This window comes from Clavelina lepadiformis, chromosome 9 (genome assembly GCF_947623445.1).
Source record: "Clavelina lepadiformis chromosome 9, kaClaLepa1.1, whole genome shotgun sequence".
In the NCBI taxonomy this organism is placed as follows: Eukaryota; Metazoa; Chordata; class Ascidiacea; order Aplousobranchia; family Clavelinidae; genus Clavelina; species Clavelina lepadiformis.
Window position 1 is genome coordinate 5,026,155 of NC_135248.1, and position 250,981 is coordinate 5,277,135.

The window sequence follows — 250,981 nt, forward strand, 5'->3', positions numbered from 1 at the left end:
TAGTATAGTATAACCTTTATACTTCAAAGTACAAACGATGCATAAGACCACGACCCTTTTAGGTTCACAGATTTTAAAGTAGTTTGAAATCACTTACAGATAAAAAAGTAATAAAAATAGAATTGTCGGTCAAAGTTTGGCGGAAAATTTTACTTCGCCCAATATTGAATTAGTTGGGCGGGTCTTGTAAAACGTTCGTGATTTATTGCAGAATAAACACACCTGTCCTAAAGAAAGTTTGGAAAGATCAGTAAGATATAAGAGATAGAATCTTCATTGCAAGTTTATTTTTTCTTAAATGCTTATTACGATAAGTAGAGCTTTGGAATGCTTGGAAAAGTTTTTTCCGAAGCCTTCGTTTGTATGCACGAAGCAGTAAATCTATATTTACTTTAACATTATTCTACAGCACTTAACCGTTACAAAATCGTCTAATCGGAGGAGCAAACATTTTAACTGACTGCGCGGGAAGTTCAAAAGCCAATGCAAACAACCGCATCCATTGAAGCGCAAACTCGCAATGATTTGGCAATAATATTCACCTTTTTGCTATGTCTTTTGCATTTGTTTCGTATTGCTGCAAGTCTTGAAATTGACCGATCTAATGCGTTATTGTTGTTGTAACGGTATTAATTTATCACTGTTGTCAACAAGGCGTATATGCTGTTACATAATGATATGAGCATCGACGATGCAAACTTGTTCGCAAAGTGTAATAATGGCTGTGGTTAATTTTGTTTACAGTACTTTCAGTAATTTTAAAAACCTTTTACTTTTCATGACCACTTTAAACGATATATTTTTCTTATTTCAATTTGCGTTTACTGTCTGACTAGTTACTTATGCAATGGTGAGATTCACAGTATTAATTCACATTATTCATTTATGATTCTTGAGTTATTTTCAAAAAACTGTTAGGTGGGGTTTAATTGGTACAGGTACCTTGTATAGGAAATAATTAAAATCTTTCATGCAAATGAAGAAATAAATCTGGAATTAGAAACAAATCTAATTTTTGTTCTAATCTAACTCTAATCTAATTGGCACGTGATTCCTATACAGCTCTATGGAGCAGTGACTGATTTGAAATCACACATCTCGACGTTATATGAGTATCCATGTTTGCTTTCCTGCTTCTACACGTTATGAAGTTTAGCGAGCGATACTTTTCAGCAAACATAGCACGTCCAACTTCAATAAATCAAATTTGATTATGACGTACAACTCCACATTTCATTTAGACCGCTCCAAGATAAATCTTTTACGATATTTGCTTCTCATAAAACGAGTTTATATAGACGTCAAAACGTTCGGCTGGAAAACCATTGTCTACAAATCGATTGAAGAAACCAGATCTGCATCGGAAAGTTGATATTTTTCGACCAAGATGATCAATCTCGTGATACATTTATTCTTTTTCTCCAATGCTTTGGCAGGTGGTAAATTAAAATAGAAATTTTATATGAGGTTAATTACGTCATCACGAAGGTTTTTCCTGTGCAATATCTAAAAATTAAGTTTTAGTACACCTTTTCATACAATTTCAAAAAAATATGAATGGAGTATTTAAATAGAATTTGAAATCAAAACGTTTAAAAATATTTCAACTGTTTCAGTGGAATATCTCAATCTATCGGGTTCTGCTGCTGACCTGCCTGCAAGCTGCAAACAAATCAAGCTTGCAGGACGTAGTCACGGAAACGGGATTTACTACATTCGAGACTCCAACATGATTTTATACCCCGTTTATTGCGACATGACTCTTGACAGCGGAGGCTGGACTTTGGTGGCTTCCATCCACGAAAATAACATCCGGAACACCGGTAGATGCCAAACAGGAGACCGATGGTCCAGCGAAAGTGGAAAGGAAATAAACGCGAAAGTTGGTGCTGATAACTGGTCCAATTACAACACGTTTGGTCACGTTGCCTCGGCAACTAGTGACGACTATAAAAATCAAGCTTACTTTGATGTTCAAGCGCGTGACGTCATGATTTGGCAAGTACCCAACGATACACCGCTTGTAGAATACGATTCAGCATCTTATCTACAATACCGCACTACTAACGGCTTCCTTAAAGATTATGGTGGAAATTTGTATAATTTGTACAACTCATACTATCCTATTGTTTCTGGCCGTTACACTTACCAATCTGACCATGGCCCAGCGGTGTTTGTGACGTACGACAAAGGCAACGCCGAGGAAGCTGTCAGTTATTATGGTACAACAGTTCAAGGATATGTAGACCCTGGTTTCATTCAGGTATTATGCTACAAAATCCTTATTTTTACAGCCAAGGTGAATGAAGTGTATTGTATTATTCAATGCTTTATTTTGTTTCAGTTCAGAGCGATCAATTCCTTCCAGAATGCTTATGCTATGTGTCTGTCTGGGAAATTACTTGGCTCCTTCACTCAAGCCGGTATGGCTTGTATCGGGTCAACGGCTGATAATTATTACAGCAACAATTGTGGTGATTTTGCTGGATTGGCCTATGATGGATATGGCACAGGGAAAGGTTACAACGCAAAATTAGAGCTTCTTGAATCTACTTTCTTGATTTTTTATCGTTAGGAATAATCGCCTGAAGAAAAAAGTCGTCTCTATGCAGAAAAAAAAACACTACAGGCTTGACACAAATGCTTTTTGTTAATATCGTTAAAATGTTGTTAATTTTCTTAATTTCGTAGTTAGTTGCTTTTAATTTCCTAAGCTTTTAGGTTTGTGTAATTATTGTAGATCTGATTTTGTTAGAATAAAAGAAAATGTACTTATACCTGCTATTTACAAATGCATTTCAATAATCTATTAAAATGTTTAAATTGTGTTAACCGTGATTGGCGTAGTTTTCAATTAATAAACTGCTAAAAAATTTTGAACAAGTTTGATATAAGAAAAAACATTTGGTTTTATGATTTTATGAATCTGGAGAAGAGAAAGATGTAAAGTTGATTCAGATATAAAATTGTCTGCATTATAGGCCTACCGTAAATAGCATTTGTTTGTTTCAAGTGAAAGCTTTATTGCATTTTCATCAAAGGCAAAGATATAAACTACTGTAGATGTCATGCAAACATCATGTCATAAAAAATAGCATAAAACAAATACAACAAAAGGCTTGAATGAGTAAACAAACACTCCCAATTCTTGGATGAATAAAACCTTAGGAAATTATAGCCTATATAACTTACGTTTATACCAGGACGCATTAAATCGCAAACTCGAGCTATTTTGCTAATAACAGTAATAACTAACTCGTGTCAAGTTAAACCAACTGATATCTGAACTAAAGCCAGATATAATGCGAAAATATCGTCTGCGTAGACAAAAAACGATTGAAATGTTTGAAAATTTGCTTCGTTTCACGGTCTTGAACGCGTTTGTTGACAAAAAAACTTTCTTAAAGTTTCACTTTTATGGTTTCAGGGAAAGAAAATACTGTTTGACCTCATACTGAAATCTAATCGACAAGGGCCGACTAGAGTTTTTCAAATATTGACTCAATTCAAGTCATTTTCTGAAGTCAGTCCTGGTCCATGCGAAATCAAATCGCTGAGACCACCTTATTTAAGTCACACCTTATTTCACCGGTGGTTCACTGGATGGAGTTCCATGGAGTTTTTGAGACTATACACACCGATCAAAACCAGTATTTGTTTCCCTTTGCGTGAAACCATACGAAAACTTAAGAAGTCCCAAACACAACAAATAAAACAAATTATGATGCTATGCAAATATTAACAACACACTTTGCGAAGTTGTTTCATCAATGCATGTTTGTCAGACACGGTTTCCATGGTGAGATACTGACAAGCTGTACTTGGTCCAAGAAACATTCACCTATAACCCGGTTTCCTCTTCCTGGTGCAATAAATAGTGTGCAAATATTTTTGGGAAGTACATCAAACAACGGTTACTAATGCGCTTGTAACGTTCCACCATAGACACACACCATCCACAATATTTTGCGACCATAGCTTAGCAGGCGTTCTGTTTGTGAGTTAAGAAGACTTTAATTTAATACAAAGTTCATTTTATATTCTGTCGATAATATTTATGTTTCCAAACCTTAAGTCAACAGCAGTAGTATAGTCATGCCACCCCAGGAATCCCATTACCTTAAGGTAACTTAAGGTTACAGGTTCAAGGTTCCACCACGTATTGAGTTTACTGGTTCCACAGCGCCACTACGCGTAAACTCCTGGTTGTAATTAAAATTTAAGATTGCACAATTTAGATTCGTTTGATCTGATTACAAAGGACCTTTATGACCTGGTTGTAATCTAATTTAAGATTACAAAATTTGGACTCGTATGACCTGGTTATAAATTCCAACTTGGTTTTACGTAAACAATGTGGATGCGACAGTTACGATTTGTTAAATCTCCGTGAGATAAAAAATCGCTTGCTTTACCTTTTATGCAAATGAAGAAATAAATCTGGAATTAGAATCAACTCGTTTTGTAAATTTGCTTATAAGACTTTGCCTGAAATCATCTTCAATCATCTTATCTCAAAGTATGCGGGGTGTCATTTCGTTATGGGATACTGTCTTATACAACCATGTACAATATACACTCGGTCATAATTATACAACGTACGTCGTACAGCAAGTCTATGATAGGTCTACTCGTTGTAAATCCAAGTATCATTTTTTTCCGAGAGCTTGGTCAACACAAAAATTATTTGTTTAACGTTTGCTAATAGTTCGTACGATTGAGGTTAAATAAATGCAAAATCTTCTAGCGAAAATGTCTGTGTTAACACAACTATTAAGAGATCCTAAAAGTAAACACAATATTATGTATCTTACAAGCATCAGGTGAAAAATAAAATGCAAATCAAAGTACCAAGTATAAGCAAAACATTATCTGCACAACCATTACCAATAATGTTTATTAAATCATGTTTTCAATCTTGTTTTAAACAAACTGTACCAGATCAGACTAAGTAAGAAATCAATAAAGTTCAATAAAAATACACTACACGTAACTGTATATAGTATTCTCAAACCCACACAATTGCAAATAATAGCATTGGACACAATGTTTATACACACTGTCTGAATGCGACTGAGTTCAGCAGAATTATCCAGTTGCAAATCCTACTGTATTCCGTCATTTACTGTTATTTACTGTGATATATTTTATTGCTCGAGTGTTCGTGCTCGGTTTCGGTCTCGCACAAGCTTTGAATTCGAAAGCTCAGGTTCGCACGAGCACAAGCTTTTTACGTTTTTTTTTTACATTTTTCTACAACCCAAGCATTGGTTTATTTAAGTTATCATAAGTAACAAAACAGCGTTATTTTTCTGCATTGGATTTCAAGATATTGTCTTAGTTTTAATAAACTTAATTTACTATACAATTCGAAAACAATTCTTTCGTGTTGTTAGTTTAAGCCAGTTCCTACCGCATAGCACATGATTATAGCAATTGATTGCATTGCTAGTCCACAAATAGGTAACTATTTTTAATCTGATTGATGTCATTATAGTGCTTTTAATGTTATTTTTCGTACTAAAATCGCATCGTTATGACGAGTCTGTTATATTGTTATAATGTTGTATTCGCAACAATACAAAGCACTTTCATGTAAGGTTCAAGTTGTATTTTACATGTTTTGCTCCACTGTCATCGTTGGCAGATTTTTGATACACCAACGACATTATCAAATTTTTGTGCAGTTGGTAAGGAGGACATACCTTTATTTTCTAAATTGATCGATTATGAGGGGCGTGGTCGTCATTTACCTACTTTTAGCAATATGTCAGTGCAATGTTGGAGTCACATCGGAAGAGTGTTCTGAGAGCCAACCTTGCCCATTTGTGGGTAAGTATTATAAACATATAAAATAGAACATGAATCTTCTCACAGTACAGTACACACTTGTTAAAGTACTGTTGCGTTATTTAATGTTATTTAAGTTTTGTAGACCAAATACTATCTTTGTGATATATTTTGTAATTGAAAAATTTCTTTCATGAACCACATAGGGGGCGATCCGTTCAACTTTTCTCGTTCGGGACCAATTTCGGATCTTGTGTCGTCTGATGGGTTTTTGGAAGTGGACTTGACTGTAGCAGTAAACCAGGTAGTTATAGAGTGGTTAACTTTGTTCAGAAGAACATACAATGGAGGCTTCCCGGGTCCAGTGTGGCGTTTTAAACCTGGTGACACAGTGATGGTAAATTTGGTAAGTGAGATATACGCAATCTCTATTGAGCAAACTTTTAATAAAAATATTTTTTTAATTTTTGTCTTTAAAAATAAAACCAAAAATTATGTTTTTTAAGATTATACAAAATAATATTTTCTTTTAAAAAAAAATCTATGATTTAGATAAATACATTGGAATATCCTGACAGCAATAACAGTTTTAATAAGCTAAGGTTGGCCAACACCACAAACTTGCATACGCATGGACTGCATATCAGTAGCGAGGTATGTACAGTATAGTTGAGAGCTCGTTTTTTTTCTGTTACGTTATTGATATTGTTTGACTTCTTTTATATTTACTACATGTAGCAACCTCAGGATGACGTTTTTATCCACGTAAACCCAGAGGAAACTTTCACTTATGAATACCAAATCGATTCACAACAACCAGCTGGTACCTATTGGTACCATCCTCATGTTCACGGAAGCACCTTGTTTCACGTAAATATCCCAACAAAGCAGCAGGAAAATCAAAATATCAGATTTTAGAGATATTTTTTTTACTTGTCATGCTTACGTTGCATCGGTGTATGATAAACAGCACATGTATATAAACTGTATTAGGTACACAGCGGGATGGCGGGCATGATCATCGTGGAAGATGATCCTGATCCCTCCATAACTCCTCAGCATCTCCTGGATGTCTCGTGCCCAGACAATTGTCATCATGAAGTGAGACTCCTGTTCCAACCGACTTTACTCTACGCCGATAATTACTTTCCAAGCTTTCCGTTTATCCAAGAGGATATTCACGACAACGTTTTATTTCAGTAAAGTTTTAGCTTTTTAAACTTGTATCGAATTGAACTTGATTGTATTAGTTATCAGCAACTGAAAAAAAGGATTGTTGTAATCTTTGTTTTAATCTTGTCGTTTTAATTATCAATAGAGTGTTCAACAAAGTTTACACGTACAAGGTTTTAAGTAAAATATGATCTGTATAGGATGAGCGACACATTAAAAGACTGCCTAAAAAACAATGGGGTTGATTATTTTACCACCAACGGACAACTTTGGCCCGAAATAACTTTTCAAGCTGGTCAAGTGAAAAGATTCAGGTAGAAAACGTATGAGTAACAGGTGTGCAGTAAATAAAATGATTAAGATTAATTAAACTAATATTAAAAAAAGATTAAACAAGAGTTGAAAATGTTAAAGGTTACTTATTCTTTTCTAGTTTTCTGTATCTTTACCGAATAAAAAATAAAAATAAATAGCTTTACCGATTAAGAAATAAAAATGAAACCGATTGTTGAAGTTCCAATATACATTAATGTGACTTATGGTCAAAAAGTCAAGTTTCTTTTTGTATAGGATGGTTAACGCCGGTGGCAATGCTGTGCTTATTCCTCAAATTACGGACACTAACGGCACTATTGCTGAAGGGTGTACTGTTTACCAAATTGCATTGGATGGAATTTATTTTGATTCGGCAACACCTCCACGACTTGGTAAAACAATGCTTGTTCCATCGGCAAAAAGTGACTGGCTGGTAGTCTGCAACATCCCTGGAACCTACGAAGTTCGTAAATTAGAAAGTTGTTGATTATAATGTTGTCCTACCTGACACAAGTGTAGGACGAGTACAGTGAAAAATTTCAAAATTTTTTTGGTAAAGTTAGGGATGTTATTTTAGTTATGTTAGTAGAAAAGGGGAAGTCACCCATGATGAGCCTAAAAAGAGACAACGGAATGAATTTTTTAAATCACAAAGTTAACTTTTGTTTTTAGTCACTTATTACCAGTATTAAGAAGAGAACTTTTGTATTTTCTGAACGAAGTATTGGGTCCAATTTTTTCATTCTACGGTGCATTTATTCATTATCATAATACACGATGAGTTATGAAATAACTTTAAAATTATCATTTGAAATCATTAGCTGAGATCAGAAAAATCACCTGATGACGATGTATCAATGGGAGGTATGTCGCAATACCAAGGCAAGCTCCTGACTATAAAAATCAATGGAACACAAATCTCAACTGTCATACCGATATCGCTTCCCGCAAAACAATCTTTTGTGTCTGATTTTCGAAACCTGACGGAAGACGAAGTGAGACAAAAACGAATAATTCTTTATAAAATGTGCTTTTATTCAAGCATTTTTGAAAAATCATTCATCAAATTTAAAAAAAACAACAAAGTTAAAAATCACCTCTAAAAAATCATTTCAAAAAATTTGTTCTTCTTTAGGTAACTGGACGATTTGTTATCGAAGTTGGACCAGATTTGACGTTGAACAGGGAAAGATTTCAGTCGAAAACAAATTTTAGGTATAGTAAACTTTTATAATAGTCTATGTTATTTGTTTATATCCTGAATGTTTTTCTTTGCAATAACTTCTGAAATAAGCTTTTAAATGTAGTTTAGTATTTAATTTTCACCTCTTTATTTGAACATTTGCTCTTACCAAAAAGAAGGTATGTGCCCGAAACCAGTCAGCTTTAAAAAAGGTTATGTGTTTATCTACATGCAGTTGTATTGCTTTTAGTAAACTCTTGGTACTCGAAAACCATTTGAACATCACCCTATACTCTATAAAATCACACAAGTGCATAAATGCACAATCACCGGCAGCAGAGTGACCTGTACCAATTGTCAAACTTCTTTTGATTTTTTAATTGTTATAGATTTGTGGCGAGCTTAAACACTGTTCAGGAATGGTACATCATCAATACTGCTTCGTTTCCCCATCCAATTCATATTCACGTGAATAATTTTCAGGTAGTCTATAAAGATTTTTTATAGTATAATGTTTTTTTTTTAATTGTAATTTTGCTTTATAGTTAATTTCAAAAAGTTGCAATTATGTCTTACATGATTTCGTTATCGTTCAATTAACGATCTAGACAACGAGTATAGACATATGTGCACATCTATACACATATGCAGAAAAATAACATGGTTGTGTAAATAAAGCAAGTTTCGCTTAAGGTTCAGGACAATTTACCAGATGTTTCGTTGCTTCTTTAATGACATCTCGGGCTTTTTTGTAGGTTTTCAAAACATTTCTTGTAATAAAAAAAATGTCAGGTCATCAGTTACAATAACTACACTGGACCAATTGGAGCCACCGTGATGGGCAACAAAGTATTTTTTAATCAGAATAAACAACAATGTGATCGCCAGTACGAAAACTTCCCCAAAAGTGAGCTCATGGAAGCACGTTTTTATACGCTTTATATCAAAGTGGTATTTTCAGAAGTCGGTCGAGAAAAATCAAACGATTTTGCAAAATATCTGTCCATTCCACAATCTACATTGTAGCTCATAAATATAATTGCGTGTCAATTTGTTTCAGGCGAACAGGCTATGTTACCTGATTATGATTATAACCAATGGTTGAAGTATCGAGGCCATGCGCAGCGCTGGAGAGATATGGAAAGTCATCCTAATGGAACTTTGGGCTATTCACCAAGTGGAATTTTCCAGGACGTAATTCTTGTCCCACCGTTTAGTAATATTACGGTAAGAATATTTCGCATATTATTTGCCGTTTGCTTCCATTTATAAAATTCTGTATTTTCATGTTGTTATAATCGAGTTTTGTAAAATTATCCTCCTAATTAATTATTTTGATACTATTAATATTTTGCATACTTCGCAATGAAGATTCGATTCCAAACGGATCGTTTTATTGGTACCGTGGTCATTCACTGTCATATTCTATATCACGAAGATCACGGTATGATGATGGTTACAAAGATCGTACCAGCCGGTAAGATATTTTACTGAAAAAATTATCATAGCAGATCAGACCTAATTAACAGAAGTTGTTTTGGGTGTTGTTGCTTCTAATTTTCGAAATCAAATTTAGAATTATATAATCACCAAATTATATTCAAAATACCTGTATGGCTTGAATAATTCTATCAAAGCAATAAGGTATCAAAACTATATGTTGTAAACATATAGCAAAATACGATATTGATTTTATTCCATCCCTTGATTTTCGTGTTGCAATAGTTGTAGTTTTGTTTTTATGTTTATTTCATTCGTTTGATCGACTTAATATGCGTTTCTACCACGTTCCTTTCTACCGCATTTGTAACGAATTGATTAAAATTTTCAAGGGGCCAATACTACTGGCGCACACATTAAGTCCGGCGATGCTTATCCAGGGCAGTGCAGCAAATGCGACCCGTTTCCATTCAACGAGGTTGTTGGAGAATGCTCAGGATCAAGGAGGAAACATTTCAACATCATCATCTTGGTGACAGGTGTCCTGACCACCTTTATTCTTTTCATTGTCACTGAATAACATTAAATGTATACAGTGATGTGCATTCTTGTGCTTATGAACATTTGTTAGTGAGCCCTCTGAATTGTTCGATTAAAAATCGCTCGCAAGCACTTTATAGTTGTTACCTTTTTCTGCTGTTTTCTTATATCCTTGGAAAATTTGTTGTAAATAACCAAAAATATTACTTCTTTGTATTCGTTATATTTACGTTAATTAATAATGCTGGTATATAGCCTACAGCGATGTATATAGCTAAATTAATGTTTGTTGCAAGGACAGAAAGCTGTCTGCATGATATTCTGGGGAGGAATAGTTCTAAATAGAATTTATTAATATTCACTATAGCTGTATTTATTAAGTCTTCCATAAGTATTCACGGCCGAGAATGGTAGGTTTAAATTTTGTTTCGGATATCTTTATAAATTATTGGCAGATTATCGAAAAAGTATGTTGGGGGAAAATTTTCTAAATGCGTTTCTACCGAAAATAAAATTCTTTGCGCGCCACCCTTATTAGTATATAGGATATTGTAAAACAAGAGATATATAAACAAAATTTATTTAAACAATTAATTTACTAAGCAGTTTTTACCAAAAGTGACACATTTTGACACAGTGACACACACATTCCACCAAGTTCGGCCATCATTGAGATCTAAAGAAACGTGGGCGAAAAATTTTAACAAGATTTTGTCCCAGAAAAACATAAGAAACCTCACTAATATTTTCCAAAGGCTTATAAGCTTTCCGCGATTTTTTCGTTTTTGCTATAAACTTGCTTACATGTATGCATGGTTATTATTTTTACTGACTTTTGATGAAACCTGGGTTGCCAATTGCTATGATGTAGCCAATGGATTGACAAAAGAAAGCACAATTCATCTTGTAACCGTGCTTAAGCGTGAACAATGAAAAGAGTTTGGAAAAAACTCGTGAAGAAACAAAGGAAAGTTGGTTGGGATCGTTAGGCGAACCGGGTAATTAAATTAGAAAGATGAAACTGCTTTTTAATCAAAATATGTTGAATAAATTTTTGCAGCCCAACAAATCAATGCATTCCTAATATAATTTGTTGAGAGCTGTAATTGTCATTCTTGTAATGCAGTCACCAGTCCACCGCGGTTTCAAATGCAAGCGAAACGTTGAGTTTGAGTCTTCATTATACGCTAAACATCTGACATGTTATGGCCAGTACACGCAGGCCTGAGTGCACGAACCGTAGTTCTACTCCAATTGCTTTTCACAGGCTTCCGAAAACTTCCTTAAAAGACGCTGTTTAAGGTTCTTTGTTTTATTTGGATAGTATTCTTTACTGCAGTCAAACAGTGATTCTATTTTTGAGAAAAGGATAATCCCAGAATTTGCCAGAAAGAACAAAGACAGTTATTAGGCACTTAGAAATTTTTCGTTAACACCACTGGAAAGACTAAACTAATTGCTAAACAGTTGGTAAAAAAATTAAGATTAGATATGCTGTAACTTTCTAGAATAACAGATCAAAGTATAAGGTATGATGACTAAGGAAAAGGTTTTGCTTTTTGCAACATTTTTCAGCGGCTTCTTGTGTTTGCTTTATCCCTTTTTCTTTAGTGCTCTTACAAAAACAAAAAATCATCATGCCATCCCAACATGCGCATGAAGAAACGAAAGGAATGGAGCCCGTAACATCTTGCTTGGTTCGGAAACTATGCCGGATGAAAATAAAGACTGTTTGCGAGAGCATACGGAGTGACTAAAACATTTTAACGAACCGTGAACCCGCAAACCCAGCAAACATGTACGTTATTAGAAACATATAAGATATAAAAATTTATACTGCATACGTTATCCCGTGAGTTGAATGCAAAATATAAACACTTACGTCATAATGTTGAAGATCGGAACAAAACTGATAACGGTACGACATGTTTTGTTTTGTCAACTATCTGGTAGTTACAAATGGAACCAATCGTCCACACTTGTTTTTCTACCACGTTTGAGCTGCAGCGTTTTTTCGGTCTACTGTGATTACACCATTAAATGTGTAACAATGCCAGAGGATATCGAATATTTACAAAACTACCTTAATAATTCACAACAACATAGAAGAGTATTATTGCAGTGCCTTGTCCTGACAACCCTTTGATGGACGTGGCGGTGCCGGCGATGAAACTTCGAAACAAGGGTGTCCTGGTAAAGTTTTAAATAAGCATGCAAGCAACGACCTGAATTTATTGTGCACTTAAGCCGCAACGCGTAGTGTTGCGTCATAGGCTTCCGTATTATACAGGCTGAGTTTTGTAACCTATAAACATTTTTACCAGTCAATTTCTCACGTGGTAACAGAACTCTCTACATACAGTATACAATTTTCAGATATTTGCGCTTGGAGTTCAGTCCTCGCGTGGTAAACTTGAGGTCGACCAGCTTGAAAGCATATAGTCGGCGTGAAGAATCATCTCTTTGTATTCCGCGAAGGTTTTGCCAGTTTGACCGAGGACTTTGCAATGGAACTTTCTGATGCTGTTTGTCATGACCCCTTCTATGATGAACCCGAGCACCGATAGTGGAGAAATTTTGAGCACATTGGTCTTATCTGGCGGTTTTCCAAATGTCAATTTCTTGTTTTTCTGTCTGGCTCGCATAATCAGTAACTTGAATGTAAATTAACTGTAAATTCGTCAACACGCTTCTTTCGTTAATATTTAACAAGCAGTAACATTTCGCGATGGGAGCATTTAAAATCTTTCCAATAATTGAAAATGTACAACTTTCGAGTTCCGCGTAAAAACTCCTTTGCAGTGGTAAGTCGCGAACTTTCTTGATGTGTCGTCACTTTTCCCATGAGCGCGTTGCAATATTTTTCACATATTACGGCGAAGCAATCATGAACTTCACGCTGGCGTGTAGTTGCTTGCGACAAGTGCATGAAGAACAAGGTGTGCAAATAGACGAGTGGTTGCAAATAGTAGCGGAGCCGGAGTTTTCGTTCAAATACATAAACGTTTGCTTTTATCCGTATGCTCTGCTCGCCGCTAGAGTAAGTAAGACGTCACGACGAAGAATGACGAAGAAAATGACCTCACTACAAGCACAATAGAAAAAATGTAATGAAAAGAACAAACAAAGAACATTTTAATGGATTTAATTTAATTTCTTAACTGAATGTGCCTTTAACTCGAATCCTCAACAAACGATGTAGGCTATAATAAGTATAAACAGTCGTGCAAGCAGAAAAAATTGAAATCATATTGTTTAAATGTGGAAGTTTGTGATTAGCAGCTTTGGAAAATTGGTTGATTAATGGAACATTCGCATATTACGCTGAAGCTTTATTGCACAGCGTGAGTTTATCTCCGGTGTAAACAGTTGCGGGAATGTAACGTTAGAATTAACCAGGTTAAAATGAAAGAGATTTCAAAAGAACTATTTTGTTTTGTTGTATTTTCCACCTTCGATGTTCATATCAAAAATGTCCATTCACAATCATCCTTTTTGCGCTTAGTTGGGAAGCGATGGAAACCAACGGGAACGCGTAAAAGCAATAACACCAAAATATAAAACTCCTTTCTGCAAGAGATACCGGTCCGAGGATTTTGTTGTTAAGAATCTTACATGTATGGATTATTCTGGCATTGTGCGTTGCCATTGCGGATCCGAGTGAAAATAGAATTTGACTTTAAACTTTACGGAGAAGTTGATCGCTCTTCATACAAAGCATTCTACTTATCTCTTCAGAAATTTTGAATTAAATTGTCGAAAAGAGTTTAGAAGCAAAACCGATTTACGGATGGAACAAAATCAGATCATCTATCATCTGGATCAGTCGTCATCAGAGACAACTTCACAGTCGTTAAGAGTAATCTGAGCTATTTCCAACAAAGTTCACGTGATTTGTAAGCATCAGTTGTTGATGACATTTGTAAACATTGCCTGATCGTTAATGACGTAACACCTATCATTATGAAGCAGCAGCCAAAGACAGAGCATCAGGTTTGACTTTGGAGAAAGCTAAAATATTTCAAAACATTTTAAAGGTTAACTGCTAATTTTAATCTAATAAATTGGAACTTTTACTTCGTCATTCTTTTATCTCATTTATAAATCAGCGCCATTTGTGCAGCTCCGCTTCATCGTCTAGCGGACATTTTCCTTAGCAAATACGGTGTATATAGGCACTGTCATTCTGATGCTCGAATAATTCGTCGTAATTGGTTTTCATTTAATGTTAGCAAGAGTATTTCAATACTTTGGAAACTCGGAAACCATTTCGTTGTTCCGCTCGAAACAGTTTCAAACGTTTCAGTTCAATCGTAATTCACAACAATATACTATATTATTGTGTAGGGCTGTGGCATTGTTAAGCAATAGGAGAGCTTGTCGCAAATTTTCTAGCAAGAAGCTGGCACCTTTTTGCTTCGAGTCAACCTTGGAGCAAGTTTCGCGCTTATTTCATCAGCTGAGGAATTTGCGCGAGATTTCTCGAATCTTCACTGCGCGTGTTCGATCCACAATTTCATTCTTTTACCTCGTGTAGTTGAGGTGGTTGGTTGGTGGTTATGAGCAGTTTAGGATTTACAATACAATGGATGCAATACAATGGATTTATAATAAAGTGAAGTTCAGTTTGGTGAGACTGGTTTGAAGTAACAGCTTGTCTATGCTGATTTGAAACGTCACTGCTTGGCTTAAGGCCCATATTTGTTGGCCGATTTGTCTGACTTGTTTAATAACAATAAATTTTTGGTCAGGACTGCAAGTTGTATTTTGTTTGATGCTGAAACACAGCTCGCGCTTGTTGTTGAGTTTGGTATTTGTTTGACCTTTGTTGTATATTTCGATCGTCTGGTTGTTAACCTTTGTTCCTGCTTTGTTGCAACTGCTCTCTGCGCGCGCATTAGCGTCTTGGTCTCGTTGTTGCGTTTTTGCGCTTTGACGTTTGTTCAGTTTGTGTTAAAGAGTATTTTTGGAGCCTGTATATTGGTTGATTTTTTTGGATTTTTTATTGAGCTTTTTTTTTGTTGGAGTTTATTGATTTATTTTGTCCTGGCCATGCAGTGACCTTAAGTTTAAATATGTTCAGTTTCTCTGGATTCTGTTCAAAATTTGAGCTCGAGATATCTGGCATCTGGTGTTTCAGGAGAATTTGTACCCCCAAAGCTGATCTGAAATCTGCAAATCTGAACATTTCTTGCTGTGAACTGAACATGTCAAGATTTGTACCAGAACTACAGTATACGTAGGCAGCATAGAAACTTACAAATCTGCTTTGGCTTTGTTCAGTTCAGTAAGATTGTGTTGGGGGTGTATTTTAAGCTTTATTGAACATTACGGTCACGTTGCAAAAAGTTCGCCTTTTTCAGATGACGCAAGTGGTGACGTGTAAACATGACGTCTATTCTACGACGGCAATAATATTTGCAAGGTATGTTGTAAATATTTCTAGGAATTTTTCTATTTCATAAAAGTTCCAGGGTCTCAATAATTGCCAACAATACAATTATGATGTCATTGGAGGCCAAGTTTGGGTAATGATTGTGTCCTCCCCATCGCCCCTTTGTGGGTCGTCACCATCCTACGATAATTTATAGTTCAGGTGAGTTCGTTTTATTGCTGAAAATTAAACTTAAATTTTTTCATACTCTTTTCCCAAGATATTTCTTCCATCAGCTGAAGATTCTACTTTGAAGTTCCAAGTCTTCTAGTCACTTTCATCTACTTCCGTGCAACAAGTAACTAATAGTGGTTACACCCATAGTAAGTGGTAATGTAATGTCTTTCTTGGGCCCGTATCTAATTCTCACCATGTTAAATATCGCTTTTCCCGAGAATCGGTGTTGATATTTGTTTATTTTCATTCCTGGTTTTAATTTCTTGCAGGTCATTTCCCTGATAGTTTCTCGTATAAACCAAACATTTTCACGTTTCACGTTTCCCAAGCATTGTGACATCTTACACAAGCTTCAAGACGTACATATACAAGACGTACAAGACTTCAAAACAGTAATGAAATTATTAGACACATAGCTACGATTAAAAGCTACTTCAAAGTTTTAGCAAGTGTATTCGATCGTCAACTAATAATAACAATATTGTTTCAGACTCTTTGCCAACATTCAATTCCACTTCAATAACTTCGATAGCGTTTGTTCAATATCAAGAAGCTGGCGGTGCGGCCTCAACCCAGCTATAGCTCGCCATCGGTAGGTCTCGTTTGAGCAACTAGTTTCCTGAATTAAACTAATGAATTGCTGGTGTCAAGCTATTAATCATGGGTGATGGCTTGGCTGTGTAAGGATGGGTTGACCCTTCTGTTACTTTTAAGGTCTCATGGAAGTCCAACCACCAATCAACCAACCAACCAAAGCAATATTTAGTGGCAGGGCTTTATAATGTTAGGAGCGTGCTGGTAACCAACGAGGGACGATGAGAAGAAGTAGCGATGAGACAAACACGGAAGAGAGAGAAAGCTTCCGACTACAAGTTGCCGGCGCGCCAGTGCATCGTAGGTTACGGTTCAGGCGGCATTACCATCGCACATTGCGCCCCTGGTGTAGAAATGTTAAACGATGTAGTGCAGCAAAAAGGGACATTATGTTATCAGACTAATATAACTTCTATAAGAATTCATTAAATTCACCTCTATGAAAGACAGGGACATTTCGTATTTTTGTATTTTTGTGTGTTTCTACTTCCTTCCTTCCTTCTCTTTTTCTATTATTTTTGTCTTTGGTAGAGGGCGTCAATGCAAATGCGATGGTAATTTTTTTTCAGTTAGGGTATATCCCAAATGTACCTGAAGCAGTAAAGTTTGGAAGATCCGAGGTAAATTTTCAAATATCTTGTTTGCTTAGGCCCTTTATATGTTGCATAGTTTACAATGATATTATTTTTGTTACAATTATTTTGCTAATAATTGTGGGTGTTAACATAATAGCAATAATAATATGGAGCAGATTAACTATTGCTTATTTTGATACCCGTTACATTTACATTTTACCATAAATGCAAAGACAATTTTTAACATATTTTCATTAAAGCTGTTTTGCGATTTAACGAAAGGACATATCTAAAACCAGTAACAAATTTACTGGGATTACCTTATATAGGCCTACAATTAGATAGTGGAGGTGCTGGATTCGATGGCATAATGACTTTCTCTATCTCTTAAAATTGATGGGATTTTTGTTGTGTATTGTTTTATCGCTTGTCTTATTCTCTCATAGTCTTGAATCAGTGAGTTCTTCTGTCTTAAATTGTTGTGTTTTATCGTCGGGAGGGTGCAGGACCCGATGCAGCACTGGGTTCGCCAAGCCCAAAGCGATCCAGTGTCCCCGGCCCAAATTAAGAACATTTTGCCCTCGCGCCCCTATACTACCCTGCATTCTCATAACCCTATCCTAGGGGGACAAAGTGCCGTGTAGAATAGGGTAGGGACCTCCGACATTTCGCGCCTCCCCTAGATGGCGGCACTCAATATAACAAGTAGGTCCGACGGGGCATTAAGCCACAGACACAAACAATTCGACGCTTATGGAGTTTGTTGTGGGTCCTCAGATAAAATAGTGCTCTTAGGGTGCAGCTCGCTTAGGTTATCCAGCACTATTTTATTTCAATCTTGCGAATAAACTTTTAGGGTTTTTGTTTTCGGAACCACACAATTCTATTTAGTTATTCCCATTGTGTTCATCGACTCCAGTGCAGTTATATTTCTATTTTTTATAAATACTGTATCTTATTTTAGGCATAAGACTCTATACTTTCCTTTATTCTGGCACTCCAACCTAATGCAGCGGTTGGATCGGTGCCCTCGCGCGCAACACAACCTAAAACAAACACAATCTTAAAGATGATTCACATACTGTATGGCCGGTTTGAGTTACCGGTGTTGGTTTCAACTATTTTTTTTCTTCAGGTTATCAGGTAAAGTATTACTAAGTAAAACAATCCTAGGTTGACCGCACTTCGGTCTTGTTGACTGAATTTTCAGTCAAATAAAATTGAAACAACAACAATAGGCCACAACATCTAACGCGACCATATGCCTTCTCTTAATGCCTTGTATAAAATTCTCACACCACACCACACCGCGCGATACCGGCTAGGTCCCTCCAACATTTCTTAGATGAGGTAGGGTCATGACTTGTTTTGGGTTTGCCTTTTCCTCCATAGAAAAGTTTTAAAAAATTTTTTCTTGGGTCCCCAAATGCTTGTTTGCCCAACCTCGTTGTTTCATTTTGCGCGATTGCGGCGGTTATTTACAGGTTACAGGTAATTATATGAAATGAAACAACGATCAACGGTTGGGCGGATTCCCCTTGGCTTTAAGAGAAGGAGATCGCATCGTAACGTACCAAATCCTATACTAAAAAAGTATAAAGTATAAAACATATAATATATACAAAAGTAGAATTCGGTATTTGTTTTTTTACAACGGTCTTTATCCTGCTTCTCTACACCCATCGGTAGCGAAGTGGGGGATTCTCCCCGTTCCTAAAGAACCGTTCCGACGACTGCCACCTTGACGCGGTGGAACGGCTTCAAAAACTAAGAGCAGTCGACTTTTTGGCAACATCGCCAAACGCTTTCAATTTTAAGCTTTTACCAGCATTAATCGTTTAGATTTTTTACGAATTTTTAACGTTGGCGTTATAGCAGGCCTACATCAGCTTTAATTCTATGGCTTCGTACTTTTAATCAAGATTTTGTTCTATATTTTTTTCAGCCAAAAGAAGTCGTCTTTTGATCCTGTGCCTAAGACGTACGCTCAAGCTTCTCTGATGGAACGACGACAACATGACTTTCTATAACAGTGTTCAATGTTATCTATGCAATGTTTATAGTATACCATTGCTGTGTTTTTAGTTCTCACATCATGTCACTGCATTGCACGTCACACTGCATATTACGTCACAAATCCTTGGCATGTTCCATTCTAAATGGTCTTAATTTCTGACTGATGGTCCTTGGCTCTTAATGGTTACAGGTTCTGGCTAATCTTGTATACTAACCTCGTTACCATCGGTTAAAAGATCACATTAACTTAATTCTTACAATAAAATACACAAACTATACAAAAAACAGAAATTCTATACAAAATTCTAGAAGTAATGAACCGTACAACTGCATGATACATAATAAAATTGAAATCGTCAACAAACCGCAATCGATTTCGCCACACGGCTGATTGGTGACTGGAAACAGGTTAAAGGTCATTTCCAAATATTTCCGCACAAAACAATATAAATAATTAATTGGTTGGAATTAAATCACTGGAAAACATTATTGGTTATTAACATTATTATTACAAAGCCTCACGGTAACCTAATTGTTTTAATAAAATATATAAAATACACAATGCTAATGCAATATAAATGAAACAAACAACATGATACATAACAAAGTGACACTTGTCACTTGTTAAAAACCGCAATCGAAACCAATTGATGATTGATGATTGGAAACAGATTGATGGTCATTTCCAATTCTTTCCTGTGTTCTGGAGTCCCAATGACGGGCACTGTAATATGATAAAATAATATATTAGCTCGTAAAAATACTCGTACGGTTTAAGTGTTTCCGAACTTGTGGCCGCAAAACAGTATCATTGGTTCAATATAATAAAATATAATGTAGTAAAATTCTAATATATAATTGTGTAACAATATAAATATAACAAATCGATTAGTTGCGGTGGCAACAAAGTTCGTAGCAAATCGTTCGATTTTCGACCATGATTATTTGCTGGTATGCTGATGAAACCATGACTTGTGATTTGGCATTTTTGCTGAAACAAACATCTCGTCAACTTAACTTGCCCGCTATCGTCCGCAAAATAATACCATTATTCGTGCACGTTTTAAACCTAGTAAATAAATAATAAATTTGTAGTAACCGCCTGATGATTGGCTGATAACGAGCTTTCATCAGTGACACTGCGCGTCACTTTGTGAGTAATGGTGGGATTGGAAAACATATCTATCGAAAACATATAAACAATATTTAGCAATTTGGGAGTATAACAGCTTAGTGCTGGAAGCTTTATTAATAAAACATTGGAACCCGCGTCTTTATAAATGGCACGGCTTATTAATAAGTTACAATTAAGTTTGTCATACTATTTTCTGTTGTCATCATATTTATTTTGCATCTATTGCGCTAATTTCTGTTTCATTGTATTCAGTTTTACATTTACTGTGTAGATTTTGTATGTTTTGTGTGTGGGTTATATTAATTGATAATGTTATGGTTTAACTTGTGAATTTCGCTCTAAAATCAGTAAAGTTTCCAACCTGACTGCTTAAAAAGTGAGAAATTTATTGTGAAGAAGAAAACCTTGACACATGTGTTTCAAGAATCGGTTTCTTAGAATGAGTCAACTGTCACAACATATATAAACAAAAAACAACCGTGTCAAAGCAGATCCCAATAGCCCTAAAATGTAGTGCAAGCACACACTGTCCGAATAGGATTTCGAATAGTAGGTTTCGCGTTCGATTCCTTTCCACGCTGGGTATGTTTTTGTCCATTTAAATCTGTAGAATGTACTGAAATTAACGGCATTGACAGAAGCCGGTTTGTAGCTCAGGCCTTACCTCCTCGTCGTTCAATAGGTCACGAGTTCGATTCCTTGACAGTCATGTTTCCTTTTAATAGTTAAAAAAATTCCTTTGAAAGTTTTAATATCATTAACGTGTAGGCTACCCATCAAAAGGTCGCATATGCCAGTAGTGTCTAATTGCTTGTAAGCGTATTTTTATTCTTCAAGAATGTAGCTGTGGGTTCATTTTACCATGAATGCACCATTAAAAATGTAATAATACAGACACAATGTGATGTACCAAAACCAATGCCCTGATCCAATGATATAGATTATATAGATTATAGACGGTCAGCTCATGGGTGAATAAAACGCAATGCAGGGAGGAGAATTCTGGTCAACTGCCCCAAGTCACCTACGTTCCTGGAACTGATGCTCCTGCTAGGACGGGTTCAATTGGGTTATGGGGCGGTGCAGTGGGGAGAATTTTTTGGATCGTCTATTCCGAAACACACATGTTTGCAATTTAAGGCAAAACAAAAACAATGAATCTATAGCAGGGTCGTACAAATTCTGCCTTCTTGCATCAAGACATAACATGTGATGTTATTGCATGTATACTTTTCGTTGTGGTCGAGTGTGCTGGTACTACCTTTTAAAAATGACGACTCTATGGCGCAACGGTAGCGCGACTGACCACAAATCAGAAAGTGGCGTGTTCAAATCTTAAGCGGGCACTTGATATTTTATCTCAGTTTTTTGGTACTGACGAACGGTTCCTGGACGACTCAACCTACAAGTCGTTGTTTACATCAGTGCAAATGTTCTGGAATCGATTTTTAAAGTCTTGAACTTAATTTATTTTCAATTTTGTCACCTGGTGAAGATATGAGTGTTGATTAAGGACGCTCGTTAGACGATTTGTAGCTCGCGATAGGAATCGCAGGATTCGGTGCGAAGAATCCTGGATTCAGATCCCCCTGCAGTGGAATGGTTGTATCCTTATTTTTTCGAACTGATGCATGTACATTGGTCACATTTGTTACATCACATCGTTTACATGAGTTAATTCGTAGCTCATGTGACTCGAAACTGCACTCGGTGCTGGAGGTTCCATGTTCGATTCCCGGCGTTAAGCTCTTAAGCCACTCATGCGTGAATAAAACATAAGCAGCCTGGTCCACGGTCACAAGTGTAACGTAATTCCGACTGATAATAACCTTCGAAACTGGAACTGAGTCAGCAAAGTGAAAATATGTATTTAACATGATCGTGTAAACTTAGCTTTCTGACATCACGACATAATGTGTGTAATGATTACATGTATACCTTTGCATCATTTATCTTGGTACAATGTTTGTCAACATGATGACTACGTGGCTGAACAGTAGCACGTCCGACTCCAGATGATAAGATTTCGAGTTCAAATCACGTCCTAGTCACTTATCCTTTTCTATGATATTGATGAACGGTTTCAGGTGAATTCGATTTCTGTACAGTCGAGGAAGATACTTCTAGAACAATTAAACTCAGGATGACCCAACCAACATCTGTGGATTGAAACCTTGGACTCAATTATCCTTGGTTTCATCTTACGTTGGTTGAGTTCCAGAGTTGAATCGACCGTGAGTTGAAATGAATGTTATCCTGACGAACAAAGGGTTAAACGTAGAGCAGGAGCAAGGCATGCATACTTCACAGAACTGATCGCGCCTTCCGTCATTGACATCGGTGCAAAGGTTCTTGCTTTGATTCCTCACAAACTTCAACTTATTTTTTTTAACTGATGTGATGGTATCTGTGCTAACAAATGTCGATTAGGCCAGACACGTTGTAGCTTGCGACGTTTATCACAGAAATCGGAGAAAAAGTTACCGAGTTCAGGTCTCTGTGGAGCCATATGACCTGTGTCTTTCCCTTTTCAAAATTTAACAACTGATGCATCGTCGTTGGTTATGTTTGTTACACCACATCCTATACGTGTGCAACTTGATAGCTCGTGTGCTTGGACACTGCACTCGGTGCTAGAGGTTCCAGGTTCGATCCCCAGCTATGGTAGAAAAGAATGCAATACAGGGAGGTGAAAAACAACTTAACAGGATGTAGAACCGAAGGTCCTGCAAGAATGGGGAGGGACGAGGGGATTCGATTCAGTGGGTGTACACTGCTTTTTTATTTGAGTGTTTTCGAAAAATATATATTTGAAATTATAAGCAAAATAAATTCCTGTGTATAGCTCTTTTGGATAAAATTTGCCTGCTAGCATGGAGGTAGCGGGTTCGATACCCAGCTAGTGCAGCAGATGCAGTAAAATTATTTATGGCGCCTTTCAGTCATAAAAACGTCCACTAGATGGCCACCATACGAAACATATCCCGTCCAGCCGACCTTAATCTAAAAGGTGCCTACTCGCTAGCTGATTGGCTTGGGTTAACAGGGCCTTTCGTAAACTAGACAACGATCCTGCGGATCCACCGATCACCGTTTCTACTGATGCCGCTACGACCTTAATTGAATACGTCGGCTAAAATTAGCACGCCTGTAGGCTACATGTTTCTGAACCTATCTTGGCTGCCAGCACTGCCTTTTCCCCTCAACCTAATATGTGTCCATGTACAAGCCCGATAAAAAAGGACTAGTTGTTGACTGCCTAGCCCTAAAGTCTCAAACTAACTGGACCAGAGAAAACTTAAACGCGCTACATCGATCGCAACACCACTGTGCATTAACATCCCTTCACAGTGGAGTAGGTGGAGGAGCATCGAGAAACAGACCAATGTCTGAGCACGACAAGAAGAAATCCGAAAAAGGTGTGACGTTGTTTTGCAAATAATTTTGAAATAACTACTGTGATGAAACGGAACAGGGGAAATTAATGAGCAAACAAAAACATGCCGGAAGCAAAACACAAAGTTTTCCACCGATGCACGAGCTTAAACAATTGACAACTCTCGAGGAGCTGAAAAGTGCCGTGGCAACAACAGTTACTAGAAAAGCTTGTAACAACCGTAGAGATATCTCTTTGGTGAGCGTTGTTGGCGAAGTTATTGCCAGAGTACAATTTGAACGTTTATAAATCTTAGCAGACAGTTTTTATCCCGAATCATAAGGCGACTTTATAGAAACAGGTCATCAATTGACTTTATTTTCTCTATCCGACTAACCCGGAAAAGTATCGAGAACAAGGGCGGCCCATCGTGCTCATTAGACCCTTAACTGACGGCACGAAAGTTTGTGTACAACTAAAGGATACATTTTAGAGAACTTTGCCTAAGTGTACAAGCGGCCTTACACTCATGAATGATTTTGCAAACAAATGTGGGAGGTTCTCAATGGTCATCAGCGCCAACACTGATGCGCAGCATCTGCCACAAAATCGTAACGAAATCAAACAACCTAGTAAATGAGAAGTCTTACATATACGTGACGGAAGAGAAAGTTGAACGCTTTAAGGTCAAACACCAAAAAATGCCATAAAATCTTTGTTTGTTTCATTATACAGTGAATTTACTAAAACACTGTTTACTCGAAAAATCCTCCATGGGGCTCACTGAAATTTTGCATGTCAATTTAGTGTTCTTTGAACTGCCATTCCATAAAATGCCATTAAAAAAAAACAAAATAACAGAGGCCCAAAATAAACACTAGAATTTTTGGTCTAAAAAACCCAATTTTAGCTACTTTCATGCTAAGTTTTAGCCAAATTCTGTACGCGAGCTGACATATTGAAGCACGCCAACTGCTAGGGTAATTCCCAGGCTAGAAAACAACACCAACCATGCTTCCTTCTGATTGGTCTAAACATTTTTTTAAAGCCCTACGTAGGACGTCCAACAAATTCATAGAGATCTTAGATTTAGGTATTTGACACCTTAATAGGCGCTGTCTGCGACGCAGTTAAGGAGTCACATGGCGCACCAAGATCAGGAACAGCAGTGTGACCGAGCGCACTGGCTGCAGCTCTCTACCCTATCACATGAAAGCACGCTAGCTCGAAATGCTAAGGCAAGGTCGCGGACGTCCCTATGTCGGAATTTCAAAGAACATCTCTCACAGTGAAATCATCTCTAGATCCAGACCCATTGGTCGACCTCTCCTGCGTTTCAACCACAAGGTGAAGCAGGATACGAAGCAGCTCCACCAAACCAATATGTACGACATCCAGGTCAGCAAACGACAAGCTTGAAAAAAAATTGAACAGCGTTTTGTAGCGTGGCTAAACCTCATAAACATGGAAAATTTCTTGAAAACTCCAAAACACTATTAGTATTGAGTGATTCGGTGTCCATTAGAGGCCCACGATATATTTCAAACGGCTTAAACGTGTCTTTAATCTTGTTAAATGGACCGCAAAAAAATAACTGACTATTTCACTCTCAGCCGAACTCGAAATAGGTCACGCAGCCAGTCTTCGAAGCTGCTTTGATTTTACTGGGTATTTGATTTAGTCTAAAAAACATATATAGTTAGGTTTAGTTATCAACAGTATATGATAAAACATTGAAGTTTAATTTAACGTGAGGTATGGAAAGGTAATTATGAATGTACGATGTTTTCGTTGAAATAGCGACAGCTCAAAAATTAACACCAAAAGTAGTTGAAATTTCATGAATACATTATAATGTATTGTAATGTATATAATCATTGGAGAACTTCCCTAAGTACATGAACAAAGCTGATCCACTACAAAAAACAAAGTTTAATTATGTGAACTGTAATAAACAATTCTACAGTTTGCTACAGCCCCTTAATTCTGAGAATTAGCTGCATAAGAATGAAAACTTTGTTCCGCTGGAAGACAGAACCTTTGTAGAAAGTGTACGTCATTGGCGGCTTGTTGATCCGAGAATCACCGCTTGAACCTACAAACATAATGGCTCGATTGAAGATATCGTTTACGCTATTTTGCATCTAAAGTTTCCAAGTTAAAAACGTATTATATTTTACAACAAAAACTTATGCCTATAATTGTAGATTACAAAATTTGATCAAAAATGTTGTCATATTGTTTACAAAAATATAACAAGCCAAAACCAGTTTGAAAGCTAACTTGTACTTATATAACCTAGCAAGCTATAAACCAGTTTAAATAACAGATATAAACGTCAACCGAAAACGTATTCAATAAACCAAAACTTAAAACTGACAGTCTCATAAACTTCAGCCATTTAGTCATAGCACAATAAAGAACATGCTCTCGCACAATTAACGAAAAGGAAAAAGTGGTAAAACTCGAACTTTTACAAACATGCAAGATGCCAACAATACAATTGTGCTACATCATATTAAGTTAGGATCAAGCTAACAAGTTTGGACAAAATATACCACTATCATAAGCATGTTTATCGCTATCAACAAAATACTGAATGTTCAACTCACCAAACGTACCAGAACAAGCTTTCACTCAACTATGGAAATGTTGAACTGACCAAGCCAACGCACAAGTTCTTACAGCTGCGACCTTCTCTGCCACCGTCAAAATAAAATGACCACGAGTTTCTGTATTTGTTTGTGACGTCACCTGGCATTCGGAGCGGTGCGCGTTGATTAAAGTTTGGTTTCCTTCCAAAATTATCCGCGTAAAAAGCTGAGAAGTAATTTTGAGCTTAAACCCGCAATCTATGATGTCTGTGGAAATGAAATGAAAATCAACCAAGTTGACGCAATAAACTTCAAAATACAAACATGGACGTAATTATTTTGTCGTACCGAAGGGACATTCTACTATCGGACTAAATAGCTTCTACAAACGTAAGTTTTGTATTTTTGTGTGTTTTTCTACTTCTTTTTTCTTTTCTTTTATATTGTTTGTCGTCGGTAGAGGCCGTCAAAGCAAATGCGATGGTAAATTTGTTTCAGGTACCCCGGGTATACAACAGTTGTACCTGAGGTGACATTTGGAAGATCCGAGGCGAATTATCGAATAGTTTGAACAGGCTTGGCCCCTCTAACAGGTACTATGACACTTTATAGAAAGACACTTTATCGAACCACACTTTATCTTCTTCGAGGTAAAGGAACCACAATCTCGTCTCACACTTTAAAAACTTACTCACCTACGAATTTTTGTTCTTCTTTTTGAAGGCCAAAAGTAGACATCTATCATATTTGTTGCTCAGGAAAATAAAACATAAACCATCTTGAAAGCAAAAAGGAGGTGGTGGCATCCGCCATCAGTGCGTACTGAGTTGACCACCACCAGTTACTTCGTGCAAACGCAACCGCTTGGTTAAAATGTGCCAACTGCGACACCCCAGCTCAATGTTTACTTGTTCTGCAACAAGAGCAACTGCTTTCTTTTTAAAGTAGACACTAACGCCTATCTTTTTCAGAAAGATTTTGTAAAACATTGCTGAAACATGAAGTTTTAAGCAATACTTTGTATGTAGTTTAGAAACGTAAAGGAAATTTGAGCAATAATAACTTTTGCGAAAGATCTGGCTTCCGGTTTTATGTCAGAATACTGTAAAAGTCGCGCCCGATACTGATACGTCAACTGTCTCGCGTCATGTTTAACTTGCACGATTTGGGGTGTCTCCTAAATGTTCCAATTTAGTGTTTAAACTGACTTTTAGCAAGACCAATCGAGATTGATTTCCGCTCTGGAGATGAAATAATAACTTTTGCGAAAGATCTGGCTTACGGTTTTTTGTCAGAATACTGTAAACGTCGCGCCCGATAAGGGATTTGAACCCTTGACCGTTGGATTAAAAGTCCAACGCTCTACCGACTGAGCTAACCGGGCTCCTCTTTTGTTAGATTACATCGGAAATGGGTGCTATCAAAATTGAATTTAAATATGAAGCTTGGAGGCTGATGCAACAAAATTCCAATTTAACAGGCACATTTGTGATAAGGCTGAATTAGGAAACAATTTCAAGTGTGAAGAGGTTGATATTGTGTTACATAGTGTTGGTTGGTTTCATGTATTGTTTGATGAGAGGCGTCTACATTTTATCCAACCGTTCAAGCCAGCGAAAGTCAAAACTTGATGTAGATTTACTCCAAATGATAGCTTGAAAATTTGTGTCACTTTTACAACTTTAACTTTCTTCTCCAATACCATGCGAAAGCGATAGGTAAAGAAAGCCATCTTGGTGTGTAAAGAATATTTCTTAGCCGCTATTCAGCGTGATGGGATGAAGAAATATTGACAACACGCACCGTAATTACAATGGCAGTGGTGGGATTCAAACCCACGCCATCGAAATGACTGGTGCCTAAAACCAGCGCCTTAGACCACTCGGCCACACTACCGCATTTACAAGCGATTTGAAATCTTAATTGCATTTTCAGTACATCTTCAAACGTACGAAACACTAACAAGCGGTCATCTCGTTGATTTATTAAAGTAAGGAAGACCACTCCATGATTGCGGAGTGAAGTTAAGCATAAAATTTGTAAATCCAATGGCAGCGGTGGGATTCGAACCCACGCCATCGAATTGACTGGTGCCTTAAACCAGCGCCTTAGACCGCTCGGCCACGCTACCTATGTTGCTAAGTAAGCGATCGGAGTCTCGTTTTAACCTCCCTGCACCATATCGGTCTTCGAGGGAACAAGTTTGATACAAACAGAGTTTACGTGTAATTGTTGTTCCAAACCACTTTTAAATATCTTACACCATAATGGTTGTAACACAACATTTATAAAAGTTTCACAAGTTTGCGTTTCTACTGTCTCGCGTCATGATTAACTTGCACGATTTGGGGTGTTTCCTAATTATTCCAATTTAGTGTTTAGACTGATTCTCAACAAGACCAATCAATATTGATTAACGCTCTGGAGATGAAATAATAAGTTTTGCGAAAGATCTGGCTTACAGTTTTCTGTCAGAATACTGTAAAAGTCGCGCCCGATAAGGGATTTGAACCCTTGACCGTTGGATTAAAAGTCCAACGCTCTACCGACTGAGCTAACCGGGCTCCTCTTTTGTTAGATTACATCGGAAATGGTTGGTATCAAATTTGAATTTAAATATTAAGCTTGGAGGCTGATGCAACAAAATTCAATTTTAACAGGCACATTTGTGATAAGGCTGAATTAGGAAACAATTTCAAGTGTGAAGAGGTTGATATTGTGTTACATAGTGTTGGTTGGTTTCATGTATTGTTTAATGAGAGGCGTCTACATTTTATCCAACCGTTCAAGCCAGCGAAAGTCAAAACTTGATGTTGATTTACTCCAAATGATAGCTTGAAAATTTGTGTCACTTTTACAACTTTAACTTTCTTCTCCAATACCATGCGAAAGCGATAGGTAAAGAAAGCCATCTTGGTGTGTAAAGAATATTTCTTAGCCGCTATTCAGCGTGATGGGTAGAAGAAATATTGACAAGACGCACTGTAATTACACTGGCAGTGGTGGGATTCGAACCCACGCCATCGAAATGACTGGTGCCTAAAACCAGCGGCTTAGACCACTCGGCCACACTACCGCATTTACAAGCGATTTGAAATCTTAATTGTATTTTCAGTACATCTTCAAACGTACGAAACACTAACAAGCGGTCATCTCATTGATTTATTAAAGTAAGGAAGACCACTCCATGATTGCGGAGTGAAGATAAGCATAAAACTTGTAAATCCAATGGCAGTGGTGGGATTCGAACCCACGCCATCGAAATGACTGGTGCCTTAAACCAGCGCCTTAGACCGCTCGGCCACGCTACCTATGTTGCTAAGTAAGCGATCGGAGTCTCGTTTTAACCTCCCTGCACCAGATCGGTCTTCGAGGGAACAAGTTTGATACAAACAGAGTTTACGTGTAATTGTTGTTCCAAACCACTTTTAAATATCTTACACCATAATGGTTGTAACACAACATTTATAAAAGTTTCACAAGTTTGCGTTTCTACTGTCTCGCGTCATGATTAACTTGCACGATTTGGGGTGTTTCCTAATTATTCCAATTTAGTGTTTAGACTGATTCTCAACAAGACCAATCGAGATTGATTAACGCTCTGGAGATGAAATAATAAGTTTTGCGAAAGATCAGGCTTACAGTTTTCTGTCAGAATACTGTAAAAGTCGCGCCCGATAAGGGATTTGAACCCTTGACCGTTGGATTAAAAGTCCAACGCTCTACCGACTGAGCTAACCGGGCTCCTCTTTTGTTAGATTACATCGGAAATGGGTGCTATCAAATTTGAACTTAAATATTAATCTTGGAGGCTGATGCAACAAAATTCAAATTTAACAGGCACATTTGTGATAAGGCTGAATTAGGAAACAATTTCAAGTGTGAAGAGGTTGATATTGTGTTACATAGTGTTGGTTGGTTTCATGTATTGTTTAATGAGAGGCGTCTACATTTTATCCAACCGTTCAAGCCAGCGAAAGTCAAAACTTGATGTTGATTTACTCCAAATGATAGCTTGAAAATTTGTGTCACTTTTACAACTTTAACTTTCTTCTCCAATACCATGCGAAAGCGATAGGTAAAGAAAGCCATCTTGGTGTGTAAAGAATATTTCTTAGCCGCTATTCAGCGTGATGGGATGAAGAAATATTGACAAGACGCACCGTAATTACACTGGCAGTGGTGGGATTCGAACCCACGCCATCGAAATGACTGGTGCCTAAAACCAGCGCCTTAGACCACTCGGCCATACTACCGCATTTACAAGCGATTTGAAATCTTAATTGCATTTTCAGTACATCTTCAAACGTACGAAACACTAACAAGCGGCCATCTCATTGATTTATTAAAGTAAGGAAGACCACTCCATGATTGCGGAGTGAAGTTAAGCATAAAATTTGTAAATCCAATGGCAGCGGTGGGATTCGAACCCACGTCATCGAAATGACTGGTGCCTTAAACCAGCGCCTTAGACCGCTCGGCCACGCTACCTATGTTGCTAAGTAAGCGATCGGAGTCTCGTTTTAACCTCCCTGCACCAGATCGGTCTTCGAGGGAACAAGTTTGATACAAACAGAGTTTACGTGTAATTGTTGTTCCAAACCACTTTTAAATATCTTACACCATAATGGTTGTAACACAACATTTATAAAAGTTTCACAAGTTTGCGTTTCTACTGTCTCGCGTCATGTTTAACTTGCACGATTTGGGGTGTCTCCTAAATATTCCAATTTAGTGTTTAGACTGATTCTCAACAAGACCAATCGAGATTGATTAACGCTCTGGAGATGAAATAATAAGTTTTGCGAAAGATCAGGCTTACAGTTTTCTGTCAGAATACTGTAAAAGTCGCGCCCGATAAGGGATTTGAACCCTTGACCGTTGGATTAAAAGTCCAACGCTCTACCGACTGAGCTAACCGGGCTCCTCTTTTGTTAGATTACATCGGAAATGGGTGCTATCAAATTTGAATTTAAATATTAAGCTTGGAGGCTGATGCAACAAAATTCAAATTTAACAGGCACATTTGTGATAAGGCTGAATTAGGAAACAATTTCAAGTGTGAAGAGGTTGATATTGTTTTACATAGTGTTGGTTGGTTTCATGTATTGTTTGATGAGAGGCGTTTACAATTTATCCAACCGTTATAGCCAGCGAAAGTCAAAACTTGATGTCGATTTACTCCAAATGATAGCTTGAAAATTTGTGTCACTTTTACAACTTTAACTTTCTTCTCCAATACCATGCGAAAGCGATAGGTAAAGAAAGCCATCTTGGTGTGTAAAGAATATTTCTTAGCCGCTATTCAGCGTGATGGGATGAAGAAATATTGACAAGACGCACCGTAATTACACTGGCAGTGGTGAGATTCGAACCCACGCCATCGAAATGACTGGTGCCTAAAACCAGCGCCTTAGACCACTCGGCCACACTACCGCGTTTACAAACGATTTGAAATCTTAATTGCATTTTCAGTACATCTTCAAACGTACGAAACACTAACAAGCGGCCATCTCATTGATTTATTAAAGTAAGAAAGACCACTCCATGATTGCGGAGTGAAGATAAGCATAAAATTTGTAAATCCAATGGCAGCGGTGGGATTCGAACCCACGCCATCGAAATGACTGGTGCCTTAAACCAGCGCCTTAGACCGTTCGGCCACGCTACCTATGTTGCTAAGTAAGCGATCGGAGTCTCGTTTTAACCTCCCTGCACCAGATCGGTCTTCGAGGGAACAAGTTTGATACAAACAGACTTTACGTGTAATTGTTGATTCAAGCCAGCGAAAGTCAAAACTTGATGTTGATTTACTCCAAATGATAGCTTGAAAATTTGTGTCACTTTTACAACTTACAACTTTACGCTACCACACTACCGCATTTACAAGCGATTTGAAATCTTAATTGCATTTTCAGTACATCTTCAAACGTACGAAACACTAACAAGCGGTCATCTCATTGATTTATTAAAGTAATGAAGACCACTCCATGATTGCGGAGTGAAGTTAAGCATAAAATTTGTAAATCCAATGGCAGCGGTGGGATTCGAACCCACGCCATCGAAATGACTGGTGCCTTAAACCAGCGCCTTAGACCGTTCGGCCACGCTACCTATGTTGCTAAGTAAGCGATCGGAGTCTCGTTTTAACCTCCCTGCACCAGATCGGTCTTCGAGGGAACAAGTTTGATACAAACAGACTTTACGTGTAATTGTTGTTCCAAACCATTTTTAAATATCTTACACCATAATGGTTGTAGCACAACATTTATAAAAGTTTCACAAGTTTGCGTTTCTACTGTCTCGCGTCATGTTTAACTTGCACGATTTGGGGTGTCTCCTAAATGTTCCAATTTAGTGTTTAGACTGACTCTCAGCAAGACCAATCGAGATTGATTAACGCTCTGGAGATGAAATAATTACCTTTGAGAAAGATCTGGCTTACAGTTTTCTGTCAGAATACTGTAAAAGTCGCGCCCGATAAGGGATTTGAACCCTTGACCGTTGGATTAAAAGTCCAACGCTCTACCGACTAAGCTAACCGGGCTCCTCTTTTGTTAGATTACATCGGAAATGGTTGGTATCAAATTTGAATTTAAATATTAAGCTTGGAGGCTGATGCAACAAAATTCAATTTTAACAGGCACATTTGTGATAAGGCTGAATTAGGAAACAATTTCAAGTGTGAAGAGGTTGATATTGTGTTACATAGTGTTGGTTGGTTTCATGTATTGTTTGATGAGAGGCGTTTACATTTTATCCAACCGTTCAAGCCAGCGAAAGTCAAAACTTGATGTTGATTTACTCCAAATAATAGCTTGAAAATTTGTGTCACTTTTACAACTTTAACTTTCTTCTCCAATACCATGCGAAAGCGATAGGTAAAGAAAGCCATCTTGGTGTGTAAAGAATATTTCTTAGCCTCTATTCAGCGTGATGGGATGAAGAAATATTGACAAGACGCACCGTAATTACACTGGCAGTGGTGGGATTCGAACCCACGCCATCGAAATGACTGGTGCCTAAAACCAGCGCCTTAGACCACTCGGCCACACTACCGCATTTACAAGCGATTTGAAATCTTGATTGCATTTTCAGTACATCTTCAAACGTACGAAACACTAACAAGCGGCCATCTCATTGATTTATTAAAGTAAGAAAGACCACTCCATGATTGCGGAGTGAAGTTAAGCATAAAATTTGTAAATCCAATGGCAGCGGTGGGATTCGAACCCACGCCATCGAAATGACTGGTGCCTTAAACCAGCGCCTTAGTCCGCTCGGCCACGCTACCTATGTTGCTAAGTATGCGATCGGAGTCTCGTTTTAACCTCCCTGCACCAGATCGGTCTTCGAGGGAACAAGTTTGATACAAACAGACTTTACGTGTAATTGTTGTTCCAAACCACTTTTAAATATCTTACACCATAATGGTTGTAACACAACATTTATAAAAGTTTCACAAGTTTGCGTTTCTACTGTCTCGCGTCATGTTTAACTTGCACGATTTTGGGTGTCTCCTAAATGTTCCAATTTAGTGTTTAGACTGACTCTCAGCAAGACCAAGCGAGATTGATTAACGCTCTGGAGATGAAATAATAACTTTTGCGAAAGATCTGGCTTACAGTTTTCTGTCAGAATACTGTAAAAGTCGCGGCCGATAAGGGATTTGAACCCTTGACCGTTGGATTAAAAGTCTAACGCTCTACCGACTGAGCTAACCGGGCTCCTCTTTTGTTAGATTACATCGGGAATGGTTGGTATCAAATTTGAATTTAAATATTAAGCTTGGAGGCTGATGCAACAAAATTCAAATTTAACAGGCACATTTGTGATAAGGCTGAATTAGGAAAAGATTTCAAGTGTGAAGAGGTTGATATTGTGTTACATAGTGTTGGTTGGTTTCATGTATTGTTTGATGAGAGGCGTCTACATTTTATCCAACTGTTCAAGCCAGCGAAAGTCAAAACTTGATGTTGATTTACTCCAAATGATAGCTTGAAAATTTGTGTCACTTTTACAACTTTAACTTTCTTCTCCAATACCATGCGAAAGCGATAAGTAAAGAAAGCCATCTTGGTGTGTAAAGAATATTTCTTAGCCGCTATTCAGCGTGATGGGATGAAGAAATGTTGACAAGACGCACCGTAATTACACTGGCAGTAGTGGGATTCGAACCCACGCCATCGAAATGACTGGTGCCTAAAACCAGCGGCTTAGACCACTCGGCCACACTACCGCATTTACAAGCGATTTGAAATCTTAATTGCATTTTCAGTACATCTTCAAACGTACGAAACACTAACAAGCGGCCATCTCATTGATTTATTAAAGTAAAGAAGACCACTCCATGATTGCGGAGTGAAGTTAAGCATAAAATTTGTAAATCCAATGGCAGCGGTGGGATTCGAACCCACGCCATCGAAATGACTGGTGCCTTAAACCAGCGCCTTAGACCGCTCGGCCACGCTACCTATGTTGCTAAGTAAGCGATCGGAGTCTCGTTTTAACCTCCCTGCACCAGATCGGTCTTCGAGGGAACAAGTTTGATACAAACAGAGTTTACGTGTAATTGTTGTTCCAAACCACTTTTAAATATCTTACACCATAATGGTTGTAGCACAACATTTATAAAAGTTTCACAAGTTTGCGTTTCTACTGTCTCGCGTCATGTTTAACTTGCACGATTTGGGGTGTCTCCTAAATGTTCCAATTTAGTGTTTAGACTGATTCTCAGTAAGACCAATCGAGATTGATTAACGCTCTGGAGATGAAATAATAACTTTTGAGAAAGATCTGGCTTACAGTTTTCTGTAAGAATACTGTAAAAGTCGCGCCCGATAAGGGATTTGAACCCTTGACCGTTGGATTAAAAGTCCAACGCTCTAACGACTGAGCTAACCGGGCTCCTCTTTTGTTAGATTACATCGGAAATGGGTGCTATCAAATTTGAATTTAAATATTAAGCTTGGAGGCTGATGCAACAAAATTCAAATTTAACAGGCACATTTGTGATAAGGCTGAATTAGGAAACAATTTCAAGTGTGAAGAGGTTGATATTGTTTTACATAGTGTTGGTTGGTTTCATGTATTGTTTGATGAGAGGCGTTTACAATTTATCCAACCGTTCAAGCCAGCGAAAGTCAAAACTTGATGTCGATTTACTCCAAATGATAGCTTGAAAATTTGTGTCACTTTTACAACTTTAACTTTCTTCTCCAATACCATGCGAAAGCGATAGGTAAAGAAAGCCATCTTGGTGTGTAAAGAATATTTCTTAGCCGCTATTCAGCGTGATGGGATGAAGAAATATTGACAAGACGCACCGTAATTACACTGGCAGTGGTGAGATTCGAACCCACGCCATCGAAATGACTGGTGCCTAAAACCAGCGCCTTAGACCACTCGGCCACACTACCGCGTTTACAAACGATTTGAAATCTTAATTGCATTTTCAGTACATCTTCAAACGTACGAAACACTAACAAGCGGCCATCTCATTGATTTATTAAAGTAAGAAAGACCACTCCATGATTGCGGAGTGAAGATAAGCATAAAATTTGTAAATCCAATGGCAGCGGTGGGATTCGAACCCACGCCATCGAAATGACTGGTGCCTTAAACCAGCGCCTTAGACCGTTCGGCCACGCTACCTATGTTGCTAAGTAAGCGATCGGAGTCTCGTTTTAACCTCCCTGCACCAGATCGGTCTTCGAGGGAACAAGTTTGATACAAACAGACTTTACGTGTAATTGTTGATTCAAGCCAGCGAAAGTCAAAACTTGATGTTGATTTACTCCAAATGATAGCTTGAAAATTTGTGTCACTTTTACAACTTACAACTTTACGCTACCACACTACCGCATTTACAAGCGATTTGAAATCTTAATTGCATTTTCAGTACATCTTCAAACGTACGAAACACTAACAAGCGGTCATCTCATTGATTTATTAAAGTAATGAAGACCACTCCATGATTGCGGAGTGAAGTTAAGCATAAAATTTGTAAATCCAATGGCAGCGGTGGGATTCGAACCCACGCCATCGAAATGACTGGTGCCTTAAACCAGCGCCTTAGACCGTTCGGCCACGCTACCTATGTTGCTAAGTAAGCGATCGGAGTCTCGTTTTAACCTCCCTGCACCAGATCGGTCTTCGAGGGAACAAGTTTGATACAAACAGACTTTACGTGTAATTGTTGTTCCAAACCATTTTTAAATATCTTACACCATAATGGTTGTAGCACAACATTTATAAAAGTTTCACAAGTTTGCGTTTCTACTGTCTCGCGTCATGTTTAACTTGCACGATTTGGGGTGTCTCCTAAATGTTCCAATTTAGTGTTTAGACTGACTCTCAGCAAGACCAATCGAGATTGATTAACGCTCTGGAGATGAAATAATTACCTTTGAGAAAGATCTGGCTTACAGTTTTCTGTCAGAATACTGTAAAAGTCGCGCCCGATAAGGGATTTGAACCCTTGACCGTTGGATTAAAAGTCCAACGCTCTACCGACTAAGCTAACCGGGCTCCTCTTTTGTTAGATTACATCGGAAATGGTTGGTATCAAATTTGAATTTAAATATTAAGCTTGGAGGCTGATGCAACAAAATTCAATTTTAACAGGCACATTTGTGATAAGGCTGAATTAGGAAACAATTTCAAGTGTGAAGAGGTTGATATTGTGTTACATAGTGTTGGTTGGTTTCATGTATTGTTTGATGAGAGGCGTTTACATTTTATCCAACCGTTCAAGCCAGCGAAAGTCAAAACTTGATGTTGATTTACTCCAAATAATAGCTTGAAAATTTGTGTCACTTTTACAACTTTAACTTTCTTCTCCAATACCATGCGAAAGCGATAGGTAAAGAAAGCCATCTTGGTGTGTAAAGAATATTTCTTAGCCTCTATTCAGCGTGATGGGATGAAGAAATATTGACAAGACGCACCGTAATTACACTGGCAGTGGTGGGATTCGAACCCACGCCATCGAAATGACTGGTGCCTAAAACCAGCGCCTTAGACCACTCGGCCACACTACCGCATTTACAAGCGATTTGAAATCTTGATTGCATTTTCAGTACATCTTCAAACGTACGAAACACTAACAAGCGGCCATCTCATTGATTTATTAAAGTAAGAAAGACCACTCCATGATTGCGGAGTGAAGTTAAGCATAAAATTTGTAAATCCAATGGCAGCGGTGGGATTCGAACCCACGCCATCGAAATGACTGGTGCCTTAAACCAGCGCCTTAGACCGCTCGGCCACGCTACCTATGTTGCTAAGTAAGCGATCGGAGTCTCGTTTTAACCTCCCTGCACCAGATCGGTCTTCGAGGGAACAAGTTTGATACAAACAGAGTTTACGTGTAATTGTTGTTCCAAACCACTTTTAAATATCTTACACCATAATGGTTGTAGCACAACATTTATAAAAGTTTCACAAGTTTGCGTTTCTACTGTCTCGCGTCATGTTTAACTTGCACGATTTGGGGTGTCTCCTAAATGTTCCAATTTAGTGTTTAGACTGATTCTCAGTAAGACCAATCGAGATTGATTAACGCTCTGGAGATGAAATAATAACTTTTGAGAAAGATCTGGCTTACAGTTTTCTGTAAGAATACTGTAAAAGTCGCGCCCGATAAGGGATTTGAACCCTTGACCGTTGGATTAAAAGTCCAACGCTCTACCGACTGAGCTAACCGGGCTCCTCTTTTGTTAGATTACATCGGAAATGGGTGCTATCAAATTTGAATTTAAATATTAAGCTTGGAGGCTGATGCAACAAAATTCAATATTAACAGGCACGTTTGTGATAAGGCTGAATTAGGAAACAATTTCAAGTGCGAAGAGGTGGATATTGTGTTACATAGTGTTGGTTGGTTTCATGTATTGTTTGATGAGAGGCGTCTACATTTTATCCAACCGTTCAAGCCAGCGAAAGTCAAAACTTGATGTTGATTTACTCCAAATGATAGCTTGAAAATTTGTGTCACTTTTACAACTTTAACTTTCTTCTCCAATACCATGCGAAAGCGATAGGTAAAGAAAGCCATCTTGGTGTGTAAAGAATATTTGTTAGCCGCTATTCAGCGTGATGGGATGAAGAAATATTGACAAGACGCACCGTAATTACACTGGCAGTGGTGGGATTCGAACCCATGCCATCGAAATGACTGGTGCCTAAAACCAGCGGCTTAGACCACTCGGCCACACTACCGCATTTACAAGCGATTTGAAATCTTAATTGCATTTTCAGTACATCTTCAAATGTACGAAACACTAACAAGCGGCCATCTCATTGATATATTAAAGTAAAGAAGACCACTCCATGATTGCGGAGTGAAGATAAGCATAAAATTTGTAAATCCAATGGCAGCGGTGGGATTCGAACCCACGAAATCGCAATGACTGGTGCCTTAAACCAGCGCCTTAGACCGCTCGGCCACGCTACCTATGTTGCTAAGTAAGCGATCGGAGTCTCGTTTTAACCTCCCTGCACCAGATCGGTCTTCGAGGGAACAAGTTTGATACAAACAGAGTTTACGTGTAATTGTTGTTCCAAACCACTTTTAAATATCTTACACCATAATGGTTGTAGCACAACATTTATAAAAGTTTCACAAGTTTGCGTTTCTACTGTCTCGCGTCATGTTTAACTTGCACGATTTGGGGTGTCTCCTAAATGTTCCAATTTAGTGTTTAGACTGATTCTCAGTAAGACCAATCGAGATTGATTAACGCTCTGGAGATGAAATAATAACTTTTGAGAAAGATCTGGCTTACAGTTTTCTGTCAGAATACTGTAAAAGTCGCGCCCGATAAGTGATTTGAACCCTTGACCGTTGGATTAAAAGTCCAACGCTCTAACGACTGAGCTAACCGGGCTCCTCTTTTGTTAGATTACATCGGAAATGCGTGCTATCAAATTTGAACTTAAATATTAATCTTGGAGGCTGATGCAACAAAATTCAAATTTAACAGGCACATTTGTGATAAGGCTGAATTAGGAAACAATTTCAAGTGTGAAGAGGTTGATATTGTGTTACATAGTGTTGGTTGGTTTCATGTATTGTTTAATGAGAGGCGTCTACATTTTATCCAACCGTTCAAGCCAGCGAAAGTCAAAACTTGATGTTGATTTACTCCAAATGATAGCTTGAAAATTTGTGTCACTTTTACAACTTTAACTTTCTTCTCCAATACCATGCGAAAGCGATAGGTAAAGAAAGCCATCTTGGTGTGTAAAGAATATTTCTTAGCCGCTATTCAGCGTGATGGGATGAAGAAATATTGACAAGACGCACCGTAATTACACTGGCAGTGGTGGGATTCGAACCCACGCCATCGAAATGACTGGTGCCTAAAACCAGCGCCTTAGACCACTCGGCCATACTACCGCATTTACAAGCGATTTGAAATCTTAATTGCATTTTCAGTACATCTTCAAACGTACGAAACACTAACAAGCGGCCATCTCATTGATTTATTAAAGTAAGGAAGACCACTCCATGATTGCGGAGTGAAGTTAAGCATAAAATTTGTAAATCCAATGGCAGCGGTGGGATTCGAACCCACGTCATCGAAATGACTGGTGCCTTAAACCAGCGCCTTAGACCGCTCGGCCACGCTACCTATGTTGCTAAGTAAGCGATCGGAGTCTCGTTTTAACCTCCCTGCACCAGATCGGTCTTCGAGGGAACAAGTTTGATACAAACAGAGTTTACGTGTAATTGTTGTTCCAAACCACTTTTAAATATCTTACACCATAATGGTTGTAACACAACATTTATAAAAGTTTCACAAGTTTGCGTTTCTACTGTCTCGCGTCATGTTTAACTTGCACGATTTGGGGTGTCTCCTAAATATTCCAATTTAGTGTTTAGACTGATTCTCAACAAGACCAATCGAGATTGATTAACGCTCTGGAGATGAAATAATAAGTTTTGCGAAAGATCAAGCTTACAGTTTTCTGTCAGAATACTGTAAAAGTCGCGCCCGATAAGGGATTTGAACCCTTGACCGTTGGATTAAAAGTCCAACGCTCTACCGACTGAGCTAACCGGGCTCCTCTTTTGTTAGATTACATCGGAAATGGGTGCTATCAAATTTGAATTTAAATATTAAGCTTGGAGGCTGATGCAACAAAATTCAAATTTAACAGGCACATTTGTGATAAGGCTGAATTAGGAAACAATTTCAAGTGTGAAGAGGTTGATATTGTTTTACATAGTGTTGGTTGGTTTCATGTATTGTTTGATGAGAGGCGTTTACAATTTATCCAACCGTTCAAGCCAGCGAAAGTCAAAACTTGATGTCGATTTACTCCAAATGATAGCTTGAAAATTTGTGTCACTTTTACAACTTTAACTTTCTTCTCCAATACCATGCGAAAGCGATAGGTAAAGAAAGCCATCTTGGTGTGTAAAGAATATTTCTTAGCCGCTATTCAGCGTGATGGGATGAAGAAATATTGACAAGACGCACCGTAATTACACTGGCAGTGGTGAGATTCGAACCCACGCCATCGAAATGACTGGTGCCTAAAACCAGCGCCTTAGACCACTCGGCCACACTACCGCGTTTACAAACGATTTGAAATCTTAATTGCATTTTCAGTACATCTTCAAACGTACGAAACACTAACAAGCGGCCATCTCATTGATTTATTAAAGTAAGAAAGACCACTCCATGATTGCGGAGTGAAGATAAGCATAAAATTTGTAAATCCAATGGCAGCGGTGGGATTCGAACCCACGCCATCGAAATGACTGGTGCCTTAAACCAGCGCCTTAGACCGCTCGGCCACGCTACCTATGTTGCTAAGTAAGCGATCGGAGTCTCGTTTTATCCTCCCTGCACCAGATCGGTCTTCGAGGGAACAAGTTTGATACAAACAGACTTTACGTGTAATTGTTGTTCCAAACCATTTTTAAATATCTTACATCATAATGGTTGTAGCACAACATTTATAAAAGTTTCACAAGTTTGCGTTTCTACTGTCTCGCGTCATGTTTAACTTGCACGATTTGGGGTGTCTCCTAAATGTTCCAATTTAGTGTTTAGACTGACTCTCAGCAAGACCAATCGAGATTGATTAACGCTCTGGAGATGAAATAATTACCTTTGAGAAAGATCTGGCTTACAGTTTTCTGTCAGAATACTGTAAAAGTCGCGCCCGATAAGGGATTTGAACCCTTGACCGTTGGATTAAAAGTCCAACGCTCTACCGACTAAGCTAACCGGGCTCCTCTTTTGTTAGATTACATCGGAAATGGTTGGTATCAAATTTGAATTTAAATATTAAGCTTGGAGGCTGATGCAACAAAATTCAATTTTAACAGGCACATTTGTGATAAGGCTGAATTAGGAAACAATTTCAAGTGTGAAGAGGTTGATATTGTGTTACATAGTGTTGGTTGGTTTCATGTATTGTTTGATGAGAGGCGTTTACATTTTATCCAACCGTTCAAGCCAGCGAAAGTCAAAACTTGATGTTGATTTACTCCAAATGATAGCTTGAAAATTTGTGTCACTTTTACAACTTTAACTTTCTTCTCCAATACCATGCGAAAGCGATAGGTAAAGAAAGCCATCTTGGTGTGTAAAGAATATTTCTTAGCCTCTATTCAGCGTGATGGGATGAAGAAATATTGACAAGACGCACCGTAATTACACTGGCAGTGGTGGGATTCGAACCCACGCCATCGAAATGACTGGTGCCTAAAACCAGCGCCTTAGACCACTCGGCCACACTACCGCATTTACAAGCGATTTGAAATCTTGATTGCATTTTCAGTACATCTTCAAACGTACGAAACACTAACAAGCGGCCATCTCATTGATTTATTAAAGTAAGAAAGACCACTCCATGATTGCGGAGTGAAGTTAAGCATAAAATTTGTAAATCCAATGGCAGCGGTGGGATTCGAACCCACGCCATCGAAATGACTAGTGCCTTAAACCAGCGCCTTAGCCGCTCGGCCACGCTACCTATGTTGCTAAGTATGCGATCGGAGTCTCGTTTTAACCTCCCTGCACCAGATCGGTCTTCGAGGGAACAAGTTTGATACAAACAGACTTTACGTGTAATTGTTGTTCCAAACCACTTTTAAATATCTTACACCATAATGGTTGTAACACAACATTTATAAAAGTTTCACAAGTTTGCGTTTCTACTGTCTCGCGTCATGTTTAACTTGCACGATTTTGGGTGTCTCCTAAATGTTCCAATTTAGTGTTTAGACTGACTCTCAGCAAGACCAAGCGAGATTGATTAACGCTCTGGAGATGAAATAATAACTTTTGCGAAAGATCTGGCTTACAGTTTTCTGTCAGAATACTGTAAAAGTCGCGGCCGATAAGGGATTTGAACCCTTGACCGTTGGATTATAAGTCCAACGCTCTACCGACTGAGCTAACCGGGCTCCTCTTTTGTTAGATTACATCGGGAATGGTTGGTATCAAATTTGAATTTAAATATTAAGCTTGGAGGCTGATGCAACAAAATTCAAATTTAACAGGCACATTTGTGATAAGGCTGAATTAGGAAAAGATTTCAAGTGTGAAGAGGTTGATATTGTGTTACATAGTGTTGGTTGGTTTCATGTATTGTTTGATGAGAGGCGTCTACATTTTATCCAACTGTTCAAGCCAGCGAAAGTCAAAACTTGATGTTGATTTACTCCAAATGATAGCTTGAAAATTTGTGTCACTTTTACAACTTTAACTTTCTTCTCCAATACCATGCGAAAGCGATAAGTAAAGAAAGCCATCTTGGTGTGTAAAGAATATTTCTTAGCCGCTATTCAGCGTGATGGGATGAAGAATTGTTGACAAGACGCACCGTAATTACACTGGCAGTAGTGGGATTCGAACCCACGCCATCGAAATGACTGGTGCCTAAAACCAGCGGCTTAGACCACTCGGCCACACTACCGCATTTACAAGCGATTTGAAATCTTAATTGCATTTTCAGTACATCTTCAAACGTACGAAACACTAACAAGCGGTCATCTCATTGATTTATTAAAGTAAGGAAGACCACTCCATGATTGCGGAGTGAAGTTAAGCATAAAATTTGTAAATCCAATGGCAGCGGTGGGATTCGAACCCACGCCATCGAAATGACTGGTGCCTTAAACCAGCGCCTTAGACCGCTCGGCCACGCTACCTATGTTGCTAAGTAAGCGATCGGAGTCTCGTTTTAACCTCCCTGCACCAGATCGGTCTTCGAGGGAACAAGTTTGATACAAACAGACTTTACGTGTAATTGTTGTTCCAAACCATTTTTAAATATCTTACACCATAATGGTTGTAGCACAACATTTATAAAAGTTTCACAAGTTTGCGTTTCTACTGTCTCGCGTCATGTTTAACTTGCACGATTTGGGGTGTCTCCTAAATGTTCCAATTTAGTGTTTAGACTGACTCTCAGCAAGACCAATCGAGATTGATTAACGCTCTGGAGATGAAATAATAACTTTTGAGAAAGATCTGGCTTACAGTTTTCTGTCAGAATACTGTAAAATTCGCATCCGATAAGGGATTTGAACCCTTGACCGTTGGATTAAAAGTCCAACGCCCTACCAACTGAGCTAACCGGGCTCCTCTTTTGTTAGATTACATCGGAAATGGGTGCTATCAAATTTGAATTTAAATATTAAGCTTGGAGGCTGATGCAACAAAATTCAAATTTAACAGCCACATTTGTGATAAGGCTGAATTAGGAAAAGATTTCAAGTGTGAAGAGGTTGATATTGTGTTACATAGTGTTGGTTGGTTTCATGTATTGTTTGATGAGAGGCGTCTACATTTTATCCAACCGTTCAAGCCAGCGAAAGTGAAAACTTGATGTTGATTTACTCCAAATGATAGCTTGAAAATTTGTGTCACTTTTACAACTTTAACTTTCTTCTCCAATACCATGCGAAAGCGATAGGTAAAGAAAGCCATCTTGGTGTGTAAAGAATATTTCTTAGCCGCTATTCAGCGTGATGGGATGAAGAAATGTTGACAAGACGCACCGTAATTACACTGGCAGTGGTGGGATTCGAACCCACGCCATCGAAATGACTGGTGCCTAAAACCAGCGCCTTAGACCACTCGGCCACACTACCGCATTTACAAGCGATTTGAAATCTTAATTGCATTTTCAGTACATCTTCAAACGTACGAAACACTAACAAGCGGTCATCTCATTGATTTATTAAAGTAAGAAAGACCACTCCATGATTGCGGAGTGAAGTTAAGCATAAAATTTGTAAATCCAATGTCAGCGGTGGGATTCGAACCCACGCCATCGAAATGACTGGTGCCTTAAACCAGCGCCTTAGATCGCTCGGCAACGCTACCTATGTTGCTAAGTAAGCGATCGGAGTCTCGTTTTAACCTCCCTGCACCAGATCGGTCTTCGAGGGAATAAGTTTGATACAAACAGAGTTTATGTGTAATTGTTGTTCCAAACCACTTTTAAATATCTTACACCATAATGGTTGTAGCACAACATTTATAAAAGTTTCACAAGTTTGCGTTTCTACTGTCTCGCGTCATGATTAACTTGCACGATTTGGGGTGTCTCCTAAATGTTCCAATTTAGTGTTTAGACTGATTCTCAACAAGACCAATCGAGATTGATTAACGCTCTGGAGATGATATAATAACTTTTGAGAAAAATCTGGCTTACAGTTTTCTGTCAGAATACTGTAAAAGTCGCGGCCGATAAGGGATTTGAACCCTTGACCGTTGGATTAAAAGTCCAACGCTCTACCGACTGAGCTAACCGGGCTCCTCTTTTGTTAGATTACATCGGGAATGGTTGGTATCAAATTTGAATTTAAATATTAAGCTTGGAGGCTGATGCAACAAAATTCAATATTAACAGGCACGTTTGTGATAAGGCTGAATTAGGAAACAATTTCAAGTGCGAAGAGGTGGATATTGTGTTACATAGTGTTGGTTGGTTTCATGTATTGTTTGATGAGAGGCGTCTACATTTTATCCAACCGTTCAAGCCAGCGAAAGTCAAAACTTGATGTTGATTTACTCCAAATGATAGCTTGAAAATTTGTGTCACTTTTACAACTTTAACTTTCTTCTCCAATACCATGCGAAAGCGATAGGTAAAGAAAGCCATCTTGGTGTGTAAAGAATATTTCTTAGCCGCTATTCAGCGTGATGGGATGAAGAAATATTGACAAGACGCACCGTAATTACACTGGCAGTGGTGGGATTCGAACCCACGCCATCGAAATGACCGGTGCCTAAAACCAGCGCCTTAGACCACTCGGCCACACTACCTCGTTTACAAGCGATTTGAAATCTTAATTGCATTTTCAGTACATCTTCAAACGTACGAAACACTAAAAAGCGGCCATCTCATTGATTTATTAAAGTAAGAAAGACCACTCCATGATTGCGGAGTGAAGTTAAGCATAAAATTTGTAAATCCAATGGCAGCGGTGGGATTCGAACCCACGCCATCGAAATGACTAGTGCCTTAAACCAGCGCCTTAGTCCGCTCGGCCACGCTACCTATGTTGCTAAGTATGCGATCGGAGTCTCGTTTTAACCTCCCTGCACCAGATCGGTCTTCGAGGGAACAAGTTTGATACAAACAGACTTTACGTGTAATTGTTGTTCCAAACCACTTTTAAATATCTTACACCATAATGGTTGTAACACAACATTTATAAAAGTTTCACAAGTTTGCGTTTCTACTGTCTCGCGTCATGTTTAACTTGCACGATTTTGGGTGTCTCCTAAATGTTCCAATTTAGTGTTTAGACTGACTCTCAGCAAGACCAAGCGAGATTGATTAACGCTCTGGAGATGAAATAATAACTTTTGCGAAAGATCTGGCTTACAGTTTTCTGTCAGAATACTGTAAAAGTCGCGGCCGATAAGGGATTTGAACCCTTGACCGTTGGATTATAAGTCCAACGCTCTACCGACTGAGCTAACCGGGCTCCTCTTTTGTTAGATTACATCGGGAATGGTTGGTATCAAATTTGAATTTAAATATTAAGCTTGGAGGCTGATGCAACAAAATTCAAATTTAACAGGCACATTTGTGATAAGGCTGAATTAGGAAAAGATTTCAAGTGTGAAGAGGTTGATATTGTGTTACATAGTGTTGGTTGGTTTCATGTATTGTTTGATGAGAGGCGTCTACATTTTATCCAACTGTTCAAGCCAGCGAAAGTCAAAACTTGATGTTGATTTACTCCAAATGATAGCTTGAAAATTTGTGTCACTTTTACAACTTTAACTTTCTTCTCCAATACCATGCGAAAGCGATAAGTAAAGAAAGCCATCTTGGTGTGTAAAGAATATTTCTTAGCCGCTATTCAGCGTGATGGGATGAAGAATTGTTGACAAGACGCACCGTAATTACACTGGCAGTAGTGGGATTCGAACCCACGCCATCGAAATGACTGGTGCCTAAAACCAGCGGCTTAGACCACTCGGCCACACTACCGCATTTACAAGCGATTTGAAATCTTAATTGCATTTTCAGTACATCTTCAAACGTACGAAACACTAACAAGCGGTCATCTCATTGATTTATTAAAGTAAGGAAGACCACTCCATGATTGCGGAGTGAAGTTAAGCATAAAATTTGTAAATCCAATGGCAGCGGTGGGATTCGAACCCACGCCATCGAAATGACTGGTGCCTTAAACCAGCGCCTTAGACCGCTCGGCCACGCTACCTATGTTGCTAAGTAAGCGATCGGAGTCTCGTTTTAACCTCCCTGCACCAGATCGGTCTTCGAGGGAACAAGTTTGATACAAACAGACTTTACGTGTAATTGTTGTTCCAAACCATTTTTAAATATCTTACACCATAATGGTTGTAGCACAACATTTATAAAAGTTTCACAAGTTTGCGTTTCTACTGTCTCGCGTCATGTTTAACTTGCACGATTTGGGGTGTCTCCTAAATGTTCCAATTTAGTGTTTAGACTGACTCTCAGCAAGACCAATCGAGATTGATTAACGCTCTGGAGATGAAATAATAACTTTTGAGAAAGATCTGGCTTACAGTTTTCTGTCAGAATACTGTAAAATTCGCATCCGATAAGGGATTTGAACCCTTGACCGTTGGATTAAAAGTCCAACGCCCTACCAACTGAGCTAACCGGGCTCCTCTTTTGTTAGATTACATCGGAAATGGGTGCTATCAAATTTGAATTTAAATATTAAGCTTGGAGGCTGATGCAACAAAATTCAAATTTAACAGCCACATTTGTGATAAGGCTGAATTAGGAAAAGATTTCAAGTGTGAAGAGGTTGATATTGTGTTACATAGTGTTGGTTGGTTTCATGTATTGTTTGATGAGAGGCGTCTACATTTTATCCAACCGTTCAAGCCAGCGAAAGTGAAAACTTGATGTTGATTTACTCCAAATGATAGCTTGAAAATTTGTGTCACTTTTACAACTTTAACTTTCTTCTCCAATACCATGCGAAAGCGATAGGTAAAGAAAGCCATCTTGGTGTGTAAAGAATATTTCTTAGCCGCTATTCAGCGTGATGGGATGAAGAAATGTTGACAAGACGCACCGTAATTACACTGGCAGTGGTGGGATTCGAACCCACGCCATCGAAATGACTGGTGCCTAAAACCAGCGCCTTAGACCACTCGGCCACACTACCGCATTTACAAGCGATTTGAAATCTTAATTGCATTTTCAGTACATCTTCAAACGTACGAAACACTAACAAGCGGTCATCTCATTGATTTATTAAAGTAAGAAAGACCACTCCATGATTGCGGAGTGAAGTTAAGCATAAAATTTGTAAATCCAATGTCAGCGGTGGGATTCGAACCCACGCCATCGAAATGACTGGTGCCTTAAACCAGCGCCTTAGATCGCTCGGCAACGCTACCTATGTTGCTAAGTAAGCGATCGGAGTCTCGTTTTAACCTCCCTGCACCAGATCGGTCTTCGAGGGAATAAGTTTGATACAAACAGAGTTTATGTGTAATTGTTGTTCCAAACCACTTTTAAATATCTTACACCATAATGGTTGTAGCACAACATTTATAAAAGTTTCACAAGTTTGCGTTTCTACTGTCTCGCGTCATGATTAACTTGCACGATTTGGGGTGTCTCCTAAATGTTCCAATTTAGTGTTTAGACTGATTCTCAACAAGACCAATCGAGATTGATTAACGCTCTGGAGATGATATAATAACTTTTGAGAAAAATCTGGCTTACAGTTTTCTGTCAGAATACTGTAAAAGTCGCGGCCGATAAGGGATTTGAACCCTTGACCGTTGGATTAAAAGTCCAACGCTCTACCGACTGAGCTAACCGGGCTCCTCTTTTGTTAGATTACATCGGGAATGGTTGGTATCAAATTTGAATTTAAATATTAAGCTTGGAGGCTGATGCAACAAAATTCAATATTAACAGGCACGTTTGTGATAAGGCTGAATTAGGAAACAATTTCAAGTGCGAAGAGGTGGATATTGTGTTACATAGTGTTGGTTGGTTTCATGTATTGTTTGATGAGAGGCGTCTACATTTTATCCAACCGTTCAAGCCAGCGAAAGTCAAAACTTGATGTTGATTTACTCCAAATGATAGCTTGAAAATTTGTGTCACTTTTACAACTTTAACTTTCTTCTCCAATACCATGCGAAAGCGATAGGTAAAGAAAGCCATCTTGGTGTGTAAAGAATATTTCTTAGCCGCTATTCAGCGTGATGGGATGAAGAAATATTGACAAGACGCACCGTAATTACACTGGCAGTGGTGGGATTCGAACCCACGCCATCGAAATGACTGGTGCCTAAAACCAGCGCCTTAGACCACTCGGCCACACTACCTCGTTTACAAGCGATTTGAAATCTTAATTGCATTTTCAGTACATCTTCAAACGTACGAAACACTAAAAAGCGGCCATCTCATTGATTTATTTATTTATTTTTTTTTTTTTTTTTAACCCTTTCTTGGGTTTTAACATGACAATGCACGATCAATACGCGAAAACAATATTCGATATGCAATACACTTATGTACATAAATACTTCTTTTGATACTGTCACAATCGAAATTAATTTGAGCACATACTATTCCAAAGGATTTGTGTTACTGAGTTGTAAACACTTGTCTGGCGACTTTTCTCTGCGCTATTGCGCGCTTTTGACATGGCTTTTATTCTGTTTATCACATCTTGATAGAGAAACGGTTCTTGTTCGAAAATCACTTTGTTCCTAGATAGCCATATGCAGTACCTTGAAATGCTTAACAATAATATTGTTGCATTCAAATTGGTTTCGCAAACACAACGTTGTTTTAGTGAACTCAAGTCCAAGGCAATACACATTTGTGGAGAAACTTTCGGCATCAAAACACCGCTGATGTTAAATATTATCACGTTTACATAATCCCATATGGGTTGTATACATACACAATCATAAAACAAATGATATACATCTTCATCATGAAGGTCACATAATGGGCATCTTGATGTTTTTTGTATACGTGCTATGCGCTCATTAATACATAAGGGTAGCACATTCCATACCATCTTGTAACCAAAAGTTTTTAAATAATTTGGTAGTACTGTGGCGGCTTGGCTCGCTTTTGTAAAATCCTTACGTCTTTCGTAGAAATGTGTTTTCCAGAACAATTGGAGTTTTTAAAACTTTCAGTCCCGCCACATCATTCTTATGAAAGAGTTTTCCAGCTAGTAAATGGAGTTTAAAACTTGCCTTTTCAGAACACTGCAAACTACCGTTGGTATATTTGAAAACTTGCTACGAATAACTTCGTGTGAAAGCTCCTTATTTAGTACGTTACCAGGTCGCTTCCAAGTAACTGTTTCCAACTTAACCAAATTTAATTTGCATTGCAAACACACCGATTTTCACGTTCACACGCTTTGAAATGTTCATGCCTTTTTTGTCATATATTTCCGCCACATCGCAGCACGTTTTATAAGCTTGAACTTTTGTGTGAGACTCCCCCTGAGCCTAAGAACCTCAGTCACAGACGCGAAGTTATAGACATATGTAATACCGTACTACTGTAGTTGTGGTGATTGAATCAGTAGACATCGTGTAAACAGTCACATGACTTGTGTTCTCGGTTATTTGTAATATTGAGAAAGTGTACAGCACCTACAATAAAAGCCTTTTCTGGCAAACGGTATTTGTTATAATATAATACGAACGTTCGGCTATCAGAAAGGTTAGAGAATTCTAACCGCACGCAACAATAGAGTCAGATACTAATGTAGTAGGTTAACTAAGTCAATAACGTAACGTAAGCTAAGACCGATAAACTCTGCATCTGTATCTGCATCTGTCGGCATCAACCTCTACATCCTAAAACGACCCCAACCTCTACATTTCTGGTGACCCCGACGTTCTAGTGACCACCGACATTTCTGGTGACAACCCGACGTTCTACTGACAACCCGACGCTTCGACGTTCTAATAAACCACCGACGTTCTAGTGATCACTGACGATCTTGTGTCAAAAACGACGCGTTTCAATTCTCACACTCTCGCAATTCGCACAACCGTTCTTCACTGGTAAGTGGATTTTTCACTTTTTATACAACTACTTGCAACCATAGCTTGTAAATGCATGCTCATCGGCTTGTACCTTATTAAATTAGCTTAAGCTATTCTTATTGTGCTGCATTGTGCTGCAGTTTGAAATAAAAGTTTCTTGTTGTAAAGTATTTTTTGGTTCAATTGTGAACAATTTTTGCGGTGCGCCGCCTAAAACATTTTCTATCGGTTTTGATAAATGTCACAACCTGTGCCGACACAACGAAAAGTTACTTCGGTGCCTGGCAAAGCTAAGACAGAATACCACATGAGCACACGATCAACCGACCGTTCCAACGAGTCAATTAATAATACAACTATGTCGAACGAAAACGGGGAGGGATCTGCAAATACTCCCGATAATGGCATTGCTGGTCCGTCTGGTCTGGGTACTAGTAACCAATTACCAACAAACGCGCAACCACAGAACAATACTTTACGAAACGATTTGTTTTCACACGTTAAACTTCCTACCTTTTGGAAATTTAATCCCGAAGCGTGGATTTCTCACCTTGAACATAAATTTTCTCTTTATCAAATCACTTCTCAAACTAATCGTTACTTGTTGGCGGTAGAGGCAATTCCTGCGAAAGACCTCGCGCTCCTTCGGTTACCTTCGGCGTCAGCACAGAACTGCTACGACATATTGATCAATGAAATTTTGAGAAACTTTGATAAACGTGAGGACCATTTAGATTTTTTGTTGGCGGACCTGACGCTGCACGATCAGTCCCCGAAACATTTAATGCGCGAATTAATGAGCGCAGTAGGTCAAGAGAATCTTACTCCGCCAGTCGTCAAACTAATTCGTGCTAAATTCCTTAAAGCGTTACCACCAGACGTCGCAATTGCGTTAGCCAGCGTGGAACATCACGATCTCCAGAACCTTGCAAGCAGAGCCCACGAAATCTTGCTGCTTAAACAACCAAAAACTTCTTCGCACAACCTTTCCCTTGCCATCACTGATACGGATGACATTGACTACCCAATGCAACCGCAAATACAGCAAATTCAATTGTCTAAACCACCGCGCTATACACGATCTAACGCTAACAACGAATCTAAGAGTTCCGGGCAAAGAAATACGAATTTCACAAATCAAAATACGCCAAACCAACGCAATTCATTTAACTCAGCATGGCAACAACGATCACCACGCACAAACAATGGACAGTTTCACAAATCATACAGCAACAACGGGTTTAATCGAGATAATCGCCGACAAAATGGTTCTTCTTTTGCAAACCAACGCAAATATAATTTTTTACATTCATCCCCCACATTTCAGAAACCAGACTACCAACGTAGCAATTACCCTTGCGCGTCTGATGCTTCTAATGGCTTATGTTATTACCACGCCCGCTTCGGTAGGGATGCGCGCCGCTGTCACCCAAGTTGTAGCATGTGGGAGAACCAATCCCGCCCAACAAAAAACGCGTGGCGATCGACGCAACATTAACCCCGTCAGTCCCGTCGATCGCATCAACAATAAAAAGAGGCTGCCCCTTGTTAACTGTATATGATCACGCCAATAGTATTCACTTTTATGTAGATAGCGCGGCAGCAACTTCTCTTTTGTCCGCTAGTTTAGCTGACGTATCAAACCGCAAACCGCAAACACCGCTTTTCGCTGCTAACAGCACGCCAATTACTACGTATGGCACTACACGACTTAATGTTTCCCTTCATCCTCGTTTTTCTTATCCCTTTGAATTTGTGCTTGCGGACACACCTTTTTGCATATTGGGGCTGGATTTCCTCACTGAATACAACTTTGTTTTGGATCTTAAAGCCAAGCATCTCATAGATGTACCGAACCAACAGCAATATACGTTAGAGCCTGTTGAAAGTGATCCTGTTCGCATATCCATTCTCAGCCAGATAGATCCTGTTGCAGACCTTTTACATCAATTTCCAGACTTGCAAAAACCCATGTCAGCTGTTAAACCAGTGAAGCATTCCATCGTTCACCACATCCATACCACAGGTTCTCCTGTACGTGCACGTCCACGTCGATATAGCCCAGAAACAATGCAGATCTTGAAGAAAGAAATTGACAGCTTGCTGGAGCGAGAAATTATCCGATACAGTGATTCTCCTTATGGAAGTCCGGCCTTGCTCGTTCCTAAAGGCTCTTCTGGCAATAAATATCGTCTTGTCGTTGATTATAAATTAGTCAACAAACAAACAATCGACAGCTGTTACCCTCTTCCGTTCTTACATAGTTTTTCCGAGGTTTTGTATGGTAAAACTGTCTTCTCTAAATGCGATCTCCAAAACGCCTTTCATCAAATAAAAGTGGCTCCAGAAGATGTCCATAAAACGGCGTTTGTTTGCCCCCTAGGACAATTCGAATATACAAGACTCCCATTCGGTTTGTCCGGCGCCCCACGGACCTTTTCCAGACTAATAGGGGAAGTAGTACGTCCCCTTCAGCACCTTGGAATCTTTGCTTACCTCGATGATATCATCATTGGAAGTAGTAACCTATCAGAACATCTTGAACACCTTAAGTTGCTTTTTCAACGACTTGAGGAATTTGGCTTAACGCTCAATTTAGACAAAAGTGAATTCAACCGCGAGTCTCTTGACTACCTTGGCCATCACATAAATTCTGAGGGTATACGACCAACTCAAGAAAAAGTGCAGGCCATTCTTGATTACCCACAGCCACAAACCTGCAAACAGCTGAAACGTTACTTGGGAATTTATTGCTATTATTTTCGCTTTCTGAAGCATTGTTCCACAACCTTACAACCGCTTTACAAGCTAGTTCCGAACAGTCGCAGCAAACGCGCGGCCCCTTTAACATGGAATGTCGAAGCCGAATGCGCCTTCGCCAGCAGCAAACAAGCTATTGCAAATGCTAGCACTTTAGCGTTTCCGAAACTCCATGCTCCAACTTATCTAACAGTTGACGCTTCGTTGACCGGTATTGGAGCGACATTAGAGCAATTGCAAGGAAATCAACTTGTTCCTTTGGCCTTCTTTTCAAGACAGCTGAACGCTACTCAACGTAAATACAGTTGCTTTGACCGAGAGCTGTTGGCCGCTTACAAGTCAATACGTCATTTCCGCTACTTCTTGACAGGCCGACAATTCACTTTGCGTACAGACCATCTCCCTCTGGTTTCAAGTCTCAGTAAGCTCTCCGAACATTACTCTCCAAGACAGTTCCGGCAATTGTTGTTTGTTTCAGAATATACAACAACCATTGAGCACATCAAAGGCTCTGCCAATGTTGTGGCGGACCTCTTGTCAAGGTCTCAACCTTCGGCACCCAACATTAATACTCTTTCGGACGTTCCGCCTCCTTTAGAGTATGAGAAAATAGCACAAGCTCAAGCCAATGATCCTGCTATTCAAAGACTACGCACCGCAACAACATCACTCAAACTCCAGGACTGCAAGCTGCCCAATAAGGACCTTACCATCCTTTGTGACGTGTCCACTGACACAGAGCGTGTTCTAGTTCCTTCCTCCTTCCAACGTCAAGTATTCCTGCACTTACATAATTTATCGCATCCTGGAAAAAAAGCCACAATTAAGCTCATCAAGGAAAGATTTATATGGATAGGGATGTGTAAACAAATCGCTACCTGGGTTCAACAATGCCCAAACTGCCAGGAAGGAAAAATTTTCCGCCACACTAAAACCGCACCGGGGAAATTTAAAATTCCCTACGGACGATTTTCTGATGTTGCAATTGACTTGATTGGACCACTACCAACCTCCCATGGTTACAAATACATCCTTACATGTATTGACCGATATACGCGTTTCGTTCAAGCCATACCAATCCCTGATGCCACCACGGAAACCGTCGCCGCTTACTTTGTAAATCACTGGTGTTCCTTGGTCGGTGTTCCAATCATCCTCACAAGTGATCGTGGACCATGTTTCATAAGTTCCGCTTGGGCGGAAATTATGCGCTCGCTTGGTATTCAACACAATCTGACTACAGCTTACCACCCCACTTCCAATGGAATTACAGAACGCGCAAATGCAGAGATCAAGCGCGCCATCAAGTGTTCAGACGAACCTGAACGTTGGTTTCACAAATTGGGTTTTATTGTCTTGGCTCTGCGTAATCGCTATCTCCAGGATTTGAAATGTACACCTGCTGAGTTAGCTTTTGGACACACCTTACGGCTCCCAGGTGGTTTCTTTTCTGATTCCAAGCTTGCCTCTGCAGTTCCTACATCCAGCTACCTCGGTGCCTACCGAGACTTCATCAACGACCTTCAGTTTACTCCAACGACCGCTCATACAAAATTCATGCAGTCCTACGTGCATCCGGATTTGAAACATTGTGACCGCGTTTATGTTAGATGCGATCATGTCAAACGTGCGTTAGAACGCCCTTATGTTGGTCCTTTTCCAGTATTGGAAAGATACGAAAAATATTTTGTAATATCCCGTCATGGCAAACCGGATCGCGTCTCACTCGACCGTCTCAAACCTAGCTATACAATTGATATTGATGCTCCCTCACCATCATCCTCCTCGCATCAACAAAATTTTTCTTTGCAGACTCGACACCCTGCTCCTCAGTCAGTCTCCGCTACTTCAGCGAAACAGCAAACGACACCACCTACTGTCACTGCTCCTGCTTCTATAAAACCGCCTGAAGTTGTAAAGACTTCTCGGACTGGTCGCAAAATCATTCCACCGAAACGGTTCTCTGACTAAACAACACAACATGTTCGTTTGTCTGCTGCTTACATGTTTCTTTTTGTTCACATCCGCCGCTCAGACGAATCTTCATCCGGATACACAGAAATTTCTGTTATGTCAGCGTTCGCATTCTCTCGGGTTATATACCTTTGATGACGACATACATTGTCAAACGCAGACACCCTTCTCCATACACAACTGCTCTGCTACCGTGTTTGCTCCAGATCTGCATCTCCAGAAGATTCCTGCAACAGTTTGCACTTCACAGATTACTTCCTGGAGCACTACTTACTTCTTTTTTGGGAGTTATCAAAAATCGGCCAACACCTTTGACGCACACCCACCGTACAACCCAGAATGTTCGTCGTGGAATAAAACCAACGTTTCATCACATGGACCGCTGATCCTGTCTAATCCTGCGGCGTACTCAACACGCAATGCAGTCCATTATAAGTTTGTCTGGCCGACTTCAGCTTCTGGAACAGTAACAAACGACTTCTTGTTTCACACTACAATTTACTACGATTACGTCACGGACAATGACGTCGTCTCTTGGATCTCTTGCATCGTGCTCAATCGGGCGTGGATACTGCTTAACGGGCAATCGTATGTTTATATGGCGAGTACCTTCGCATATCAACTGCCCACCAACCAAGCCTCTCGGGACTCACAAGATGCTCCTCCATTACAACTCTACGTCCTTATATAGAGTTTCCTTACCTGATCTCGGGATCTCGGTACATCACTGGAGGAAATGCTCCTCTCGTGCGAAAAACTGCTATGGCAAACATATTCACTGCGACAACAACAACTTTATCTTTCGCTACCAACAATGTACAGAGCTCGACAGACTCGCTCTTTTTCGTCCTAACCGGCTAAGGCGTGCCCCTTTTCGAACGCCATACTCTCAATTCGAGCGACTTTTTGCAACCTTCGACACACAACAGGACGACCTTATTTCAGAAGTTCTCACTACCTTCAACGAAGAGAACAAGTTCCTACATTGCCAACTCACGAAGCTAATTGGCACACTCTACAAAGCAATTGGGAAGATCTTCCCTACTGAGATACTCACTACTACTCTTGGACATCAAACCATGGGTTCCAGCCTTGGAGATTTTATGTCCAGAGCAGCATGTCACTCTATCAACGGTACCGTCTTACCGTCACTTGCGTACCGAAACGCATTCAGCCAACGTCCTCTCATCAAATATCGCGATCAAAACGGCCACAGTCAATACGGCCAACTCATTTCAGACAACATTGTCCTACCGGGAGTGCACCTGCTGGAATCGTATCGACCAGCAAGAAGTTTTGTCTTCCGAGTTCTGGGACACACTGTCCTGTATCACAACTATACTTTATCGCACGAACATGTACAGGTGCATCAACTCAACTTACCTTTGTCGCCTATACACGTCAACTACAAGGCACCCGACTACGAGAAAATTCTCAACGAGCTACCTGACTCTGACTCGTTTACTGATCTTCAATCGCTGCTCAGCTCTATGTCTGAAGCCAACCTTCTCAAGGAACAAATGCGACATGTCATGACAAGCCTTACTACTACTACTGATGAAACTATGATCAACGGATCCTACGTCGCAGACACATTCGCACACGCCGCGAAACAAACGTTACTCCTTGCTCTGTCGCAAATTACGAATCCATTTCTCTCAGCCCTTATATTCATCCTGCAACTCCTTGCCATGATGTGGGCCCTCTTCCATACCATCGGGTTTATCCGATCGTCTCCGCACCATTTGCAGTATGCCAGATCCCTTGTATCCCGTGTCCGCGCTTGGCGCCACCAACAGCAGGCGCCGGTTGCAAGACCTCAACTACCACAACCGCTGCCCTTGCCTCGGCGTTCTCGTGATGAACCGTCTCCGTCCGGATCTGCTGATGACGCACCGCCCGCTTCATCTTCTCGTGATAATTTCGCGAGCACCCACACACTTTAAGTTTCACTATGTGTATCACCTTGCTTCAATACCGATAATGTCCTTTGCATGTACAATTTTGCCGTTTTCCCTTGTCGCCGCTTTCGATTTTGTAACCGTTTTGCTTCGTTGCATGCTTAGTAGCTTATTCTTGTGCTAGTATCGTTTTCACTTTTCCCGCCTTATTGCATGCTAACTATTCCTGTGCATGAGTTTAGCTGTTTCAACCCACCTCAATAGGGGGAGGTGCAGTTGCAAAAAATTTACCCTCTACCCCTTTAGTTTCTCCACAGACTTTGCTGCCACTACCATTGCTGCCAAAACCACTTCAGTATGTCGACGGTATCTGATTCCTCCGCTGACGTTCAAATTGACGAAATCACTTCAGTTACTGAGATGATTCCCGACTCACCCGATTCACCGGTTCAACAATCATCTCCCGCGCCGTATGTGCCGATCGTCAGACCTGGGGAGCAAGGCGCTCCTGCCCCCATGCCCCAGAGCGCTGATCTAGCAGATATACAAGCTACGGTGTTACAACCAGTACATAGACTATTTCGGCCGTTTAAAACAACCGTTACAATGCCGACCCTTGCGGTTCCTGCGCCGCCAACCACTTCGGCTGAGGATCTACTACTTTGGTTCCAGCAGCTGGATGAACTGTTCCAGCTGGTTCCTGATTTTGAGTTTATGAGCAAAATCCTTACCATGGTAGCAGCCACACCTGCTTTCCACATGGCCCCCTTGATGAAGTATATATCCAACGGGGTTACGGACAAAACCCTGGAATACGAACAGTTCAAACAATTTTTGCATGCCCGGTTAATCTTGGAGATACCCTCCAACATGTAGCTATATTACCATCAGTTATTTTAAGCATATGTTACAGTTCATTCATTTGTATATAACTTCAGTTTTTTGTTTGTGCTTGCTCGCCATTGCCACCTTCAGTACGTTACATGTTAATTGTCATCTTTTTCCTTCCGTAGCGGGGGAGGAATGTGGCGGCTTGGCTCGCTTTTGTAAAATCCTTACGTCTTTCGTAGAAATGTGTTTTCCAGAACAATTGGAGTTTTTAAAACTTTCAGTCCCGCCACATCATTCTTATGAAAGAGTTTTCCAGCTAGTAAATGGAGTTTAAAACTTGCCTTTTCAGAACACTGCAAACTACCGTTGGTATATTTGAAAACTTGCTACGAATAACTTCGTGTGAAAGCTCCTTATTTAGTACGTTACCAGGTCGCTTCCAAGTAACTGTTTCCAACTTAACCAAATTTAATTTGCATTGCAAACACACCGATTTTCACGTTCACACGCTTTGAAATGTTCATGCCTTTTTTGTCATATATTTCCGCCACATCGCAGCACGTTTTATAAGCTTGAACTTTTGTGTGAGACTCCCCCTGAGCCTAAGAACCTCAGTCACAGACGCGAAGTTATAGACATATGTAATACCGTACTACTGTAGTTGTGGTGATTGAATCAGTAGACATCGTGTAAACAGTCACATGACTTGTGTTCTCGGTTATTTGTAATATTGAGAAAGTGTACAGCACCTACAATAAAAGCCTTTTCTGGCAAACGGTATTTGTTATAATATAATACGAACGTTCGGCTATCAGAAAGGTTAGAGAATTCTAACCGCACGCAACAATAGAGTCAGATACTAATGTAGTAGGTTAACTAAGTCAATAACGTAACGTAAGCTAAGACCGATAAACTCTGCATCTGTATCTGCATCTGTCGGCATCAACCTCTACATCCTAAAACGACCCCAACCTCTACAGTACCTTATTGTGAATGCCAGTCCACATGTTTGGCATATTTATGGGGAACATAGGTACTAGTACTTGTGCATTTCTCTCGTTTACAATTCTCCTGTAAATTTGTTTGGTTGTCTTTTCAGCAATTTCATCAATGGTAATGCTGTAACGTTTCAGGATATCAACTACGTTGCTATAATATGACGTGGGTTGTGAAGCATGCAACACAGAATTATTTACAGGCATTGCCAGCATTTTACACAACGTAAAGCCAATGTAATATTCAAGGAAATACAGCGGTAGGTGTATGCTGTTATTTTGCTTTCGAGCGTTGTAATATTTCTTAACAACTTTTAACTTCAAGATATCTAAATACAATGGGATGTCAATACAGTCGTATCCACCGTTTTCCCTGGTTTTACTTATCGTTTCCATGTTTAATTTTGCACCAGTGCTAAAAACATAATTTTCAACAATTTTGCGTACATTTCGGCGCTGCTGAAGCGCAAGATCATACACTCTAGAACCATACACAAAAATGGGCAATAATAGTGTTTTTACAATTAGCGATTTTCCATCATACGTCGATCTAAATTTTGAGAAATTCGATACCTTCAAACGCATGCTACGCACCTTGTTTTCGAGCCAATCAGTAATTGCCTGAGGTTTACCATAAGGAACGTTCAAAACATTTATCGAATCGACCCAGGAAAGCGTGGGAAGCTGAGAGTTTTTGCTTTGCTTCCTACCTAGTTTCAAAGCCGTTACTTTACTGAAGTTCACTTTTATTCCCGTCGCTGTAAGGTATTCACCTAATACAAAAAAGGCTTGTGACACCGATTGTTCATCTTGGAGGACCAAGGTTGTATCATCGGCGTATGCTATAGTTTTCACAACTTTACCGCCTGAAGCTGGTAGATGTAAACCTTGTATAGCTGTATTCTTGTTTAAAGCAATTATAACCGGCTCCATTGCTAACAGGAACAAATACAAACTTAATGGATCTCCTTGTCGTAAACCGCGTTCGACGCGAAAATCTGCCCCTATATGCCCATTGATCATTACACATGTCTGATTATTTATCAGCGTAGTTGTGATCATTTTCGTAAAAATTTCACCAAAACCGAATTTTTTCAGAATTTCAACCAAGAATTCATGGTCGACGCAGTCAAATGCTTTGTAGATGTCAAGAGATACAATGTATCCCTCGGTGTTTCTATTTTTAATATATTCAATACAGTCTCTAAGCAGCGCTGTTCCATCGTTTATATCTCTGCCACACACTGCAAACTGCGTGTCATTGATAAGTTTTGGTACAAAGCTTTTCAATCGTAATGTCATCATTTTGCTAAATATCTTATAATCGACATTCAGTAATGTTATCGGTCGATAATTTTTTATATCAGTCCGTTCGCCTTTCTTAAATATCAGAGTTAGCAGTCCCCGAGTCAACTCGGCGGGTGGTTGTGATTCAGCAAAAACCTCTTTCGCTACTTCAATCAGCGTGTCGCCTACAAGGCTCCAGAACGTTTTGTAGAATTCTATGCTTAAGCCATCGAGCCCCGGTGTTTTACCATTTTTCATGGATTTAATGGCGAAAAGCATCTCGTCCTTAGTTACTTCCAGCTCTAAGGTCTCTGTGGTGTCTCTATCTATTTTTTGTTCAATATCCTGTAAGAACGCGCTTTGTCTCCATTTGTCAAGTTTTTGTTTCGAGTATAAGGTTTTATAAAAATCAGTCGCAACGTCTAGTTTTTCTTTCGGCGTGTTTGCTTCAATGTTTTGATTTGTGCGCAGCGACTCGATGTAGGTCGCTCTGTGATGTTCTTTCAGCTTGCGGTAGAAAAACTTTGTCGGGCGATCTCCATAGTCAAGTTCATTTGCATGAGCAATTATTCTAATTTTCTTTCGTTTTTCTTTGTGGATAGTAATTAGTTCGGCTTTTGTTTTGCGAAACTCTGTCATGACTTTTTTGCCTTCATTTAAGTCTTGGCGCAAATCATTGAGGCTTGCGTTTAATTCGTGTTCTCGCTGATTCTTTTTTTGGTGAATTCGCTTCGAGTGTTTCTGCACCAGTTCTCTTATTCGGTACTTTGTATCAACCCACCAATCGAGTTTATTTTTGTAAAGAACTTGCAGACTTTTATAATCATGCCAGCTTTCTTTTAATTCTTGAGTAAGGTCTTCATTTTCGTAAACGGTGACATTGTTTTTCCAGTAGCCATTGCCGTAGTTTCTGGAAATGTTTAATTTGATATCAACGTGAATCGCATCGTGATCGCTTACAGCGCAAGGTTCGATGACATGATTAATGTGTGTGAGCTCGTCTGAACCGTAAAAGCGGTCCAGCCTTGAGTGCGCTTCGTTGCCATGCCAAGTAAAATCTTTTCCGTTCGGTCGTGATATTCTATAGAGGTCTTTCAATCCGTAGGTTTCGCACAAATCCTTCAGGGACTTCGACTCATACCGTTTAACTTGGTGCGCCATAAAGTTATTGCGATCTTTTTGTCGGTCGTCGACGCAGTTGAAATCCCCCGCCAACAGTGTTGGTAATTTACTGTGCACATAAGGATATATGCCGTCATAAAACCGATCTTGCGTGTTGCATTCGTTGCCACTTCCGCGTACTGGTGCGTAAACGTTTACAATGTGCATACTTTCGCCAAAAACACTAATATCCGCGGCTAATACTCTCCCAAAGTTGTCAAAATTTACGCTTTTAACCTCTATATGCTTGTTATTTATTAGTATAGCCAGGCCTCTTGATTGCGTGTTTCCTGAATTCCACAGCGCACGCTTACCCCATTCTTTTGTCCACTGTATTTCGTCCCCCGGGCTAGAGTGCGTTTCTTGTAACAAGGCAACGTCAACGTTTTTGGTGCGTAGCAAGTCATAAACGAAGGCGCGTTTGTCTTGCTTTCGCAATCCATTACAATTAAGACTGAGAATACGTAGAAGAAACATAATAAACGATAACGTAAGGTATCTAAATCCGGAAAAACGAATACAATAATTACTATTTAAATATAATCTTTAATCCCTTCAATACTTTCACATGTGTATTTATATCCACAATTACAAAAGTATGATTGAGAGGGGCTTATGGCCTTACAAACCACCTCTTCACAGTCACAATGTATAACACACAAATTGCATTCTGTGTTCACACATTTGCCTTAAGTTCTAATTGGGGGTATTAGGTTGTAGCTCTTACACAAACACTCACACAATGAAGCATTACAGGTTGCACATTCAACAAAGTTCTCACCATACTCTGATACATGAGTGTGTGCTTTACAGCAGGATAGGTATTTTAATTCACTTTGACACACATCACAAGGAAAGTCATGCATGTTTCCTTCTGGAATTATCTGTTTAATTCTGTCATTACAGGTATTTATTACTATATAATCTTCAGGGCATTTACTACATTTCCATTTCTTGCACTCCAAGATATGTTCTTCATTGTCACATGCTAGACATTTGACTATGTAAGTATTATCATTATGGCTAACCTTTGTGCAGGGCTCCTCAGATGCCTCCTCTGGAGAGGGTCTTTTCCTGTCACTCCTCCTGTCAGTATTCTTTTCTATTGAGTTGTCTTCATTCATATGTACTTCTGTTAGATTGTTTTCTGTCATGTCAAACCAGTCCCTAGGTTGTTCTTCACCTTTCTTTGTGGTTGCTGTATCAGGTTCATTGCTGTCATTGTTCTTTCCATCTTCAGTATTGTCCTTGTTTGTGTTCATTATAGAATTTTCATGGTTTTCTTCATTGTGAGTGTGGCCAGGTGATTGGTGTCTAGTGAGGGGGTTTCTATAATAATCCATACCTCTTCTAGGGTTTGGCTGATTGTTCTCTTCCAGTGGGGGGTATTCAGAGTTATTTTTGGCAGGACAGTTGATGTGTTTGTGTCCTGGTTTGTTGCAGTACTGGCATGTTGCCAACTGTCCTTGGTATTTGACTAGCAGTTCTTCTCCAAGAATATTTAAATAGCTTGGTATTGGTGTTTGATCCAGTTCATCTTTAGCCATTTCCATAATATAGACACCACTGAACAAAGCCTTTGCATCTTTTTTTGGGAAACATTTAATGATTTTACCATGATTTTCTTCTAAGTATGATTTCAAGGCTTCAATAGGAAATGGTGTAGGAATCCAAGATATATGAACATATACCTTATCCAGTTCATACAGCTTTAGGTACCGAATTTCTTCAAGATTAAGAAGTTTTTCATGTAAATCCAGAACATGCTCTCTCGACTTGCAGGTAATATCGATATTGCCGCCTTTCTTCTCCACTAGGCCAACGAGTAATTTTAAAGAAAAGTTAATCTTTTCAAAAATTTTCCAAAGATCTTCCCTTTTGGTACCATAAGATACTCTAAACGTTAGGCAATTTGGCCTTGCATACTCCATTGTTCTTAACTTCTTCTTAACTTTGTCCGAATAAGAAACAGGTTTAATTTCTGCCATAACTTTCGATGATTCAGAGCACTCAAGTGCAAATATTTAACAATATAAGCCGGCGTAATGGGTGGCGAACCCAAAAAATTCTCCATTGATTTATTAAAGTAAGGAAGACCACTCCATGATTGCGGAGTGAAGTTAAGCATAAAATTTGTAAATCCAATGGCAGCGGTGGGATTCGAACCCACGCCATCGAAATGACTGGTGCCTTAAACCAGCGCCTTAGACCGCTCGGCCACGCTACCTATGTTGTTAAGTAAGCGATCGGAGTCTCGTTTTAACCTCCCTGCACCAGATCGGTCTTCGAGGGAACAAGTTTGATACAAACAGAGTTTACGTGTAATTGTTGTTCCAAACCACTTTTAAATATCTTACACCATAATGGTTGTAACACAACATTTATAAAAGTTTCACAAGTTTGCGTTTCTACTGTCTCGCGTCATGTTTAACTTGCACGATTTGGGGTGTCTCCTAAATATTCCAATTTAGTGTTTAGACTGACTCTCAGCAAGACCAATCGAGATTGATTAACGCTCTGGAGATGAAATAATAACTTTTGCGAAAGATCTGGCTTACAGTTTTCTGTCAGAATACTGTAAAAGTCGCGCCCGATAAGGGATTTGAACCCTTGACCGTTGGATTAAAAGTCCAACGCTCTACCGACTGAGCTAACCGGGCTCCTCTTTTGTTAGATTACATCGGAAATGGTTGGTATTAAATTTGAATTTAAATATTAAGCTTGGAGGCTGATGCAACAAAATTCAATTTTAACAGGCACATTTGTGATAAGGCTGAATTAGGAAACAATTTCAAGTGTGAAGAGGTTGATATTGTGTTACATAGTGTTGGTTGGTTTCTTGTATTGTTTAATGAGAGGCGTCTACATTTTATCCAACCGTTCAAGCCAGCGAAAGTCAAAACTTGATGTTGATTTACTCCAAATGATAGCTTGAAAATTTGTGTCACTTTTACAACTTTAACTTTCTTCTCCAATACCATGCGAAAGCGATAGGTAAAGAAAGCCATCTTGGTGTGTAAAGAATATTTCTTAGCCGCTATTCAGCGTGATGGGATGAAGAAATATTGACAAGACGCACCGTAATTACACTGGCAGTGGTGGGATTCGAATCCACGCCATCGAAATGACTGGTGCCTAAAACCAGCGGCTTAGACCACTCGGCCACACTACCGCATTTACAAGCGATTTGAAATCTTAATTGCATTTTCAGTACATCTTCAAACGTACGAAACACTAACAAGCGGCCATCTCATTGATTTATTAAAGTAAAGAAGACCACTCCATGATTGCGGAGTGAAGATAAGCATAAAATTTGTAAATCCAATGGCAGCGGTGGGATTCGAACCCACGCCATCGCAATGACTGGTGCCTTAAACCAGCGCCTTAGACCGCTCGGCCACGCTACCTATGTTGCTAAGTAAGCGATCGGAGTCTCGTTTTAACCTCCCTGCACCAGATCGGTCTTCGAGGGAACAAGTTTGATACAAACAGAGTTTACGTGTAATTGTTGTTCCAAACCACTTTTAAATATCTTACACCATAATGGTTGTAACACAACATTTATAAAAGTTTCACAAGTTTGCGTTTCTACTGTCTCGCGTCATGTTTAACTTGCACGATTTGGGGTGTCTCCTAAATATTCCAATTTAGTGTTTAGACTGACTCTCAGCAAGACCAATCGAGATTGATTAACGCTCTGGAGATGAAATAATAACTTTTGCGAAAGATCTGGCTTACAGTTTTCTGTCAGAATACTGTAAAAGTCGCGCCCGATAAGGGATTTGAACCCTTGACCGTTGGATTAAAAGTCCAACGCTCTACCGACTGAGCTAACCGGGCTCCTCTTTTGTTAGATTACATCGGAAATGGTTGGTATCAAATTTGAATTTAAATATTAAGCTTGGAGGCTGATGCAACAAAATTCAATTTTAACAGGCACATTTGTGATAAGGCTGAATTAGGAAACAATTTCAAGTGTGAAGAGGTTGATATTGTGTTACATAGTGTTGGTTGGTTTCTTGTATTGTTTAATGAGAGGCGTCTACATTTTATCCAACCGTTCAAGCCAGCGAAAGTGAAAACTTGATGTTGATTTACTCCAAATGATAGCTTGAAAATTTGTGTCACTTTTACAACTTTAACTTTCTTCTCCAATACCATGCGAAAGCGATAGGTAAAGAAAGCCATCTTGGTGTGTAAAGAATATTTGTTAGCCGCTATTCAGCGTGATGGGATGAAGAAATATTGACAAGACGCACCGTAATTACACTGGCAGTGGTGGGATTCGAATCCACGCCATCGAAATGACTGGTGCCTAAAACCAGCGGCTTAGACCACTCGGCCACACTACCGCATTTACAAGCGATTTGAAATCTTAATTGCATTTTCAGTACATCTTCAAACGTACGAAACACTAACAAGCGGCCATCTCATTGATTTATTAAAGTAAAGAAGACCACTCCATGATTGCGGAGTGAAGATAAGCATAAAATTTGTAAATCCAATGGCAGCGGTGGGATTCGAACCCACGCCATCGCAATGACTGGTGCCTTAAACCAGCGCCTTAGACCGCTCGGCCACGCTACCTATGTTGCTAAGTAAGCGATCGGAGTCTCGTTTTAACCTCCCTGCACCAGATCGGTCTTCGAGGGAACAAGTTTGATACAAACAGAGTTTACGTGTAATTGTTGTTCCAAACCACTTTTAAATATCTTACACCATAATGGTTGTAGCACAACATTTATAAAAGTTTCACAAGTTTGCGTTTCTACTGTCTCGCGTCATGTTTAACTTGCACGATTTGGGGTGTCTCCTAAATGTTCCAATTTAGTGTTTAGACTGATTCTCAGCAAGACCAATCGAGATTGATTAACGCTCTGGAGATGAAATAATAACTTTTGAGAAAGATCTGGCTTACAGTTTTCTGTAAGAATACTGTAAAAGTCGCGCCCGATAAGGGATTTGAACCCTTGACCGTTGGATTAAAAGTCCAACGCTCTACCGACTGAGCTAACCGGGCTCCTCTTTTGTTAGATTACATCGGAAATGGGTGCTATCAAATTTGAATTTAAATATTAAGCTTGGAGGCTGATGCAACAAAATTCAATATTAACAGGCACGTTTGTGATAAGGCTGAATTAGGAAACAATTTCAAGTGCGAAGAGGTGGATATTGTGTTACATAGTGTTGGTTGGTTTCATGTATTGTTTGATGAGAGGCGTCTACATTTTATCCAACCGTTCAAGCCAGCGAAAGTCAAAACTTGATGTTGATTTACTCCAAATGATAGCTTGAAAATTTGTGTCACTTTTACAACTTTAACTTTCTTCTCCAATACCATGCGAAAGCGATAGGTAAAGAAAGCCATCTTGGTGTGTAAAGAATATTTCTTAGCCGCTATTCAGCGTGATGGGATGAAGAAATATTGACAAGACGCACCGTAATTACACTGGCAGTAGTGGGATTCGAACCCACGCCATCGAAATGACCGGTTCCTAAAACCAGCGGCTTAGACCACTCGGCCACACTACCTCGTTTACAAGCGATTTGAAATCTTAATTGCATTTTCAGTACATCTTCAAACGTACGAAACACTAAAAAGCGGCCATCTCATTGATTTATTAAAGTAAGGAAGACCACTCCATGATTGCGGAGTGAAGTTAAGCATAAAATTTGTAAATCCAATGGCAGCGGTGGGATTCGAACCCACGCCATCGAAATGACTGGTGCCTTAAACCAGCGCCTTAGACCGCTCGGCCACGCTACCTATGTTGCTAAGTAAGCGATCGGAGTCTCGTTTTAACCTCCCTGCACCAGATCGGTCTTCGAGGGAACAAGTTTGATACAAACAGAGTTTACGTGTAATTGTTGTTCCAAACCACTTTTAAATATCTTACACCATAATGGTTGTAACACAACATTTATAAAAGTTTCACAAGTTTGCGTTTCTACTGTCTCGCGTCATGTTTAACTTGCACGATTTGGGGTGTCTCCTAAATATTCCAATTTAGTGTTTAGACTGACTCTCAGCAAGACCAATCGAGATTGATTAACGCTCTGGAGATGAAATAATAACTTTTGCGAAAGATCTGGCTTACAGTTTTCTGTCAGAATACTGTAAAAGTCGCGCCCGATAAGGGATTTGAACCCTTGACAGTTGGATTAAAAGTCCAACGCTCTACCGACTGAGCTAACCGGGCTCCTCTTTTGTTAGATTACATCGGAAATGGTTGGTATCAAATTTGAATTTAAATATTAAGCTTGGAGGCTGATGCAACAAAATTCAATTTTAACAGGCACATTTGTGATAAGGCTGAATTAGGAAACAATTTCAAGTGTGAAGAGGTTGATATTGTGTTACATAGTGTTAGTTGGTTTCATGTATTGTTTAATGAGAGGCGTCTACATTTTATCCAACCGTTCAAGCCAGCGAAAGTCAAAACTTGATGTCGATTTACTCCAAATGATAGCTTGAAAATTTGTGTCACTTTTACAACTTTAACTTTCTTCTCCAATACCATGCGAAAGCGATAGGTAAAGAAAGCCATCTTGGTGTGTAAAGAATATTTCTTAGCCGCTATTCAGCGTGATGAGATGAAGAAATATTGACAAGACGCACCGTAATTACACTGGCAGTGGTGGGATTCGAACCCACGCCATCGAAATGACTGGTGCCTAAAACCAGCGGCTTAGACCACTCGGCCACACTACCGCATTTACAAACGATTTGAAATCTTAATTGGATTTACAGTACATCTTCAAACGTACGAAACACTAACAAGCGGTCATCTCATTGATTTCGTAAAGTAAGGAAGACCACTCCATGATTGCGAAGTGAAGTTAAGCATAAAATTTGTAAATCCAATGGCAGCGGTGGGATTCGAACCCACGCCATCGAAATGACTGGTGCTTTAAACGAGCGCCTTAGAACGCTCGGCAACGCTACCTATGTTGCTAAGTAAGCGATCGGAGTCTCGTTTTAACCTCCCTGCACCAGATCGGTCTTCGAGGGAACAAGTTTGATACAAACAGACTTTACGTGTAATTGTTGTTCCAAACCACTTTTAAATATCTTACACCATAATGGTTGTAACACAACATTTATAAAAGTTTCACAAGTTTGCGTTTCTACTGTCTCGCGTCATGTTTAACTTGCACGATTTTGGGTTTTTCCTAATTATTCCAATTTAGTGTTTAGACTGATTCTCAACAAGATCAATCGAGATTGATTAACGCTCTGGAGATGAAATAATAACTTTTGCGAAAGATCAGGCTTACAGTTTTCTGTCAGAATACTGTAAAAGTCGCGCCCGATAAGGGATTTGAACCCTTGACCGTTGGATTAAAAGTCCAACGCTCTACCGACTGAGCTAACCGGGCTCCTCTTTTGTTAGATTACATCGGAAATGGTTGCTATCAAATTTGAATTTAAATATTAAGCTTGGAGGCTGATGCAACAAAATTCAAATTTAACAGGCACATTTGTGATAAGGCTGAATTAGGAAACAATTTCAAGTGTGAAGAGGTTGATATTGTGTTACATAGTGTTGGTTAGTTTCATGTATTGTTTGATGAGAGGCGTTTACATTTTATCCAACCGTTCAAGCCAGCGAAAGTCAGAACTTGATGCTGATTTACTCCAAATGATAGCTTGAAAATTTGTGTCACTTTTACAACTTTAACTTTCTTCTCCAATACCATGCGAAAGCGATAGGTAAAGAAAGCCATCTTGGTGTGTAAAGAATATTTCTTAGCCGCTATTCAGCGTGATGAGATGAAGAAATATTGACAAGACGCACTGTAATTACACTGGCAGTGGTGGGATTCGAATCCACGCCATCGAAATGACTGGTGCCTAAAACCAGCGGCTTAGACCACTCGGCCACACTACCGCGTTTACAAACGATTTGAAATCTTAATTGCATTTACAGTACATCTTCAAACGTACGAAACACTAACAAGCGTTCATCTCATTGATTTCGTAAAGTAAGGAAGACCAATCCATGATTGCGAAGTGAAGTTAAGCATAAAATTTGTAAATCCAATGGCAGCGGTGGGATTCGAACCCACGCCATCGAAATGACTGGTGCCTTAAACGAGCGCCTTAGACCGCTCGGCAACGCTACCTATGTTGCTAAGTAAGCGATCGGAGTCTCGTTTTAACCTCCCTGCACCAGATCGGTCTTCGAGGGAACAAGTTTGATACAAACAGAGTTTACGTGTAATTGTTGTTCCAAACCACTTTTAAATATCTTACACCATAATGGTTGTAGCACAACATTTATAAAAGTTTCACAAGTTTGCGTTTCTACTGTCTCGCGTCATGTTTAACTTGCACGATTTGGGGTGTCTCCTAAATGTTCCAATTTAGTGTTTAGACTGATTCTCAGTAAGACCAATCGAGATTGATTAACGCTCTGGAGATGAAATAATAACTTTTGAGAAAGATCTGGCTTACAGTTTTCTGTCAGAATACTGTAAAAGTCGCGCCCGATAAGGGATTTGAACCCTTGACCGTTGGATTAAAAGTCCAACGCTCTACCGACTGAGCTAACCGGGCTCCTGTTTCTTTTGTTAGATTACATCGGAAATGCGTGCTATCAAATTTGAATTTAAATATTAAGCTTGGAGGCTGATGCAACAAAATTCAATATTAACAGGCACATTTGTGATAAGGCTGAATTAGGAAACAATTTCACAAGTTTCACAAGTTTGCGTTTCTACTGTCTCGCGTCATGTTTAACTTGCACGATTTGAGGTGTCTCCTAAATATTCCAATTTAGTGTTTAGACTGACTCTCAGCAAGACCAATCGAGATTGATTAACGCTCTGGAGATGAAATAATAACTTTTGCGAAAGATCTGGCTTACAGTTTTCTGTCAGAATACTGTAAAAGTCGCGCCCGATAAGGGATTTGAACCCTTGACCGTTGGATTAAAAGTCCAACGCTCTACCGACTGAGCTAACCGGGCTCCTCCTTGTTAGATTACATCGGAAATGGTTGGTATCAAATTTGAATTTAAATATTAAGCTTGGAGGTTGATGCAACAAAATTCAATTTTAACAGGCACAATTGTGATAAGGCTGAATTAGGAAAAGATTTCAAGTGTGAAGAGGTTGATATTGTGTTACATAGTGTTGGTTGGTTTCATGTATTGTTTAATGAGAGGCGTCTACATTTTATCCAACCGTTCAAGCCAGCGAAAGTCAAAACTTGATGTTGATTTACTCCAAATGATAGCTTGAAAATTTGTGTCACTTTTACAAGTTTAACTTTCTTCTCCAATACCATGCGAAAGCGATAGGTAAAGAAAGCCATCTTGGTGTGTAAAGAATATTTCTTAGCCGCTATTCAGCGTGATGGGATGAAGAAATATTGACAAGACGCACCGTAATTACACTGGCAGTGGTGGGATTCAAACCCACGCCATCGAAATGACTGGTGCTTAAAACCAGCGCCTTAGACCACTCGGCCACACTACCGCCTTTACAAGCGATTTGAAATCTTAATTGCATTTTCAGTACATCTTCAAACGTACGAAACACTAACAAGCGGCCATCTCATTGATTTATTAAAGTAAGGAAGACCACTCCATGATTGCGGAGTGAAGTTAAGCATAAAATTTGTAAATCCAATAGCAGCGGTGGGATTCGAACCCACGCCATCGAAATGACTGGTGCCTTAAACCAGCGCCTTAGACCGCTCGGCCACGCTACCTATGTTGCTAAGTAAGCGATCGGAGTCTCGTTTTAACCTCCCTGCACCAGATCGGTCTTCGAGGGAACAAGTTTGATACAAACAGAGTTTACGTGTAATTGTTGTTCCAAACCACTTTTAAATATCTTACACCATAATGGTTGTAACACAACATTTATAAAAGTTTCACAAGTTTGCGTTTCTACTGTCTCGCGTCATGTTTAACTTGCACGATTTGGGGTGTCTCCTAATTATTCCAATTTAGTGTTTAGACTGACTCTCAGCAAGACCAATCGAGATTGATTAACGCTCTGGAGATGAAATAATAACTTTTGCGAAAGATCTGGCTTACAGTTTTTTGTCAGAATACTGTAAAAGTCGCGCCCGATAAGGGATTTGAACTCTTGACCGTTGGATTAAAAGTCCAACGCTCTACCGACTGAGCTAACCGGGCTCCTCTTTTGTTAGATTACATCGGAAATGGTTGGTATCAAATTTGAATTTAAATATTAAGCTTGGAGGCTGATGCAACAAAATTCAATTTTAACAGGCACATTTGTGATAAGGCTGAATTAGGAAACAATTTCAAGTGTGAAGAGGTTGATATTGTGTTACATAGTGTTGGTTAGTTTCATGTATTGTTTGATGAGAGGCGTCTACATTTTATCCAACCGTTCAAGCCAGCGAAAGTGAAAACTTGATGTTGATTTACTCCAAATGATAGCTTGAAAATATGTGTCACTTTTACAACTTTAACTTTCTTCTACAATACCATGCGAAAGCGATAGGCAAAGAAAGCCATCTTGGTGTGTAAAGAATATTTCTTAGCCACTATTCAGCGTGATGGGGTGAAGAAATATTGACAAGATGCACCGTAATAACACTGGCAGTGGTGGGATTCGAACCCACGCCATCGAAATGACTGGTGCCTAAAACCAGCGCCTTAGACCACTCGGCCACACTACCGCGTTTATAAGCGAATTGAAATCTTAATTGGATTTTCAGTGCATCTTCAAACGTACGAAATACTAACAAGCGGTCATCTCATTGATTTATTAAAGTAAGAAAGACCACTCCATGATTGCGGAGTGAAGTTAAGCATAAAATTTGTAAATCCAATAGCAGCGGTGGGATTCCAACCCACGCCATCGAAATGACTGGTGCCTTAAACCAGCGCCTTAGACCGCTCTGCCACGCTACCTATGTTGTTAAGTAAGCGATCGGAGTCTCGTTTTAACCTCCCTGCACCAGATCGGTCTTCGAGGGAACAAGTTTGATACAAACAGAGTTTACGTGTAATTGTTGTTCCAAACCACTTTTAAATATCTTACACCATAATGGTTGTAGCACAACATTTATAAAAGTTTCACAAGTTTGCGTTTCTACTGTCTCGCGTCATGTTTAACTTGCACGATTTGGGGTGTCTCCTAAATGTTCCAATTTAGTGTTTAGACTGATTCTCAGTAAGACCAATCGAGATTGATTAACGCTCTGGAGATGAAATAATAACTTTTGAGAAAGATCTGGCTTACAGTTTTCTGTCAGAATACTGTAAAAGTCGCGCCCGATAAGGGATTTGAACCCTTGACCGTTGGATTAAAAGTCCAACGCTCTACCGACTGAGCTAACCGGGCTCCTGTTTCTTTTGTTAGATTACATCGGAAATGCGTGCTATCAAATTTGAATTTAAATATTAAGCTTGGAGGCTGATGCAACAAAATTCAATATTAACAGGCACATTTGTGATAAGGCTGAATTAGGAAACAATTTCACAAGTTTCACAAGTTTGCGTTTCTACTGTCTCGCGTCATGTTTAACTTGCACGATTTGGGGTGTCTCCTAAATATTCCAATTTAGTGTTTAGACTGACTCTCAGCAAGACCAATCGAGATTGATTAACGCTCTGGAGATGAAATAATAATTTTTGCGAAAGATCTGGCTTACAGTTTTTTGTCAGAATACTGTAAAAGTCGCGCCCGATAAGGGATTTGAACCCTTGACCGTTGGATTAAAAGTCCAACGCTCTACCGACTGAGCTAACCGGGCTCCTCTTTTGTTAGATTACATCGGAAATGGTTGGTATCAAATTTGAATTTAAATATTAAGCTTGGAGGCTGATGCAACAAAATTCAATTTTAACAGGCACATTTGTGATAAGGCTGAATTAGGAAACAATTTCAAGTGTGAAGAGGTTGATATTGTGTTACATAGTGTTGGTTGGTTTCATGTATTGTTTAATGAGAGGCGTCTACATTTTATCCAACCGTTCAAGCCAGCGAAAGTCAAAACTTGATGTTGATTTACTCCAAATGATAGCTTGAAAATTTGTGTCACTTTTACAACTTTAACTTTCTTCTCCAATACCATGCGAAAGCGATAGGTAAAGAAAGCCATCTTGGTGTGTAAAGAATATTTCTTAGCCGCTATTCAGCGTGATGGGATGAAGAAATATTGACAAGACGCACCGTAATTACACTGGCAGTGGTGGGATTCGAACCCACGCCATCGAAATGACTGGTGCCTAAAACCAGCGCCTTAGACCACTCGGCCACACTACCGCATTTACAAGCGATTTGAAATCTTAATTGCATTTTCAGTACATCTTCAAACGTACGAAACACTAACAAGCGGCCATCTCATTGATTTATTAAAGTAAGGAAGACCACTCCATGATTGCGGAGTGAAGTTAAGCATAAAATTTGTAAATCCAATGGCAGCGGTGGGATTCGAACCCACGCCATCGAAATGACTGGTGCCTTAAACCAGCGCCTTAGACCGCTCGGCCACGCTACCTATGTTGTTAAGTAAGCGATCGGAGTCTCCTTTTAACCTCCCTGCACCAGATCGGTCTTCGAGGGAACAAGTTTGATACAAACAGACTTTACGTGTAATTGCTGTTCCGAACCACTTTTAAATATCTTACACCATAATGGTTGTAACACAACATTTATAAAAGTTTCACAAGTTTGCGTTTCTACTGTCTCGCGTCATGTTTAACTTGCACGATTTGGGGTTTCTCCTAAATATTCCAATTTAGTGTTTAGACTGACTCTCAGCAAGACCAATCGAGATTGATTAACGCTCTGGAGATGAAATAATAACTTTTGCGAAAGATCTGGCTTACAGTTTTCTGTCAGAATACTGTAAAAGTCGCGCCCGATAAGGGATTTGAACCCTTGACCGTTGGATTAAAAGTCCAACGCTCTACCGACTGAGCTAACCGGGCTCCTCTTTTGTTAGATTACATCGGAAATGGTTGGTATCAAATTTGAATTTAAATATTAAGCTTGGAGGTTGATGCAACAAAATTCAATTTTAACAGGCACAATTGTGATAAGGCTGAATTAGGAAACAATTTCAAGTGTGAAGAGGTTGATATTGTGTTACATAGTGTTGGTTGGTTTCATGTATTGTTTAATGAGAGGCGTCTACATTTTATCCAACCGTTCAAGCCAGCGAAAGTCAAAACTTGATGTTGATTTACTCCAAATGATAGCTTGAAAATTTGTGTCACTTTTACAAGTTTAACTTTCTTCTCCAATACCATGCGAAAGCGATAGGTAAAGAAAGCCATCTTGGTGTGTAAAGAATATTTCTTAGCCGCTATTCAGCGTGATGGGATGAAGAAATATTGACAAGACGCACCGTAATTACACTGGCAGTGGTGGGATTCAAACCCACGCCATCGAAATGACTGGTGCCTAAAACCAGCGCCTTAGACCACTCGGCCACACTACCGCCTTTACAAGCGATTTGAAATCTTAATTGCATTTTCAGTACATCTTCAAACGTACGAAACACTAACAAGCGGCCATCTCATTGATTTATTAAAGTAAGGAAGACCACTCCATGATTGCGGAGTGAAGTTAAGCATAAAATTTGTAAATCCAATAGCAGCGGTGGGATTCGAACCCACGCCATCGAAATGACTGGTGCCTTAAACCAGCGCCTTAGACCGCTCGGCCACGCTACCTATGTTGCTAAGTAAGCGATCGGAGTCTCGTTTTAACCTCCCTGCACCAGATCGGTCTTCGAGGGAACAAGTTTGATACAAACAGAGTTTACGTGTAATTGTTGTTCCAAACCACTTTTAAATATCTTACACCATAATGGTTGTAACACAACATTTATAAAAGTTTCACAAGTTTGCGTTTCTACTGTCTCGCGTCATGTTTAACTTGCACGATTTGGGGTGTCTCCTAAATATTCCAATTTAGTGTTTAGACTGACTCTCAGCAAGACCAATCGAGATTGATTAACGCTCTGGAGATGAAATAATAACTTTTGCGAAAGATCTGGCTTACAGTTTTTTGTCAGAATACTGTAAAAGTCGCGCCCGATAAGGGATTTGAACCCTTGACCGTTGGATTAAAAGTCCAACGCTCTACCGACTGAGCTAACCGGGCTCCTCTTTTGTTAGATTACATCGGAAATGGTTGGTATCAAATTTGAATTTAAATATTAAGCTTGGAGGCTGATGCAACAAAATTCAATTTTAACAGGCACATTTGTGATAAGGCTGAATTAGGAAACAATTTCAAGTGTGAAGAGGTTGATATTGTGTTACATAGTGTTGGTTAGTTTCATGTATTGTTTGATGAGAGGCGTCTACATTTTATCCAACCGTTCAAGCCAGCGAAAGTGAAAACTTGATGTTGATTTACTCCAAATGATAGCTTGAAAATATGTGTCACTTTTACAACTTTAACTTTCTTCTACAATACCATGCGAAAGCGATAGGCAAAGAAAGCCATCTTGGTGTGTAAGGAATATTTCTTAGCCACTATTCAGCGTGATGGGGTGAAGAAATATTGACAAGATGCACCGTAATAACACTGGCAGTGGTGGGATTCGAACCCACGCCATCGAAATGACTGGTGCCTAAAACCAGCGCCTTAGACCACTCGGCCACACTACCGCGTTTATAAGCGAATTGAAATCTTAATTGGATTTTCAGTGCATCTTCAAACGTACGAAATACTAACAAGCGGTCATCTCATTGATTTATTAAAGTAAGAAAGACCACTCCATGATTGCGGAGTGAAGTTAAGCATAAAATTTGTGAATCCAATAGCAGCGGTGGGATTCCAACCCACGCCATCGAAATGACTGGTGCCTTAAACCAGCGCCTTAGACCGCTCTGCCACGCTACCTATGTTGTTAAGTAAGCGATCGGAGTCTCGTTTTAACCTCCCTGCACCAGATCGGTCTTCGAGGGAACAAGTTTGATACAAACAGACTTTACGTGTAATTGTTGTTCCAAACCACTTTTAAATATCTTACACCATAATGGTTGTAACACAACATTTATAAAAGTTTCACAAGTTTACGTTTCTACTGTCTCGCGTCATGTTTAACTTGCACGATTTGGGGTGTCTCCTAAATGTTCCAATTTAGTGTTTAGACTGACTCTCAGCAAGACCAATCGAGATGAATTAACGCTCTGGAGATGAAATAATAACTTTTGCGAAAGATCTGGCTTACAAATTTCTGTCAGAATACTGTGAAAGTCGCGCCCGATAAGGGATTTGAACCCTTGACCGTTGGATTAAAAGTCCAACGCTCTACCGACTGAGCTAACCGGGCTCCTCTTTTGTTAGATTACATCGGAAATGGGTGCTATCAAATTTGAATTTAAATATTAAGCTTGGAGGCTGATGCAACAAAATTCAATTTTAACAGGCACATTTGTGATAAGGCTGAATTAGGAAACAATTTCAAGTGTGAAGAGGTTGATATTGTGTTACATAGTGTTGGTTAGTTTCATGTATTGTTTGATGAGAGGCGTTTACATTTTATCCAACCGTTCAAGCCAGCGAAAGTCAAAACTTGAAGCTGATTTACTCCAAACGATAGCTTGAAAAATTGTGTCACTTTTACAACTTTAACTTTCTTCTACAATACCATGCGAAAGCGATAGGTAAAGAAAGCCATCTTGGTGTGTAAAGAATATTTCTTAGCCGCTATTCAGCGTGATGAGATGAAGAAATATTGACAAGACGCACCGTAATTACACTGTCATTGGTGGGATTCGAACCCACGCCATCGAAATGACTGGTGCCTAAAACCAGCGGCTTAGACCACTCGGCCACACTACCGCGTTTACAAACGATTTGAAATCTTAATTGGATTTACAGTACATCTTCAAACGTACGAAACACTAACAAGCGGTCATCTCATTGATTTCGTAAAGTAAGGAAGACCAATCCATGATTGCGAAGTGAAGTTAAGCATAAAATTTGTAAATCCAATGGCAGCGGTGGGATTCGAACCCACGCCATCGAAATGACTGGTGCCTTAAACGAGCGCCTTAGACTGCTCGGCAACGCTACCTATGTTGCTAAGTAAGCGATCGGAGTCTCGTTTTAACCTCCCTGCACCAGATCGGTCTTCGAGGGAACAAGTTTGATACAAACAGACTTTACGTGTAATTGTTGTTCCAAACCACTTTTAAATATCTTACACCATAATGGTTTCAACACAACAATTATAAAAGTTTCACAAGTTTGCGTTTCTACTGTCTCGCGTCATGATTAACTTGCACGATTTTGGGTGTTTCCTAAATATTCCAAATTAGTGTTTAGACTGATTCTCAACAAGACCAATCGAGATTGATTAACGCTCTGGAGATGAAATAATAACTTTTGCGAAAGATCAGGCTTACAGTTTTTTGTCAGAATACGCCCGATAAGGGATTTGAACCCTTGACCGTTGGATTAAAAGTCCAACGCTCTACCGACTGAGCTAACCGGGCTCCTGTTTCTTTTGTTAGATTACATCGGAAATCCGTGCTATCAAATTTGAATTTAAATATTAAGCTTGGAGGCTGATGCAACAAAATTCAAATTTAACAGGCACATTTGTGATAAGGCTGAATTAGGAAACAATTTCAAGTGTGAAGAGGTTGATATTGTGTTACATAGTGTTGGTTAGTTTCATGTATTGTTTGATGAGAGGCGTTTACATTTTATCCAACCGTTCAAGCCAGCGAAAGTCAAAACTTGATGCTGATTTACTCCAAATGATAGCTTGAAAATTTGTGTCACTTTTACAACTTTAACTTTCTTCTCCAATACCATGCGAAAGCGATAGGTAAAGAAAGCCATCTTGGTGTGTAAAGAATATTTCTTAGCCGCTATTCAGCGTGATGAGATGAAGAAATATTGACAAGACGCACCGTAATTACACTGTCATTGGTGGGATTCGAACCCACGCCATCGAAATGACTGGTGCCTAAAACCAGCGCCTTAGACCACTCGGCCACACTACCGCGTTTACAAACGATTTGAAATCTTAATTGCATTTACAGTACATCTTCAAACGTACGAAACACTAACAAGCGGTCATCTCATTGATTTCGTAAAGTAAGGAAGACCAATCCATGATTGCGAAGTGAAGTTAAGCATAAAATTTGTAAATCCAATGGCAGCGGTGGGATTCGAACCCACGCCATCGAAATGACTGGTGCCTTAAACGAGCGCCTTAGACCGCTCGGCAACGCTACCTATGTTGCTAAGTAAGTGATCGGAGTCTCGTTTTAACCTCCCTGCACCAGATCGGTCTTCGAGGGAACAAGTTTGATACAAACAGAGTTTACGTGTAATTGTTGTTCCAAACCACTTTTAAATATCTTACACCATAATGGTTGTAACACAACATTTATAAAAGTTTCACAAGTTTGCGTTTCTACTGTCTCGCGTCATGATTAACTTGCACGATTTGGGGTGTTTCCTAATTATTCTAATTTAGTGTTTAGACTGATTCTCAACAAGACCAATCGAGATTGATTAACGCTCTGGAGATGAAATAATAACTTTTGCGAAAGATCTGGCTTACAGTTTTCTGTCAGAATACTGTAAAAGTCGCGCCCGATAAGGGATTTGAACCCTTGACCGTTGGATTAAAAGTCCAACGCTCTACCGACTGAGCTAACCGGGCTCCTGTTTCTTTTGTTAGATCATCATAGTTAGATCATCCACAACGGAAATGCGTGCTATCAAATTTGAATTTAAATATTAAGCTTGGAGGCTGATGCAACAAAATTCAATTTTAACAGCCACATTTGTGATAAGGCTGAATTAGGAAACAATTTCAAGTGTGAAGAGGTTGATATTGTTTTACATAGTGTTGGTTGGTTTCATGTATTGTTTGATGAGAGGCGTCTACATTTTATCCAACCGTTCAAGCCAGCGAAAGTCAAAACTTGATGTTGATTTACTCCAAATGATAGCTTGAAAATTTGTGTCACTTTTACAACTTTAACTTTCTTCTCCAATACCATGCGAAAGCGATAGGTAAAGAAAGCCATCTTGGTGTGTAAAGAATATTTCTTAGCCGCTATTCAGCGTGATGGGATGAAGAAATATTGACAAGACGCACCGTAATTACACTGTCATTGGTGGGATTCGAACCCACGCCATCGAAATGACTGGTGCCTAAAACCAGCGGCTTAGACCACTCGGCCACACTACCGCGTTTACAAACGATTTGAAATCTTAATTGGATTTACAGTACATCTTCAAACGTACGAAACACTAACAAGCGGTCATCTCATTGATTTCGTAAAGTAAGGAAGACCAATCCATGATTGCGAAGTGAAGTTAAGCATAAAATTTGTAAATCCAATGGCAGCGGTGGGATTCGAACCCACGCCATCGAAATGACTGGTGCCTTAAACGAGCGCCTTAGACTGCTCGGCAACGCTACCTATGTTGCTAAGTAAGCGATCGGAGTCTCGTTTTAACCTCCCTGCACCAGATCGGTCTTCGAGGGAACAAGTTTGATACAAACAGACTTTACGTGTAATTGTTGTTCCAAACCACTTTTAAATATCTTACACCATAATGGTTTCAACACAACAGTTATAAAAGTTTCACAAGTTTGCGTTTCTACTGTCTCGCGTCATGATTAACTTGCACGATTTTGGGTGTTTCCTAAATATTCCAAATTAGTGTTTAGACTGATTCTCAACAAGACCAATCGAGATTGATTAACGCTCTGGAGATGAAATAATAACTTTTGCGAAAGATCAGGCTTACAGTTTTTTGTCAGAATACGCCCGATAAGGGATTTGAACCCTTGACCGTTGGATTAAAAGTCCAACGCTCTACCGACTGAGCTAACCGGGCTCCTGTTTCTTTTGTTAGATTAAATCGGAAATCCGTGCTATCAAATTTGAATTTAAATATTAAGCTTGGAGGCTGATGCAACAAAATTCAAATTTAACAGGCACATTTGTGATAAGGCTGAATTAGGAAACAATTTCAAGTGTGAAGAGGTTGATATTGTGTTACATAGTGTTGGTTAGTTTCATGTATTGTTTGATGAGAGGCGTTTACATTTTATCCAACCGTTCAAGCCAGCGAAAGTCAAAACTTGATGCTGATTTACTCCAAATGATAGCTTGAAAATTTGTGTCACTTTTACAACTTTAACTTTCTTCTCCAATACCATGCGAAAGCGATAGGTAAAGAAAGCCATCTTGGTGTGTAAAGAATATTTCTTAGCCGCTATTCAGCGTGATGAGATGAAGAAATATTGACAAGACGCACCGTAATTACACTGTCATTGGTGGGATTCGAACCCACGCCATCGAAATGACTGGTGCCTAAAACCAGCGCCTTAGACCACTCGGCCACACTACCGCGTTTACAAACGATTTGAAATCTTAATTGCATTTACAGTACATCTTCAAACGTACGAAACACTAACAAGCGGTCATCTCATTGATTTCGTAAAGTAAGGAAGACCAATCCATGATTGCGAAGTGAAGTTAAGCATAAAATTTGTAAATCCAATGGCAGCGGTGGGATTCGAACCCACGCCATCGAAATGACTGGTGCCTTAAACGAGCGCCTTAGACCGCTCGGCAACGCTACCTATGTTGCTAAGTAAGTGATCGGAGTCTCGTTTTAACCTCCCTGCACCAGATCGGTCTTCGAGGGAACAAGTTTGATACAAACAGAGTTTACGTGTAATTGTTGTTCCAAACCACTTTTAAATATCTTACACCATAATGGTTGTAACACAACATTTATAAAAGTTTCACAAGTTTGCGTTTCTACTGTCTCGCGTCATGATTAACTTGCACGATTTGGGGTGTTTCCTAATTATTCTAATTTAGTGTTTAGACTGATTCTCAACAAGACCAATCGAGATTGATTAACGCTCTGGAGATGAAATAATAACTTTTGCGAAAGATCTGGCTTACAGTTTTCTGTCAGAATACTGTAAAAGTCGCGCCCGATAAGGGATTTGAACCCTTGACCGTTGGATTAAAAGTCCAACGCTCTACCGACTGAGCTAACCGGGCTCCTGTTTCTTTTGTTAGATCATCATAGTTAGATGATCCACATCGGAAATGCGTGCTATCAAATTTGAATTTAAATATTAAGCTTGGAGGCTGATGCAACAAAATTCAATTTTAACAGCCACATTTGTGATAAGGCTGAATTAGGAAACAATTTCAAGTGTGAAGAGGTTGATATTGTTTTACATAGTGTTGGTTGGTTTCATGTATTGTTTGATGAGAGGCGTCTACATTTTATCCAACCGTTCAAGCCAGCGAAAGTCAAAACTTGATGTTGATTTACTCCAAATGATAGCTTGAAAATTTGTGTCACTTTTACAACTTTAACTTTCTTCTCCAATACCATGCGAAAGCGATAGGTAAAGAAAGCCATCTTGGTGTGTAAAGAATATTTCTTAGCCGCTATTCAGCGTGATGGGATGAAGAAATATTGACAAGACGCACCGTAATTACACTGGCAGTGGTGGGATTCAAACCCACGCCATCGAAATGACTGGTGCCTAAAACCAGCGCCTTAGACCACTCGGCCACACTACCGCGTTTATAAGCGATTTGAAATCTTAATTGGATTTTCAGTACATCTTCAAACGTACGAAACACTAAAAAGCGGCCATCTCATTGATTTATTAAAGTAAGGAAGACCACTCCATGATTGCGGAGTGAAGTTAAGCATAAAATTTGTAAATCCAATGGCAGCGGTGGGATTCGAACCCACGTCATCGAAATGACTGGTGCCTTAAACCAGCGCCTTAGACCGCTCGGCCACGCTACCTATGTTGTTAAGTAAGCGATCGGAGTCTCGTTTTAGCCTCCCTGCACCAGATCGGTCTTCGAGGGAACAAGTTTGATACAAACAGAGTTTAAGTGTAATTGTTGTTCCAAACCACTTTTAAATATCTTACACCATAATGGTTGTAACACAACATTTATAAAAGTTTCACAAGTTTGCGTTTCTACTGTCTCGCGTCATGATTAACTTGCACGATTTTGGGTGTCTCCTAAATGTTCCAATTTAGTGTTTAGACTGACTCTCAGCAAGACCAATCGAAATTGATTTCCGCTCTGGAGATGAAATAATAACTTTTGCGAAAGATCTGGATTACGGTTTTTGTCAGAATACTGTAAAAGTCGCGCCCGATAAGGGATTTGAACCCTTGACCGTTGGATTAAAAGTCCAACACTCTACCGACTGAGCTAACCGGGCTCCTCTTTTGTTAGATTACATCGGAAATCCGTGGTATCAAATTTGAATTTAATTATTAAGCTTGGTGGCTGATGCAACAAAATTCAATTTTAACAGGCACATTTGTGATAAGGCTGAATTAGGAAACAATTTCAAGTGTGAAGAGGTTGATATTGTGTTACATAGTGTTGGTTAGTTTCATGTATTGTTTGATGAGAGGCGTCTACATTTTATCCAACCGTTCATGCCAGCGAAAGTGAAAACTTGATGTTGACTTACTCCAAATGATAGCTTGAAAATATGTGTCACTTTTACAACTTTAACTTTCTTCTACAATACCATGCGAAAGCGATAGGCAAAGAAAGCCATCTTGGTGTGTAAAGAATATTTCTTAGCCGCTATTCAGCGTGATGGGATGAAGAAATATTGACAAGACGCACCGTAATTACACTGGCAGTGGTGGGATTCGAACCCACGCCATCGAAATGACTGGTGCCTAAAACCAGCGCCTTAGACCACTCGGCCACACTACCGCGTTTATAAGCGATTTGAAATCTTAATTGGATTTTCAGTACATCTTCAAACGTACGAAACACTAAAAAGCGGCCATCTCATTGATTTATTAAAGTAAGGAAGACCACTCCATGATTGCGGAGTGAAGTTAAGCATAAAATTTGTAAATCCAATGGCAGCGGTGGGATTCGAACCCACGTCATCGAAATGACTGGTGCCTTAAACCAGCGCCTTAGACCGCTCGGCCACGCTACCTATGTTGTTAAGTAAGCGATCAGAGTCTCGTTTTACCCTCCCTGCACCAGATCGGTCTTCGAGGGAACAAGTTTGATACAAACAGAGTTTACGTGTAATTGTTGTTCCAAACCACTTTTAAATATCTTACACCATAATGGTTGTAACACAACATTTATAAAAGTTTCACAAGTTTGCGTTTCTACTGTCTCGCGTCATGTTTAACTTGCACGATTTGGGGTGTCTCCTAAATGTTCCAATTTAGTGTTTAGACTGACTCTCAGCAAGACGAATCGAGATTGATTTCCGCTCAGGAGATGAAATAATAACTTTTGCGAAAGATCTGGCTTACGGTTTTTTGTCAGAATACTGTAAAAGTCGCGCCCGATAAGGGATTTGAATCCTTGACCGTTGGATTAAAAGTCCAACACTCTACCGACTGAGCTAACCGGGCTCCTCTTTTGTTAGATTACATCGGAAATCCGTGCTATCAAATTTGAATTTAATTATTAAGCTTGGTGGCTGATGCAACAAAATTCAATTTTAACAGGCACATTTGTGATAAGGCTGAATTAGGAAAGAATTTCAAGTGTGAAGAGGTTGATAATGTGTTACATAGTGTTGGTTAGTTTCATGTATTGTTTGATGAGAGGCGTCTACATTTTATCCAACCGTTCATGCCAGCGAAAGTGAAAACTTGATGTTGACTTACTCCAAATGATAGCTTGAAAATATGTGTCACTTTTACAACTTTAACTTTCTTCTACAATACCATGCGAAAGCGATAGGCAAAGAAAGCCATCTTGGTGTGTAAAGAATATTTCTTAGCCGCTATTCAGCGTGATGGGATGAAGAAATATTGACAAGACGCACCGTAATTACACTGGCAGTGGTGGGATTCGAACCCACGCCATCGAAATGACTGGTGCCTAAAACCAGCGCCTTAGACCACTCGGCCACACTACCGCGTTTATAAGCGATTTGAAATCTTAATTGGATTTTCAGTACATCTTCAAACGTACGAAACACTAAAAAGCGGCCATCTCATTGATTTATTAAAGTAAGGAAGACCACTCCATGATTGCGGAGTGAAGTTAAGCATAAAATTTGTAAATCCAATGGCAGCGGTGGGATTCGAACCCACGTCATCGAAATGACTGGTGCCTTAAACCAGCGCCTTAGACCGCTCGGCCACGCTACCTATGTTGTTAAGTAAGCGATCGGAGTCTCGTTTTAGCCTCCCTGCACCAGATCGGTCTTCGAGGGAACAAGTTTGATACAAACAGAGTTTAAGTGTAATTGTTGTTCCAAACCACTTTTAAATATCTTACACCATAATGGTTGTAACACAACATTTATAAAAGTTTCACAAGTTTGCGTTTCTACTGTCTCGCGTCATGATTAACTTGCACGATTTTGGGTGTCTCCTAAATGTTCCAATTTAGTGTTTAGACTGACTCTCAGCAAGACCAATCGAAATTGATTTCCGCTCTGGAGATGAAATAATAACTTTTGCGAAAGATCTGGATTACGGTTTTTGTCAGAATACTGTAAAAGTCGCGCCCGATAAGGGATTTGAACCCTTGACCGTTGGATTAAAAGTCCAACACTCTACCGACTGAGCTAACCGGGCTCCTCTTTTGTTAGATTACATCGGAAATGGTTGGTATCAAATTTGAATTTAAATATTAAGCTTGGAGGCTGATGCAACAAAATTCAATTTTAACAGGCACATTTGTGATAAGGCTGAATTAGGAAACAATTTCAAGTGTGAAGAGGTTGATATTGTGTTACATAGTGTTGGTTAGTTTCATGTATTGTTTGATGAGAGGCGTCTACATTTTATCCAACCGTTCAAGCCAGCGAAAGTGAAAACTTGATGTTGATTTACTCCAAATGATAGCTTGAAAATATGTGTCACTTTTACAACTTTAACTTTCTTCTACAATACCATGCGAAAGCGATAGGCAAAGAAAGCCATCTTGGTGTGTAAGGAATATTTCTTAGCCACTATTCAGCGTGATGGGGTGAAGAAATATTGACAAGATGCACCGTAATAACACTGGCAGTGGTGGGATTCGAACCCACGCCATCGAAATGACTGGTGCCTAAAACCAGCGCCTTAGACCACTCGGCCACACTACCGCGTTTATAAGCGAATTGAAATCTTAATTGGATTTTCAGTGCATCTTCAAACGTACGAAATACTAACAAGCGGTCATCTCATTGATTTATTAAAGTAAGAAAGACCACTCCATGATTGCGGAGTGAAGTTAAGCATAAAATTTGTGAATCCAATAGCAGCGGTGGGATTCCAACCCACGCCATCGAAATGACTGGTGCCTTAAACCAGCGCCTTAGACCGCTCTGCCACGCTACCTATGTTGTTAAGTAAGCGATCGGAGTCTCGTTTTAACCTCCCTGCACCAGATCGGTCTTCGAGGGAACAAGTTTGATACAAACAGACTTTACGTGTAATTGTTGTTCCAAACCACTTTTAAATATCTTACACCATAATGGTTGTAACACAACATTTATAAAAGTTTCACAAGTTTACGTTTCTACTGTCTCGCGTCATGTTTAACTTGCACGATTTGGGGTGTCTCCTAAATGTTCCAATTTAGTGTTTAGACTGACTCTCAGCAAGACCAATCGAGATGAATTAACGCTCTGGAGATGAAATAATAACTTTTGCGAAAGATCTGGCTTACAAATTTCTGTCAGAATACTGTGAAAGTCGCGCCCGATAAGGGATTTGAACCCTTGACCGTTGGATTAAAAGTCCAACGCTCTACCGACTGAGCTAACCGGGCTCCTCTTTTGTTAGATTACATCGGAAATGGGTGCTATCAAATTTGAATTTAAATATTAAGCTTGGAGGCTGATGCAACAAAATTCAATTTTAACAGGCACATTTGTGATAAGGCTGAATTAGGAAACAATTTCAAGTGTGAAGAGGTTGATATTGTGTTACATAGTGTTGGTTAGTTTCATGTATTGTTTGATGAGAGGCGTTTACATTTTATCCAACCGTTCAAGCCAGCGAAAGTCAAAACTTGAAGCTGATTTACTCCAAACGATAGCTTGAAAAATTGTGTCACTTTTACAACTTTAACTTTCTTCTACAATACCATGCGAAAGCGATAGGTAAAGAAAGCCATCTTGGTGTGTAAAGAATATTTCTTAGCCGCTATTCAGCGTGATGAGATGAAGAAATATTGACAAGACGCACCGTAATTACACTGTCATTGGTGGGATTCGAACCCACGCCATCGAAATGACTGGTGCCTAAAACCAGCGGCTTAGACCACTCGGCCACACTACCGCGTTTACAAACGATTTGAAATCTTAATTGGATTTACAGTACATCTTCAAACGTACGAAACACTAACAAGCGGTCATCTCATTGATTTCGTAAAGTAAGGAAGACCAATCCATGATTGCGAAGTGAAGTTAAGCATAAAATTTGTAAATCCAATGGCAGCGGTGGGATTCGAACCCACGCCATCGAAATGACTGGTGCCTTAAACGAGCGCCTTAGACTGCTCGGCAACGCTACCTATGTTGCTAAGTAAGCGATCGGAGTCTCGTTTTAACCTCCCTGCACCAGATCGGTCTTCGAGGGAACAAGTTTGATACAAACAGACTTTACGTGTAATTGTTGTTCCAAACCACTTTTAAATATCTTACACCATAATGGTTTCAACACAACAGTTATAAAAGTTTCACAAGTTTGCGTTTCTACTGTCTCGCGTCATGATTAACTTGCACGATTTTGGGTGTTTCCTAAATATTCCAAATTAGTGTTTAGACTGATTCTCAACAAGACCAATCGAGATTGATTAACGCTCTGGAGATGAAATAATAACTTTTGCGAAAGATCAGGCTTACAGTTTTTTGTCAGAATACGCCCGATAAGGGATTTGAACCCTTGACCGTTGGATTAAAAGTCCAACGCTCTACCGACTGAGCTAACCGGGCTCCTGTTTCTTTTGTTAGATTACATCGGAAATCCGTGCTATCAAATTTGAATTTAAATATTAAGCTTGGAGGCTGATGCAACAAAATTCAAATTTAACAGGCACATTTGTGATAAGGCTGAATTAGGAAACAATTTCAAGTGTGAAGAGGTTGATATTGTGTTACATAGTGTTGGTTAGTTTCATGTATTGTTTGATGAGAGGCGTTTACATTTTATCCAACCGTTCAAGCCAGCGAAAGTCAAAACTTGATGCTGATTTACTCCAAATGATAGCTTGAAAATTTGTGTCACTTTTACAACTTTAACTTTCTTCTCCAATACCATGCGAAAGCGATAGGTAAAGAAAGCCATCTTGGTGTGTAAAGAATATTTCTTAGCCGCTATTCAGCGTGATGAGATGAAGAAATATTGACAAGACGCACCGTAATTACACTGTCATTGGTGGGATTCGAACCCACGCCATCGAAATGACTGGTGCCTAAAACCAGCGCCTTAGACCACTCGGCCACACTACCGCGTTTACAAACGATTTGAAATCTTAATTGCATTTACAGTACATCTTCAAACGTACGAAACACTAACAAGCGGTCATCTCATTGATTTCGTAAAGTAAGGAAGACCAATCCATGATTGCGAAGTGAAGTTAAGCATAAAATTTGTAAATCCAATGGCAGCGGTGGGATTCGAACCCACGCCATCGAAATGACTGGTGCCTTAAACGAGCGCCTTAGACCGCTCGGCAACGCTACCTATGTTGCTAAGTAAGTGATCGGAGTCTCGTTTTAACCTCCCTGCACCAGATCGGTCTTCGAGGGAACAAGTTTGATACAAACAGAGTTTACGTGTAATTGTTGTTCCAAACCACTTTTAAATATCTTACACCATAATGGTTGTAACACAACATTTATAAAAGTTTCACAAGTTTGCGTTTCTACTGTCTCGCGTCATGATTAACTTGCACGATTTGGGGTGTTTCCTAATTATTCTAATTTAGTGTTTAGACTGATTCTCAACAAGACCAATCGAGATTGATTAACGCTCTGGAGATGAAATAATAACTTTTGCGAAAGATCTGGCTTACAGTTTTCTGTCAGAATACTGTAAAAGTCGCGCCCGATAAGGGATTTGAACCCTTGACCGTTGGATTAAAAGTCCAACGCTCTACCGACTGAGCTAACCGGGCTCCTGTTTCTTTTGTTAGATTATCATAGTTAGATCATCCACATCGGAAATGCGTGCTATCAAATTTGAATTTAAATATTAAGCTTGGAGGCTGATGCAACAAAATTCAATTTTAACAGCCACATTTGTGATAAGGCTGAATTAGGAAACAATTTCAAGTGTGAAGAGGTTGATATTGTTTTACATAGTGTTGGTTGGTTTCATGTATTGTTTGATGAGAGGCGTCTACATTTTATCCAACCGTTCAAGCCAGCGAAAGTCAAAACTTGATGTTGATTTACTCCAAATGATAGCTTGAAAATTTGTGTCACTTTTACAACTTTAACTTTCTTCTCCAATACCATGCGAAAGCGATAGGTAAAGAAAGCCATCTTGGTGTGTAAAGAATATTTCTTAGCCGCTATTCAGCGTGATGGGATGAAGAAATATTGACAAGACGCACCGTAATTACACTGTCATTGGTGGGATTCGAACCCACGCCATCGAAATGACTGGTGCCTAAAACCAGCGGCTTAGACCACTCGGCCACACTACCGCGTTTACAAACGATTTGAAATCTTAATTGGATTTACAGTACATCTTCAAACGTACGAAACACTAACAAGCGGTCATCTCATTGATTTCGTAAAGTAAGGAAGACCAATCCATGATTGCGAAGTGAAGTTAAGCATAAAATTTGTAAATCCAATGGCAGCGGTGGGATTCGAACCCACGCCATCGAAATGACTGGTGCCTTAAACGAGCGCCTTAGACTGCTCGGCAACGCTACCTATGTTGCTAAGTAAGCGATCGGAGTCTCGTTTTAACCTCCCTGCACCAGATCGGTCTTCGAGGGAACAAGTTTGATACAAACAGACTTTACGTGTAATTGTTGTTCCAAACCACTTTTAAATATCTTACACCATAATGGTTTCAACACAACAGTTATAAAAGTTTCACAAGTTTGCGTTTCTACTGTCTCGCGTCATGATTAACTTGCACGATTTTGGGTGTTTCCTAAATATTCCAAATTAGTGTTTAGACTGATTCTCAACAAGACCAATCGAGATTGATTAACGCTCTGGAGATGAAATAATAACTTTTGCGAAAGATCTGGCTTACAGTTTTTTGTCAGAATACGCCCGATAAGGGATTTGAACCCTTGACCGTTGGATTAAAAGTCCAACGCTCTACCGACTGAGCTAACCGGGCTCCTGTTTCTTTTGTTAGATTAAATCGGAAATCCGTGCTATCAAATTTGAATTTAAATATTAAGCTTGGAGGCTGATGCAACAAAATTCAAATTTAACAGGCACATTTGTGATAAGGCTGAATTAGGAAACAATTTCAAGTGTGAAGAGGTTGATATTGTGTTACATAGTGTTGGTTAGTTTCATGTATTGTTTGATGAGAGGCGTTTACATTTTATCCAACCGTTCAAGCCAGCGAAAGTCAAAACTTGATGCTGATTTACTCCAAATGATAGCTTGAAAATTTGTGTCACTTTTACAACTTTAACTTTCTTCTCCAATACCATGCGAAAGCGATAGGTAAAGAAAGCCATCTTGGTGTGTAAAGAATATTTCTTAGCCGCTATTCAGCGTGATGAGATGAAGAAATATTGACAAGACGCACCGTAATTACACTGTCATTGGTGGGATTCGAACCCACGCCATCGAAATGACTGGTGCCTAAAACCAGCGCCTTAGACCACTCGGCCACACTACCGCGTTTACAAACGATTTGAAATCTTAATTGCATTTACAGTACATCTTCAAACGTACGAAACACTAACAAGCGGTCATCTCATTGATTTCGTAAAGTAAGGAAGACCAATCCATGATTGCGAAGTGAAGTTAAGCATAAAATTTGTAAATCCAATGGCAGCGGTGGGATTCGAACCCACGCCATCGAAATGACTGGTGCCTTAAACGAGCGCCTTAGACCGCTCGGCAACGCTACCTATGTTGCTAAGTAAGTGATCGGAGTCTCGTTTTAACCTCCCTGCACCAGATCGGTCTTCGAGGGAACAAGTTTGATACAAACAGAGTTTACGTGTAATTGTTGTTCCAAACCACTTTTAAATATCTTACACCATAATGGTTGTAACACAACATTTATAAAAGTTTCACAAGTTTGCGTTTCTACTGTCTCGCGTCATGATTAACTTGCACGATTTGGGGTGTTTCCTAATTATTCTAATTTAGTGTTTAGACTGATTCTCAACAAGACCAATCGAGATTGATTAACGCTCTGGAGATGAAATAATAACTTTTGCGAAAGATCTGGCTTACAGTTTTCTGTCAGAATACTGTAAAAGTCGCGCCCGATAAGGGATTTGAACCCTTGACCGTTGGATTAAAAGTCCAACGCTCTACCGACTGAGCTAACCGGGCTCCTGTTTCTTTTGTTAGATCATCATAGTTAGATGATCCACATCGGAAATGCGTGCTATCAAATTTGAATTTAAATATTAAGCTTGGAGGCTGATGCAACAAAATTCAATTTTAACAGCCACATTTGTGATAAGGCTGAATTAGGAAACAATTTCAAGTGTGAAGAGGTTGATATTGTTTTACATAGTGTTGGTTGGTTTCATGTATTGTTTGATGAGAGGCGTCTACATTTTATCCAACCGTTCAAGCCAGCGAAAGTCAAAACTTGATGTTGATTTACTCCAAATGATAGCTTGAAAATTTGTGTCACTTTTACAACTTTAACTTTCTTCTCCAATACCATGCGAAAGCGATAGGTAAAGAAAGCCATCTTGGTGTGTAAAGAATATTTCTTAGCCGCTATTCAGCGTGATGGGATGAAGAAATATTGACAAGACGCACCGTAATTACACTGGCAGTGGTGGGATTCAAACCCACGCCATCGAAATGACTGGTGCCTAAAACCAGCGCCTTAGACCACTCGGCCACACTACCGCGTTTATAAGCGATTTGAAATCTTAATTGGATTTTCAGTACATCTTCAAACGTACGAAACACTAAAAAGCGGCCATCTCATTGATTTATTAAAGTAAGGAAGACCACTCCATGATTGCGGAGTGAAGTTAAGCATAAAATTTGTAAATCCAATGGCAGCGGTGGGATTCGAACCCACGTCATCGAAATGACTGGTGCCTTAAACCAGCGCCTTAGACCGCTCGGCCACGCTACCTATGTTGTTAAGTAAGCGATCGGAGTCTCGTTTTAGCCTCCCTGCACCAGATCGGTCTTCGAGGGAACAAGTTTGATACAAACAGAGTTTAAGTGTAATTGTTGTTCCAAACCACTTTTAAATATCTTACACCATAATGGTTGTAACACAACATTTATAAAAGTTTCACAAGTTTGCGTTTCTACTGTCTCGCGTCATGATTAACTTGCACGATTTTGGGTGTCTCCTAAATGTTCCAATTTAGTGTTTAGACTGACTCTCAGCAAGACCAATCGAAATTGATTTCCGCTCTGGAGATGAAATAATAACTTTTGCGAAAGATCTGGATTACGGTTTTTGTCAGAATACTGTAAAAGTCGCGCCCGATAAGGGATTTGAACCCTTGACCGTTGGATTAAAAGTCCAACACTCTACCGACTGAGCTAACCGGGCTCCTCTTTTGTTAGATTACATCGGAAATCCGTGGTATCAAATTTGAATTTAATTATTAAGCTTGGTGGCTGATGCAACAAAATTCAATTTTAACAGGCACATTTGTGATAAGGCTGAATTAGGAAACAATTTCAAGTGTGAAGAGGTTGATATTGTGTTACATAGTGTTGGTTAGTTTCATGTATTGTTTGATGAGAGGCGTCTACATTTTATCCAACCGTTCATGCCAGCGAAAGTGAAAACTTGATGTTGACTTACTCCAAATGATAGCTTGAAAATATGTGTCACTTTTACAACTTTAACTTTCTTCTACAATACCATGCGAAAGCGATAGGCAAAGAAAGCCATCTTGGTGTGTAAAGAATATTTCTTAGCCGCTATTCAGCGTGATGGGATGAAGAAATATTGACAAGACGCACCGTAATTACACTGGCAGTGGTGGGATTCGAACCCACGCCATCGAAATGACTGGTGCCTAAAACCAGCGCCTTAGACCACTCGGCCACACTACCGCGTTTATAAGCGATTTGAAATCTTAATTGGATTTTCAGTACATCTTCAAACGTACGAAACACTAAAAAGCGGCCATCTCATTGATTTATTAAAGTAAGGAAGACCACTCCATGATTGCGGAGTGAAGTTAAGCATAAAATTTGTAAATCCAATGGCAGCGGTGGGATTCGAACCCACGTCATCGAAATGACTGGTGCCTTAAACCAGCGCCTTAGACCGCTCGGCCACGCTACCTATGTTGTTAAGTAAGCGATCAGAGTCTCGTTTTACCCTCCCTGCACCAGATCGGTCTTCGAGGGAACAAGTTTGATACAAACAGAGTTTACGTGTAATTGTTGTTCCAAACCACTTTTAAATATCTTACACCATAATGGTTGTAACACAACATTTATAAAAGTTTCACAAGTTTGCGTTTCTACTGTCTCGCGTCATGATTAACTTGCACGATTTTGGGTGTCTCCTAAATGTTCCAATTTAGTGTTTAGACTGACTCTCAGCAAGACGAATCGAAATTGATTTCCGCTCTGGAGATGAAATAATAACTTTTGCGAAAGATCTGGCTTACGGTTTTTGTCAGAATACTGTAAAAGTCGCGCCCGATAAGGGATTTGAACCCTTGACCGTTGGATTAAAAGTCCAACACTCTACCGACTGAGCTAACCGGGCTCCTCTTTTGCTGGATTACATCGGAAATCCGTGGTATCAAATTTGAATTTAATTATTAAGCTTGGTGGCTGATGCAACAAAATTCAATTATAACAGGCACATTTGTGATAAGGCTGAATTAGGAAACAATTTCAAGTGTGAAGAGGTTGATATTGTGTTACATAGTGTTGGTTAGTTTCATGTATTGTTTGATGAGAGGCGTCTACATTTTATCCAACCGTTCAAGCTAGCTAAAGTCAAAACTTGATGTTGATTTACTCCAAATGATAGCTTGAAAATTTGTGTCACTTTTACAACTTTAACTTTCTTCTACAATACCATGCGAAAGCGATAGGCACAGAAAGCCATCTTGGTGTGTAAAGAATATTTCTTAGCCGCTATTCAGCGTGATGGGATGAAGAAATATTGACAAGACGCACCGTAATTACACTGGCAGTGGTGGGATTCCAACCCACGCCATCGAAATGACTGGTGCCTAAAACCAGCGCCTTAGACCACTCGGCCACACTACCGCGTTTACAAGCGATTTGAAATCTTAATTGGATTTTCAGTACATCTTCAAACGTACGAAACACTAACAAGCGGCCATCTCATTGATTTATTAAAGTAAGCAAGACCACTCCATGATTGCGGAGTGAAGTTAAGCATAAAATTTGTGAATCCAATGGCAGCGGTGGGATTCGAACCCACGCCATCGAAATGACTGGTGCCTTAAACCAGCGCCTTAGACCGCTCGGCCACGCTACCTATGTTGTTAAGTAAGCGATCGGAGTCTCGTTTTAACCTCCCTGTACCAGATCAGTTTTCGAGGGAACAAGTTTGATACAAACAGAGTTTACGTGTAATTGTTGTTCCAAACCACTTTTAAATATCTTACACCATAATGGTTGTAACACAACATTTATAAAAGTTTCACAAGTTTGCGTTTCTACTGTCTCGCGTCATGTTTAACTTGCACGATTTGGGGTGTCTCCTAAATGTTCCAATTTAGTGTTTAGACTGACTCTCAGCAAGACGAATCGAGATTGATTTCCGCTCAGGAGATGAAATAATAACTTTTGCGAAAGATCTGGCTTACGGTTTTTTGTCAGAATACTGTAAAAGTCGCGCCCGATAAGGGATTTGAATCCTTGACCGTTGGATTAAAAGTCCAACACTCTACCGACTGAGCTAACCGGGCTCCTCTTTTGTTAGATTACATCGGAAATCCGTGCTATCAAATTTGAATTTAATTATTAAGCTTGGTGGCTGATGCAACAAAATTCAATTTTAACAGGCACATTTGTGATAAGGCTGAATTAGGAAAGAATTTCAAGTGTGAAGAGGTTGATAATGTGTTACATAGTGTTGGTTAGTTTCATGTATTGTTTGATGAGAGGCGTCTACATTTTATCCAACCGTTCATGCCAGCGAAAGTGAAAACTTGATGTTGACTTACTCCAAATGATAGCTTGAAAATATGTGTCACTTTTACAACTTTAACTTTCTTCTACAATACCATGCGAAAGCGATAGGCAAAGAAAGCCATCTTGGTGTGTAAAGAATATTTCTTAGCCGCTATTCAGCGTGATGGGATGAAGAAATATTGACAAGACGCACCGTAATTACACTGGCAGTGGTGGGATTCGAACCCACGCCATCGAAATGACTGGTGCCTAAAACCAGCGCCTTAGACCACTCGGCCACACTACCGCGTTTATAAGCGATTTGAAATCTTAATTGGATTTTCAGTACATCTTCAAACGTACGAAACACTAAAAAGCGGCCATCTCATTGATTTATTAAAGTAAGGAAGACCACTCCATGATTGCGGAGTGAAGTTAAGCATAAAATTTGTAAATCCAATGGCAGCGGTGGGATTCGAACCCACGTCATCGAAATGACTGGTGCCTTAAACCAGCGCCTTAGACCGCTCGGCCACGCTACCTATGTTGTTAAGTAAGCGATCGGAGTCTCGTTTTAGCCTCCCTGCACCAGATCGGTCTTCGAGGGAACAAGTTTGATACAAACAGAGTTTAAGTGTAATTGTTGTTCCAAACCACTTTTAAATATCTTACACCATAATGGTTGTAACACAACATTTATAAAAGTTTCACAAGTTTGCGTTTCTACTGTCTCGCGTCATGATTAACTTGCACGATTTTGGGTGTCTCCTAAATGTTCCAATTTAGTGTTTAGACTGACTCTCAGCAAGACCAATCGAAATTGATTTCCGCTCTGGAGATGAAATAATAACTTTTGCGAAAGATCTGGATTACGGTTTTTGTCAGAATACTGTAAAAGTCGCGCCCGATAAGGGATTTGAACCCTTGACCGTTGGATTAAAAGTCCAACACTCTACCGACTGAGCTAACCGGGCTCCTCTTTTGTTAGATTACATCGGAAATCCGTGGTATCAAATTTGAATTTAATTATTAAGCTTGGTGGCTGATGCAACAAAATTCAATTTTAACAGGCACATTTGTGATAAGGCTGAATTAGGAAACAATTTCAAGTGTGAAGAGGTTGATATTGTGTTACATAGTGTTGGTTAGTTTCATGTATTGTTTGATGAGAGGCGTCTACATTTTATCCAACCGTTCATGCCAGCGAAAGTCAAAACTTGATGTTGACTTACTCCAAATGATAGCTTGAAAATATGTGTCACTTTTACAACTTTAACTTTCTTCTACAATACCATGCGAAAGCGATAGGCAAAGAAAGCCATCTTGGTGTGTAAAGAATATTTCTTAGCCGCTATTCAGCGTGATGGGATGAAGAAATATTGACAAGACGCACCGTAATTACACTGGCAGTGGTGGGATTCGAACCCACGCCATCGAAATGACTGGTGCCTAAAACCAGCGCCTTAGACCACTCGGCCACACTACCGCGTTTATAAGCGATTTGAAATCTTAATTGGATTTTCAGTACATCTTCAAACGTACGAAACACTAAAAAGCGGCCATCTCATTGATTTATTAAAGTAAGGAAGACCACTCCATGATTGCGGAGTGAAGTTAAGCATAAAATTTGTAAATCCAATGGCAGCGGTGGGATTCGAACCCACGTCATCGAAATGACTGGTGCCTTAAACCAGCGCCTTAGACCGCTCGGCCACGCTACCTATGTTGTTAAGTAAGCGATCGGAGTCTCGTTTTAGCCTCCCTGCACCAGATCGGTCTTCGAGGGAACAAGTTTGATACAAACAGAGTTTACGTGTAATTGTTGTTCCAAACCACTTTTAAATATCTTACACCATAATGGTTGTAACACAACATTTATAAAAGTTTCACAAGTTTGCGTTTCTACTGTCTCGCGTCATGATTAACTTGCACGATTTTGGGTGTCTCCTAAATGTTCCAATTTAGTGTTTAGACTGACTCTCAGCAAGACGAATCGAAATTGATTTCCGCTCTGGAGATGAAATAATAACTTTTGCGAAAGATCTGGCTTACGGTTTTTGTCAGAATACTGTAAAAGTCGCGCCCGATAAGGGATTTGAACCCTTGACCGTTGGATTAAAAGTCCAACACTCTACCGACTGAGCTAACCGGGCTCCTCTTTTGCTGGATTACATCGGAAATCCGTGGTATCAAATTTGAATTTAATTATTAAGCTTGGTGGCTGATGCAACAAAATTCAATTATAACAGGCACATTTGTGATAAGGCTGAATTAGGAAACAATTTCAAGTGTGAAGAGGTTGATATTGTGTTACATAGTGTTGGTTAGTTTCATGTATTGTTTGATGAGAGGCGTCTACATTTTATCCAACCGTTCAAGCTAGCTAAAGTCAAAACTTGATGTTGATTTACTCCAAATGATAGCTTGAAAATTTGTGTCACTTTTACAACTTTAACTTTCTTCTACAATACCATGCGAAAGCGATAGGCACAGAAAGCCATCTTGGTGTGTAAAGAATATTTCTTAGCCGCTATTCATCGTGATGGGATGAAGAAATATTGACAAGACGCACCGTAATTACACTGGCAGTGGTGGGATTCCAACCCACGCCATCGAAATGACTGGTGCCTAAAACCAGCGCCTTAGACCACTCGGCCACACTACCGCGTTTACAAGCGATTTGAAATCTTAATTGGATTTTCAGTACATCTTCAAACGTACGAAACACTAACAAGCGGCCATCTCATTGATTTATTAAAGTAAGCAAGACCACTCCATGATTGCGGAGTGAAGTTAAGCATAAAATTTGTGAATCCAATGGCAGCGGTGGGATTCGAACCCACGCCATCGAAATGACTGGTGCCTTAAACCAGCGCCTTAGACCGCTCGGCCACGCTACCTATGTTGTTAAGTAAGCGATCGGAGTCTCGTTTTAACCTCCCTGCACCAGATCAGTTTTCGAGGGAACAAGTTTGATACAAACAGAGTTTACGTGTAATTGTTGTTCCAAACCACTTTTAAATATCTTACACCATAATGGTTGTAACACAACATTTATAAAAGTTTCACAAGTTTGCGTTTCTACTGTCTCGCGTCATGTTTAACTTGCACTATTTGGGGTGTCTCCTAAATGTTCCAATTTAGTGTTTAGACTGACTCTCAGCAAGACGAATCGAGATTGATTTCCGCTCAGGAGATGAAATAATAACTTTTGCGAAAGATCTGGCTTACGGTTTTTTGTCAGAATACTGTAAAAGTCGCGCCCGATAAGGGATTTGAATCCTTGACCGTTGGATTAAAAGTCCAACACTCTATCGACTGAGCTAACCGGGCTCCTCTTTTGTTAGATTACATCGGAAATCCCTGCTATCAAATTTGAATTTAATTATTAAGCTTGGTGGCTGATGCAACAAAATTCAATTTTAACAGGCACATTTGTGATAAGGCTGAATTAGGAAACAATTTCAAGTGTGAAGAGGTTGATATTGTGTTACATAGTGTTGGTCAGTTTCATGTATTGTTTGATGAGAGGAGTCTACATTTTATCCAACCGTTCAAGCCAGCAAAAGTGAAAACTTGATGTTGATTTACTCCAAATGATAGCTTGAAATTATGTGTCACTTTTACAACTTTAACTTTCTTCTACAATACCATGCGAAAGCGATAGGCAAAGAAAGCCATCTTGGTGTGTAAAGAATATTTCTTAGCCGCTATTCAGCGTGATGGGATGAAGAAATATTGACAAGACGCACCGTAATTACACTGGCAGTGGTGGGATTCGAACCCACGCCATCGAAATGACTGGTGCCTAAAACCAGCGCCTTAGACCACTCGGCCACACTACCGCGTTTATAAACGAATTGAAATCTTAATTGGATTTTCAGTGCATCTTCAAACGTACGAAATACTAACAAGCGGTCATCTCATTGATTTATTAAAGTAAGAAAGAACACTCCATGATTGCGGAGTGAAGTTAAGCGTAAAATTTGTGAATCCAATAGTATCGGTGGGATTCAAACCCACGCCATCGAAATGACTGGTGCCTTAAACCAGCGCCTTAGACCGCTCGGCCACGCTACCTATGTTGTTAAGTAAGCGATCGGAGTCTCGTTTTAACCTCCCTGCACCAGATCGGTCTTCGAGGGAACAAGTTTGATACAAACAGACTTTACGTGTAATTGTTGTTCCAAACCACTTTTAAATATCTTACACCATAATGGTTGTAACACAACATTTATAAAAGTTTCACAAGTTTGCGTTTCTACTGTCTCGCGTCATGTTTAACTTGCACGATTTGGGGTGTCTCCTAAATGTTTCAATTTAGTGTTTAGACTGACTCTCAGCAAGACGAATCGAGATTGATTTCCGCTCTGGAGATGAAATAATAACTTTTGCGAAAGATCTGGCTTACGATTTTTTGTCAGAATACTGTAAAAGTCGCGCCCGATAAGGGATTTGAACCCTTGACCGTTGGATTAAAAGTCCAACGCTCTACCGACTGAGCTAACCGGGATCCTCTTTTGTTAAATTACATCGGAAATCCCTCCTATCAAATTTGAATTTAATTATTAAGCTTGGTAGCTGATGCAACAAAATTCAATTTTAACAGGCACATTTGTGATAAGGCTGAATTAGGAAACAATTTCAAGTGTGAAGAGGTTGATAATGTGTTACATAGTGTTGGTTAGTTTCATGTATTGTTTGATGAGAGGCGTCTACATTTTATCCAACCGTTCAAGCCAGCGAAAGTGAAAACTTGATGTTGACTTACTCCAAATGATAGCTTGAAAATATGTGTCACTTTTACAACTTTAACTTTCTTCTACAATACCATGCGAAAGCGATAGGCAAAGAAAGCCATCTTGGTGTGTAAAGAATATTTCTTAGCCGCTATTCAGCGTGATGGGATGAAGAAATATTGACAAGACGCACCGTAATTACACTGGCAGTGGTGGGATTCGAACCCACGCCATCGAAATGACTGGTGCCTAAAACCAGCGCCTTATACCACTCGGCCACACTACCGCGTTTATAAGCGATTTGAAATCTTAATTGGATTTTCAGTACATCTTCAAACGTACGAAACACTAAAAAGCGGCCATCTCATTGATTTATTAAAGTAAGGAAGACCACTCCATGATTGCGGAGTGAAGTTAAGCATAAAATTTGTAAATCCAATGGCAGCGGTGGGATTCGAACCCACGCCATCGAAATGACTGGTGCCTTAAACCAGCGCCTTAGACCGCTCGGCCACGCTACCTATGTTGTTAAGTAAGCGATCGGAGTCTCGTTTTAGCCTCCCTGCACCAGATCGGTCTTCGAGGGAACAAGTTTGATACAAACAGAGTTTACGTGTAATTGTTGTTCCAAACCACTTTTAAATATCTTACATCATAATGGTTGTAACACAACATTTATAAAAGTTTCACAAGTTTGCGTTTCTACTGTCTCGCGTCATGATTAACTCGCACGATTTGGGGTGTCTCCTAAATGTTCCAATTTAGTGTTTAGACTGACTCTCAGCAAGACGAATCGAGATTGATTTCCGCTCTGGAGATGAAATAATAACTTTTGCGAAAGATCTGGCTTACGGTTTTTTGTCAGAATACTGTAAAAGTCGCGCCCGATAAGGGATTTGAACCCTTGACCGTTGGATTAAAAGTCCAACACTCTACCGACTGAGCTAACCGGGCTCCTCTTTTGTTAGATTACATCGGAAATCCGTGGTATCAAATTTGAATTTAATTATTAAGCTTGGTGGCTGATGCAACAAAATTCAATTTTAACAGGCACATTTGTGATAAGGCTGAATTAGGAAACAATTTCAAGTGTGAAGAGGTTGATAATGTGTTACATAGTGTTGGTTAGTTTCATGTATTGTTTGATGAGAGGCGTCTACATTTTATCCAACCGTTCAAGCCAGCGAAAGTGAAAACTTGATGTTGACTTACTCCAAATGATAGCTTGAAAATATGTGTCACTTTTACAACTTTAACTTTCTTCTACAATACCATGCGAAAGCGATAGGCAAAGAAAGCCATCTTTGTGTGTAAAGAATATTTCTTAGCCGCTATTCAGCGTGATGGGATGAAGAAATATTGACAAGACGCACCGTAATTACACTGGCAGTGGTGGGATTCGAACCCACGCCATCGAAATGACTGGTGCCTAAAACCAGCGCCTTAGACCACTCGGCCACACTACCGCGTTTATAAGCGATTTGAAATCTTAATTGGATTTTCAGTACATCTTCAAACGTACGAAACACTAAAAAGCGGCCATCTCATTGATTTATTAAAGTAAGGAAGACCACTCCATGATTGCGGAGTGAAGTTAAGCATAAAATTTGTAAATCCAATGGCAGCGGTGGGATTCGAACCCACGCCATCGAAATGACTGGTGCCTTAAACCAGCGCCTTAGACCGCTCGGCCACGCTACCTATGTTGTTAAGTAAGCGATCGGAGTCTCGTTTTAGCCTCCCTGCACCAGATCGGTCTTCGAGGGAACAAGTTTGATACAAACAGAGTTTACGTGTAATTGTTGTTCCAAACCACTTTTAAATATCTTACACCATAATGGTTGTAACACAACATTTATAAAAGTTTCACAAGTTTGCGTTTCTACTGTATCGCGTCATGTTTAACTTGCACGATTTGGGGTGTCTCCTAAATGTTCCAATTTAGTGTTTAGACTGACTCTCAGCAAGACGAATCGAGATTGATTTCCGCTCTGGAGATGAAATAATAACTTTTGCGAAAGATCTGGCTGACGGTTTTTTGTCAGAATACTGTAAAAGTCGCGCCCGATAAGGGATTTGAACCCTTGACCGTTGGATTAAAAGTCCAACGCTCTACCGACTGAGCTAACCGGGCTCCTCTTTTGTTGGATTACATCGGAAATCCGTGGTATCAAATTTGAATTTAATTATTAAGCTCTGTGGCTGATGCAACAAAATTCAATTTTAACAGGCACATTTGTGATAAGGCTGAAATAGGAAACAATTTCAAGTGTGAAGAGGTTGATATTGTGTTACATAGTGTTGATTAGTTTCATGTATTGTTTGATGAGAGGCGTCTACATTTTATCCAACCGTTCAAGCCAGCGAAAGTGAAAACTTGATGTTGATTTACTCCAAATAATAGCTTGAAAATATGTGTCACTTTTACAACTTTAACTTTCTTCTACAATACCATGCGAAAGCGATAGGCAAAGAAAGCCATCTTGGTTTGTAAAGAATATTTCTTAGCCGCTATTCAGCGTGATGGGATGAAGAAATATTGACAAGACGCACCGTAATTACACTGGCAGTGGTGGGATTCGAACCCACGCCATCGAAATGACTGGTGCCTAAAACCAGCGCCTTAGACCACTCGGCCACACTACCGCGTTTATAAGCGATTTGAAATCTTAATTGGATTTTCAGTACATCTTCAAACGTACGAAACACTAAAAAGCGGCCATCTCATTGATTTATTAAAGTAAGGAAGACCACTCCATGATTGCGGAGTGAAATTAAGCATAAAATTTGTAAATCCAATGGCAGCGGTGGGATTCGAACCCACGCCATCGAAATGACTGGTGCCTTAAACCAGCGCCTTAGACCGCTCGGGCACGCTACCTGTGTTGTTAAGTAAGCGATCGGAGTCTCGTTTTAACCTCCCTGCACCAGATCGGTCTTCGAGGGAACAAGTTTGATACAAACAGAGTTTACGTGTAATTGTTGTTCCAAACCACTTTTAAATATCTTACACCATAATGGTTGTAATACAACATTTATAAAAGTTTCACAAGTTTGCGTTTCTACTGTCTCGCGTCATGTTTAACTTGCACGATTTGGGGTGTTTCCTAAATGTTCCAATTTAGTGTTTAGACTGACTCTCAGCAAGACGAATCGAGATTGATTTCCGCTCTGGAGATGAAATAATAACTTTTGCGAAAGATCTGGCTTACGGTTTTTTGTCAGAATACTGTAAAAGTCGCGCCCGATAAGGGATTTGAACCCTTGACCGTTGGATTAAAAGTCCAACGCTCTACCGACTGAGCTAACCGGGCTCCTCTTTTGTTAGTTTACATCGGAAATCCGTGCTATCAAATTTGAATTTAAATATTAAGCTTGGTGGCTGATTCAACAAAATTCAATTTTAACAGGCACATTTGTGATAAGGCTGAATTAGGAAACAATTTCAAGTGTGAAGAGGTTGATATTGTGTTACATAGTGTTGGTTAGTTTCATGTATTGTTTGATGAGAGGCGTCTACATTTTATCCAACCGTTCAAGCCGGCGAAAGTCAAAACTTGATGCTGATTTACTCCAAATGATAGCTTGAAAATATGTGTCACTTTTACAAATTTAACTTTCTTCTACAATACCATGCGAAAGCGATAGGCAAAGAAAGCCATCTTGGTGTGTAAAGAATATTTCTTAGCCGCTATTCAGCGTGATGGGATGAAGAAATATTGACAAGACGCACCGTAATTACACTGGCAGTGGTGGGATTCGAACCCACGCCATCGAAATGACTGGTGCCTAAAACCAGCGCCTTAGACCACTCGGCCACACTACCGCGTTTACAAGCGATTTGAAATCTTAATTGGATTTTCAGTACATCTTTAAACGTACGAAACACTAACAAGCGGCCGTCTCATTGATTTATTAAAGTAAGAAAGACCACTCCATGATTGCGGAGTGAAGTTAAGCATAAAAATTGTGAATCCAATGGCAGCGGTGGGATTCGAACCCACGCCATCGAAATGACTGGTGCCTTAAACCAGCGCCTTAGACCGCTCGGCCACGCTACCTGTGTTGTTAAGTAAGCGATCGGAGTCTCGTTTTAACCTCCCTGCACCAGATCGGTCTTCGAGGGAACAAGTTTGATACAAACAGAGTTTACGTGTAATTGTTGTTCCAAACCACTTTTAAATATCTTACACCATAATGGTTGTAATACAACATTTATAAAAGTTTCACAAGTTTGCGTTTCTACTGTCTTGCGTCATGTTTAACTTGCACGATTTGGGGTGTTTCCTAAATGTTCCAATTTAGTGTTTAGACTGACTCTCAGCAAGACGAATCGAGATTGATTTCCGCTCTGGAGATGAAATAATAACTTTTGCGAAAGATCTGGCTTACGGTTTTTTGTCAGAATACTGTAAAAGTCGCGCCCGATAAGGGATTTGAACCCTTGACCGTTGGATTAAAAGTCCAACGCTCTACCGACTGAGCTAACCGGGCTCCTCTTTTGTTAGTTTACATCGGAAATCCGTGCTATCAAATTTGAATTTAAATATTAAGCTTGGTGGCTGATGCAACAAAATTCAATTTTAACAGGCACATTTGTGATAAGGCTGAATTAGGAAACAATTTCAAGTGTGAAAAGGTTGATATTGTGTTACATAGTGTTGGTTAGTTTCATGTATTGTTTGATGAGAGGCGTCTACATTTTATCCAACCGTTCAAGCCGGCGAAAGTCAAAACTTGATGCTGATTTACTCCAAATGATAGCTTGAAAATATGTGTCACTTTTACAAATTTAACTTTCTTCTACAATACCATGCGAAAGCGATAGGCAAAGAAAGCCATCTTGGTGTGTAAAGAATATTTCTTAGCCGCTATTCAGCGTGATGGGATGAAGAAATATTGACAAGACGCACCGTAATTACACTGGCAGTGGTGGGATTCGAACCCACGCCATCGAAATGACTGGTGCCTAAAACCAGCGCCTTAGACCACTCGGCCACACTACCGCGTTTACAAGCGATTTGAAATCTTAATTGGATTTTCAGTACATCTTCAAACGTACGAAACACTAACAAGCGGCCGTCTCATTGATTTATTAAAGTAAGAAAGACCACTCCATGATTGCGGAGTGAAGTTAAGCATAAAAATTGTGAATCCAATGGCAGCGGTGGGATTCGAACCCACGCCATCGAAATGACTTGTGCCTTAAACCAGCGCATTAGACCGCTCGCCCACGCTACCTATGTTGTTAAGTAAGCGATCGGAGTCTCGTTTTAACCTCCCTGCACCAGATCGGTCTTCGAGGGAACAAGTTTGATACAAACAGAGTTTACGTGTAATTGTTGTTCCAAACCACTTTTAAATATCTTACACCATAATGGTTGTAACACAACATTTATAAAAGTTTCACAAGTTTGCGTTTCTACTGTCTCGCGTCATGTTTAACTTGCACGATTTGGGGTGTCTCCTAAATGTTCCAATTTAGTGTTTAGACTGACTCTCAGCAAGACGAATCGAGATTGATTTCCGTTCTGGAGATGAAATAATAACTTTTGCGAAAGATCTGACTTACGGTTTTTTGTCAGAATACTGTAAAAGTCGCGCCCGATAAGGGATTTGAACCCTTGACCGTTGGATTAAAAGTCCAACGCTCTACCGACTGAGCTAACCGGGCTCCTCTTTTGTTAAATTACATCGGAAATCCGTGCTATCAAATTTGAATTTAATTATTAAGCTTGGTGGCTGATGCAACAAAATTCAATTTTAACAGGCACATTTGTGATAAGGCTGAATTAGGAAACAATTTCAAGTGTGAAGATGTTGATATTGTGTTACATAGTGTTGGTTAGTTTCATGTATTGTTTGATGAGAGGCGTCTACATTTTATCCAACCGTTCAAGCCAGCGAAAGTCAAAACTTGATGTTGATTTACTCCAAATGATAGCTTGAAAATATGTGTCACTTTTACAACTTTAACTTTCTTCTACAATACCATGCGAAAGCGATAGGCAAAGAAAGCCATCTTGGTGTGTAAAGAATATTTCTTAGCCGCTATTCAGCGTGATGGGATGAAGAAATATTGACAAGACACACCGTAATTACACTGGCAGTGGTGGGATTCGAACCCACGCCATCGAAATGACTGGTGCCTAAAACCAGCGCCTTAGACCACTCGGCCACACTACGGCGTTTACAAGCGATTTGAAATCTTAATTGGTATTACAGTACATCTTCAAACGTACGAAACACTAACAAGCGGCCATCTCATTGATTTATTAAAGTAAGGAAGACCACTCCATGATTGCGGAGTGAAGTTAAGCATAAAATTTGTGAATCCAATGGCAGCGGTGGGATTCGAACCCACGCCATCGAAATGACTGGTGCCTTAAACCAGCGCCTTAGACCGCTCGGCCACGCTACCTATGTTGTTAAGGAAGCGATCGGAGTCTCGTTTTAACTTCCCTGCACCAGATCGGTCTTCGAGGGAACAAGTTTGATACAAGCAGAGTTTACGTGTAATTGTTGTTCCAAACCACTTTTAAATATCTTACACCATAATGGTTGTAATACAACATTTGTAAAAGTTTCACAAGTTTGCGTTTCTACTATCACGCGTCATGTTTAACTTGCACGATTTGGGGTGTCTCCTAAATGTTCCAATTTAGTGTTTAGACTGACTCTCAGCAAGACGAATCGAGATTGATTTCCGCTCTGGAGATGAAATAATAACTTTTGCGAAAGATCTGGCTTACGGTTTTTTGTCAGAATACTGTAAAAGTCGCGCCCGATAAGGAATTTGAACCCTTGACCGTTGGATTAAAAGTCCAACGCTCTACCGACTGAGCTAACCGGGCTCCTCTTTTGTTAGATTACATCGGAAATCCCTCCTATCAAATTTGAATTTAATTATTAAGCTTGGTGGCTGATGCAACAAAATTCAATTTTAACAGGCACATTTGTGATAAGGCTGAATTAGGAAACAATTTCAAGTGTGAAGAGGTTGATATTGTGTTACGTAGTGTTGGGTAGTTTCATGTATTGTTTGATGAGAGGCGTCTACATTTTATCCAACCGTTCAAGCCAGCGAAAGTCAAAACTTGATGTTGATTTACTCCAAATGATAGCTTGAAAATATGTGTCACTTTTACAACTTTAACTTTCTTCTACAATACCATGCGAAAGCGATAGGCAAAGAAAGCCATCTTGGTGTGTAAAGAATATTTCTTAGCCGCTATTCAGCGTGATGGGATGAAGAAATATTGACAAGACGCACCGTAATTACACTGGCAGTGGTGGGATTCGAACCCACGCCATCGAAATGACTGGTGCCTAAAACCAGCGCCTTAGACCACTCGGCCACACTACCGCGTTTACAAGCGATTTGAAATCTTAATTGCATTTTCAGTACATCTTCAAACGTACGAAACACTAACAAGCGGCCGTCTCATTGATTTATTAAAGTAAGGAAGACCACTCCATGATTGCGGAGTGAAGTTAAGCATAAAATTTGTGAATCCAATGGCAGCGGTGGGATTCGAACCCACGCCATCGAAATGACTGGTGCCTTAAACCAGCGCCTTAGACCGCTCGGCCACGCTACCTATGTTGTTAAGTAAGCGATCGGAGTCTCGTTTTAACCTCCCTGCACCAGATCGGTCTTCGAGGGAACAAGTTTGATACAAACAGAGTTTACGTGTAATTGTTGTTCCAAACCACTTTTAAATATCTTACACCATAATGGTTGTAATACAACATTTATAAAAGTTTCACAAGTTTGCGTTTCTACTGTCTCGCGTCATGTTTAACTTGCACGATTTGGGGTGTCTCCTAAATGTTCCAATTTAGTGTTGAGACTGACTCTCAGCAAGACGAATCGAGATTGATTTCCGCTCTGGAGATGAAATATTAACTTTTGCGAAAGATCTGGCTTACGGTTTTTTGTCAGAATACTGTAAAAGTCGCGCCCGATAAGGGATTTGACCCTTGACCGTTGGATTAAAAGTCCAACGCTCTACCGACTGAGCTAACCGGGCTCCTCTTTTGTTAGATTACATCGGAAATCCCTCCTATCAAATTTGAATTTAATTATTAAGCTTGGTGGCTGATGCAACAAAATTCAATTTTAACAGGCACATTTGTGATAAGGCTGAATTAGGAAACAATTTCAAGTGTGAAGAGGTTGATATTGTGTTACGTAGTGTTGGGTAGTTTCATGTATTGTTTGATGAGAGGCGTCTACATTTTATCCAACCGTTCAAGCCAGCGAAAGTCAAAACTTGATGTTGATTTACTCCAAATGATAGCTTGAAAATATGTGTCACTTTTACAACTTTAACTTTCTTCTACAATACCATGCGAAAGCGATAGGCAAAGAAAGCCATCTTGGTGTGTAAAGAATATTTCTTAGCCGCTATTCAGCGTGATGGGATGAAGAAATATTGACAAGACGCACCGTAATTACACTGGCAGTGGTGGGATTCGAACCCACGCCATCGAAATGACTGGTGCCTAAAACCAGCGCCTTAGACCACTCGGCCACACTACCGCGTTTACAAGCGATTTGAAATCTTAATTGGATTTTCAGTACATCTTCAAACGTACGAAACACTAACAAGCGGCCGTCTCATTGATTTATTAAAGTAAGGAAGACCACTCCATGATTGCGGAGTGAAGTTAAGCATAAAATTTGTGAATCCAATGGCAGCGGTGGGATTCGAACCCACGCCATCGAAATGACTGGTGCCTTAAACCAGCGCCTTAGACCGCTCGGCCACGCTACCTATGTTGTTAAGTAAGCGATCGGAGTCTCGTTTTAACCTCCCTGCACCAGATCGGTCTTCGAGGGAACAAGTTTGATACAAACAGAGTTTACGTGTAATTGTTGTTCCAAACCACTTTTAAATATCTTACACCATAATGGTTGTAATACAACATTTATAAAAGTTTCACAAGTTTGCGTTTCTACTGTCTCGCGTCATGTTTAACTTGCACGATTTGGGTGTCTCCTAAATGTTCCAATTTAGTGTTTAGACTGACTCTCAGCAAGACGAATCGAGATTGATTTCCGCTCTGGAGATGAAATAATAACTTTTGCGAAAGATCTGGCTTACGGTTTTTTGTCAGAATACTGTAAAAGTCGCGCCCGATAAGGGATTTGAACCCTTGACCGTTGGATTAAACGTCCAACGCTCTACCAACTGAGCTAACCGGGCTCCTCTTTTGTTAGATTACATCGGAAATCCCTCCTATCAAATTTGAATTTAAATATTAAGCTTGGTGGCTGATGCAACAAAATTCAATTTTAACAGGCACATTTGTGATAAGGCTGAATTAGGAAACAATTTCAAGTGTGAAGAGGTTGATATTGTGTTACATAGTGTTGGTTAGTTTCATGTATTGTTTGATGAGAGGCGTCTACATTTTATCCAACCGTTCAAGCCAGCGAAAGTCAAAACTTGATGTTGATTTACTCCAAATGATAGCTTGAAAATATGTGTCACTTTTACAACTTTAACTTTCTTCTACAATACCATGCGAAAGCGATAGGCAAAGAAAGCCATCTTGGTGTGTAAAGAATATTTCTTAGCCGCTATTCAGCGTGATGGGATGAAGAAATATTGACAAGACGCACCGTAATTACACTGGCAGTGGTGGGATTCGAACCCACGCCATCGAAATGACTGGTGCCTAAAACCAGCCCCTTAGACCACTCGGCCACACTACCGCGTTTACAAGCGATTTGAAATCTTAATTGGATTTTCAGTACATCTTCATACGTACGAAACACTAACAAGCGGCCGTCTCATTGATTTATTAAAGTAAGGAAGACCACTCCATGATTGCGGAGTGAAGTTAAGCATAAAATTTGTGAATCCAATGGCAGCGGTGGGATTCGAACCCACGCCATCGAAATGACTGGTGCCTTAAACCAGCGCCTTAGACCGCTCGGCCACGCTACCTATGTTGTTAAGGAAGCGATCGGAGTCTCGTTTTAACCTCCCTGCACCAGATCGGTCTTCGAGGGAACAAGTTTGATACAAGCAGAGTTTACGTGTAATTGTTGTTCCAAACCACTTTTAAATATCTTACACCATAATGATTGTAATACAACATTTATAAAAGTTTCACAAGTTTGCGTTTCTACAGTCTCGCGTCATGTTTAACTTGCACGATTTGGGGTGTCTCCTAAATGTTCCAATTTAGTGTTTAGACTGACTCTCAGCAAGACGAATCGAGATTGATTTCCGCTCTGGAGATGAAATAATAACTTTTGCGAAAGATCTGGCTTACGGTTTTTTGTCAGAATACTGTAAAAGTCGCACCCGATAAGGGATTTGAACCCTTGACCGTTGGATTAAAAGTCCAACGCTCTACCGACTGAGCTAACCGGGCTACTCTTTTGTTAGATTACATCGGAAATCCGTGCTATCAAATTTGAATTTAAATATTAAGCTTGGTGGCTGATGCAACAAAATTCAATTTTAACAGGCACATTTGTGATAAGGCTGAATTAGGAAACAATTTCAAGTGTGAAGAGGTTGATATTGTGTTACATAGTGTTGTTTAGTTTCATGTATTGTTTGATGAGAAGAGTCTACATTTTATCCAACCGTTCAAGCCGGCGAAAGTCAAAACTTGATGCTGATTTACTCCAAATGATAGCTTGAAAATATGTGTCACTTTTACAACTTTAACTTTCTTCTACAATACCATGCGAAAGCGATAGGCAAAGAAAGCCATCTTGGTGTGTAAAGAATATTTCTTAGCCGCTATTCAGCGTGATGGGATGAAGAAATATTGACAAGACGCACCGTAATTACACTGGCAGTGGTGGGATTCGAACCCACGCCATCGAAATGACTGGTGCCTAAAACCAGCGCCTTAGACCACTCGGCCACACTACCGCGTTTACAAGCGATTTGAAATCTTAATTGGATTTTCAGTACATCTTCAAACGTACGAAACACTAACAAGCGGCCGTCTCATTGATTTATTAAAGTAAGGAAGACCACTCCATGATTGCGGGGTGAAGTTAAGCATAAAATTTGTGAATCCAATGGCAGCGGTGGGATTCGAACCCACGCCATCGAAATGACTGATGCCTTAAACCAGCGCCTTAAACCGCTCGGCCACGCTTACTATGTTGTTAAGTAAGCGATCGGAGTCTCGTTTTAACCTCCCTGCACCAGATCGGTCTTCGAGGGAACAAGTTTGATACAAACAGAGTTTACGTGTAATTGTTGTTCCAAACCACTTTTAAATATCTTACACCATAATGGTTGTAACACAACATTTATAAAAGTTTCACAAGTTTGCGTTTCTACTGTCTCGCGTCATGTTTAACTTGCACGATTTGGGGTGTCTCCTAAATGTTCCAATTTAGTGTTTAGACTGACTCTCAGCAAGACGAATCGAGATTGATTTCCGCTCTGGAGATGAAATAATAACTTTTGCGAAAGATCTGACTTACGGTTTTTTGTCAGAATACTGTAAAAGTCGCGCCCGATAAGGGATTTGAACCCTTGACCGTTGGATTAAAAGTCCAACGCTCTACCGACTGAGCTAACCGGGCTCCTCTTTTGTTAAATTACATCGGAAATCCGTGCTATCAAATTTGAATTTAATTATTAAGCTTGGTGGCTGATGCAACAAAATTCAATTTTAACAGGCACATTTGTGATAAGGCTGAATTAGGAAACAATTTCAAGTGTGAAGATGTTGATATTGTGTTACATAGTGTTGTTTAGTTTCATGTATTGTTTGATGAGAAGAGTCTACATTTTATCCAACCGTTCAAGCCGGCGAAAGTCAAAACTTGATGCTGATTTACTCCAAATGATAGCTTGAAAATATGTGTCACTTTTACAACTTTAACTTTCTTCTACAATACCATGCGAAAGCGATAGGCAAAGAAAGCCATCTTGGTGTGTAAAGAATATTTCTTAGCCGCTATTCAGCGTGATGGGATGAAGAAATATTGACAAGACGCACCGTAATTACACTGGCAGTGGTGGGATTCGAACCCACGCCATCGAAATGACTGGTGCCTAAAACCAGCGCCTTAGACCACTCGGCCACACTACCGCGTTTACAAGCGATTTGAAATCTTAATTGGATTTTCAGTACATCTTCAAACGTACGAAACACTAACAAGCGGCCGTCTCATTGATTTATTAAAGTAAGGAAGACCACTCCATGATTGCGGAGTGAAATTAAGCATAAAATTTGTGAATCCAATGGCAGCGGTGGGATTCGAACCCACGCCATCGAAATGACTGATGCCTTAAACCAGCGCCTTAGACCGCTCGGCCACGCTTACTATGTTGTTAAGTAAGCGATTGGAGTCTCGTTTTAACCTCCCTGCACCAGATCGGTCTTCGAGGGAACAAGTTTGATACAAACAGAGTTTACGTGTAATTGTTGTTCCAAACCATTTTTAAATATCTTGCACCATAATGGTTTCAATACAACATTTGTAAAAGTTTTACAAGTTTGCGTTTCTACTATCTCGCGTCATGTTTAACTTGCACGATTTGGGGTGTCTCCTAAATGTTCCAATTTAGTGTTTAGACTGACTCTCAGCAAGACGAATCGAGATTGATTTCCGCTCTGGAGATGAAATAATAACTTTTGCGAAAGATCTGGCTTACGGTTTTTTGTCAGAATACTGTAAAAGTCGCGCCCGATAAGGAATTTGAACCCTTGACCGTTGGATTAAAAGTCCAACGCTCTACCGACTGAGCTAACCGGGCTCCTCTTTTGTTAGATTACATCGGAAATCCCTCCTATCAAATTTGAATTTAATTATTAAGCTTGGTGGCTGATGCAACAAAATTCAATTTTAACAGGCACATTTGTGATAAGGCTGAATTAGGAAACAATTTCAAGTGTGAAGAGGTTGATATTGTGTTACGTAGTGTTGGGTAGTTTCATGTATTGTTTGATGAGAGGCGTCTACATTTTATCCAACCGTTCAAGCCAGCGAAAGTCAAAACTTGATGTTGATTTACTCCAAATGATAGCTTGAAAATATGTGTCACTTTTACAACTTTAACTTTCTTCTACAATACCATGCGAAAGCGATAGGCAAAGAAAGCCATCTTGGTGTGTAAAGAATATTTCTTAGCCGCTATTCAGCGTGATGGGATGAAGAAATATTGACAAGACGCACCGTAATTACACTGGCAGTGGTGGGATTCGAACCCACGCCATCGAAATGACTGGTGCCTAAAACCAGCGCCTTAGACCACTCGGCCACACTACCGCGTTTACAAGCGATTTGAAATCTTAATTGCATTTTCAGTACATCTTCAAACGTACGAAACACTAACAAGCGGCTGTCTCATTGATTTATTAAAGTAAGGAAGACCACTCCATGATTGCGGAGTGAAGTTAAGCATAAAATTTGTGAATCCAATGGCAGCGGTGGGATTCGAACCCACGCCATCGAAATGACTGGTGCCTTAAACCAGCGCCTTAGACCGCTCGGCCACGCTACCTATGTTGTTAAGTAAGCGATCGGAGTCTCGTTTTAACCTCCCTGCACCAGATCGGTCTTCGAGGGAACAAGTTTGATACAAACAGAGTTTACGTGTAATTGTTGTTCCAAACCACTTTTAAATATCTTACACCATAATGGTTGTAATACAACATTTATAAAAGTTTCACAAGTTTGCGTTTCTACTGTCTCGCGTCATGTTTAACTTGCACGATTTGGGGTGTCTCCTAAATGTTCCAATTTAGTGTTGAGACTGACTCTCAGCAAGACGAATCGAGATTGATTTCCGCTCTGGAGATGAAATATTAACTTTTGCGAAAGATCTGGCTTACGGTTTTTTGTCAGAATACTGTAAAAGTCGCGCCCGATAAGGGATTTGACCCTTGACCGTTGGATTAAAAGTCCAACGCTCTACCGACTGAGCTAACCGGGCTCCTCTTTTGTTAGATTACATCGGAAATCCCTCCTATCAAATTTGAATTTAATTATTAAGCTTGGTGGCTGATGCAACAAAATTCAATTTTAACAGGCACATTTGTGATAAGGCTGAATTAGGAAACAATTTCAAGTGTGAAGAGGTTGATATTGTGTTACGTAGTGTTGGGTAGTTTCATGTATTGTTTGATGAGAGGCGTCTACATTTTATCCAACCGTTCAAGCCAGCGAAAGTCAAAACTTGATGTTGATTTACTCCAAATGATAGCTTGAAAATATGTGTCACTTTTACAACTTTAACTTTCTTCTACAATACCATGCGAAAGCGATAGGCAAAGAAAGCCATCTTGGTGTGTAAAGAATATTTCTTAGCCGCTATTCAGCGTGATGGGATGAAGAAATATTGACAAGACGCACCGTAATTACACTGGCAGTGGTGGGATTCGAACCCACGCCATCGAAATGACTGGTGCCTAAAACCAGCGCCTTAGACCACTCGGCCACACTACCGCGTTTACAAGCGATTTGAAATCTTAATTGGATTTTCAGTACATCTTCAAACGTACGAAACACTAACAAGCGGCCGTCTCATTGATTTATTAAAGTAAGGAAGACCACTCCATGATTGCGGAGTGAAGTTAAGCATAAAATTTGTGAATCCAATGGCAGCGGTGGGATTCGAACCCACGCCATCGAAATGACTGGTGCCTTAAACCAGCGCCTTAGACCGCTCGGCCACGCTACCTATGTTGTTAAGTAAGCGATCGGAGTCTCGTTTTAACCTCCCTGCACCAGATCGGTCTTCGAGGGAACAAGTTTGATACAAACAGAGTTTACGTGTAATTGTTGTTCCAAACCACTTTTAAATATCTTACACCATAATGGTTGTAATACAACATTTATAAAAGTTTCACAAGTTTGCGTTTCTACTGTCTCGCGTCATGTTTAACTTGCACGATTTGGGGTGTCTCCTAAATGTTCCAATTTAGTGTTTAGACTGACTCTCAGCAAGACGAATCGAGATTGATTTCCGCTCTGGAGATGAAATAATAACTTTTGCGAAAGATCTGGCTTACGGTTTTTTGTCAGAATACTGTAAAAGTCGCGCCCGATAAGGGATTTGAACCCTTGACCGTTGGATTAAAAGTCCAACGCTCTACCGACTGAGCTAACCGGGCTCCTCTTTTGTTAGATTACATCGGAAATCCCTCCTATCAAATTTGAATTTAAATATTAAGCTTGGTGGCTGATGCAACAAAATTCAATTTTAACAGGCACATTTGTGATAAGGCTGAATTAGGAAACAATTTCAAGTGTGAAGAGGTTGATATTGTGTTACATAGTGTTGGTTAGTTTCATGTATTGTTTGATGAGAGGCGTCTACATTTTATCCAACCGTTCAAGCCGGCGAAAGTCAAAACTTGATGCTGATTTACTCCAAATGATAGCTTGAAAATATGTGTCACTTTTACAACTTTAACTTTCTTCTACAATACCATGCGAAAGCGATAGGCAAAGAAAGCCATCTTGGTGTGTAAAGAATATTTCTTAGCCGCTATTCAGCGTGATGGGATGAAGAAATATTGAAAAGACGCACCGTAATTACACTGGCAGTGGTGGGATTCGAACCCACGCCATCGAAATGACTGGTGCCTAAAACCAGCGCCTTAGACCACTCGGCCACACTACCGCGTTTACAAGCGATTTGAAATCTTAATTGGATTTTCAGTACATCTTCAAACGTACGAAACACTAACAAGCGGCCGTCTCATTGATTTATTAAAGTAAGGAAGACCACTCCATGATTGCGGAGTGAAGTTAAGCATAAAAATTGTGAATCCAATGGCAGCGGTGGGATTCGAACCCACGCCATCGAAATGACTGGTGCCTTAAACCAGCGCCTTAGACCGCTCGGCCACGCTACCTATATTGTTAAGTAAGCGATCGGAGTCTCCTTTTAACCTCCCTGCACCAGATCGGTCTTCGAGGGAACAAGTTTGATACAAACAGAGTTTACGTGTAATTGTTGTTCCAAACCATTTTTAAATATCTTACACCATAATGGTTGTAATACAACATTTATAAAAGTTTCACAAGTTTGCGTTTCTACTGTCTCGCGTCATGTTTAACTTGCACGATTTGGGTGTCTCCTAAACGTTCCAATTTAGTGTTTAGACTGACTCTCAGCAAGACGAATCGCCTTAGACCGCTCGGCCACGCTACCTATGTTGTTAAGTAAGCGATCGGAGTCTCGTTTTAACCTCCCTGCACCAGATCGGTCTTCGAGGGAACAAGTTTGATACAAACAGAGTTTACGTGTAATTGTTGTTCCAAACCACTTTTAAATATCTTACACCATAATGGTTGTAATACAACATTTATAAAAGTTTCACAAGTTTGCGTTTCTACTGTTTCGCGTCATGTTTAACTTGCACGATTTGGGTGTCTCCTAAATGTTCCAATTTAGTGTTTAGACTGACTCTCAGCAAGACGAATCGAGATTGATTTCCGCTCTGGAGATGAAATAATAACTTTTGCGAAAGATCTGGCTTACGGTTTTTTGTCAGAATACTGTAAAAGTCGCGCCCGATAAGGGATTTGAACCCTTGACCGTTGGATTAAAAGTCCAACGCTCTACCGACTGAGCTAACCGGGCTCCTCTTTTGTTAGATTACATCGGAAATCCCTCCTATCAAATTTGAATTTAATTATTAAGCTTGGTGGCTGATGCAACAAAATTCAATTTTAACAGGCACATTTGTGATAAGGCTGAATTAGGAAACAATTTCAAGTGTGAAGAGGTTGATATTGTGTTACGTAGTGTTGGGTAGTTTCATGTATTGTTTGATGAGAGGCGTCTACATTTTATCCAACCGTTCAAGCCAGCGAAAGTCAAAACTTGATGTTGATTTACTCCAAATGATAGCTTGAAAATATGTGTCACTTTTACAACTTTAACTTTCTTCTACAATACCATGCGAAAGCGATAGGCAAAGAAAGCCATCTTGGTGTGTAAAGAATATTTCTTAGCCGCTATTCAGCGTGATGGGATGAAGAAATATTGACAAGACGCACCGTAATTACACTGGCAGTGGTGGGATTCGAACCCACGCCATCGAAATGACTGGTGCCTAAAACCAGCGCCTTAGACCACTCGGCCACACTACCGCGTTTACAAGCGATTTGAAATCTTAATTGGATTTTCAGTACATCTTCAAACGTACGAAACACTAACAAGCGGCCGTCTCATTGATTTATTAAAGTAAGGAAGACCACTCCATGATTGCGGAGTGAAGTTAAGCATAAAATTTGTGAATCCAATGGCAGCGGTGGGATTCGAACCCACGCCATCGAAATGACTGGTGCCTTAAACCAGCGCCTTAGACCGCTCGGCCACGCTACCTATGTTGTTAAGTAAGCGATCGGAGTCTCGTTTTAACCTCCCTGCACCAGATCGGTCTTCGAGGGAACAAGTTTGATACAAACAGAGTTTACGTGTAATTGTTGTTCCAAACCACTTTTAAATATCTTACACCATAATGGTTGTAATACAACATTTATAAAAGTTTCACAAGTTTGCGTTTCTACTGTCTCGCGTCATGTTTAACTTGCACGATTTGGGTGTCTCCTAAATGTTCCAATTTAGTGTTTAGACTGACTCTCAGCAAGACGAATCGAGATTGATTTCCGCTCTGGAGATGAAATAATAACTTTTGCGAAAGATCTGGCTTACGGTTTTTTGTCAGAATACTGTAAAAGTCGCGCCCGATAAGGGATTTGAACCCTTGACCGTTGGATTAAACGTCCAACGCTCTACCAACTGAGCTAACCGGGCTCCTCTTTTGTTAGATTACATCGGAAATCCCTCCTATCAAATTTGAATTTAAATATTAAGCTTGGTGGCTGATGCAACAAAATTCAATTTTAACAGGCACATTTGTGATAAGGCTGAATTAGGAAACAATTTCAAGTGTGAAGAGGTTGATATTGTGTTACATAGTGTTGGTTAGTTTCATGTATTGTTTGATGAGAGGCGTCTACATTTTATCCAACCGTTCAAGCCAGCGAAAGTCAAAACTTGATGTTGATTTACTCCAAATGATAGCTTGAAAATATGTGTCACTTTTACAACTTTAACTTTCTTCTACAATACCATGCGAAAGCGATAGGCAAAGAAAGCCATCTTGGTGTGTAAAGAATATTTCTTAGCCGCTATTCAGCGTGATGGGATGAAGAAATATTGACAAGACGCACCGTAATTACACTGGCAGTGGTGGGATTCGAACCCACGCCATCGAAATGACTGGTGCCTAAAACCAGCCCCTTAGACCACTCGGCCACACTACCGCGTTTACAAGCGATTTGAAATCTTAATTGGATTTTCAGTACATCTTCATACGTACGAAACACTAACAAGCGGCCGTCTCATTGATTTATTAAAGTAAGGAAGACCACTCCATGATTGCGGAGTGAAGTTAAGCATAAAATTTGTGAATCCAATGGCAGCGGTGGGATTCGAACCCACGCCATCGAAATGACTGGTGCCTTAAACCAGCGCCTTAGACCGCTCGGCCACGCTACCTATGTTGTTAAGTAAGCGATCGGAGTCTCGTTTTAACCTCCCTGCACCAGATCGGTCTTCGAGGGAACAAGTTTGATACAAACAGAGTTTACGTGTAATTGTTGTTCCAAACCACTTTTAAATATCTTACACCATAATGGTTGTAATACAACATTTATAAAAGTTTCACAAGTTTGCGTTTCTACTGTCTCGCGTCATGTTTAACTTGCACGATTTGGGGTGTCTCCTAAATGTTCCAATTTAGTGTTGATACTGACTCTCAGCAAGACGAATCGAGATTGATTTCCGCTCTGGAGATGAAATAATAACTTTTCCGAAAGATCTGGCTTACGGTTTTTTGTCAGAATACTGTAAAAGTCGCGCCCGATAAGGGATTTGAACCCTTGACCGTTGGATTAAAAGTCCAACGCTCTACCAACTGAGCTAACCGGGCTCCTCTTTTGTTAGATTACATCGGAAATCCCTCCTATCAAATTTGAATTTAATTATTAAGCTTGGTGGCTGATGCAACAAAATTCAATTTTAACAGGCACATTTGTGATAAGGCTGAATTAGGAAACAATTTCAAGTGTGAAGAGGTTGATATTGTGTTACGTAGTGTTGGGTAGTTTCATGTATTGTTTGATGAGAGGCGTCTACATTTTATCCAACCGTTCAAGCCGGCGAAAGTCAAAACTTGATGCTGATTTACTCCAAATGATAGCTTGAAAATATGTGTCACTTTTACAACTTTAACTTTCTTCTACAATACCATGCGAAAGCGATAGGCAAAGAAAGCCATCTTGGTGTGTAAAGAATATTTCTTAGCCGCTATTCAGCGTGATGGGATGAAGAAATATTGACAAGACGCACCGTAATTACACTGGCAGTGGTGGGATTCGAACCCACGCCATCGAAATGACTGGTGCCTAAAACCAGCGCCTTAGACCACTCGGCCACACTACCGCTTTTACAAGCGATTTGAAATCTTAATTGGATTTACAGTACATCTTCAAACGTACGAAACACTAAAAAGCGGCCATCTCATTGATTTATTAAAGTAAGAAAGACCACTCCATGATTGCGGAGTGAAGTTAAGCATAAAATTTGTGAAGCCAATGGCAGCGGTGGGATTCGAACCCACGCCATCGAAATGACTGGTGCCTTAAACCAGCGCCTTAGACCGCTCGGCCACGCTACCTATGTTGTTAAGTAAGCGATCGGAGTCTCGTTTTAACCTCCCTGCACCAGATCGGTCTTCGAGGGAACAAGTTTGATACAAACAGAGTTTACGTGTAATTGTTGTTCCAAACCACTTTTAAATATCTTACACCATAATGGTTGTAATACAACATTTATAAAAGTTTCACAAGTTTGCGTTTCTACTGTCTCGCGTCATGTTTAACTTGCACGATTTGGGGTGTCTCCTAAATTTTCCAATTTAGTGTTTAGACTGACTCTCAGCAAGACGAATCGAGATTGATTTCCGCTCTGGAGATGAAATAATAACTTTTGCGAAAGATCTGGCTTACGGTTTTTTGTCAGAATACTGTAAAAGTCGCGCTCGATAAGGGATTTGAACCCTTGACCGTTGGATTAAAAGTCCAATGCTCTACCGACTGAGCTAACCGGGCTCCTCTTTTGTTAGATTACATCGGAAATCCCTCCTATCAAATTTGAATTTAAATATTAAGCTTGGTGGCTGATGCAACAAAATTCAACTTTAACAGGCACATTTGTGATAAGGCTGAATTAGGAAACAATTTCAAGTGTGAAGAGGTTGATATTGTGTTACATTGTGTTGGGTAGTTTCATGTATTGTTTGATGAGAGGCGTCTACATTTTATCCAACCGTTCAAGCCAGCGAAAGTCAAAACTTGATGCTGATTTACTCCAAATGATAGCTTGAAAATATGTGTCACTTTTACAACTTTAACTTTCTTCTACAATACCATGCGAAAGCGATAGGCAAAGAAAGCCATCTTGGTGTGTAAAGAATATTTCTTAGCCGCTATTCAGCGTGATGGGATGAAGAAATATTGACAAGACGCACCGTAATTACACTGGCAGTGGTGGGATTCGAACCCACGCCATCGAAATGACTGGTGCCTAAAACCAGCGCCTTAGACCACTCGGCCACACTACCGCGTTTACAAGCGATTTGAAATCTTAATTGGATTTACAGTACATCTTCAAACGTACGAAACACTAAAAAGCGGCCATATCATTGATTTATTAAAGTAAGGAAGACCACTCCATGATTGCGGAGTGAAGTTAAGCATAAAATTTGTGAATCCAATGGCAGCGGTGGGATTCCAACCCACGCCATCGAAATGACTGGTGCCTAAAACCAGCGCCTTAGACCACTCGGCCAGACTACCGCGTTTACAAGCGATTTGAAATCTTAATTGGATTTTCAGTACATCTTCAAACGTACGAAACACTAACAAGCGGCCGTCTCATTGATTTATTAAAGTAAGGAAGACCACTCCATGATTGCGGAGTGAAGTTAAGCATAAAATTTGTAAATCCAATGGCAGCGGTGGGATTCGAACCCACGCCATCGAAATGACGGGTGCCTTAAACCAGCGCCTTAGACCGCTCGGCCACGCTACCTATGTTGTTAAGTTAGCGATCGGAGTCTCGTTTTAACCTCCCTGCACCAGATCGGTCTTCGAGGGAACAAGTTTGATACAAACAGAGTTTACGTGTAATTGTTGTTCCAAACCACTTTTAAATATCTTGCACTATAATTGTTTCAATACAACATTTATAAAAGTTTCACAAGTTTGCGTTTCTACTGTCTCGCGTCATGTTTAACTTGCACGATTTGGGGTGTCTCCTAAATGTTCCAATTTAGTGTTTAGACTGACTCTCAGCAAGACGAATCGAGATTGATTTCCGCTCTGGAGATGAAATAATAACTTTTGCGAAAGATCTGGCTTACGGTTTTTTGTCAGAATACTGTAAAAGTCGCGCCCGATAAGGTATTTGAACCCTTGACCGTTGGATTAAAAGTCCAACGCTCTACCGACTGAGCTAACCGGGCTCCTCTTTTGTTAGATTACATCGGAAATCCGTGCTATCAAATTTGAATTTAAATATTAAGCTTGGTGGCTGATGCAACAAAATTCAATTTTAACAGGCACATTTGTGATAAGGCTGAATTAGGAAACAATTTCAAGTGTGAAGAGGTTGATATTGTGTTACATAGTGTTGGTTAGTTTCATGTATTGTTTGATGAGAGGCGTCTACATTTTATCCAACCGTTCAAGCCGGCGAAAGTCAAAACTTGATGCTGATTTACTCCAAATGATAGCTTGAAAATATGTGTCACTTTTACAACTTTAACTTTCTTCTACAATACCATGCGAAAGCGATAGGCAAAGAAAGCCATCTTGGTGTGTAAAGAATATTTCTTAGCCGCTATTCAGCGTGATGGGATGAAGAAATATTGACAAGACGCACCGTAATTACACTGGCAGTGGTGGGATTCGAACCCACGCCATCGAAATGACTGGTGCCTAAAACCAGCGCCTTAGACCACTCGGCCACACTACCGCTTTTACAAGCGATTTGAAATCTTAATTGGATTTTCAGTACATCTTCAAACGTACGAAACACTAACAAGCGGCCGTCTCATTGATTTATTAAAGTAAGGAAGACCACTCCATGATTGCGGAGTGAAGTTAAGCATAAAATTTGTGAATCCAATGGCAGCGGTGAGATTCGAACCCACGCCATCGAAATGACTGGTGCCTTAAACCAGCGCCTTAGACCGCTCGGCCACGCTACCTATGTTGTTAAGTAAGCGATCGGAGTCTCGTTTTAACCTCCCTGCACCAGATCGGTCTTCGAGGGAACAAGTTTGATACAAACAGAGTTTACGTGTAATTGTTGTTCCAAACCACTTTTAAATATCTTACACCATAATGGTTGTAATACAACATTTATAAAAGTTTCACAAGTTTGCGTTTCTACTGTCTCGCGTCATGTTTAACTTGTACGATTTGGGGTGTCTCCTAAATGTTCCAATTTAGTGTTTAGACTGACTCTCAGCAAGACGAATCGAGATTGATTTCCGCTCTGGAGATGAAATAATAACTTTTGCGAAAGATCTGGCTTACGGTATTTTGTCAGAATACTGTAAAAGTCGCGCCCGATAAGGGATTTGAACCCTTGACCGTTGGATTAAAAGTCCAACGCTCTACCGACTGAGCTAACCGGGCTCTTCTTTTGTTAGATTACATCGGAAATCCGTGCTATCAAATTTGAATTTAAATATTAAGCTTGGTGGCTGATGCAACAAAATTCAATTTTAACAGCCACATTTGTGATAAGGCTGAATTAGGAAACAATTTCAAGTGTGAAGAAGTTGATATTGTGTTAAATAGTGTTGGTTAGTTTCATGTATTGTTTGATGAGAGGCGTCTACATTTTATCCAACCGTTCAAGCCAGCGAAAGTCAAAACTTGATGTTGATTTACTCCAAATGATAGCTTGAAAATATGTGTCACTTTTACAACTTTAACTTTCTTCTACAATACCATGCGAAAGCGATAGGCAAAGAAAGCCATCTTGGTGTGTAAAGAATATTTCTTAGCCGCTATTCAGCGTGATGGGATGAAGAAATATTGACAAGACGCACCGTAATTACACTGGCAGTGGTGGGATTCGAACCCACGCCATCGAAATGACTGGTGCCTAAAACCAGCGCCTTAGACCAACCGGCCACACTACCGCGTTTACAAGCGATTTGAAATCTTAATTGGATTTTCAGTACATCTTCAAACGTACGAAACACTAACAAGCGGCCGTCTCATTGATTTATTAAAGTAAGGAAGACCACTCCATGATTGCGGAGTGAAGTTAAGCATAAAATTTGTGAATCCAATGGCAGCGGTGGGATTCGAACCCACGCCATCGAAATGACTGGTGCCTTAAACCAGCGCCTTAGACCGCTCGGCCACGCTACCTATTTTGTTAAGTTAGCGATCGGAGTCTCGTTTTAACCTCCCTGCACCAGATCGGTCTTCGAGGGAACAAGTTTGATACAAACAGAGTTTACGTGTAATTGTTGTTCCAAACCACTTTTAAATATCTTGCACCATAATGGTTTCAATACAACATTTGTAAAAGTTTCACAAGTTTGCGTTTCTACTGTCTCGCGTCATGTTTAACTTGCACGATTTGGGGTGTCTCCTAAATGTTCCAATTTAGTGTTTAGACTGACTCTCAGCAAGACGAATCGAGATTGATTTCCGCTCTAGAGATGAAATAATAACTTTTGCGAAAGATCTGGCTTACGGTTTTTTGTCAGAATACTGTAAAAGTCGCGCCCGATAAGGGATTTGAACCCTTGACCGTTGGATTAAAAGTCCAACGCTCTACCGACTGAGCTAACCGGGCCCCTCTTTTGTTAGATTACATCGGAAATCCCTCCTATCAAATTTGAATTTAAATATTAAGCTTGGTGGCTGATGCAACAAAATTCAATTTTAACAGGCACATTTGTGATAAGGCTGAATTAGGAAACAATTTCAAGTGTGAAGAGGTTGATATTGTGTTACATAGTGCTGGTTAGTTTCATGTATTGTTTGATGAGAGGCGTCTACATTTTATCCAACCGTTCAAGCCAGCGAAAGTCAAAACTTGATGCTGATTTACTCCAAATGATAGCTTGAAAATATGTGTCACTTTTACAACTTTAACTTTCTTCTACAATACCATGCGAAAGCGATAGGCAAAGAAAGCCATCTTCGTGTGTAAAGAATATTTCTTAGCCGCTATTCAGCGTGATGGGATGAAGAAATATTGACAAGACGCACCGTAATTACACTGGCAGTGGTGGGATTCGAACCCACGCCATCGAAATGACTGGTGCCTAAAACCAGCGCCTTAGACCACTCGGCCACACTACCGCGTTTACAAGCGATTTGAAATCTTAATTGGATTTTCAGTACATCTTCAAACGTACGAAACACTAACAAGCGGCCGTCTCATTGATTTATTAAAGTAAGGAAGACCACTCCATGATTGCGGAGTGAAGTTAAGCATAAAATTTGTGAATCCAATGGCAGCGGTGGGATTCGAACCCACGCCATCGAAATGACGGGTGCCTTAAACCAGCGCCTTAGACCGCTCGGCCACGCTACCTATGTTGTTAAGTTAGCGATCGGAGTCTCGTTTTAACCTCCCTGCACCAGATCGGTCTTCGAGGGAACAAGTTTGATACAAACAGAGTTTACGTGTAATTGTTGTTCCAAACCACTTTTAAATATCTTGCACCATAATGGTTTCAATACAACATTTGTAAAAGTTTCACAAGTTTGCGTTTCTACTGTCTCGCGTCATGTTTAACTTGCACGATTTGGGGTGTCTCCTAAATGTTCCAATTTAGTGTTTAGACTGACTCTCAGCAAGACGAATCGAGATTGATTTCCGCTCTGGAGATGAAATAATAACTTTTGCGAAAGATCTGGCTTACGGTTTTTTGTCAGAATACTGTAAAAGTCGCGCCCGATAAGGGATTTGAACTATTGACCGTTGGATTAAAAGTCCAACGCTCTACCGACTGAGCTAACCGGGCTCTTCTTTTGTTAGATTACATCGGAAATCCGTGCTATCAAATTTGAATTTAAATATTAAGCTTGGTGGCTGATGCAACAAAATTCAATTTTAACAGGCACATTTATGATAAGGCTGAATTAGGAAACAATTTCAAGTGTGAAGAGGTTGATATTGTGTTACATAGTGTTGGTTAGTTTCATGTATTGTTTGATGAGAGGCGTCTACATTTTATCCAACCGTTCAAGCCAGCGAAAGTCAAAACTTGATGTTGATTTACTCCAAATGATAGCTTGAAAATATGTGTCACTTTTACAACTTTAACTTTCTTCTACAATACCATGCGAAAGCGATAGGCAAAGAAAGCCATCTTGGTGTGTAAAGAATATTTCTTAGCCGCTATTCAGCGTGATGGGATGAAGAAATATTGACAAGACGCACCGTAATTACACTGGCAGTGGTGGGATTCGAACCCACGCCATCGAAATGACTGGTGCCTAAAACCAGCGCCTTAGACCACTCGGCCACGCTACCTATGTTGTTAAGTAAGCGATCGGAGTCTCGTTTTAACCTCCCTGCACCAGATCGGTCTTCGAGGGAACAAGTTTGATACAAACAGAGTTTACGTGTAATTGTTGTTCCAAACCACTTTTAAATATCTTACACCATAATGGTTGTAATACAACATTTATAAAAGTTTCACAAGTTTGCGTTTCTACTGTCTCGCGTCATGTTTAACTTGCACGATTTGGGTGTCTCCTAAATGTTCCAATTTAGTGTTTAGACTGACTCTTAGCAAGACGAATCGAGATTGATTTCCGCTCTGGAGATGAAATAATAACTTTTGCGAAAGATCTGGCTTACGGTTTTTTGTCAGAATACTGTAAAAGTCGCGCCCGATAAGGGATTTGAACCCTTGACCGTTGGATTAAACGTCCAACGCTCTACCAACTGAGCTAACCGGGCTCCTCTTTTGTTAGATTACATCGGAAATCCCTCCTATCAAATTTGAATTTAAATATTAAGCTTGGTGGCTGATGCAACAAAATTCAATTTTAACAGGCACATTTGTGATAAGGCTGAATTAGGAAACAATTTCAAGTGTGAAGAGGTTGATATTGTGTTACATAGTGTTGATTAGTTTCATGCATTGTTTGATGAGAGGCGTCTACATTTTATCCAACCGTTCAAGCCAGCGAAAGTCAAAACTTGATGTTGATTTACTCCAAATGATAGCTTGAAAATATGTGTCACTTTTACAACTTTAACTTTCTTCTACAATACCATGCGAAAGCGATAGGCAAAGAAAGCCATCTTGGTGTGTAAAGAATATTTCTTAGCCGCTATTCAGCGTGATGGGATGAAGAAATATTGACAAGACGCACCGTAATTACACTGGCAGTGGTGGGATTCGAAACCACGCCATCGAAATGACTGGTGCCTAAAACCAGCCCCTTAGACCACTCGGCCACACTACCGCGTTTACAAGCGATTTGAAATCTTAATTGGATTTTCAGTACATCTTCATACGTACGAAACACTAACAAGCGGCCGTCTCATTGATTTATTAAAGTAAGGAAGACCACTCCATGATTGCGGAGTGAAGTTAAGCATAAAATTTGTGAATCCAATGGCAGCGGTGGGATTCGAACCCACGCCATCGAAATGACTGGTGCCTTAAACCAGCGCCTTAGACCGCTCGGCCACGCTACCTATGTTGTTAAGTAAGCGATCGGAGTCTCGTTTTAACCTCCCTGCACCAGATCGGTCTTCGAGGGAACAAGTTTGATACAAACAGAGTTTACGTGTAATTGTTGTTCCAAACCACTTTTAAATATCTTACACCATAATGGTTGTAATACAACATTTATAAAAGTTCCACAAGTTTGCGTTTCTACTGTCTCGCGTCATGTTTAACTTGCACGATTTGGGTGTCTCCTAAATGTTCCAATTTAGTGTTTAGACTGACTCTCAGCAAGACGAATCGAGATTGATTTCCGTTCTGGAGATGAAATAATAACTTTTGCGAAAGATCTGGCTTACGGTTTTTTGTCAGAATACTGTAAAAGTCGCGCCCGATAAGGGATTTGAACCCTTGACCGTTGGATTAAACGTCCAACGCTCTACCAACTGAGCTAACCGGGCTCCTCTTTTGTTAGATTACATCGGAAATCCCTCCTATCAAATTTGAATTTAAATATTAAGCTTGGTGGCTGATGCAACAAAATTCAATTTTAACAGGCACATTTGTGATAAGGCTGAATTAGGAAACAATTTCAAGTGTGAAGAGGTTGATATTGTGTTACATAGTGTTGATTAGTTTCATGTATTGTTTGATGAGAGGCGTCTACATTTTATCCAACCGTTCAAGCCAGCGAAAGTCAAAACTTGATGTTGATTTACTCCAAATGATAGCTTGAAAATATGTGTCACTTTTACAACTTTAACTTTCTTCTACAATACCATGCGAAAGCGATAGGCAAAGAAAGCCATCTTGGTGTGTAAAGAATATTTCTTAGCCGCTATTCAGCGTGATGGGATGAAGAAATATTGACAAGACGCACCGTAATTACACTGGCAGTGGTGGGATTCGAACCCACGCCATCGAAATGACTGGTGCCTAAAACCAGCGCCTTAGACCAACCGGCCACACTACCGCGTTTACAAGCGATTTGAAATCTTAATTGGATTTTCAGTACATCTTCAAACGTACGAAACACTAACAAGCGGCCGTCTCATTGATTTATTAAAGTAAGGAAGACCACTCCATGATTGCGGAGTGAAGTTAAGCATAAAATTTGTGAATCCAATGGCAGCGGTGGGATTCGAACCCACGCCATCGAAATGACTGGTGCCTTAAACCAGCGCCTTAGACCGCTCGGCCACGCTACCTATGTTGGTAAGTAAGCGATCGGAGTCTCGTTTTAACCTCCCTGCACCAGATCGGTCTTCGAGGGAACAAGTTTGATACAAACAGAGTTTACGTGTAATTGTTGTTCCAAACCACTTTTAAATATCTTACACCATAATGGTTGTAATACAACATTTATAAAAGTTTCACAAGTTTGCGTTTCTACTGTCTCGCGTCATGTTTAACTTGTACGATTTGGGGTGTCTCCTAAATGTTCCAATTTAGTGTTTAGACTGACTCTCAGCAAGACGAATCGAGATTGATTTCCGCTCTGGAGATGAAATAATAACTTTTGCGAAAGATCTGGCTTACGGTTTTTTGTCAGAATACTGTAAAAGTCGCGCCCGATAAGGGATTTAAACCCTTGACCGTTGGATTAAAAGTCCAACGCTCTACCGACTGAGCTAACCGGGCTCTTCTTTTGTTAGATTACATCGGAAATCCGTGCTATCAAATTTGAATTTAAATATTAAGCTTGGTGGCTGATGCAACAAAATTCAATTTTAACAGCCACATTTGTGATAAGGCTGAATTAGGAAACAATTTCAAGTGTGAAGAGGTTGATATTGTGTTAAATAGTGTTGGTTAGTTTCATGTATTGTTTGATGAGAGGCGTCTACATTTTATCCAACCGTTCAAGCCAGCGAAAGTCAAAACTTGATGTTGATTTACTCCAAATGATAGCTTGAAAATATGTGTCACTTTTACAACTTTAACTTTCTTCTACAATACCATGCGAAAGCGATAGGCAAAGAAAGCCATCTTGGTGTGTAAAGAATATTTCTTAGCCGCTATTCAGCGTGATGGGATGAAGAAATATTGACAAGACGCACCGTAATTACACTGGCAGTGGTGGGATTCGAACCCACGCCATCGAAATGACTGGTGCCTAAAACCAGCGCCTTAGACCAACCGGCCACACTACCGCGTTTACAAGCGATTTGAAATCTTAATTGGATTTTCAGTACATCTTCAAACGTACGAAACACTAACAAGCGGCCGTCTCATTGATTTATTAAAGTAAGGAAGACCACTCCATGATTGCGGAGTGAAGTTAAGCATAAAATTTGTGAATCCAATGGCAGCGGTGGGATTCGAACCCACGCCATCGAAATGACTGGTGCCTTAAACCAGCGCCTTAGACCGCTCGGCCACGCTACCTATGTTGTTAAGTTAGCGATCGGAGTCTCGTTTTAACCTCCCTGCACCAGATCGGTCTTCGAGGGAACAAGTTTGATACAAACAGAGTTTACGTGTAATTGTTGTTCCAAACCACTTTTAAATATCTTGCACCATAATGGTTTCAATACAACATTTGTAAAAGTTTCACAAGTTTGCGTTTCTACTGTCTCGCGTCATGTTTAACTTGCACGATTTGGGGTGTCTCCTAAATGTTCCAATTTAGTGTTTAGACTGACTCTCAGCAAGACGAATCGAGATTGATTTCCGCTCTAGAGATGAAATAATAACTTTTGCGAAAGATCTGGCTTACGGTTTTTTGTCAGAATACTGTAAAAGTCGCGCCCGATAAGGGATTTGAACCCTTGACCGTTGGATTAAAAGTCCAACGCTCTACCGACTGAGCTAACCGGGCCCCTCTTTTGTTAGATTACATCGGAAATCCCTCCTATCAAATTTGAATTTAAATATTAAGCTTGGTGGCTGATGCAACAAAATTCAATTTTAACAGGCACATTTGTGATAAGGCTGAATTAGGAAACAATTTCAAGTGTGAAGAGGTTGATATTGTGTTACATAGTGCTGGTTAGTTTCATGTATTGTTTGATGAGAGGCGTCTACATTTTATCCAACCGTTCAAGCCAGCGAAAGTCAAAACTTGATGCTGATTTACTCCAAATGATAGCTTGAAAATATGTGTCACTTTTACAACTTTAACTTTCTTCTACAATACCATGCGAAAGCGATAGGCAAAGAAAGCCATCTTCGTGTGTAAAGAATATTTCTTAGCCGCTATTCAGCGTGATGGGATGAAGAAATATTGACAAGACGCACCGTAATTACACTGGCAGTGGTGGGATTCGAACCCACGCCATCGAAATGACTGGTGCCTAAAACCAGCGCCTTAGACCACTCGGCCACACTACCGCGTTTACAAGCGATTTGAAATCTTAATTGGATTTTCAGTACATCTTCAAACGTACGAAACACTAACAAGCGGCCGTCTCATTGATTTATTAAAGTAAGGAAGACCACTCCATGATTGCGGAGTGAAGTTAAGCATAAAATTTGTGAATCCAATGGCAGCGGTGGGATTCGAACCCACGCCATCGAAATGACGGGTGCCTTAAACCAGCGCCTTAGACCGCTCGGCCACGCTACCTATGTTGTTAAGTTAGCGATCGGAGTCTCGTTTTAACCTCCCTGCACCAGATCGGTCTTCGAGGGAACAAGTTTGATACAAACAGAGTTTACGTGTAATTGTTGTTCCAAACCACTTTTAAATATCTTGCACCATAATGGTTTCAATACAACATTTGTAAAAGTTTCACAAGTTTGCGTTTCTACTGTCTCGCGTCATGTTTAACTTGCACGATTTGGGGTGTCTCCTAAATGTTCCAATTTAGTGTTTAGACTGACTCTCAGCAAGACGAATCGAGATTGATTTCCGCTCTGGAGATGAAATAATAACTTTTGCGAAAGATCTGGCTTACGGTTTTTTGTCAGAATACTGTAAAAGTCGCGCCCGATAAGGGATTTGAACTATTGACCGTTGGATTAAAAGTCCAACGCTCTACCGACTGAGCTAACCGGGCTCTTCTTTTGTTAGATTACATCGGAAATCCGTGCTATCAAATTTGAATTTAAATATTAAGCTTGGTGGCTGATGCAACAAAATTCAATTTTAACAGGCACATTTATGATAAGGCTGAATTAGGAAACAATTTCAAGTGTGAAGAGGTTGATATTGTGTTACATAGTGTTGGTTAGTTTCATGTATTGTTTGATGAGAGGCGTCTACATTTTATCCAACCGTTCAAGCCAGCGAAAGTCAAAACTTGATGTTGATTTACTCCAAATGATAGCTTGAAAATATGTGTCACTTTTACAACTTTAACTTTCTTCTACAATACCATGCGAAAGCGATAGGCAAAGAAAGCCATCTTGGTGTGTAAAGAATATTTCTTAGCCGCTATTCAGCGTGATGGGATGAAGAAATATTGACAAGACGCACCGTAATTACACTGGCAGTGGTGGGATTCGAACCCACGCCATCGAAATGACTGGTGCCTAAAACCAGCGCCTTAGACCACTCGGCCACGCTACCTATGTTGTTAAGTAAGCGATCGGAGTCTCGTTTTAACCTCCCTGCACCAGATCGGTCTTCGAGGGAACAAGTTTGATACAAACAGAGTTTACGTGTAATTGTTGTTCCAAACCACTTTTAAATATCTTACACCATAATGGTTGTAATACAACATTTATAAAAGTTTCACAAGTTTGCGTTTCTACTGTCTCGCGTCATGTTTAACTTGCACGATTTGGGTGTCTCCTAAATGTTCCAATTTAGTGTTTAGACTGACTCTTAGCAAGACGAATCGAGATTGATTTCCGCTCTGGAGATGAAATAATAACTTTTGCGAAAGATCTGGCTTACGGTTTTTTGTCAGAATACTGTAAAAGTCGCGCCCGATAAGGGATTTGAACCCTTGACCGTTGGATTAAACGTCCAACGCTCTACCAACTGAGCTAACCGGGCTCCTCTTTTGTTAGATTACATCGGAAATCCCTCCTATCAAATTTGAATTTAAATATTAAGCTTGGTGGCTGATGCAACAAAATTCAATTTTAACAGGCACATTTGTGATAAGGCTGAATTAGGAAACAATTTCAAGTGTGAAGAGGTTGATATTGTGTTACATAGTGTTGATTAGTTTCATGTATTGTTTGATGAGAGGCGTCTACATTTTATCCAACCGTTCAAGCCAGCGAAAGTCAAAACTTGATGTTGATTTACTCCAAATGATAGCTTGAAAATATGTGTCACTTTTACAACTTTAACTTTCTTCTACAATACCATGCGAAAGCGATAGGCAAAGAAAGCCATCTTGGTGTGTAAAGAATATTTCTTAGCCGCTATTCAGCGTGATGGGATGAAGAAATATTGACAAGACGCACCGTAATTACACTGGCAGTGGTGGGATTCGAAACCACGCCTTCGAAATGACTGGTGCCTAAAACCAGCCCCTTAGACCACTCGGCCACACTACCGCGTTTACAAGCGATTTGAAATCTTAATTGGATTTTCAGTACATCTTCATACGTACGAAACACTAACAAGCGGCCGTCTCATTGATTTATTAAAGTAAGGAAGACCACTCCATGATTGCGGAGTGAAGTTAAGCATAAAATTTGTGAATCCAATGGCAGCGGTGGGATTCGAACCCACGCCATCGAAATGACTGGTGCCTTAAACCAGCGCCTTAGACCGCTCGGCCACGCTACCTATGTTGTTAAGTAAGCGATCGGAGTCTCGTTTTAACCTCCCTGCACCAGATCGGTCTTCGAGGGAACAAGTTTGATACAAACAGAGTTTACGTGTAATTGTTGTTCCAAACCACTTTTAAATATCTTACACCATAATGGTTGTAATACAACATTTATAAAAGTTTCACAAGTTTGCGTTTCTACTGTCTCGCGTCATGTTTAACTTGCACGATTTGGGTGTCTCCTAAATGTTCCAATTTAGTGTTTAGACTGACTCTCAGCAAGACGAATCGAGATTGATTTCCGTTCTGGAGATGAAATAATAACTTTTGCGAAAGATCTGGCTTACGGTTTTTTGTCAGAATACTGTAAAAGTCGCGCCCGATAAGGGATTTGAACCCTTGACCGTTGGATTAAACGTCCAACGCTCTACCAACTGAGCTAACCGGGCTCCTCTTTTGTTAGATTACATCGGAAATCCCTCCTATCAAATTTGAATTTAAATATTAAGCTTGGTGGCTGATGCAACAAAATTCAATTTTAACAGGCACATTTGTGATAAGGCTGAATTAGGAAACAATTTCAAGTGTGAAGAGGTTGATATTGTGTTACATAGTGTTGATTAGTTTCATGTATTGTTTGATGAGAGGCGTCTACATTTTATCCAACCGTTCAAGCCAGCGAAAGTCAAAACTTGATGTTGATTTACTCCAAATGATAGCTTGAAAATATGTGTCACTTTTACAACTTTAACTTTCTTCTACAATACCATGCGAAAGCGATAGGCAAAGAAAGCCATCTTGGTGTGTAAAGAATATTTCTTAGCCGCTATTCAGCGTGATGGGATGAAGAAATATTGACAAGACGCACCGTAATTACACTGGCAGTGGTGGGATTCGAACCCACGCCATCGAAATGACTGGTGCCTAAAACCAGCGCGTTAGACCAACCGGCCACACTACCGCGTTTACAAGCGATTTGAAATCTTAATTGGATTTTCAGTACATCTTCAAACGTACGAAACACTAACAAGCGGCCGTCTCATTGATTTATTAAAGTAAGGAAGACCACTCCATGATTGCGGAGTGAAGTTAAGCATAAAATTTGTGAATCCAATGGCAGCGGTGGGATTCGAACCCACGCCATCGAAATGACTGGTGCCTTAAACCAGCGCCTTAGACCGCTCGGCCACGCTACCTATGTTGGTAAGTAAGCGATCGGAGTCTCGTTTTAACCTCCCTGCACCAGATCGGTCTTCGAGGGAACAAGTTTGATACAAACAGAGTTTACGTGTAATTGTTGTTCCAAACCACTTTTAAATATCTTACACCATAATGGTTGTAATACAACATTTGTAAAAGTTTCACAAGTTTGCGTTTCTACTGTCTCGCGTCATGTTTAACTTGCACGATTTGGGGTGTCTCCTAAATGTTCCAATTTAGTGTTTAGACTGACTCTCAGCAAGACGAATCGAGATTGATTTCCGCTCTAGAGATGAAATAATAACTTTTGCGAAAGATCTGGCTTACGGTTTTTTGTCAGAATACTGTAAAAGTCGCGCCCGATAAGGGATTTGAACCCTTGACCGTTGGATTAAAAGTCCAACGCTCTACCGACTGAGCTAACCGGGCCCCTCTTTTGTTAGATTACATCGGAAATCCCTCCTATCAAATTTGAATTTAAATATTAAGCTTGGTGGCTGATGCAACAAAATTCAATTTTAACAGGCACATTTGTGATAAGGCTGAATTAGGAAACAATTTCAAGTGTGAAGAGGTTGATATTGTGTTACATAGTGCTGGTTAGTTTCATGTATTGTTTGATGAGAGGCGTCTACATTTTATCCAACCGTTCAAGCCAGCGAAAGTCAAAACTTGATGCTGATTTACTCCAAATGATAGCTTGAAAATATGTGTCACTTTTACAACTTTAACTTTCTTCTACAATACCATGCGAAAGCGATAGGCAAAGAAAGCCATCTTCGTGTGTAAAGAATATTTCTTAGCCGCTATTCAGCGTGATGGGATGAAGAAATATTGACAAGACGCACCGTAATTACACTGGCAGTGGTGGGATTCGAACCCACGCCATCGAAATGACTGGTGCCTAAAACCAGCGCCTTAGACCACTCGGCCACACTACCGCGTTTACAAGCGATTTGAAATCTTAATTGGATTTTCAGTACATCTTCAAACGTACGAAACACTAACAAGCGGCCGTCTCATTGATTTATTAAAGTAAGGAAGACCACTCCATGATTGCGGAGTGAAGTTAAGCATAAAATTTGTGAATCCAATGGCAGCGGTGGGATTCGAACCCACGCCATCGAAATGACGGGTGCCTTAAACCAGCGCCTTAGACCGCTCGGCCACGCTACCTATGTTGTTAAGTTAGCGATCGGAGTCTCGTTTTAACCTCCCTGCACCAGATCGGTCTTCGAGGGAACAAGTTTGATACAAACAGAGTTTACGTGTAATTGTTGTTCCAAACCACTTTTAAATATCTTGCACCATAATGGTTTCAATACAACATTTGTAAAAGTTTCACAAGTTTGCGTTTCTACTGTCTCGCGTCATGTTTAACTTGCACGATTTGGGGTGTCTCCTAAATGTTCCAATTTAGTGTTTAGACTGACTCTCAGCAAGACGAATCGAGATTGATTTCCGCTCTAGAGATGAAATAATAACTTTTGCGAAAGATCTGGCTTACGGTTTTTTGTCAGAATACTGTAAAAGTCGCGCCCGATAAGGGATTTGAACCCTTGACCGTTGGATTAAAAGTCCAACGCTCTACCGACTGAGCTAACCGGGCCCCTCTTTTGTTAGATTACATCGGAAATCCCTCCTATCAAATTTGAATTTAAATATTAAGCTTGGTGGCTGATGCAACAAAATTCAATTTTAACAGGCACATTTGTGATAAGGCTGAATTAGGAAACAATTTCAAGTGTGAAGAGGTTGATATTGTGTTACATAGTGCTGGTTAGTTTCATGTATTGTTTGATGAGAGGCGTCTACATTTTATCCAACCGTTCAAGCCAGCGAAAGTCAAAACTTGATGCTGATTTACTCCAAATGATAGCTTGAAAATATGTGTCACTTTTACAACTTTAACTTTCTTCTACAATACCATGCGAAAGCGATAGGCAAAGAAAGCCATCTTCGTGTGTAAAGAATATTTCTTAGCCGCTATTCAGCGTGATGGGATGAAGAAATATTGACAAGACGCACCGTAATTACACTGGCAGTGGTGGGATTCGAACCCACGCCATCGAAATGACTGGTGCCTAAAACCAGCGCCTTAGACCACTCGGCCACACTACCGCGTTTACAAGCGATTTGAAATCTTAATTGGATTTTCAGTACATCTTCAAACGTACGAAACACTAACAAGCGGCCGTCTCATTGATTTATTAAAGTAAGGAAGACCACTCCATGATTGCGGAGTGAAGTTAAGCATAAAATTTGTGAATCCAATGGCAGCGGTGGGATTCGAACCCACGCCATCGAAATGACGGGTGCCTTAAACCAGCGCCTTAGACCGCTCGGCCACGCTACCTATGTTGTTAAGTTAGCGATCGGAGTCTCGTTTTAACCTCCCTGCACCAGATCGGTCTTCGAGGGAACAAGTTTGATACAAACAGAGTTTACGTGTAATTGTTGTTCCAAACCACTTTTAAATATCTTGCACCATAATGGTTTCAATACAACATTTGTAAAAGTTTCACAAGTTTGCGTTTCTACTGTCTCGCGTCATGTTTAACTTGCACGATTTGGGGTGTCTCCTAAATGTTCCAATTTAGTGTTTAGACTGACTCTCAGCAAGACGAATCGAGATTGATTTCCGCTCTGGAGATGAAATAATAACTTTTGCGAAAGATCTGGCTTACGGTTTTTTGTCAGAATACTGTAAAAGTCGCGCCCGATAAGGGATTTGAACTATTGACCGTTGGATTAAAAGTCCAACGCTCTACCGACTGAGCTAACCGGGCTCTTCTTTTGTTAGATTACATCGGAAATCCGTGCTATCAAATTTGAATTTAAATATTAAGCTTGGTGGCTGATGCAACAAAATTCAATTTTAACAGCCACATTTGTGATAAGGCTGAATTAGGAAACAATTTCAAGTGTGAAGAGGTTGATATTGTGTTAAATAGTGTTGGTTAGTTTCATGTATTGTTTGATGAGAGGCGTCTACATTTTATCCAACCGTTCAAGCCAGCGAAAGTCAAAACTTGATGTTGATTTACTCCAAATGATAGCTTGAAAATATGTGTCACTTTTACAACTTTAACTTTCTTCTACAATACCATGCGAAAGCGATAGGCAAAGAAAGCCATCTTGGTGTGTAAAGAATATTTCTTAGCCGCTATTCAGCGTGATGGGATGAAGAAATATTGACAAGACGCACCGTAATTACACTGGCAGTGGTGGGATTCGAACCCACGCCATCGAAATGACTGGTGCCTAAAACCAGCGCCTTAGACCAACCGGCCACACTACCGCGTTTACAAGCGATTTGAAATCTTAATTGGATTTTCAGTACATCTTCAAACGTACGAAACACTAACAAGCGGCCGTCTCATTGATTTATTAAAGTAAGGAAGACCACTCCATGATTGCGGAGTGAAGTTAAGCATAAAATTTGTGAATCCAATGGCAGCGGTGGGATTCGAACCCACGCCATCGAAATGACTGGTGCCTTAAACCAGCGCCTTAGACCGCTCGGCCACGCTACCTATGTTGTTAAGTTAGCGATCGGAGTCTCGTTTTAACCTCCCTGCACCAGATCGGTCTTCGAGGGAACAAGTTTGATACAAACAGAGTTTACGTGTAATTGTTGTTCCAAACCACTTTTAAATATCTTGCACCATAATGGTTTCAATACAACATTTGTAAAAGTTTCACAAGTTTGCGTTTCTACTGTCTCGCGTCATGTTTAACTTGCACGATTTGGGGTGTCTCCTAAATGTTCCAATTTAGTGTTTAGACTGACTCTCAGCAAGACGAATCGAGATTGATTTCCGCTCTAGAGATGAAATAATAACTTTTGCGAAAGATCTGGCTTACGGTTTTTTGTCAGAATACTGTAAAAGTCGCGCCCGATAAGGGATTTGAACCCTTGACCGTTGGATTAAAAGTCCAACGCTCTACCGACTGAGCTAACCGGGCCCCTCTTTTGTTAGATTACATCGGAAATCCCTCCTATCAAATTTGAATTTAAATATTAAGCTTGGTGGCTGATGCAACAAAATTCAATTTTAACAGGCACATTTGTGATAAGGCTGAATTAGGAAACAATTTCAAGTGTGAAGAGGTTGATATTGTGTTACATAGTGCTGGTTAGTTTCATGTATTGTTTGATGAGAGGCGTCTACATTTTATCCAACCGTTCAAGCCAGCGAAAGTCAAAACTTGATGCTGATTTACTCCAAATGATAGCTTGAAAATATGTGTCACTTTTACAACTTTAACTTTCTTCTACAATACCATGCGAAAGCGATAGGCAAAGAAAGCCATCTTCGTGTGTAAAGAATATTTCTTAGCCGCTATTCAGCGTGATGGGATGAAGAAATATTGACAAGACGCACCGTAATTACACTGGCAGTGGTGGGATTCGAACCCACGCCATCGAAATGACTGGTGCCTAAAACCAGCGCCTTAGACCACTCGGCCACACTACCGCGTTTACAAGCGATTTGAAATCTTAATTGGATTTTCAGTACATCTTCAAACGTACGAAACACTAACAAGCGGCCGTCTCATTGATGTATTAAAGTAAGGAAGACCACTCCATGATTGCGGAGTGAAGTTAAGCATAAAATTTGTGAATCCAATGGCAGCGGTGGGATTCGAACCCACGCCATCGAAATGACGGGTGCCTTAAACCAGCGCCTTAGACCGCTCGGCCACGCTACCTATGTTGTTAAGTTAGCGATCGGAGTCTCGTTTTAACCTCCCTGCACCAGATCGGTCTTCGAGGGAACAAGTTTGATACAAACAGAGTTTACGTGTAATTGTTGTTCCAAACCACTTTTAAATATCTTGCACCATAATGGTTTCAATACAACATTTGTAAAAGTTTCACAAGTTTGCGTTTCTACTGTCTCGCGTCATGTTTAACTTGCACGATTTGGGGTGTCTCCTAAATGTTCCAATTTAGTGTTTAGACTGACTCTCAGCAAGACGAATCGAGATTGATTTCCGCTCTGGAGATGAAATAATAACTTTTGCGAAAGATCTGGCTTACGGTTTTTTGTCAGAATACTGTAAAAGTCGCGCCCGATAAGGGATTTGAACTATTGACCGTTGGATTAAAAGTCCAACGCTCTACCGACTGAGCTAACCGGGCTCTTCTTTTGTTAGATTACATCGGAAATCCGTGCTATCAAATTTGAATTTAAATATTAAGCTTGGTGGCTGATGCAACAAAATTCAATTTTAACAGGCACATTTATGATAAGGCTGAATTAGGAAACAATTTCAAGTGTGAAGAGGTTGATATTGTGTTACATAGTGTTGGTTAGTTTCATGTATTGTTTGATGAGAGGCGTCTACATTTTATCCAACCGTTCAAGCCAGCGAAAGTCAAAACTTGATGTTGATTTACTCCAAATGATAGCTTGAAAATATGTGTCACTTTTACAACTTTAACTTTCTTCTACAATACCATGCGAAAGCGATAGGCAAAGAAAGCCATCTTGGTGTGTAAAGAATATTTCTTAGCCGCTATTCAGCGTGATGGGATGAAGAAATATTGACAAGACGCACCGTAATTACACTGGCAGTGGTGGGATTCGAACCCACGCCATCGAAATGACTGGTGCCTAAAACCAGCGCCTTAGACCACTCGGCCACACTACCGCGTTTACAAGCGATTTGAAATCTTAATTGGATTTTCAGTACATCTTCAAACGTACGAAACACTAACAAGCGGCCGTCTCATTGATTTATTAAAGTAAGGAAGACCACTCCATGATTGCGGAGTGAAGTTAAGCATAAAATTTGTGAATCCAATGGCAGCGGTGGGATTCGAACCCACGCCATCGAAATGACGGGTGCCTTAAACCAGCGCCTTAGACCGCTCGGCCACGCTACCTATGTTGTTAAGTTAGCGATCGGAGTCTCGTTTTAACCTCCCTGCACCAGATCGGTCTTCGAGGGAACAAGTTTGATACAAACAGAGTTTACGTGTAATTGTTGTTCCAAACCACTTTTAAATATCTTGCACCATAATGGTTTCAATACAACATTTGTAAAAGTTTCACAAGTTTGCGTTTCTACTGTCTCGCGTCATGTTTAACTTGCACGATTTGGGGTGTCTCCTAAATGTTCCAATTTAGTGTTTAGACTGACTCTCAGCAAGACGAATCGAGATTGATTTCCGCTCTGGAGATGAAATAATAACTTTTGCGAAAGATCTGGCTTACGGTTTTTTGTCAGAATACTGTAAAAGTCGCGCCCGATAAGGGATTTGAACTATTGACCGTTGGATTAAAAGTCCAACGCTCTACCGACTGAGCTAACCGGGCTCTTCTTTTGTTAGATTACATCGGAAATCCGTGCTATCAAATTTGAATTTAAATATTAAGCTTGGTGGCTGATGCAACAAAATTCAATTTTAACAGGCACATTTATGATAAGGCTGAATTAGGAAACAATTTCAAGTGTGAAGAGGTTGATATTGTGTTACATAGTGTTGGTTGGTTTCATGTATTGTTTGATGAGAGGCGTCTACATTTTATCCAACCGTTCAAGCCAGCGAAAGTCAAAACTTGATGTTGATTTACTCCAAATGATAGCTTGAAAATATGTGTCACTTTTACAACTTTAACTTTCTTCTACAATACCATGCGAAAGCGATAGGCAAAGAAAGCCATCTTGGTGTGTAAAGAATATTTCTTAGCCGCTATTCAGCGTGATGGGATGAAGAAATATTGACAAGACGCACCGTAATTACACTGGCAGTGGTGGGATTCGAACCCACGCCATCGAAATGACTGGTGCCTAAAACCAGCGCCTTAGACCACTCGGCCACGCTACCTATGTTGTTAAGTAAGCGATCGGAGTCTCGTTTTAACCTCCCTGCACCAGATCGGTCTTCGAGGGAACAAGTTTGATACAAACAGAGTTTACGTGTAATTGTTGTTCCAAACCACTTTTAAATATCTTACACCATAATGGTTGTAATACAACATTTATAAAAGTTTCACAAGTTTGCGTTTCTACTGTCTCGCGTCATGTTTAACTTGCACGATTTGGGTGTCTCCTAAATGTTCCAATTTAGTGTTTAGACTGACTCTTAGCAAGACGAATCGAGATTGATTTCCGCTCTGGAGATGAAATAATAACTTTTGCGAAAGATCTGGCTTACGGTTTTTTGTCAGAATACTGTAAAAGTCGCGCCCGATAAGGGATTTGAACCCTTGACCGTTGGATTAAACGTCCAACGCTCTACCAACTGAGCTAACCGGGCTCCTCTTTTGTTAGATTACATCGGAAATCCCTTCTATCAAATTTGAATTTAAATATTAAGCTTGGTGGCTGATGCAACAAAATTCAATTTTAACAGGCACATTTGTGATAAGGCTGAATTAGGAAACAATTTCAAGTGTGAAGAGGTTGATATTGTGTTACATAGTGTTGATTAGTTTCATGTATTGTTTGATGAGAGGCGTCTACATTTTATCCAACCGTTCAAGCCAGCGAAAGTCAAAACTTGATGTTGATTTACTCCAAATGATAGCTTGAAAATATGTGTCACTTTTACAACTTTAACTTTCTTCTACAATACCATGCGAAAGCGATAGGCAAAGAAAGCCATCTTGGTGTGTAAAGAATATTTCTTAGCCGCTATTCAGCGTGATGGGATGAAGAAATATTGACAAGACGCACCGTAATTACACTGGCAGTGGTGGGATTCGAAACCACGCCATCGAAATGACTGGTGCCTAAAACCAGCCCCTTAGACCACTCGGCCACACTACCGCGTTTACAAGCGATTTGAAATCTTAATTGGATTTTCAGTACATCTTCATACGTACGAAACACTAACAAGCGGCCGTCTCATTGATTTATTAAAGTAAGGAAGACCACTCCATGATTGCGGAGTGAAGTTAAGCATAAAATTTGTGAATCCAATGGCAGCGGTGGGATTCGAACCCACGCCATCGAAATGACTGGTGCCTTAAACCAGCGCCTTAGACCGCTCGGCCACGCTACCTATGTTGTTAAGTAAGCGATCGGAGTCTCGTTTTAACCTCCCTGCACCAGATCGGTCTTCGAGGGAACAAGTTTGATACAAACAGAGTTTACGTGTAATTGTTGTTCCAAACCACTTTTAAATATCTTACACCATAATGGTTGTAATACAACATTTATAAAAGTTTCACAAGTTTGCGTTTCTACTGTCTCGCGTCATGTTTAACTTGCACGATTTGGGTGTCTCCTAAATGTTCCAATTTAGTGTTTAGACTGACTCTCAGCAAGACGAATCGAGATTGATTTCCGTTCTGGAGATGAAATAATAACTTTTGCGAAAGATCTGGCTTACGGTTTTTTGTCAGAATACTGTAAAAGTCGCGCCCGATAAGGGATTTGAACCCTTGACCGTTGGATTAAACGTCCAACGCTCTACCAACTGAGCTAACCGGGCTCCTCTTTTGTTAGATTACATCGGAAATCCCTCCTATCAAATTTGAATTTAAATATTAAGCTTGGTGGCTGATGCAACAAAATTCAATTTTAACAGGCACATTTGTGATAAGGCTGAATTAGGAAACAATTTCAAGTGTGAAGAGGTTGATATTGTGTTACATAGTGTTGATTAGTTTCATGTATTGTTTGATGAGAGGCGTCTACATTTTATCCAACCGTTCAAGCCAGCGAAAGTCAAAACTTGATGTTGATTTACTCCAAATGATAGCTTGAAAATATGTGTCACTTTTACAACTTTAACTTTCTTCTACAATACCATGCGAAAGCGATAGGCAAAGAAAGCCATCTTGGTGTGTAAAGAATATTTCTTAGCCGCTATTCAGCGTGATGGGATGAAGAAATATTGACAAGACGCACCGTAATTACACTGGCAGTGGTGGGATTCGAACCCACGCCATCGAAATGACTGGTGCCTAAAACCAGCGCCTTAGACCACTCGGCCACACTACCGCGTTTACAAGCGATTTGAAATCTTAATTGGATTTTCAGTACATCTTCAAACGTACGAAACACTAACAAGCGGCCGTCTCATTGATTTATTAAAGTAAGGAAGACCACTCCATGATTGCGGAGTGAAGTTAAGCATAAAATTTGTGAATCCAATGGCAGCGGTGGGATTCGAACCCACGCCATCGAAATGACTGGTGCCTTAAACCAGCGCCTTAGACCGCTCGGCCACGCTACCTATGTTGTTAAGTAAGCGATCGGAGTCTCGTTTTAACCTCCCTGCACCAGATCGGTCTTCGAGGGAACAAGTTTGATACAAACAGAGTTTACGTGTAATTGTTGTTCCAAACCACTTTTAAATATCTTACACCATAATGGTTGTAATACAACATTTATAAAAGTTTCACAAGTTTGCGTTTCTACTGTCTCGCGTCATGTTTAACTTGCACGATTTGGGGTGTCTCCTAAATGTTCCAATTTAGTGTTTAGACTGACTCTCAGCAAGACGAATCGAGATTGATTTCCGCTCTGGAGATGAAATAATAACTTTTGCGAAAGATCTGGCTTACGGTTTTTTGTCAGAATACTGTAAAAGTCGCGCCCGATAAGGGATTTGAACCCTTGACCGTTGGATTAAAAGTCCAACGCTCTACCGACTGAGCTAACCGGGCTCCTCTTTTGTTAGATTACATCGGAAATCCCTCCTATCAAATTTGAATTTAATTATTAAGCTTGGTGGCTGATGCAACAAAATTCAATTTTAACAGGCACATTTGTGATAAGGCTGAATTAGGAAACAATTTCAAGTGTGAAGAGGTTGATATTGTGTTACGTAGTGTTGGGTAGTTTCATGTATTGTTTGATGAGAGGCGTCTACATTTTATCCAACCGTTCAAGCCAGCGAAAGTCAAAACTTGATGTTGATTTACTCCAAATGATAGCTTGAAAATATGTGTCACTTTTACAACTTTAACTTTCTTCTACAATACCATGCGAAAGCGATAGGCAAAGAAAGCCATCTTGGTGTGTAAAGAATATTTCTTAGCCGCTATTCAGCGTGATGGGATGAAGAAATATTGACAAGACGCACCGTAATTACACTGGCAGTGGTGGGATTCGAACCCACGCCATCGAAATGACTGGTGCCTAAAACCAGCGCCTTAGACCACTCGGCCACACTACCGCGTTTACAAGCGATTTGAAATCTTAATTGGATTTTCAGTACATCTTCAAACGTACGAAACACTAACAAGCGGCCGTCTCATTGATTTATTAAAGTAAGGAAGACCACTCCATGATTGCGGAGTGAAGTTAAGCATAAAATTTGTGAATCCAATGGCAGCGGTGGGATTCGAACCCACGCCATCGAAATGACTGGTGCCTTAAACCAGCGCCTTAGACCGCTCGGCCACGCTACCTATGTTGTTAAGTAAGCGATCGGAGTCTCGTTTTAACCTCCCTGCACCAGAACGGTCTTCGAGGGAACAAGTTTGATACAAACAGAGTTTACGTGTAATTGTTGTTCCAAACCACTTTTAAATATCTTACACCATAATGGTTGTAATACAACATTTATAAAAGTTTCACAAGTTTGCGTTTCTACTGTCTCGCGTCATGTTTAACTTGCACGATTTGGGGTGTCTCCTAAATGTTCCAATTTAGTGTTTAGACTGACTCTCAGCAAGACGAATCGAGATTGATTTCCGCTCTGGAGATGAAATAATAACTTTTGCGAAAGATCTGGCTTACGGTTTTTTGTCAGAATACTGTAAAAGTCGCGCCCGATAAGGGATTTGAACCCTTGACCGTTGGATTAAAAGTCCAACGCTCTACCAACTGAGCTAACCGGGCTCCTCTTTTGTTAGATTACATCGGAAATCCCTCCTATCAAATTTGAATTTAATTATTAAGCTTGGTGGCTGATGCAACAAAATTCAATTTTAACAGGCACATTTGTGATAAGGCTGAATTAGGAAACAATTTCAAGTGTGAAGAGGTTGATATTGTGTTACGTAGTGTTGGGTAGTTTCATGTATTGTTTGATGAGAGGCGTCTACATTTTATCCAACCGTTCAAGCCAGCGAAAGTCAAAACTTGATGTTGATTTACTCCAAATGATAGCTTGAAAATATGTGTCACTTTTACAACTTTAACTTTCTTCTACAATACCATGCGAAAGCGATAGGCAAAGAAAGCCATCTTGGTGTGTAAAGAATATTTCTTAGCCGCTATTCAGCGTGATGGGATGAAGAAATATTGACAAGACGCACCGTAATTACACTGGCAGTGGTGGGATTCGAACCCACGCCATCGAAATGACTGGTGCCTAAAACCAGCCCCTTAGACCACTCGGCCACACTACCGCGTTTACAAGCGATTTGAAATCTTAATTGGATTTTCAGTACATCTTCATACGTACGAAACACTAACAAGCGGCCGTCTCATTGATTTATTAAAGTAAGGAAGACCACTCCATGATTGCGGAGTGAAGTTAAGCATAAAATTTGTGAATCCAATGGCAGCGGTGGGATTCGAACCCACGCCATCGAAATGACTGGTGCCTTAAACCAGCGCCTTAGACCGCTCGGCCACGCTACCTATGTTGTTAAGTAAGCGATCGGAGTCTCGTTTTAACCTCCCTGCACCAGATCGGTCTTCGAGGGAACAAGTTTGATACAAACAGAGTTTACGTGTAATTGTTGTTCCAAACCACTTTTAAATATCTTACACCATAATGGTTGTAATACAACATTTATAAAAGTTTCACAAGTTTGCGTTTCTACTGTCTCGCGTCATGTTTAACTTGCACGATTTGGGTGTCTCCTAAATGTTCCAATTTAGTGTTTAGACTGACTCTTAGCAAGACGAATCGAGATTGATTTCCGCTCTGGAGATGAAATAATAACTTTTGCGAAAGATCTGGCTTACGGTTTTTTGTCAGAATACTGTAAAAGTCGCGCCCGATAAGGGATTTGAACCCTTGACCGTTGGATTAAACGTCCAACGCTCTACCAACTGAGCTAACCGGGCTCCTCTTTTGTTAGATTACATCGGAAATCCCTCCTATCAAATTTGAATTTAAATATTAAGCTTGGTGGCTGATGCAACAAAATTCAATTTTAACAGGCACATTTGTGATAAGGCTGAATTAGGAAACAATTTCAAGTGTGAAGAGGTTGATATTGTGTTACATAGTGTTGATTAGTTTCATGTATTGTTTGATGAGAGGCGTCTACATTTTATCCAACCGTTCAAGCCAGCGAAAGTCAAAACTTGATGTTGATTTACTCCAAATGATAGCTTGAAAATATGTGTCACTTTTACAACTTTAACTTTCTTCTACAATACCATGCGAAAGCGATAGGCAAAGAAAGCCATCTTGGTGTGTAAAGAATATTTCTTAGCCGCTATTCAGCGTGATGGGATGAAGAAATATTGACAAGACGCACCGTAATTACACTGGCAGTGGTGGGATTCGAAACCACGCCATCGAAATGACTGGTGCCTAAAACCAGCCCCTTAGACCACTCGGCCACACTACCGCGTTTACAAGCGATTTGAAATCTTAATTGGATTTTCAGTACATCTTCATACGTACGAAACACTAACAAGCGGCTGTCTCATTGATTTATTAAAGTAAGGAAGACCACTCCATGATTGCGGAGTGAAGTTAAGCATAAAATTTGTGAATCCAATGGCAGCGGTGGGATTCGAACCCACGCCATCGAAATGACTGGTGCCTTAAACCAGCGCCTTAGACCGCTCGGCCACGCTACCTATGTTGTTAAGTAAGCGATCGGAGTCTCGTTTTAACCTCCCTGCACCAGAACGGTCTTCGAGGGAACAAGTTTGATACAAACAGAGTTTACGTGTAATTGTTGTTCCAAACCACTTTTAAATATCTTACACCATAATGGTTGTAATACAACATTTATAAAAGTTTCACAAGTTTGCGTTTCTACTGTCTCGCGTCATGTTTAACTTGCACGATTTGGGGTGTCTCCTAAATGTTCCAATTTAGTGTTTAGACTGACTCTCAGCAAGACGAATCGAGATTGATTTCCGCTCTGGAGATGAAATAATAACTTTTGCGAAAGATCTGGCTTACGGTTTTTTGTCAGAATACTGTAAAAGTCGCGCCCGATAAGGGATTTGAACCCTTGACCGTTGGATTAAAAGTCCAACGCTCTACCAACTGAGCTAACCGGGCTCCTCTTTTGTTAGATTACATCGGAAATCCCTCCTATCAAATTTGAATTTAATTATTAAGCTTGGTGGCTGATGCAACAAAATTCAATTTTAACAGGCACATTTGTGATAAGGCTGAATTAGGAAACAATTTCAAGTGTGAAGAGGTTGATATTGTGTTACGTAGTGTTGGGTAGTTTCATGTATTGTTTGATGAGAGGCGTCTACATTTTATCCAACCGTTCAAGCCAGCGAAAGTCAAAACTTGATGTTGATTTACTCCAAATGATAGCTTGAAAATATGTGTCACTTTTACAACTTTAACTTTCTTCTACAATACCATGCGAAAGCGATAGGCAAAGAAAGCCATCTTGGTGTGTAAAGAATATTTCTTAGCCGCTATTCAGCGTGATGGGATGAAGAAATATTGACAAGACGCACCGTAATTACACTGGCAGTGGTGGGATTCGAACCCACGCCATCGAAATGACTGGTGCCTAAAACCAGCCCCTTAGACCACTCGGCCACACTACCGCGTTTACAAGCGATTTGAAATCTTAATTGGATTTTCAGTACATCTTCATACGTACGAAACACTAACAAGCGGCCGTCTCATTGATTTATTAAAGTAAGGAAGACCACTCCATGATTGCGGAGTGAAGTTAAGCATAAAATTTCTGAATCCAATGGCAGCGGTGGGATTCGAACCCACGCCATCGAAATGACTGGTGCCTTAAACCAGCGCCTTAGACCGCTCGGCCACGCTACCTATGTTGTTAAGTAAGCGATCGGAGTCTCGTTTTAACCTCCCTGCACCAGATCGGTCTTCGAGGGAACAAGTTTGATACAAACAGAGTTTACGTGTAATTGTTGTTCCAAACCACTTTTAAATATCTTACACCATAATGGTTGTAATACAACATTTATAAAAGTTTCACAAGTTTGCGTTTCTACTGTCTCGCGTCATGTTTAACTTGCACGATTTGGGTGTCTCCTAAATGTTCCAATTTAGTGTTTAGACTGACTCTTAGCAAGACGAATCGAGATTGATTTCCGCTCTGGAGATGAAATAATAACTTTTGCGAAAGATCTGGCTTACGGTTTTTTGTCAGAATACTGTAAAAGTCGCGCCCGATAAGGGATTTGAACCCTTGACCGTTGGATTAAAAGTCCAACGCTCTACCGACTGAGCTAACCGGGCTCCTCTTTTGTTAGATTACATCGGAAATCCCTCCTATCAAATTTGAATTTAATTATTAAGCTTGGTGACTGATGCAACAAAATTCAATTTTAACAGGCACATTTGTGATAAGGCTGAATTAGGAAACAATTTTAAGTGTGAAGAGGTTGATATTGTGTTACATAGTGTTGATTAGTTTCATGTATTGTTTGATGAGAGGCGTCTACATTTTATCCAACCGTTCAAGCCAGCGAAAGTCAAAACTTGATGTTGATTTACTCCAAATGATAGCTTGAAAATATGTGTCACTTTTACAACTTTAACTTTCTTCTACAATACCATGCGAAAGCGATAGGCAAAGAAAGCCATCTTGGTGTGTAAAGAATAATTCTTAGCCGCTATTCAGCGTGATGGGATGAAGAAATATTGACAAGACGCACCGTAATTACACTGGCAGTGGTGGGATTCGAACCCACGCCATCGAAATGACTGGTGCCTAAAACCAGCGCCTTAGACCACTCGGCCACACTACCGCGTTTACAAGCGATTTGAAATCTTAATTGGATTTACAGTACATCTTCAAACGTACGAAACACTAAAAAGCGGCCATCTCATTGATTTATTAAAGTAAGGAAGACCACTCCATGATTGCGGAGTGAAGTTAAGCATAAAATCTGTGAATCCAATGGCAGCGGTGGGATTCCAACCCACGCCATCGAAATGACTGGTGCCTAAAACCAGCGCCTTAGACCACTCGGCCACACTACCGCGTTTACAAGCGATTTGAAATCTTAATTGGATTTTCAGTGCATCTTCAAACGTACGAAACACTAACAAGCGGCCATCTCATTGATTTATTAAAGTAAGAAAGACCACTCCATGATTGCGGAGTGAAGTTAAGCATAAAATTTGTGAAGCCAATGGCAGCGGTGGGATTCGAACCCACGCCATCGAAATGACTGGTGCCTTAAACCAGCGCCTTAGACCGCTCGGCCACGCTACCTATGTTGTTAAGTAAGCGATCGGAGTCTCGTTTTAACCTCCCTGCACCAGATCGGTCTTCGAGGGAACAAGTTTGATACAAACAGAGTTTACGTGTAATTGTTGTTCCAAACCACTTTTAAATATCTTACACCATAATGGTTGTAATACAACATTTATAAAAGTTTCACAAGTTTGCGTTTCTACTGTCTCGCGTCATGTTTAACTTGCACGATTTGGGGTGTCTCCTAAATGTTCCAATTTAGTGTTTAGACTGACTCTCAGCAAGACGAATCGAGATTGATTTCCGCTCTGGAGATGAAATAATAACTTTTGCGAAAGATCTGGCTTACGGTTTTTTGTCAGAATACTGTAAAAGTCGCGCCCGATAAGGGATTTGAACCCTTGACCGTTGGATTAAAAGTCCAACGCTCTACCGACTGAGCTAACCGGGCTCCTCTTTTGTTAGATTACATCGGAAATCCCTCCTATCAAATTTGAATTTAATTATTAAGCTTGGTGACTGATGCAACAAAATTCAATTTTAACAGGCACATTTGTGATAAGGCTGAATTAGGAAACAATTTCAAGTGTGAAGAGGTTGATATTGTGTTACGTAGTGTTGGGTAGTTTCATGTATTGTTTGATGAGAGGCGTCTACATTTTATCCAACCGTTCAAGCCGGCGAAAGTCAAAACTTGATGTTGATTTACTCCAAATGATAGCTTGAAAATATGTGTCACTTTTACAACTTTAACTTTCTTCTACAATACCATGCGAAAGCGATAGGCAAAGAAAGCCATCTTGGTGTGTAAAGAATATTTCTTAGCCGCTATTCAGCGTGATGGGATGAAGAAATATTGACAAGACGCACCGTAATTACACTGGCAGTGGTGGGATTCGAACCCACGCCATCGAAATGACTGGTGCCTAAAACCAGCGCCTTAGACCACTCGGCCACACTACCGCGTTTACAAGCGATTTGAAATCTTAATTGGATTTTCAGTACATCTTCAAACGTACGAAACACTAACAAGCGGCCGTCTCATTGATTTATTAAAGTAAGGAAGACCACTCCATGATTGCGGAGTGAAGTTAAGCATAAAATTTGTGAATCCAATGGCAGCGGTGGGATTCGAACCCACGCCATCGAAATGACTGGTGCCTTAAACCAGCGCCTTAGACCGCTCGGCCACGCTACCTATGTTGTTAAGTAAGCGATCGGAGTCTCGTTTTAACCTCCCTGCACCAGATCGGTCTTCGAGGGAACAAGTTTGATGCAAACAGAGTTTACGTGTAATTGTTGTTCCAAACCACTTTTAAATATCTTACACCATAATGGTTGTAATACAACATTTATAAAAGTTTCACAAGTTTGCGTTTCTACTGTCTCGCGTCATGTTTAACTTGCACGATTTGGGGTGTCTCCTAAATGTTCCAATTTAGTGTTTAGACTGACTCTCAGCAAGACGAATCGAGATTGATTTCCGCTCTAGAGATGAAATAATAACTTTTGCGAAAGATCTGGCTTACGGTTTTTTGTCAGAATACTGTAAAAGTCGCGCCCGATAAGGGATTTGAACCCTTGACCGTTGGATTAAAAGTCCAACGCTCTACCGACTGAGCTAACCGGGCTCCTCTTTTGTTAGATTACATCGGAAATCCCTCCTATCAAATTTGAATTTAAATATTAAGCTTGGTGGCTGATGCAACAAAATTCAATTTTAACAGGCACATTTGTGATAAGGCTGAATTAGGAAACAATTTCAAGTGTGAAGAGGTTGATATTGTGTTACATAGTGTTGGTTAGTTTCATGTATTGTTTGATGAGAGGCGTCTACATTTTATCCAACCGTTCAAGCCGGCGAAAGTCAAAACTTGATGCTGATTTACTCCAAATGATAGCTTGAAAATATGTGTCACTTTTACAACTTTAACTTTCTTCTACAATACCATGCGAAAGCGATAGGCAAAGAAAGCCATCTTGGTGTGTAAAGAATATTTCTTAGCCGCTATTCAGCGTGATGGGATGAAGAAATATTGACAAGACGCACCGTAATTACACTGGCAGTGGTGGGATTCGAACCCACGCCATCGAAATGACTGGTGCCTAAAACCAGCGCCTTAGACCACTCGGCCACACTACCGCGTTTACAAGCGATTTGAAATCTTAATTGGATTTACAGTACATCTTCAAACGTACGAAACACTAAAAAGCGGCCATCTCATTGATTTATTAAAGTAAGGAAGACCACTCCATGATTGCGGAGTGAAGTTAAGCATAAAATCTGTGAATCCAATGGCAGCGGTGGGATTCCAACCCACGCCATCGAAATGACTGGTGCCTAAAACCAGCGCCTTAGACCACTCGGCCACACTACCGCGTTTACAAGCGATTTGAAATCTTAATTGGATTTTCAGTGCATCTTCAAACGTACGAAACACTAACAAGCGGCCATCTCATTGATTTATTAAAGTAAGAAAGACCACTCCATGATTGCGGAGTGAAGTTAAGCATAAAATTTGTGAAGCCAATGGCAGCGGTGGGATTCGAACCCACGCCATCGAAATGACTGGTGCCTTAAACCAGCGCCTTAGACCGCTCGGCCACGCTACCTATGTTGTTAAGTAAGCGATCGGAGTCTCGTTTTAACCTCCCTGCACCAGATCGGTCTTCGAGGGAACAAGTTTGATACAAACAGAGTTTACGTGTAATTGTTGTTCCAAACCACTTTTAAATATCTTACACCATAATGGTTGTAATACAACATTTATAAAAGTTTCACAAGTTTGCGTTTCTACTGTCTCGCGTCATGTTTAACTTGCACGATTTGGGGTGTCTCCTAAATGTTCCAATTTAGTGTTTAGACTGACTCTCAGCAAGACGAATCGAGATTGATTTCCGCTCTAGAGATGAAATAATAACTTTTGCGAAAGATCTGGCTTACGGTTTTTTGTCAGAATACTGTAAAAGTCGCGCCCGATAAGGGATTTGAACCCTTGACCGTTGGATTAAAAGTCCAACGCTCTACCGACTGAGCTAACCGGGCTCCTCTTTTGTTAGATTACATCGGAAATCCCTCCTATCAAATTTGAATTTAAATATTAAGCTTGGTGGCTGATGCAACAAAATTCAATTTTAACAGGCACATTTGTGATAAGGCTGAATTAGGAAACAATTTCAAGTGTGAAGAGGTTGATATTGTGTTACATAGTGTTGGTTAGTTTCATGTATTGTTTGATGAGAGGCGTCTACATTTTATCCAACCGTTCAAGCCAGCGAAAGTCAAAACTTGATGCTGATTTACTCCAAATGATAGCTTGAAAATATGTGTCACTTTTACAACTTTAACTTTCTTCTACAATACCATGCGAAAGCGATAGGCAAAGAAAGCCATCTTGGTGTGTAAAGAATATTTCTTAGCCGCTATTCAGCGTGATGGGATGAAGAAATATTGACAAGACGCACCGTAATTACACTGGCAGTGGTGGGATTCGAACCCACGCCATCGAAATGACTGGTGCCTAAAACCAGCGCCTTAGACCACTCGGCCACACTACCGCGTTTACAAGCGATTTGAAATCTTAATTGGATTTACAGTACATCTTCAAACGTACGAAACACTAAAAAGCGGCCATCTCATTGATTTATTAAAGTAAGGAAGACCACTCCATGATTGCGGAGTGAAGTTAAGCATAAAATCTGTGAATCCAATGGCAGCGGTGGGATTCCAACCCACGCCATCGAAATGACTGGTGCCTAAAACCAGCGCCTTAGACCACTCGGCCACACTACCGCGTTTACAAGCGATTTGAAATCTTAATTGGATTTTCAGTGCATCTTCAAACGTACGAAACACTAACAAGCGGCCATCTCATTGATTTATTAAAGTAAGAAAGACCACTCCATGATTGCGGAGTGAAGTTAAGCATAAAATTTGTGAAGCCAATGGCAGCGGTGGGATTCGAACCCACGCCATCGAAATGACTGGTGCCTTAAACCAGCGCCTTAGACCGCTCGGCCACGCTACCTATGTTGTTAAGTAAGCGATCGGAGTCTCGTTTTAACCTCCCTGCACCAGATCGGTCTTCGAGGGAACAAGTTTGATACAAACAGAGTTTACGTGTAATTGTTGTTCCAAACCACTTTTAAATATCTTACACCATAATGGTTGTAATACAACATTTATAAAAGTTTCACAAGTTTGCGTTTCTACTGTCTCGCGTCATGTTTAACTTGCACGATTTGGGGTGTCTCCTAAATGTTCCAATTTAGTGTTTAGACTGACTCTCAGCAAGACGAATCGAGATTGATTTCCGCTCTGGAGATGAAATAATAACTTTTGCGAAAGATCTGGCTTACGGTTTTTTGTCAGAATACTGTAAAAGTCGCGCTCGATAAGGGATTTGAACCCTTGACCGTTGGATTAAAAGTCCAACGCTCTACCGACTGAGCTAACCGGGCTCCTCTTTTGTTAGATTACATCGGAAATCCCTCCTATCAAATTTGAATTTAATTATTAAGCTTGGTGGCTGATGCAACAAAATTCAATTTTAACAGGCACATTTGTGATAAGGCTGAATTAGGAAACAATTTCAAGTGTGAAGAGGTTGATATTGTGTTACATAGTGTTGGGTAGTTTCATGTATTGTTTGATGAGAGGCGTCTACATTTTATCCAACCGTTCAAACCGGCGAAAGTCAAAACTTGATGCTGATTTACTCCAAATGATAGCTTGAAAATATGTGTCACTTTTACAACTTTAACTTTCTTCTACAATACCATGCGAAAGCGATAGGCAAAGAAAGCCATCTTGGTGTGTAAAGAATATTTCTTAGCCGCTATTCAGCGTGATGGGATGAAGAAATATTGACAAGACGCACCGTAATTACACTGGCAGTGGTGGGATTCGAACCCACGCCATCGAAATGACTGGTGCCTAAAACCAGCGCCTTAGACCACTCGGCCACACTACCGCGTTTACAAGCGATTTGAAATCTTAATTGGATTTTCAGTACATCTTCAAACGTACGAAACACTAACAAGCGGCCGTCTCATTGATTTATTAAAGTAAGGAAGACCACTCCATGATTGCGGAGTGAAGTTAAGCATAAAATTTGTGAATCCAATGGCAGCGGTGGGATTCGAACCCACGCCATCGAAATGACTGGTGCCTTAAACCAGCGCCTTAGACCGCTCGGCCACGCTACCTATGTTGTTAAGTAAGCGATCGGAGTCTCGTTTTAACCTCCCTGCACCAGATCGGTCTTCGAGCGAACAAGTTTGATGCAAACAGAGTTTACGTGTAATTGTTGTTCCAAACCACTTTTAAATATCTTACACCATAATGGTTGTAATACAACATTTATAAAAGTTTCACAAGTTTGCGTTTCTACTGTCTCGCGTCATGTTTAACTTGCACGATTTGGGGTGTCTCCTAAATGTTCCAATTTAGTGTTTAGACTGACTCTCAGCAAGACGAATCGAGATTGATTTCCGCTCTAGAAATGAAATAATAACTTTTGCGAAAGATCTGGCTTACGGTTTTTTGTCAGAATACTGTAAAAGTCGCGCCCGATAAGGGATTTGAACCCTTGACCGTTGGATTAAAAGTCCAACGCTCTACCGACTGAGCTAACCGGGCTCCTCTTTTGTTAGATTACATCGGAAATCCCTCCTATCAAATTTGAATTTAAATATTAAGCTTGGTGGCTGATGCAACAAAATTCAATTTTAACAGGCACATTTGTGATAAGGCTGAATTAGGAAACAATTTCAAGTGTGAAGAGGTTGATATTGTGTTACATAGTGTTGGTTAGTTTCATGTATTGTTTGATGAGAGGCGTCTACATTTTATCCAACCGTTCAAGCCGGCGAAAGTCAAAACTTGATGCTGATTTACTCCAAATGATAGCTTGAAAATATGTGTCACTTTTACAACTTTAACTTTCTTCTACAATACCATGCGAAAGCGATAGGCAAAGAAAGCCATCTTGGTGTGTAAAGAATATTTCTTAGCCGCTATTCAGCGTGATGGGATGAAGAAATATTGACAAGACGCACCGTAATTACACTGGCAGTGGTGGGATTCGAACCCACGCCATCGAAATGACTGGTGCCTAAAACCAGCGCCTTAGACCACTCGGCCACACTACCGCGTTTACAAGCGATTTGAAATCTTAATTGGATTTTCAGTACATCTTCAAACGTACGAAACACTAACAAGCGGCCGTCTCATTGATTTATTAAAGTAAGGAAGACCACTCCATGATTGCGGAGTGAAGTTAAGCATAAAATTTGTGAATCCAGTGGCAGCGGTGGGATTCGAACCCACGCCATCGAAATGACTGGTGCCTTAAACCAGCGCCTTAGACCGCTCGGCCACGCTACCTATGTTGTTAAGTAAGCGATCGGAGTCTCGTTTTAACCTCCCTGCACCAGATCGGTCTTCGAGCGAACAAGTTTGATGCAAACAGAGTTTACGTGTAATTGTTGTTCCAAACCACTTTTAAATATCTTACACCATAATGGTTGTAATACAACATTTATAAAAGTTTCACAAGTTTGCGTTTCTACTGTCTCGCGTCATGTTTAACTTGCACGATTTGGGGTGTCTCCTAAATGTTCCAATTTAGTGTTTAGACTGACTCTCAGCAAGACGAATCGAGATTGATTTCCGCTCTAGAGATGAAATAATAACTTTTGCGAAAGATCTGGCTTACGGTTTTTTGTCAGAATACTGTAAAAGTCGCGCCCGATAAGGGATTTGAACCCTTGACCGTTGGATTAAAAGTCCAACGCTCTACCGACTGAGCTAACCGGGCTCCTCTTTTGTTAGATTACATCGGAAATCCCTCCTATCAAATTTGAATTTAAATATTAAGCTTGGTGGCTGATGCAACAAAATTCAATTTTAACAGGCACATTTGTGATAAGGCTGAATTAGGAAACAATTTCAAGTGTGAAGAGGTTGATATTGTGTTACATAGTGTTGGTTAGTTTCATGTATTGTTTGATGAGAGGCGTCTACATTTTATCCAACCGTTCAAGCCGGCGAAAGTCAAAACTTGATGTTGATTTACTCCAAATGATAGCTTGAAAATATGTGTCACTTTTACAACTTTAACTTTCTTCTACAATACCATGCGAAAGCGATAGGCAAAGAAAGCCATCTTGGTGTGTAAAGAATATTTCTTAGCCGCTATTCAGCGTGATGGGATGAAGAAATATTGACAAGACGCACCGTAATTACACTGGCAGTGGTGGGATTCGAACCCACGCCATCGAAATGACTGGTGCCTAAAACCAGCGCCTTAGACCACTCGGCCACACTACCGCGTTTACAAGCGATTTGAAATCTTAATTGGATTTACAGTACATCTTCAAACGTACGAAACACTAAAAAGCGGCCATCTCATTGATTTATTAAAGTAAGGAAGACCACTCCATGATTGCGGAGTGAAGTTAAGCATAAAATCTGTGAATCCAATGGCAGCGGTGGGATTCCAACCCACGCCATCGAAATGACTGGTGCCTAAAACCAGCGCCTTAGACCACTCGGCCACACTACCGCGTTTACAAGCGATTTGAAATCTTAATTGGATTTTCAGTGCATCTTCAAACGTACGAAACACTAACAAGCGGCCATCTCATTGATTTATTAAAGTAAGAAAGACCACTCCATGATTGCGGAGTGAAGTTAAGCATAAAATTTGTGAAGCCAATGGCAGCGGTGGGATTCGAACCCACGCCATCGAAATGACTGGTGCCTTAAACCAGCGCCTTAGACCGCTCGGCCACGCTACCTATGTTGTTAAGTAAGCGATCGGAGTCTCGTTTTAACCTCCCTGCACCAGATCGGTCTTCGAGGGAACAAGTTTGATACAAACAGAGTTTACGTGTAATTGTTGTTCCAAACCACTTTTAAATATCTTACACCATAATGGTTGTAATACAACATTTATAAAAGTTTCACAAGTTTGCGTTTCTACTGTCTCGCGTCATGTTTAACTTGCACGATTTGGGGTGTCTCCTAAATGTTCCAATTTAGTGTTTAGACTGACTCTCAGCAAGACGAATCGAGATTGATTTCCGCTCTGGAGATGAAATAATAACTTTTGCGAAAGATCTGGCTTACGGTTTTTTGTCAGAATACTGTAAAAGTCGCGCTCGATAAGGGATTTGAACCCTTGACCGTTGGATTAAAAGTCCAACGCTCTACCGACTGAGCTAACCGGGCTCCTCTTTTGTTAGATTACATCGGAAATCCCTCCTATCAAATTTGAATTTAATTATTAAGCTTGGTGGCTGATGCAACAAAATTCAATTTTAACAGGCACATTTGTGATAAGGCTGAATTAGGAAACAATTTCAAGTGTGAAGAGGTTGATATTGTGTTACATAGTGTTGGGTAGTTTCATGTATTGTTTGATGAGAGGCGTCTACATTTTATCCAACCGTTCAAACCGGCGAAAGTCAAAACTTGATGCTGATTTACTCCAAATGATAGCTTGAAAATATGTGTCACTTTTACAACTTTAACTTTCTTCTACAATACCATGCGAAAGCGATAGGCAAAGAAAGCCATCTTGGTGTGTAAAGAATATTTCTTAGCCGCTATTCAGCGTGATGGGATGAAGAAATATTGACAAGACGCACCGTAATTACACTGGCAGTGGTGGGATTCGAACCCACGCCATCGAAATGACTGGTGCCTAAAACCAGCGCCTTAGACCACTCGGCCACACTACCGCGTTTACAAGCGATTTGAAATCTTAATTGGATTTTCAGTACATCTTCAAACGTACGAAACACTAACAAGCGGCCGTCTCATTGATTTATTAAAGTAAGGAAGACCACTCCATGATTGCGGAGTGAAGTTAAGCATAAAATTTGTGAATCCAATGGCAGCGGTGGGATTCCAACCCACGCCATCGAAATGACTGGTGCCTAAAACCAGCGCCTTAGACCACTCGGCCACACTACCGCGTTTACAAGCGATTTGAAATCTTAATTGGATTTTCAGTGCATCTTCAAACGTACGAAACACTAACAAGCGGCCATCTCATTGATTTATTAAAGTAAGAAAGACCACTCCATGATTGCGGAGTGAAGTTAAGCATATAATTTGTGAAGCCAATGGCAGCGGTGGGATTCGAACCCACGCCATCGAAATGACTGGTGCCTTAAACCAGCGCCTTAGACCGCTCGGCCACGCTACCTATGTTGTTAAGTAAGCGATCGGAGTCTCGTTTTAACCTCCCTGCACCAGATCGGTCTTCGAGGGAACAAGTTTGATACAAACAGAGTTTACGTGTAATTGTTGTTCCAAACCACTTTTAAATATCTTACACCATAATGGTTGTAATACAACATTTATAAAAGTTTCACAAGTTTGCGTTTCTACTGTCTCGCGTCATGTTTAACTTGCACGATTTGGGGTGTCTCCTAAATGTTCCAATTTAGTGTTTAGACTGACTCTCAGCAAGACGAATCGAGATTGATTTCCGCTCTGGAGATGAAATAATAACTTTTGCGAAAGATCTGGCTTACGGTATTTTGTCAGAATACTGTAAAAGTCGCGCCCGATAAGGGATTTGAACCCTTGACCGTTGGATTAAAAGTCCAACGCTCTACCGACTGAGCTAACCGGGCTCCTCTTTTGTTAGATTACATCGGAAATCCCTCCTATCAAATTTGAATTTTATTATTAAGCTTGGTGGCTGATGCAACAAAATTCAATTTTAACAGGCACATTTGTGATAAGGCTGAATTAGGAAACAATTTCAAGTGTGAAGAGGTTGATATTGTGTTACGTAGTGTTGGGTAGTTTCATGTATTGTTTGATGAGAGGCGTCTACATTTTATCCAACCGTTCAAGCCAGCGAAAGTCAAAACTTGATGTTGATTTACTCCAAATGATAGCTTGAAAATATGTGTCACTTTTACAACTTTAACTTTCTTCTACAATACCATGCGAAAGCGATAGGCAAAGAAAGCCATCTTGGTGTGTAAAGAATATTTCTTAGCCGCTATTCAGCGTGATGGGATGAAGAAATATTGACAAGACGCACCGTAATTACACTGGCAGTGGTGGGATTCGAACCCACGCCATCGAAATGACTGGTGCCTAAAACCAGCGCCTTAGACCACTCGGCCACACTACCGCGTTTACAAGCGATTTGAAATCTTAATTGGATTTACAGTACATCTTCAAACGTACGAAACACTAAAAAGCGGCCATCTCATTGATTTATTAAAGTAAGGAAGACCACTCCATGATTGCGGAGTGAAGTTAAGCATAAAGTTTGTGAATCGAATGGCAGCGGTGGGATTCCAACCCACGCCATCGAAATGACTGGTGCCTAAAACCAGCGCCTTAGACCACTCGGCCACACTACCGCGTTTACAAGCGATTTGAAATCTTAATTGGATTTTCAGTGCATCTTCAAACGTACGAAACACTAACAAGCGGCCATCTCATTGATTTATTAAAGTAAGAAAGACCACTCCATGATTGCGGAGTGAAGTTAAGCATATAATTTGTGAAGCCAATGGCAGCGGTGGGATTCGAACCCACGCCATCGAAATGACTGGTGCCTTAAACCAGCGCCTTAGACCGCTCGGCCACGCTACCTATGTTGTTAAGTAAGCGATCGGAGTCTCGTTTTAACCTCCCTGCACCAGATCGGTCTTCGAGGGAACAAGTTTGATACAAACAGAGTTTACGTGTAATTGTTGTTCCAAACCACTTTTAAATATCTTACACCATAATGGTTGTAATACAACATTTATAAAAGTTTCACAAGTTTGCGTTTCTACTGTCTCGCGTCATGTTTAACTTGCACGATTTGGGGTGTCTCCTAAATGTTCCAATTTAGTGTTTAGACTGACTCTCAGCAAGACGAATCGAGATTGATTTCCGCTCTGGAGATGAAATAATAACTTTTGCGAAAGATCTGGCTTACGGTATTTTGTCAGAATACTGTAAAAGTCGCGCCCGATAAGAGATTTGAACCCTTGACCGTTGGATTAAAAGTCCAACGCTCTACCGACTGAGCTAACCGGGCTCCTCTTTTGTTAGATTACATCGGAAATCCCTCCTATCAAATTTGAATTTTATTATTAAGCTTGGTGGCTGATGCAACAAAATTCAATTTTAACAGGCACATTTGTGATAAGGCTGAATTAGGAAACAATTTCAAGTGTGAAGAGGTTGATATTGTGTTACGTAGTGTTGGGTAGTTTCATGTATTGTTTGATGAGAGGCGTCTACATTTTATCCAACCGTTCAAGCCAGCGAAAGTCAAAACTTGATGTTGATTTACTCCAAATGATAGCTTGAAAATATGTGTCACTTTTACAACTTTAACTTTCTTCTACAATACCATGCGAAAGCGATAGGCAAAGAAAGCCATCTTGGTGTGTAAAGAATATTTCTTAGCCGCTATTCAGCGTGATGGGATGAAGAAATATTGACAAGACGCACCGTAATTACACTGGCAGTGGTGGGATTCGAACCCACGCCATCGAAATGACTGGTGCCTAAAACCAGCGCCTTAGACCACTCGGCCACACTACCGCGTTTACAAGCGATTTGAAATCTTAATTAGATTTACAGTACATCTTCAAACGTACGAAACACTAAAAAGCGGCCATCTCATTGATTTATTAAAGTAAGGAAGACCACTCCATGATTGCGGAGTGAAGTTAAGCATAAAATTTGTGAATCCAATGGCAGCGGTGGGATTCCAACCCACGCCATCGAAATGACTGGTGCCTAAAACCAGCGCCTTAGACCACTCGGCCACACTACCGCGTTTACAAGCGATTTGAAATCTTAATTGGATTTTCAGTGCATCTTCAAACGTACGAAACACTAACAAGCGGCCATCTCATTGATTTATTAAAGTAAGAAAGACCACTCCATGATTGCGGAGTGAAGTTAAGCATATAATTTGTGAAGCCAATGGCAGCGGTGGGATTCGAACCCACGCCATCGAAATGACTGGTGCCTTAAACCAGCGCCTTAGACCGCTCGGCCACGCTACCTATGTTGTTAAGTAAGCGATCGGAGTCTCGTTTTAACCTCCCTGCACCAGATCGGTCTTCGAGGGAACAAGTTTGATACAAACAGAGTTTACGTGTAATTGTTGTTCCAAACCACTTTTAAATATCTTACACCATAATGGTTGTAATACAACATTTATAAAAGTTTCACAAGTTTGCGTTTCTACTGTCTCGCGTCATGTTTAACTTGCACGATTTGGGGTGTCTCCTAAATGTTCCAATTTAGTGTTTAGACTGACTCTCAGCAAGACGAATCGAGATTGATTTCCGCTCTGGAGATGAAATAATAACTTTTGCGAAAGATCTGGCTTACGGTATTTTGTCAGAATACTGTAAAAGTCGCGCCCGATAAGGGATTTGAACCCTTGACCGTTGGATTAAAAGTCCAACGCTCTACCGACTGAGCTAACCGGGCTCCTCTTTTGTTAGATTACATCGGAAATCCCTCCTATCAAATTTGAATTTTATTATTAAGCTTGGTGGCTGATGCAACAAAATTCAATTTTAACAGGCACATTTGTGATAAGGCTGAATTAGGAAACAATTTCAAGTGTGAAGAGGTTGATATTGTGTTACGTAGTGTTGGGTAGTTTCATGTATTGTTTGATGAGAGGCGTCTACATTTTATCTAACCGTTCAAGCCAGCGAAAGTCAAAACTTGATGTTGATTTACTCCAAATGATAGCTTGAAAATATGTGTCACTTTTACAACTTTAACTTTCTTCTACAATACCATGCGAAAGCGATAGGCAAAGAAAGCCATCTTGGTGTGTAAAGAATATTTCTTAGCCGCTATTCAGCGTGATGGGATGAAGAAATATTGACAAGACGCACCGTAATTACACTGGCAGTGGTGGGATTCGAACCCACGCCATCGAAATGACTGGTGCCTAAAACCAGCGCCTTAGACCACTCGGCCACACTACCGCGTTTACAAGCGATTTGAAATCTTAATTGGATTTTCAGTACATCTTCAAACGTACGAAACACTAACAAGCGGCCGTCTCATTGATTTATTAAAGTAAGGAAGACCACTCCATGATTGCGGAGTGAAGTTAAGCATAAAATTTGTAAATCCAATGGCAGCGGTGGGATTCGAACCCACGCCATCGAAATGACGGGTGCCTTAAACCAGCGCCTTAGACCGCTCGGCCACGCTACCTATGTTGTTAAGTTAGCGATCGGAGTCTCGTTTTAACCTCCCTGCACCAGATCGGTCTTCGAGGGAACAAGTTTGATACAAACAGAGTTTACGTGTAATTGTTGTTCCAAACCACTTTTAAATATCTTGCACCATAATGGTTTCAATACAACATTTGTAAAAGTTTCACAAGTTTGCGTTTCTACTGTCTCGCGTCATGTTTAACTTGCACGATTTGGGGTGTCTCCTAAATGTTCCAATTTAGTGTTTAGACTGACTCTCAGCAAGACGAATCGAGATTGATTTCCGCTCTGGAGATGAAATAATAACTTTTGCGAAAGATCTGGCTTACGGTTTTTTGTCAGAATACTGTAAAAGTCGCGCCCGATAAGGTATTTGAACCCTTGACCGTTGGATTAAAAGTCCAACGCTCTACCGACTGAGCTAACCGGGCTCCTCTTTTGTTAGATTACATCGGAAATCCGTGCTATCAAATTTGAATTTAAATATTAAGCTTGGTGGCTGATGCAACAAAATTCAATTTTAACAGGCACATTTGTGATAAGGCTGAATTAGGAAACAATTTCAAGTGTGAAGAGGTTGATATTGTGTTACATAGTGTTGGTTAGTTTCATGTATTGTTTGATGAGAGGCGTCTACATTTTATCCAACCGTTCAAGCCGGCGAAAGTCAAAACTTGATGCTGATTTACTCCAAATGATAGCTTGAAAATATGTGTCACTTTTACAACTTTAACTTTCTTCTACAATACCATGCGAAAGCGATAGGCAAAGAAAGCCATCTTGGTGTGTAAAGAATATTTCTTAGCCGCTATTCAGCGTGATGGGATGAAGAAATATTGACAAGACGCACCGTAATTACACTGGCAGTGGTGGGATTCGAACCCACGCCATCGAAATGACAGGTGCCTAAAACCAGCGCCTTAGACCACTCGGCCACACTTCCGCTTTTACAAGCGATTTGAAATCTTAATTGGATTTTCAGTACATCTTCAAACGTACGAAACACTAACAAGCGGCCGTCTCATTGATTTATTAAAGTAAGGAAGACCACTCCATGATTGCGGAGTGAAGTTAAGCATAAATTTTGTGAATCCAATGGCAGCGGTGAGATTCGAACCCACGCCATCGAAATGACTGGTGCCTTAAACCAGCGCCTTAGACCGCTCGGCCACGCTACCTATGTTGTTAAGTAAGCGATCGGAGTCTCGTTTTAACCTCCCTGCACCAGATCGGTCTTCGAGGGAACAAGTTTGATACAAACAGAGTTTACGTGTAATTGTTGTTCCAAACCACTTTTAAATATCTTACACCATAATGGTTGTAATACAACATTTATAAAAGTTTCACAAGTTTGCGTTTCTACTGTCTCGCGTCATGTTTAACTTGTACGATTTGGGGTGTCTCCTAAATGTTCCAATTTAGTGTTTAGACTGACTCTCAGCAAGACGAATCGAGATTGATTTCCGCTCTGGAGATGAAATAATAACTTTTGCGAAAGATCTGGCTTACGGTTTTTTGTCAGAATACTGTAAAAGTCGCGCCCGATAAGGGATTTGAACCCTTGACCGTTGGATTAAAAGTCCAACGCTCTACCGACTGAGCTAACCGGGCTCCTCTTTTGTTAGATTACATCGGAAATCCGTGCTATCAAATTTGAATTTAAATATTAAGCTTGGTGGCTGATGCAACAAAATTCAATTTTAACAGGCACATTTGTGATAAGGCTGAATTAGGAAACAATTTCAAGTGTGAAGAGGTTGATATTGTGTTACATAGTGTTGGTTAGTTTCATGTATTGTTTGATGAGAGGCGTCTACATTTTATCCAACCGTTCAAGCCAGCGAAAGTCAAAACTTGATGTTGATTTACTCCAAATGATAGCTTGAAAATATGTGTCACTTTTACAACTTTAACTTTCTTCTACAATACCATGCGAAAGCGATAGGCAAAGAAAGCCATCTTGGTGTGTAAAGAATATTTCTTAGCCGCTATTCAGCGTGATGGGATGAAGAAATATTGACAAGACGCACCGTAATTACACTGGCAGTGGTGGGATTCGAACCCACGCCATCGAAATGACTGGTGCCTAAAACCAGCGCCTTAGACCACTCGGCCACACTACCGCGTTTACAATCGATTTGAAATCTTAATTGGATTTTCAGTACATCTTCAAACGTACGAAACACTAACAAGCGGCCATCTCATTGATTTATTAAAGTAAGGAAGACCACTCCATGATTGCGGAGTAAAGTTAAGCATAAAAGTTGTGAATCCAATGGCAGCGGTGGGATTCGAACCCACGCCATCGAAATGACTGGTGCCTTAAACCAGCGCCTTAGACCGCTCGGCCACGCTACCTATGTTGTTAAGTAAGCGATCGGAGTCTCGTTTTAACCTCCCTGCACCAGATCGGTCTTCGAGGGAACAAGTTTGATACAAACAGAGTTTACGTGTAATTGTTGTTCCAAACCACTTTTAAATATCTTGCACCATAATGGTTTTAATACAACATTTATAAAAGTTTCACAAGTTCGCGTTTCTACTGTCTCGCGTCATGTTTAACTTGCACGATTTGGGGTGTCTCCTAAATGTTCCAATTTAGTGTTTAGACTGACTCTCAGCAAGACGAATCGAGATTGATTTCCGCTCTGGAGATGAAATAATAACTTTTGCGAAAGATCGGGCTTACGGTTTTTTGTCAGAATACTGTAAAAGTCGCGCCCGATAAGGGATTTGAACCCTTGACCGTTGGATTAAACGTCCAACGCTCTACCGACTGAGCTAACCGGGCTCCTCTTGGTTAGATTACATCGGAAATCCGTGCTATCAAATTTGAATTTAAATATTAAGCTTGGTGGCTGATGCAACAAAATTCAATTTTAACAGGCACATTTGTGATAAGGCTGAATTAGGAAACAATTTCAAGTGTGAAGAGGTTGATATTGTGTTACATAGTGTTGGTTAGTTTCATGTATTGTTTGATGAGAGGCGTCTACATTTTATCCAACCGTTCAAGCCAGCGAAAGTCAAAACTTGATGTTGATTTACTCCAAATGATAGCTTGAAAATATGTGTCACTTTTACAACTTTAACTATCTTCTACAATACCATGCGAAAGCGATAGGTAAAGAAAGCCATCTTGGTGTGTAAAGAATATTTCTTAGCCGCTATTCAGCGTGATGGGATGAAGAAATATTGACAAGACGCACCGTAATTACACTGGCAGTGGTGGGATTCGAACCCACGCCATCGAAATGACTGGTGCCTAAAACCAGCGCCTTAGACCACTCGGCCACACTACCGCGATTACAAGCGATTTGAAATCTTAATTGCATTTTCAGTACATCTTCAAACGTACGAAACACTAACAAGCGGCCAAATCATTGATTTATTAAAGTAAGGAAGACCACTCCATGATTGCGGAGTGTAGTTAAGCATAAAATTTATAAATCGAGTGGCAGCGGTGGGATTCGAACCCACGCGATCGAAATGACTGGTGCCTTAAACCAGCGCCTTAGACCGCTCGGCCACGCTACCTATGTTGTTAAGTAAGCGATCGGAGTCTCGTTTTAACCTCCCTGCACCAGATCGGTCTTCGAGGGAACAAGTTTGATACAAACAGAGTTTACGTGTAATTGTTGTTCCAAACCACTTTTAAATATCTTACACCATAATGGTTGTAATACAACATTTATAAAAGTTTCACAAGTTTGCGTTTCTACTGTCTCGCGTCATGTTTAACTTGCACGATTTGGGGTGTCTCCTAAATGTTCCAATTTAGTGTTTAGACTGACTCTCAGCAAGACGAATCGAGATTGATTTCCGCTCTGGAGATGAAATAATAAATAACTTTTGCGAAAGATCTGGCTTACGGTTTTTTGTCAGAATACTGTAAAAGTCGCGCCCGATAAGGGATTTGAACCCTTGACCGTTGGATTAAACGTCCAACGCTCTACCGACTGAGCTAACCGGGCTCCTCTTGGTTAGATTACATCGGAAATCCGTGCTATCAACTTTGAATTTAAATATTAAGCTTGGTGGCTGATGCAACAAAATTCAATTTTAACAGGCACATTTGTGATAAGGCTGAATTAGGAAACAATTTCAAGTGTGAAGAGGTTGATATTGTGTTACATAGTGTTGGTTAGTTTCATGTATTGTTTGATGAGAGGCGTCTACATTTTATCCAACCGTTCAAGCCAGCGAAAGTCAAAACTTGATGTTGATTTACTCCAAATGATAGCTTGAAAATATGTGTCACTTTTACAACTTTAACTATCTTCTACAATACCATGCGAAAGCGATAGGTAAAGAAAGCCATCTTGGTGTGTAAAGAATATTTCTTAGCCGCTATTCAGCGTGATGGGATGAAGAAATATTGACAAGACGCACCGTAATTACACTGGCAGTGGTGGGATTCGAACCCACGCCATCGAAATGACTGGTGCCTAAAACCAGCGCCTTTTACCACTCGGCCACACTACCGCGATTACAAGCGATTTGAAATCTTAATTGCATTTTCAGTACATCTTCAAACGTACGAAACACTAACAAGCGGCCGTCTCATTGATTTATTAAAGTAAGGAAGACCACTCCATGATTGCGGAGTGTAGTTAAGCATAAAATTTATAAATCGAATGGCAGCGGTGGGATTCGAACCCACGCCATCGAAATGACTGGTGCCTTAAACCAGCGCCTTAGACCGCTCGGCCACGCTACCTATGTTGTTAAGTAAGCGATCGGAGTCTCGTTTTTACCTCCCTGCACCAGATCGGTCTTCGAAGGAACAAGTTTGATACAAACAGAGTTTACGTGTAATTGTTGTTCCAAACCACTTTTAAATATCTTACACCATAATGGTTGTAATACAACATTTATAAAAGTTTCACAAGTTTGCGTTTCTACTGTCTCGCGTCATGTTTAACTTGCACGATTTGGGGTGTCTCCTAAATGTTCCAATTTAGTGTTTAGACTGACTCTCAGCAAGACGAATCGAGATTGATTTCTGCTCTGGAGATGAAATAATAACTTTTGCGAAAGATCTGGCTTACGGTTTTTTGTCAGAATACTGTAAAAGTCGCGCCCGATAAGGGATTTGAACCCTTGACCGTTGGATTAAACGTCCAACGCTCTACCGACTGAGCTAACCGGGCTCCTTTTTGTTAGATTACATCGGAAATCCGTGCTATCAAATTTGAATTTAAATATTAAGCTTGGTGGCTGATGCAACAAAATTCAATTTTAACAGGCACATTTGTGATAAGGCTGAATTAGGAAACAATTTCAAGTGTGAAGAGGTTGATATTGTGTTACATAGTGTTGGTTAGTTTCATGCATTGTTTGATGAGAGGCGTCTACATTTTATCCAACCGTTCAAGCCAGCGAAAGTCAAAACTTGATGTTGATTTACTCCAAATGATAGCTTGAAAATATGTGTCACTTTTACAACTTTAACTTTCTTCTACAATACCATGCGAAAGCGATAGGTAAAGAAAGCCATCTTGGTGTGTAAAGAATATTTCTTAGCCGCTATTCAGCGTGATGGGATGAAGAAATATTGACAAGACGCACCGTAATTACACTGGCAGTGGTGGGATTCGAACCCACGCCATCGAAATGACTGGTGCCTAAAACCAGCGCCTTTTACCACTCGGCCACACTACCGCGATTACAAGCGATTTGAAATCTTAATTGCATTTTCAGTACATCTTCAAACGTACGAAACACTAACAAGCGGCCGTCTCATTGATTTATTAAAGTAAGGAAGACCACTCCATGATTGCGGAGTGTAGTTAAGCATAAAATTTATAAATCGAATGGCAGCGGTGGGATTCGAACCCACGCCATCGAAATGACTGGTGCCTTAAACCAGCGCCTTAGACCGCTCGGCCACGCTACCTATGTTGTTAAGTAAGCGATCGGAGTCTCGTTTTTACCTCCCTGCACCAGATCGGTCTTCGAAGGAACAAGTTTGATACAAACAGAGTTTACGTGTAATTGTTGTTCCAAACCACTTTTAAATATCTTACACCATAATGGTTGTAATACAACATTTATAAAAGTTTCACAAGTTTGCGTTTCTACTGTCTCGCGTCATGTTTAACTTGCACGATTTGGGGTGTCTCCTAAATGTTCCAATTTAGTGTTTAGACTGACTCTCAGCAAGACGAATCGAGATTGATTTCTGCTCTGGAGATGAAATAATAACTTTTGCGAAAGATCTGGCTTACGGTTTTTTGTCAGAATACTGTAAAAGTCGCGCCCGATAAGGGATTTGAACCCTTGACCGTTGGATTAAACGTCCAACGCTCTACCGACTGAGCTAACCGGGCTCCTTTTTGTTAGATTACATCGGAAATCCGTGCTATCAAATTTGAATTTAAATATTAAGCTTGGTGGCTGATGCAACAAAATTCAATTTTAACAGGCACATTTGTGATAAGGCTGAATTAGGAAACAATTTCAAGTGTGAAGAGGTTGATATTGTGTTACATAGTGTTGGTTAGTTTCATGTATTGTTTGATGAGAGGCGTCTACATTTTATCCAACCGTTCAAGCCAGCGAAAGTCAAAACTTGATGTTGATTTACTCCAAATGATAGCTTGAAAATATGTGTCACTTTTACAACTTTAACTTTCTTCTACAATACCATGCGAAAGCGATAGGTAAAGAAAGCCATCTTGGTGTGTAAAGAATATTTCTTAGCCGCTATTCAGCGTGATGGGATGAAGAAATATTGACAAGACGCACCGTAATTACACTGGCAGTGGTGGGATTCGAACCCACGCCATCGAAATGACTGGTGCCTAAAACCAGCGCCTTTTACCACTCGGCCACACTACCGCGATTACAAGCGATTTGAAATCTTAATTGCATTTTCAGTACATCTTCAAACGTACGAAACACTAACAAGCGGCCGTCTCATTGATTTATTAAAGTAAGGAAGACCACTCCATGATTGCGGAGTGTAGTTAAGCATAAAATTTATAAATCGAATGGCAGCGGTGGGATTCGAACCCATGCCATCGAAATGACTGGTGCCTTAAACCAGCGCCTTAGACCGCTCGGCCACGCTACCTATGTTGTTAAGTTAGCGATCGGAGTCTCGTTTTAACCTCCCTGCACCAGATCGGTCTTCGAGGGAACAAGTTTGATACAAACAGAGTTTACGTGTAATTGTTGTTCCAAACCACTTTTAAATATCTTACACCATAATGGTTGTAATACAACATTTATAAAAGTTTCACAAGTTTGCGTTTCTACTGTCTCGCGTCATGTTTAACTTGCACGATTTGGGGTGTCTCCTAAATGTTCCAATTTAGTGTTTAGACTGACTCTCAGCAAGACGAATCGAGATTGATTTCCGCTCTGGAGATGAAATAATAAATAACTTTTGCGAAAGATCTGGCTTACGTTTTTTTGTCAGAATACTGTAAAAGTCGCGCCCGATAAGGGATTTGAACCCTTGACCGTTGGATTAAACGTCCAACGCTCTACCGACTGAGCTAACCGGGCTCCTCTTTTGTTAGATTACATCGGAAATCCGTGCTATCAAATTTGAATTTAAATATTAAGCTTGGTGGCTGATGCAACAAAATTCAATTTTAACAGGCACATTTGTGATAAGGCTGAATTAGGAAACAATTTCAAGTGTGAAGAGGTTGATATTGTGTTACATAGTGTTGGTTAGTTTCATGTATTGTTTGATGAGAGGCGTCTACATTTTATCCAACCGTTCAAGCCAGCGAAAGTCAAAACTTGATGCTGATTTACTCCAAATGATAGCTTGAAAATATGTGTCACTTTTACAACTTTAACTTTCTTCTACAATACCATGCGAAAGCGATAGGCAAAGAAAGCCATCTTGGTGTGTAAAGAATATTTCTTAACCGCTATTCAGCGTGATGGGATGAAGAAATATTGACAAGACGCACCGTAATTACACTGGCAGTGGTGGGATTCGAACCCACGCCATCGAAATGACTGGTGCTTAAAACCAGCGCCTTAGACCACTCGGCCACACTACCGCGTTTACAAGCGATTTGAAATCTTAATTGGATTTTCAGTACATCTTCAAACGTACGAAACACTAACAAGCGGCCATCTTATTGATTTATTAAAGTAAGGAAGACCACTCCATGATTGCGGAGTGAAGTTAAGCATAAAATTTGTACATCCAATGGCAGCGGTGGGATTCGAACCCACGCCATCGAAATGACTGGTGCCTTAAACCAGCGCCTTAGACCACTCGGCCACGCTACCTATGTTGTTAAGTAAGCGATTGGAGTCTCGTTTTAACCTCCCTGCACCAGATCGGTCTTCGAGGGAACAAGTTTGATACAAACAGAGTTTACGTGTAATTGTTGTTCCAAAACATTGAGCTGGAATGCCGCAGTTGGTATATTTTAACCAAGCGATTGCGTTTGCACGAAGTACTGGTGGTGGTCAACTCAGTACGCACTGATGGCGGATGCCACCACCTCCTTTTTGCCTTCAAGATGGTTTACGTTTTATTTTCCTGAGAAACAAATATGATAGATGTCTAATTTTGGCCTTCAAAAATAAGAACAAAAATTCGTAGGTGAGTAAGTTTTTGAGGTGTGAGACGAGATTGTGGTTCCGTTCCTTCGAAGACCGATCTGGTGCAGGGAGATGAAAACGAGACTCCGATCGCTTACTTAACAACATAGGTAGCGTGGCCGAGCGGTCTAAGGCGCTGGTTTAAGGCACCAGTCATTTCGATGACGTGGGTTCGAATCCCACCGCTGCCATTGGATTCACAAATTTTATGCTTAACTTCACTCCGCAATCATGGAGTGGTCTTCATTACTTTCATAAATCAATGAGATGGCCGCTTGATAGTGTTTCGTACGCTTGAAGATGTACTGAAAATGGAATTAAGATTTCAAATCGCTTGTAAACGCGGTAGTGTGGCCGAGTGATGTAAGGCGATGGTTTTAGGCACCAGTCATTTCGATGGCGTGGGTTCGAATCCCACCACTGCCAGTGTAACTACGGTGCGTGAAGGCTGCAATTTTTGGCCAAAAAAGTCCAATTTCATCATTTTTCACTTCCAATTTAGGCTAACCTAAATATGCGCTCTGGAAGTTTCTAAAGCACCATTTGGGGTGATCCCGGCACTGATACACAAGACCGGCATGCTGGCTTCCGGTTGGTCTAACACAGTTTCTTTAACCATTATTTAGAGGTCAAACATAATCATGAAAATGGCAAAATTTTAACATATACGGCTTCTTGATAGAAATTTAAAAAAATTCCAAAACTTACACAAGTTTTATGTTTTGATAGGTATGACAATTGACCTGTGACAAAGATAAGCTTACGCGTTTTAGTCAGTGAACATCCCTCCCTGCGAGTTTGTCTATGCGCATTTTCCGGTAAGTTCGTTAAAAATTTTTTTATATGGTCTAGCTCGAATTTGGGATTCCTCTTTCGAAAAGTTAAATGAGAGCAAGCATCATTTATGTACGAGTCTGCATTATTTATGAAAAATATTAACAAAAGAATGGTTGGTATGTTTTACAAAAGATACGTTTACCGGAACATCAAGCAAAAAGTACAAAGGTTACAAAAAACAGAACGAACGTATCCTAACGTTCACGATGTAACAACAATCTATATACAATCACTTGTATTGTCTTATGTGCCCGAGACTTTTTCTCCCCAAGTTAAGTAATCTACTTTTGTTGCGGCTTGATATTCGTCAATCAACTGCTGGACTATTTCGCGCGATGCGTCCATTTCGTCCAAGTTTTCTTTGAACATGTCTTCTTTCCGAAATTGTTCCAAAAAGGCCTCTCGCTTTCGAAGTTTGTCGAACTGTCTCGATGCCCTTGCGAACAATGCACTTATGCTGGTGTGGTTGGCCAACATCAACCCACTAACACGGTGAGGCAGCGAAACGTATGGCGACTTTCTTGAAAGCGCGACCTAAAAGAATTTAAACCAAGATAGATGGTGCCACAGTTTTAAAACATCGTTTTTGGCTACAACCTATTCAGCCCACAATAGTTTTCTATTAGGAAGATCGTCACACTATTGCCAAAACTGTGTCATGGTTAAAAAGAAAAGAATTAAGAACTCAATTAAGTTTTACCTGAATACTAGCTGGACCCCATGGAATAAACTGGGCTAATTTTCGTTCACGGATTCTTTGCAAGCTTTTGTGCACTTGAGTGGGATCAATTTCACCTTGAATTATGTTCAGAATAGATATGTAACAGTGTTCATTTATTCTTTCACGTCCTGTGTACACCATCATATTTTTAGGTTGTAACAATCGTCTCATCACGTCCAGCACAGTGGTTTTCCTTACTGAAGGTAAAGCTTGATCAGTGACAAGTGGTGTGTAACCGGTCATCAGAAAGTGAAGCCTACAAATTTAAGTGACACATGTGAAGATAATATGCTCTCAATATTTCAAACAAATTTACTTTGAAAATTTATCGTTATGTTAATAAATAAAATACGAATATCAGCTAAGGATGCTTTGTATACATGTTGCAAAAATTTTGCTGAATTATAATGTAACAGTTCAAAAATCTTGTGTAATTTCAATCAGAAGCCAAGTATAGCTGCTGCTTGGTGGTTAGGATTATTCTGCAGGTTGTGTACCATAAAGTTCTAAATGATGAATACAATTAAGCTAAGAGTATCCACGAAGATTGATTAAATACGTCAACTCAATAAGCTCGGACCAAAAAATCCTTGGCTTGACTTTACAGTAAGTTCCCAGGCCGAAACCTTAAGAAATGGTATGTAATTTTCGACAATTTTATAAAGTTATGTACTATCCTAATGTGCATTCAATCCATGTGTCAAGTCTTGTAAATGAATATTTCAGGCAAAAGTAAAAATGATGCATGTACAACACAAAAAATTATAACACATGTCGCTACCAGAATATTGTTCAATAAATTTTCAAAAATTGCAGTTTTACACGTACAATATAAACTTCATATATGCGATTCATGCACTTGCAAAAATATCCACTTTCGGCTAATTGAGGCTAATCTAACTTAACTTCATTTTTCAGTAAAATAAATTGTAATCGAACATTAAGGTGTATGAACAGTGTATCCCCCGCCCAGCCAAGTATGACCCTATGAGCACACAGGCTATCCTGAAAATACTTTTACTTCAGATCTGAGACAAGGCTAGGATTGTTTGAAGTAGCATCGCCAAAAATTGATCAAAATACAAGGGAATAATTGGATTTTGCCTTTGATTACAATCGACTAAAATTTGTTGATGGCTTATGACTAATATAAGCCAATGGCAATGATGTATGAACTAACATGTATATACCCATGCTAAATGAGACAAGCCTGTGTAACCTTTTGTAGCTTAGCTAAACACATGTCATTTGTATTCGTAACTATTCTTAATTACAATTTTTTACCAGAGCTTTTGTTTGAAACAAGCAGCAAATTCTTTTTTAAGTTATCTGTTCATCTGTTTTACTGCAGGCTTCCTTCTGATGATGACATAAAGCCAAGGTAAGGATTAAATTGCTACAAATCAAATATGCAAGTAGTGCCTGTTTGATTCAATGGTATATTGGATGATGTTAAAAAATTAAGTGATGGCACAAACCTTCTTCTGCTGTGTCCAATTTACAGAATTATTTATTTCTATCAACATTGGTATAGCCAGAAATAAATAATTATGTTTTACACTAGACAGACATTTTTGTATTCTTGTTAATATGCCTGGCGGCAATCATACTGTTTTTTAAAAGTCATTGTTTCAAGGGGTGAGAAGCACTTGTACATTTTGTTGCTTTAAAATTAATTTAAGATGAAAGAGTGTATTAATATACGTAACAGACAAAACTTTAAAAGCATATATAAATGCTTGTTGTTGAAATTGAATTGATAAAAAAGGAAGAAGTCTTTTCAATAAAGTATGTTAATGTTACTAAGGCATTTTGCTCTAATATACAAAATTATTTTCCAAAATTTACATAATTACTATAAACAATGCCATGTTTGATACTTTTTCAGGAGGAGATAAAAAACTTGTACTGATAATATAATGACTTTCCTTGCAAGAAAAAGCAATAAATACCTTGGTGTTGGAATCAAGGAAGCAACTAAACCAATTAAGTCATTGTTCATGTAACCTGGATAACGAAGGGTTGCAGTGCTGGCTGACATTATTGTCGACACCATTTTGTTGATTTGTGAGAAAGAAGGATTCTGTATGTGAAGTCTCTCTGTAGCAATATTATTTAGAGCTGTGTTATCAAGAACAACGGTGGCATCAGCATGTAATGTAAGTCTTTTTAAGGTGAGCATGGTGTTGTAAGGCTGCACCACAACATCTGAAACTTCATCTTGATTTGGAAATACGCTATATGTCTGGATTAACTTCTTTGGATAACGGTCATTTAAGCGTTCCAGCATATAAGACCCTAATCCAGAGCCAGTGCCACCAGCAGTGGAATGGCACAGCATAAAGCCTTCTAAGTTGTCTGACCCATCCGCTTCTCGATCAATTATATCAAACAATTCTTCATGGATTTTTTCACCAGCATGAAAACCAGCAGCCCAATTGTTGCCAGCTCCCCCACCATGTTCTGAAAGATAAATATTTTCCGGATTGTACAAGTTGGCGTACTCCGAATTCTTAATCGAATTTACAACTCTTGGTTCCAAATCAATCAGAACTGCACGAGGAATGTAATGATCATCATCAGCTTGATAAAAGAAAACATCCTTTCGATCAGTTCCATCTGTAGCAAATTCTTGCAAAATCCCATCACTGCGAATTCCATGTTCAAGGCATAATTGTTTCCAGTATTCAAACCCAATTTGATTGCCGCACTGACCTATTTGTAAGGTTACAATTTCACGAGGCATTTTAGTGATCAACAAGTTGCTGTACTTAATTGGTTAACCTATTAAATAAGATAAAACCGTTCATTGTTTCTAAATTCTAAAGAGTCAATAATCATGTATATACATAATAATCCTATAACGATAATCTTACATGACTGACAATATTACAATAATCCTATATCACTGATAAGTTGGATAGTCTGATATGAATAGGATGGATAAAAATAATAAAAGCTTGTTAACTTGAAATCGAAAACACTCATTGAATTACACGCATTAGTTTAGTTAGTAGTGTGTATTGTAAGCCTACACTTTGTAATTACATTAGGGATAAGTAGGCTATAGTATAGCCTATAAGGCTACCTACAGTAAATTAGAAACTTCCCCGCCTCCGTCTGGCCGTTAAAGATCCTTGCGGTACCGTGGGAAATTTAGAGTGCATTTTTACGGGTTCCACAAGGGTCTATCTGAGACCTTGTACCGGTGTAGTGCCAAAACCACATCCCCATCCAAAAACTGTCCTTTTATTGTGACGTTATAAATTTCATTCTGTTTATGAGACTGATTCAGCAAAAAACGAGTGCTAGCGCAGTTAGAATATGGAATATTAAATGCTGGCATATGGAATACTGAGTCAAAGTGAAAATTAAAGTTGAAAGTTTGGACAAGAACTCCATAATTATTGCGTAGGCGGGTAAGCTTACATTCAATAGTCAAACAAATAGCTATCAATAAGCTTAAACTAACAAACAATAGATACCATGCAAAATCTTATGCATTTTACGTTCCATGCTTCATTGACCACGTATTTAGACGTCATATCGCACAAGTCCAGTGTGTGAGATTTAAACCACTGTAAAATGAGAAATAGGCAAAATATTGTCAAAATAAATTCTGTATTGCGTTAAGTAATATGTATGCTACTCATCTGAGTTAAATCTTTACAATCCAATACCCAGAACCCTTGTAATTTAAAAAAGAATCAAAGTGGATGAACAATTTTCTTTTTGATGTAAAGAGGATCGAAAAAATCTTGCCAGCCAGAGTGCCAGACAGGAACTCGGAAAGAGTCTACTCTATTATTTAGCCTCATTCTATAAAAACTAAAATAAAAAAAATCACTGGATCAAAAATACTTTTTCTAAAGATTATAGAAAGTTCCAAACGCTTTGTGACAAAATTATTTTTTATACGTAACGGGTTAAGCTAAATAATACCTCGTATATTGATTTTAATTTCTACAAATATTGAAAAAAATATTCCGTAATTTCTCAGTCTCCGTAAATTATTGTCACGTTCCTCAGTTTCCTCATTCCGTAAATTAGTGTTGTTCGTATTAGATGATATAATATTCTTTATGCTCGTACTGAGGAAAGTCTTTGCACTACTTAACCCTAGTTTGCGGGGGTTCCAAATAAGCTGGAATTGCACACGATGGGGCTTTGTCCCCCCGTTAGAACACTTGTTTCAAATGTTTAAGGTGGAGTTATGAAACTTGTGTGTATTTCTTCCTATAAGGCTTGTTTTACTTCGAGTTTTTGCCTTACTTGAGTTTAGTAAATATCTTGTAAGGCAACATGCCAAACGGTCTAAAACGAGTTTACTGTGAATTCAAATTGTAATCCACTTCCCAGTTATGTATCGATTAACAAACTGTGTGCAACCAGGTACCCGTCAACCGGGGTTACTATGATAGGATTCAGGAAATTTCTTTGCCTCCTCTCTCACATGTTGCTCAAAAAGGGTCTGTTTCTTGAATGAGTAACACTTTAGTCCTAAGCTTCTCAAAAAAATAGAAAAAATTCATTTTTATGTTTTCACACTTTTTTTATTCAACTTTAAAAAATTATCGTAGTAGCCCCTGGGTTGGGGCTACTCTGATAATACATTGTAAATACCTAAAATGTTCATTGTAGCCCTCCCTTGGGGCTTTTCTAATAGTTTTTTGCATTGAACAAAACATCACAGCAATAAAAAACATAAGTGTCAAAAAAACATTGTTAAGCACAGCTCGGAGGGCACTCAATCCACCATTGTCTCTGAGGCAGATTTTGTGATACCACAAATCACATTTGTCACATCCCTCCCAATACACATCTCTGCTTCTACCTCATGGAGGGTCCAAGAGGTTGCAGATGACGCAAACTTCATCTTCACTGGAATCATTGGGTTCTGCAGCAGCACGTTTGCGTTTTCTTGCATCAGATCGAGATGAATTTAAATCAGCAATATCACATGATGAAACTGCTGCTCCTGGAGTTATCTTGGGACCACGTTTTCTTGATGATGTTTGTCTTGGTGAAATATATTCCTCAAGCATTGTGGCGACTGCATTACCAAGCACTTCTTGAACTGGCTGAGAATTGGCAGGTGCTGGCAGTCGCTTCAGCACTTGCTCTCGGTCTTTTGGGAAAATTCCACAGGCTTTAAACCCTGCGACCAAATTTTGCTGCTTTTCGTTCAACCCATCACAGAGTCTTTTGAGCAACATAGGAAAAATATTCTTCGGAATGGAGTTTTGGGAACGACTCCCTTTCCTCCATTCTGCTAAAATTCGACGCCACATTCATTTACCTGGCCCAAAGACACTGACGTCCAATGGTTGAAGGAGATGCGTCGCATTCGGAAGCAGGCTAACAAACTTAATGTCATTTTCCTCACAAGCCATCAAGACTGTTTCACTAAAATGAGAGGCCAAGTTGTCACCCAGCATAATCTTGGTACCTGGAGTGTCCTTGACAGCTTCCAGAAACAAACCAAAAAAACATTTTTCAAATAAAGAAGCGTCAAACCAACCACTCACGGAATGGTCGTATAAAGCATTTTGGGGTCCATTTCGAGTCCACTCTACATAAAGATTCTTTGACTTATAAACAGTCATTGGTGGTAAAAACTGCCCTGCACCATTTCTGCAAAACATTACGCTTATAGCCTGTTTGGACGAGGCTATTTTCCTTTCTACACGTCTCAGTCCGCCATAGTAGTATTACCATAGTAGCCCCCAAAATCAAAGTAGCCCCGGTTGACGGTAATATCACAATTCGAGTTTACAAAGGGGCTAGTGCACAACCAAATGACGTCACCGTTTAAGTAGTGTAGTAATTAGTTTTTGGGTTTGGTGGCAATGCTAACATACCTACTTATAGCACATTTCTATTATTGCTCTCTTGCATGCTTTAAGCCATTGAGCTTAGCCTTTTTTCTGCTGAATAATTGTTCGTGAGCATGTGTTCCATTGTGCTACATTATTGTACTTTACTTTGCTACTTTATTGTATAAGTACAACGGTTAGCATCCTAACTTTTACTGTGCAAAGTTACTGCTGAAAAATATACAATACAATAAAAAAGCTTGGGGTCTAGGCCTAGTATAAAAATGTATCCTATTCTTGTGCTCTTCTGCATGAGACCCCAATAGCATCATGTGGTTGTGCACTATGCTCGACCTTTCTTTGAAAAAAGAAACAACTCTTACGATAGTTGGAATAAAACTGTTGCAATGTGAACAAAAGCAATAGGTAATCCACATGTAATAACAAACTGAAGTTGAGCAAAGTGGAAATATTCAGCACCTGGAAAATATAATTAAATTTTTGAAAATCTAAAACTTATTTCGAAAAAATGTTAAATTTTTGTTGTACAGGCTCACCGCCTCTTTCTCTGCATCGCCACCCCTTTTCTCCTGAGCCCCCCCCCCCCCCTAAAACGTTTCATCTCCTACTGAGGGGCGGTAGCAGTCACTTTGGTAAACACTGACTATATAATTAATGTTTTAGAAGTAATCATCCAAGCTCTGGAAAGTGTATGAGAAGTATATAATTGTTTTATTCATCTAATAGTATGATGTACATAGTTCGACTTATGCAATGTTTAAATCAACTGGAAATTGTGTGCAAAGAAGTTCAATTGAAATCATTAAGTGCAAATAAACGTTTCTTAAGTGCGATACTAATGTTTAGGAAAAGCAATATTGAATGTGCTTATAAGGTTATACCAAATTTGAGCAATACTATATAAAAATCAAAAAACCAAAATAATAGGTTTCCAAACCAAACCAGTTTCGTAATATAACACTACTAAAGTTGTAAACCTTTTTGTAAAACTCTTATCAATAGGGGTGCCCTGACATTTTTAAAAGTATATCAGGGGTTTCTTGACACCAAAAATATTGAAGAGCACTGCTCTAATGCCCAGATTTTTATGTTTCAACACAATTTTATATTGCTTTGCATTGTTGGAGTACATATTTTTCTTCCAGCACGTTTACGGTTCTGCTTGGTAAAGCTTTGTTTATATTTAATTAAATCTTGATATTGATTGATATGCTTAGGGTGATGAAAAAGCAATTGTCGGTGCTTCCAACATCAAAATGGTTATCGTTATAGTAAAAGCCAGCTCTTCTACAAAATTACAAAAAAAATTTTTGTAAACATTCCACCATTTTTACGGCCAATCATAAAACTGAAAACTTGAACGTTTTGTTACTTCATGCAAAATAATAGATTTTTTTCTCTCCCTGCAAGTTCCATGTTCAGTTGAATAACAACAGTTGTCAATGTTAAGTTTCGATTTCTCAGATTCAATTTGACACATCGCCAATGGATATCCTTTAAAGATCAACATAAATTTTACTTGCCAATATACTAATTTCATGTTTTATTTTTATTCAACACTCCTAGCTAGGCATGTAAATATAAACCTGGCTTTCATTTACTCTACCAATAATGGCTGGGTTAGGCAGGTTATGTTCTTATCATCAAGTTGTTCGAAGAATGTCTGACATTGTTGTACGTGAATCACAACCAACAAAGTTTACAGTTGTCAAAGGAAAATTCATTCGCACACCAGTTGAAACTCCGACAGCTACTGAAGAAGTTACACACACTGGACAGGTAAGTTGTTTAAAATAATGCTTTTAGTAAAATAGGATATGTAAATATATAATATTGATTTCAGTTTCCATTTTTTATCTTTATGCTAATGTCATCCAAGCGAAATAATAAGAATCTTAAATTTACAATTTTGGCAGTTTCTTTAACAATTCACGGTTTCTCAATCTTTTTTAATGTGACCCAATTTTGTTTGCTTTGCTATACCATATTACAAATTAATGGACTTTAGTATTATCTGTATCTATTAACCACAATTCATCATACACTAAAAAAATGTAACAAAAATGTCCTTAACCTTCGTCAGACTGCATATTTTTACACCGCTAACAGGCGGCATGGGTACAATTGTACCCACGTACATTTTCCATTGAAATTTACAAGTTAGTTATATTTTTTGTACGGTATGCCGTATTTATTGGTCAGAGCGTTTAAATACTGTGCTCTAGGGAAGTATAGCACGTGTTGCTGCACCAGTTCTCTCTCCATTCCCCTTTTATTTTTATCATCCTTTCTGCCCCTGCCATCAGCTATCATTTGTTATCTCCCTTCGTTATCTTCGTTATCCTTCCTTCGTTATCTCCCTTCGTCTCTTGCCTTAGATAAGACAAGGCACGTGCAGTATTAGAGTTTTTGATTATATTTGAGTAGGACTAGTAGGAATTGGTTAGTTTTCTGCCGGAATTGGTTAGGTGTAAACTGTAGATTGAAAATTGGTTGTACTGTAGGCTATAAGTTTTATAAGGTTGGTGAAGAAATCATGAGTGATGGTGATCCAAAGCTAACCCCAAAGAACCCCATGGAAATCGAGGAGCTACACCGATTGTTGGCAGTTGCTATGTCTGCAGAGATCAGAAACGAAAACGACGTAAAACCAGGAAAGGCTGCGTGGCTTGCGTTCAGCCTGTGTGCGACGAACACTCCATAACAAAAACAAAGTGTATTACTTGTGACACTGACTAAACCCATCTCGACTAAGTTTTCTTTCATATTTCGGTGTCAAATAAATCATTTCTGTACTCTGTTTCATTCAACATTCAAAAAATTGTCTTTGTGTTATGTATACTGGCATTATTTAGATACACAATGTGCAAGGGTACAATTGTACCCATACCGCCTGTTAAGGGTGTAAAAACAACTCGACCCTAAATCTCGGTAACGTGCAAAGATTTTTTGCCAACATTTAGTCTGCATAATCTAACACAGAAATGTAGAGATGTCAGGAAGTTTCAGGTCTGTCGGGTTTCTAGAAAAAAGACTGTCGTATTTTAAAATTGGAATGGGTACAATTGTACCCATGCAGCCGGACGAAGGTTAACACCAAATCAAGTGAAATCGTAATATGCGACAGTCGACATAAACACTATAAGATGTTGCAGTTAAAGCATCAAACGCTAATATGTCATAGCGACATATATGTCTTACCAGCTTGCTAAAGCAGAACTTTATTTGAATGCATCATTCTTCAAGGAAGGGCGCACTTTTTTCTTTGTTGTTTCACAATAAAACGTAATATGACATAACACAGTTTTACTAAAAAATTTTATGGATTGTTTAACAATGGTTATAGCTTGGCTGGTTGAAAATTTTATGATTAATTGAAATGTTTATGTGCAGTTTCAAACACGCTACATCATAAACAAAACCAAGTGGTCATGTAAGCAATGCCCAAATATGGATCGCAGCGATAAGATCCGTAATCCAATGGATAATTCACGGTAACCCAACTTTGGTCTTGGCCCATAGGATGGGAACCCATGGATTAATTTAAAACAAATACCCCAACTCTGCATTTTCAGCAATTTGTTTAACATTGCTGTTTGTTATGTTATGGCATTTTTCAGTGTAGTTATGTTTACTTCTCATAATTTCTTTAACCAGAACAATGGTTGAAGTTCAACAATAATTGTTGTGGCATTTCTCCCAGTTTGCATTTAAAATTGGCAGTTGCAAGCAAATGCTTTATTATACCAAAGTCAGTTCATCTTGTTAGTTGTGCAAATCACATGAGTTTGTCAATTTTTATATATGATACTGTGTATACATACTAACAATTATAAAATTTTTGATGTTTAATTTGCATTGTTATAATTTTATTCTGATTTCCATTTAAATATTCAATTGGACCCTAACTTCAGTAATCGTAATATTGGTTATTAGTTTCGAAAGTGAACATGGACCAAAAAGATTCGCATTTGTGGGATACACACAATAGATTTTGATATTTATTCAAATCCGAATCTGCTAACTTCACTCATATCCTTTTATCAAACTGCCTGTCGAGCAATAATATAATCGTGTTAAACTTGTCAGTTTGTTGTTTAAAAAAAACAAGTCTATTATAAAAATTTTGTTCACACAATTTCACTCAAATTTATTGCAATCATTTAACTGTCTTCCGATTAGTGAGAATAACAAAAATTGGCAATATTCTGATTTGTATTTGGCTGACACATCCGTACTTGGGAGTACTACTCAATAGATATTAAATAATGTTGATTAGTAGGGCATTCTGATCAAGATGTTTTGAGTCATTAAGTATTACAATTACTATTTCTTTTGAAAGTAAATGTTTATTTGTAGTTTTATGAAGATAATGATTGGAGAAAAGCCAGATTTTATCAACGTACAAAATTGGTATGTGTGTTATGTTTGCTTTAGTACAAATTTTAAGATTCATTGTTAGAATTTTATTTTGCTATAGATCCTTGTTACTCTTGTGACTAAAGCATTATTATGTAAATAATAATTACAATGACGTTGTACGTTTATTTTGGCTGTTACGACAATACAGTGATACTTATACAATAATGATAATGGTGTTTGGTACTTTGCATATCTTGTTTAATGCAGGTTAATCGCAATTGGGCCGTTAAAATGATCAATGAAATTCCTCCTATTGAAGTGGAAGGGAGAAAAGCAGTCTGTGATGGAAGAGATGGCCCAGATGGATCACCTGCATTGGGGCATCCCCGCGTCTACATCAACCTGGTAAAGCAAAGGTTTTAGAATGATATTCTGTTAACTACAGGGTTGTAACCGGTATGCAGCTTGTCCAATTTAACAATGATATCCTATTTTAACCATGAACAATGGGAGAATTTGTAAGATTTTAGAGTTCTGAAGTTACTGTACCATTTTCTTCAAAACTTTTCAAAGTTTTGTATAAATTATTGCAATTGTTTTATGAAATGATTGATCATTATAAGCTGATAATTTTGTATGCTCTCTGTTAATCGTGATCATATGATGCAGTTGTATATTTTCTGAATATTCTCAGAATGGTTTTTTTCATGCACAACAAATGCAAATGATAATATCAATTCACATGCACCAGTAAATTGAAATTCATATTATAAAAACCACTTCATTGGTTTAGTTTTATATCATTTCTGTAAAAATTTGTGTGCATTTGTGCAACAAGCATACCATAATGGAATAGAGTTTTTGTGGGGTAGAAGAGTGGGATATGTATGAAAAAAAGTTGAAAATCACAGTGTCAGTGGTTAAAATGCTCATATGTTGTATGGAGTGTTGTATTAAGTGCAGTAGATGTCAATTAATAAATCCTGGATGGTAAAAGTGCCATCAATCATTTATTCAACACAGAAATGTACCAAGAGGTTTGTTTACACTAATGTTTTTCTAACATAAAAAAATATTTTGGCTTTCGCAATATTTGTCAGATACACTGAATAAACTTTTTTGTTTAGAAATACAATGTACATAAAATTGAAAAAGGGCTTTTTAAGTGAAGTCTGGATTATTTACTGGGGATTCTATGATAAATTTTAAATGGACAAATTCCTTCTCAGGCAAATTAGATTTAATGGACGGGTGGATTTGTCAACCGTAGATCTATTAAGTGGCTTCTGCTACATAGGGAACTATTTAGTTTGCAGGGTAAATTAACTTACTTACCATTAATCATTTCTGTTGTTTGATTGCAGGACAAAGGTGAACCCGAAAGCTGTATGTATTGCGGACTAAGATATGTTCAAAAACAACACCACTGACAAAGAACACCAAATATTTATTTCGATTTTTTATCTATTCATCAAATAAAGTACCAAATAGAACATAAGTGTATGCAATTTTGGGAACTTTCAACCAGGCGTGCTCAAACGTTTTTCGTATTTAAGCTAATTTTAAAACGGCGAGGTTAAATCCTCATACACTACAAAAAAAAATTAAAAAGCGGTTCAGTGTATTTCGATGGAGAAAAACCTGATAGTAAGTGAATATGCACATTGTGAATTGCGTGCAATGTACTAGCTATGCGGTTGATCGTATTTGGCATCCCCTGCTTATACCATTCTGTCCTTAGGGATATTTTTTCCCATTTAGGTACCGCTAGCAGCAAACTTCCCGTGGTTGATTTGTGACAACGCTGTGGTGCCGCTCTTTTACCTAGATTACATCAGTTCCCATCTATGATAATTCCAGGTCGCATTTCACCTTTCACAAAGGTTGAATTAAGACTCATGTGAAAAGTTGTATATCTCCATGTGCTGTCACTAACGTGAATTGATCCTGTCAATTAACATGGAAACCTAGTGTAAATATCAATTTTTACTATACCTCCACTGCAAAAAAACACCTTTCTATCGCTAATCCTTCGAACTAGACCACAGTTACGCAACGTTTTTTGGTTTTATGCGGTGTCATGGCAGCCATTCCTCGAAGTTGGCTATTTTCCCTGTAATTAAACTCGTAAAACTAAAAGAAATGTACCTATTGTAGTTGTCAATAGAAACCCAAAATGACCACAGTCTGTGATTTTCAAAGTTAACGTGACGGATGTGAAGGGCTTGACAAGTCATCCGTTCAACATCCAACGTCATCGTACGTAGATAAAACAAAGGTCAAACGAACTCAAAGTACTTCGCGTGTGGCATAATCCCGAGGCGTGAGTACGCGGAAATGCCAATGCAGAATAACATCAACAAAAGATTACCACACCACTCACTCACAGGTGAGTACAAGTACAGTGTTACGAAGTAGTTCAATAAATCCAGTGTTTCACAGGTTAGGACACGCTATCCAACTGTTGAACAAATCAAATTAACAAATAGTCAAAAACTGTTAAGAAAAGATTAACGAAAATTAGCCAAGGACCAACATTCTAAATTTGTGCCTGGCAATGGACATTAACGTTTTGTTGACCACGGCCAGCGGAAACCACATGTCTGACTATAGGTCACAAGCATTTTATTTATCACGTCTACGTATGGCAAAAATTCCAACTCTGAGGTTCGGGGTATCTGTCGATCACAAATTGAACAATTTCTACACGTAGAGTTACTGACGTCCGCGCATAACGTGCTACATGCAATTAAGTCAGTGTAAATAGTAGGCGGTACGATAGTTTTCAACTGGCGGTGTGAGGTTGGCGTGTCATTCGTTCGTCTTAGTCATGCTTGTGGTGGATATATTTGACATGCGATACGAGAAAAACTCGAGTATTCAATTCTACTGTTTATATGTAAGTATTATTTTTGCAGCTGCGAAGACCACCTGCGTTCGTGGGTTTCCAGTAACGTTTTGAAATGTTAAGCTTTGGTATGTGTTTCACATCAAGCGGACACTCCTCATCGCTCACTAAATCGTCACTCTGAAGATATAGTATCAAATAAATAGGCAGACAAACTTGCGTTTTAGCACTCGTTGCAGAGCTGTGTGTGTAAGACAACAGCCCAATGTTTTTTAAATAGTTAAAATTTGCATGAGGCAGGCCCCTTTAGTGTTTTAACATATATGTACTTATTGTACTGGGTAGACAACAGACATGTCGCCCGATTCTTCAAAAAAAGCATTATATGCTTTTGGTAACCGTTTGTATGTAAGCTTTATTATGGGAGATGTTCAAAAGATGCACTACAGACAACGCGAAGCAAAAGCTAAACTAACTTTTTTTAGTTAAAAAAGTAAGAAGAAGCAACACAATCGGAGCTTACTGCAAAGTTTTGAATATAGTAATGCAATTTTTTATGTCGAATTTAAAACTAGCACAACAAAGAACCGATTCGGCATCAACAAACAAGAAAAAGAAGCAAAAAGGCACAAAGCGAAGCAAAATGAAGCAGAAAAGCTTATACTCTAATTCATTTATTCGCAAGGAAAAACAGCATCGACTAGTTTCGGACTGACATGGTCTCTCCTCACAATAACGATATCGTAGAACGCAAAACGATTATAAATACTACGAAAAAAGGAAAACAATTAAAAGTTTAGGCGGTGATCAACATAGCACGTGCGAGATTGTTAAAATGATACCGTGCGATTGGCGATAACACATTTGGTGACGATAAAACGTAATCAGCAGGGTAACAGTTAAAACATTATGTCTGCATAACTGAATTATAAATTTTAAAAAAGACGCACCGTTTTTTAAATTTTGTTCATTAAGGGATGGGTTAGATTGTTTTATTAAAATAGCTTTCATTATTCTTACATTGAGTTGGTCCGATAATTATTAATTAATAGGTTTATTTTTCTATATCGAAAAGAGAACTCTGTAGATTCTTATAAAAAATGAGTTTGCATACTGCACAAAATTTTTATTTCGATTAATAGGAAACTTCTTTTCACTACAGTTAAGGCTGTTTGTATAGGCAAAAACTTTAGAAGATGAAAACTAGAACTACCCATCTCGATATTGTGATAATTTTGGTCCTGACTAATTTCTTTTTGCCCACATCTATGTCTCAAAAGAAGATCAGAAGGAAAGACTATTCTGGGTAGGACCTTGTTTGAAGAACGTTGCCCTTTGCTATTATAAACTTTTTAGCGGAATTGAGCAATACGTAAGCCTACCTATTTAAAATAGACTTACAATGCATACTTGCAGTTACCAAGTTCATCGAGTGAACGTGAATTCATCGGACCACCAGACATTACTGCAAACGTTATTCCAGCTCTTGGAGGTAGATTTTGTTATGCATTTCATTATTTTTTTCACCCCGTGGCCAAGCACAAAACTTTGGCTTTGGTTGATGTTTGAAACTGCTTTCTTACGCTGTTTTTTGGTTTTTAATTTACACTGCTTGCTTAAGGCGGATGTGTGGAAGGAACCGACACAATTTTTATCTCATTTTGATGTCATGATACCTGGGAAGAGCCTCACCATGTTCAAAGACGCACTGCGTGATTTAAACTTGTCTTATTCGCTACGAATTCGTGACGTACAAGTTTTAATTGATGACGAACACATCACCCATGGGAAACGTCATCCACGCCGCACCAGACGGTTTCGGTTCAATCAGTACAACGATTATTCCACGGTAGGCTTTTTTAGACCAAATGCTTAACCTTTTATGATGAGGGCAATTGTTAATAATGAATAGACATCTTATTTGTTTGGGAATATTGGGTTGCTAGTCTATTTTACTGTATTATAATTCTTATAGTTACTATGCATCAATAGGATACATATATTAATACAAGATATATTACTTTTTTAATATTCAATACTATATTTGCTTTTTGTGGTAGTTGGCCCATTTGCATTTTTTCCAAAACTATGGTTAGCTTAATAACGTTTTTCAATATATTTTTATACCTTTTTGCTTCGTTTGTAGATAATTCGTTTTATGAAGTACTTTAGGAGGGCAAATTCTGATATTGTTTCGGTTGTACAAGTCGGCATTACATACGAGGGAAGAAAAATATTTGCACTGAAGGTGAAATAATTGCTTTTAGGAACAAATGGTTTTCAATGTTTTATACCGAAGTTTTAGTTAGTGCAGTTATTATAGGTTAACTTTTCAAAGTTTATTTTCTTTTTTTAATCTAAATCACGGTGAATTATAGGGAAAGCAGTCAACCCCTTATTATTTGAACTAAACATATAAAGATTAGCGAAAAGAGTGACAGAGTGAAGCCTGTCATCTGGCAAGATGCACTTATCCACGCGAGGGAATGGGTGACTGGTTCAACCATGCTTTGGGTTGCCAATCGAATGGTCCAAGGCTACAGAAAGGGTGAAACTGACAGTGTGCAATTGATAAGAAATTTCGATTGGCTGCTGGTGCCAGTTTGGAATGTGGATGGATACTTATACACATGGAAAGAAGTAATGAACTTGGTTAAATAATTTCTGTTTTAAAACAAAATGTCTGTTGAAATCATAATGGAATAAATAACTTGTAACTGATCTTGACAAGAAAACGTTTATTAGTAGAATTGAGATTTTAATTAAAGAAAATCTAAGGCTAAGTGATTCCGTCGGTGTTACGTACATATAAATTATTTGACAGGATCGTTTGTGGAGAAAATCAAGAAGCGAGTCGGGTTCGATGGGCTGCAGAGGAGTTGATTTGAACAGAAACTTCCTAACTCCAAACCGTGGAGGTAATCGTCTTGTTGCATAAAATCTGCAAAATATTCGTTAAGGCAAACGCTTAGTGAATGAAAAAACCATCAAATAATAAAGTTATTCTTTCAAATTAATGTTTTTAAAATTTACCAATAGGAGGAACGTCCAGTAATTACATCTGCTCTGGAGTTTACCAAGGCACGACTGCCTTTTCCGAACCAGAAACAGAAACCGTTTCTCAATATTTAAAGACACTCAACCTGGCTGCCTTTATCTCGGTTCATTCTTTCTCTCAGTTATGGATGTTTCCGTTCGGCTACACTAAAACACACAGCCCAGACTACTCGGACTTGGTAAGCTAAAGCAAAGTCGACAATTTTTGTACCTGTTTTGCTTCGGAACAGAATATAGATTACTTGAGGAATAACTGAATATTCATATTTTTTATATGTTATTTTTTTATATCATATTATATACATATTCTGTACAGTATGCTTACATTCCTAAATATATATAAAGTATAACTTATATATACTGTATTTAAAAATAAATATACTCAGTCTATATCCATTGGCGTATGCAGTATATATGAATATATATATACAATCAACTCACCCTTAATACACCTGATGAGACAAGCTGATGCTTGCGAAAGATTGTGCCGCAAAAATAAAAATCAAATTAACCCCAGATTGCTATGAAATTTTTTGCTTATATTTGTAGATATACTTAATACAACTATTGCTGTATAAAAAGTGAGATACCTTTTACGTAGGATTTCCTCTCAGACCACGCGGTCCGGGCAATTTATGATCTTCATGGAGTCACTTACCAGCAAGGACCAGTTGTGGATATGATCTGTAAGATATTGTTTAGACCATATACTTTAATGGACTGTTTATAGAAACTCACGTTGGCGGTATACAGGAATACACCGCTAGTATTTTCTTCCAAGACACTAAATGGTTGTTTTGGCCTGAATCCTGAATCCTGGCCTGAATCCAAAATAATTTAAACTCTTTAAAACAATCCTTATTGAAACAATGTTGGCAATCATTTCAGTTTTATTGAATACTGATGTCAAAACCAACACCAAACTTTAACATTTTCTATAGAATTTCGGAATTGTTCACTAATCTTATTTTTTGCCCTGCTGTGTGAGATATGCGAAAAATATATTTGTACTGGTTTCCCATTATAAACTATTTCACATTTTAATGAAATTAATATATACTTCAGACAAGGTATCTGGTGGCAGTGTGGATTGGGCACATGAGAAATTATGCGTCAAATACGCATTTGCAGTTGAACTGAGAGACCGCGGTGAGTATGGCTTCTTACTTCCAAAAGAAGATTTAATTCCAACAGCGGAGGAATATTTTGCTGCACTTAAAACCGTGGGGCGCCATCTGATGACGACAAATTCAACCCGTAGCTCCTTGTGTAACGACGCTATTGGTTAAATATGGCGCACTGTACTATTTTATGTGCGCGTTATCGTAACATAAATAGTAATATAGCTTTCGTTCCTGAATTTAAGGCCGCTTAGAACCGTTTGTTTGACTTTTGCTATTTACTTTGTATTATAAAACCAATGGATTGTCTTTTGACTGAAATGATTGGTTTACTTATATGCGATACATGTTTATGTATACTAAGCATGACCTTGTTTAATAAACCTTTTCTGTGAAAATTTTAAATCTGCTCTTTCTTTAATTCTCATAACTTTTTATGCGATATAAGTTATTTGCATAAAACTCTTGCGTTCTATTCTATAGTTGCATCGTTTTATTGAGGCTTCATTACATGCTAATATTCATTTAAACAGGGTCAAATAGAACATTTTAACAAATGTTAATCATCAAAATAAAATGTTTTCTTACTTAGCGATTTTTATGCACAATAAACATCTCTTGCAAAAAGAATAGAATTTGTAACAAAAAGGTTATAGGCCTACACCTCTTTTACAACGGCCAGTTACGCCAGGAACACGGAAGAAACTTCTTCCCCAGTCGTTAGGTTGAACTACGGAGGCAACCGGGCAGATACTCTAATGTGCTCATGTTAATTTATAATTTATGATTAAAAATGGCTTTTTTGTTTAGTCTTTTTACCCTTATGAAATATTGCTTTACTCGTTATACTGGTTTTATTTAACTTTAATTAAAGTTAAGGTTGAATGAATTGGGTGAAGTGGTTTTCGCTGGGTACATGATTTTATAAATTTTATTTATTTACTGTAGTTACTGATTCAATTCAAGGAAACAACTAATATTGTTACTTATTCAATTCGAGGAAACAACTAATATGGTTACTGATTCAATTCGAGGAAACAACTAATATTGTTGTTTTGTTTTCCCATCTGCTTGTTTTTATTTGAGCAGATAGGAATTCTTGCCTTGCCTAATGACTTAGATTAATGCAATGACATGCTTTTTAAGTAAAGCATTTGTTTAGAACATCCTGATGAAATCTTTGATTACCAGGAAAGCGCAACTCTTAACTTTATCTGATTACACCACGTTTTGTTCTGGGCGTAGTACAGGATACACTAATAGCTTGATAAACTTAAATTGAAAACAGTGTTTTCCAACCTGGCCGAATATTTTCTTCATTTTAGCCTTTTTAGCACTTTCAGCTTTTTCAGGCTTTAGTGAGATCCCGTAGTGCCTAATAAGACCAGTATCTCCTTAATCCCTGAATATAACAAGACAGTTATATCTCCAAAATCTTGAAAATAATCTTTTTTGGTGTTATCAACAAAAGCAGTTACAACCAGACAAAGGCATGCGGTTCTTAAAGAGATAATGTATCAAACAAAACGCAAAGATTTACTCGAGCCTGTGTAGAATGGGCACACGTTTTAATCCAAGACGAAGTATCTTTCCAAAATAATCCTACTTACTTACAAAATAAAAACAAGATGTAGAGAAAGGTATCAGCCATGATATCCAAAAAAGTGTAGTTCCTGGAACAAAAAAAAAACAAAAGAAAAGAGTGCCCCATTTTAGACAATGGCTCGAAAATTTAATTTAATTTAGAAAACTTGAAGACTTGTTTCAATGGTGAAATTGTAATTGACTTCATCAATTTCCAGCTAATCAAATGAAAATGAGCAGTTAAGTTATTGTTCCCATTCTATTTGATACTTAATTGGAAGAACTGATTTTTTTGTTAGGCAGTGAGTATACGCCAACTTATTAATCCCAGATTTATTGAGTTCTCACTCCTCATACGTTTCTTTTCTCCTTCTAGTTAAATCTCTACTGCTTAGCGACTACGAGTGTTGAAATAACACTGTAATAAAATGCCGTGAGGCGACGTTTTGGGAATAACTAAAACGCTTTTCATCTTAACGAAAACTATAAGCTAACGTTTGATAAAATTTGTCAAATTTTTCCTAAAATTTTGTGTGTGTATTGCTATTGGCATTTAGGTCTTTATGCGCAGCTGAGTCCGTTCATAGACCAGTCCATTTGGAATATTAGTTTAATTATCAATAACCATACAGAAGAAACTCAGGTAAGAATGACTTAACCACAAATTTTAGGAGAGAGATTTTAACCAACGCAGACATCGTCTGAATCGTCGTAAAATTACAAGCGCCAGTTTTAACGATTACGGTTGAACTCGCCTTGGAGCTTGTGGGCTACTATAAAACGATTTATTCAAAATGTTTAAGCAGGATTATATTTTAAGAGTTGTAGAGGAGAAGTTTGCAAAGTTAGTTAGTTTATGCTGCAGCCACTTTTCAGCAGGTATCAAAAACATTTTGAAATCATTAGCAGCCTAGAGTTTGAAGTGATTTATTAAGTTGGAGTAGACCTGTCAGTATCAAGCCTGAAAATATAGCTTGTCATGTGATTGCACAACGACCAAGGGATGCTCAAAATTATCTACTGAAATAAATGCCATTTTAACTTATGCAATAATACATCCGCAAAACAGTTTTAACCAAGAAACTTATTCAAACAAAATATGTTCATTATAGGTCATGTGAAGGCAGCATTACGTAACAAATTTGCCTTACGTAAGTTCAATCTTATGTAACCTTTTCTATGAAGACGCCCTAGGCCATTTGGTGGCAATTGGAAGTGGAAAATTTGTTTTGGAGCAAGTTAAGTATCCAAATATTTTAAAAGCTTGTTTTCACTTTTTATAAATAAATTAAACGTCTGTAAACTGGTTTCATGATTTTTTGTCTTGACCGAATTAAGGAAAAACATTTCTGGTTTGCTGTAGCAATTTCCCAGACAACAGAAAACTATTATGCAATCGCGTTTTGATTACGTGACTATACATCAGGGGCGGGCAACTTCTTCGGTCGGCGGGCCTGATATGAGAAAATGAAGTACTTGGCGGGCCGGATTGCTTAATAGATTGGAACGCAGCTTTGTCTTATTAATGTTCATGGTCGAAAATGTTTGCTCATAAATGTATGTAGACCCGAACAGAACAAGTAGATTCATGGCCATCTTTCTCAGGTTGGCAAACTTGGACTTATTCAGTGACGCAATACAGGGATTGCGGCAGAATGTGGCCGCAGGCCACATTATCATGTAAGACCGGAAACTGTCTGCGGGCCGCTCAAAATCCCGTCGCGGGCCGGATCCGGCCCGCGGGCCGTATGTTGCCCACCCCTGCTATACATCATACGTACTGATAAGTTTTGATTTTAACTTCACATCTGTGAGTGTGGAATATGTACTGGAAATCCTTTTTTCTGAGTACGTTATAATTGTATTGTATATACTTATATAGCAAGAAGCTCAGCTTAATTACGTCTTATTTAGAATTTTTAAACAAGTTATTCATAAAGTGACATTTTATCTCTTCTTTAGTTTATATGATTAATATCGTGTCATCACTGTGAAAGTATACCTTACATCAAAAGCGTATGGGCTAATAAGGTAGATTTATTACGCTGCTCTTTGTTGACGTATAATTGGAATATTTCACAAAACTCGATAAAACTTGTTTATAAATAAATTTCATTAAATGTTCGATGAACGAAATTAATGTCACAATAACAGCAGATTTTGCAGTCACACATTTCTTAACAAAAGTAGAAATTTTGTTGCTAAACATTTCTTTAATACTGTATTTGTAATACCTATTTGCCCCTTAGATTTTTAGCTTTGTGACTATCAACTTTATGCCAATTGCGTTAAACGCAAGAATAAATGTTTCTCTTTATAATAATTGTAGGGTTACTTAAGTAGCCTATATCCAAAAATGAGTTTTATTGATAAATTTTCCTTTTACAAAAAATATTGTAGAATGTTTACAGGATCTCAACAATGCAGGAAAAATTATACACAGTATGTATATAGTTATATATCAAATGTTTCGATATCTTCCGACTGACAAAATTGCGTAACGCCCATGGTTTAACTCTGTTGTTAAATCTTTCCTCGGTCATGGATTTTGTACTGTTAATTACGCAAACAAATTTTGGTGGGTTGCGTAACACATTCTTCAAAACAAAGCAGATAACATTCTGAAGCAATGCAACTGGTTACGTAACGGTAAAAAAACTTTCGTTGTCAATCAAAATAAATATATTCTTATTTTGTAATTGAGTTTTTGCAGATAATGTACGTTGAACCCAGTAGAAAAGTGTTTAGTTTGGAGATTCTATCAAATTGTATAAGGCTTGACTATCTTCATCAAGTTAAAAGAAAGTGTAGCAAATAAGTAGGTAAGCAAATATTTTGTGTACACATTTAAATTGCTAGTAACTGTCGTATCTAATAAATATGACCTTTGTGAGAGAAATCTCTATATAGCCTAGTATAGGTCCGCATTTTTCACATTGTTTATTCCTATGGTTTAGGTGTTCGCATAAAGCAAATTATATCATGCTTTAACTGCTTGTTAGTAGTTTATTATTTCTTAAACAACATTGATGCATATACCCAGGGTTGCCATCGGTCTCAACTCAAAAATAAGCACGACTAGGAAACGAAAGACGAATACCACCTTCAACAATGCACAACAGGAGAAAGCAACCATGTTCCTAAGAAAAAAAGAAGAAAAAAAACGAAACACTATCTACATGTTCTTAATTTTGGTATCTTTTTGGTACAAAATGGTGTACTAAAGGTGTCAAAATGCCCGAAATACAAACCTCTGCCCTTAAAATAAGACGAAAATAAGGAAATTTCTCAGAAAAAAAGGACAAAAATATTTTCTAAGAAACAGACCTTTAAAATAAGGACAAATCTTAGAAATAAGGACAGTGTGGCAACCCTGCATATACCTATGATGACTGTTAAATCTACTCCTTTGTGAAATTGGCCCATTCCGGAAATTGTCGTTGGTTTGGTTTGATCGCGTTTGCATAATTCATTTGTGCCATTTGTTAAATCACTTCTTCCTGAAAGTTTAGTCTTCGTCGACGTCACTTAACTTCTAACAGCAGTGTCAAAACCGAGTTTAGCAATTGCCAATTAAGATACTTGGAGGACGACCTAGGCCCATACAGTATTGCATGTAACTGTCAAGGGATTTGTTAAAATTAAAAGGAGGCCGCAACTAATGTTTGGACGACAACTTATAGCCAAGTCAAGTATGAAAGTAAGGATAACAAAAGTTCAGTGAAACTTGACTTTATTTTGTTAAATAGGGTAGACCACAGTGTAATAAAAACTCTGATGTCCTATCGTATTTCGAGGTGTAAACCTATACACTATGTCAGAATTAAATAAAACCGATGCGATCGAAAGTGTTTTTTGTTAAATCAAAACAGCAGCGCTGTTTTTGAATCTCTGCAACAGTGTTTGTACAAATAGAAAACTTTTTAACCTCAAGGTCTAAACCTCAAACAGCTTCAATTTTAAGTTGATTGTAATTCACTCTGATAGCATTTTTTTACTCGCAAAATGTAGTAAACAACTTTTATCTTCAATTGCACTTTGAGCTCTATATTATATCCCTAAGATGATTTGGCGTATTTTTGAAAGTTACATAATATTTGAATCATGCGATTTGAGTCATGTTGTTTTTGTCCATTTTGGATATACCACTTTAAGGATTTTGCTTATGTAACCAAAAACGCAGTAAAGCGTGACATGACGTTTTACCTCGTTATTTGATTTTGTTCGTTGAAGTCAGAGCGCATTACTTAACACAAAGCGACTTAGTTGTTTGTGTTGGTTTTCAGTTACGAGTTCAATAAAATAGTTGGATGTTTGCAAGAGACAGTTATGGATCAAGTCATAGTTTAAAAATAGGTTAAAAGTCTGGAAACAAAAGGTGAGTAGTGAATGTTGGAATTCAAAATATGCGTAACTGGATTTAGGCTTACGTAATGTTTAAAACAGTTTTACCATTGTCCTAGACATAATTCACTTCAAAGATATGTGGAGGTACAATGTGGAAATTAGTCGCTTAAAAAAACTCTTCGCCAGCTCTCCAGTTAAGGTGGTTTACAACATCTGCTACTACACAAGAAAGTTTCCAATTGGTGCTCCTTGTCTTGTGTCCTTTGAAAACAAGCTTGAGGTCTTTTGGAGCCAATTTTATGTTTAAGCAGGTTTAAATATAATTATATGTTTATATAATGTCAATAGCTAATAAAACAATATATTCAAAGGCAATGTTAAATCAGTGTTTTTATCTCAGCAAACGGCGTTTTACTACGCAGAAGCGCAAACAAAGAACATATAGCGAAGTCTGGGTCATTTGCAGGAACCCTGACGCTGGTGAGTGAACGGAAAGAAGATAACAAGGAGAAAAGAGAAATTCGACACTACATTCGAAGAGAAAAAGAGCAGAGCGTTTGGCGCAGGTAGTTGTTTGCATTGTCGGCCAAAGTTCCTCACCCCACGAGTTAGTTTGACTCGTGACTTCGGCGTGGTGTGACGTAAATTTTAATGACGTAAAACAGCATGGCTAAAACGTGGACGCTTTATCAAAAAACAGAATACGCCTGACTGGAAAGTATGTCAGTTTTTAACGAAAAATCGCGCTGGTAGAGATATAAATTTTACCCTGACGGCATGTACTTGAACATAATTTTTTGTTTTTGTGCGTTTACAATCCAGTGAAATTCGACGTAGACATTAATTAGTCTCGTGAGTGCGAGTGCCACATATTCCACTACGGAGAATACGTACTTTGTCATTAAAATAAACTTGTTCCTACAACATAGTGATGTTGGATAATATTTGTTGTTCAGAGCGATTCCAAAAATCCGCGCTGAACATACGTGCCCAATGCCCATACTAGTGAGTGGAAAATATTCTTTCTGGGTATTGTACGCGCGTGTTGCGCAATAAAGCACCATTCACACAGAATTCGATACTGCTCTATTCAAACTGTTCTGCCGAATTTGGTTGGTCGCTTCAATATGAATAAGTCTACAAAATTATTGTCTTTTGATGAGCTCTAAACTCTGCACTTGCATGGTCAGGTTGCCTGAACATCTTTTCATCGTAGCAGAAAAGTGCATGCCCGAGATAGTAATCTCGTACACTTGGCGGATGCTTTAAAACTAAGCAGCTGGGGTATGCGACAACGTGAAGTTGTGTTTTAGATTATCTTTTGCGCGACTGTTTTCTTACATAAGAACAAATGAGTTTACTGGTTATTTTGCACCCGATCGGAGAACTAAAGAATCCGTTACTTAACACCTCTTATGTAATCCCGACGTCACGCTTGTATTTGTTACGTAACCTCAACATTGCAGAGTTATACAAAAGCATCGTCATCGGGCGCTATTCCATAACGAGGAAGCGTAATCGAAGAGGCAACGTTCGCCATTTTGTTAGCCTGCGGGTCTCTTACTCGTACGTGCTTGTCGGGAATCAACATGTTAAATAAAAGGGTAGAGGTACGAAACAGTAAGCTGTACCCACCAAAAAGTAGTTTTGAAGCGATGGTGCAGTCGATGATAACATCCTTGACGATATTAATACGTGCGTAACAACGATGGTTCTTTTTCCCAGAATGCTGGTTCATCAGTTTTTTGATAACAAACATGTACCATTGCTCTGGGATTTCAAACCATTGCTTTCGACTTGCACAGACTCGTGAGACTAAGAGTGAATTTTGCTGAGATCAGTGTGCGTGAGACACGTATCTGTCACTTAAATTTGTTAACGCCAACTAAAAAAAATTAGCATATTGGTCAAGTAAACTTGCATAAAATGCTCTGATTGGCAAAGTGTATAACAAGAATACTTTGCGTTAAGTAAGTCAGGGTTACCTTATCATTGGTATATTTTTGCTGATAACGGTTACAGCTATGCACTAGCTGAGTTTTCGCTGTTGCTTGCGCTAGGCCTAGCCTTGTAGTGTACTGTTAAACCAGTAACTGCCATTTAAACAAGAATGCTTAACAAGTTCATGAACTTTTAAAAAAAAATTAGGTTCAAATTTGTCAAAGTTTTTACTTTTTAGGTCATAGAATAATTGCCCTAGTAATACCGCAGTTAGTTCTGAAAGGCTCATCGGTCTCAACTCAAAAATAAGCATGACTAGGAAACGAAAGACGAATATCACCTTAAACAGTGCACAACAGGAGAAAGCAACCATGTTCCTAAGAAGAAAAAAAAAAAACGAGACACTATCTGCATGTTCTTAATTTTTGTATCTCTTTGGTACAAAATGGTGTACTAAAGGTGTCAAAACGCCCAAAATACGAACCTCTGCCCTAAAAATAAGACGAAAAAAAGGACAAAAATATTTTCTAAGACACGGACCTTCAAAATAAGGACGGTATGGCAACCCTGTATATAGTATTGAAAAAGAACGTATACAGTTGATGTTTTGTTGTGTACAAGCACAACGCAGTGCACAGGGTTTACGCATGGCCACATAAAGTCTACGAGCAAACCTAGCCAGATTTTTTTTGAAAATATAAGCGTTTGCTAAGGATAGTAGCCAGCCATCTTTATGCACCTGTGCACTGCAATGTAGGTACATATCTGTATTTATGCAAATACACATTCTGCATCTGACTGTCAATGAATTGTTTTCGCACCTTTTCGGTAGTGGTTTTAATTTTGTTGCATTTCTTTATGTATTCTTATATACATTCTTACTTTTCTTATACATTTAATATTTTAAGCAAATTAGGTTAAGCATATGTAATTTGTGCTCTAAAAGTTACAGAATGCCAAACATACATCTCTGTCTCCATCGGCAAGTTTCATATACTCGAAAAAGCATGTACCGACAACAAATCATGCTTCAAATTGCACTTACCGTTTCCTAGCCAGAGCTTAATTGTGGTAAAGACTATTTAACCATCCAGCATGAGAAAACGTACATGCGCACTACTGTATTGAAATTTACACCAACAATAAGACCAAAAAGCGTTTGCAGCATTGTTACAAGTGGTAACTCTTGACAAACCTGCCTTGGAATCAAGTCCACATGAAAACATAATCGAAAATATTAGAGTAACATCATCACTGGATGGAATATGAAAATAGTAAACTGCGGGAAAAGGAGGACAAAAATTAATGCTTTGTGATAGAATTATTCTGGCCATTTTGAAATTATTCCAGTGATGATGCTTAAATAGCAATGTTTAGAAAATCATTCTGGTATTATTATAATCATTGCATCTATCTCCTACAATGCCATTCATCAACCATTTCTCGTTATTGACGGAATAAATTAATAGTTAAACAATGTCTCTGTTTTCCGAAAGTCTGGTTTGTTTGCTTGGCAACACTTGTTGCTTATGCGCTTTGTAAAGTTTCCTTTGAGTAGAGATTTGATTGACCTAACTTCCCAAGGGGTGAGCCAAGGTTGAGAGATTGTTGTTCGCTATTTCACGGTTGGTTGCACAATAAGAAGGCAAATCTCACAGAAGGTTGGAAACCATCTTGGTATGGTATCGTGTAATGCGAAGAAGATGATGATGTGAAGACAATGAAGAAAGTTTATGCACGACTTCATTTCAGCGATGATTCCTCATCGCTCCATCGAGCGTAGGTTACCGAGCTAGCCTTTGAACAAGTTACGGTAGACACCACATTTTTTTATCTAATTTTGTGAGCTTTTATGTGTTTCACGTGTGCAGCCTATATTTCTCACACAGTAGCTTTTATGGTACCGCACTCGTGTTAGCTATCCTTTTTAGAACGGTTTCCGCTACTCATATATGTTACAAAGTTCAACAGAATATATAAATTAAGGTTTATGGGTTAAAGCTAAATTGAAGACGTTTTACCGTGTGCATAGCCTATGCAATTGGTCATTTGTCCATTTACAGTTTTTTTTTAATTATACAGTTTGTTAAATTTTAAGAAATTTTTCAAGCGTAACTCTTGCTGTTATGGAATTTTGTTTTGTCTAACAATGTACTCCATGTGACAGCACGCAGCATTCCATGTGCGCTACACAAGGTGGGTATGCTGAGGTCAAGCTACAGTCTCCTATTTGTTTTCTTTATATGTAATTTACATAACACAAATAATATGACTATACAAACGCTCGTCAAAGAAGTTTATTAATGACAACAAGGTTTCAACCTTTACTGCGCATTGAAAGAAAGAAATAATCTGAAGTTCTACCCGAAAATATTTCTTTTCAAGCTTAATACGAAGTATGTAATATGGAATTAAAAAGTTCACCCATCTCGCCCAGTAATTTAAAAAAATTTAATCTTTCATGCCCTGACCATTTCATAACTTGCTCCATATTAGCCTATACCACCATGGTTGGCTTACTTGACCATATCTGTTAAAAGGTGTGCAAGGCAAGACATAATTTGAAGTAAAGTAGAGTTTAATACGTAAGTAAAATACCAACTTTTGATTGCAATTACGGGTCGCTTATAGGCTGTCTATTGTAATAGACAGCCTATAAGCGATTAAAGCAGTACTAGACTAAATTAATACAATTATATAGCATTGTATTAATATTGTTATGTTTAGGCCTGTACGGTAACAGGATACTTTTGTAACTTACAACGTTTTTCATTCACTGTAGGGCAAATGTTAAATATCAAAGTTGGTTTCTGAAGTTTTGATAATTTTGTCAAAATATAAGGATTTCGTGCTATTGCTGTTATGACGACTTGAGATTGGATTGAATAGTTATTGTTTAACTTTAATACATTTACCACCAACCGAAATGCCTTACTAGGCCAAAAATGACTTTAACTTATTATAAAATGAAGTTCAACCGAAAGGTTACACGAAAACAGAATAAGTAAGATGGAAGCGCTTTTAAGATCATGTATCACTTTGTACCGGTCTGTAAAAAGGGTTTGAGAAAAAGAGTTGTTATAGACGTCGTTTTAGGATAAATCGGTTCGTTTTGGTCTATGTCCATACAAGCGTCACATAGGTTACCGACTCCTTGGTTAGTTATTGAGTTATTTATTCAAAATGTGAAGTAAGATATTAAGGTTTTTTAATTATTTTTTCAGTTACTTGTTTGCTGTTGAAGTTGGGAAGCCAGGGAATGCTGGCTACCTACACAGAAAAGAAAAAACTATATCCTATGTGAAATGAAACGTGATTAGTGTGCCAACGTTAAACTTAAATTAAGTTATACGTGGTGATTAACCACTTATGGTCTACGGCTCTACGCGATGGGTAGAAACCTAAATTATGAGTGGTACAAAATCGAATTCTTTTTTTCTATATATAGAAAATTATAGAGTTCGTTCTGAGCTTTGGCCCGTTTATAACCTGTAATCATCTTTTAAAACACTGCCATCGGTTTGATAAGAATGTTTTACTTTAAATAGTAAGGGCTATACGACTACGTATATGAAACATTTTTTTGCCAAAAATGATATCTTCCTTTCGGCTGCATTATGCGTGGTTAATGTTTAGTGGAAAGGAGAATATATATAGTCGAATGGTTCAATACAAGCATGTAATTTATTTCCACAGAAAACTGTAATATTTTATATACCAACGCTTGTCATTTAGCGAGTCTAACCTCTGGTCTACAAATTATAGGCTATACCAATTATCATAAATGTATTAAGTTTATACGCTAGCATACCGGAAAAGTATATCCTCTACCTTTGCATATATAAACGTCCCAACTGGCCAATAAGGTCTAAGGAAAGTTGTACGAATTAAACTTGACGGCGGTTTGTAATTATACTGAAAACAAGGCGTATAGGCCTATTGTCCAAGGATTTAAAATAGCATTAAGTTACAACCGCTTGTCAAATCTGGTGTTAAAACCAGAGTCGTATTAGCTTTAGTCAGTCACTTGGCTCGACTTCGACTCCAGTCACTTTGTGCAAAGACTTGACCTGAGACACTTTTTATAGGTAGTTACATGAAAGACTTGACCTGATTCTATAGTAGTATAGTCAATTGTCATCTTGACTCGAATCGGTTCCTTTCGATTACGTTTTGAACAAAATTATGGATATATGAATATTTTTTTTAAACTTCAAGATACGTTATATATCTCATGCCCATTTTACGTCGAATAAGTTATTGCTTGTCGATAATACGCGTGCGGCGCGATAAAAAAAAGTAAATTCAAAAACTTCTACATACGTTTTTTGTTGACAGAATCGTAATATAAAAGCTATACGTTTACTTTCTTTATGGTTTAGCTTTCGATATTAATTAACTTAACTTGACTCGAGTCTTATTTGTCGAATAACTGGACTTGCCTCGAGTTAATTCTTTCAAATAATTCGATATGATTTAACTTGATTGACATGACTTGATTTGATTTAGGCCTATGTTTTGAGTTAGATGATTTAGTACCGACTCTTGCGAAAACCTTCTTACTTCCGCAAGTCCAGCTTCAATGCTTTGACAACAACCGTTACTGAAGTTTTTCCTTTTAAGTTTATCAATTTCGCACCCACTTTAGTGGAGAACTATCCGTCTCTTGTAAAACATTTTAAATATTTTATTTTTTCCATTGTCAGTCGATATCTAATTATTTTACATCTATTTCAAACATTGCTTTTTCGAACAACCATGTAACATCAAGCTAGTGTTTTTAATGGAAAATATAAACATTTTTCAAGACTTTTTGCATTAGTTAGCCTGTCAACGCTGTGGCTTAGCCATTGCGTGGTCGGTGGCATAAGATTTTTAAAACTCAAATTATATTTCGACAAAGGGAGATCCCCTAATTCGAGCATATAAAAGTAAAATTATATCTTCGGGTTCTGTAAAGTTTTACACAACAAAATCCCCTAAGTAAGGAGTGGAGGAGACCATTTCTTAATGGGTTGAAAATTGACGTAACAATAGTTTTATAGAAATCAAATACACCCAGTCAATGTTTTGGTAAAAATCAGACGTACACAGTTACAATGAATAATCTGTTGAAGTAATATCTACTCACGCTATAAAATGCAATTTAAAGTCGTGGGACTAGGAAAAAATTCTCTATTCAAACTAGTTAGTTATACTTGTCCTTATTTTAAACGTACCAAACCTGATGGCAGCCAAAACATGAGGCAATTTAAGTCCCAGCTAGCAGCTAGTGAACACACTCACACAGTTACAGTTTCCAATCATGCACCTGTACAATCTTAACAAGTTCACAAATTACAATTGAATTATTTGCGAGGGTCCCCGGGTCTATTTCTACTCGGCCCGGTACCATGCATTTAGATTGGGAGAACCCTTGTAAAGTTTTGCACGAAGTACAGTACGTTGCGCTTAAGGCAAAATTAATATGAGATAAGGCCATGAAAGCGCAACATTGTCAATGAAAGTTGTATCAAAAACGTTTGTGTTAGTCTGTGTATTGATGCGTGAAGTTTTATTTGATGTTATTTTTCAACCTGCTTTTTGTGTGAAAATGGTTCCTACCGGCTACCGCTATATTTTTCAGGGTGGTGAATGTACAGGTCATATCATTATCAGGATGTTGTGCACAACTTCACATAACCCAAATTTTCTTGCATTCAGACATTTCTGACCGACGTACGGTTGTTACTGAAAAGTAATTTTTATGGACCTTTTAAGTACAGTTTGATTTTTGCGGTTCATTGTTTTTTCAACATGTTTGCTGTTGGACCACCGGATTATCAAGCGTCAAGAGCGCATGGAATTCCTGCAGAATTGACTTCTATGCCGTACGTATATTATAGTAGAAAACTGTAGCCTATAAAAGTATAAATCTTGATAACCTTTTGATATCTTGTGGTCTTTATACTGCTACTACTACATATTTTTAGCAGTTTCATTATAAGAAATGCAGTTTGATACATAATTTACTTTCATCTGAGATATATTTGGAAGTTAGTGATATTTTTTTTATAGGCCTAGTATTGCCAGTTCTTGAAACTGTTCATGCACAAGGTCCACTAAACCAAAGCAAGCGTCGTAATGCCTTGTCTAAGTGCAGTACAATGGTAGCGACACCCAATATCAAACACACAACTTGGGCTGCATTATAGTAAGACCAGTGCTCCATCCACTTGGCTACTGAGCCGAGCTAGCCATACTTTGCCATGCGTTATATTTTAATTATTTTGCATGTTTTTGATGTCAAGAATTTGAAATTTGCATGTATGATTTTTAAATTTATAGGCACCTAATACTACTACATTTAATATAAACTGGCGTTCAAACAACCAGCCATTCTTTGAAGATAAAAATTTGGTGTCCACTTTAATAAACCTCATGCGTGCAACTGCCACACTTTCCACTATGGGTTAGTACATAGTATCCAGAGTCATCCTGGAGAAAACAGATGGCACTAACAAGTACCACTCTAGCTAACAAGTGTGGTACATATTAAGCAAATTAACAGGATAAACCACAGCAACAACACTCACAACAGAAGTTTCTGCAAACTCCATGTAGTGATTTACCTAGCCAATAATAAAAAATTCAAAGACCGCAGCTGGAGTGGAGTGGAGTGACGTGGAAGCAAACTTGTCATCAAAGATTGATGTGAAAGAGCTGAAGATTGCCCCAAAATGCTGGCTCCAGGGAAGGCCCCTGGGTGTGACAATATTCTTATTGAGTTCTTCCTCCACCTTCACCTCTTGTGTTTTGAATGGAATGGCACCAACTACTTCTCATTCCTCCTTCTGAAAAAAATTTGCAAAATCTGGAAATTTTTCAAGGTTTTAGCTATCATTAAGCCCGACTCCTTTACAACAGGATTCGACCCATTATTCTTAACCCATCTCAGCAAAAAATCTGTTCTCATGAACAAGCCAGGTTTATGTTGGGCATAAACTTTGTACAGTTGATCAGTTTGCCTGTATGATGAAAATATTGAGTATAGATTCGGTAACAAGAAGAAGGTTGCCACAGTTTACGTAAATTTGTCACCTATTTATGACACAGTCTGGCCCCATTGATTGACCCTAAACTTTTTGAAAACAACCTCAAGCTACAGTTTTGCCAGAAGGATGGTAGAAATGATAAGTTAAAGATTTTTTGTGTTGTCATCTGAAAATCTGCAAAAAAACACAAGCTGTAGCAAGTTCAAAATACTCAGTGGCAGCTGTTATGACTCAGGGTTGCATGCATTTCAAACGTACGCTGTTTGCTCTGCAGCGGAATACTGTGCCACAGTCTGGTCAAAAAGTAAACACACAAAGCTATTTTATCACGTCCCGTTCAAATGCATGCAACATGTCTCTGAAAGCATAAGATCAACATCTACTAAAGTATTGCAAATACTCTGCTGCATTGAGCCACTTTGAAAAAATTCTACAGACGAAATCGGTTAATCGTATCACCTATTTGCCAGACGTTTTGATACGATTATCCGATTGATCCGTTTAACTCATATGCTAAAAAAATGTTTATCATGAACAGACATTATTGTTGATAATGTGTATAAGCTAACTCGGTTGCAATGGGCATTACAGTATTGTACAACTCTGTGAAACAATCCTACAATGTCAGCTGACTACAATTCTGGTTAAATTATGTAGAGTTTATTACTGTAGTGGCCTATTGCGCCGTGTTACGCAACACAGCTGGCTACATTAACAGCTATCGCCCAAGAGCACGTTGCTGAATAAAGCATTTTTTCGGCAAACTGTTTTAATTGGACTTTCCTTTTATCGTGAATGGTCTCTGTTACGTCACAGCCTTTTTTTTCAAGCGTAATCGGTACCGGTACTGTAGTTGTTTTTTTTTTCCTTTGCGCTGTATTTGTAAAATAATTAATTCGTTGTTTGAGTTGACTGAACGAACCTGCACAAATGACATCACGCAATTCAACGTGACCTCATCTCGCTTCGCTTTAAAACGTCAAGACAATTACGCGAAAAAGGCATTCTCCTTTCGCTTATCGGTAAACGTGAGATGCGCAACTCATCTTTGCTTCCGAACGTATGGCCGAAGACGATGATATGATTAAATGACCGCAGTATGCAAGTGAGAAGCAAATCCTGATACCATAATCCAATTTATTCCTTTAAGTGTGATTCGGTTAACCAATGGTTTTACTTAACATTAGATAGGATTTGGTTTGGGATTTCAGATTTTGATACCATAAAACGATTGATATGTTTAACCAGTATACGATTAACCGATTTTGTCTGTATATCAACAAAATTCAAACAAGCCAACATCATGAAGAAATCAACCAATAGAACAACCATCTCCCAAGCTTTTGAACACGATCTTCTATGACATCAGTGGGTGCTACTGATCCAACTTCGTTATGGGCAGGTCAATTACCTACACTTCTTGAAAAAAGTGTGGCATCATCAAGCAATGCATTCAAATGTTGCAAAGAACAAATAGCTAGCCATGTCCTTTCATGCGCTGCAGTTGAAGTTAAAAGAGACAATAACCAGCATTACAGCACCTTAACAGACTGGCTATCAAGCACTGACTTAAAATTTTAATCCATATATTGTTCTTATGCATATTCCAACGACTTAACGTCATATGAATTTCATTAGAGTTTCCGATAGCCTTTCTTACCATTTACTTGTACATGTGCTAATCTAATTATGAGCATAATTATTATCTGAACTAACCCGTACTGGAAGTATGCAATGTTCGGCTGTATTAGCCTCTTATGTTATTCCATCTGCAGCAATATTCTCACTTTATGAATAAAAATTGAGCTATCCGCATTTGTTGGTAAGCATACAAACTAGAACACTAATACTATTATAATATCAACAGATCAGCACAAGAAATCCATAGGATTAAGGGCTAATTATGACAATTAACACACTATCTCGCCCCTTGCGATTTTCATAGAATAGTATGCTCGTGGTAGTATCCCATGTGATAACACTAAATATCACATAAAATAGTATGTTTCTGTGTATATACTAATATATTTTCTAAAGTGTAAAAGTGCAGGTAATATAAGTTAGGTAAAACATCACAAAATGATACATGTATCATCATGAATTGCATTTAAGGGTAACAAAAAGAATCAAATTTTTTGGATGAGGTGAAATTTTGTTTGTTTCCAGAATGTTTGTCGCTGATAGCGAATGTGACCTATTGAGTTAAAGTGAAGATTGCTTAGTGAGCTACATCTTTAAAAGAGTTGTAGGTGGCTTCATTGTCGGCCAACGCTCATCTGGAAAGGCTAAGTGGCCCACTCACTCACATGATGTGCTCTACAGAGAGAAGTAGAGAGTCTCATAAATGTGGTTGTTAGATTCTGCAAGTGAAGTCTGTCAACGGAAGACAGGCCTGTTCCTCTGTGATTGTGTTTAGCAGAGTTGGTGATGAGATCATTACAGTGCTGCATTTTGATTACGAGGTGCATCACACTGTGACAGTTTGTCAACGCAGTCTGAGAAAAAGCTTGAGCATTCGTCGTGTAAGGTGTGATGGAGGTTTAAAGAAGTTCTAGTAAGTGGTAAATCTGTTCTGCATTTTTTAAAAACTGGAGCATGAAGTCCTTGACTGACGGCTCAACGTAGGGGAAGATACATTCTTCAGTTGGTTGGTAAAACTAGTGTTTTAAGGAGATTTCGGAAAAATCTGTCTTCATGGAAGTGTGGCGGCTTGGCTCGCTTTTGTAAAATCCTTACGTCTTTCGTAGAAATGTGTTTTCCAGAACAATTGGAGTTTTTAAACTTTCAGTCCCGCCACATCATTCTTATGAAAGAGTTTTCCAGCTAGTAAATGGAGTTTAAAACTTGCCTTTTCAGAACACTGCAAACTACCGTTGGTATATTTGAAAACTTGCTACGAATAACTTCGTGTGAAAGCTCCTTATTTAGTACGTTACCAGGTCGCTTCCAAGTAACTGTTTCCAACTTAACCAAATTTAATTTGCATTGCAAACACACCGATTTTCACGTTCACACGCTTTGAAATGTTCATGCCTTTTTTGTCATATATTTCCGCCACATCGCAGCACGTTTTATAAGCTTGAACTTTTGTGTGAGACTCCCTCAGAGCCTCAGAACCTCAGTCACAGACGCGAAGTTATAGACATATGTAATACCGTACTACTGTAGTTGTGGTGATTGAATCAGTAGACATCGTGTAAACAGTCACATGACTTGTGTTCTCGGTTATTTGTAATATTGAGAAAGTGTACAGCACCTACAATAAAAGCCTTTTCTGGCAAACGGTATTTGTTATAATATAATACGAACGTTCGGCTATCAGAAAGGTTAGAGAATTCTAACCGCACGCAACAATAGAGTCAGATACTAATGTAGTAGGTTAACTAAGTCAATAACGTAACGTAAGCTAAGACCGATAAACTCTGCATCTGTATCTGCATCTGTCGGCATCAACCTCTACATCCTAAAACGACCCCAACCTCTACAGAAGTAGTTGAAATGGAGAAAATCAATGCCAATCTATGTGTGGTGGGTGTGGCTCTAAAAAGTGTCAAACGCACGATGCATGGATTGTACACAGTTTGTTGGAAATTAGGTTAACACATTGGCAGCATATGTGACACTTCCCGTCTTAACGTTTCCACGACTCCCGGTTTTGGGAAACTGTGGAAAGCTCAAAATATAGTTCCAGCCAGTCTATTGAGACCAATTTCAGTAATCCATTAGTCAATTCAATTATGAGTCTTGGGTTGTCATCATCATCTTTGGCCATTACTGTCACTGAATTAAACAGTGTTGACACTGAGTAGTTATTTGTCTACTGCAGCTTATATACGGGTGCAAAAGCTAAGCGCAAGACTCTTGTAGCTGGAAGTCTCTCCAGTCGGTTTGACATGAAGAGCTAACACACTGCTTTACTTGAGATCACCAGTGTGCCAACTCAATTGAGTGTATACCATAAACTGATTGATAGAACTGCTTTCGAAATCACTGCAAAAACCAGACTGAACATTGAGAGAGTGCATTGTGCACTGTGGTAATAGTTTACGTAATCAGGAAATAATAAAAACTGGGACGCTTACACTAAACATGGCCAAAATACAGCTTAGCATTTGTTGGTTATGAAATAAAACACTAATAATATCATCAAATCTGCCCAAGAATTCTGTAGACAAAAGTGCTAATTATGACAATTAGCACATTTCCAGATACAGAAGTGAAGTATTTTTTTGTTTATTTTGTGCCATTAACTGTGCGAAGCGAAAATTTGGATGCTAACAATTGTAGTTATAGCATAATAAAACACATGCTCACGAACAAGTAATGAGCAGGAAAAAATGCCAAGCCCAAGGGCTTGAAACATGCAAGATAACAACCATAAAATTGTGCAATAAGATGGGGTTTAGCATGGCCACCAAACTAACAAAATAGTTCCTAAGTTTAAAAAACTTAACCAAAATAACACAAACAACAAAACAACTATACTATTGGAAGAGAGGACATGTTCCCTAACATTTAAAACACAGATATTTACAGTCGAAATAAATCGCTGAATGCATAGAGGTAGCATTCAGCTCAAAATTAATCTATAGGAGGTAAATAGACAGTAATTTAAGGCAATATGCTTTACTGCGTATATATATTTCGACTGAATTCAAATTAGTAGGTGTTGCCATCGATAATTAATAATTAATGAATTACTTTTACCAGTATTCATTTTACAGAGGTAATTGAACAATGTCTGTTTTTAAAATTTGTTGCTTTTTGTTCAGTAAACTTGTTTTATTTAGGTTTAAATGAGCAAAAACAGATTTTTTGGGTATAGGCTAGTACAGTATACCATATCAATAATTGTGGAAATGTAGCTTAAATGTACAGTAGATCAATTGCATTGGTGGCAGCTTATCAAATTTGGTAAATGCTACCTATGTGAATGCATTTGGTATTTTCTAATTACAGTAACTGACAACTTGTCCAACAAATATTTTTGTAATGGATACTGGTTATATGGAATTTTAACTTCAAATGTTAGGATTGCTGGATACTATTACCAGTATAAGCATCGATTTTTTCCATTTTCAAAAAAATCAACAACGGTGTAAAAATATTCACTGCAAAATTTGTTTATCTGTGTCATATTGTGCGCTAATTCATAAATGTGTCCTTGTGCATTTTTATTATTTGCATGTGCACATTAAGCTATATGGCTGCAGAAATATTAAATCAAATGTTTAAGTTAAGCTTAGTTCTGGAAAAAGGGTAGAAATGTTACTTTGCCATCTTATGACCTCATTGTGAATATAAATTGGTTTGCCTTTAAGGAAACCTTGTGCATCAGCACATTATTTGTATTTTAATGTGCAATGTAAAATGTTCATTTCTTTTGTTTTGTGTGTGTGAATCTGTGCGATGAAGATGAAAACAATTCTAGTCAACAAGGTATCAACCGGTATCATGCACTAATTAAAAAAGGAAATGCCTAAACCTAGTGCACTTAAACGTTGTTTACACTTCACATGTGGTTTGCAGGATAGAGGTGGTCACAGAGTATGCGGAAATGAATGTGCTGGCAATTGATGGCGCTCCTCAGTTTGGATCAAATTCCGTTCATTTCGATTCGAGCTGTGAATTACTATGGGTTGGCAATCAAGGGGTAAGCGTTACAACTTTTTTTCGTAAAGCTATTATTTGTGTTGGGGCTGTTCTTTGTACAAAATACTCCATTGGCGATGAGTAGACATTTGTTTCTGGTGGTACTGCATACAACATAAATTATCATGTGTGTTTTTGAAGACAGCTCAATACATACTTTTTCTTTGCTTTAATTTAAACAAATTTTGTTTTTGTCTCTACTAAAGGGCCATATAACATCATATTATGGGCCTACCATGCAAAAGTACACTTCCTTTCAAGTACATCCTCACAATCCTGTGCTTGAGATTCTATCACATGGGGAAAGAGTTTTAGCCTTGACAAAAGATACTCTGAAATGTTCACTGAAACGAGGCGTGCCAATTTACACTTTTAAGTGAGCCCGTTTGATACTTTTTATCGTCAGTTTTGATTAAACTCTATTTCTCACCTTATACCCATTATGATAGTTTAAAATACATATGTAATATTTCATTGATGTTTTGCAACTTTATTTTCATAAGAGATGATAGTTTGCAAGACACCCAGTGCATGACATTGAGAAGAGAAAAACATCTGCTCCTCGGTGGTAAAAATACTTCCTTAATTGATCTTGATTTAAACACCGGGTCCATTTCTAGAAGGTAAATTGCGACATTAGTTGGATATCAATAGTCGCAGCAAACAAGAAATGGACTTTACAGTATTTTGACATTTTTTTCAGGATAAAAATAGCCATAGAAATGTTGTAGTTTTTATAAGCAACATTAAGTAAGTACTGTAGTACTAAAAATGACATTCTATTTTTCTTTTAGCATTCCATTAGCTCCACACGAAGGTACAGCTATATTCCGAACTACTTCAAGATTTTTATGCTGTGGTGGATTTAATGGAAAGGTATTGTTTTATCCAACTTTTTATGCTAATGTCCACAATTGAAGATTAATTCTTCAACAAGCATCATGTTTTAGGCTTATATTGTTACATACGGTATCGTTTACTGTTAGATAATGCTACGAGACCCAGATTCATTGAAGATTACTCACACACTTGATGCCCATTCTGGAACCATTTCAGACTTTGATGCCAATGGTCATACCGTAATTACTTGTGGGTTTTCCAGAAGGCCTGGGTAGGATGGTTAATTTTGGATTTAACTGCAAGGCAGCATACACAAAATGCATTTTAGTACTCTTTACAGAACGTACAATAACTTCTTAATATTTTATACCTGTATCGGCAACATACAGATCTCGGATCGAATGATTTAGTATTATTTATTAGCAATCTTTTGCAGATCTGGAAGTAGTGGTGCCCAACACTTGAGTCTGGATCGCTTTGTCAAAATGTATGATCTTAGAATGATGAGGGCTTTATCTCCGATACAATGTGCAATACAGCCATCATTTTTAAGGTATCTAGGCAGATAATATTTTCTTTGCAATCAGTTTTAAATAATTGCTTTTACCTGGACTTTAATTCAACATTTAAAGCCAGAAATTTTATACCAATCGGTAGATATTGCCACATCGGTGACTGCGGTCACTTTCAAAAAACCATCAGTATATAAATCCCTAAAACAATCACCAAAAAAGTTTTTCTCAAATGTTTGCATGCATGGTCTGAATGCAATTTGTAGAAGAGAAAATATTTCACAAAAACTCCTATAATGTAGCAGTCTTATTTTTTCTTTTGTTACAATTCGTTTGATTTACATTTGATTACGTTACATTACATTCACTTTGTAATCCAAGTTGTATTATAAATACCATACACAATTAACACAAACAACAAATTAACACAACAACAAATTTAAAAGCATGTTTTTTAAACTAGAAGCTTTTGCCGCACAAATGTAAGCTGAGAAGATTTGCCTAACTTTTTAACTATTATTGCCTAATGGACAAGTATTTAGATTTTCTATAATTTTGATATCATCACTTTTCTTCGTTTACTTTTTTAAATATAGATTCTTAGCCACTTATACACGAAGAATGCTTGTTGTCTCACAAAGTGGCCAATTTCTTCTCATTGAAGACAATGCGGCAGTCACTCCTAACACTCCCATTTATCAAGCAAATCTTCCGGGAACTTCGATAGTCAATCTTGACGTTTCACCTTCTGTGCAAGCAATCGGCTTTGGTGATTCAGGTATTAGAACCTTAGCAACAGTAATATATTGTTAGCATAAGCGTCAGTTCAGTGTTATTTGGTAAATGATGAGATTCGTTTCTAATGTCTTATTAGTGTTAAAAGTTGGCGACATGGTTCAGCAAAACATAGTTTTATTTTTACTATAAAGGTGGATATATGCATCTTTGGTCTGCTTCTGGAAATCCTACATTCAACAATTTTCCCAAAGATCCTGAATTTGCTGCTCTAACTGATCACGTTGATCCGATTAACATAAATGACGATATGGTAAATAGAAATTTTATTATTGAAAGTAAAGCGAACAGAAATATCTTCTAAGATTTTCCTTCAACACAGCTGCTATCAGTTTAGATTTTTTTGAAATCAGATTCCACTTTCAATGGTGCCATTGCCATATTACAATGAACCGCTCTTTTCTGATTGGCCAGTTGAGCTCTGTATTCCTGTCAGTAGAAGACCACCTCCCATAGACCCCGATTTAATCCGTTCCATGAAGGTTGTGCATGGTATTGGTTATGCTCCTAACCCGGGTAACAGGCGCAGAAATCAGGTACAAATTTGTAGTGTGATGCTTACAAGTATGAGTTATATAAAATTATGTTTTACAAGATAATGAAATATACCATAGCCAACATGCTGTAGAATATATTGAGCATTAGAATAAACGTAATTGGCTCAGTGTTGTGCTGGTAAAGTATCTGACTTGCCTTTTTCTGGACATGGTAACAATTGCGAGACAATCTGGTTGCAATGCTTCTGAACAAGGTATTAATGACGCTTGGTAAACAGTGCCGAATTCGGGCAAGTTTGCATAACAAGAAAAAACATTAAAAACATTCTTTGAAAAATGTGCACCAGCAAACTTACTAACTGGGGAGCTTGAGTGTTGAGAAATCAGCGTCAAGTTATGACTTTGCCCAATCCAAGAATGGCATTTCAACTCCTTACTGGACGAAACTACTAATTTGCTATTAAATTTCTGCAAAATTTTGCTATTAAAATATTGATATTTTTATTGCATTAATACAATTTCACCTACTACTTTTATTTTATGATTTTTGTGCTATAATAGGTGCCATATAAGCTCAAAGACATGTCAGTCCGAGACAGTAAAGGCAAGAAGGCTGCAGTTCCAGACTCTCCCCTTGGAAGAGATGAACAACCACATTTGTACATGGTCCCAAAGAAATACCGCAAAGTCGGTCTCACTTTCTTATCAACTTTCATGAAATTCTTAGGATGTAAACTTGCGCTTGAAACTAGAATATAAATATCTTTTCTTTTAATTGCACTTCAGGTTATTTTTAAATACTCAAAGCTCGGAGAAGAGGAAAACGAAATGATCCAACACTATAATAAGACCAATTTTGCTGGTTTAGAACCAAACATACCAAATGCGTACTGCAATTGTATGCTACAGGTATTAAATAGCTCTATATGTATCCAAAATAAACTCTTTTTGATTTTTGATGTATTTTATAGAACCTTTCAAATATAACATATCAACCACTTGAGAATAGGTGCTCAAGCTTATGAATTATTTTTTGTTCTTTTATCTTCTAATTCCATAATTTTTCTAATTATTTAGCAAAAACGGGTTAGTTCACAGTAAATTGTAAGCATCAACTGCATTGCGGCTAATTTTTTTTTTCAAGCATATTTAGCTTAGAAAATTCTGATACAATTGAAGAAACGCCATTAATCCTTATTTTTTAGGTTCTGTATTTCATCGAACCATTGCGCTGCGGTTTACAAAGCCACCATAATTTAGCAAAAGAATTTGACTTGGCTGAAGAATTGGGGTTTTTGTTTCATATGCAAGATTCTGCCCGGAGTGGAGTTCTCCAGGTACACAATGGTATATATGTATATATGGTTTGTGAATCTTACACAGCCTGCTATGATATGTTAATTTAAAGTCCCTCTGATTCTTGTCAGTCAGATTTCACAAGCCTATGAGATTAGGCTGGCTTATGATTATATCAGTCAGCAATTTCAGGCCTAAAATTATGCTCAATGTTCGCTTAGCCTAAAATACACAAATCATCAAATGTATAAAAGTAGTAAGAATGTATAAGGATAAAGAATACAATGCATGCAACACTATTAAAATCATCACTGAAAAGGATGTGAAAATAATTTGCTGGCAGATATGTATATTTTTATAAATAGAAATATATACATATTAATTCCCGTGTAAATAAACATGTCTGGCTATTATGCTTAACATGTGCTTATATTTTTACAGAAAATCCGGCTGGTAATCTTTATAAACGTTATTTTGATAAAAAGAAAAAAGTTTGGTTTTTATGTGACAAATTTTTATTTATAAAAATGCATACCGGTAATGAGAATAGGCTTTGTGAGAAACATCTGCAATTAATACACCCTGTTTCTAGTTGCAGTGTTTTAAACAATCTGTTTTTTATTTTGATAGGCAAGTAACTTCCTAAGAGCATTTCGGACAATACCTGAAGCCACAGCACTGGGATTGCTAAAAAATGCCTCAAAACCCGAACAAATTGCAAGTGGTGGAACCAATGCCAATCTTGGCCAGCTTATTCAGAACTGGAATAGGTTTATTTTACAGCAACTACACACGGTTAAGTGACGTAGCTATTGAACAAACAAAGCGAAGAGGAATATTTTATTACTTATATTTAATTTCGAAATGTTTTCTAAACAGACAATAGATATATGCATTGTGCAGGTGAGAAAAATTACTAAATTTTTCTTGATTATTATCTTCAGGAAACCGTACCATTTGTTGAATCACCATCAGCTACTTCCGAGGTTGATCCTTTTGACTCATCTGATGCAAATGAAAGAAATAATCTAGGTGTTAACTCATTGCTTTCTATTCTTTAATGGAAAAGATTGCAAACTAAACATTAAAATATCTGAAGAATTAGTTGTACATGTGTGAAATCATTACTACTATTTTATTACCATATCATTATTTGTACATATTCCATTTAAACGATTTCACCACTATATTACCAACGTATCATTTTCTACTATAAAGAGAAAGAACCTGTGGGTAGTTTGAAGCATTCTCTGATTGAAAAACTCTTTGGAACTGAGATGGGAATCAGCAATCTTTTCCGAAGTGGCAGGACATCTGAAAGAAAATCAGTTCAATTTCTGTTTAACCTATCCTATCCACCACTGAGTAAGCCTGGTACATAAATAAGCTAATAACAAACGTGTGTTTGCAAGTTTCATGTTGTATAAAGATACTTCCTAGTTTTCTCGTTTTTTTGTTTTAACGAATATTCATCAATAACTTTTTTTTAAACTATTAGTCATACTACTTTTTTCTAAACAGGAGAACCGGCAGAATATGTGCCGTTCAGCACAGTATTGAAGAACAGCATTTGCTCACAAATACACACCAAGTCATGGGACCAAGAAACAGAGACATACCAACCTATGGTTTGTAAACAATTTGTATCAATGTGTAATCATTATCCATTCGGCGACCTTTACTTGAAAAACACTTGTGTGGCTAATGTATGTTAGGATGTGGGTTCAATCAACACAGAAATTGTATTTCTTTGCAAAGCTTTTGTAATAATATGACTGCACTGCCATACTTTGTTAAGTTTGAAAACTTTTGTAGGTCCAAACAAAAACTCCAATTTCTTTACCTGATATATTATCGCTCAGTTGTGCTTTGTTTAGAGAAGAGGATACCCAGTTTTGGAAGGTAGGCAGTGCTTGTTAAAACGTTAACAACTTTGACAATTGCTGCAGTTACACTAGAACTGTCATTTATATTATATCAGCAAAGCTTAATGAAGAATTCCTACATTTTTAGACACAGACAGAATTGTTTGAAAAAAAGAAGGAAGGTCATGCAAACAAACCCGGTAAGAAAAATAATCAAGAGAGAAGTGGTAATGACCTTGCTCCAAGCAACAGCATATCATCAAGTGATGCATGGTACATGCTCTAGTTTAGGGAATTTTCGGAAAAAATGTATAGTGTGAGTTCACAACGTAAGCCCATTCTCCTTAGCTTAAATCCAAGTTTTTGATAATTCAGAGTAACTTAACTGGTTTTGGCAGAATGCCTGTATATTAGTATCACCTTTGGGTAACTCTAAGGAAGTTTATAGTCTTGTAAGCTTCAATTTGACAAACTTTCACTCTATACTAACACTAGCGTAGACTGACTCTTAAAGCACTTTAAACCTTTGCATGAAAATTTGTTTTGCCAGGAATGTCTTTGCAGAAAGGGAAGGCCTTGACTTTTCTTATGAGAAAGCTAATACATCTGGATGGGTTCCACATAGACTAGACATGTCCATCGACAGCAATGGACAACTGACAGTCAGATCGGACACTGATTGTATGATATGTTTTTTGACTTGGCAATTATGGTAAATTGACTTTTTGTATCTTTTGACTCGTTTTTAACACGTCAATTATTTTCTAGGTTTAAATGAAGAGCAAGAAGATTCTGAAGGAGACGTTCGGTAAGTCTTATGTTTGCCTTTTGCATTCTCAACTTTGTGTTAATTACTCGTTTCATTTAATTATCTTTTTTAATTTTTAATGCTAATATCATGAAAATTATTGTATACATGCATTGTATATATTTTCTTGTATACTAAACTTTCTATGACTACCTAGTTTTAAATGATAACGACTGTTGTTTTAGAAAAGCATCTTACGAGCTTTTTGCAACAGTAGCGCATATAGATGATGCAAGAACAGGCGGAAACTTAGTGGCTCATATAAATGTTGGAAAGAAGTACCATCAGCGTAAGGAGGTGCAAAGAATTAGTTTATACAATATTGTCTGACAGTGCTTTAGGTTAAATCAATATTGTTATTGTTATTATTGTTAAATAATTAAAGGGGGTCACACACACTCAGTGGTATCTATTCAATGACATTCAAATATGTGCGATTGATAAAGAAGAAGCCGTTGATTTTGACCTTAAATGGAAGGTTCCATGCATTCTTTACTATGTACGAAGTGACATTAATAAAAGGTAGGACAATCTACATTTTTTTCAGTTTCTACAATTATATCATTTCTGACTGCAATTTAGACTTTAAAATTGAGTACAATGTAAGGTCGCTATCTCAACCTTTCTAAAGTTGAAATGCCTGGTTTCGGCAAAATGGATATATTCGAGAACTTGTATTTTAATGGCATTTTTGTTTGCATAGGCATAAATTCGAAGTTGATTTCCCATTGACATCCGATATTCTGCTTCCAACGCCAAGTATTTCAAAAGGTGGCCTCAGACGCCACTTAAGCACGAGCGTTGAGCCAAGGAGCCCTGCATCAGCTATGACTTTCACCACACTCTCCGAAGAAGAAATTCCATCCAAAGAAGGTGTGCTCGTAGCTCTTGATGCAGAATTTGTCACCCTAAACGCAGTAAGTTGGAAAATGCTTGCACTAGATAAAATTAAATACATACAATCTACGTGCTTTGGCGTACTTTTATCATCTTTGTCATATCACCATAAAAACAAAGAATGTGGTATAAAGCAGGCAGACAATGCATACTTAATCAAAAGTTGATAGTCATTGCATACCGTCAGTCATTGTTAACTGCCAGGTAAGCGCATTCTGCACTGGACAGTTGACATATTACTAGATGCCTTTGTGTTTTAGGAAGAAGCAGAATTGCATAGTGATGGGACTCGTTCTACAATCAAACCGAGTCACTTACTCCTCGCTCGAGTTACAGTTGTGAGGGGTGAAGGTCCACTAGAGGGGGAACCGTTCATAGATGACTATATTGCCACCCAGGAGCAAGTGGTGGATTACCTTACAAAGTTTTCCGGTAAGCTGCATTGGCTGAAAAAGTAACGCTTGCCTTGTGTTATATTAGGTTATTATGCTTATTCCAGTAATAAAGGCAGTAATTACAATCGCTCCTGAAATTTGTCTGCTAGTTCAGTGAAGGTTACATATTTACTTCATATTTATTTTTTTGGTGCTATAGGTATTAAGCCTGGCGATTTGGACGTTTCAATTTCATCAAAACATTTAGCAACACTTAAGCTAACGTACTGTAAATTAAGGTATCTTATTCAATGCGGCTGCGTTATTGTTGGCCATGGCCTGAACAAAGACTTCAAAGTCATCAATATTCATGTAAGTATCTTTGTTACAGAGTGACTGTTTCGCCGTTAGTACTGAAGCGGGTCACGCAACCCGTTGTTAAAGATAAACGCTTTGCTTAAGAGAATGGTAGGCAAAAACTCGATTTAAGCTGTTTAGGGTTTGATTGAAGTTAGATTTAAATTAAAAGCAAGATTTACTTTAGTTTAACATTTTATAACATTTATGTTAGGTTAACAAAAAAACATAAAAAATAGCTTTGCACGTACATTTTTTTTCGTTAAAATAGTAACAGCCTATTTGCTATTGTTTCTTTGCATGCATATGTGAGCAGTAATGAAAGGTAATCATAATTTTATAAAGTTGTTTTCAGGATGATTAAGTAACTAAAAAATAACGAACATCATTCAGTGTGAAAAGAATCTATAACCAGTTGTTTCTACAACTTTTGTATATTTAAAGGTGCCAGAAAATCAAATCAGAGATACCGTTCATCTATATCACATGCCTCGAAAAAGATTTGTGTCCCTTCGGTTTTTAGCTTGGTATTTTTTGGGTAAGTGATTTACATTCTTTGTTTTGTGAAAACCATGTCTACTTATGCCACTATGGCAAAGGGTGCCATCGAGCAACATCAAACATAAACATAATCAGGAAAGATTTTCTGTGCACCTCATCCCAGACATATTGATTCACATATCAGTCTCACTGCTATATTCATCTCACTGTGTACCATTGAAGTTGCCATTGCCTGAATATCAGACACAAGTAGCACAAAATGTTGTTTGTTGGGATTCGGCCGACTAAATGCTGAATAAAAAAACATAAAACCACGTACTTGTAGTTCAGCAAATGGTATGGCTTCGTTTGGGAAACCGTTGGTTATGTGTAAACATAATTTTAGCACGCTTTCTGGAGGAGTTAAAATAATACGCGCAAGTCATATATAAGTACATTTCTTAGTAATAATTAATAAGCAAAAGAAACTATAAAAAATATTGACCTTATTCATGAAAAGTGCAATAATCTAAGAAATAAGGACGTTGTCGCAAATTGGTGACTTTCAAAAGATGTTTTCATGACCACTGTATTAAAACAGATGAAAAAATACAGAACGATATGCATGACAGTATTGAAGACGCACGAACTGCCTTGAAACTTTACAAGTATGTCTCATACTGTATCAAGAATGTTAATGGAAAATGTGTGCCGAAATTTAATTATAAGAACAAATATTTATTTCTATATTAGCATTTGCTATGAATATACACCTACCTAAATTTGCATTATTTTTCGTATTCTCGTGGTTATTTTGTAGAAAGTACCAGGAGTTAACTGAAGGCAAGGAAAAACTTCGCGAATTCCAACAAGTCACTTTGAAGAAACTTTATGACGATGGCAGAAGATTAGAATGGAAAGTTCCCGAAGGAGATGCAAGCTAGATTTTATCTGAAAGAAATAAACCTTTGCTTGGAAGCATTTTTTTGCCATTCCTGTGGAACAGCAAAAGGCCATCACCGAAAGCTTTTAAAGTAAATTTTATATGCAGTACTGTTACTGCAGGTGCACAAGATAGGAACTGTGTTGTGTTTCCACTTAATTTAAATGTCAAATGATGGCGTTACGTTGACCACACACTGACACTGCCACAAGCCGACGAAGTTTGTCATGCTTCGTATTGATTAAATAAAAGGTGAGAAAGTTAACCAATTCATTTAGTCTGACTCGAATCAAGTTGAGTTATGACTCGAGTAAATTTAAACTGTAACTCAAGACAAGTGGATGTCTTTAACTTTGAAAAAGTTTATTACGTCACACTACGCACTGCGTTAAATTGGTTATCGATTTATCATATTGTCCTGGCTGTCAACAAATTTGTCTGGTTTACATTTTCGTTCAGAGAAGTGTAATTTGTCAGAAACATATTTAGCTAGCAATTGGATTGATTTTAAACTTATACATTCTACCCAACGTAAAAGATTAAATTTCAGTTGGCCTCTTTATTTTCGTGATTTCACTCTTCGTCAGGAGTCGTTAGAAGTCAGCTGCCGTACCAAAACGTCATGAGTCACAGTGACCAGTAGTTTAGCATTTTTGCGTAGTTTGGGGCAAGAAGAATTTACTTTGGAAATGTTAAACGCAATTGCTTGGCAAATGCTGTCCAGGTGGGTTATGAATTTTTCTGCCAAAACTTTGGGTGGCAAATGAGCGGGTTGGAAAACACTGTTTAGTATCGCAATAGCATGCGTTTTCTGCAGAGTATTAAAACCAGGTGTGCCCAAGATCTACCTTTCAAGTGGCCAAACCTCCGCGGTCTACCAGTTTAGTGTCATATCTCAAATCCGCACACATTGTTTTAGTGTTTCTTAACACTTTTTCTAAAAATTGCCCCAGCATAAACTTGTAATGGCAAGTAACATAAAACACATTGTGATGTCACAAGGAAATTTACGTGGCAAAGTTAACTTGGACGCAAGACATGAACGATTGAAAAGGCGTTGAAAACCCTTAAGAAAAGTTCAAATATTAAATTTTTTAACAAAACAAAGACACATTTAGCCTACTTAAAAATGTAATCACTGCTTGAGTGCTTTATCAGGTAAATAGCATTTATTAATAAAACGATATTCGTACAGAAACAGAAAACCGAAATCCTTTCCATTTTGTTGTTTGCATAGAATACCTTCCCGAAGTTAAAATTTTTGCCTTGGTAAAGCCGGTGGTAGATATCACATAACAAATCCAGCCCCTCATATACATAAATGTAGAAAACTTGTCAATCATTCAGCATTTTTTGGTAATTGAAATTTTATTCCACCAAATCAAGATTCGCCTTCGGCAAATGGTTGAATTGTTTGTAGGCACCTAGTACATTCGGTAGGTTATTCAGTTTTTAAGGTAATATACTTTTCAGTTTGACACGGCAAAAATAAATAGTTGTGTTGGCCACAGACTGCACGATCAATCACAAGCTCGAGCATCTCTTATTGTTAAGAACAATCGCATTGACACATCCTAATGACGTACGACAAAACAATGTGCACTGCCTAATTATGAATTAAAATAGCAGCATTTTTAGAATAACAGCTGGTGAAAGGGGTAGGAAAGAAAACTGTTAGAAATAAATTCCTTTCATGTTCTCTCAATGGTCATCTTATCTCTTTCTTAAAATCTTAAAAGGTAGTAAACAACTTACGTCATAAACGAGTTGCAGACAGTTTTGACGAGCTGAGAATGTTCGCGACCTAGAAAAAGTTTGAAAAAAGGTGGCAACCTAGAAAAACTTGGACTAAAATACAATTTTAAAAAATCCCGGACTTTTTAAGTACATTTTAGCATTTCTCCCTGACGCAGATTTGAACACGAAATTCCCTGACATGTCAGGGAAAATCCTGACGTATGGCAACCCTAGATAAATGCACCTACTGCATAGTATTGGAATGTGAAATAACAAGTGACAACAACATCTCCTGCACGTGCCAATGAAAACCTTCAATTATAGAATAAAACCGGTACCTAAGATTTGGAAAAATATGACAAATAGATTCGAATCTTTTGAGATTCGGTTCTTCAGGATTCGTTATTCGTTGGAATATGCATCCCTATTACTGCGTCGCCTTTTCTTTTCTATTGTTACCATTATTTTATTCTACGCTGGGCTGTAAATACACCTACAAAATTAGTGGAATAAAGAGTTAAGACGGTCAATAATTCATAATAATAAAATGATAGGCTACATGGAAATGCAGAGAGCCATAGTCGCTTATTTGAGTTCCCTCTCCAATAAACAGTTTTTCGCCTGCAGGCGTGTTTAGTGCATGTTGTTTTAGTTGTGTAATTGAGAGTCTGTAATATCACAGCAATTGTAGGAACTAACAGCCGAGGTGTGAGAAAGTTTAACAGTTATGGATTTCCACTCGAATTCAGTCTGCCAAATGACCTCAACTTAACTGAACACGAACCTATGGAGTCAGTCAGTCAATGTCAGTTAGTCATGTACATCGCACTCGCAAGTTGTGCGTTTATACATTAGGGATGTGCCGCGAAGAAGATTATTCGGGTTCGTGCGAACCCGAATATCATGAAGGTCGACCCGAACGAATCCCGAATCTATTCGTATTAGAACGAAACAATAAAATTTCCTCCAAAAGTTGTCAAGTCTTGCTTCTAAAATGACGTAATCGTTAAACAAATATATAAAAATAGTGTTTAAAAAACGATCAAAAAAGCAAAATCGTTAGGAAAACAACCTTCATTGAAAGTACTGCTGACTCTAGTTTAGCATTGTCGGGAAACTAGATCATCATTTTTTACGAAAGTCAGTAAATTTATAAGTAATATTGTATTCGGGTTCGCCATTGTGGGTATTCGTGTTCGCCCGAATCTTCCATAAAAGCGATATTCGGCGAATCTATTCGGGTTTAGGTTCTTATCGGCCCATCCCTATTATACATAGAAAACCCCATAAATTCTATAACGTAAAGCGTTGCATGACTAAGTTTAAGTCTACGACGTAAGTTTACTGGTCAGAAATGGAAACACTGGTTATCGTCAGTTGTTCATTACCCATTTACCGCTGTAGTTTATACTATTGAATGATTGAAATTTTTTTGTATTGTTTATTTTTTGCCACTATCTGTGTGGAGCGAAAGTTAGGATGATATCAGTTGGAGTTATAGCACAATGAAACAGATGCTCACGAACAATTAACGAGCAGGAAAAAGTGGCAAAACATGCAAGGTAGCAACCATAGAATTGTGCTATAAGATGGTAGGCTAGCATGGCCACCAAACCAACAAAATAGTTTCTAAAACTTGTTTGTTTTTTGGTCTTAACAATGATTAGGCTATAGTCATCATTATTTTATTTTGTCTCATAGATATCTTCGAAAATTGCTTGTGATTTCATTACTCGTGAGCAGTATTTGAGTGTTGTCTATTATAATTTATAACATAAAAAGTTGTAAACGATCTGGAGACTGGGGCAGTGATTGGTTAAAACTTAAAACAGCTTTTAGGCTAATGCCGTAGCTTTTGTAAGTCGGTGCCTTTAAATATCACGTGATGCTTATGGTTGATATAGAATGTAAGGTTTTTGTGCATTTACTGATTGAACAAAAGGATTAGGCTAGATTATTGATCCATGTGCGTGGGTCGCGTGTGTGGAATGCAGCAAAGGTGTGTCCAGAGTAAGGACTTAACAAGGAATGTGGTACTGTAAGCTACTATCATGGAAAAAAATTTGTATAATTTCAAAGTTGTAAACTCGTAATATGCATTACCCATGATTAGCCTATAGATTATTGGATGGTATGATTATACCACCCAGAACACTTATCCTTGGGTTTACAACCAAGGCAATTTAAACATATTTATAAGTAGCCACCTGCTAGTACCTTGCCGTTTAGTCAGTTACAATGTACAGTTTTAAAAGTATAGCTGTATTGCATAAACGTATGTGTTGAAATGGTCAAGCATTTGGTGTAGTATCAAATCGTATTGTATACATGTATCATAGAATAAGTACCGTATTTATCTTTGGATTGAAGAAAGTATATATAGGCCTATACATTACTTTAACTTGGTGATGGTTCCGCTCTGCTCAAGCCCTGTTGGATAGTGCTGGTTACTGAGATAGTCCATGTTTTTTAATTTGGTTTGTGGTCTTGCCCAAATTTGAAACTGTTTGCCAAGACCACTGACTTGGAACAATAGTTATTAATTTCAGGGGGTAATACAGCAACGGAGTCAACCTCTTCAGGTTCTAGCATCCAACTCAATTTGCAACTCCAACGTTCAAACCACTGCGCAACCAAGACCAAAGTGTTAGTGACAACTGGCTTGATTTTTTATCCCCACCGTGCTTTTAACGAAAAATGATTGATTGAAGCTCACAATTTACCCTGGTAAAATGTTTAGCTTCAGAATTTTGTCTTGAAACTCGGTGTGCATGAGCACAAGACATTAATCTCAACCTTAAGGTGTATATACAACTGCCATAAAACTTGGATCAGGTTAAATATGCTGGCATTTATATTAAGGATAATCTTTTTTTAAATTGCTAATATGTTAAAGTAATAGGGTTAAGTAAAATAAAGACACTCATAACATGTCCTGAATTTGTTCTTTCATGTACATACAGCACTATTTTACATTGACCTACACTTGGTTTAACATTAATAAACCCATAACCGTATTATTAAAACATCTGATACAGCAGAAGTGCATAAGAGTCTGCAAGAGCTCAGCAGAAATGTAGCAATGTTGTCTGGAGAGGGAGCTTCGTATTTCTTAATTGTATACAGAATAATATTTTCTGGATTTGCAATCATCATTGGTTTGTCGGGATTCATTGTTTGGTTGACAGTGCTGGGTTTAAATCAACAAGCCTATGCCACTGTTGCATATGCAGGTTTCTCAGGTAAATAGTTTGTTTAAACATTTTGCTAACTTTGTTTTATGGGTAAATAACTTTCAAGATGTTTTATGTTTCGTAGGTGTTATAGCAATATGGAATTTTGTCTTGCATTTGATGCATTTTCAAGACTTGTGGAGGACTTGGCTCAAAGGATTACGGATATTTATTGCAGCAGGGATTTTGTTTGCTGCTATTTCAATTGTTTCATTTATTGCTTTTATTGCAGTTGCAGCAGTTCGCAAAGAAAGTAAGTTGCGATAAATTAACACTTCTTTTTAATATTAAAAAGATAGTTACAGTAAAGTTCGGTTAATACATCCACCTTGGGACCAGCCGATTTTGGGTAATAAGGGGTGGTTGTAATTACCGGTTTTTCTAAAACTGCAAATGAACAACTCCCTGGGGGTCAACATGTAATCAATGTATTCTACTGTATTTATTCAACATGTAGACTAGAACAAGCAAGACACTTTGGCTGCAATAAGATGATTTTCTAAAACAGTCTGCTTGATTAGATATTTGTTCTTAATCGATCGTTGTGTTTTCACAATAACTTACATAGCTTGTTCCATAGGAATTTTGTTCATAATAGGCCATTACAATAGACCCCGCTTATTATGACTACCTTGGGACCAGACCATTTTGCTCATAATATCTGAATGGTCACAATAACTGAAACTGTTACATTACCATTTAACTACACCAGGATACAGTTAGGCACAAAATGACAAAAAACATTGAATTCATTATTTATTTCACTAACATTAAACAGCGACATCATAGTGAATGTCAGTGGATGAATTGGTAATACACATGGCACAATTGTCATTCGCCACGGTTAAATTGCATAGTTGACACGAAAAAGTGGTCATAATATCCGAATACTGGTCATAGTAAACGGAGAATTTTATATGGCAAAGTTCGAGGCCGAACTAAAATGGTCTAAATTAAGCGGATTCTACTGTACTACCAGTTATCATGTTAGTATTCGCCCAAGAAAATCCTCTTGGTATTCACCTCCTGAAGTGTTTTTTGTTAAAAAAACTGGGTTTTGCAGTTGTAATGGCACTGTATTTTGTTAATATAATTCTATCAAATTTAGTAGCATAAAAATGTATGTGTTTGTAAGAAAATAAGATTTAAAAATTAAGATTCCAACACCTAACCATTATTCCAGCTTTTGAAGTGTTTGTGAAGTGCTCAAACTAAACAATATTTTAAAAAGCTAAAGGCAAGTTTAAATTAATCTGATCCTGAAAGTTAAATGATGTTTGATTTGACAGGGTGGTTTTAAGCTATGTTGAAGAGCTTGCAGTTCAGCAGTTTACTGCAAAGCGGAGATCGTAACATTTAATAAATCTATTGAGTGTGTTAAATCAACCGGTTGACGAATGTGAACAGTTTTCAATTTCTCTTTTTAGAAATGGACGAGAAGAGTTTCTATGTCGCTGCAATTTGGAGTGGATGGAGTGCAATTTTATCTTTTTTTTTGCATCGACATTCTAAGAAATACAGAAATGAATTTGCAGACCTAACAGCACTACTTGAATTTTGACTGTATTTGCATTTATCGCAAAATGATCTACCTATTTCAACAGCAACAGCCCATAAAATTGCATGCACTACTCCCTGTCTAACAGTTATTAAAAGCTTTTTATGAACCATAACTTTGTATTTTAAACCAGTTGGATCTAAGGAAATGTTTAGATGAATTGTTTAGTTCTATTTTTACATATCGATTCTGTTGCCTACTCTCCGTTCACACATTACTAGATGTGCTTGTTATTTGTTGCCATAATACATAATATTTTATATAGATCTCAGTTTAATGAATGAATTTCAAAAAATCAAGCTTACGATTAGTTTACTAATGCATTATTTCTCCAGAATCCCCAATGCATAGTTATTGACAGGCTATGTATCTATTTTGAAACTATGAGTTACTTCATTCTCCCTACCACATCTTGAAAGCATTGTTTAATTACTATTTAAGCAGTTGTCAGCAAGCACTAGACAGCATTTGTTTATGAAGCAAAGCTTGCCTGCTGCTGTAGTATTGCTTGATTCGAAACAATTGTGCATACAAGTATATTTGCTTTGTCATAGTTGTAATGATCCGAGTCGTCTTAAGTTCATACAAGGCATTTCAAAAAGTAATTTGACTTGATCTAAATCACAGATAGCTGAAGTCCATTGTATTTATTCCTAGTTCTATACAAGCACATAACTTGCAAAATTGGAAGCTTCATATTTGTGTTTGAACCACTTTATTATACTAATTACTTTTGGAACGTTTTGTGAAAAAATGCTTTTGCGCGGATTATCTACAGCTAATTACTTGTAAAACAAAGTTACATGTTTGATTTACATATGCAGTTGTCTAAACTGACATGATTTTTGTTAATTTTCTGCAGAATTTTACACTACAAGCTGCCTAGCCCAAAATGGGCCACCGAAACTAATTCTAAATCCTGCTGATATATTGCTCTACTTAACACTGCATTTACTTTTACATTGCCGCACTGTGGAGAAAATAAACTGCTCTAATACAGCAAGTTTTGTTTCAGGTTTGTTCATTTTATATTAGCAAAACTCAGACTTACAACAAGGCACTAATGAAAGCGTCATTCCAAGATAACCAAGGTTTGTAAAGACATCCATTTTCCAGCTGCTACCAGTGATAACCATTGGCAATAGTAGGTTTCCCTTGTCTGAAGACTTACAGGAAATGCTAAATATGTTATTAATGTTACACGGCGTGCTTGCCTTTTTCTGTCCATTCACATGCCAGCGATGTAGAATTGGTTGATTGCCACCAGCAATAATTTCATCTTGAAAGTAACGTACGGTGTTGGGTGTGAAACAGGAGTCATTACCCTCAGAATTCTGCATCAAATCATTTGAAAACGTACAAGACATAAATTGACTAAGCCGGATAGTTAAAACAAATTATTATCATTGTAAAAAGTAAATAGATATTATATACGTTTTGCTAAATTATAGTGAAGAAATAAATATTTTTTATTTCATTAAATTTAAGATTTAAATGTAGTTGAGAATTACTTAAATCACTTCTATGAAGCATGAAATTTACATTGGTGAAGCTGAGAAATCCCAGTGTCGCTATTTTATGGGCAAAATTCTTTGAGATTAATGCATTTAAAAAGCAATCTATTATTTAACCAACCTCAACATCCAACACTGATACAAGACTCGATGATTTAACATGCCAGAGCGATGTGTGAGGTCCACCACCGAATGCTAGCCATTCACCATTTGGATCTGCAGTAACACAGGATACCCATTTGCCTACTTCTGGTCTATTTAATTGGGAATTGGCATGAGGAAGAAAAGTGCCTGTGCAGCTGTTGCTTCTGGAGTCCCATATCTAAGAAAAGTGGAATTGTGTTTAAGATCTTTTATTTTAAGAATAACTGATAGATTAGATCATGTATCATTCAGATTTTACTGCTGAAAAAAAGTTAATAAAAGGACATAAAAAAGTTTAGTTAGCTTAAGTTAAAAGTTAAGCTTTTCAAATATGTATATGGAAATGATATATAAACTTAGGCTGAAGTTAGGTTAAATAACATATCACGCTTAGATAATAATGGTAAGTATAGTATTTATTTTTATGTTACATGAGCTTAGAATGCAGTGTTGCAACTACTGAAGTTAATTTTCTAACCGACTTCGGTCGCATTTTGATATGGTTTAACCTGCATCAAAACAAGGGTACGCAAATAGTGGATTGTGAGAAAAAAATTAAACTTATTCAGTTTGATTACCTTGCAAGTATTAAATTTGCTACCACTACGTTACAGTTGCTTTATCTGTCTGCCTTCGATGTTTACTGTTACCGATGTAAAATTAGCCACTTTGCATCACAAACTTTGTTCATGATCCAATTAGCCTATATTGTAACTTTACACTGTATTCTTGATTGGTTTCTATATCTTAGTTTCCAGGCAATTAGCCATCTTACTGACAGGTGAAGCAGCCAACGTGTGGGTCAAAAACTTTTTTTTTGGGCCGTGCTAAAAACTATTTGCAGACTCTTTGTCTTGAATAGCTATTATATATCTATATCCCAGCAATGGGCTCTTTACGGCACAGTTGATGATTTCGTGCGGCCTAGTAAAAGGTTTTCATTAAATATTTAAGTGTGCTCAGTGTGTTGACAATTAGCCTTCATTTTGATAAGCAGCAAAAAAATTGCCAAGCAAACTCTGGTCATTAAAAACTGGCTGAAAACAAACCTGGGGCGAGATTACAACATTAAACTAGTAAATGAGAAAAAGACATATTACAGTAGCTAGTTAATTGCAAGCGAAGTTATTATGCGATTACAAGAAAATCTTGCTATTGTCTCGTAAAGCTTACACACTAAAAAGCAACAGGCATCAAATCTAAGGAAAAAGGACTAGATGAATGAGCAAAATCTGGCGCAACTGCATTTACAGTATTTTAGTTAAAGTTGAAACAGAAGCACTTTGGTACTTCCAACCAGAGTTGTAACTTATAGTAACCAAGTGCTGTTCAGCTCGGGTCAACTTATAGTTACGATCTATATCGAAGAAATCGACCCTATCCTAATGTATGGTCATGGTTGTCATCGGTCTGGACTCAAAAATAAGGACAATGAATTTTCCTAAAAAAACGAGATACTATTTGCACTATTTCTTAATGTTGGTATCTCTTTGGTACCAAATAGTATACTAAAGGGGTCGAAATGCCCAAAGTTGGAACCGCTGCCCTAAAAATAAGACAATAATAAAGACGCAAGTGAAAATAAGCACATTAGTATTTTTTCAGACATTGTACTTGAAAACAAGCACGGAAAGGTAACCCTGTGTATAGTGTATAAATAACCAAGCTAACCAACCTTGACACTTCCGTCTTCAGAAGCAGTGACTATGCCATCGCCAAGCAAATCGATATCATGAATATATTCCGTGTGCTGATTGTAAGACTCAACACATGTTCCAGTGTTTAAATCCCATTGTACAGCAATGTTGTCATCCCCACCACTGTACAGTATATCATCCTTTGCCTTATAACAAAGGCAGTTGTAACTTGAGATCTGTGTATCCTTGCCAGCCAGACTCGTGGATGATGCTTTCGTTTGGTTGTCGAGAGTCCATGATTTTTTAGGTTTGTTGTTTAAAATGTCAGACCATTTCCATCCAGTTATAGGACCTTCACCGGCACTTATTAAATACTTCTGTGTGGTCTGCAAAGCATGTACAGGTCCAGGATGTGCTTTAATAACAGCGACTGGTTTTTCACTTCTTTCAGCAGGATTTGGTGACAAAGCACTGGACAAGTTGAACATGCAAATGTAACCATAATTATTTCCAACTGCAAGGTATTTTCCACAAGGGGATAGGGCAGAACAATACATGGAGACATGTAGCATATCACGTAACTCCATGTCCTCTTTTCTTTAAACAAATACCGTAATTTAAGTTGGTGTTGTGTCTAATACTGCTAGTCTTTTCTCAAATAAAAAACTGCAAAATTAACTACACTAACTGTTTAAGGGAGAAGGAATAGGCTTAAATCAATAACAAAAATGAAATAACACATATCATTTCCTTATTCATGAGTAATGACTGATGGAGAATTTTTTTGTTTTGAGATCAATTAGCATGTAATCTACTAAACTTGATCTGTTACACAAATATTGATGTTTGGTACTGATGCATGTAACAAGTTGCATTAGCCTCGCATGGTGGAAACTCGAAATGTGTTTCACAGTGTAGGTAGTAGGGTTGCACTGATTAATTGGTCATTTTCCTGATCAATTAATTTTTGACCAATTGAAAAATTGCCCATGAGTTGACCGGCACTTTCTTTGAAAGTCGTAGCACTCCTGCTTGCTTTCCTTTAGCAATCAAGTAAGCACTCCATAGCATGCAGTGATCACTAATCACAATGCAAGTTTCATAAAGAGTTACACTGTTAAATAAAGAATTCCTAAAAAGAGCATGACAACAGTCAAAACATGTGGAATCAAACAGAACTAAAACACTGTCATGACATTTTGATGTCACATCATGAAAAGGTAGTGACAGAGTGTCTAGCTCAACGATGAGCAAACTGCGGCTCGTGAGCTTTTGTTTGTGGCCTGACAAGAAAATACAGCAGTTTTTGACAAAAAATCCTGTGTGCAAAGATGCAAATTTTGGTGTGATGGTAGGATCCAAACCTTAGTTCTTTGTGTCTTTTCTTTTTCTATTTATTATAAAACAGTGTGAAGATCGGCGTGCACTTTGATGGATCTCGTGCGTGCAAGTGCCACATTTTCTACTATGGGATTGTGGCTCTTCAATATCTCAATTTAATAGCGTAAGTTATTACCTTGCAATTAAACTTTGTTTAATTTTGTTGCGTTTTTCCATGTCGTTTTTCCATGTTCACAAAGTAAACGATACTGGGTTACCAGTGATAACCTATGCTTTTTCGGGTCTAGTGGATAAGTGCACAACCGCAGGGTGCCTTTGTATACTTGATCCCAGGTACTGTGTATTCAAATCGTGACATCAAGAGATGAGGTTGTGCACTTCTGCAACAGACTTGCTTTTTGTTTCGGACAAGATTTTTCTGCCCTCTCCCCTTTTGTGCTCTCATTTTTTTGGCTACAGTTTGTGGTTTGGACGTCTTAAAGGTTTAACGACAGACTGTGACTTCCTTTTTTTATCGTTTGTCTTTACCCTTTTTTTGCTCTCATTTTTTGGTTGTTTGCTTCTTTTTCCTCAAACGCTGTATATTTCTTTGTTTCCACTGACGGCAGACGTTTCGCTCCAACCCCATGTGGTACTTTAGTATCAAAACCACTATTGAAAAAGCGTACCGATATCACTGGTAACCGTACATGAGCACATGAGATCTTTAGATACCTATTATAAGCCTAAAACATGATCTCACCACATATATATAGGATATCGTCTCAAACATTATTGGAAACACATACTTTCATTGGATAAAGTGTCTGTTGAAAGGTTTGGTAATTTTTTTATGCATAATTTAGAAGCTTAGTTTAATTAAACTTTATCGCACTAACTATCAAATTAGGCTACTAGTATACAGGCTTCGGCTACCAATGGTTTACAAAAGTATGACATATGAACCACGAGTGCGCGTCAAAAAAGTGGCTCCAAGAGTTTTGTGCGCCATTGTCGAATCAACGCTAAGATTGCAAGGATCTCCAAGGTTGTTTGGATAACTAAATTAATAAACTTAAACTTGATTCCTTAAATTATATGAGCTCTTATTTATTTCACGGACTAAGTTGTCCCAAACCAACTCGTAGGTGTATCATGTAATTTCGTATCGAATTTTATGGTATCACAATGTTTAACCTTGCGCTGACAAATGTTTTGTCCGACTGGCGACAACTCCGCAGTGATTCCTTACAATCCTTACACTCGAGCCTTTTGAGGCTTCAGTGCACGCCAAAATTTGCTTTCTTGCATGCACGATTTTTTGTCGAAAACTTCCATCATAGGGCATAGGCTAGCCTACTTTCACGTTCCAGTCGGGACCAGAAGTAGGTTCATTCATTCCATTTATTTTTCGACTTAATTTTGAGGGACGAAAAGGTTTGCTTTTAATCGTGTCTTTAAAACTATTTTTACCGTTTTTTATTAACTTGTGCTTGTCTTAATTGGACGTTAAATTTTGTGATGTCCAGGTAACCTACCTAGTATGTGATAGCTTAAACTAATCTTAATGCTCCTGAAATTTATGGGTTCAGTGGCCGTGCGAATTGTTACCAACAATTATTAGGCTACCTTAATTATTTTTGGGCACGTTTTTAAGCGTTTTCAGCTTGTCACTTTTTTTCTGTTCATTAGTACATGCTAATAACAACTAGTTTGATTTTTTCTTCCCCACCGCTCTTTTGACGAAAAAATATTCATTGATCAATCTTTGTCATATCCATTCTCCAAATGAATAATAGACCTAACAGAACTAGGGTTGGGAGAAATCCGAATTTACTCGTAATTGAATTATGTATGTCATAAATAGCTTAAAGCACCCAAGTTACTATTTTCTGTTCACTATAAACTTTAAGCATCAAAGAGCGCACTGATATTTTCAGACGTTTTTACTGCATCTAAGGTATTAAAAAACCATTAATGTAACAGATTATAATTTCTTTATAAGCTATGCAGATCTTTCGTTCACCGTATTGGCACAAAGCCATGCACTATCACCACCTCAACGCTTTACAGTTATGTGAAATGACAATTGGCACAATATATTGCCAAAACATGTAAGTTATTTTTTCTTAATGTACAGTATTTTTTAAATTTAAGCCAAAAGCTGTTGTAAACGTCATTTATTAGGCCTATGTAGTCCTAGCTGCATAAAGTTGAGTTGAACCTATTACGAAAGAACAGCCATTGTTTTTTGCTGCCAGCTTTTACCAAAAAAAATTGTGCATTCCAAGCTATTTCTCATTGTTTCTTGTTAACCTAACTTCCAGGTCCGGTCTAAATCTACCTTCAATGAAACCTTAAGTAAGTAAAATCAGCTTTTTGCATATCCATTCTTCAAATCACGTAACTTTAACAACAGGACAAAAAAATCCTATAAAGAAAATCTCGCAGTGCATACTGGTGTCTATGTATTGTTGTAACATAATAAATAAAAACAATAACAATGGTTTTTACCACTAACTGCACAAATTGTAGAAAAAAAAAAGTTTTTTGTTTTGCAATTAGCCAGTAATGCTTCGTACAAACATTTCGTTTGCAGGAATATTTTTTCGAAATTATACATTTGGTGCGACCACCGACGCACTGTCAAATTGCAAAAAAAAAACATACCGTATGTACAGGTGATGGGTGTGATTGCTACATCTTTGAGAAAGTAATCTACTGAAACGAACACACTAGTTTTGGTAGTTTTGCAGATGCTTGAATGATGAAATCGCGATCTCATTAGTGTACTATTTAAGCGTTTCTGGTTATTTAAAAAACATTATTGAAGTCTACCTACATGTGAAAACCAACATGTGTGATGTCATCGAGTATTAAGCAATACTCGATCGAGTCCAAGTATTGAAAACATGCCGATGTGGTGCATTGTGGTCCCAATGGGCAAGTTGCGATGACATGTTTTAACTTTTCAATGACTGAAAGATAGGTTTTCATTCAGAATATTTTTCGCTTACCCTGTTTCAGTTGCCATGTGTTTAATCACATTGTATCATCAATGTTCATAATCATGTTGACATTATGGCTACAAAAAATTCTAGTGATATCAAACTTTTTTCCAGTTGTTGGTGTAAAGTCAGAAAATTCTTAAATTATGTTATCAGCATTTGTTTCAAGCGCTGCATATTTAAACCTGATTTATGAAATAGACACTGTACCATACTTGCGGTAGCATGTTCATTGTTCACATGCTACATTGCTGTGTAGATAACGGCAAAGTTGATTTCTTTGGGTAGGCTTAGTTGATAGGTTGATTTCTTTGGGTAGTTGATTTCTTTGGGATGTTCTCAGCACTTGGATTTTTTTTATTATCTCACCAAACCCTTGATTCAAACCTGATCCTTTAGAATGTGTTTGTCATTCTTTTAGGTTTTTTGGATTCTATAGGTCATTAGAAACAACAGCTTAGAACTTAAGAACCACATTGGGGATAATCACAATTAATATTTGGTTACTATATTTCATCTTCCAAAATGAGCTCTGGCAAAAGAAAGCTTTCATCTTTTTCAAGCGATGATGAGTCTGATTACACTTGCCAAAAAAAACCAAAACTTACTGCAAATGGTTTTATAGCTGGAAGAGTTGTTGGCCATGGCTCTGATTCATACACCAATTTGTTTGATGAGTCAGACCCTGATGAAACACCAACTGCAAGTACCTCACCTGTAATAAAACAAACCAGGATGGCAAAACGGCGGTTTCGCTTCTTAAGTGATGACAGCACTGAAGAAGAGGAGAACGGTGAAATAAAAGTAATTGATTCTGCCAAAGCAAATAAGTCCAGTGGTGATGATACTGATGATTATAGCTGCATTCCCGACACCAATAACAAGGAGTCAAGCAGAGTTGAAAAAAAAAATTTGTCACAATTGAGCAATTCAAGTGAGGATACCGTTGATTATTCAACCAAAGACATTAACGTTAAGGCAGGAAATTATAATACCGTTGGTGGAAATGTAGCTCAGCTTAGCAGTTCCAGTGATGAAGAATGTGCAGAAGGAACTCAAACCGCTAATCAGATTTCAAATGTCATGGATTACCAGAAATCAAAAAAGTATATCATTCGTATTCCCAAGGCCAGGGCTGGTCCACGTAGTTCAGTGGATTTGTTTAAAAGCAGATCTTCTAGTGCAAACCATGGTTTGTACAATAAAACTACCAAGAAGCACAAAATGAAGAAAAAAAATATGTTTGGCGATTCTCCACTGGTTATAAAAGCTGACTACGATGACAATATTGAGGAAAATTATCAGGAAGATGAATTTGCTTCGGTGTCATCTGATGATGATGACGAAGAAAATGTTATTAACGAAGAAAAGAAAAAAAAGATTTTGACGTTATTTCAGAATGGTTCACAGGAAGAGCTTTCTCAACTCTCCAAGTGCAGCACAAAAAAAGCCTCTCTATTGATTAGCCTGCGCCCCTATCATTCATGGGAAAATTTGCTGCTTAAACTGGACGAAACAAAGTCATTAAGGCGTGATTTGATATGGTCGTGTTTGGACCTTCTTCGTGAAAGACATACCCTCTGTTCATTGATGGACAAATGCTCACAGATATCGAAAAAGTTACAAGCTGGATTCGACAGAATGAGAGATCAAAACAACCAGTCACCGAAAAAATCAAATCGTGACATTGTAGTACAGCAACAACCGCAAAATATTACTGCAAATTTTCAGCTGAAACCATATCAGTTGATTGGTTTGAACTGGATGGCATTGTTACATCGAAATAAGGTTAATGGAATACTGGCGGATGAAATGGGCCTGGGGAAAACCATACAGACGATTTCTTTTCTTGCCTATCTGGCCGACATGAATATCAGTGATGGCCCACATGTTATTGTTGTACCAAGCTCAACAATCGAAAATTGGGTTCGTGAATTTAACATATGGTGTCCTTCACAAAGTTTAGTCTTGTACAATGGTTCACAGGTGGAGCGTAAGGCAATTCGCCAGCAACTTCTTAGTGGTAAACTGCACTGCAATGTTGTTTTAACAACCTACAATATTGCTGTAAGTGCACCAGAAGATCGCATACTTTTCAAGAAATTCAGTGCATATTACGCAGTGTTTGATGAGGGACACATGTTGAAGAATATGTCTTCACAACGCTTTCAACATCTGATGAGAATAAATGCAGAGCACCGCCTTCTACTGACAGGGACTCCACTGCAGAATAACTTGCTTGAATTAATGTCACTTCTTCGTTTTGTGATGCCACATATGTTCAAAGAAACAACATCATCACTAGTCAGTATGTTTACTCATTCTAATAGTGAAAATTCAAGCAGTTTCGCAAAACAAAGGATTAATCATGCAAAGCAGATAATGCAGCCTTTCGTTCTTCGAAGACTGAAGAAAGATGTTCTGCATCAGTTGCCGAAGAAAACGGAGACTATCATGCATTGTAACTTGAGTCAGAACCAATCTCTTTTATATGATAAAGTTAAGGCCAAGTTTAAAAACCAACTTACCAAGCAGAATATGGCAAAAACTGAACTCAGAAATGTGTTTATTGAGTTGCGGAAAGTGGCAAACCATCCTCTTTTGCGTCGTGAGCACTACCCAGATAGTAAGTTAAGAAATATGGCAAGACTACTAAAGAATGATATACGGTACGAAGATTCCAATGAAGCATACATTTTCGAAGACATGCAAGTCATGAGTGATTTTGAGTTGCATAACCTTTGTCTCAGTAGTCGTGCTATATCTTCGTTTAAGCTGCCGGACAATGTGATTATGGACTCTGGAAAGTTTTTACAGCTTGATCAGTTTCTACCCAAGTACAAGAAAGAAGGTAAGCGTTTACTGATTTTCAGCCAGTTCACAATGTTGATGGACATTATCGCAGTCTACCTGAAACAACATGACCATAAGTTCCTCAGACTTGACGGACAAACTCCAGTGAGTGATAGGCTGAACTTGATTGACAATTTTAACAATGACCCTACTTGCTTTGTCTTTTTGCTGTCAACGAAAGCCGGTGGCCTCGGAATTAATTTAACATCAGCTAGTGTTGTTATCCTTCATGACATAGATTGTAATCCATACAATGATAAACAAGCAGAAGATCGTTGCCATAGAGTTGGACAAACAAAGCCAGTTGAAGTTGTGAAACTTATTGCAAAGGGAACCATTGAAGAAGACATGTTTAAGTGTGCACAGAATAAACTTCGCCTTGAGAAAGAAATGACTGAGTCAGGACCGAGTGACAATAACGTGGACGTGGCCGCACTTATTACAGAATGCATGAAGTAATAAATTTCATATAGCCATGTTCTGTAGGTTTTGTTGCGTATATGTATGTTGTTCCTGCATACTTGCAATAATCGTCTTGTTGTGCTGAAAAGTACTTGTAGAGTTGTGGTTAACAGCAGCTTGTGTTTAACTATATTAGTTAACTTGCTATTTTAAGCTTAGCCTCGAGTGAATAACACATGTTTATAGATATTTTTTTGGCAAATAAACTTCCAATACAGAAAATGTTGAAGCTAATGTGGCCAAATTAGACTATCTAAAACTGGAATCTAACTAAATCAGAAAATAAAATCTTAGGATTAACCAACACTGGAACAACAAAAAGAAACTTTAGAAACCAAATCATGTTTAGGTTGTGAAATTTAATGTTGTTATTTTCCCAACTGGGAAAATCTATTATGATTATTTTTCTGTAAATTCCATGTAATGTTTTTCCAGTTTGGTAATTTGGTTTAATATTCATTTTGATAATTCTATTTTGTCATTTTCCATTTTGGTAAGTTTCGTTTTTGGTTGTTTCAATTCTATTAAATTCCTGGGTGTGTTATTTTAAGGTCCCCGTTTTTAATGCACCCCTGCAAAGTATTGTTATACTGTATAGTGTACATACATGCTTTATTGCATATGCTCTGGCACTGCCATTTTTCTGGATTATTATTATTGTGAAGTAAACCTACTCAAGTTTTTGCCGCCTTTAGTGGCCTTGATATGCTGTGACTGGCAAGAATGTTTATGCTGAACTTTTCAAATAATTTTCAATTAATTGTAAAAGTAGGATGTTGTATGATACAACTATTATTTAATATGATTTAAGCAATAGGCATGTTAAAAATACTCTTAACATGTTCTTATTTTGCTGTAAAAGTTTATTGTACTTGCCAGGCTATATTTACTTACCGACAATGTATTTAACACTCGTATGTACATTTGTAAAATTTGTTTCTTGATGTGTTCATTACAGTTTGCATAACACATGTCGATGAAGGCTTTCACCGATTGTTTTCTTGTTAGTTACGTTTGAGTAAATTTTTCTTATTTATGTCTTTGTTTGTATGTATAAGTTTATTTCAAAAACGATTTGAGAACTTAATCATCATATTGAGCAAAGTTTACGTTATATGTAAAGTTTTTTTGCTTATTCTGTTTTCTTTATGTGTATATGTATTAGGCAATAAACTAGAATTTTTACTGGGGATTTGCTTTTGAATTTCTTTTTATAGAGTATGTAATACATCAATTTACTTCATCTAGGTAATATGGTAACATGATAAGTATCTCACTCGTTTTATTCATCATACCCATGTTTGCTTATCGCTTAAAATGTTTCTTTTTTTACTTTTACAGATACTGAGATGAGTTTATAAGTTTAAGTAAAGTTACTTGAAAACTCATGGCTGCAAACATATCAACATCAAAGCAAGCTCTATCTCAACAAAATCTACTAAAGTCATATAATAAAAGGCTTCAAGATGACATTCGAGCAATGATAGAAAATTTTTCAGAAATTATCAAATCAGTAAAAATTGATGACAATCAACAGGTGAACCGTATCACACAGAGTAATTATGACACATACCAAGTGCAAGTTAGAGCGGCGAACATAGTTCGAGCTGGGGAATCACTTCTTAAACTAATTTCTGACTTGAAAACATTTGTCATTCTCAATGACTTTCCGAGCATAAATCAACTTGTTGATGATGAAAACACCGCTCTACACAATTTATCGAGCAAATGGAAAGATGAATTGACAAGGCTGAAGGACCATTTTGCAATTGCATTACATGAACTTGAAAATGAACAATCTATGTCAATAAGGCCAAATGTTACATAATTGTTTTCTTTTACATAATGTTGTGTCAAATAGAAAGCTCATAGTTTTGAAACAAAAGTCGTGCAATTGACGACACATCAAAAGCCGATAAAAGGTGACCATTCAATATTGCTCAAGGAGCATTGTCAGAACGAATATGTAATAATTGCTGTGTTCTAACATACTTTATCTTTCATCTCAGCTCAATTCACACAGGACATTTTTATTATTATTAGGGCGATTATTTTTTGACTTGTCCAAAAAAGTCAAAAATTTGTCAAATTTATAGCGTTAGGTCAAAAATTGTCAAAATATTTTACAAAGTCAAAATTTTTACAAACTGCATTGTCATGGTGTCGTAGAGGTTTCACTGTCAGTGAACTTTTCATTTTACACATTGTATCCTACTTTATACTGTTGTAAATGGCCCATTGTCTACTTATTGTGAATCATAAACCATTGAGATAAATAATTAGGTTGATATGGTGTGATGCTCAACACACCTCAAAACGTGTAAAATATTTGGCAGGTCCTAAGTCATTTTGCGGCAGCTGTAGGTTAAGTGCAGCTCTTGCTTCGGTTTTGCTTTACATACTTCATGTATCTTTAGTTTAGTGTATTGAACAGTATTTGTTGTGTCTTAGCTGCAGTTTTTTGGCAGTGATTTGTAATTAATGAATTACAATTAGCTCATTTCCCTTTTCAGAATAGGCTAGGTCTGTGTTCAGATTTTTGTCCTTCTGTTAGACTACAATAAATTTTAAATTTTTGTACAATAATGCGCAATTAACTACTTGAGTTCTTCATACGTCAAAATTTGTCAAAAAAAAAGTTTTTTAATGTCAAAATTTTCAATTTTTAGGTCAAAATTTTTCGTTTTTTAGGTCAAAAAATAATCGGCCTACTTATTATATATACTGTACAGTATATATATGTATACTGTTAAGATAATTATGCAGTACGTGTTATTTAAGTAAGTAACATGCAATATTCACTGCCATTACTTTATAAATAATAATGACATGTTATAGTTTATTGTTTTTGATCGGAATGTAGGGAAAAATTGGTTGCTAACATTTCCAAAAAAATATGGGCAAGAAGGGAAAAAAAGAGAAGGGTCGTGGAGCGGAGAAAACTGCTCAAAAGATGGCGAAAAAGGATCAAAAGGGTGAGGGCATGGAAGACCTAGAAGCTTTGATTGCGGAATTTCGAGCGGCTGATGAAAAAAGGACAAAGTTTAATGAAGAAAAATGCAACCGCCCATCTCCTCGTTGTAACATGACTGTCACTGCTCATCCAGACAAAGATGAACTGATAGTTTTTGGTGGTGAGTACTTCAACGGTTCAAAAACGCACATCTACAATGATGTTTTTGTATATAACATCAAAAAGGATGAATGGAGCAAGTATTTTATCCCGAACCCTCCTCCGCCTAGATGTGCGCATCAGGCAGTCGCTGTGTCCAAAGATGGAGGACAACTTTGGATTTTTGGGGGCGAGTTTTCTTCACCTAACAATACACAGTTTTATCACTATAAAGATCTCTGGGTGCTACATCTAAAGGAACACAAATGGGAGCAAATTAAGGCACCCGGTGGACCATCGCAGCGTAGTGGACATAGAATGATTGCTCATAAAAAGTCGATATATTTGTTTGGTGGCTTTCATGAAAGCCATTCGAATTTTTCCTATTTTAATGACAGTTACCTATTTAGTTTGTCTAGTTACACCTGGACAAAACTATCTTTATCTGGTACCGGTCCATCACCAAGGTCAGCATGCCAGTTGGCGGTCACACCTAATGGTATATTGGTTGTTGGTGGCTATTCTAAAGTCCGAGTGAAAAGAGATGTTGAAAAAGGCACACCGCATATGGATATGTTCCTCATGTCTGAAGAAGCAGATTCAAAATGGAAATGGACAAAAATCAAAGATTCAGGCGCTAAACCATGGCCTAGATCAGGATTTTCATTTGCTCAAATGTCACCTACAAGAGCAGTGATGTTCGGAGGAGTCAGTGATGATGATGAGGAGGAAGATCTTTTGAGCTTCTTTTACAACTCCCTATCATGTTTAGATCTTATTTCTTATAGGTGGTTTCCGATGGACCTGAGAAAGTCGAAAGCACACAAAAAGAAAGTGGAGGAAATGAAAGACTGTGATGCTGGGGAAATACCGATGGAAACAGATGATTCTCAAGCTGAAGCAACTACATCTTCTATGTATGTTTTACCATGCGGGAGAATGAATGCTGTGGCAGCAGTCAAGCGAGGTACAATGTTTGTCTATGGTGGCATATTTGAAGAAGATGAAAAGCAGATTACTTTAAATGATTTGTGGAGCATTGACTTGAAGAAGATGGATGTCTGGAAGCAACTCATCGAAGCTGATGATACAAGCACTGATTGGTGTGAAGAAAATGTTTCCGGATCATCAAGTGATGAAGATGAAGGACACAGTAAAACATCACGGATGAGCCCACTTGATGATCATCCTCCTGTGGAAAGTGGTCAGTTGTTTGAAAATTACTGGCATGAAGCTAAGGAGCACTGGTTGGAAGTCGCCAGCAGTCAAGCTAAGGAGGAAGACAGGGCAGACGATATACGAAGTAACGCTCAGAAGCTTGCGAGTGCATACTTTGATAATACGTCAAAATAAAACAGAATCGGCATAATAAACTGACGCCAAGTTGAGTTGCACTGATACTACTTACTGGTAAAATAATTACTTACACATCTTTGTTTAATTTAGACCCTACTGCCATAACAAGCTTGTAATAAAATAGTGTAAAATTATAAGTACAGGTTCCAGTTTTCTTGTGTTTATCAGCTAGTCAAGTACTAAAATGATAATAGGTCTACTCAGCAATTTGGATCGAGGATCTTCTTTGGAATTGAACCCACGTAAAATTTACATGTCCGAACTCAATTGAGAGTTTCATCCAATATTAGTATAGTTATAAGATAAAATGTAACTAATGTCAAAACCCAATAAAAAGGGTCACTGTCAAAAGATGCGCAAGGCTGCAGTACAGTGGTACCAGTTTTATTCAGTTTTTATTATGCTGCAACCCAATGGATGTTGTGATGACGTAGTAAGCTATTGTGACGATTACGTCACGACTCACGAGTTGTTTTCGAGATGTTTGAAATTTAATTTGGAATCTTGCAATTCAGTTGTTTACCAGACTTGAGTTTTCCTTAATGACGTCAGATAAATTACCTCGATTGAACTGGTACAATGATTGGTAAACACATACGTTTGAAGTCAACAACACGATGAACAGAAGAAGGATTTATGCATCACAAAGAAGTTACGTCACCATATAAACGATGCATTCCATTCTCAAGAGAGACATAGAGGAGAAATGAAAAGTTAATTTTATACCGTAAAACAAATGTATTCAAAGCAAAACGTCATTACTACGATCGGGCGACTGGAAGTTATAAATAAAAAGTGTATTCTGTTTGCTGCTGTTGTGTTTATTTCCTTGCAGGCGATTAAATTCAATAAGTAAGTGTGCGCTAAATTGCATTTACATATTGATGTGTGGCGGCCTGGGTGGCTTTTGTAATACCATTACGTCATTCTTGGAAATGTGTTTTCCAGTTAACAATTGGAGTTTTTAAACTTTCAGTTCCGCCACATCATTCTTGGAAATGTGTTTTCCAGTTACTTATTTGAGTTAATGAACTAGCTTTCATAAACACTGCAATTACCGTTGGTATATTTGTAAACTTGCTACAAATAATTTCGTGTGAAAGCTCCTTATTTGTACGTTGCCAAGTCGCTTCCAAGAAACTGCAAACGCACTGTTTTTCTCGTTCACACGCTTTGAAATGTTCATGCTTTTTTTGTCATATATTTCCGGCACATCGCACAATGTTTTATAAGCTCGAACTTCTGTGCAAGATGGCGCAGACGTAAAGTTATAGACAGATGTAATACCGTACTACGGTAGTCGTGGTGATTGCAAATCAATAGACATCTTAATAGCAGTGGTTTTGCTATACTTCTGGTTATGCGTAATATTGAGAAAGTGTACAGCACCTACAATAAAAGCCTTTTCTGGTAAACTGTATTTGTTATAAAATAATAAGAAAGTTCGGCTGTCAATAAGGTTAGAGAATTCTAACCGCACGCAACAATAGAGTCAGATATTAATGTAGTAGGTTAACTAAAGTCAATAACGTAAGATAAGATCGATAAACTCTGCATCTGCATCTGTCGGCATCAACCTATGCATTCCAACATCCTAAAACGACACCAACCTCTACATTTCTGGTGACAACCCGATGTTCCGACATTTCTAGTGACGACCGACGTTCTGGTGACAACCCGACGTTCTAATAACCACCGACATTCTAGTGACCACCAACGTTCTTGTGTCAAAAACGACGCGTTCCAATCCTCACAGCCGTTCTTCACTGGTAAGTGGATTTTTCACTTTTTTATACAACTAGTTGCAACCATAGCTTGTAATGCATGCTCATCGACTTGTACCTTATTAACTTAGCTTAGGCTATTCTTATTGTGCTGCATTGTGCTGCAGTTTGAAATAAAAGTTTTCTTGTTGTAAAATATTTTTTGGTTCAATTGTGAACAATTTTTGCGGTGCGCCGCCTAAAACATTTTTTATCGGTTTTGATAAATGTCACAACCCACGCCGACACAACGAAAAGTTACTTCGGTGACTGACAAAGCTAAGACAGAATACCACATGAGCACACGATCAACCGACCGTTCCAACGAGTCAAGCAATAATACAACTATGTCGAACGAAAACGGGGAGGAATCTGCAAATTCTCCCGATAATGACACCGCTGGACCGTCTGGTCTGGGTGCTAATAACCAATTACGGACAAATACGCAACCACAGAATAATACTTTGCGAAACGATTTGTTTTCACACGTTAAACTTCCTACCTTTTGGAAATTCAATCCCGAAGCGTGGATTTCTCACCTTGAACATAAATTTTCTCTTTATCAAATCACTTCTCAAACTAATCGTTACTTGTTAGCGGTAGAGGCAATTCCTGCGAAAGACCTCGCGCTGCTTCGATTACCTTCTGCGTCGACACAGAACTGCTACGACATATTGATCAATGAAATCTTGAGAAACTTTGATAAACGTGAGGACCATTTAGATTTTTTGTTGGCGGACCTGACGCTGCACGATCAGTCCCCCAAACATTTAATGCGCGAATTAATGAGTGCAGTAGGTCAAGAGAATCTTACTCCGCCAGTCGTCAAACTAATTCGTGCAAAGTTTCTTAAAGCGTTACCACCAGACGTCGCAATTGCGTTAGCCAGCGTGGAAAACCACGATCTCCAGAACCTTGCAAGCAAAGCCCACGAAATCTTGCTGCTTAAAAAACCAAAAACTGCTTCGCACAACCTTTCTCTTGCTATCACTGATACGGATGACATTGATTACCCAATGCAACCACAAATACAGCAAATTCAATTGTCTAAACCACCGCGCTATACACAATCTAACGCTAACAATGAATCTAAGAGTTCCGGACAAAGAAATACGAATTTCACAAATCAAAATTCACCAAACCAACGCAATTCATTTAACTCAACATGGCAACAACGATCACCACGCACAAACAATGGACAGTTTCACAAATCATACAGCAACAACGGTTTTAATCGAGATAATCGCCGACAAAATGGTTCCTTTTTTCCTAATAAACGCAAATATAATTTTTCACATTCATCCCCCACATTTCAGAAACCAGACTACCAACGTAGCAGTTACCCTTGCGCGTCTGATGCTTCTAATGGCTTATGTTATTACCACGCCCGCTTCGGTAGGGATGCGCGCCGCTGTCACCCAACTTGTAGCATGTGGGAAAACCAATCCCGCCCAACAAAAAACATGTGGCGATCGACGCAACATTAACCCCGTCAGTCCCGTCGATCGCATCAACAATAAAAAGAGGCTGCCCCTTGCTAACTGTATATGATCACGCCAATAGTATTCACTTTTATGTAGATAGCGCGGCAGCAACTTCTCTTTTGTCCGCTAGTTTAGCTGACGTATCAAACCGCAAACCGCAAACTCCGCTTTTCGCTGCTAACAGTACGCCAATTACTACGTATGGCACTACACAACTTAATGTTTCTCTTCACCCTCGTTTTTCTTATCCCTTTGAATTTGTGCTTGCGGACACACCTTTTTGTATATTGGGGCTGGATTTCCTCACTGAATACAACTTTGTCTTGGACCTTAAAGCCAAACTTCTGATAGATGTACCGAACCGACAGCAAGATACGTTAGAGCCTGTTGAAAGTGATCCTGTTCGCATATCCATTCTCAGCCAAATAGATCCTGTTGCAGACCTTTTACATCAATTTCCGGACTTGCAAAAACCCATGTCAGCTGTTAAACCGGTGAAGCATTCCATTGTTCACCACATCCATACCACAGGTTCGCCAGTACGTGCGCGTCCACGTCGATATAGCCCAGAAACAATGCAGATCTTGAAGAAAGAAATTGACAGCTTGCTGGAACGAGAAATTATCCGCTACAGTGATTCTCCTTATGGAAGTCCGGCTTTGCTCGTTCCGAAAGGCTCTTCTGGCAATAAATATCGTCTTGTCGTTGATTATAAATTAGTCAATAAACAAACAACCGACAGCTGTTATCCCCTTCCGTTCTTACATAGTTTTTCCGATGTTTTGTATGGTAAAACTGTCTTCTCTAAATGTGATCTCCAACACGCATTTCATCAAATAAAAGTGGCTCCAGAAGATGTCCATAAAACGGCGTTTGTTTGCCCTCTTGGACAATTTGAATATACAAGACTTCCGTTCGGTTTGTCCGGCGCCCCACGGACGTTTTCCAGACTCATAGGAGAAGTAGTACGTCCCCTTCAGCACCTTGGAATCTTTGCTTACCTCGATGATATCATCATTGGAAGTAGTAACCTGTCAGAACATCTTGAACATCTTAAGCTGCTTTTTCAACGTCTTGAGGAATTTGGCTTAACGCTGAATTTAGACAAAAGTGAATTCAACCGCAAGTCTCTTGACTACCTTGGCCATCACATAAATTCTGAAGGTATACGACCTACTCAAGAAAAAGTGCAGGCCATTCTTGATTACCCACAGCCACAAACCTGCAAACAGCTGAAACGTTACTTGGGAATTTATTGCTATTATTTTCGTTTCCTGAAGCATTGTTCCACAACCTTACAACCGCTTTACAAGCTGGTTCCGAACAGTCGCAGCAAGCGCGCGGCTCCTTTAATATGGAATGTCGAAGCCGAACGCGCCTTCGCTAACAGCAAACAAGCTATTGCAAATGCTAGCACTTTAGCGTTTCCGAAACTCCATGCTCCAACTTATCTAACAGTTGACGCTTCATTGACCGGTATTGGAGCGACATTAGAGCAATTGCAAGGAAATCAACTTGTTCCTTTGGCCTTCTTTTCAAGACAGCTAAACGCAAGTCAACGTAAATACAGTTGCTTTGACCGAGAGCTGTTGGCCGCTTACAAGTCAATACGTCATTTCCGCTACTTCTTGACAGGCCGACAATTCACTTTGCGTACAGACCATCTCCCTTTGGTTTCAAGTCTCGGTAAGCTCTCCGAACATTACTCTCCAAGACAGTTCCGGCAATTGTTGTTTGTTTCAGAATACACAACAACCATTGAGCACATCAAAGGCTCTGCCAATGTTGTGGCGGACCTCTTGTCAAGGTCTCAACCTTCGGCACCCAACATTAATACTCTCTCCGATCTTCCGCCTCCGTTAGAGTATGAGAAAATAGCACAAGCTCAAACCAATGATCCTGCTATTAAAAGACTACGCACCGCAACAACATCACTCAAACTTCAAGACTGCAAGCTGCCCAATAATAACTTTACCATTCTTTGTGACGTGTCCACTGACACAGAGCGTGTTCTGGTTCCTTCCTCCTTCCAACGTCAAGTCTTTCTGCACTTACATAATTTATCGCATCCTGGGAAAAAAGCCACAATTAAACTAATCAAGGAAAGATTTATATGGATAGGGATGTGTAAACAAATCGCTACCTGGGTTCAACAATGCCCAAGCTGCCAGGAAGGAAAAATTTTCCGTCACACAAAAACCGCACCGGGGACATTTAAAATTCCCTACGGACGATTTTCTGATGTTGCAATTGACTTGATTGGACCACTTCCAACCTCACGCGGTTACAAATACATCCTTACGTGTATAGACCGATATACGCGTTTCGTTCAAGCCATACCACTTCCTGATGCCACCACGGAAACCGTTGCTGCTTACTTTGTTAATCATTGGTGTTCCTTGGTCGGTGTTCCAATCATCCTCACAAGTGATCGTGGACCATGTTTCATAAGTTCCGCTTGGGCGGAAATTATGCGCTTGCTTGGTATTCAACATAAACTGACAACCGCTTACCACCCCATGTCCAATGGAATTACGGAACGTGCAAATGCAGAGATCAAGCGCGCCATCAAGTGTTCAGACGAACCTGAGCGTTGGTTTCACAAATTGGGTTTTATTGTCTTGGCTCTGCGTAATCGCTATCTTCAGGATTTGAAATGTACACCTGCTGAATTAGCTTTTGGACACACCTTACGGCTCCCAGGTGGTTTCTTTTCAGACTCCAAACTTGCCTCTGCAGTTCCTACATCCAGCTACCTCGGTGCCTACCGAGACTTCATCAACGACCTTCAGTTTACTCCAACGACGGCTCATACAAAATTCATGCAGTCCTACGTGCATCCGGATTTGAAACATTGTGACCGCGTTTATGTTAGATGCGATCATGTCAAACGTGCGTTAGAACGCCCTTATGTTGGTCCTTTTCCAGTATTGGACAGATACGAAAAATATTTTGTAATATCCCGCCATGGCAAACCGGATCGCGTCTCACTTGACCGTCTCAAACCTAGCTATACAATTGATATTGATGCTCCCTCACCATCATCCTCCTCGCATCAACAAAATTTTTCTTTGCAGACTCGACATCCTGCTCCTCAGTCAGGTTCCGCTACTTCAGCGAAACAGCAAACGACACCACCTACTGTCACTGATCCTGATTCTATAAAACCGCCTGAAGTTGTAAAGACTTCTCGGACCGGTCGCAAAATCATTCTACCGAAACGTTTCTCTGACTGAAAACACAACATGTTCGTTTGTCTGCTGCTTACGTGTTTCTTTTTGTTCACATTCGACGCTCAGACGAATCTTCATCCGGACACACAGAAATTTCTGTTATGTCAGCGTTCGCATTCTCTTGGGTTATATACCTTTGATGACGACATACATTGTCAAACGCAGACACCCTTCTACATACATAACTGCTCTGCTACCGTGTTTGCTCCAGATCTGCATCTCCAGAAGATTCCTGCAACAGTTTGCACTTCACAGATTACTTCCTGGAGCACTACTTACTTCTTTTTTGGGAGTTATCAAAAATCGGCCAACACCTTTGACGCACACCCACCGTACAACCCAGAATGTTCGTCGTGGAATGAAACCAAAGTTTCATCACATGGCCCACTGATCCTGTCTAATCCTGCGGCGTACTCAACACGCAATGCAGTCCATTATAAGTTTGTCTGGCCGACTTCAGCTTCTGGAACAGTAACCAACGACTTCTTGTTTCACACAACAATTTACTACGATTACGTCACGGACACAATGACGTCGTCTCTTGGATCTCTTGCATCGTGCTCAATCGAGCGTGGATACTGCTTAACGGGCAATCGTATGTTTATATGGCGAGTACCTTCGCATATAAACTGCCCACCAACCAAGCCTCTTGGGACCAGTTCAAACTATATTTGCATACCCTGTTGCTCTCGGAGGTACCCTCTGTTATGTAGTTATTTTACCATCTGTAAGAGTTCATTCATTTGTATATAACTTCGTTTTGTTGTTTGTGCTTGCTCGCCATTGCCATCTTCAGTATGTTACATTTTACTTGTTATCTTTTTCCTTCCGTAGCGGGGGAGGAATGTGGCGGCCTGGGTGGCTTTTGTAATACCATTACGTCATTCTTGGAAATGTGTTTTCCAGTTAACAATTGGAGTTTTTAAACTTTCAGTTCCGCCACATCATTCTTGGAAATGTGTTTTCCAGTTACTTATTTGAGTTAATGAACTAGCTTTCATAAACACTGCAATTACCGTTGGTATATTTGTAAACTTGCTACAAATAATTTCGTGTGAAAGCTCCTTATTTGTACGTTGCCAAGTCGCTTCCAAGAAACTGCAAACGCACTGTTTTTCTCGTTCACACGCTTTGAAATGTTCATGCTTTTTTTGTCATATATTTCCGGCACATCGCACAATGTTTTATAAGCTCGAACTTCTGTGCAAGATGGCGCAGACGTAAAGTTATAGACAGATGTAATACCGTACTACGGTAGTCGTGGTGATTGCAAATCAATAGACATCTTAATAGCAGTGGTTTTGCTATACTTCTGGTTATGCGTAATATTGAGAAAGTGTACAGCACCTACAATAAAAGCCTTTTCTGGTAAACTGTATTTGTTATAAAATAATAAGAAAGTTCGGCTGTCAATAAGGTTAGAGAATTCTAACCGCACGCAACAATAGAGTCAGATATTAATGTAGTAGGTTAACTAAAGTCAATAACGTAAGATAAGATCGATAAACTCTGCATCTGCATCTGTCGGCATCAACCTATGCATTCCAACATCCTAAAACGACACCAACCTCTACAGATGTAAGCGGAACCACCAAACTTCACGGTTAGAAGAGAAAGAGACTCATCAGTCGACAAAAAGGATAGCTAAATCCACGACAGCTATCTATTGTGACGTTTAATGGACTTTGCTTAAGTCGTAACGAGTCACAGTGACGTCATAATTACGTCAAATACGACTAGGCAACTAAATCAAAGCGTCATACTATTCTACCTAGTGGTTATCACAATTTAAACACAACAACTTTATTAATTGTAGCAGTGAACCACGGAACGAAAACTTATGCAGTGAATTCTGCCTATGACTGTTATATAATGTGGCCGAGCTCAGAACATACCTATTCTAAGCGCAGGGCCGGTTACAATTCATTTTTAGGCCCAAGTAGTTACTTTAAGCGATAACAAAGATAGTGTTTAAAATAAAACACTAATTCAATAATTGTTTACTTGCAAAAGTTTTTAATAAAGTTGCCCCAATTGCATAAGTAACTTAGATGAAAAATTTGATCACGGGAAATGAAAAATACGTCGGCTCAATTGCCAAGTGGTTCGAGCACTGTCCTAGCAACGATTACAGTTTGTGAACCCTGTTCGATACCCAGGCTTAACTTTGTTGTTTATTTTATTATAAAGTGAATTTACAAAAAATGCAATTTATTGAAGATTCCCGAATGGGACTTCCCGAGATTTTATGTCATTTTATTATGCCTTAACCTATTATTTCATGAAATCCTTATTAAATCACATATCTTTACCTCTCGCAATAAAAAGTTAAACTACAATTTAGGCAAACTTAAACTTGTGACCTGAAAGTTTTTAACGCGCCATTTGCTAGGGTAATCCCCGCACTGATAAGAATAACCGGCCATGCTGGCCTTTGGTCTGACACTTTTTTTACCATTACGTGAATGTTCAACAAAATCATAGAAATCGCAAAACTGTGAGGTGGTTCTTCATCAACATAATGTAGGCTATGTTATATACTCGCTGTACAAACAGATTATCGAGTGTGATACACGTGACATTCTGCACTTCTGCGCTCGACACATGCATTTCATAATGGCTACAACTTGTGTAGACTCTCACTACCAGTAACTGTAATTATCGATAGCAAATGATGGCACAGCCACAGAGTATGGTTTGCTGCATTATAATGACTTGAAACGTAGCTTGAATTCGAAAGAATACTTAAAAATGGTGGCTCTTGTTCGAGACATCCCGAGAGTTTACTTGCACGTGGCAACAGCCACCTTGGCCGTGATCCTAAGTTTGTTTACAGTTCTATTTATACGAGAACTTTCATAACAAAGCCGCCTGCTTTCGTTCTGTGGTACTGTATGGTGAGCAGTACTTAGGGGCACCGGAAGTGACGCATTACAATTCGGTCGAGGAACACTTTTCTCCGTAAATTCTTCCAAAACATAATAGCACTACATTGCCCAACTCAAAACAGTTCTTTTGACGCGTAGCATTACCCATATAGTCAGTTACATGG

General features: G+C 38.8%; 12 protein-coding genes, 2 long non-coding RNA genes and 292 other non-coding genes across 312 annotated transcripts; 12 read left to right on the forward strand and 294 right to left on the reverse strand.

The window, feature by feature from the left end:
• Positions 1–1,302: 1,302 nt before the first annotated feature.
• On the forward strand, positions 1,303–2,775 carry LOC143470808 (intelectin-1a-like). The gene is made up of 3 exons (XM_076969086.1): positions 1,303–1,436; positions 1,617–2,263; positions 2,345–2,775. Exons 1-3 carry the CDS (start codon positions 1,388–1,390, stop codon positions 2,573–2,575), a joined length of 927 nt encoding a protein of 308 aa, XP_076825201.1. The 5' UTR covers positions 1,303–1,387; the 3' UTR covers positions 2,576–2,775.
• A 2,954-nt stretch (positions 2,776–5,729) lies between these two features.
• Positions 5,730–10,481, forward strand: LOC143470766 (multicopper oxidase mco-like). The gene is made up of 14 exons (XM_076969037.1): positions 5,730–5,832; positions 5,997–6,196; positions 6,343–6,444; positions 6,529–6,660; positions 6,784–6,989; positions 7,164–7,277; positions 7,534–7,741; positions 8,100–8,273; positions 8,414–8,493; positions 8,851–8,944; positions 9,254–9,368; positions 9,522–9,688; positions 9,833–9,938; positions 10,294–10,481. Exons 1-14 carry the CDS (start codon positions 5,730–5,732, stop codon positions 10,479–10,481), a joined length of 1,989 nt encoding a protein of 662 aa, XP_076825152.1.
• Positions 10,482–27,653: 17,172 nt separating this feature from the next.
• Trnak-uuu (transfer RNA lysine (anticodon UUU)) lies at positions 27,654–27,726 on the reverse strand. The gene has a single exon. It is a non-coding gene; the product is annotated as a tRNA-Lys (tRNA).
• Positions 27,727–28,156: 430 nt separating this feature from the next.
• On the reverse strand, positions 28,157–28,238 carry Trnal-uag (transfer RNA leucine (anticodon UAG)). The gene has a single exon. It is a non-coding gene; the product is annotated as a tRNA-Leu (tRNA).
• Positions 28,239–28,391: 153 nt separating this feature from the next.
• On the reverse strand, positions 28,392–28,473 carry Trnal-aag (transfer RNA leucine (anticodon AAG)). The gene has a single exon. It is a non-coding gene; the product is annotated as a tRNA-Leu (tRNA).
• A 360-nt stretch (positions 28,474–28,833) lies between these two features.
• Trnak-uuu (transfer RNA lysine (anticodon UUU)) lies at positions 28,834–28,906 on the reverse strand. Its single transcript has one exon. It is a non-coding gene; the product is annotated as a tRNA-Lys (tRNA).
• Positions 28,907–29,336: 430 nt separating this feature from the next.
• Trnal-uag (transfer RNA leucine (anticodon UAG)) lies at positions 29,337–29,418 on the reverse strand. The gene has a single exon. It is a non-coding gene; the product is annotated as a tRNA-Leu (tRNA).
• A 153-nt stretch (positions 29,419–29,571) lies between these two features.
• On the reverse strand, positions 29,572–29,653 carry Trnal-aag (transfer RNA leucine (anticodon AAG)). Its single transcript has one exon. It is a non-coding gene; the product is annotated as a tRNA-Leu (tRNA).
• Positions 29,654–30,013: 360 nt separating this feature from the next.
• Trnak-uuu (transfer RNA lysine (anticodon UUU)) lies at positions 30,014–30,086 on the reverse strand. Its single transcript has one exon. It is a non-coding gene; the product is annotated as a tRNA-Lys (tRNA).
• A 430-nt stretch (positions 30,087–30,516) lies between these two features.
• Positions 30,517–30,598, reverse strand: Trnal-uag (transfer RNA leucine (anticodon UAG)). Its single transcript has one exon. It is a non-coding gene; the product is annotated as a tRNA-Leu (tRNA).
• A 153-nt stretch (positions 30,599–30,751) lies between these two features.
• Trnal-aag (transfer RNA leucine (anticodon AAG)) lies at positions 30,752–30,833 on the reverse strand. Its single transcript has one exon. It is a non-coding gene; the product is annotated as a tRNA-Leu (tRNA).
• Positions 30,834–31,193: 360 nt separating this feature from the next.
• Positions 31,194–31,266, reverse strand: Trnak-uuu (transfer RNA lysine (anticodon UUU)). Its single transcript has one exon. It is a non-coding gene; the product is annotated as a tRNA-Lys (tRNA).
• A 430-nt stretch (positions 31,267–31,696) lies between these two features.
• Positions 31,697–31,778, reverse strand: Trnal-uag (transfer RNA leucine (anticodon UAG)). The gene has a single exon. It is a non-coding gene; the product is annotated as a tRNA-Leu (tRNA).
• A 153-nt stretch (positions 31,779–31,931) lies between these two features.
• Positions 31,932–32,013, reverse strand: Trnal-aag (transfer RNA leucine (anticodon AAG)). Its single transcript has one exon. It is a non-coding gene; the product is annotated as a tRNA-Leu (tRNA).
• Positions 32,014–32,374: 361 nt separating this feature from the next.
• On the reverse strand, positions 32,375–32,456 carry Trnal-aag (transfer RNA leucine (anticodon AAG)). The gene has a single exon. It is a non-coding gene; the product is annotated as a tRNA-Leu (tRNA).
• A 360-nt stretch (positions 32,457–32,816) lies between these two features.
• Trnak-uuu (transfer RNA lysine (anticodon UUU)) lies at positions 32,817–32,889 on the reverse strand. Its single transcript has one exon. It is a non-coding gene; the product is annotated as a tRNA-Lys (tRNA).
• Positions 32,890–33,319: 430 nt separating this feature from the next.
• On the reverse strand, positions 33,320–33,401 carry Trnal-uag (transfer RNA leucine (anticodon UAG)). The gene has a single exon. It is a non-coding gene; the product is annotated as a tRNA-Leu (tRNA).
• A 153-nt stretch (positions 33,402–33,554) lies between these two features.
• Positions 33,555–33,636, reverse strand: Trnal-aag (transfer RNA leucine (anticodon AAG)). The gene has a single exon. It is a non-coding gene; the product is annotated as a tRNA-Leu (tRNA).
• Positions 33,637–33,994: 358 nt separating this feature from the next.
• Positions 33,995–34,069, reverse strand: Trnak-uuu (transfer RNA lysine (anticodon UUU)). The gene has a single exon. It is a non-coding gene; the product is annotated as a tRNA-Lys (tRNA).
• A 430-nt stretch (positions 34,070–34,499) lies between these two features.
• Trnal-uag (transfer RNA leucine (anticodon UAG)) lies at positions 34,500–34,581 on the reverse strand. The gene has a single exon. It is a non-coding gene; the product is annotated as a tRNA-Leu (tRNA).
• Positions 34,582–34,734: 153 nt separating this feature from the next.
• Trnal-aag (transfer RNA leucine (anticodon AAG)) lies at positions 34,735–34,816 on the reverse strand. Its single transcript has one exon. It is a non-coding gene; the product is annotated as a tRNA-Leu (tRNA).
• Positions 34,817–35,176: 360 nt separating this feature from the next.
• On the reverse strand, positions 35,177–35,249 carry Trnak-uuu (transfer RNA lysine (anticodon UUU)). The gene has a single exon. It is a non-coding gene; the product is annotated as a tRNA-Lys (tRNA).
• Positions 35,250–35,679: 430 nt separating this feature from the next.
• Positions 35,680–35,761, reverse strand: Trnal-uag (transfer RNA leucine (anticodon UAG)). Its single transcript has one exon. It is a non-coding gene; the product is annotated as a tRNA-Leu (tRNA).
• A 153-nt stretch (positions 35,762–35,914) lies between these two features.
• Trnal-aag (transfer RNA leucine (anticodon AAG)) lies at positions 35,915–35,996 on the reverse strand. The gene has a single exon. It is a non-coding gene; the product is annotated as a tRNA-Leu (tRNA).
• Positions 35,997–36,357: 361 nt separating this feature from the next.
• Trnal-aag (transfer RNA leucine (anticodon AAG)) lies at positions 36,358–36,439 on the reverse strand. Its single transcript has one exon. It is a non-coding gene; the product is annotated as a tRNA-Leu (tRNA).
• Positions 36,440–36,799: 360 nt separating this feature from the next.
• Positions 36,800–36,872, reverse strand: Trnak-uuu (transfer RNA lysine (anticodon UUU)). Its single transcript has one exon. It is a non-coding gene; the product is annotated as a tRNA-Lys (tRNA).
• Positions 36,873–37,302: 430 nt separating this feature from the next.
• Positions 37,303–37,384, reverse strand: Trnal-uag (transfer RNA leucine (anticodon UAG)). Its single transcript has one exon. It is a non-coding gene; the product is annotated as a tRNA-Leu (tRNA).
• Positions 37,385–37,537: 153 nt separating this feature from the next.
• Positions 37,538–37,619, reverse strand: Trnal-aag (transfer RNA leucine (anticodon AAG)). Its single transcript has one exon. It is a non-coding gene; the product is annotated as a tRNA-Leu (tRNA).
• Positions 37,620–37,979: 360 nt separating this feature from the next.
• Positions 37,980–38,052, reverse strand: Trnak-uuu (transfer RNA lysine (anticodon UUU)). Its single transcript has one exon. It is a non-coding gene; the product is annotated as a tRNA-Lys (tRNA).
• A 665-nt stretch (positions 38,053–38,717) lies between these two features.
• Positions 38,718–38,799, reverse strand: Trnal-aag (transfer RNA leucine (anticodon AAG)). The gene has a single exon. It is a non-coding gene; the product is annotated as a tRNA-Leu (tRNA).
• Positions 38,800–39,159: 360 nt separating this feature from the next.
• On the reverse strand, positions 39,160–39,232 carry Trnak-uuu (transfer RNA lysine (anticodon UUU)). Its single transcript has one exon. It is a non-coding gene; the product is annotated as a tRNA-Lys (tRNA).
• A 430-nt stretch (positions 39,233–39,662) lies between these two features.
• On the reverse strand, positions 39,663–39,744 carry Trnal-uag (transfer RNA leucine (anticodon UAG)). Its single transcript has one exon. It is a non-coding gene; the product is annotated as a tRNA-Leu (tRNA).
• A 153-nt stretch (positions 39,745–39,897) lies between these two features.
• On the reverse strand, positions 39,898–39,979 carry Trnal-aag (transfer RNA leucine (anticodon AAG)). Its single transcript has one exon. It is a non-coding gene; the product is annotated as a tRNA-Leu (tRNA).
• Positions 39,980–40,339: 360 nt separating this feature from the next.
• On the reverse strand, positions 40,340–40,412 carry Trnak-uuu (transfer RNA lysine (anticodon UUU)). Its single transcript has one exon. It is a non-coding gene; the product is annotated as a tRNA-Lys (tRNA).
• A 430-nt stretch (positions 40,413–40,842) lies between these two features.
• On the reverse strand, positions 40,843–40,924 carry Trnal-uag (transfer RNA leucine (anticodon UAG)). Its single transcript has one exon. It is a non-coding gene; the product is annotated as a tRNA-Leu (tRNA).
• A 153-nt stretch (positions 40,925–41,077) lies between these two features.
• Positions 41,078–41,159, reverse strand: Trnal-aag (transfer RNA leucine (anticodon AAG)). The gene has a single exon. It is a non-coding gene; the product is annotated as a tRNA-Leu (tRNA).
• Positions 41,160–41,519: 360 nt separating this feature from the next.
• Trnak-uuu (transfer RNA lysine (anticodon UUU)) lies at positions 41,520–41,592 on the reverse strand. Its single transcript has one exon. It is a non-coding gene; the product is annotated as a tRNA-Lys (tRNA).
• A 430-nt stretch (positions 41,593–42,022) lies between these two features.
• On the reverse strand, positions 42,023–42,104 carry Trnal-uag (transfer RNA leucine (anticodon UAG)). Its single transcript has one exon. It is a non-coding gene; the product is annotated as a tRNA-Leu (tRNA).
• A 153-nt stretch (positions 42,105–42,257) lies between these two features.
• Trnal-aag (transfer RNA leucine (anticodon AAG)) lies at positions 42,258–42,338 on the reverse strand. The gene has a single exon. It is a non-coding gene; the product is annotated as a tRNA-Leu (tRNA).
• Positions 42,339–42,696: 358 nt separating this feature from the next.
• Trnai-uau (transfer RNA isoleucine (anticodon UAU)) lies at positions 42,697–42,771 on the reverse strand. Its single transcript has one exon. It is a non-coding gene; the product is annotated as a tRNA-Ile (tRNA).
• Positions 42,772–43,201: 430 nt separating this feature from the next.
• Trnal-uag (transfer RNA leucine (anticodon UAG)) lies at positions 43,202–43,283 on the reverse strand. Its single transcript has one exon. It is a non-coding gene; the product is annotated as a tRNA-Leu (tRNA).
• Positions 43,284–43,436: 153 nt separating this feature from the next.
• Trnal-aag (transfer RNA leucine (anticodon AAG)) lies at positions 43,437–43,518 on the reverse strand. The gene has a single exon. It is a non-coding gene; the product is annotated as a tRNA-Leu (tRNA).
• Positions 43,519–43,878: 360 nt separating this feature from the next.
• On the reverse strand, positions 43,879–43,951 carry Trnak-uuu (transfer RNA lysine (anticodon UUU)). Its single transcript has one exon. It is a non-coding gene; the product is annotated as a tRNA-Lys (tRNA).
• Positions 43,952–44,381: 430 nt separating this feature from the next.
• Positions 44,382–44,463, reverse strand: Trnal-uag (transfer RNA leucine (anticodon UAG)). Its single transcript has one exon. It is a non-coding gene; the product is annotated as a tRNA-Leu (tRNA).
• A 593-nt stretch (positions 44,464–45,056) lies between these two features.
• Positions 45,057–45,131, reverse strand: Trnak-uuu (transfer RNA lysine (anticodon UUU)). The gene has a single exon. It is a non-coding gene; the product is annotated as a tRNA-Lys (tRNA).
• Positions 45,132–45,561: 430 nt separating this feature from the next.
• Positions 45,562–45,643, reverse strand: Trnal-uag (transfer RNA leucine (anticodon UAG)). Its single transcript has one exon. It is a non-coding gene; the product is annotated as a tRNA-Leu (tRNA).
• A 153-nt stretch (positions 45,644–45,796) lies between these two features.
• Trnal-aag (transfer RNA leucine (anticodon AAG)) lies at positions 45,797–45,878 on the reverse strand. The gene has a single exon. It is a non-coding gene; the product is annotated as a tRNA-Leu (tRNA).
• Positions 45,879–46,236: 358 nt separating this feature from the next.
• Trnai-uau (transfer RNA isoleucine (anticodon UAU)) lies at positions 46,237–46,311 on the reverse strand. Its single transcript has one exon. It is a non-coding gene; the product is annotated as a tRNA-Ile (tRNA).
• A 430-nt stretch (positions 46,312–46,741) lies between these two features.
• On the reverse strand, positions 46,742–46,823 carry Trnal-uag (transfer RNA leucine (anticodon UAG)). The gene has a single exon. It is a non-coding gene; the product is annotated as a tRNA-Leu (tRNA).
• Positions 46,824–46,976: 153 nt separating this feature from the next.
• On the reverse strand, positions 46,977–47,058 carry Trnal-aag (transfer RNA leucine (anticodon AAG)). The gene has a single exon. It is a non-coding gene; the product is annotated as a tRNA-Leu (tRNA).
• Positions 47,059–47,418: 360 nt separating this feature from the next.
• Trnak-uuu (transfer RNA lysine (anticodon UUU)) lies at positions 47,419–47,491 on the reverse strand. The gene has a single exon. It is a non-coding gene; the product is annotated as a tRNA-Lys (tRNA).
• Positions 47,492–47,921: 430 nt separating this feature from the next.
• On the reverse strand, positions 47,922–48,003 carry Trnal-uag (transfer RNA leucine (anticodon UAG)). The gene has a single exon. It is a non-coding gene; the product is annotated as a tRNA-Leu (tRNA).
• A 593-nt stretch (positions 48,004–48,596) lies between these two features.
• Trnak-uuu (transfer RNA lysine (anticodon UUU)) lies at positions 48,597–48,671 on the reverse strand. Its single transcript has one exon. It is a non-coding gene; the product is annotated as a tRNA-Lys (tRNA).
• Positions 48,672–49,101: 430 nt separating this feature from the next.
• Positions 49,102–49,183, reverse strand: Trnal-uag (transfer RNA leucine (anticodon UAG)). Its single transcript has one exon. It is a non-coding gene; the product is annotated as a tRNA-Leu (tRNA).
• An 824-nt stretch (positions 49,184–50,007) lies between these two features.
• On the forward strand, positions 50,008–59,318 carry LOC143470737 (uncharacterized). Of its 2 annotated transcripts, none has more exons than XM_076969008.1 (2): positions 50,008–50,896; positions 57,820–59,318. In XM_076969008.1, the coding sequence occupies exon 2, from the start codon at positions 57,871–57,873 to the stop codon at positions 58,387–58,389; it is 519 nt and encodes a 172-aa protein (XP_076825123.1). In that variant the 5' UTR covers positions 50,008–50,896; positions 57,820–57,870; the 3' UTR covers positions 58,390–59,318. The 2 variants fall into 2 exon arrangements, with proteins under 2 accessions (XP_076825123.1, XP_076825124.1); XM_076969009.1 differs by having other exon boundaries at positions 57,831–59,318.
• A 4,614-nt stretch (positions 59,319–63,932) lies between these two features.
• On the reverse strand, positions 63,933–64,014 carry Trnal-aag (transfer RNA leucine (anticodon AAG)). The gene has a single exon. It is a non-coding gene; the product is annotated as a tRNA-Leu (tRNA).
• A 360-nt stretch (positions 64,015–64,374) lies between these two features.
• Positions 64,375–64,447, reverse strand: Trnak-uuu (transfer RNA lysine (anticodon UUU)). Its single transcript has one exon. It is a non-coding gene; the product is annotated as a tRNA-Lys (tRNA).
• Positions 64,448–65,112: 665 nt separating this feature from the next.
• Positions 65,113–65,194, reverse strand: Trnal-aag (transfer RNA leucine (anticodon AAG)). The gene has a single exon. It is a non-coding gene; the product is annotated as a tRNA-Leu (tRNA).
• Positions 65,195–65,554: 360 nt separating this feature from the next.
• Trnak-uuu (transfer RNA lysine (anticodon UUU)) lies at positions 65,555–65,627 on the reverse strand. The gene has a single exon. It is a non-coding gene; the product is annotated as a tRNA-Lys (tRNA).
• Positions 65,628–66,292: 665 nt separating this feature from the next.
• Trnal-aag (transfer RNA leucine (anticodon AAG)) lies at positions 66,293–66,374 on the reverse strand. Its single transcript has one exon. It is a non-coding gene; the product is annotated as a tRNA-Leu (tRNA).
• Positions 66,375–66,734: 360 nt separating this feature from the next.
• Trnak-uuu (transfer RNA lysine (anticodon UUU)) lies at positions 66,735–66,807 on the reverse strand. Its single transcript has one exon. It is a non-coding gene; the product is annotated as a tRNA-Lys (tRNA).
• A 430-nt stretch (positions 66,808–67,237) lies between these two features.
• Trnal-uag (transfer RNA leucine (anticodon UAG)) lies at positions 67,238–67,319 on the reverse strand. Its single transcript has one exon. It is a non-coding gene; the product is annotated as a tRNA-Leu (tRNA).
• Positions 67,320–67,472: 153 nt separating this feature from the next.
• On the reverse strand, positions 67,473–67,554 carry Trnal-aag (transfer RNA leucine (anticodon AAG)). The gene has a single exon. It is a non-coding gene; the product is annotated as a tRNA-Leu (tRNA).
• A 360-nt stretch (positions 67,555–67,914) lies between these two features.
• On the reverse strand, positions 67,915–67,987 carry Trnak-uuu (transfer RNA lysine (anticodon UUU)). The gene has a single exon. It is a non-coding gene; the product is annotated as a tRNA-Lys (tRNA).
• A 430-nt stretch (positions 67,988–68,417) lies between these two features.
• Trnal-uag (transfer RNA leucine (anticodon UAG)) lies at positions 68,418–68,499 on the reverse strand. Its single transcript has one exon. It is a non-coding gene; the product is annotated as a tRNA-Leu (tRNA).
• A 595-nt stretch (positions 68,500–69,094) lies between these two features.
• Trnak-uuu (transfer RNA lysine (anticodon UUU)) lies at positions 69,095–69,167 on the reverse strand. Its single transcript has one exon. It is a non-coding gene; the product is annotated as a tRNA-Lys (tRNA).
• A 1,107-nt stretch (positions 69,168–70,274) lies between these two features.
• On the reverse strand, positions 70,275–70,347 carry Trnak-uuu (transfer RNA lysine (anticodon UUU)). Its single transcript has one exon. It is a non-coding gene; the product is annotated as a tRNA-Lys (tRNA).
• A 339-nt stretch (positions 70,348–70,686) lies between these two features.
• Trnak-uuu (transfer RNA lysine (anticodon UUU)) lies at positions 70,687–70,759 on the reverse strand. Its single transcript has one exon. It is a non-coding gene; the product is annotated as a tRNA-Lys (tRNA).
• A 429-nt stretch (positions 70,760–71,188) lies between these two features.
• Trnal-uaa (transfer RNA leucine (anticodon UAA)) lies at positions 71,189–71,270 on the reverse strand. The gene has a single exon. It is a non-coding gene; the product is annotated as a tRNA-Leu (tRNA).
• A 153-nt stretch (positions 71,271–71,423) lies between these two features.
• Positions 71,424–71,505, reverse strand: Trnal-aag (transfer RNA leucine (anticodon AAG)). Its single transcript has one exon. It is a non-coding gene; the product is annotated as a tRNA-Leu (tRNA).
• Positions 71,506–71,865: 360 nt separating this feature from the next.
• Positions 71,866–71,938, reverse strand: Trnak-uuu (transfer RNA lysine (anticodon UUU)). The gene has a single exon. It is a non-coding gene; the product is annotated as a tRNA-Lys (tRNA).
• A 430-nt stretch (positions 71,939–72,368) lies between these two features.
• Trnal-uag (transfer RNA leucine (anticodon UAG)) lies at positions 72,369–72,450 on the reverse strand. The gene has a single exon. It is a non-coding gene; the product is annotated as a tRNA-Leu (tRNA).
• A 595-nt stretch (positions 72,451–73,045) lies between these two features.
• Positions 73,046–73,118, reverse strand: Trnak-uuu (transfer RNA lysine (anticodon UUU)). The gene has a single exon. It is a non-coding gene; the product is annotated as a tRNA-Lys (tRNA).
• Positions 73,119–73,457: 339 nt separating this feature from the next.
• Positions 73,458–73,530, reverse strand: Trnak-uuu (transfer RNA lysine (anticodon UUU)). Its single transcript has one exon. It is a non-coding gene; the product is annotated as a tRNA-Lys (tRNA).
• A 430-nt stretch (positions 73,531–73,960) lies between these two features.
• Positions 73,961–74,042, reverse strand: Trnal-uag (transfer RNA leucine (anticodon UAG)). Its single transcript has one exon. It is a non-coding gene; the product is annotated as a tRNA-Leu (tRNA).
• A 153-nt stretch (positions 74,043–74,195) lies between these two features.
• Trnal-aag (transfer RNA leucine (anticodon AAG)) lies at positions 74,196–74,277 on the reverse strand. Its single transcript has one exon. It is a non-coding gene; the product is annotated as a tRNA-Leu (tRNA).
• A 360-nt stretch (positions 74,278–74,637) lies between these two features.
• On the reverse strand, positions 74,638–74,710 carry Trnak-uuu (transfer RNA lysine (anticodon UUU)). The gene has a single exon. It is a non-coding gene; the product is annotated as a tRNA-Lys (tRNA).
• A 430-nt stretch (positions 74,711–75,140) lies between these two features.
• On the reverse strand, positions 75,141–75,222 carry Trnal-uag (transfer RNA leucine (anticodon UAG)). The gene has a single exon. It is a non-coding gene; the product is annotated as a tRNA-Leu (tRNA).
• A 153-nt stretch (positions 75,223–75,375) lies between these two features.
• On the reverse strand, positions 75,376–75,457 carry Trnal-aag (transfer RNA leucine (anticodon AAG)). Its single transcript has one exon. It is a non-coding gene; the product is annotated as a tRNA-Leu (tRNA).
• Positions 75,458–75,817: 360 nt separating this feature from the next.
• On the reverse strand, positions 75,818–75,890 carry Trnak-uuu (transfer RNA lysine (anticodon UUU)). The gene has a single exon. It is a non-coding gene; the product is annotated as a tRNA-Lys (tRNA).
• A 430-nt stretch (positions 75,891–76,320) lies between these two features.
• Positions 76,321–76,402, reverse strand: Trnal-uag (transfer RNA leucine (anticodon UAG)). The gene has a single exon. It is a non-coding gene; the product is annotated as a tRNA-Leu (tRNA).
• Positions 76,403–76,997: 595 nt separating this feature from the next.
• Positions 76,998–77,070, reverse strand: Trnak-uuu (transfer RNA lysine (anticodon UUU)). The gene has a single exon. It is a non-coding gene; the product is annotated as a tRNA-Lys (tRNA).
• Positions 77,071–78,165: 1,095 nt separating this feature from the next.
• Positions 78,166–78,238, reverse strand: Trnak-uuu (transfer RNA lysine (anticodon UUU)). The gene has a single exon. It is a non-coding gene; the product is annotated as a tRNA-Lys (tRNA).
• Positions 78,239–78,672: 434 nt separating this feature from the next.
• On the reverse strand, positions 78,673–78,754 carry Trnal-uag (transfer RNA leucine (anticodon UAG)). The gene has a single exon. It is a non-coding gene; the product is annotated as a tRNA-Leu (tRNA).
• Positions 78,755–79,349: 595 nt separating this feature from the next.
• On the reverse strand, positions 79,350–79,422 carry Trnak-uuu (transfer RNA lysine (anticodon UUU)). The gene has a single exon. It is a non-coding gene; the product is annotated as a tRNA-Lys (tRNA).
• Positions 79,423–80,539: 1,117 nt separating this feature from the next.
• On the reverse strand, positions 80,540–80,612 carry Trnak-uuu (transfer RNA lysine (anticodon UUU)). The gene has a single exon. It is a non-coding gene; the product is annotated as a tRNA-Lys (tRNA).
• A 434-nt stretch (positions 80,613–81,046) lies between these two features.
• Positions 81,047–81,128, reverse strand: Trnal-uag (transfer RNA leucine (anticodon UAG)). The gene has a single exon. It is a non-coding gene; the product is annotated as a tRNA-Leu (tRNA).
• A 595-nt stretch (positions 81,129–81,723) lies between these two features.
• On the reverse strand, positions 81,724–81,796 carry Trnak-uuu (transfer RNA lysine (anticodon UUU)). The gene has a single exon. It is a non-coding gene; the product is annotated as a tRNA-Lys (tRNA).
• A 452-nt stretch (positions 81,797–82,248) lies between these two features.
• On the reverse strand, positions 82,249–82,330 carry Trnal-uag (transfer RNA leucine (anticodon UAG)). The gene has a single exon. It is a non-coding gene; the product is annotated as a tRNA-Leu (tRNA).
• A 153-nt stretch (positions 82,331–82,483) lies between these two features.
• Positions 82,484–82,565, reverse strand: Trnal-aag (transfer RNA leucine (anticodon AAG)). Its single transcript has one exon. It is a non-coding gene; the product is annotated as a tRNA-Leu (tRNA).
• Positions 82,566–82,924: 359 nt separating this feature from the next.
• Trnak-uuu (transfer RNA lysine (anticodon UUU)) lies at positions 82,925–82,997 on the reverse strand. Its single transcript has one exon. It is a non-coding gene; the product is annotated as a tRNA-Lys (tRNA).
• Positions 82,998–83,427: 430 nt separating this feature from the next.
• On the reverse strand, positions 83,428–83,509 carry Trnal-uag (transfer RNA leucine (anticodon UAG)). The gene has a single exon. It is a non-coding gene; the product is annotated as a tRNA-Leu (tRNA).
• Positions 83,510–83,662: 153 nt separating this feature from the next.
• Trnal-aag (transfer RNA leucine (anticodon AAG)) lies at positions 83,663–83,744 on the reverse strand. The gene has a single exon. It is a non-coding gene; the product is annotated as a tRNA-Leu (tRNA).
• A 360-nt stretch (positions 83,745–84,104) lies between these two features.
• Trnak-uuu (transfer RNA lysine (anticodon UUU)) lies at positions 84,105–84,177 on the reverse strand. The gene has a single exon. It is a non-coding gene; the product is annotated as a tRNA-Lys (tRNA).
• Positions 84,178–84,607: 430 nt separating this feature from the next.
• Trnal-uag (transfer RNA leucine (anticodon UAG)) lies at positions 84,608–84,689 on the reverse strand. The gene has a single exon. It is a non-coding gene; the product is annotated as a tRNA-Leu (tRNA).
• A 153-nt stretch (positions 84,690–84,842) lies between these two features.
• Positions 84,843–84,924, reverse strand: Trnal-aag (transfer RNA leucine (anticodon AAG)). The gene has a single exon. It is a non-coding gene; the product is annotated as a tRNA-Leu (tRNA).
• A 359-nt stretch (positions 84,925–85,283) lies between these two features.
• On the reverse strand, positions 85,284–85,356 carry Trnak-uuu (transfer RNA lysine (anticodon UUU)). Its single transcript has one exon. It is a non-coding gene; the product is annotated as a tRNA-Lys (tRNA).
• A 430-nt stretch (positions 85,357–85,786) lies between these two features.
• Trnal-uag (transfer RNA leucine (anticodon UAG)) lies at positions 85,787–85,868 on the reverse strand. The gene has a single exon. It is a non-coding gene; the product is annotated as a tRNA-Leu (tRNA).
• A 595-nt stretch (positions 85,869–86,463) lies between these two features.
• Positions 86,464–86,536, reverse strand: Trnak-uuu (transfer RNA lysine (anticodon UUU)). The gene has a single exon. It is a non-coding gene; the product is annotated as a tRNA-Lys (tRNA).
• A 1,095-nt stretch (positions 86,537–87,631) lies between these two features.
• Positions 87,632–87,704, reverse strand: Trnak-uuu (transfer RNA lysine (anticodon UUU)). Its single transcript has one exon. It is a non-coding gene; the product is annotated as a tRNA-Lys (tRNA).
• A 434-nt stretch (positions 87,705–88,138) lies between these two features.
• Positions 88,139–88,220, reverse strand: Trnal-uag (transfer RNA leucine (anticodon UAG)). Its single transcript has one exon. It is a non-coding gene; the product is annotated as a tRNA-Leu (tRNA).
• Positions 88,221–88,815: 595 nt separating this feature from the next.
• On the reverse strand, positions 88,816–88,888 carry Trnak-uuu (transfer RNA lysine (anticodon UUU)). Its single transcript has one exon. It is a non-coding gene; the product is annotated as a tRNA-Lys (tRNA).
• A 1,117-nt stretch (positions 88,889–90,005) lies between these two features.
• On the reverse strand, positions 90,006–90,078 carry Trnak-uuu (transfer RNA lysine (anticodon UUU)). Its single transcript has one exon. It is a non-coding gene; the product is annotated as a tRNA-Lys (tRNA).
• A 434-nt stretch (positions 90,079–90,512) lies between these two features.
• Trnal-uag (transfer RNA leucine (anticodon UAG)) lies at positions 90,513–90,594 on the reverse strand. The gene has a single exon. It is a non-coding gene; the product is annotated as a tRNA-Leu (tRNA).
• A 595-nt stretch (positions 90,595–91,189) lies between these two features.
• Trnak-uuu (transfer RNA lysine (anticodon UUU)) lies at positions 91,190–91,262 on the reverse strand. Its single transcript has one exon. It is a non-coding gene; the product is annotated as a tRNA-Lys (tRNA).
• Positions 91,263–91,714: 452 nt separating this feature from the next.
• On the reverse strand, positions 91,715–91,796 carry Trnal-uag (transfer RNA leucine (anticodon UAG)). Its single transcript has one exon. It is a non-coding gene; the product is annotated as a tRNA-Leu (tRNA).
• A 153-nt stretch (positions 91,797–91,949) lies between these two features.
• Trnal-aag (transfer RNA leucine (anticodon AAG)) lies at positions 91,950–92,031 on the reverse strand. Its single transcript has one exon. It is a non-coding gene; the product is annotated as a tRNA-Leu (tRNA).
• A 359-nt stretch (positions 92,032–92,390) lies between these two features.
• Trnak-uuu (transfer RNA lysine (anticodon UUU)) lies at positions 92,391–92,463 on the reverse strand. The gene has a single exon. It is a non-coding gene; the product is annotated as a tRNA-Lys (tRNA).
• Positions 92,464–92,893: 430 nt separating this feature from the next.
• Positions 92,894–92,975, reverse strand: Trnal-uag (transfer RNA leucine (anticodon UAG)). Its single transcript has one exon. It is a non-coding gene; the product is annotated as a tRNA-Leu (tRNA).
• Positions 92,976–93,128: 153 nt separating this feature from the next.
• Positions 93,129–93,210, reverse strand: Trnal-aag (transfer RNA leucine (anticodon AAG)). The gene has a single exon. It is a non-coding gene; the product is annotated as a tRNA-Leu (tRNA).
• Positions 93,211–93,569: 359 nt separating this feature from the next.
• Trnak-uuu (transfer RNA lysine (anticodon UUU)) lies at positions 93,570–93,642 on the reverse strand. Its single transcript has one exon. It is a non-coding gene; the product is annotated as a tRNA-Lys (tRNA).
• A 430-nt stretch (positions 93,643–94,072) lies between these two features.
• Trnal-uag (transfer RNA leucine (anticodon UAG)) lies at positions 94,073–94,154 on the reverse strand. The gene has a single exon. It is a non-coding gene; the product is annotated as a tRNA-Leu (tRNA).
• Positions 94,155–94,307: 153 nt separating this feature from the next.
• Trnal-aag (transfer RNA leucine (anticodon AAG)) lies at positions 94,308–94,389 on the reverse strand. The gene has a single exon. It is a non-coding gene; the product is annotated as a tRNA-Leu (tRNA).
• Positions 94,390–94,749: 360 nt separating this feature from the next.
• On the reverse strand, positions 94,750–94,822 carry Trnak-uuu (transfer RNA lysine (anticodon UUU)). Its single transcript has one exon. It is a non-coding gene; the product is annotated as a tRNA-Lys (tRNA).
• Positions 94,823–95,252: 430 nt separating this feature from the next.
• Trnal-uag (transfer RNA leucine (anticodon UAG)) lies at positions 95,253–95,334 on the reverse strand. The gene has a single exon. It is a non-coding gene; the product is annotated as a tRNA-Leu (tRNA).
• A 153-nt stretch (positions 95,335–95,487) lies between these two features.
• Positions 95,488–95,569, reverse strand: Trnal-aag (transfer RNA leucine (anticodon AAG)). The gene has a single exon. It is a non-coding gene; the product is annotated as a tRNA-Leu (tRNA).
• A 359-nt stretch (positions 95,570–95,928) lies between these two features.
• Positions 95,929–96,001, reverse strand: Trnak-uuu (transfer RNA lysine (anticodon UUU)). The gene has a single exon. It is a non-coding gene; the product is annotated as a tRNA-Lys (tRNA).
• A 430-nt stretch (positions 96,002–96,431) lies between these two features.
• Positions 96,432–96,513, reverse strand: Trnal-uag (transfer RNA leucine (anticodon UAG)). Its single transcript has one exon. It is a non-coding gene; the product is annotated as a tRNA-Leu (tRNA).
• A 153-nt stretch (positions 96,514–96,666) lies between these two features.
• Trnal-aag (transfer RNA leucine (anticodon AAG)) lies at positions 96,667–96,748 on the reverse strand. The gene has a single exon. It is a non-coding gene; the product is annotated as a tRNA-Leu (tRNA).
• A 359-nt stretch (positions 96,749–97,107) lies between these two features.
• On the reverse strand, positions 97,108–97,180 carry Trnak-uuu (transfer RNA lysine (anticodon UUU)). Its single transcript has one exon. It is a non-coding gene; the product is annotated as a tRNA-Lys (tRNA).
• A 430-nt stretch (positions 97,181–97,610) lies between these two features.
• Trnal-uag (transfer RNA leucine (anticodon UAG)) lies at positions 97,611–97,692 on the reverse strand. The gene has a single exon. It is a non-coding gene; the product is annotated as a tRNA-Leu (tRNA).
• Positions 97,693–97,845: 153 nt separating this feature from the next.
• Trnal-aag (transfer RNA leucine (anticodon AAG)) lies at positions 97,846–97,927 on the reverse strand. Its single transcript has one exon. It is a non-coding gene; the product is annotated as a tRNA-Leu (tRNA).
• A 360-nt stretch (positions 97,928–98,287) lies between these two features.
• On the reverse strand, positions 98,288–98,360 carry Trnak-uuu (transfer RNA lysine (anticodon UUU)). Its single transcript has one exon. It is a non-coding gene; the product is annotated as a tRNA-Lys (tRNA).
• A 430-nt stretch (positions 98,361–98,790) lies between these two features.
• Positions 98,791–98,872, reverse strand: Trnal-uag (transfer RNA leucine (anticodon UAG)). The gene has a single exon. It is a non-coding gene; the product is annotated as a tRNA-Leu (tRNA).
• Positions 98,873–99,467: 595 nt separating this feature from the next.
• On the reverse strand, positions 99,468–99,540 carry Trnak-uuu (transfer RNA lysine (anticodon UUU)). Its single transcript has one exon. It is a non-coding gene; the product is annotated as a tRNA-Lys (tRNA).
• A 430-nt stretch (positions 99,541–99,970) lies between these two features.
• On the reverse strand, positions 99,971–100,052 carry Trnal-uag (transfer RNA leucine (anticodon UAG)). Its single transcript has one exon. It is a non-coding gene; the product is annotated as a tRNA-Leu (tRNA).
• A 153-nt stretch (positions 100,053–100,205) lies between these two features.
• Positions 100,206–100,287, reverse strand: Trnal-aag (transfer RNA leucine (anticodon AAG)). Its single transcript has one exon. It is a non-coding gene; the product is annotated as a tRNA-Leu (tRNA).
• A 360-nt stretch (positions 100,288–100,647) lies between these two features.
• On the reverse strand, positions 100,648–100,720 carry Trnak-uuu (transfer RNA lysine (anticodon UUU)). The gene has a single exon. It is a non-coding gene; the product is annotated as a tRNA-Lys (tRNA).
• Positions 100,721–101,150: 430 nt separating this feature from the next.
• Trnal-uag (transfer RNA leucine (anticodon UAG)) lies at positions 101,151–101,232 on the reverse strand. The gene has a single exon. It is a non-coding gene; the product is annotated as a tRNA-Leu (tRNA).
• Positions 101,233–101,385: 153 nt separating this feature from the next.
• On the reverse strand, positions 101,386–101,467 carry Trnal-aag (transfer RNA leucine (anticodon AAG)). The gene has a single exon. It is a non-coding gene; the product is annotated as a tRNA-Leu (tRNA).
• Positions 101,468–101,827: 360 nt separating this feature from the next.
• Trnak-uuu (transfer RNA lysine (anticodon UUU)) lies at positions 101,828–101,900 on the reverse strand. The gene has a single exon. It is a non-coding gene; the product is annotated as a tRNA-Lys (tRNA).
• Positions 101,901–102,330: 430 nt separating this feature from the next.
• Trnal-uag (transfer RNA leucine (anticodon UAG)) lies at positions 102,331–102,412 on the reverse strand. The gene has a single exon. It is a non-coding gene; the product is annotated as a tRNA-Leu (tRNA).
• Positions 102,413–102,565: 153 nt separating this feature from the next.
• Trnal-aag (transfer RNA leucine (anticodon AAG)) lies at positions 102,566–102,647 on the reverse strand. The gene has a single exon. It is a non-coding gene; the product is annotated as a tRNA-Leu (tRNA).
• A 360-nt stretch (positions 102,648–103,007) lies between these two features.
• On the reverse strand, positions 103,008–103,080 carry Trnak-uuu (transfer RNA lysine (anticodon UUU)). The gene has a single exon. It is a non-coding gene; the product is annotated as a tRNA-Lys (tRNA).
• Positions 103,081–103,510: 430 nt separating this feature from the next.
• Positions 103,511–103,592, reverse strand: Trnal-uag (transfer RNA leucine (anticodon UAG)). The gene has a single exon. It is a non-coding gene; the product is annotated as a tRNA-Leu (tRNA).
• Positions 103,593–103,745: 153 nt separating this feature from the next.
• Trnal-aag (transfer RNA leucine (anticodon AAG)) lies at positions 103,746–103,827 on the reverse strand. The gene has a single exon. It is a non-coding gene; the product is annotated as a tRNA-Leu (tRNA).
• A 360-nt stretch (positions 103,828–104,187) lies between these two features.
• Positions 104,188–104,260, reverse strand: Trnak-uuu (transfer RNA lysine (anticodon UUU)). The gene has a single exon. It is a non-coding gene; the product is annotated as a tRNA-Lys (tRNA).
• Positions 104,261–104,690: 430 nt separating this feature from the next.
• Trnal-uag (transfer RNA leucine (anticodon UAG)) lies at positions 104,691–104,772 on the reverse strand. Its single transcript has one exon. It is a non-coding gene; the product is annotated as a tRNA-Leu (tRNA).
• Positions 104,773–105,367: 595 nt separating this feature from the next.
• Positions 105,368–105,440, reverse strand: Trnak-uuu (transfer RNA lysine (anticodon UUU)). Its single transcript has one exon. It is a non-coding gene; the product is annotated as a tRNA-Lys (tRNA).
• A 430-nt stretch (positions 105,441–105,870) lies between these two features.
• Positions 105,871–105,952, reverse strand: Trnal-uag (transfer RNA leucine (anticodon UAG)). Its single transcript has one exon. It is a non-coding gene; the product is annotated as a tRNA-Leu (tRNA).
• A 153-nt stretch (positions 105,953–106,105) lies between these two features.
• Positions 106,106–106,187, reverse strand: Trnal-aag (transfer RNA leucine (anticodon AAG)). The gene has a single exon. It is a non-coding gene; the product is annotated as a tRNA-Leu (tRNA).
• Positions 106,188–106,547: 360 nt separating this feature from the next.
• Positions 106,548–106,620, reverse strand: Trnak-uuu (transfer RNA lysine (anticodon UUU)). The gene has a single exon. It is a non-coding gene; the product is annotated as a tRNA-Lys (tRNA).
• A 430-nt stretch (positions 106,621–107,050) lies between these two features.
• On the reverse strand, positions 107,051–107,132 carry Trnal-uag (transfer RNA leucine (anticodon UAG)). The gene has a single exon. It is a non-coding gene; the product is annotated as a tRNA-Leu (tRNA).
• Positions 107,133–107,285: 153 nt separating this feature from the next.
• Positions 107,286–107,367, reverse strand: Trnal-aag (transfer RNA leucine (anticodon AAG)). Its single transcript has one exon. It is a non-coding gene; the product is annotated as a tRNA-Leu (tRNA).
• Positions 107,368–107,727: 360 nt separating this feature from the next.
• Positions 107,728–107,799, reverse strand: Trnak-uuu (transfer RNA lysine (anticodon UUU)). The gene has a single exon. It is a non-coding gene; the product is annotated as a tRNA-Lys (tRNA).
• Positions 107,800–108,229: 430 nt separating this feature from the next.
• On the reverse strand, positions 108,230–108,311 carry Trnal-uag (transfer RNA leucine (anticodon UAG)). Its single transcript has one exon. It is a non-coding gene; the product is annotated as a tRNA-Leu (tRNA).
• A 153-nt stretch (positions 108,312–108,464) lies between these two features.
• Trnal-aag (transfer RNA leucine (anticodon AAG)) lies at positions 108,465–108,546 on the reverse strand. The gene has a single exon. It is a non-coding gene; the product is annotated as a tRNA-Leu (tRNA).
• Positions 108,547–108,905: 359 nt separating this feature from the next.
• Positions 108,906–108,978, reverse strand: Trnak-uuu (transfer RNA lysine (anticodon UUU)). The gene has a single exon. It is a non-coding gene; the product is annotated as a tRNA-Lys (tRNA).
• Positions 108,979–109,408: 430 nt separating this feature from the next.
• Trnal-uag (transfer RNA leucine (anticodon UAG)) lies at positions 109,409–109,490 on the reverse strand. The gene has a single exon. It is a non-coding gene; the product is annotated as a tRNA-Leu (tRNA).
• A 153-nt stretch (positions 109,491–109,643) lies between these two features.
• Positions 109,644–109,725, reverse strand: Trnal-aag (transfer RNA leucine (anticodon AAG)). Its single transcript has one exon. It is a non-coding gene; the product is annotated as a tRNA-Leu (tRNA).
• Positions 109,726–110,085: 360 nt separating this feature from the next.
• Trnak-uuu (transfer RNA lysine (anticodon UUU)) lies at positions 110,086–110,158 on the reverse strand. Its single transcript has one exon. It is a non-coding gene; the product is annotated as a tRNA-Lys (tRNA).
• A 430-nt stretch (positions 110,159–110,588) lies between these two features.
• Positions 110,589–110,670, reverse strand: Trnal-uag (transfer RNA leucine (anticodon UAG)). The gene has a single exon. It is a non-coding gene; the product is annotated as a tRNA-Leu (tRNA).
• Positions 110,671–111,265: 595 nt separating this feature from the next.
• Trnak-uuu (transfer RNA lysine (anticodon UUU)) lies at positions 111,266–111,338 on the reverse strand. The gene has a single exon. It is a non-coding gene; the product is annotated as a tRNA-Lys (tRNA).
• A 430-nt stretch (positions 111,339–111,768) lies between these two features.
• Trnal-uag (transfer RNA leucine (anticodon UAG)) lies at positions 111,769–111,850 on the reverse strand. The gene has a single exon. It is a non-coding gene; the product is annotated as a tRNA-Leu (tRNA).
• Positions 111,851–112,445: 595 nt separating this feature from the next.
• On the reverse strand, positions 112,446–112,518 carry Trnak-uuu (transfer RNA lysine (anticodon UUU)). Its single transcript has one exon. It is a non-coding gene; the product is annotated as a tRNA-Lys (tRNA).
• Positions 112,519–112,948: 430 nt separating this feature from the next.
• On the reverse strand, positions 112,949–113,030 carry Trnal-uag (transfer RNA leucine (anticodon UAG)). Its single transcript has one exon. It is a non-coding gene; the product is annotated as a tRNA-Leu (tRNA).
• A 153-nt stretch (positions 113,031–113,183) lies between these two features.
• Positions 113,184–113,265, reverse strand: Trnal-aag (transfer RNA leucine (anticodon AAG)). Its single transcript has one exon. It is a non-coding gene; the product is annotated as a tRNA-Leu (tRNA).
• Positions 113,266–113,625: 360 nt separating this feature from the next.
• On the reverse strand, positions 113,626–113,697 carry Trnak-uuu (transfer RNA lysine (anticodon UUU)). The gene has a single exon. It is a non-coding gene; the product is annotated as a tRNA-Lys (tRNA).
• A 430-nt stretch (positions 113,698–114,127) lies between these two features.
• Trnal-uag (transfer RNA leucine (anticodon UAG)) lies at positions 114,128–114,209 on the reverse strand. Its single transcript has one exon. It is a non-coding gene; the product is annotated as a tRNA-Leu (tRNA).
• A 153-nt stretch (positions 114,210–114,362) lies between these two features.
• Trnal-aag (transfer RNA leucine (anticodon AAG)) lies at positions 114,363–114,444 on the reverse strand. Its single transcript has one exon. It is a non-coding gene; the product is annotated as a tRNA-Leu (tRNA).
• A 360-nt stretch (positions 114,445–114,804) lies between these two features.
• Trnak-uuu (transfer RNA lysine (anticodon UUU)) lies at positions 114,805–114,877 on the reverse strand. The gene has a single exon. It is a non-coding gene; the product is annotated as a tRNA-Lys (tRNA).
• A 430-nt stretch (positions 114,878–115,307) lies between these two features.
• On the reverse strand, positions 115,308–115,389 carry Trnal-uag (transfer RNA leucine (anticodon UAG)). The gene has a single exon. It is a non-coding gene; the product is annotated as a tRNA-Leu (tRNA).
• A 153-nt stretch (positions 115,390–115,542) lies between these two features.
• Positions 115,543–115,624, reverse strand: Trnal-aag (transfer RNA leucine (anticodon AAG)). The gene has a single exon. It is a non-coding gene; the product is annotated as a tRNA-Leu (tRNA).
• Positions 115,625–116,282: 658 nt separating this feature from the next.
• Positions 116,283–116,355, reverse strand: Trnak-uuu (transfer RNA lysine (anticodon UUU)). The gene has a single exon. It is a non-coding gene; the product is annotated as a tRNA-Lys (tRNA).
• Positions 116,356–116,785: 430 nt separating this feature from the next.
• Trnal-uag (transfer RNA leucine (anticodon UAG)) lies at positions 116,786–116,867 on the reverse strand. Its single transcript has one exon. It is a non-coding gene; the product is annotated as a tRNA-Leu (tRNA).
• A 153-nt stretch (positions 116,868–117,020) lies between these two features.
• Trnal-aag (transfer RNA leucine (anticodon AAG)) lies at positions 117,021–117,102 on the reverse strand. The gene has a single exon. It is a non-coding gene; the product is annotated as a tRNA-Leu (tRNA).
• A 359-nt stretch (positions 117,103–117,461) lies between these two features.
• On the reverse strand, positions 117,462–117,534 carry Trnak-uuu (transfer RNA lysine (anticodon UUU)). The gene has a single exon. It is a non-coding gene; the product is annotated as a tRNA-Lys (tRNA).
• Positions 117,535–117,964: 430 nt separating this feature from the next.
• Trnal-uag (transfer RNA leucine (anticodon UAG)) lies at positions 117,965–118,046 on the reverse strand. Its single transcript has one exon. It is a non-coding gene; the product is annotated as a tRNA-Leu (tRNA).
• Positions 118,047–118,199: 153 nt separating this feature from the next.
• On the reverse strand, positions 118,200–118,281 carry Trnal-aag (transfer RNA leucine (anticodon AAG)). The gene has a single exon. It is a non-coding gene; the product is annotated as a tRNA-Leu (tRNA).
• A 360-nt stretch (positions 118,282–118,641) lies between these two features.
• Trnak-uuu (transfer RNA lysine (anticodon UUU)) lies at positions 118,642–118,714 on the reverse strand. The gene has a single exon. It is a non-coding gene; the product is annotated as a tRNA-Lys (tRNA).
• Positions 118,715–119,144: 430 nt separating this feature from the next.
• Positions 119,145–119,226, reverse strand: Trnal-uag (transfer RNA leucine (anticodon UAG)). The gene has a single exon. It is a non-coding gene; the product is annotated as a tRNA-Leu (tRNA).
• Positions 119,227–119,379: 153 nt separating this feature from the next.
• Positions 119,380–119,461, reverse strand: Trnal-aag (transfer RNA leucine (anticodon AAG)). The gene has a single exon. It is a non-coding gene; the product is annotated as a tRNA-Leu (tRNA).
• A 360-nt stretch (positions 119,462–119,821) lies between these two features.
• Positions 119,822–119,894, reverse strand: Trnak-uuu (transfer RNA lysine (anticodon UUU)). The gene has a single exon. It is a non-coding gene; the product is annotated as a tRNA-Lys (tRNA).
• A 430-nt stretch (positions 119,895–120,324) lies between these two features.
• On the reverse strand, positions 120,325–120,406 carry Trnal-uag (transfer RNA leucine (anticodon UAG)). Its single transcript has one exon. It is a non-coding gene; the product is annotated as a tRNA-Leu (tRNA).
• A 388-nt stretch (positions 120,407–120,794) lies between these two features.
• On the reverse strand, positions 120,795–120,876 carry Trnal-aag (transfer RNA leucine (anticodon AAG)). Its single transcript has one exon. It is a non-coding gene; the product is annotated as a tRNA-Leu (tRNA).
• A 360-nt stretch (positions 120,877–121,236) lies between these two features.
• Trnak-uuu (transfer RNA lysine (anticodon UUU)) lies at positions 121,237–121,309 on the reverse strand. The gene has a single exon. It is a non-coding gene; the product is annotated as a tRNA-Lys (tRNA).
• A 430-nt stretch (positions 121,310–121,739) lies between these two features.
• Trnal-uag (transfer RNA leucine (anticodon UAG)) lies at positions 121,740–121,821 on the reverse strand. The gene has a single exon. It is a non-coding gene; the product is annotated as a tRNA-Leu (tRNA).
• Positions 121,822–121,974: 153 nt separating this feature from the next.
• Positions 121,975–122,056, reverse strand: Trnal-aag (transfer RNA leucine (anticodon AAG)). Its single transcript has one exon. It is a non-coding gene; the product is annotated as a tRNA-Leu (tRNA).
• A 360-nt stretch (positions 122,057–122,416) lies between these two features.
• Trnak-uuu (transfer RNA lysine (anticodon UUU)) lies at positions 122,417–122,489 on the reverse strand. The gene has a single exon. It is a non-coding gene; the product is annotated as a tRNA-Lys (tRNA).
• A 665-nt stretch (positions 122,490–123,154) lies between these two features.
• On the reverse strand, positions 123,155–123,236 carry Trnal-aag (transfer RNA leucine (anticodon AAG)). Its single transcript has one exon. It is a non-coding gene; the product is annotated as a tRNA-Leu (tRNA).
• A 360-nt stretch (positions 123,237–123,596) lies between these two features.
• Positions 123,597–123,669, reverse strand: Trnak-uuu (transfer RNA lysine (anticodon UUU)). Its single transcript has one exon. It is a non-coding gene; the product is annotated as a tRNA-Lys (tRNA).
• Positions 123,670–124,099: 430 nt separating this feature from the next.
• Trnal-uag (transfer RNA leucine (anticodon UAG)) lies at positions 124,100–124,181 on the reverse strand. Its single transcript has one exon. It is a non-coding gene; the product is annotated as a tRNA-Leu (tRNA).
• A 153-nt stretch (positions 124,182–124,334) lies between these two features.
• Trnal-aag (transfer RNA leucine (anticodon AAG)) lies at positions 124,335–124,416 on the reverse strand. Its single transcript has one exon. It is a non-coding gene; the product is annotated as a tRNA-Leu (tRNA).
• A 360-nt stretch (positions 124,417–124,776) lies between these two features.
• Trnak-uuu (transfer RNA lysine (anticodon UUU)) lies at positions 124,777–124,849 on the reverse strand. Its single transcript has one exon. It is a non-coding gene; the product is annotated as a tRNA-Lys (tRNA).
• A 430-nt stretch (positions 124,850–125,279) lies between these two features.
• On the reverse strand, positions 125,280–125,361 carry Trnal-uag (transfer RNA leucine (anticodon UAG)). Its single transcript has one exon. It is a non-coding gene; the product is annotated as a tRNA-Leu (tRNA).
• A 359-nt stretch (positions 125,362–125,720) lies between these two features.
• Trnak-uuu (transfer RNA lysine (anticodon UUU)) lies at positions 125,721–125,793 on the reverse strand. The gene has a single exon. It is a non-coding gene; the product is annotated as a tRNA-Lys (tRNA).
• A 665-nt stretch (positions 125,794–126,458) lies between these two features.
• On the reverse strand, positions 126,459–126,540 carry Trnal-aag (transfer RNA leucine (anticodon AAG)). Its single transcript has one exon. It is a non-coding gene; the product is annotated as a tRNA-Leu (tRNA).
• A 359-nt stretch (positions 126,541–126,899) lies between these two features.
• Positions 126,900–126,972, reverse strand: Trnak-uuu (transfer RNA lysine (anticodon UUU)). The gene has a single exon. It is a non-coding gene; the product is annotated as a tRNA-Lys (tRNA).
• A 665-nt stretch (positions 126,973–127,637) lies between these two features.
• Positions 127,638–127,719, reverse strand: Trnal-aag (transfer RNA leucine (anticodon AAG)). The gene has a single exon. It is a non-coding gene; the product is annotated as a tRNA-Leu (tRNA).
• A 360-nt stretch (positions 127,720–128,079) lies between these two features.
• On the reverse strand, positions 128,080–128,152 carry Trnak-uuu (transfer RNA lysine (anticodon UUU)). The gene has a single exon. It is a non-coding gene; the product is annotated as a tRNA-Lys (tRNA).
• Positions 128,153–128,817: 665 nt separating this feature from the next.
• On the reverse strand, positions 128,818–128,899 carry Trnal-aag (transfer RNA leucine (anticodon AAG)). The gene has a single exon. It is a non-coding gene; the product is annotated as a tRNA-Leu (tRNA).
• A 360-nt stretch (positions 128,900–129,259) lies between these two features.
• Positions 129,260–129,332, reverse strand: Trnak-uuu (transfer RNA lysine (anticodon UUU)). Its single transcript has one exon. It is a non-coding gene; the product is annotated as a tRNA-Lys (tRNA).
• A 430-nt stretch (positions 129,333–129,762) lies between these two features.
• Positions 129,763–129,844, reverse strand: Trnal-uag (transfer RNA leucine (anticodon UAG)). Its single transcript has one exon. It is a non-coding gene; the product is annotated as a tRNA-Leu (tRNA).
• Positions 129,845–129,997: 153 nt separating this feature from the next.
• Trnal-aag (transfer RNA leucine (anticodon AAG)) lies at positions 129,998–130,079 on the reverse strand. Its single transcript has one exon. It is a non-coding gene; the product is annotated as a tRNA-Leu (tRNA).
• Positions 130,080–130,439: 360 nt separating this feature from the next.
• Positions 130,440–130,512, reverse strand: Trnak-uuu (transfer RNA lysine (anticodon UUU)). Its single transcript has one exon. It is a non-coding gene; the product is annotated as a tRNA-Lys (tRNA).
• Positions 130,513–130,942: 430 nt separating this feature from the next.
• Positions 130,943–131,024, reverse strand: Trnal-uag (transfer RNA leucine (anticodon UAG)). Its single transcript has one exon. It is a non-coding gene; the product is annotated as a tRNA-Leu (tRNA).
• Positions 131,025–131,383: 359 nt separating this feature from the next.
• On the reverse strand, positions 131,384–131,456 carry Trnak-uuu (transfer RNA lysine (anticodon UUU)). The gene has a single exon. It is a non-coding gene; the product is annotated as a tRNA-Lys (tRNA).
• Positions 131,457–132,121: 665 nt separating this feature from the next.
• Trnal-aag (transfer RNA leucine (anticodon AAG)) lies at positions 132,122–132,203 on the reverse strand. Its single transcript has one exon. It is a non-coding gene; the product is annotated as a tRNA-Leu (tRNA).
• A 359-nt stretch (positions 132,204–132,562) lies between these two features.
• On the reverse strand, positions 132,563–132,635 carry Trnak-uuu (transfer RNA lysine (anticodon UUU)). Its single transcript has one exon. It is a non-coding gene; the product is annotated as a tRNA-Lys (tRNA).
• A 665-nt stretch (positions 132,636–133,300) lies between these two features.
• On the reverse strand, positions 133,301–133,382 carry Trnal-aag (transfer RNA leucine (anticodon AAG)). Its single transcript has one exon. It is a non-coding gene; the product is annotated as a tRNA-Leu (tRNA).
• Positions 133,383–133,742: 360 nt separating this feature from the next.
• Trnak-uuu (transfer RNA lysine (anticodon UUU)) lies at positions 133,743–133,815 on the reverse strand. Its single transcript has one exon. It is a non-coding gene; the product is annotated as a tRNA-Lys (tRNA).
• A 430-nt stretch (positions 133,816–134,245) lies between these two features.
• Trnal-uag (transfer RNA leucine (anticodon UAG)) lies at positions 134,246–134,327 on the reverse strand. Its single transcript has one exon. It is a non-coding gene; the product is annotated as a tRNA-Leu (tRNA).
• A 153-nt stretch (positions 134,328–134,480) lies between these two features.
• On the reverse strand, positions 134,481–134,562 carry Trnal-aag (transfer RNA leucine (anticodon AAG)). Its single transcript has one exon. It is a non-coding gene; the product is annotated as a tRNA-Leu (tRNA).
• Positions 134,563–134,922: 360 nt separating this feature from the next.
• Trnak-uuu (transfer RNA lysine (anticodon UUU)) lies at positions 134,923–134,995 on the reverse strand. Its single transcript has one exon. It is a non-coding gene; the product is annotated as a tRNA-Lys (tRNA).
• Positions 134,996–135,425: 430 nt separating this feature from the next.
• On the reverse strand, positions 135,426–135,507 carry Trnal-uag (transfer RNA leucine (anticodon UAG)). The gene has a single exon. It is a non-coding gene; the product is annotated as a tRNA-Leu (tRNA).
• Positions 135,508–135,660: 153 nt separating this feature from the next.
• Positions 135,661–135,742, reverse strand: Trnal-aag (transfer RNA leucine (anticodon AAG)). The gene has a single exon. It is a non-coding gene; the product is annotated as a tRNA-Leu (tRNA).
• Positions 135,743–136,102: 360 nt separating this feature from the next.
• Trnak-uuu (transfer RNA lysine (anticodon UUU)) lies at positions 136,103–136,175 on the reverse strand. Its single transcript has one exon. It is a non-coding gene; the product is annotated as a tRNA-Lys (tRNA).
• Positions 136,176–136,840: 665 nt separating this feature from the next.
• Trnal-aag (transfer RNA leucine (anticodon AAG)) lies at positions 136,841–136,922 on the reverse strand. The gene has a single exon. It is a non-coding gene; the product is annotated as a tRNA-Leu (tRNA).
• Positions 136,923–137,282: 360 nt separating this feature from the next.
• On the reverse strand, positions 137,283–137,355 carry Trnak-uuu (transfer RNA lysine (anticodon UUU)). Its single transcript has one exon. It is a non-coding gene; the product is annotated as a tRNA-Lys (tRNA).
• A 430-nt stretch (positions 137,356–137,785) lies between these two features.
• Trnal-uag (transfer RNA leucine (anticodon UAG)) lies at positions 137,786–137,867 on the reverse strand. The gene has a single exon. It is a non-coding gene; the product is annotated as a tRNA-Leu (tRNA).
• A 153-nt stretch (positions 137,868–138,020) lies between these two features.
• Positions 138,021–138,102, reverse strand: Trnal-aag (transfer RNA leucine (anticodon AAG)). Its single transcript has one exon. It is a non-coding gene; the product is annotated as a tRNA-Leu (tRNA).
• Positions 138,103–138,462: 360 nt separating this feature from the next.
• On the reverse strand, positions 138,463–138,535 carry Trnak-uuu (transfer RNA lysine (anticodon UUU)). The gene has a single exon. It is a non-coding gene; the product is annotated as a tRNA-Lys (tRNA).
• Positions 138,536–138,965: 430 nt separating this feature from the next.
• Trnal-uag (transfer RNA leucine (anticodon UAG)) lies at positions 138,966–139,047 on the reverse strand. Its single transcript has one exon. It is a non-coding gene; the product is annotated as a tRNA-Leu (tRNA).
• A 153-nt stretch (positions 139,048–139,200) lies between these two features.
• Trnal-aag (transfer RNA leucine (anticodon AAG)) lies at positions 139,201–139,282 on the reverse strand. Its single transcript has one exon. It is a non-coding gene; the product is annotated as a tRNA-Leu (tRNA).
• A 360-nt stretch (positions 139,283–139,642) lies between these two features.
• Trnak-uuu (transfer RNA lysine (anticodon UUU)) lies at positions 139,643–139,715 on the reverse strand. The gene has a single exon. It is a non-coding gene; the product is annotated as a tRNA-Lys (tRNA).
• A 430-nt stretch (positions 139,716–140,145) lies between these two features.
• Trnal-uag (transfer RNA leucine (anticodon UAG)) lies at positions 140,146–140,227 on the reverse strand. Its single transcript has one exon. It is a non-coding gene; the product is annotated as a tRNA-Leu (tRNA).
• A 359-nt stretch (positions 140,228–140,586) lies between these two features.
• Positions 140,587–140,659, reverse strand: Trnak-uuu (transfer RNA lysine (anticodon UUU)). The gene has a single exon. It is a non-coding gene; the product is annotated as a tRNA-Lys (tRNA).
• Positions 140,660–141,324: 665 nt separating this feature from the next.
• On the reverse strand, positions 141,325–141,406 carry Trnal-aag (transfer RNA leucine (anticodon AAG)). The gene has a single exon. It is a non-coding gene; the product is annotated as a tRNA-Leu (tRNA).
• A 359-nt stretch (positions 141,407–141,765) lies between these two features.
• Trnak-uuu (transfer RNA lysine (anticodon UUU)) lies at positions 141,766–141,838 on the reverse strand. The gene has a single exon. It is a non-coding gene; the product is annotated as a tRNA-Lys (tRNA).
• Positions 141,839–142,268: 430 nt separating this feature from the next.
• Trnal-uag (transfer RNA leucine (anticodon UAG)) lies at positions 142,269–142,350 on the reverse strand. Its single transcript has one exon. It is a non-coding gene; the product is annotated as a tRNA-Leu (tRNA).
• Positions 142,351–142,503: 153 nt separating this feature from the next.
• On the reverse strand, positions 142,504–142,585 carry Trnal-aag (transfer RNA leucine (anticodon AAG)). Its single transcript has one exon. It is a non-coding gene; the product is annotated as a tRNA-Leu (tRNA).
• A 360-nt stretch (positions 142,586–142,945) lies between these two features.
• On the reverse strand, positions 142,946–143,018 carry Trnak-uuu (transfer RNA lysine (anticodon UUU)). Its single transcript has one exon. It is a non-coding gene; the product is annotated as a tRNA-Lys (tRNA).
• A 430-nt stretch (positions 143,019–143,448) lies between these two features.
• Positions 143,449–143,530, reverse strand: Trnal-uag (transfer RNA leucine (anticodon UAG)). The gene has a single exon. It is a non-coding gene; the product is annotated as a tRNA-Leu (tRNA).
• A 153-nt stretch (positions 143,531–143,683) lies between these two features.
• On the reverse strand, positions 143,684–143,765 carry Trnal-aag (transfer RNA leucine (anticodon AAG)). Its single transcript has one exon. It is a non-coding gene; the product is annotated as a tRNA-Leu (tRNA).
• Positions 143,766–144,125: 360 nt separating this feature from the next.
• Trnak-uuu (transfer RNA lysine (anticodon UUU)) lies at positions 144,126–144,198 on the reverse strand. Its single transcript has one exon. It is a non-coding gene; the product is annotated as a tRNA-Lys (tRNA).
• A 430-nt stretch (positions 144,199–144,628) lies between these two features.
• Positions 144,629–144,710, reverse strand: Trnal-uag (transfer RNA leucine (anticodon UAG)). Its single transcript has one exon. It is a non-coding gene; the product is annotated as a tRNA-Leu (tRNA).
• Positions 144,711–144,863: 153 nt separating this feature from the next.
• Positions 144,864–144,945, reverse strand: Trnal-aag (transfer RNA leucine (anticodon AAG)). The gene has a single exon. It is a non-coding gene; the product is annotated as a tRNA-Leu (tRNA).
• Positions 144,946–145,304: 359 nt separating this feature from the next.
• On the reverse strand, positions 145,305–145,377 carry Trnak-uuu (transfer RNA lysine (anticodon UUU)). Its single transcript has one exon. It is a non-coding gene; the product is annotated as a tRNA-Lys (tRNA).
• A 665-nt stretch (positions 145,378–146,042) lies between these two features.
• On the reverse strand, positions 146,043–146,124 carry Trnal-aag (transfer RNA leucine (anticodon AAG)). Its single transcript has one exon. It is a non-coding gene; the product is annotated as a tRNA-Leu (tRNA).
• A 360-nt stretch (positions 146,125–146,484) lies between these two features.
• Positions 146,485–146,557, reverse strand: Trnak-uuu (transfer RNA lysine (anticodon UUU)). Its single transcript has one exon. It is a non-coding gene; the product is annotated as a tRNA-Lys (tRNA).
• Positions 146,558–146,987: 430 nt separating this feature from the next.
• On the reverse strand, positions 146,988–147,069 carry Trnal-uag (transfer RNA leucine (anticodon UAG)). Its single transcript has one exon. It is a non-coding gene; the product is annotated as a tRNA-Leu (tRNA).
• Positions 147,070–147,222: 153 nt separating this feature from the next.
• Trnal-aag (transfer RNA leucine (anticodon AAG)) lies at positions 147,223–147,304 on the reverse strand. Its single transcript has one exon. It is a non-coding gene; the product is annotated as a tRNA-Leu (tRNA).
• A 359-nt stretch (positions 147,305–147,663) lies between these two features.
• Trnak-uuu (transfer RNA lysine (anticodon UUU)) lies at positions 147,664–147,736 on the reverse strand. The gene has a single exon. It is a non-coding gene; the product is annotated as a tRNA-Lys (tRNA).
• A 430-nt stretch (positions 147,737–148,166) lies between these two features.
• On the reverse strand, positions 148,167–148,248 carry Trnal-uag (transfer RNA leucine (anticodon UAG)). The gene has a single exon. It is a non-coding gene; the product is annotated as a tRNA-Leu (tRNA).
• Positions 148,249–148,401: 153 nt separating this feature from the next.
• Positions 148,402–148,483, reverse strand: Trnal-uag (transfer RNA leucine (anticodon UAG)). Its single transcript has one exon. It is a non-coding gene; the product is annotated as a tRNA-Leu (tRNA).
• Positions 148,484–148,636: 153 nt separating this feature from the next.
• Trnal-aag (transfer RNA leucine (anticodon AAG)) lies at positions 148,637–148,718 on the reverse strand. The gene has a single exon. It is a non-coding gene; the product is annotated as a tRNA-Leu (tRNA).
• A 360-nt stretch (positions 148,719–149,078) lies between these two features.
• On the reverse strand, positions 149,079–149,151 carry Trnak-uuu (transfer RNA lysine (anticodon UUU)). The gene has a single exon. It is a non-coding gene; the product is annotated as a tRNA-Lys (tRNA).
• Positions 149,152–149,581: 430 nt separating this feature from the next.
• Positions 149,582–149,663, reverse strand: Trnal-uag (transfer RNA leucine (anticodon UAG)). Its single transcript has one exon. It is a non-coding gene; the product is annotated as a tRNA-Leu (tRNA).
• A 153-nt stretch (positions 149,664–149,816) lies between these two features.
• On the reverse strand, positions 149,817–149,898 carry Trnal-aag (transfer RNA leucine (anticodon AAG)). Its single transcript has one exon. It is a non-coding gene; the product is annotated as a tRNA-Leu (tRNA).
• Positions 149,899–150,258: 360 nt separating this feature from the next.
• Positions 150,259–150,331, reverse strand: Trnak-uuu (transfer RNA lysine (anticodon UUU)). The gene has a single exon. It is a non-coding gene; the product is annotated as a tRNA-Lys (tRNA).
• A 430-nt stretch (positions 150,332–150,761) lies between these two features.
• Trnal-uag (transfer RNA leucine (anticodon UAG)) lies at positions 150,762–150,843 on the reverse strand. The gene has a single exon. It is a non-coding gene; the product is annotated as a tRNA-Leu (tRNA).
• A 153-nt stretch (positions 150,844–150,996) lies between these two features.
• Positions 150,997–151,078, reverse strand: Trnal-uag (transfer RNA leucine (anticodon UAG)). The gene has a single exon. It is a non-coding gene; the product is annotated as a tRNA-Leu (tRNA).
• A 153-nt stretch (positions 151,079–151,231) lies between these two features.
• Positions 151,232–151,313, reverse strand: Trnal-aag (transfer RNA leucine (anticodon AAG)). The gene has a single exon. It is a non-coding gene; the product is annotated as a tRNA-Leu (tRNA).
• Positions 151,314–151,673: 360 nt separating this feature from the next.
• Trnak-uuu (transfer RNA lysine (anticodon UUU)) lies at positions 151,674–151,746 on the reverse strand. The gene has a single exon. It is a non-coding gene; the product is annotated as a tRNA-Lys (tRNA).
• A 430-nt stretch (positions 151,747–152,176) lies between these two features.
• On the reverse strand, positions 152,177–152,258 carry Trnal-uag (transfer RNA leucine (anticodon UAG)). Its single transcript has one exon. It is a non-coding gene; the product is annotated as a tRNA-Leu (tRNA).
• Positions 152,259–152,411: 153 nt separating this feature from the next.
• Trnal-uag (transfer RNA leucine (anticodon UAG)) lies at positions 152,412–152,493 on the reverse strand. Its single transcript has one exon. It is a non-coding gene; the product is annotated as a tRNA-Leu (tRNA).
• Positions 152,494–152,646: 153 nt separating this feature from the next.
• On the reverse strand, positions 152,647–152,728 carry Trnal-aag (transfer RNA leucine (anticodon AAG)). Its single transcript has one exon. It is a non-coding gene; the product is annotated as a tRNA-Leu (tRNA).
• Positions 152,729–153,088: 360 nt separating this feature from the next.
• On the reverse strand, positions 153,089–153,161 carry Trnak-uuu (transfer RNA lysine (anticodon UUU)). The gene has a single exon. It is a non-coding gene; the product is annotated as a tRNA-Lys (tRNA).
• A 430-nt stretch (positions 153,162–153,591) lies between these two features.
• Positions 153,592–153,673, reverse strand: Trnal-uag (transfer RNA leucine (anticodon UAG)). Its single transcript has one exon. It is a non-coding gene; the product is annotated as a tRNA-Leu (tRNA).
• A 153-nt stretch (positions 153,674–153,826) lies between these two features.
• Trnal-aag (transfer RNA leucine (anticodon AAG)) lies at positions 153,827–153,908 on the reverse strand. The gene has a single exon. It is a non-coding gene; the product is annotated as a tRNA-Leu (tRNA).
• A 360-nt stretch (positions 153,909–154,268) lies between these two features.
• Positions 154,269–154,341, reverse strand: Trnak-uuu (transfer RNA lysine (anticodon UUU)). The gene has a single exon. It is a non-coding gene; the product is annotated as a tRNA-Lys (tRNA).
• Positions 154,342–154,771: 430 nt separating this feature from the next.
• Trnal-uag (transfer RNA leucine (anticodon UAG)) lies at positions 154,772–154,853 on the reverse strand. Its single transcript has one exon. It is a non-coding gene; the product is annotated as a tRNA-Leu (tRNA).
• Positions 154,854–155,006: 153 nt separating this feature from the next.
• On the reverse strand, positions 155,007–155,088 carry Trnal-aag (transfer RNA leucine (anticodon AAG)). Its single transcript has one exon. It is a non-coding gene; the product is annotated as a tRNA-Leu (tRNA).
• Positions 155,089–155,448: 360 nt separating this feature from the next.
• Positions 155,449–155,521, reverse strand: Trnak-uuu (transfer RNA lysine (anticodon UUU)). The gene has a single exon. It is a non-coding gene; the product is annotated as a tRNA-Lys (tRNA).
• A 430-nt stretch (positions 155,522–155,951) lies between these two features.
• Positions 155,952–156,033, reverse strand: Trnal-uag (transfer RNA leucine (anticodon UAG)). The gene has a single exon. It is a non-coding gene; the product is annotated as a tRNA-Leu (tRNA).
• A 153-nt stretch (positions 156,034–156,186) lies between these two features.
• Trnal-uag (transfer RNA leucine (anticodon UAG)) lies at positions 156,187–156,268 on the reverse strand. Its single transcript has one exon. It is a non-coding gene; the product is annotated as a tRNA-Leu (tRNA).
• Positions 156,269–156,421: 153 nt separating this feature from the next.
• Positions 156,422–156,503, reverse strand: Trnal-aag (transfer RNA leucine (anticodon AAG)). The gene has a single exon. It is a non-coding gene; the product is annotated as a tRNA-Leu (tRNA).
• A 360-nt stretch (positions 156,504–156,863) lies between these two features.
• Positions 156,864–156,936, reverse strand: Trnak-uuu (transfer RNA lysine (anticodon UUU)). The gene has a single exon. It is a non-coding gene; the product is annotated as a tRNA-Lys (tRNA).
• Positions 156,937–157,366: 430 nt separating this feature from the next.
• On the reverse strand, positions 157,367–157,448 carry Trnal-uag (transfer RNA leucine (anticodon UAG)). Its single transcript has one exon. It is a non-coding gene; the product is annotated as a tRNA-Leu (tRNA).
• Positions 157,449–157,601: 153 nt separating this feature from the next.
• Trnal-uag (transfer RNA leucine (anticodon UAG)) lies at positions 157,602–157,683 on the reverse strand. Its single transcript has one exon. It is a non-coding gene; the product is annotated as a tRNA-Leu (tRNA).
• A 153-nt stretch (positions 157,684–157,836) lies between these two features.
• On the reverse strand, positions 157,837–157,918 carry Trnal-aag (transfer RNA leucine (anticodon AAG)). Its single transcript has one exon. It is a non-coding gene; the product is annotated as a tRNA-Leu (tRNA).
• A 360-nt stretch (positions 157,919–158,278) lies between these two features.
• On the reverse strand, positions 158,279–158,351 carry Trnak-uuu (transfer RNA lysine (anticodon UUU)). The gene has a single exon. It is a non-coding gene; the product is annotated as a tRNA-Lys (tRNA).
• A 430-nt stretch (positions 158,352–158,781) lies between these two features.
• Positions 158,782–158,863, reverse strand: Trnal-uag (transfer RNA leucine (anticodon UAG)). The gene has a single exon. It is a non-coding gene; the product is annotated as a tRNA-Leu (tRNA).
• Positions 158,864–159,016: 153 nt separating this feature from the next.
• Trnal-uag (transfer RNA leucine (anticodon UAG)) lies at positions 159,017–159,098 on the reverse strand. Its single transcript has one exon. It is a non-coding gene; the product is annotated as a tRNA-Leu (tRNA).
• Positions 159,099–159,251: 153 nt separating this feature from the next.
• Positions 159,252–159,333, reverse strand: Trnal-aag (transfer RNA leucine (anticodon AAG)). The gene has a single exon. It is a non-coding gene; the product is annotated as a tRNA-Leu (tRNA).
• Positions 159,334–159,693: 360 nt separating this feature from the next.
• On the reverse strand, positions 159,694–159,766 carry Trnak-uuu (transfer RNA lysine (anticodon UUU)). The gene has a single exon. It is a non-coding gene; the product is annotated as a tRNA-Lys (tRNA).
• Positions 159,767–160,196: 430 nt separating this feature from the next.
• On the reverse strand, positions 160,197–160,278 carry Trnal-uag (transfer RNA leucine (anticodon UAG)). Its single transcript has one exon. It is a non-coding gene; the product is annotated as a tRNA-Leu (tRNA).
• Positions 160,279–160,431: 153 nt separating this feature from the next.
• Positions 160,432–160,513, reverse strand: Trnal-uag (transfer RNA leucine (anticodon UAG)). The gene has a single exon. It is a non-coding gene; the product is annotated as a tRNA-Leu (tRNA).
• Positions 160,514–160,666: 153 nt separating this feature from the next.
• On the reverse strand, positions 160,667–160,748 carry Trnal-aag (transfer RNA leucine (anticodon AAG)). Its single transcript has one exon. It is a non-coding gene; the product is annotated as a tRNA-Leu (tRNA).
• Positions 160,749–161,108: 360 nt separating this feature from the next.
• Trnak-uuu (transfer RNA lysine (anticodon UUU)) lies at positions 161,109–161,181 on the reverse strand. Its single transcript has one exon. It is a non-coding gene; the product is annotated as a tRNA-Lys (tRNA).
• Positions 161,182–161,611: 430 nt separating this feature from the next.
• Trnal-uag (transfer RNA leucine (anticodon UAG)) lies at positions 161,612–161,693 on the reverse strand. The gene has a single exon. It is a non-coding gene; the product is annotated as a tRNA-Leu (tRNA).
• A 153-nt stretch (positions 161,694–161,846) lies between these two features.
• Positions 161,847–161,928, reverse strand: Trnal-aag (transfer RNA leucine (anticodon AAG)). The gene has a single exon. It is a non-coding gene; the product is annotated as a tRNA-Leu (tRNA).
• A 360-nt stretch (positions 161,929–162,288) lies between these two features.
• On the reverse strand, positions 162,289–162,361 carry Trnak-uuu (transfer RNA lysine (anticodon UUU)). The gene has a single exon. It is a non-coding gene; the product is annotated as a tRNA-Lys (tRNA).
• Positions 162,362–162,791: 430 nt separating this feature from the next.
• Positions 162,792–162,873, reverse strand: Trnal-uag (transfer RNA leucine (anticodon UAG)). The gene has a single exon. It is a non-coding gene; the product is annotated as a tRNA-Leu (tRNA).
• Positions 162,874–163,026: 153 nt separating this feature from the next.
• Trnal-aag (transfer RNA leucine (anticodon AAG)) lies at positions 163,027–163,108 on the reverse strand. The gene has a single exon. It is a non-coding gene; the product is annotated as a tRNA-Leu (tRNA).
• A 360-nt stretch (positions 163,109–163,468) lies between these two features.
• Positions 163,469–163,541, reverse strand: Trnak-uuu (transfer RNA lysine (anticodon UUU)). Its single transcript has one exon. It is a non-coding gene; the product is annotated as a tRNA-Lys (tRNA).
• Positions 163,542–163,971: 430 nt separating this feature from the next.
• Trnal-uag (transfer RNA leucine (anticodon UAG)) lies at positions 163,972–164,053 on the reverse strand. The gene has a single exon. It is a non-coding gene; the product is annotated as a tRNA-Leu (tRNA).
• A 153-nt stretch (positions 164,054–164,206) lies between these two features.
• Positions 164,207–164,288, reverse strand: Trnal-aag (transfer RNA leucine (anticodon AAG)). Its single transcript has one exon. It is a non-coding gene; the product is annotated as a tRNA-Leu (tRNA).
• A 360-nt stretch (positions 164,289–164,648) lies between these two features.
• On the reverse strand, positions 164,649–164,721 carry Trnak-uuu (transfer RNA lysine (anticodon UUU)). Its single transcript has one exon. It is a non-coding gene; the product is annotated as a tRNA-Lys (tRNA).
• A 429-nt stretch (positions 164,722–165,150) lies between these two features.
• Positions 165,151–165,232, reverse strand: Trnal-uag (transfer RNA leucine (anticodon UAG)). Its single transcript has one exon. It is a non-coding gene; the product is annotated as a tRNA-Leu (tRNA).
• A 153-nt stretch (positions 165,233–165,385) lies between these two features.
• Trnal-aag (transfer RNA leucine (anticodon AAG)) lies at positions 165,386–165,467 on the reverse strand. The gene has a single exon. It is a non-coding gene; the product is annotated as a tRNA-Leu (tRNA).
• Positions 165,468–165,831: 364 nt separating this feature from the next.
• Positions 165,832–165,904, reverse strand: Trnak-uuu (transfer RNA lysine (anticodon UUU)). The gene has a single exon. It is a non-coding gene; the product is annotated as a tRNA-Lys (tRNA).
• Positions 165,905–166,333: 429 nt separating this feature from the next.
• Trnal-uag (transfer RNA leucine (anticodon UAG)) lies at positions 166,334–166,415 on the reverse strand. Its single transcript has one exon. It is a non-coding gene; the product is annotated as a tRNA-Leu (tRNA).
• Positions 166,416–166,568: 153 nt separating this feature from the next.
• On the reverse strand, positions 166,569–166,650 carry Trnal-aag (transfer RNA leucine (anticodon AAG)). The gene has a single exon. It is a non-coding gene; the product is annotated as a tRNA-Leu (tRNA).
• A 360-nt stretch (positions 166,651–167,010) lies between these two features.
• Trnak-uuu (transfer RNA lysine (anticodon UUU)) lies at positions 167,011–167,083 on the reverse strand. The gene has a single exon. It is a non-coding gene; the product is annotated as a tRNA-Lys (tRNA).
• A 429-nt stretch (positions 167,084–167,512) lies between these two features.
• On the reverse strand, positions 167,513–167,594 carry Trnal-uag (transfer RNA leucine (anticodon UAG)). Its single transcript has one exon. It is a non-coding gene; the product is annotated as a tRNA-Leu (tRNA).
• Positions 167,595–167,747: 153 nt separating this feature from the next.
• Positions 167,748–167,829, reverse strand: Trnal-aag (transfer RNA leucine (anticodon AAG)). The gene has a single exon. It is a non-coding gene; the product is annotated as a tRNA-Leu (tRNA).
• Positions 167,830–168,189: 360 nt separating this feature from the next.
• On the reverse strand, positions 168,190–168,262 carry Trnak-uuu (transfer RNA lysine (anticodon UUU)). Its single transcript has one exon. It is a non-coding gene; the product is annotated as a tRNA-Lys (tRNA).
• Positions 168,263–168,691: 429 nt separating this feature from the next.
• On the reverse strand, positions 168,692–168,773 carry Trnal-uag (transfer RNA leucine (anticodon UAG)). The gene has a single exon. It is a non-coding gene; the product is annotated as a tRNA-Leu (tRNA).
• A 153-nt stretch (positions 168,774–168,926) lies between these two features.
• Trnal-aag (transfer RNA leucine (anticodon AAG)) lies at positions 168,927–169,008 on the reverse strand. The gene has a single exon. It is a non-coding gene; the product is annotated as a tRNA-Leu (tRNA).
• Positions 169,009–169,372: 364 nt separating this feature from the next.
• Trnak-uuu (transfer RNA lysine (anticodon UUU)) lies at positions 169,373–169,445 on the reverse strand. The gene has a single exon. It is a non-coding gene; the product is annotated as a tRNA-Lys (tRNA).
• A 430-nt stretch (positions 169,446–169,875) lies between these two features.
• On the reverse strand, positions 169,876–169,957 carry Trnal-uaa (transfer RNA leucine (anticodon UAA)). The gene has a single exon. It is a non-coding gene; the product is annotated as a tRNA-Leu (tRNA).
• Positions 169,958–170,110: 153 nt separating this feature from the next.
• Positions 170,111–170,192, reverse strand: Trnal-aag (transfer RNA leucine (anticodon AAG)). The gene has a single exon. It is a non-coding gene; the product is annotated as a tRNA-Leu (tRNA).
• Positions 170,193–170,619: 427 nt separating this feature from the next.
• Positions 170,620–170,701, forward strand: Trnal-aag (transfer RNA leucine (anticodon AAG)). Its single transcript has one exon. It is a non-coding gene; the product is annotated as a tRNA-Leu (tRNA).
• Positions 170,702–170,854: 153 nt separating this feature from the next.
• Positions 170,855–170,936, forward strand: Trnal-uag (transfer RNA leucine (anticodon UAG)). The gene has a single exon. It is a non-coding gene; the product is annotated as a tRNA-Leu (tRNA).
• A 460-nt stretch (positions 170,937–171,396) lies between these two features.
• Positions 171,397–174,878, reverse strand: LOC143471026 (tubulin gamma-1 chain). Its single transcript, XM_076969347.1, has 3 exons — positions 174,021–174,878; positions 172,048–172,324; positions 171,397–171,881 (listed from the first exon to the last, which is right to left on the reverse strand). Exons 1-3 carry the CDS (start codon positions 174,812–174,814, stop codon positions 171,591–171,593), a joined length of 1,362 nt encoding a protein of 453 aa, XP_076825462.1. The 5' UTR covers positions 174,815–174,878; the 3' UTR covers positions 171,397–171,590.
• Positions 174,879–176,486: 1,608 nt separating this feature from the next.
• On the reverse strand, positions 176,487–177,819 carry LOC143470548 (uncharacterized). The gene is made up of 2 exons (XM_076968762.1): positions 176,903–177,819; positions 176,487–176,803 (listed from the first exon to the last, which is right to left on the reverse strand). The coding sequence occupies exon 1, from the start codon at positions 177,357–177,359 to the stop codon at positions 176,904–176,906; it is 456 nt and encodes a 151-aa protein (XP_076824877.1). The 5' UTR covers positions 177,360–177,819; the 3' UTR covers positions 176,487–176,803; position 176,903.
• Positions 177,820–179,450: 1,631 nt separating this feature from the next.
• On the forward strand, positions 179,451–183,770 carry LOC143470776 (NADH dehydrogenase [ubiquinone] iron-sulfur protein 6, mitochondrial-like). Its single transcript, XM_076969044.1, has 4 exons — positions 179,451–179,684; positions 182,265–182,318; positions 182,535–182,672; positions 183,632–183,770. The coding sequence occupies exons 1-4, from the start codon at positions 179,517–179,519 to the stop codon at positions 183,695–183,697; spliced, it is 426 nt and encodes a 141-aa protein (XP_076825159.1). The 5' UTR covers positions 179,451–179,516; the 3' UTR covers positions 183,698–183,770.
• Positions 183,771–183,863: 93 nt separating this feature from the next.
• LOC143470775 (carboxypeptidase B-like) lies at positions 183,864–189,842 on the forward strand. The gene is made up of 10 exons (XM_076969043.1): positions 183,864–184,656; positions 186,278–186,421; positions 186,532–186,607; positions 186,737–186,964; positions 187,262–187,363; positions 187,537–187,755; positions 187,940–188,033; positions 188,155–188,351; positions 188,774–188,858; positions 189,238–189,842. The coding sequence occupies exons 2-10, from the start codon at positions 186,312–186,314 to the stop codon at positions 189,459–189,461; spliced, it is 1,335 nt and encodes a 444-aa protein (XP_076825158.1). The 5' UTR covers positions 183,864–184,656; positions 186,278–186,311; the 3' UTR covers positions 189,462–189,842.
• LOC143470777 (uncharacterized) lies at positions 188,717–190,896 on the reverse strand. The gene is made up of 3 exons (XR_013119403.1): positions 190,593–190,896; positions 188,911–188,993; positions 188,717–188,856 (listed from the first exon to the last, which is right to left on the reverse strand). It is a non-coding gene; the product is annotated as an uncharacterized LOC143470777 (long non-coding RNA).
• Positions 190,897–191,978: 1,082 nt separating this feature from the next.
• On the forward strand, positions 191,979–199,286 carry LOC143471025 (uncharacterized). Of its 5 annotated transcripts, none has more exons than XR_013119464.1 (4): positions 191,979–193,699; positions 193,921–195,255; positions 195,341–195,790; positions 196,691–199,286. It is a non-coding gene; the product is annotated as an uncharacterized LOC143471025 (long non-coding RNA). The 5 variants fall into 5 exon arrangements; XR_013119462.1 differs by having other exon boundaries at positions 195,341–195,535; positions 195,625–199,286; XR_013119463.1 differs by having other exon boundaries at positions 195,341–195,535; positions 195,647–199,286.
• Positions 199,287–202,812: 3,526 nt separating this feature from the next.
• On the forward strand, positions 202,813–220,077 carry LOC143470462 (PAN2-PAN3 deadenylation complex catalytic subunit PAN2-like). 2 transcript variants are annotated; one of them, XM_076968613.1, is made up of 29 exons: positions 202,813–203,035; positions 209,729–209,852; positions 210,058–210,227; positions 210,355–210,474; positions 210,646–210,727; positions 210,838–210,962; positions 211,128–211,244; positions 211,800–211,981; positions 212,133–212,251; positions 212,352–212,534; positions 213,057–213,182; positions 213,282–213,404; positions 213,701–213,832; positions 214,422–214,586; positions 214,736–214,823; positions 215,010–215,165; positions 215,313–215,419; positions 215,607–215,693; positions 215,805–215,929; positions 216,207–216,337; positions 216,425–216,464; positions 216,650–216,761; positions 216,850–216,986; positions 217,168–217,381; positions 217,622–217,793; positions 217,956–218,107; positions 218,537–218,630; positions 219,174–219,240; positions 219,393–220,077. In XM_076968613.1, exons 1-29 carry the CDS (start codon positions 202,962–202,964, stop codon positions 219,514–219,516), a joined length of 3,648 nt encoding a protein of 1,215 aa, XP_076824728.1. In that variant the 5' UTR covers positions 202,813–202,961; the 3' UTR covers positions 219,517–220,077. The 2 variants fall into 2 exon arrangements, with proteins under 2 accessions (XP_076824728.1, XP_076824729.1); XM_076968614.1 differs by having other exon boundaries at positions 215,010–215,156.
• A 2,911-nt stretch (positions 220,078–222,988) lies between these two features.
• On the forward strand, positions 222,989–227,046 carry LOC143470913 (heme transporter hrg1-A-like). The gene is made up of 3 exons (XM_076969205.1): positions 222,989–224,494; positions 224,571–224,738; positions 225,913–227,046. The coding sequence occupies exons 1-3, from the start codon at positions 224,335–224,337 to the stop codon at positions 226,044–226,046; spliced, it is 462 nt and encodes a 153-aa protein (XP_076825320.1). The 5' UTR covers positions 222,989–224,334; the 3' UTR covers positions 226,047–227,046.
• Position 227,047: 1 nt separating this feature from the next.
• On the reverse strand, positions 227,048–230,488 carry LOC143470912 (THO complex subunit 6 homolog). The gene is made up of 3 exons (XM_076969204.1): positions 229,377–230,488; positions 227,679–227,879; positions 227,048–227,377 (listed from the first exon to the last, which is right to left on the reverse strand). Exons 1-3 carry the CDS (start codon positions 229,923–229,925, stop codon positions 227,075–227,077), a joined length of 1,053 nt encoding a protein of 350 aa, XP_076825319.1. The 5' UTR covers positions 229,926–230,488; the 3' UTR covers positions 227,048–227,074.
• A 2,577-nt stretch (positions 230,489–233,065) lies between these two features.
• Positions 233,066–238,323, forward strand: LOC143470910 (SWI/SNF-related matrix-associated actin-dependent regulator of chromatin subfamily A containing DEAD/H box 1-like). Its single transcript, XM_076969202.1, has one exon. It carries the CDS (start codon positions 234,192–234,194, stop codon positions 236,976–236,978), a length of 2,787 nt encoding a protein of 928 aa, XP_076825317.1. The 5' UTR covers positions 233,066–234,191; the 3' UTR covers positions 236,979–238,323.
• A 491-nt stretch (positions 238,324–238,814) lies between these two features.
• On the forward strand, positions 238,815–241,586 carry LOC143470911 (kelch domain-containing protein 4-like). Its single transcript, XM_076969203.1, has one exon. It carries the CDS (start codon positions 239,878–239,880, stop codon positions 241,444–241,446), a length of 1,569 nt encoding a protein of 522 aa, XP_076825318.1. The 5' UTR covers positions 238,815–239,877; the 3' UTR covers positions 241,447–241,586.
• The last annotated feature ends 9,395 nt before the right edge of the window (positions 241,587–250,981 follow it).

Bases quoted from the DNA above. Each gene is read 5' to 3' on its own strand.
- LOC143471026 (XM_076969347.1), bottom strand. From the start codon at position 174,814: ATGCCTCGTGAAATTGTAACCTTACAAATAGGTCAGTGCGGCAATCAA. The intron at 172,325-174,020 runs GTATTTATTGCT...TTAAATTTGTAG, and splicing joins TCCTTGATTCCAACACCAAG to GCTTCACTTTCTGATGACCG. The intron at 171,882-172,047 runs GTAAAACTTAAT...AAATTCTTTTAG, and splicing joins GGGGTCCAGCTAGTATTCAG to GTCGCGCTTTCAAGAAAGTC.
- LOC143470737 (XM_076969008.1), top strand. From the start codon at position 57,871: ATGTCGACGGTATCTGATTCCTCCGCTGACGTTCAAATTGACGAAATC.
- LOC143470913 (XM_076969205.1), top strand. From the start codon at position 224,335: ATGTTGTCTGGAGAGGGAGCTTCGTATTTCTTAATTGTATACAGAATA. The intron at 224,495-224,570 runs GTAAATAGTTTG...TATGTTTCGTAG, and splicing joins TGCATATGCAGGTTTCTCAG to GTGTTATAGCAATATGGAAT. The intron at 224,739-225,912 runs GTAAGTTGCGAT...TTCTCTTTTTAG, and splicing joins TGCAGCAGTTCGCAAAGAAA to AAATGGACGAGAAGAGTTTC.
- LOC143470548 (XM_076968762.1), bottom strand. From the start codon at position 177,359: ATGTGGCGTCGAATTTTAGCAGAATGGAGGAAAGGGAGTCGTTCCCAA.
- LOC143470910 (XM_076969202.1), top strand. From the start codon at position 234,192: ATGAGCTCTGGCAAAAGAAAGCTTTCATCTTTTTCAAGCGATGATGAG.
- LOC143470911 (XM_076969203.1), top strand. From the start codon at position 239,878: ATGGGCAAGAAGGGAAAAAAAGAGAAGGGTCGTGGAGCGGAGAAAACT.
- LOC143470808 (XM_076969086.1), top strand. From the start codon at position 1,388: ATGATCAATCTCGTGATACATTTATTCTTTTTCTCCAATGCTTTGGCA. The intron at 1,437-1,616 runs GTGGTAAATTAA...CAACTGTTTCAG, and splicing joins TTTCTCCAATGCTTTGGCAG to TGGAATATCTCAATCTATCG. The intron at 2,264-2,344 runs GTATTATGCTAC...ATTTTGTTTCAG, and splicing joins TAGACCCTGGTTTCATTCAG to TTCAGAGCGATCAATTCCTT.
- LOC143470912 (XM_076969204.1), bottom strand. From the start codon at position 229,925: ATGGAGTTACGTGATATGCTACATGTCTCCATGTATTGTTCTGCCCTA. The intron at 227,880-229,376 runs GTTGGTTAGCTT...CACTTTTCTTAG, and splicing joins CTGAAGACGGAAGTGTCAAG to ATATGGGACTCCAGAAGCAA. The intron at 227,378-227,678 runs GTTGGTTAAATA...GATTTGATGCAG, and splicing joins TATCAGTGTTGGATGTTGAG to AATTCTGAGGGTAATGACTC.
- LOC143470776 (XM_076969044.1), top strand. From the start codon at position 179,517: ATGGCTGGGTTAGGCAGGTTATGTTCTTATCATCAAGTTGTTCGAAGA. The intron at 179,685-182,264 runs GTAAGTTGTTTA...GTTTATTTGTAG, and splicing joins AAGTTACACACACTGGACAG to TTTTATGAAGATAATGATTG. The intron at 182,319-182,534 runs GTATGTGTGTTA...TGTTTAATGCAG, and splicing joins TTTATCAACGTACAAAATTG to GTTAATCGCAATTGGGCCGT.
- LOC143470775 (XM_076969043.1), top strand. From the start codon at position 186,312: ATGAAAACTAGAACTACCCATCTCGATATTGTGATAATTTTGGTCCTG. The intron at 186,608-186,736 runs GTAGATTTTGTT...TGCTTGCTTAAG, and splicing joins CGTTATTCCAGCTCTTGGAG to GCGGATGTGTGGAAGGAACC. The intron at 188,352-188,773 runs GTAAGCTAAAGC...CCTTTTACGTAG, and splicing joins GCCCAGACTACTCGGACTTG to GATTTCCTCTCAGACCACGC.
- LOC143470766 (XM_076969037.1), top strand. From the start codon at position 5,730: ATGAGGGGCGTGGTCGTCATTTACCTACTTTTAGCAATATGTCAGTGC. The intron at 6,990-7,163 runs GTAAAGTTTTAG...TGATCTGTATAG, and splicing joins CACGACAACGTTTTATTTCA to GATGAGCGACACATTAAAAG. The intron at 8,494-8,850 runs GTATAGTAAACT...TAATTGTTATAG, and splicing joins CAGTCGAAAACAAATTTTAG to ATTTGTGGCGAGCTTAAACA.
- LOC143470462 (XM_076968613.1), top strand. From the start codon at position 202,962: ATGTTTGCTGTTGGACCACCGGATTATCAAGCGTCAAGAGCGCATGGA. The intron at 212,252-212,351 runs GTAAATAGAAAT...TTTTGAAATCAG, and splicing joins TTAACATAAATGACGATATG to ATTCCACTTTCAATGGTGCC. The intron at 216,465-216,649 runs GTAAGTCTTATG...CTGTTGTTTTAG, and splicing joins GATTCTGAAGGAGACGTTCG to AAAAGCATCTTACGAGCTTT.